The sequence below is a fragment of the Rhamphochromis sp. 'chilingali' genome, assembly GCF_963969265.1.
Source record: "Rhamphochromis sp. 'chilingali' genome assembly, chromosome: 19".
NCBI lineage: Eukaryota > Metazoa > Chordata > Actinopteri > Cichliformes > Cichlidae > Rhamphochromis > Rhamphochromis sp. 'chilingali'.
Genome location: NC_137946.1, coordinates 17,509,142 through 17,747,961, shown reverse-complemented (window position 1 = coordinate 17,747,961; position 238,820 = coordinate 17,509,142). Strand labels below are relative to the sequence as shown.

The following is a 238,820-nucleotide window of genomic DNA, read 5'->3' as shown; positions in this document are numbered from 1 at the left end:
ACTGCAAAAATAGTGAGTTTGTATGTTCCCTATAACCTGCATTGTGGATGATTCGAATTGCTTTCTTTTGAAGAGTAAAAAGTGAATGTAATGTGGTTTTATAGTTATTGCCCCAGACCTCTGCACAATAGCTTAAGTATGGTGAAACCAGTGAACAGTAGAGAATATGAAGTGATGTTCTGTCGAATACCTGTTTTGCCTTGTTTAGTACTGCAATGCTTCGTGATACTTTGGAATGAATATATCTTACGTGAGCTCTCCAGTTAAGTTTTTCATCTATTATTACCCCCAGAAATTTATTTTCACTGACTCTTTCAATATCAACACCATTTATTTGAATCTTTGCATTTGTATTTAAACTACTATTTCCAAATAACATCATTTTAGATTTATTCAAATTTAATGATAATTTGTTTTTATCAAGCCAGAACTTCACTTTACTTATTTCATTAGTCATATCCTCCAATAAATTCTGCAGATCATCACCAGAGCAAAAAATGTTTGTATCGTCAGCAAAGAGAACCACTTTTAATACTTTGGACACTTTACAGATGTCGTTAATGTACAAGTTGAAGAATTTTGGACCCAAAACTGACCCTTGGGGTACACCACAAGCAATGTCCATACATAAGGAGCAACCACCATTTATTTTCACAAACTGCTTTCTGTCACTTAAATAACTCCGGACCCAATCTAAAACTACCCCTCTGACACCATAACGTTCCAGTTTTCTTATTAATATATCATGATCTATAGTGTCAAATGCCTTTGTCAAGTCTATGAATAACCCAGCCACATATTGCTTTTTGTCTATGGAATTTGTGATGTATTCTATTGAATCTAATAGTGCCGATGATGTTGATCTGCTTGATCGGAATCCGTACTGACTCTCAGTGAGTAGTTTATGTTTATCTATAAATTTTTCCAGTCTGTTTTTAAACAGTTTTTCAAGAACTTTTGAGAATTGAGGTAGTAAAGAGACAGGCCTGTAGTTTGTGAAATGGTGTTTGTTTCCAGATTTGTATAGAGGTATAACTTTTGCTATTTTCATTCTGTCTGGAAATCGACCAGTTTGAAATGATAAATTACAGATGTATGTAAATGGTTTTATAATAGCCTCAATGACTCTTTTAACCACTATCATATCAATATCATTACAATCCAAAGATTTGTGATTTTTACATTTTTTGACAATTTCAAGAACTTCATTTTCATCAACGGCTGTGAGAAACATAGAATATGGATTTCTGTCAATCAGTGTATCGGGTTTTTCCTGTGCTTTCCCAGGATGAGTGATTGTTCTTGCTAAATTTGGTCCAGCAGTTACAAAGAATTCATTGAGACTATTTGCCACAACATCCATATTGTATTCTTCATGGTCATTACAAATGAAATACTTGGGATAGTTCTTTTGTCCAGTCCCACATTTTATAACACTGTTCAGGATTTCCCATAATCTTTTATTATTATTTCTATTTATATCTAATTGCTTCTTATAGTATTCCTTTTTACTAAATCTAAGTATATTAGTTAACCTATTTTTATATCTTTTGTATCTGATTTCAGCATCTTTAGTTCTCGTTCTTAAGAACTCTCTGTATAGAGCATTTTTCTTTATACATGCATTTTGCAGACCTTTTGTTATCCATGGACAGTCCATATATTTCTGTTTCCTACTATATTGCTTTATTGGACAGTTGGTATTGTACAGTAATGTAAATATTCTAAGGAATTTATTATAAGCACTATTAACGTCCTGTTCCTGATATACTTCACCCCAGTTTTCCTTCAATAAATCTTTTTTAAATGCATTCATTCTTTCTTCTGTTCTTACTCGTCTGTACTCTTTTTTACTGTCCATTTTATTGATCTTGTAATTCCTATCATAGATTGTAAAAATTGGAAGATGGTCACTTATGTCGTTAATCAGGAGTCCACTTACAGTCTTATTTTCAATGTCATTTGCAAAAATGTTGTCTATGAGAGTTGCACAATGTGATGTAATCCTGTAAGTAATGAGTAAGTAGAGGCAATTATAATTGTTTGGCAAACCCAACACAGAAACCTAACTTTGCTTTTGGAAAGATGGATTTCTTGCTACTTTAAAACTAAGAAGCTTAATTTCAAAATGATTGTCATATGTGTTAAAAATAAACAACACTTTGCAAATGTATCAAATAGTAGTGTTGCTGGAACAGAGCTGAACAACAACAACAACAACACAGGATAAAGAAGGACATATTTCATGGTCACGTGAATATGCCAGTTTTCTTTAGTGACATAACATCTGCAATAAGCGTTCATCTAAATCTGTCTCTGTGACACTTTTTACATAGATTCAGTTTCTACATCCACTGACAGTTTTGCAGTTGTGCAGTGTAAGGCTGCAATCTTTTTAGACAACAATATAGGAAAGATTTGTGCTTTTTGTAGAGTAACCAACAGTTTGTCCACCAGTACTGCTTTACGCCTCCTTTTCTCCTTGATGGCCAGTGTTGGGCAGTAATATATTACTAAGTAAAAATTAATTACGTGATCCCTTGAACTATTTTAGGAATAAAAAGAGTGAGTGATTACAAATTTAAATTAAATGACCTGTTTTGGCTAATATATGCCGTGAACAGAACCTGATTTTATGAGTTCTTTATGTCAAACATGTGTGTGAAGTTACATAAAATTCTTCCGAGGCTCAATAATTAGTAACGTGGCTTTTTTGTAATTATTTAAGTCATTGCCATTGCAATAAGTGACATAATTAGGGCTCTAATGCTAATCGTCTAGCTGACAGTTGGTCAATTGCTCTTCCTTGAACATCTTACTGAGTGGACTCCCACTGGTGTCACTTTCATTACGACAAAAGCCAAGCTTCACTATCTTTCCAGGATTATTCCATAGCACAGGGAGGAGTAGACTACCTAAAGAGTGCTCCCGCCTTTGAAACAACCCAACTTATGAGAGACTGCTTGGTCTAACTCATTTAATATTGATGATTGTTTACTCAGTCGGCCTCAGAATAATTACCACCCTCTCATAGAAATTTAATTGCATTTTATATATTTCATACTTTCAGAAAAAAAGCTGTTTGCACAACACAGCTCAATAACCAACAACAAAGCTTATCCTCTAAAAACAGAGGGTTTACCTTCTTCATGTTAACACTTGAGGCTTTGAGTGTAAATATGTGAGCACATGAATATTTCATTAAGTCTGGCCTTTGCACACCCAACAACAACTTTCGTGGCTTCAGAGGACACAGCTGAGAGTTTGCTGAAACACTGTTTATTCTGTGAAACATCACATAGTTCTGAACAAGTAAAGTGCATAGTACCTGGCCTCAGGTACAACACACCAAAATGAAGTGTGTGTTGTTACATGAATTGTTGAATATAATAATTAAAGTCTGAGCTTCAGAAAATTAATTCAAATAAAATTAATTGTTGTATTCTTAGCAGGAATTAGCTTTTGAAGTAAAGATTAAAGACATTTGAATCAACAGTTGCTAGTTACATCACAGGAAATTACAGGGATTTTAATTTTTTGCACATTATTCCTACAACAAGTGAAATGCAAATATAGCCAAGCTTTTTTTTGTTGATAATCCAACAAAAAGGCCTCATCAGATCTATTTTAAATCTATTCTAATAGTTATTTTTAGGTCTACTCTAAATAGACATGATCCATTTTTCCACTTTTCTTTTGTGTTATTCCTCCAGTCTAAAGAAAAACCAGAGTCAACAAAAAATAACTGTTTCAATATAAAATTGTTAGACCCCAAATAAAAAATGACTGAACCCTTCAAAATACTGTTAATGCTCAAGAGAAATGTCAGAAGTGAAATGATAGTGAAAATACCACAAATTTGCTCTTCGGTGACAAAGAGGGTTGTGGATCCATACACTTCAGGTGCTAGACGCAAGATGCAAGAGTGGTTAAAACTTGTGCATCTGCTTATGTTTTACTAGCAATCAATTTGGTGCTGCGCTTTTCAGACAAGTGACTCTGGGGAAAACTAGCCAGTTAAACTGCACCTCAAACATCCTTATTAAACAGCTTTGAAAAAGCTCATCTGGGAAGTGAAGTTTGATCAGTTCTAGTTCTCATTCTTAGGGTGTGCTGACATTTCTGTCTTTTTCATTTTTTCCATTTCATTCAGACAAACAATGCTGTCGGCAGAATGCATTTATTCTTTTGTGGCAGGTAATCTTGAGATACCAACCATCTCCACTACAAATTGATTGGTTGAAAAGCAAGGATGACCAAGATTTTCTTTGCTCAACTGCACTCTTAATTAAAATGTTACATAAGCTTTTTTTTTATTTATATATTCATGCTGCTTCTTTGTCATTTGGAGTACTCTGATTATGGATTGGGGTGTGTCCATCTCACACAGCATCACCAGTCATACGTCCCGATGCCCTGTGAGCCTCTTAGTAATTACCCTTATCGACCTCCCCAGATGTATCAGAGTCATGGGTTATCAGCCAGGGACTCCAATCACAATGCAAATAAAGGTAAGTTGAGCAGGATGATGCGAGTCATGTCTCATGTTTTATTCCTTCCTCTTGGTCCCTTAGGCGGAAAAAAAATGGGGGGGGGGGAAAACAGACATATCCAATTATTAGCACAAACGGCATTGATTGTGTCCTTCCCTTGCAGAGTTTTTAAGGAAAACCACTGGGAAAAGGAAGACAGCGTCTACTTCAAACATAATGCCTGTAGGAACGATTTCTGTTTAACAACACATTATAATAGCAAGGGCTTTGCCATTTAATCAAACAGTCATTGGCTCCGATATTTTCTCTAATGCTTCACTGAACATGCATTTTAATTATTTTTCAGATAGTGACAAATTGCACACGTTATGAACAATACAAGCAAACACACTGTGTGTGTCACACATGATATACAAAGAACATAAATGTGTTTTTAATGAGGTTCCTGTCATCCTGTAACGGCTGCTCACAAATGATTAAGAAATCTGATGGACTTGAGAAACTGTGGTTTGATTGTGACTGCATGCTACAGATGTGTGCATCTGTGTGAGTAAAGCTGGAGCCAGGTGAGAGGAGTAGAGTACAGAAAGGATTGAAGGGAGATAAAATGCACCTGACTGGAATTGTGCTTCAGGATCCAAATCTCAGCTGTTATTGCTGTATGGCATAAAATGGCTTAAGGTGGTCGAGTACAAACCGCCCCCTTCTGTTAAATGCTTCTGATAGGGCCAATCCAAATGATGGATTTTTCCAGTAGGCACAAAATAGTGCAAACAGATTATAGAGGTTAACACTTGAAATGTGGTGCTGACAGAGTTATGGTTGCTTCAACATTTATAGTCATAGGTTCTCTTTTAGCAGTATGAATTATGCAACAAAGACAACCGGCCTAGGTTGACTATAAATAGCCCTTTGTTTAAAAGTCAATCATTCTTCACTTATAAATGAACACGCCTGTCATTGTTTGTCATTTGTCGATCACTGTGATAATGCATTTAATGTGCAGGACAGATTTATAGCTCTGCTTATAGATATACAGCTGTCTTCTGCAGAGAACCTAGCAGTCCCTCATTCTTTCTTTTATATTTGGTGGAGGCTTTGCTGGAAATGCAACAGTACACTAAAATAGGACTAAATACATAAAGATAATTTAGCTGACTCAAAACATCGGTGTAATTCACGATTTATTTATTTTTAATTGAGAACAAGGGAAAATACAGCACCATTAACCTTTTTGGTGGTGTAGTACATTATTTATGTAACCTTTAAATCATTCATGTTGGCAGCACAGGGTCTACATTTCACACATGTTTATGGGATTGTGTTTGAGGTTAAGTGCTTTGCTTGACAGCTCCAGTAAAAACTGGTGATGGAGGGGAGGGGGCTGTTAGCCAACAAGAGCATGCACTATTTCTGGTAAGATGGAAGGACATGCAGAAAAAGCTTGTCAATCAAGGTTAAGGTATAGGCAAAAACAACACTCTTGTATCACTACCTCCTTTGGTGTACCGTAGCTTATTTTCACATCACTTAACATTTAACATTAGGGAACATATTTTAAATAAAACATTCATTAACAGATTCATTAACACGTTTATGAAGTCAGTGTTGAGCAGTAACTATTTCGAGCTAAGAATATTACTCCTTTCCTTAAGTCCACCTCAATTAAAGCAAACTGTGTGCTTCTTTCCTGATTTTATGAGGCTTGAGGTACAGCATAATACTCATGTAACAATCTTCCTCACATTTCATCTTGCCTTGTGGGTAGTTGCTCTTGCTGTGTAATTGCTTACGATGGGTACAAACGGCTGCAAAATGTTCAAAATATGTAATCTAGCACCTTGGGAGGAGAGAGCTTTCTAAAGTCTCTCAAAGGACACCATCACCATGGAAATGACCAGTCTCTGAAAATAACAGAAATTATCATTGCATAGTAATTACGGATGTAGAAACATGCACTACAAAATTTATTTGTCATTGTGGGGTTTTTTTCTTCTTGGGAAAGCTGTGCTTGTATAGATGGCAGGTCAAAAGAAGATAACATTCATTTGAATTGTGGATGTATGTTGTTAAAATGTAAATCACAAAGTACCTACGACAATAAAACAAAATGAAAGAATGAGATGACCTATTATTTGATTCTTGGATATGTTGTTAATTATGGGTACATATTGTATACTTATCCTATCATTAGTAACGAAGCAATGTCCACATCTGGTTTAAGCAATTCCTGTAGCAGTTAGTGATTTTCTTTGCTTTTTTCATTTCTGAAAGAAATGCTCGCTCTGAGTGCATGGTGCTGGATTTCGTCATCATGAATACATTTGTGCAGTCAGTGAAAAAATCCTCTGACCTGATGGAAATGTAGGGTGTCATCTGTATACAAATTCACATTGTTATAATTCAATCTTGTGATTGTTTGTGATTTATGTGTGACTCCTCCCACCAGAGGATCGCTGTGGGGGTTTTCCTCTTCTCTGTCTCAGGTGTGGACACCTGGGTGCGTCTTACTGGAGTCCAGTGCCTGCTGGGTCGTTGGGTGGAATTCATTCCTGTTTTTGGGATTGGATAATTGGTTGATCACCCCCAGTGTGACAACCACCTGGCCCGTCTGTCCGAGCCTCCACCACCCAACAGACAGCCTGTGTTTTCCGATTGTTTAGGCAATGTCAGGAACAGACTATGACAGAGGCAAGTACCATATTATTATTATCATTACATGATTTGATTACATTTGACATAGTTTCATCTTATCTTTGTTTTCATCAATTGTTGTGTTTTACGTTTTGCAGTGTAGTATTTATTTATTTATGTATTTATGTATTTATTTATTTATGTATTTATTTATTTATTTATTTATTTATTTATTGTGTCCCGTTTGGATCTTTAGCCATCAGAATTGTTGTCTTAAGGCCAAGAAAGATGCCAAGCGGATGTATTTTACCAAGTGGATCATCATGGCCTTGCCATATTGGTCCATTTGATTGACCTTTATTATAATTATGAATTTATTTTATTTTCGGTTGCTACAAACGGGACAGACATGACTGGGGGATAGGACAGGGAGAAAGAATGAAAGAAAGAGAGGGAGAGAAAGAAAACCAAAGGGGAGAAGAGACGGTGAGAAGGGGGGGAAGAAAGAAAAAAACAAACAAACAAAACACCTGGATCACCTGTATGGAGAAAAAAACAACAGAAGAGAAAGCAAACAACAAAGAGCAACATAAAAAAAAAAAACAGCACCATCACAATAAACTAGCTAGCAGTAGATAACAGTAGATAGTAAATAATAAACGATATTGTGCAGCACGCAAGATAGACAGCGCACAATGTGCTTTGAGGCAGCAGCCAAGAAAGGTGTAGTCCGCGTCTGTGAACACCCGTGTGCACACCTGTGTGCATACCTGCGTGGATCAGCATGCTTGTATTCCAAAGGTTTCTCCATGTAACGATCTGCTAGGGAGTGTGGGGAGCCATAGCCCCGTCCACCAGGGTATGAAGCAGGTATGGAGGAGATCCAGGCCCCAGATATCTAGAGGCCCCAGAGTACAAGGACCCGAGGAGGACTACCAAAGGGGGGGAACCCTGCCACCCTCCTGGGAAGAGCTGAGTAGAGCCCCAAACGAGAGGTCACCCCGCAGCTACGGAGCAGAGGCCAGAGGGGGTTGCAGTGGCGTGCCCGCGGGCTCTGCCGGCAGCCGTGCCAGAGAGGACCGAGCTTCAGGCCCAGAGGCCCGAGGGCATCCCACCCCCCGGAAGGAGCCCAGCCGGGCCACAGGCGCCCGGCCCCGCCAATCGGCCACCAGGAGTGAGCCGGTACATACATGAGCGCCCAGCCCCAGACGAGTGTAGTGTAGTATTTAAAAGTTTAGACAATTCCACCATCAGGCTGGGGTCTTTCTGTGTGGAGTTTGCATGTTCTCCCCGTGTTTGCGTGGGTTCCCTCCGGGTACTCCGGCTTGCTCCCACAGTTCAAAGACATGCAGTTGGGGATAGGTTAATTAGTTAATCCAAATTGCCCATAGTTGTGAATGCGGGAGTGAATGTGAGCGCGAATGGTTGTTTGTCTCTGTGTGTTAGCCCTGCGACAGACTGGCGACCTGTCCAGGGTGTACCCCGCCTCTCGCCCTATAACAGCTGGTATAAGCTCCAGCGCCCTGGAAAGGATAAGCGGAAGCAAATGGATGGATGGACTCCTTATATGTTTTGGTACATGCCATTTAATAGTCACTGTTCAATATATTTATTTCTACATTATTTCTACATTTTTTATTTCTATAGGTAAATACATTCTCAGAGGGTTCAGTCAAAATGTTCCCATTTCTTCCTGTTATTCCAGTATTTATTTTTTGTGCAGCTAACAGGATTCCCTGCAGAGGTCTTTGCTCACAGATTGTAGAGGCAGATTTACCTGCTGCTGTGAGGCAGTAAATAGAAAGTAAAATGTTTCACAAACCTAAAAGGATTGTCTTTTGCTACTCAACCCAAGCTGGGAAGGGGGATATTGAGAGTAAATGCTTATTACCAGACAAATGGATCCTCTGCACCTCGGGCAATGTGAAAAGGTTAACTTAATACTGGTTATCCTTTTATAACTCCATATGCAAGCTGACATAGTCCCTGCAATCAAGCATTTACAAGGACAAAATCTTGATATTATTCACCAGTTTAAATGGAAAAGATTAAGTAAAATGCAAACACTACTACTACTACTAATAATAATGATAATAACTGCAATTGAAATGGATTTTATGGAAGTAATTTTTCTTTACATGGTAACATATGACTTTGATAACATAAACTTTCACCTGTCCTAAAATCAGGAGTTTATTATGATGGTCAATAATGGCAATAGAAATTATGGTGATGGAAAAATGGGCAATTAAAATCTTATTATTGTTCTCAGAAGCTGAAATGAACTGGAACTGGCTGCAGTGCTTCTCTGAAACTGCTATTAACTCTGGGTTAATGGTCATGCCCGCTGAAAATGAGGGAAATGGCTGAAGAGGGGACAAAGGAAAATAACAGTGAAAAGACAGCAGCTGAGTGAGGTCAGACTAAATGTCTACAAGGGTCTAATTTCATCAGCTTCAACTGGGAAAGAACTATTAAGCCTCTGGCGCTTGGTGAGTGAATGTCACTGCATTTAGCTTCATATCCACACATACACTTTTTAATACACTTCTTTTCTTATACAGACTGTGAACCTCTGGGTCTCTAAAGGGCTATGTGTATACATTTTACAGACACAAACAGTAAGCAGAGACAGTACAGTGAGCGTGGTTATGATGATGAATATCATTTATAGTTAAATCTTCTGTTCATTGTGCTCTGTAAACACATCTCTATTTCCATTTTCTTTTACAGGCATCCTTTTGCATCATTCGGCACATTACCAACACTGCTGTCCTTGCTTCCTCAGGGGACTGAACATGTTGGAGTGCTTGGCATACTTATTAAACCATATGGGCTCTGATGTACTAAAAGTGGCAACTTTGAAAAATGTCATTTGAATTAATGTCCATTGAATCAATAGAGCTAAATGAGGTAACACACTGGCAAGTATTGCAATAGTTGCGGTATTGTGAATTGGGCGTCTGTGGCAGGGGTTGGATGGAAGGTGGGGGTCTATTAAATTACTGCTCGTGAAAATTAAACCTTTCTGCCATGCAGCTTCACATTACAAAATTTTACCTGAGAAAACTCAAGTTGACCTTTATTATGAGCGCTTTTAGTCAGAGGCCAGAGGATTGTGGTTTTATCTTGCTAATAGCCAATTTTGGGCTATTTCTCAGCACCAGCCGTGTTTGTCAGTGTTGGAGACCAAAAAGAAAAAAAAAACAGTTGCAATCATCGGGGGCTTATTCTGCACTTCACATAAAATGTGGAGTAATGCATTTGTTTCTTGTGGTGTTCCCTAGCCACTCAAAGCATTGCATCCGTTGGTCTTAGAATGCAAGGAAGGGATCTGACTGACTAACCAAGGACTGACACATCTTAAAACATACCCTGACTTTAAAGGGAAATGCAATGAACAAAATTAATATTTTCTTATATTAAAAAATAGAACAAAACAAAAAGAAATTGATGCTGTGAATGAGACAATAAATGTTTACTCAGGAGAGGTAACTTCTCATAGACGTCTATACAAGTGGATTTCTTTGTACAACTAGTAGTCAGCCACTGCTGCTGAGAAAATGTGCAGGTTTAAGCTACCTTCACATTTTCTTCACTTGTCAGACCTAAGTGCAATATCTTGTTTTATACAGTCTATATTGGGCTTAGAAGGCACCACTACTGTTCATCAGAAAGAGTCATTTTCTGTACTTTTTGACAGCAGATCAGGTTGAAACATTGCAGGGAGTAAGGAAAAAGGGGAAGAGCAGCAACGGTGAGCTGAGCTGTTAGATGAGGAGCTGCAGGTGACAGTGTGCAGACTTCCAACTTCAAAGTGAGGTAACAAACCCCTTCCACTGTGCATCGCTCTCTGTAGACTATTTTAAAAGATCAGATCACGCTAACTCTCTGAATGATGTAACTATTCCAATTAATTCCTTTAAATGACAACATTTTTTTGTTTTGATATCCCCAGAATTCTGTGGCATGTATTATTAACCAACAAGGGATTAAGCTATTTAATAAAATGGGCTTTAGTTAATAGAATGTTTATCTGGGTAATAGTTTGTGGTAATATTATTATTTTTGCAAAAGCTGTAATATAGAGATAAAGGAAGAAGCAATAGATTGAGAGAGATTCAACCGTTTATCATCTGGTTTAATTAAAATGATTGTATACAAGGTTGCTTATATATTAAAACAGCATATCTTATCACAGGCAATTATAATACCACTCAAGTCCTTTTCTGTAAGGCTTATTTTGTGCATAGATACATACACAAAGAGCAAATATTAGAGCTCTGTTGGTTCTGAAAGTCTGAAAGCATTTCAATCAAAGGGAAGAAAAAAAACAGCACAGGAAGTGACCATCAAGGACAAAAAACAACTAAAATGCAGACACAGAAAAGCAGCATTTTACCTGCGACATGAGCACCAGTGTAAAAATTTAACAGTGCCGGACTATTTAATCATTATTTCTAAATAGATGTTAATGGATTCTACTGTTTGATTGTTTCTTGGAATGAGAATTGCCTGTTTATGCTTCTAGTCATTAAGCAACCATCTTTGATTCGTACGGAGCCCCGCAGGGGACATGGGAGAAAAAAAAATTAAGACGGACTTTTGCGAGATCTCGCAAAACTAACTCGGGATCTCGCAAAAGTTTTAGCCGCATTCTTCCCGTTAGCTCGAGACCTACTACAGCCGGGAGGAACACTGCTTTCCCGGCACATCGTGCCTCGACCTCCCGGTCGGCTTCGAGCCGGCGTCCGAAGAATGCGGCTAAAAGTTTTGCGAGAACCCGAGTTAGTTTTGCGAGATCTCGCAAAACTTTTGCGAGATCCTGAGATAGTTTTGCGAGATCTCGCAAAAGTCCGTCTTAATTTTTTTTTCTCCCATGTCCCCTGCGGGGCTCGGTAGATTTGTGATGGAGTTTGACAGCAAAAATAATAAGTGCATTTCACAATGTTATCAATGTCCATTACTCAACATATGCTGTTACACTAAATGCACATGCACATTTTCTGTTAGTTGTGAAAATACATTATTGCAGAGGCTCTGGAGCATTGTTTATAATCTACAATATTCTAGTAATGTTTCCATTGTAAATTTAGTAGATTAATTGTAGACACTGTGCAGGGTTTCTTTGTGTTCTGGTTGTTTGACTTGTGAAAGAAATGGAAAAGTTTAATTAGTTTAGCTCCCATTAAGTCTGCCTCATGTTTTACTTGTCAGATAATCGGACCAGTATCACATAGAGGAAGTTTGAAATGTTTACAAAAAAGGTTCATTCTGTTCATCTGGACGTAGCGATTTCAGTGGGAGAAATGCTTCGTCACTCATCCAAGTGACTTCTTCACTCTCAGCTGACTGCAGAAAAGGGAAAGACCATCTCTGTATCAAGGAGGGGGCCTAAGTGTACATCTTTCACCATCTGACAATGCTGTGATTGCAGCCATTCAACTCTCTGTGAATGGTACTCATGGATCAGAGACTGAAGAATTCACTTGGATGAGTGACAAAATTTTTCTCCCATTAAAAACGCAACGTTCAGATGAACAGAATCAACCTTTTGGGATCTACTTACCTGGATGATTGAGCATGCATCAAGACACTTTGAAAAAAAAAAATCTGTCTCATTTTGTGTTGGCTTATTTTCTCCCACTACACTATTTTACATGTGTGTTGGCAGTTGTGTTGTCAATAAGGTTACATCATTCAGGGAGTTAGTGTGATAAGTTATTTTACTATTTTGGATCCTAAATGTCATCAGCACACTTTACAGGCAGTAGGTGGAGTTAATAACTGGTACTAACAGCTCAATCGCACTACAGTAAAACTAGGATGAAAACCTCTTAGAGACTAGATGGTTACCAAGTGACTGATTGCAAGCAACTGCGATGACTTCACTGGTCACCTGTTGGTCACCTGTTGGGAGGCAATCTGTCTCGTAACAATCGAGGTGCTACTCAGACTGTTTGCTGTCACACTCAGACAGATCGGCAAAATATGGCAAATAACTGTCATCCAATTTATAACATTGCTAACATGTTGCAATCAGTCTGAGTCAGTCTGCACCAGTGAGCACAACTTGTCTGTGATAAATGTCTTTGCAATAGGGGACTCAGTTGAACCTGTATTCTAGTTATATTCCTTCCTTCCTTCTTCAAATAACGATTTCATAGGCAACAACAATGCAGCTTCATTACTGCAATTACAATAATTTGGTCACGCAGTCACATGCAGTCTCCAACGAATATCTTTCCTAGTGCGACTGCACCGTTAATGTGTTGGGTTACTCATTTTTCTCTGGAACTAGTCTCCAAGCCTTGTGTAATGTAATGATACAACAACATTAGCTGACTCAGAGTAATACTTACATCTAATTGCCAAGGCCGTGTTCAAAGTGCCTTTAAATGCCTTGTGTGTCAGTACAGACAGACCGCATGTCATTATGGTGCAGCAATCTGCTTCATCATAATAACAATGAATCACTGTCACTTTGGGTTGTTCTCAGTATTAAAGCTTGACTGAAGACTAGATGAGTAAGAACATGTACTTTTTTCCGTCTTGACAAAATACAAATACATTTAACAGGAAAATAAATTAGCAGCAGTTTATCAGTGTCCGAACGGCTACAGTCTTCTCTGAGATTAGAAATCAATAGTTCATCTGACGGAGCACATGGTGACAATTCTACAGAGGAGCTAGTGGTACCACATAGCATTCGCCTCTGTCTTCAGGCTCATATTAGTGATTTAGTAGGTAGGCTTTGCTTTCTAACTCCTTTTAAAGGGGAGAAATTGTCAGGTCATGGAGTCATTTATTTTTAAGAGTAATCCATCATAGTAACTACATTTCTTTTCTTTTTTTTCTGCTAACACTTCTGGAACCCTGTCATTTATCATCCTTGGGGACTTGTGCGACTTTCCAAAGGTTTCTGATAAAGCTATGACAGTTTCCATCCAGTAGCCTTCTCGATAATGAGAACCTCAAATGAAACACAAAAAATGGTGTTGTTCAGTTCTGTATTGGAGACATTGCAGTACCAAGATTCAATGGTTCTTTGAAGATATTTGGGAACAAAGTGAATATGGAGTCAAAGACATATGCCTGTGAAGTACAGAGAATATTTCATTAATTCAAAGTAAAGGTCTGTCTTTTCACGCACCAAAGACAAGCTGGTGTTTTAGCATATGGGCAAACTATAAAAGAAAAGACTTGAGGAAAATAGAAGGAGATAAAAAGATAAAACTGCAGTGCTAGAAGATTTTTAACAGTGTTCTGAATCTGTTTTTTTGGAATTACTAATAAGGGTATACTCTAAGCTGGACACAGCTGAAATCCCCTCCTGTGTTTTCTAACATCATTACGGCATTATAGATGACCTGCTGTGAGTAACTTGAGCCAAACCATTTGGAAAATACATCCCATGCTTTGAAAAATAAAACCCTCTTGAGAAAGAAATGCTTTGAATGAGATTTGCTCTCCATTTGGGTGCACCATCTTTTAACTCAACACCACCGAGGCCCGTTGTTTAAAGCAGCCAGAAATCAATGTTACCATTAAATGTTTACAAGCCATCATTAGATTCTTTCGTGTTTTTGTTTGGTTGTGATAGAGCATTAGTTTAAGGATATCCATGAAAAATAACTCCACTTGCTCTAATCACATTTTGCTGCTCTGGTCTTATTTCTCATGAATAGATATTGCTTTAGGAACCTTTGACACTAAAAGGTCTGTCTAATCAAATGCTTTACATTTATCAGATATATGTACTCCAATTATAACATTGTTATGCACTGCAACAGTTGGTTTAGCTATACAGTAATTGCCTCGAATAAATTTGGGTCTACACCTTCAAGGGAACAAACACAGCTAAAATAATCTAAGCTAACCTAAGATAACAGTACAGGCACTGCAATGTCAGGTGTCGAGAAGCTACCAGATTTAATTGGTTTGCCGCCTGTAGAAATGACAATGGACCTTTGCTTGCTCTGTAAGAACAAGCTTTAAAAGTAATACTGTTCTAGGGATAAATGTTAAATTATATAAGTGAAATTCTGTGTTCTGTTTTCTCTCTCTCTCTCTCTCTTTTAAATAAATGAGAACAAAGCTGTTTTGATTCCACTTTGACTGACACTATATATCAATACAGAGCATGGAATCAAAGGATCAATGAATGAATTGAATATTTCTTTGTACAAATGTGATATCCTTTCCCACATCAAACAAAAACAAGCACACACAACCGCATTTCTGGCTCTGTAAGACTGAACGCATTGGCACACAAGCGCTCACTGATTGTGGGCAAATAATTAGCATATTCACTATTGTAGTTTAGCATGCTAATTCCTCATTTGCATGCTAATAAACAACACAGCTGATGCTGGAAGCAGTCCAGAAGCCGAAGTGTGCGTCAAAGGAAAATATCAACACCAGATGATTCATCCTTCAGGGATCGTAAATGTCACACAAAACTTCAAAGCAAAAAAAAATGGGAGATTTCAATCTGGAGCAAAATATCGAACTTACTCTTAGTTTGACTCTCAACATTACTTATTCTCGTGCTGCTAAAAATGCCTAGTTCTACAGTTCAGTTCAAAATCACTGAATGCCCAGAGGAGATCAAGAAATGTGCAGATGTCTTTTAAAATACATGATATATGAAGAAGGAAGCTATTGGAACTGATGGAAATACATTAGGTTAAGCGGTTGTAGATGCGCTTTGTGCTACGCTGACGAGTAGACATCAAAGAGGCTTTCTACCAGACAGTTATGCAGATGAGTATCCTGATCCAAGCTATCTGAAAACAAGTATTGTAAGTACTTATACACATCACTGTATTTCCAAGCAGTTAAATGCTATCTGTTATGTCAGTATTTGAATGAACTGATACACTATTGTGTAAAAGCAAGTGTTAAGAAGTCACGTTGGTGACATTTAAAAAAAAGGGGGGGGGGGGGGGGGGGGGGCTGTTTGTTTTTTGCTTTTATTAAACGTCAGCTCAGTGAAAGACTGATTTTGTTTGGTGATTTATTCGTGACGGAGTAGTTTTGAAAATGTCTTGTACTAATACATATTCAGCCAGTGGCATTTCACAGATGATGCCGGGAAACAAAAATTCCATCATATTACGTGGCTGAGTCCAAAACAATGTGGCGTAACAAATGTCAGAGCTGTAGATGATCCAATATAGAAAGTTTTGCATACAACAACAGCAATCTGTGTACTATATCAAGTGAAAATAACATCAGTTTCAAAAGAGGAAAGGTTGAGATATGCCTTCCAAACAGTTTTTGTCATAATTTTCTCTTAAAGGGAGGTGTAGAAGTATAACGCTGAAAGAGCTAAGTGAGTTGATTTGACCTATGTCACATTTATTTGGAAGCCACTGAGGTGACAAATAACTCTAAGCACCCACTGCCGTTTCCTAGTGCTCTGTGTGTCCACTTGACCTCATTAAGAATATGCTTCACACAGAAACAGCTTTAGTCTTCATGGGACTTTTTCGTGCCTCAATTTCAGACTGCATTACTGTCTGCCTGAGGCAGAAAGGTTCTGACACCCTTATTATCACAATTAATGGGCAATATTCAGCAAACTAAATAGGTCTCTGATGATAACCAAAAACACACATCATTTAAACTCACCTCTCACAGACAGAGGGAGTGCGCTCAGAGTAGAAGACGAATGGGATGAGACATTCGAACACTCCCATAAAAAAGGAAATAAACAATCTGAACAAATGTAAATGTCAGCATCATTAAACCATCGAGTCTTTTCAGTTCAGATATTTTGTATCATTTGAGGACAGATGATGGATAAAATGATGCCTGGTGGAGCGGAGCGTGAACATCACTGCAGTAATCAGTGCATATTGCTTTTTTATCTGTCAGACCTAAAGTTAGAGAAGGTCAAAAGCAAGTTTTATATATTTTGCTGAGAGCACGTAGGGGCTAAGAGCCTTGTTGTCTTTGCGTTTATATGTCATTCTGATATTTCGTTTTTCATGCACTATTTATAGCTTTTTTTAAAGATTTTAAAAATCAGGTGGGCGTGCTTCAGTCATGTGTTGGATCCATGTGCTTTTAAAGCTCTGCACACTGAAGTGCCCTATTTGCACAGATGAGGGGACAAGAATAGGAACCAGGGGGCTTGATAGACTGCCCAATTCATGTATCATCATCACCTTTAGATAGTCAAAACACATTACTTAATCACCCTGACAAAGTGCTGACTCACGGGATATGTAACCGTTCCAGTGGGTGAGTAGATGTGGTCTGATGTGGTTTTACAGCACATGACCTCTTCACTGCCTGCAACCTACACTCCCTTTTATGTTGAAGCAGCTTCAGAACATGGGCGAACATGTTTCTTTTGCATATTGTTTTTGTTTTAAAATGTAGTACCATGTCATATGCTCTTCTAAAATTCTCACATTTTGCACAATTTTTTACATTTGATCTGTTGGCACTATTGCTTTTTTATTAGCAACTGATTTTAACCAGCAGCAAAGTGTTTCACATTTAACACAGGACAGGGTTACTGTCTTGCTAAAGGAAGAGTGCAACAGTACTGGTGATAGCCTTGGTATCAGGGTTACATTCACAGGAACCACAAACACCCAGGCTTTCTCACCTTTGGATTAATGGTAATTAGATCATGCAATTGTTTTCAGTCGTGGTTGATTGCTATAGTTACTTTACTATGCTCTTCCCCCAAGCAAAGCTACAGTATACTGAAAAAATTTCTCTAGATTGAGGATCAAGTTTTATCTTTATCATTTTAAAAATGACTGTTAAAGTTTATGGCACAATACCTTCTATCCATCAATGAAGCAGTTTCACACAAAAAATCTCCAAAGTTTGCATCAGTGACTTGTCCATTTTATCAAGTGCTACTTAACTCTTTCACGCTGTTATACTATCACATAATATCATGTCCTCTTTTATCTAAAACATGTACACACAGCAGCCATGATGATTCAAATATATATTACTGAAAGTGAACATGGAATTTATTATAAACATAGATGTCATAACCAACAGGGCACAGGACTCCAGAGATTCAGTTAGTGTATTTACAGTGCATGTGAAAAGGGTAACTATTTACAAAATCTTCAAGCAAGGATAATTTCACAGTCTTTATTTAGATAGTCCTTGGGAAGGTAAATCTGTTAGTGAATCCAGAGCTTCCAATCACACATGACCCAGGAACAGTATCTCTGTCACAAAAGGCCTGGCAGGGAAAAACACCAGAGCTTCTGCACAGAGGAGATGACAGGTTAGTAATCTTTGAGGAAACAACAGGAAAGCAGACTTACAGCTCTGCAATGATCTCAGTAATACAGTTATTTCAACATTCAGGCAAACACTGAACATTTAATCCCAGCATAAGTAGCAGCCGCCTGATCAGCAGATGACAAACAGGTGAGGTTGATTGCTCCAGGTGTGCCCAGGAGGAGGACGGAGATCTCGAAAGGACCCCGCCCCTGCAAGGTAAGGCGTGGTTCTCTCCAAAATGGAAAAAAACTTCATAACTGCACACTTGCAAATCAGTATGTCCATTCAAAGCTGTGTAGGGAACCTTGAGTGTTTGGGATCTGCTCTCATGTTTTCAACACTCACTGAAATGGCAGCTCAGGTGTCTTTATAATCCTATGACCACGTCCACATAATATCCTTTGATCTCTGTTATCAACTCAGTTAGTTCCATCTCAGTTAGCTTAGAAAAAATAACTTCTAATTTGTTCATTTTTAGATTATTTAGCTACATTGCAGGTGCAGATTTCATGATTCTCTCAAGGCTCTCTCTCACCTCTGCATGACCTCTGTGTCTTTCGTGCATCATATATGATCACTCTAATGGCCGCTTCACATAGAAACTGGGATGTGCTCCACTGACCGTTAGGTTGAGTGAATGGCCTGCAATTTCTGGACTCTGTGCTCTAACTGCACTTGTAATAGTTTGCACATACTCATGGTTTAATATATGGACTGTCATGTTTCTAATGGTTGTGAAAATTTACACCGTGCCATGGTTGCCACATGTGTGAAGGCTCCTCGTCTGGTGTTCCTGCACTTCAGCATATTTTGCTTGACATGGCAACAAACTATTCGTGCATGGCACAAGCCATGGGACATAATGGGTTTCAGAGTGCAGTGGTGCCATTGGTGTATTGAATGTGAAGGGCCCTTTCTGGTTTTCTTTCTTTACACTTTTAAAATCCCCCCAAGACCCTTCAAACACCAGCAGGTGTCTGTTTCTGCAGAAGCTTGGGCAAATGTGCTTGGAACAGAGACAGTTCCTGTCACAGTGTCAAGGCCTCCTTGAAATCTGTCATCACTGTCACATAAAAAATACACACAGACATGGCAAGTACAGTTTCACAGTATCCAAAAACATTTTTGACCCACATTGGTGGATCTAAAATGCATCTGAAAAGATATGACCCAGAACAGCCCGCAGAAAAATTTGTAGCACATGTAGTTCACCAAATTTCAGGCTAAAATAATTACATTTAGGGAATTGTTACTGCTGTTACTGAAATATCAAAAAATGTTAAATTTGACTCAAACAATATGTAAGGATTAATGAGACGTGCTCTGTGCACAGTATCCCATTCCATTTACAGAAGCTTCTATCTAAATCTCACAAACAAAAGAAGCAATTTGGCTTAAAATTATAATAATAATGTGTATGTGTTAGTCCCCATAGGGAAATAGTTCCTCTGCATTTAACCCATTCACCCAGTGAAGCAGTGGGCAGCCACCAATGCAGCGCCCGGGGAGCAGTGTGTAGGGACGGTACCTTGCTCAGGGCTACCTCACGGTAGCCGTTCAGTGGAGTTGAACCCCCGACCTTCCGATCATGGGGCCACCACTCTACCTACTGAGCTATCCCTGCCCCCTTTTTTTTTTTTTTTGATGATTGATTTGCTTAATTAATTAAAAGACTTCAAAGAGTCCTGTAAAAACCTTTCTTTGTTGCATCTCTGTATAAACTATACGATATACTGTTCCCAGATTTGTGCTTTAACATGAAAAAATATCGAGGATGTACCTCTCTAATGGTGCCTGTCTTTTTTAAAAGCTTCTCCCGCCTGAGGTATTGTCATCAGTCTGCAAAACTATCTTTCAGTTTTCTCCATTTCCATTCTATTCTCCTTTATCTCCTGGGGTGGCCGCTGAACATAAGGAAACATTATTCATCCTCAGACAATGAGCCAAAACTTGTCTCCATGGTTACCAGGTGTGAAGCGGATAATGCCAAAAGCTGTCTTGTGCTTAATCTCTAAGATGTCTTAATTGTGTCATTTCTATCCCTCTGTCTATCTCTTCCTGCCTCCAACGACCTGAACAGGGTTCACGGCTGACACGGTCACAACGAAATCTGACCTCTCTATAACTGAAGCCGTATATACTGGCTGTATTGTGACCTGTTCAATGAGGTCCATTAAAAAGGGCCAAAAATAGTAAATGAGCTCTGTTCAAAACCTATACTGCCCCTTCCTTTTGTACTTTAACTAATAACTCATTAATCCTTACATATTGAACCTATTCCCTAAAATTACTAGACCTACCAGGATTACATCACATTGTGCAACTCTCATAGACAACATTTTTGCAAATGACATTGAAAATAAGACTGTAAGTGGACTCCTGATTAACGACATAAGTGACCATCTTCCAATTTTTACAATCTATGATAGGAATTACAAGATCAATAAAATGGACAGTAAAAAAGAGTACAGACGAGTAAGAACAGAAGAAAGAATGAATGCATTTAAAAAAGATTTATTGAAGGAAAACTGGGGTGAAGTATATCAGGAACAGGACGTTAATAGTGCTTATAATAAATTCCTTAGAATATTTACATTACTGTACAATACCAACTGTCCAATAAAGCAATATAGTAGGAAACAGAAATATATGGACTGTCCATGGATAACAAAAGGTCTGCAAAATGCATGTATAAAGAAAAATGCTCTATACAGAGAGTTCTTAAGAACGAGAACTAAAGATGCTGAAATCAGATACAAAAGATATAAAAATAGGTTAACTAATATACTTAGATTTAGTAAAAAGGAATACTATAAGAAGCAATTAGATATAAATAGAAATAATAATAAAAGATTATGGGAAATCCTGAACAGTGTTATAAAATGTGGGACTGAACAAAAGAACTATCCCAAGTATTTCATTTGTAATGACCATGAAGAATACAATATGGATGTTGTGGCAAATAGTCTCAATGAATTCTTTGTAACTGCTGGACCAAATTTAGCAAGAACAATCACTCATCCTGGGAAAGCACAGGAAAAACCCGATACACTGATTGACAGAAATCCATATTCTATGTTTCTCACAGCCGTTGATGAAAATGAAGTTCTTGAAATTGTCAAAAAATGTAAAAATCACAAATCTTTGGATTGTAATGATATTGATATGATAGTGGTTAAAAGAGTCATTGAGGCTATTATAAAACCATTTACATACATCTGTAATTTATCATTTCAAACTGGTCGATTTCCAGACAGAATGAAAATAGCAAAAGTTATACCTCTATACAAATCTGGAAACAAACACCATTTCACAAACTACAGGCCTGTCTCTTTACTACCCCAATTCTCAAAAGTTCTTGAAAAACTGTTTAAAAACAGACTGGAAAAATTTATAGATAAACATAAACTACTCACTGAGAGTCAGTACGGATTCAGATCAAGCAGATCAACATCATCGGCACTATTAGATTCAATAGAATACATCACAAATTCCATAGACAAAAAGCAATATGTGGCTGGGTTATTCATAGACTTGACAAAGGCATTTGACACTATAGATCATGATATATTAATAAGAAAACTAGAACGTTATGGTGTCAGAGGGGTAGTTTTAGATTGGGTCCGGAGTTATTTAAGTGACAGAAAGCAGTTTGTGAAAATAAATGGTGGTTGCTCCTTATGTATGGACATTGCTTGTGGTGTACCCCAAGGGTCAGTTTTGGGTCCAAAATTCTTCAACTTGTACATTAACGACATCTGTAAAGTGTCCAAAGTATTAAAAATGGTTCTCTTTGCTGACGATACAAACATTTTTTGCTCTGGTGATGATCTGCAGAATTTATTGGAGGATATGACTAATGAAATAAGTAAAGTGAAGTTCTGGCTTGATAAAAACAAATTATCATTAAATTTGAATAAATCTAAACTGATGTTATTTGGAAATAGTAGTTTAAATACAAATGCAAAGATTCAAATAAATGGTGTTGATATTGAAAGAGTCAGTGAAAATAAATTTCTGGGGGTAATAATAGATGAAAAACTTAACTGGAGAGCTCACGTAAGATATATTCATTCCAAAGTATCACGAAGCATTGCAGTACTAAACAAGGCAAAACAGGTATTCGACAGAACATCACTTCATATTCTCTACTGTTCACTGGTTTCGCCATACTTAAGCTATTGTGCAGAGGTCTGGGGCAATAACTATAAAACCACATTACATTCACTTTTTACTCTTCAAAAGAAAGCAATTCGAATCATCCACAATGCAGGTTATAGGGAACATACAAACTCACTATTTTTGCAGTCTGAAATATTGAAAATTGACGATATAGTGAAATTCCAAACAGCACAAATTCTATTCAAAGCAAAAAATAAAGAACTGCCAGGTAATATTCAGAGTATGTTTTTTTTGAAAGAAGGAAGTTATAATTTAAGGGGTTTTTGTAACTTCAAAACAATGAAGGTACGTACTACAAGAAAAGGCTTTTGTGTTTCTGTTCATGGAGTGAAACTATGGAACAAACTGAATATGGAATTAAAGCAATGTCCAAACATAAAACTGTTCAAAAAGAGTTATAAAAATATGATCTTCTCGATCTATAAAGAAAAGGAAAATATTTAAATTAAGTGAATGTCTCTATTTAAAAACAAACAAACAAAAAATTCATGATGTGATATTATAGTATATAGTATATCAGAAATCTGTTCACTATTTTTATTACAAATTATATCAGTAAGGAAGCTGACTAAATATTCACTGATAATTTATGGGACAGGGGTGGGATTAAATAAGTGTATACTTCTTCCCACTCCCTTTCAACATGTAAATTAATCAGAATGTTTTTTTGTATGTAATTTGTATAGTATTTTTTTCTCTCTTATTTCTTTTCTAAATGTACTTGTATATTGTTCACATGTTGAAATAAATTACCAATCAATCAATCAATCAATCAATATTGTATACATTAATTGCAACTCCATTGTGCACACACAGAAAAGCCAATATACACATTCCCTGATCTCTGGTTTCTCTTAAGTAGTTATTAGTATTCCCAGATGCTAAATTACTTTATATTAGCGTTCATTATTTTTTATATATCAGAGCATTGCATGCATTGGAAAAGGCACAAACTCAGCCACCACTAATAAAGTTTAAAAAACAGGGCTGAAAAAAAGCATGTCAGACCTAGGGCATAGGGATTAAGCTGCTGTACGTTGTTGCAGAAATCTGGTTCTTCAAATCAGATTACATTTGGAAATGTATTGAGGCAGAAATGGTGGCGCTGCACAAACAAGCAGAGTGAAGAATTGAAGGAAGCTGTTGATAACCTTAACCCTTTCAGGCTCAAATTAAGTTTTAGTTGCTAATGCACAACCATGTCCTGCAGTGGTACTTATGAGTAAAAAAAACCCATAAAATATATATGTGGGGTAATCAGGTTGTTAGTTTTTAACTGTTGCACATCGGCAACGCCTGCCTCGAGAGGGTTAAAACAGTTGAAAAACATTAAGATAACTGCATATTAACAAAGCAAAAGATGCAAGAAAACACAGTCTCAAATGTAAGGGTGGGCGTTACAGGCTCACCCATGCATTTCTCAGGACTGTGATACTAATAATAGTATCACAGTCCTGAGAAATGCATATCACCAACAAAAAAAGAATCTCCAAAAGACAGGAAAATATCATTAATCATTCAGACCTTTTTATTCACTTCATTGTGCTAATGTGTGTTTTCAACATTATTCAGTTTGAGTCATTTTTAGTATTAAATTGGACCTGTTGTGGGGATGCTATTCTCCTGTGATTTGTTGTTTTCCTGCACAGCTATGATGGGTTATTTCACTTTTAGGCAACTAATACCAGCTCTGGTTTCACCACAGCTACATGTAAATGGATCAGTAATAGAGCTGGCTGAGTTATTTTGTTGAATGTTTAAAACTGCTTTGCTGCTAATGGCTACTCTAATTTACTAAAAAATGAGAAAATCTACAGATAAATATGGTTCAACTCCATTACATTTTTAAAGCTTGAAATAATATGAATTCGATTTAATTATGTGATGCATTAACTGGAGATATTTGTTCCCATTCTATCGATAATATATATGAGAAAACATTGAGTATGACTATTTGTCCTGTTCCTACAGGACAATGATGACAAATTCATCATTAAGCAAATACACAGCCAAGCGCTTAAATACTAGCTTTTCACCCTAACAGTTGGAAACTTGTTAATAATGTCACATAACAAGCGTTACAGAATCACACAGAAGGCTCATTGTTCTAGACGTGACATATAAAATTAGATCATTATAACTCCCCATTAAGTATAAAAAAAACCCTTCTTGTCTTTAAAGAGCATTAAAGTTAATAACCTTATCAAAGTTTAACAGCAAAACACAAAAAAATGTGTCATCATTAAGTATGTATCATTGTTTTTATTCACCACAGCTTTCAGTAATTGCATTCAGCAAGCTTTTTGAACCAGTGGGCAAATGTTTAGAGGATTGGTATGAAGGTAGAAATATCTTTCTTTAACAGAATTAAACCATATGATGGCTAAAACGTGGTGGGTTTGAGAGAAATACATTTGAATGTGTCAGGATTGTGCATCGTGGCTATGTCATTGTACAGTTTCACTGTACTAGTGTGTATTTAAAGAGAAAAATCTTGAAACCAAACCCTGAATGAACAAAAGTACCCCAAACTAACATATGGCATCTAAAGTTAAATTACTCACAGGAGTTATGGCATTTACTTCCCTTGCTACACTTTCATAGGAGAACAATTGCTTAGGATGACAAATGGTCAATTTATATAACAGCAAAAACAGATGCAGTGGTTACACGCAGTGACAGTTTTGCTACAAGAATAACACCTCCACAGGCACTACAAGGTGCTGGCAACCTCCATTATTGACACTTTATGTAATAAGTGTATTATATACACACACAAGCTAAACATATATTCATAGACCTCCAAATAATTCAAATAAATATGATTTTTTTTCCTTTAATGGAAATGTGTTGATTTCCAGAGAAACTGTCAGAAACAGGCACTGATAAGCTTTTGAACAGAAAGCCATGAAAATAGTCCCGACCTCCACCGCAGTTAGTGTCACAAGTCGTGATGAGCAGGTAGGCTCATCAAGCACAAATCATAGGCTGCTGGACTGTCCACACTGTGTGTGCTTCCAGCCAAATTGGAGACACACGTCAGTTGCTGTATAAAACCTACGGCTAATTGTCTCTGAAAGCGCACATTTTCATTTAAAAGTCATTTGAAATGCTGCTTTTTTTAGTGCGCATAAGTGTGTGTGTGTGTGTGTGTGTGTGTGTGTGTGTGTGTGTGTGTGTGTGTGTGTGTGTGTGCATGAGAGAACGAGAGAGAGTCTGGCATATCCTGAGTTAGTCCTTTACACTTCAGTATAGCGCCTGCAGTTTCTCAGGCCAGTCATCCATTAAGACTGTGATTGCCGAAGGAGGCCCAGGGTACACTCTGTACTGACACCCTGGTGCCAAAAACAGCAGGCTGATCTCCACCAGCTTCACAGCTTTTTTTTTTTCGCTCGCACTATCTCTGTTTGTAAAAATGTTAAGTTTAAGAATAAATAGAGAATCTTTTTGTTCCCCTTTCATTAAACGGTGCCTTGGCATGCATTAATGCGAAACAAGGCCAAAGCATGAAAACTGATTTGTGTTAAAAGTGTTTCAGAAATTCAGGCTTTTCAGCAACTGCACATGTGAGCTCTACAAGAAGTGTGACTCTTTAATTAAGAAGAAACCCTGTAGATCAGGCACATTGTTTTGCTGAACAAGTTACATTTGAGCTACTTTTATCCAGCATTTTTATGAATATCCTTCTTTCTTTCTTTTTAATAAATTAAATTGCAGTGGTTAGCTGCTATCCAAAAACAATCAGTTTAATAGTATTTAAAAAAAGAAAACTACATACATCAATTGACTTTCAGGTTACAATAATTCCTATTATACTGGGAATTATGCTGGAATAATAAAAGCATTGATCTAACTTCACTGGTTTACTTCCGCTCTTTTAGAGTACCACTATCAGGCTGACTATGTGACTGTACTCCAAAAAAAAGCCTATGTATATTAATCCTCTTATTCCCCAGCTCCCAAATAATTAGTCTGCACTCTAAAAATAAAGTCCTGATGTGAAGATATATATATAGATACATAGAAATGAGTAAAAAGGTGGTCAGGCAACTTTTTAAAGCTCAGACTAGGTGTGGAACACTTTATAATTAGATGCACTTTATGTGTTTTGTGTAATTTTAGTAACACTTTGCACCACAGCGTTTGATGATGCTCAACCCTGCCTTTCATCTCTGTTTCATCCTCAGTATTAACTGGAGCAGAGCGGAAGCTGCTTTCATATGTTTCTAATTTTATCTTTTGAATTCAAATTCATTGTAGCAACACTCTGACTGTCATTCATAATGCTCACTTCACAATACAGCAAATAACCTGCTGGAAGACAAGACATAATGGCTAACATCACAGCCTCTGTGACAGGGCTTCAATTTAAGCCTTTTCTCAATTGAAAATCTGTAGTTGTGTCAGATGTTAAGCGCTGTCAAATATTACGTTTGATGACAAGCTCTGATAATTCCTGTTCCCCCCTCTATCTGTGTGGCACAAAAAACATCTTATTGTAATTCAAATGCACTGAATGTACATCAAAGTGGCCCGCTTCTACTGGTTTTTATGAACATATTAGCGAGCAGCATGGCATCGCAGCACATATGGAAAGAGAAGGCGACAGGAAATACAGCAATAAAAATAAACAGCTACTAAACACTTGGCATATACATTTTTAAAAAAAAAATTCAATATGGGTGCCTATTTCATCAGCATGGCCGTGTAAAAACGCTGTGGCAGTTTTACAGCCAAGTGCAACAGGCGGTCAGCTGAACAGGATGACATCCATGAAATTCATTACGAGCGTGACAGCACCATGAAAATAATTCCCCAAGCTAATGAGTGGTAGGGAAGCAAGTGTTTGAGCGATCTGGACTGTGAAACAGGACATGGGCCATCTGCAATGACTGACTGGTGTTTACATGGCAGGAGATGCAAAGACGTTAGTGCCAGACGGGTCCCAATCCAACATCACCAAACTGGACTGAGATCAGTCTGAGCGCATGGCTTCAACAGTGCAGGTTTGTATTGGTGAGGCATTAAATAATTTCAGACTTGTAGAAATTATTATAACATTACAATAAAATGTTCTTTTTAAATTATATTTTATACTTGAACTGTTCTTTTCCTATATTATTTTTCTTGGTGTTTTCTTGGTATCCTGATTTTAATCTATGTTTTTAAAAAGCTGTTGGAGTTTAATTATACAGTAAACATACAGAAGCTGCAAACGCATCAAAACTGTCTGTTCAAGGATGCTAATTAAATATATCGCAACACTGAAGCGATTAAGTGACCACATGGCGTGTAAATCTGACTCTGTTATTATCTGAGTATAATGATCCAAAACCGAATCTGAAAAACATTTCTCCCTTTTTTGGTGTTGAGTTTAGTAATGATCCACTCATTATATGTGTTATTGTTTGGATAACTAAAGTCTCCCAATAATTTTAGCACTTTAAAATTTAATAAGCTGCCAGTTCTTATAAAAATTATGTAAACTTGTCTTAGAAAAACTTAGAAAAACTAAGTACATTTCACTTAAGGTACCCAAGTTAGGGCAACTTGTTCATTATGAGGACACAACGTATTAAGAATAATTGCTTTTTATAAACTGCTGGCAACTTTTAGGTTTTACAGTGAACAAGCAAGAGAAAGGTCAGGCATAGTCTTACTCTTAAATGCCACCGACATCCTGCAGAGAAGATTGTCCCTTTCTTTTACTTCTAAAACATCTTGTGTGATTAAATGAATTAACTAAGCATATTTGATAGCTTAAGTTACATCCATTAGTGTCGCCAGACAGCCTTTTAGTTTCCAGTGATTAGAAGATGCTGTCCTGAGCTGAAAAAGCTCCCTGTAGCAAAACAAACGATATGCACTAAGTAGGTTAGTATTGATTTCACATGGGCTGTCCCCACATAGATAAATCTGGCCCATTGTAGAGGGAATGAGGTGGGAAGGAGAAAAAGTTCAAACTTTAGAACTACAATAAGTCTGTTTTCTGTGACTTAAACTAAAGTGAGGCTGTGTAGGCGGTTGAGATGCGGCACCCCCTGGGCTTCCAAAATGCAGTGTACAGTACAGAAAATTTTATAGCCTGGTTTCAATATGCTTACAAACCTTTTTAGAGATGCCTTTCATGTACATCCCAGACAAATTATGTTATGTTGTTTTCTGGCAGAAACGATGATTTTCTTCTTATAAATATAGAGGCTTTGGCTATGTCTGGAAATATATGTTTGTGGTGACAGCAGAAGGGAAATGAGCTGTAATCATACTAATTAGAGCTTTAGGCCTCGTCCTCTGTAGGCAGCCACAGCTTATACATGCACACATGCAAACATAAATAAATAAATACACATTATTTATAGGAATTATGTACACTCACCAAATTCAACAAGATGTTAAAGACATTCCTCAGAGATTTTGGTCTTTACTGCTGCAGATTTGTCACATGTGCATCCATGACTACTACATCCCAAAGGGGCTCTACTGGTTTGAGATCTGGTGACTGTGGAGGGGATTTGAGTACAGAGAACTCATTGTCATGTTCGTGAAACCAGTTTGAGATGATTTCAACTTCGTGACATGGTGTTTCATCCTGTTGGAAGCAGCCATCAGATGATGGGTACGCAACACTGAGGTATCCTTTGTTTGTATTAAATGATGATGATTTGATACCAAGAGCCCAAAATGTCTGTAAAGAAAATATCCCCCGCACCAGTACATCACTACCATCAACCTGAACTGTTGGTACAAAGCAGGATCGATCCGTGCTTTCATGATGTTTATGCAAAATTCTGACCCTATATCCAAATGTCACAGTGAAATTGAGGCTTTCCAGACCGGATCAGATCTCCTGTTGCTGTACCTGCTTCAGCATTAGACACGCTTTGCATTCAGAGCATCGAGGTTCAGCATGCCTTGGTTGTGACTGGTGGTTATTTAAGTGAATTTTCTCCTCCTATTAGCTCAAAGCAGTCTGGCCATTCCTCTCTGACCTCCTGCATTAACAGGGCATTTTCACCCAGAGGACTGCTCACTTTTATTTGTGCTTTTCCTACAGATGATTGTGTGGGAAAATCCCAATAGATCCGCAGACCAGCTCATCCTGCACCAATAACCATGCCAAGTTCAAAGTCACTTAAATCGTCCTCATTTTGAAACTCGATTTGAACTTCAGCAAATCGAGTAGGTTGTCTTGATCATGTGCTTAATGCATTAGTTGCTACAGCATGATTGGCTGATTAGATACTTGTGTTAATGAGCAGCTGAACAGTGGGGAATAACCAGCACTTATAAACTCCATGGATGTTTACTTTCGGAGAGCTTAAACGGATGGTAAAGGCAGTGATGAGCCCATTAGTTATTACCGTTTCTCAAACCTTCTGTGGTGTCTGCCAGAGTCATATAATGGTCTTATATGACCACAATTGTTTGTGCTTTCGATTTTAGGATGAGAGTGTGAGGAGGGCAAAGTCACCAATAAAACCACTTTACTGCCACTTCACTGTGACGAGAGGCTGCTTTAACTGTCAGCAGCTTCATTCAGTTACTACATTTGAGGAAGGACATGCGTGACAGAGAGACAGTAACAAAGAATTGAATCCAGAACTGTGAAGGTGAAAAGAGACAGAGGGGAAGAGAGGTGCTAAATCTGGACAGCAGGGATTCTTTTTTTAAATAAAAAAGATATATGACAAAAAAGAGAGAAAAAGAAAGGGGAAGGTAAAACAATACCAAACGATGGAAAAAATATTTAAAAATTATGAGAATATTTTTACTTTTAAACTGTTTAACTTTGTCTGCAAAAACACTCTATGTGAGTCACTTATGATTAAAGACATTACTGCACAATTTTCATATGACTATGAAGATTTGTCACATGGAAAGAATAATATATGCTACAGTACAGTATTAAATTATCATATTAGACAAATTGAAAAAACAATATAAAGCAAAAGCAAAGACTGTAGCAGCCTGAGAATAATTCATTTTCCCTTTGTTTGTGATTTAACATGCTTTTTTTTGCTAGTCAGCAAATGCAAATTTTTGTGCACCAGTTAAATAAATAAATCATACAACTAAAGAGAGAAGATATAAATAAAACCAATGTAAATGTTAAATGTGACACAAATTTAAACAGTAAGCAAAAATTAAATACAATGACCGTGCCATATACAATACATGCGTTTGGGAAATGCACTGAGTCCGTTTTTGGCAACAAATATCACAGTAGGTTCATGCTGGCATGCATGTTCTCTACATCTTGAGACTTTTCTTTTTCACAGATCAAATAACGGTCATTTCTTAATGACTTTTGCACATGCCGGATGCCCCCACATCTGCTGTTACTAAGTTTAAACTATGCAAAGCAACTGCAAAATAAATTGTATCTTTTTGAGTATGAAAACAAGTCAAATCTGTTCATATCACAGAGTCTATGTGGCGTACACATGCGTTGTGGAAACACATACTTCGATGAAGCAGAAATAGAGTGTGCTGCTAATTATCTCTGACGTGTCGGTTTGTTACAGGGATGTGTTGATTTGCCACAAGGACCAAACACCCACGTATCACACAACTTTCTTTCTTTTTTTTGGCCTTCTGTTTTTTCCTTCTCCAGTCCTGTAAAACTTGTCTTCAGTTTTAGCTATAAAGGCTTCAAACTGTACACCATCAATCAACACCTTATTTTTAAGTATTCACACATCCTTTCCACACTGGAGCGCAACATCTGATTCATTGTGAATGGAGCGTGTAATTAAAACGGAAGCTTGTCTGCTCCTGGCTGTCGCTCTTTGCTGCGCTCTCATCTCAACATCACTTTGACACGCATTTACTGGCCTGCTACCTTAACACCCATCTGTCAGTAGCGATGATATGCTGTTAACTGCATGCACTTTGCATGAGAAGTGGGGGTCATGCATAGAAGTTGGATTACTTTTTTTTTTTTAAAGATTGGACTGTCAACCAGTTAGGGGAATATATTACATCACTAATGTAAACTGATATTTTCAAACAAAATCTGAAAAACATAATTTTTTTTCTCCCATCAGCTGATTTCCACCGTCTAAATCCACAGCACATGCAGGCAACTAAATTATTCTGTTATGCATTATTAGGTTTTGGTAATTGTGTGCATATGTGTGTCTGTGTGAGAGAGAGAAAGAGGCAGAGAGTTATGTTTTGTGATATACATTTGGCCACTCACTTGCATCAGTGATTCATTTTGTTTGCACTCAGTGTACCACCAGGATAATGTCTTGTCTCCTAAAAAGGATCTGGGGAGTGCATTTACGACAGCAAGGTTAAATAGATCTATCAATAACATTAATAGTGGTTAGAGGCTGGGGCAGGGTGGCACATCAGTGTTCTGCACTCTATACAATCAGGTTGTCATGTATGTTACTGTACAGTGTTCTCTTGAGAAACATCCGAATATATATCAGGAAAGCAGCTTTGGTGCTTTGCTCTCTCCCATGTTAACACAGCACAGGCAAATTATTCCCCAGCTCAAATTTAATTACCACTCAGTATGCTGGGGATTATGCAAAGTAAGTAAACATTAAAAGAATGACATTGGGGCTGTCCCCTGAGGTATAGTCGCCGTAGCTGTCACATATAATTATTCATTATTGCTTTTCGCATGAGGGGCAATCTTATCGAACGTGTGACCATGTAACCGCGCCGAAAATGATCATGAATTTTCCATCCTGGCATAAAAAGGTGTTGTTAGGCAGGATGTTATCAGAGGATACATGTTTTAGTGCAGAGTCAAGCGGCTAATACCACTGCATGAAGAATGCACGGGGAAGAGAACACTGACATTGAGATAACTGTGAGGAGATGAAGTAAACTTCAGCGAGCCTTTCAGAACATCAGAATAATAATATGGGCTAAATTCTTTTAGCTAACATCTGTGCAAAATGTTATTTTTTTAACACTGTGAAAAATTATTCATGGAGACACTTCAAATATGTTGAACAGCATTAGGACCAGAGAGGAAGCTTTCAGTGTCCTTAAAGTTTAGATCTACTGTGCTTAAACTGTTGAGACTGGAGCCATGTCTTCTGCAACAAGCGCTTCTTAAAAGTTACTTTAGCAGAAATGTTTTTAATTTAGATTATACTTTATATCTGTATTCATTTCTTTGAATTTCCAATTCCAGTCGTGTAAATTGGTGGATGAGTGGTGTATATGATGTCATTCAGGAACCGAAACAAACAACTAATGTCTTTCGTAGAGCACTGGCACACTGGGCTCAGGTGTTGCCAGTGTTGCCTTACAGGAAAAAAACCCACACCGCCTCTCCAGTGCCTGCAGAGAAGAACTGCCACACAGGCAGAATGAAAGAGAGGTGGGGTGAAGTGAATAATCTCAGAGTTCTTCATGTTTGAAGCTGGGGTATTTTGTGTTTATTTCAATAACCTAGAATGAGTTTTTTTTTGCCAAGACCCACTGAGCCTGTCAGTGATTAACAGGAAATGAGAATTGTATTACTTTTTTATCCTATTTGGACTGCCTTTGTTTTTTTTTTCTATTAGTTTTAGATATTTGTGCAACGCAAATCTTAGCTGATGTGTTACCCTCCTGAACTGATGACCCTTTGTCATGCTCAGCCTAAGCTTTGTTCATTTAAAAAAAATTAATACAAAAAAACAGATAAAAGATAAGTCTCCAGTTTTTCTGTTAAAATCAACAGTGAGTGAGGTAAAAAGAATAATAAAATAAAGCATGAGCCTTTCTGATCAGATCAAAATATCTGATGTTTCGTGTTTAGCTTCTGCACTGGCATTGTGCAGCGAGTAGAAATACAACACAGAAAAGCATAACACTGCTGAAACAGGCATAGCACACAACAATCAAACACTTTAGAGCATTACTTGGTGGGTGTTGCAGAGTACTGTGCACAGCAGAATTTCCTATATATAAATAGATAGCTGTGTGAGCCAGAGTTCTTCAGCAGCAACTATAGACACTATTTCATTTACACGTTGCATTACCATTACTCATCTTGCTTTATTTCACCGTGATGTCTATGCCCTTTTCCTAGGGACGTCCAATTATGTCAATATTTCTGCCAATCCAATGAAAATTTATACAAACTGTTAAGCAGTGACCTTTTGGAACTAAACTAATATCTGCTGCATGCATACAGGAATGTGCATTAGGCACATACATTTGGGCATATGTCTACACGCATAAGGAGGAGTATAAATGTAGATAACTGTTATATTTCTGCTGGTAATGCTGGCATTTTCTCCCTCTGTCTATGAGGTTTGCCTTTTTTATGCTTTTTCAGTGGAAGCTACACAATGCACTGAATCCTATTGCTGGGTTATGCATTTTGAACACACCCTCAGACTTTCTGCAAGAAGAAGATGATGGGCAACTGTCATGTTCTTCAAAGCAATATTTCCTCTTTGCCACATTGACAGAGGCACTCCATGAAATGTGTCTTTCTGTATGGAACTCATTCATTATACATTTCTATTTATGATCAAAGAGAATGAGCTCAAGACAGGAACTTCAATGTGACTAGTTCATTAAAACTGCCCTGAATATGCTGAATTAAGTCTCTGTCTCTTTTTGGGGGGGCTGTCAATTACTGAAAACTGCATTCAGTGTATATTCATTATACGTCATCAGTACAAATGTCCTGCACAAAAGATTCTGCAAAAAAACTTGAACTTAAGTGACCAGTATGCTCTGAGTGCCATTTTGCTCTTATTGTATAATCATCTTTGGCCTCATTGAGGGAAGGTTCACTGCAAATCAATACAGAGTTGTTCTGAGTGTCCATTTCTATTCTATGATGACATACTTCAGTGCTGATAGTAGTGGTCTCTTCCACAATGACAATGCCACCATCACAAGAGATCACTGAAATTTTTGAAAAACACAGAATTATAGTCTGTGTTCTTCACAGTCACTGGATCTCAACCAATTTACAAGCCTATGGGAGATGGAAGATTAACATACTACCCATATGGAAAAGATATATATAAATCTTATAAAGTTTTTATCTGTCTTGTATGAAACTTGTATGAAAAGCATACAAGAGTGAAAACACATATAAGATCCCTTGAAAAATTATATAATGAAACTTGTATGTTTTGTATACTCTCTAAAAAAATATATGAAAGTAATGAGAAAATGGCCACTTTCAAGAGTAAATCATGTAAGCCTTATATGATTTGATTTACTCATGAAAGTGGCCACTTTCATGAGTAAATCATATACAGTGGGGCAAAAAAGTATTTAGTCAGCCACCGATTGTGCAAGTTCCCCCACTTAAAATGATGACAGAGGTCAGTAATTTGCACCAGAGGTACACTTCAACTGTGAGAGACAGAATGTGAAAAAAAAAAAAAAAAAAAAAAAAAAAAAAAAAAAAAAAAAATCCATGAATCCACATGGTAGGATTTGTAAAGAATTTATTCGTAAATCAGGGTGGAAAATAAGTATTTGGTCAATAACAAAAATACAACTCAATACTTTGTAACATAACCTTTGTTGGCAATAACAGAGGTCAAACGTTTACTATAGGTCTTTACCAGGTTTGCACACACAGTAGCTGGTATTTTGGCCCATTCCTCCATGCAGATCTTCTCGAGAGCAGTGATGTTTGGCTATGGGGTTGAGGTCTGGAGACTGGCTAGGCCACTCCAGGACTTTCAAATGCTTCTTACGGAGCCACCCCTTTGTTGCCCGGGCGGTGTGTTTTGGATCATTGTCATGTTGGAAGACCCAGCCTCGTTTCATCTTCAAAGTTCTCACTGATGGAAGGAGGTTTTGGCTCAAAATCTCACGATACATGGCCCCATTCATTCTGTCCTTAACACGGATCAGTCGTCCTGTCCCCTTGGCAGAAAAACAGCCCCATAGCATGATGTTTCCACCCCCATGCTTCACAGTAGGTATGGTGTTCTTGGGATGCAACTCAGTATTCTTCTTCCTCCAAACACGACGAGTTGAGTTTATACCAAAAAGTTCTACTTTGGTTTCATCTGACCACATGACATTCTCCCAATCCTCTGCTGTATCATCCATGTGCTCTCTGGCAAACTTCAGACGGGCCTGGACATGCACTGGCTTCAGCAGCGGAACACGTCTGGCACTGCGGGATTTGATTCCCTGCCGTTGTAGTGTGTTACTGATGGTGACCTTTGTTACTTTGGTCCCAGCTCTCTGCAGGTCATTCACCAGGTCCCCCCGTGTGGTTCTGGGATCTTTGCTCACCGTTCTCATGATCATTTTGACCCCACGGGATGAGATCTTGCGTGGAGCCCCAGATCGAGGGAGATTATCAGTGGTCTTGTATGTCTTCCATTTTCTGATGATTGCTCCCACAGTTGATTTTTTCACACCAAGCTGCTTGCCTATTGTAGATTCACTCTTCCCAGTCTGGTGCAGGTCTACAATACTTTTCCTGGTGTCCTTCGAAAGCTCTTTGGTCTTGGCCATGGCGGCGTTTGGAGTCTGACTGTTTGAGGCTGTGGACAGGTGTCTTTTATACAGATGATGAGTTCAAACAGGTGCCATTCATACAGGTAACGAGTGGGGGACAGAAAAGCTTCTTACAGAAGACGTTACAGGTCTGTGAGAGCCAGAGATTTTCCTTGTTTGAGGTGACCAAATACTTATTTTCCACCCTGATTTACGAATAAATTCTTTACAAATCCTACCATGTGGATTCATGGATTTTTTTTTCACATTCTGTCTCTCACAGTTGAAGTGTACCTCTGGTGCAAATTACTGACCTCTGTCATCATTTTAAGTGGGGGAACTTGCACAATCGGTGGCTGACTAAATACTTTTTTGCCCCACTGTATGTTTTTACTATTTCTTTTCCATATGGGTAGGCACAGCTCTGCATTATTAAAACACCAAGTTAAGGAAGATCATTTGGAAGAATTGTGTTTTTCCCTCCAGCATAGACTTGTACAAATCAATGCCAAGGAGCTCTGAAGCTATTTTGGCAACTCGTGCTTTATGTGGGGTTTTCCTTTTCGGGTATCCTTGTGTCGTTTCTCATTTCCTCACATGCCACACTCCTCTATATTCCATGATACATTACTATGAAAGTTTTAATCCTTTGTGAGGTTTTTTCTTTTTAGTAAACTTCTTTTTTTCCCTACATTTTCCTGTGAAAATCTCGTCACTGAATCCCAGAGGTGTTTGCCTGAGTGTCTGCACTGGAACGCTGAGTCATTGAGTCTGTTACCATCTTTTTTGCTGGTTATCATTTCACTGCTTACAGTGTATCACCTACTTTTTCTTACTACTGTATCAGTAGTGCCAGGAAAGAGGCTAAGAAAAGAAAAGAAAAGGTTATTTACTGCTAACAACCACCTTTTGCTTTAACCACACTGAAGACACGTTAAGTCACTTCTACCTTTCTTTTAGCATATTTTGCATGTAAAATCAGCTGTAATTGTAGTCTTTGAATGTGGATTTATTTTGTTAGACTCATTAGGAACTTTACTAATTCAGAGCAACAGGTCGGAAAGTGACTTAAGACGAAAGCTGGTTTACATTAGTCCAAAAGTGCTATGTGCTACTATTTTATATTTGTATGTTATTTGACAATAGAAACTCTTATATTATTGGGAATAAAATTCAAAAGTATTATCGGGCTGTATTTTAATGTCACAAAAAGAAGTAGGAAATAAGGTGTAAGCCACATTTACCATACATTGTGTTAGTGGTTCTAACACAAAACATATGTTGAGATTTTGCCATTGTAGTGGGGACATTTTCATGAAAAATAAAAGCAATCCAGAGGTTCTGCTGGAATGCATGAAGATTCTTAGATTCACTCTTACAGCCAAACAGTTCCTGTGCTTTGCTCATAGCTTTTACACTTTAGAGACAGATTTAGTGAAAGCAGCTCTGGCTTTCTGGCAGCTGGCTGCATCGGGACATGAAGCCGTTTTCTTTGTTTGAGGCTCTGCCAAACCAACCACTAGGCGGGCATTATGACAGTGGTGCAGATAAGTAACAGAAGAAAGGGCAGGACTACATATGAAACAATTGAGCAACAGTGTTTTCTGTGGGAGACGGTCGTTCTAACTGGTACAGACTGTTCATAGTTTGGAAAGCTTTTTTCTAATCCACCAAAGCTATATATCAAATTGTTAAAATTAGGGGGAGAAAATCCCCAAAGCACAGTGGGAAGGTGTACAGAGTATGACAAACCTCAGATATCTGTAAATGTTAAATTATATACATGCAACAAACTAATTAAAATTAAAGGTCTATTGATTAACTCTCTATCTACTATATCTCCCCCTATCTATTTTCACAGAAAGAAGCACCACTGGCATGTTCCTGGTGGTTGGTGTCGATTTATCTGTGTCCAGGTTGGGCTTAGGCTGGTGTCTCATCATCCTGTCTTACAGTGACTGAAAATATACAACATACTGCAATATAGATACACAGCATCAGTCAGAACACTGAGCTACCTGTAGGTTCTACTGGCTGCCATTAAAACAAACGTGAAGGAAATCTGGATTTAATAATTTTCTTTTTAATTCTTAAATTCTTCCCAACAACATCATGTCAAGTAGAAAATTTCCAATCTGAATGAGGGTTATGTTTGTTTAACGTCAAGAACCTGGATTGAGTTGAACAACAGTGCTGAAAGATGTCAGTGCGCCTCACAGAAGTAACTGCGTCTTGTTTACAGCCTTTACGGTAAAGGTTAGCTATTTGCTATGAATGCCTGTCCGTTAATAGGACATAAAATGGATTATGTTTTAATAATAATACGCAATTTAACTGAAAAAATTTAGTCATTTATGAAAAAAAACTTACCTAACTATTAAACTTTAAAATAGGTACATTTACTTCTCAAACTTGGCACCAGATGGATGACGTGTACGTGAGGGTCCTTCTGACTTCCGGGTTTGTATAAACAGATATCAAGCGGAGTCGCCTCGCCCATAAAGATGTGAGTTTTTGGACTTTCGTGAAATTTTGACATGGACATATTTCACATGCATTCACGTGTATCCGTCTGTTAACAACAGTAATGGTGTGTTCTTCATTAGGTCTAAAGTAACGTTTAAAATCACCCTGACGTCGGACCCCCGGCTACCATACAAAGTGTGAGTACACTGACAACTCAGCAGTCACCGCTTTAATATGTCAGCCAGCTACATTTTCGACTTTATTTAACGTTTAGTTAACATTTCACGGCTACTGCAGATATTTTGTGTTTGTAGTTTTTTATTAAGCAACGTAACACGTGGGCAATGAGTGAACATCTGCTAGTGCCGATGCTGACACTGTAATCACAGTCGGCTTCCGTTTTCTGTAGTGTGGCTTCACAGCATTTTATGAGGTCTGTTATGAATTAACCTGACCATCTTTACGTCGTGATCAATGGAAATGGCACTCATTAAAGTAATTTGTATAATATATGTGAATCCTGACAAACAGCCAGAGTCATAAAAATATTATTAAATTGATTTTAAACTTTTAACTGTATTTCTATAAGTTTTACAGCGTTTCCTATTAATGACCGCCATTCGTACTACATCAAAGTAGTAAAGTAATAGATAAATGATTAAATGACAGAAAGGTTTCTGGTTTTCCAGTATTTACAATGAGTCTATAGTTTTAAAAATGATCTGAATGAATAAAGACTGAATAAAAGTTGGCTGTTTGGGGCCCCACATTTTAAAATGGCATTGATGTCCCTGCTATATGCAGGATAAAAAGACATCAGAACATGGACAGGACGAGCAGAAACAGGAATCATAGCAGCCAAGGGTAAATGTAAAGCAGACCTTTTAACATTAAGCCCTCAGACAGACTGTTATGGCTGTGGTGTTTGACTTTGCATTGCTTAAAGGCACAGTGTGCTTTTTATAATCCAAGTCTTTGTCATAGTCAAGCACAGGCATGTTTAAAAAAATAGAATGCTAATTCAGAGTATGAGAAAGTCTTTTTTTAATCTAGAAAAAGTAAGTTTAGTGAATCTATTTTTTTATAGTATTATTAGTATAAGTTTCATAATTTGATGATATTGTTGAATATTCAATAGCTTTTGATACAGAGTTTAACATTTTAAGTGGTATTCTTGAACAAAGTATTCAAATCTAGGTTTTCAATATTTTTTTCTAATACTCTGGTTCTTCTGTTTGAGCAACACTTTGGCATATTAAACAGATCCATTTCCATTTCTGCTTGAACTTCAGGTTTCTGACAAATTACCTGAAATCCTTCATGGATTTTATGCAGAAATCATAGTTGAATCCATTTTTGCCATTTCTGCAGCTGATTTGTGTCATCTTTGTTTGTTTGGGTTTTTTTTTTTTTTAGTGCAATATAAAGTGGTAGAATGAACACTAAAAGACCAGAAAAAATCTTGTTCAGGTCTTATTTAAATAGATTATTAAATAGCTTATTATGAATGTATTCCCATGAATGAAACAAGGGAATAAAGTGGAGCTGAATAGCTTTGTAGCACCTTGATCTAATGAGTACCGGTAATTAGATTATTTTTAAATTAGAACATTTTATTTTTAAAGGTAAGCACCGCTTAACAGGGGAAATTTTATAGACTGGAAATTTAAATCTTACATGTAATTTATTTCTAATAATTTAAGAAATGAGATATTGAAGATATAAATAATGTTTTTCTGAATCAATGCTTTCATGAAATAGCTTGCAAAACTAAAAAAGTGTATTAAATTTATGTTATTCAAAGGTTGCATAAAATACCAGGCAGTTTAGTGCAGGGTAAACTGATTATTGTGCAATATTGAGATAGAATTTAGAATGATGCAATGTGTTGGGCTGGTTGCTTCCTGAGTACTGTTACTAGGTTACATCAAGGGTAGCAAACATCAATTCATATTTAAGGGGATTCACTTGCTGGATTTTACCTATTACCTATTAGCTTTGTGTCTAGGAGTTAGCAATCAGCCATATAACTAGAGCAGAACATAGAGTAGCAGCACAGGTCATTTGATCAAAGTGTATACACAAAGAAAAATCTACTGGAGCTCACAAACAAATCATTATGTGACTTACTTCTAAGTCATTCTTATCCCCATGCTGCACTCCCCCTGTCGAATCTCACTTTAACCCCTAAATAAAACCATTTTTTTCTACATGAATAAAAATTTTTACATTTTCTTTATTTAACTAAAACTAAAAGTAACTAAAATGTAAGCCATGATTGGTCAACATGTAGTTAATTTAAGCAGTGTGTGCCACCTTACATAAATGATGTCTCACTGTTTTCTCCCTTTTAGATTAACAAAAAGTATAATGGCTTTGTTTTTTACATACTGGATTATGTCATCTGGTTTTGTGTGTATGGGCGTAACATTCCTGCTATCACATTGTCTCAAAGCACTTAAATTGTTGAGCTTTTGACCTTTTTTGGACTAATTTGACGTTAGTAGCAAAACAATGTGTGCTAACTTCTTAAAAAACATATACAATCCAAACATCTTAAATCTTAAAATCATGTTCTATGACAATCATTTTTTAAGCAGCACCAAATGACATCCCTATATTTTAACTATATTATTACAAAGCAAAGTTTGAAAGCAAGATTAGAATTTATGTCAATTAAAGATTGTCCTTTCTGGTTGGAAACCCAGCTAAACCCTAGTATTAAGCTGCAAAAAGTTGATTAATATATAAGTTGAATTTTCTTTGATGGTCAATCTAGTGAAAAAATATACAAATAGTGAGGCTAAGAATAAAAAAAATCCCAAATGTCTTATTTTAAGGTTTCACACAAGGTTTTCAAGAGATGTGCCCTTTGTAGAATTGAGGTGTAAACAAGATGCAGTTGCAGAGTGTTTTGTTTTCATGGTATTTTTGTCACATAATGCATGGTCATAATTTCCAACAAAGGTTCAAATGAGTAGGTTCAAATAATTAGATGTAAAATACTGGAGACTGTTGTTACTTTAACATGTTGACAGAGCGTCTTTTCTTTAATGAGGTCAGAGAAAACCTTGCTGGAGCTAATAATGTTATGGCTTGAGCAGAGGGATGGTGATGATAATGAGGTATCGCATTAGCCCTGTCAGACATTCAAAAAAGGTTACCACTGGCTCTCAGTTAACACAAGGTCATCTTTATAATCTCCCAGGTTTTCACTCTCACAAATAGGCTGAAGATTCAGCTTAAGCTTAGCTTCTTTCTCTTTTTACTGCAGTGCTGAGTACATCAATTGATTTTCACCCTCCTAGAGCTCATCTCCACTGCATCACCTTACTTGGCAATTGCATTTCTGGCCTTGATTTTTTTTTTTAAATATTTTTTATTTATTTAAAAAAAACTCTCACATCTGTTTAAAGAGTCTGGTGGTTTTTGGGTTGCCCTTGGGAGATCTCTGGTCCCCACTGAGCACTGCTCTGCAGAATTCATTTGAGAAGCATCCATCTGACAGTGTTGTATGTGTAACTGTTTATGCACCCTTAAGGACCAGCCCTGGCCAGTATGTTGAGGTGTGAACTTTAACTGGGCCAGTGCAACTCGTGTATTCTTTTCTTTTTAGCCTTTGTGTTGTAGATTTGCTGCTGTTCTTGGGATCATTCTCCTGATGCATGACCCAAGTTGAGCCGAGCTTTAGATGTCAGACAATTGGCCTCACAATTGAGTCTAGAATATTTTTACAAACTAGTTTTACAAAATACGGTTGGTTCAATGACTGCAAGGTGTCCAGGTCCAGTGTCTGCAAACCACCTCTGTACTCAGTTGGTATGAGGTGTTTGTGCTGAAATGCTGTGTTTGGTTTTTGCCTAACGTGGTGCTGTGCATTATGGGCAACATCTCCACTTTGGTCTTAACTAAAGGACATTGTTCCAGAAGGTTTGTGGTATGTTCAGATACCGCTTTGCAAACCTTCGCTGCCATGTTCTTTCTAGAGAGAAGAGCCTCTGTCCTGGCAACCCAAGTCAGTTACTTTTTGTGTACTCGTTTTGTATTTTTTCCACCATATTGTCAGGAATGTTAACATTTAACATGTTAGTTTAGGCCTGTAGAGTCTTAGATGTTGCTCTTATATTTTTGGCAAGTTCTCTGAGCTTCGCATGGTCTGAGTTTGTGGGGATGTCCACTCCTGGGAAGATTGTGGTAGCACACACCTTGTGCTTTTATAGAGCTGCTCACATTTGATAAGTTTTGATTTGTAGCACTTGGTTGCTCTTTACCCTCTTAATTCCTATGCTAGCAGTAAGGATGTAGTTAGTTCTTCACAAGACTACATAGATCTTAGGGGTGGGGGAAAAAATCGATACTGTGTAGTATCGTGATATTTTGTTTGCTAATAATGTATCGATACCCGGTTGTTCAGTGATGACGCGACGAATCCTACTTCCGGGTCTAAAGTAGTCTGCGTTTAATATGGCTTTTGTGTTGTTAACATGTTTAATGTTATGTATTTTCTTCTATTTAATCTCAAAAAGCTCCTAAAACAGTCAGTGATCACTGTTGACCTCCCTCTGCTTTTATTACCGCTAATCATTTATTTAAGCTCAGTTTTTAAAACCTTAGGATGTAACTACAGCCCAGCCCATGCAGCAGTATATGAATGACTAACCTCGTATTGTGGATGGATTATCTCAGTTGTTCTCCTGGCTGAAGTTTGGTCCTTTTACAGCATCCTGCCATGCGATTACATTTGTTTCTGACCACCGAGAACACTCACGCTAACTTTTATCGAGTGGAAAAACAGTTAGCTTGTTTATATTATGCTAACATAGCTGTGTCGCTAGCAGTCACGTAGCACATCATTATATACCAGCTAGCCCAACTTCAGTAACCCTACAAACGTCACTGCTGTTTAGTTTTCTGTCTTCATTTATGCTGGAAGTGATAACAGAGCTGTACGTTTTAATTTGTTTCCAAAACCCCGCAGTCAGGACATGCTATATTGTATTTAGATAGAAGCTAGCGAGCCAACTCCCTGCTAACTTCTAACTCCGTTAAATGTCATAAATTCCGTTTTCATGGATGCCTGGATGTTAAACTCAATTGTTACACCTGGTAGAGCAGAACACTGATCATTTTATTAAAGATGAAAGACTTTAGACAGTTTTTCAACTCTCAGTAATGCCATAGTGATCATTTGATATATGGACCTGCAGCAGAGTTTAGACCCAGACACGGCTAGTGACGTCAGACTGAACAACCGGACAGGGACAGCAGAAATCAATATTTTGTTACAAAAAAGGTTTTTGTGCTCTGACTTCAGAGCATGTTGATCCTTTTTCTGAGCAAGAATCCTGACATTCCTTCACTGTCCAAATGTGTTTTAACTTTTTTTTTGGCAGCAATAAACATGACAGTTTACTTATTTTAATTTAAGACATGTTTTATTTTAATTAAGTTTAAAACTTTTTTTATTTAATGTAAAATTATATTTTGTTTTAATTTAATTTCAAATTCTTCAGTTGCTGAAGGGCCTGCATAGTTTTCATAAATTGCTTAGTTCAGAATAGCTATAGTTGTACCAGATGGTTGCATTCAGTTAAGTTGGACTAGACTGTAATACAAACCGTTCAGTTTGTCACCAATATAACTGACTGAAATGAGAGAAAGACTGAGTGGGAGACTTTATCAATATTCATTTTATCTAATATCAAAGTTTACCTTTATGTACAGAATCTGAATATCGCAAAATATTTTTAAAAATTGCAATAATATTGTATCGTGCGTTAAGTATTGTGATAATATCGTATCGTGGGATGTATGGTGATTCCCACCTCTAATAGATCTGTGTAAACCTTCTTCTTCACAAGACTGTAAAATAGTAGGCATTTTATAAAATAAAAATGTTATTTTAGAGCATTTTTAAAATCCCATTTAATATGTCTGTTGCAGACTAAGTGTCCCAGAGAGCACACCATTCACAGCGGTTTTGAAGTTTGCAGCTGAGGAGGTAAGCTGTTTCTCCTTGTTCTTTGTGCAAGACTACGGTGGAATAATTGCATTGCGCAGTAATGCTGTTCAGCTTAATACAGATCTATGGTACATGTGAAAATATATGTCAGCTAATTTAAAAACAGTTTTATATTTGATGGTTTTGACTGTGACATACCCTTGCAACATTTATTCAACATTTATCTATTTATAGTTACAAAATTCTAGTATAAACAATTGTACCTTTTAATAGACTAAAATGAAGTCTTGTTGCAGTAAGTGTTTCAGGCACTGGATGTGTTTTTCAGCCACGTTTTTCAGTCTGACACAACGGGTTCACTTATATTTTAATCAATAGAGCCGTCTGCTGTCACCGAAAGCCTCTCTTTAGCCTTTGAAGTGTATTTTCTTCCCGTTTCTGTGCATAAACACGCAGCAGTACTGCGGCTTAAATCATCCTAATGAATGAGTAAAGCTGCGGCTGCAGATGTGCTCCTTTTCAGTGTGTTGACAGGGTATTAATCTTATTCTATTACAAACCAGGAAACTAATGAAACATAATTTTCACATTGTGATCCCCAAATTTGCATGCAATGAACATACGTGCTGCTAGAAGTTAATTGACTGTGAGGAGAATACAGTTATGGTTAAGTAGAACGACAAAGATTTCACCATTGATTTCCCACAAAAGTTAGCCTTTGAATTACTTAGCCATGGGAGTAGTTTCCTGGAGTGGCTTCATATTGCTGCCTTGTTCACTTACATTTATTTATTCATCAACACAGATTTTGCTTTTGTGTTAGTAGCTTTATATTTTACATTTTCTTTATTATGGTTCAACTGGCAGAATAAAATGATTTTATTTTCTTTCAGATATAATGTTAAATATTTTATCATAAACCAACCAACCAGGCGGGTGGTTCAAACTCATTTATATGCTATATTTAATCCTTTAGGAGTTTTTTTTTTTTTCTTTCTGCCACAAAAACAAAGCTCATCACCTCCCATTTGTCTCTGATCAAACTGTTTCATGTGTGCTGCTTGTGCTACACAAGCCAGTAGTTTGGTGAGCAGCACTTTGCTAACCTTATCTCCCTGGAGACAGACTGCTTCCTCCACCCGTTTGCAGCAAATCCCCACCAGCCCACATCCTCTTCTGCCGAACACTGAAGTAGGACATGTATTGTAACCGTGCTGAGTGATTTTCATCCAGAAATTCAAGCGTGGCTATCTTTCCCACAGGCCCTCTCTAAAGTGTTTATTTGAATGTGTGCGTGTGCTCAGGTGCATTTTTGTGTGAAACACTTGTGTGTCTGACAAGCGTGAAAGTTGGGAGACAAAGGACAAAAACAAAAGAGTTTTTCATTTTTGCTTGTTTTACTCACTATGGTAGTGAAGACATCGTGTAGTAGCTCTTGCTTCTATTTTGAAATTGTTACCCAATAAAGTCAGAGAACGGCAGCACGCTGACTCAGTAGATGAAGCTGTCTTTCATGGTAGTTTTAGTTTCACACTTTGTCTTCAGGCCAAGTGAAATATGGGAGCAACATGTCCCTGATTATTTAACTAGAATGGATTAGTGCTGCTGAAATGTCAAATGCTAACTTCTGTTGAGAAATTCACTTTTAATGTTAACATTGGTATCTGCTTCAATTTCTCTTCCAGTTTAAAGTGCCGTCAGCAACCAGTGCAATAATAACAAATGGTGAGTACACAGAATTTTATTTATTTATTTATTTATTTATTTATTTATTTGATGTTCCAAGTGAACTCGAGTTATTAGGAACCATTTTATGGTTACAGAGAGTCTCGTGCTTTTACAAGCCAAGTGTTTTGACAGGCAGGTTTGAAGTCAACAAAAAGCTGGAAGGATGTGTGGAAGATGCATCCAAGTGAAGGCGTGCTTGCTGTGGTCTTTGAACTACACAGCGGGTCTGGAAATAAGCTGATGCTTGAAGTACTGTCAAGTCACATATAATGATATATTGATCACCAAAAGCAAGCAAACATAATGTAATGGGAATATCTCATCAAACATACATTTAGACATGTGGTCATGGTCAAGACTGGACCTGCTGAAGTTCAAAATAAGGATCAGAATTTGGGTGCGGGGTGTCTCTGGGTGAAAAAGATTTCTACTAGCTGATAGGAAACCAAAAGTAACTCAAATAATCTCTTGTTAGAACTAGAGATGGCACGATACCACTTTTTTATGTCCGATACCGATATCATAAATTTGGATATCTGCCGATACCGATATGAATCCGATATAGTGTTTTTTAATCAACAAAACTGTTTTTTAAATATCTTGCTGCATTTTGTATAAGTTCATACTCAAGTTTAAAACAACAACTACACTAAAGCTATTCTGTTATACCTGTATGCAAAAAAAAAAATATTTCATAGTTCAGCAATACTGATCAATCTAATAAACTTAAACCTACACCATCCTCCCTATTCTGGTATTTTAAAGAGTACTTAGCATAAATATTAAGCAACCTAACTAATAGGGTTCCAACTCCCAGCAACAACAAAAATAAATAAATAAAAAATAGGGAACCACCCCTCACGCTCCACCTCATGATGCTTAATCGACGTAATCAACCTTAATTTGATGCAGTGTGAAAAAAAATGCACAGAAATCAATTATTTTTCAAGAAATATTAAATAGATTCAACATCTTTCTTCAACAAAATTGCAGACTGCACAGATGGTACCTTCCCAAAGGAAAAAGTACTATAGCTTACTAGGGTATATATATTAGACTTAATAGTTACTATATACAGTAATGGACTTCTATTCATTTTACATCAAATTAAAACTTTGGGTGTCAGATAATTATTTATTAAAAGCTTGACATTTTAAATGAGAATAAGAAAGAAAAGTATGTCTTTGTGCCCCCTTTTCCCTGTTAATGCCCTATCGGCCCCCCTGGCTAAACTTTGCTAGATCCGCCCCTGCACAGTTACCAGCCGTCAGCTACGTAGAAAAAGATCCTCGAGTAGAAAGTAATATTAAATAAATTCTAACAACAGCTGATCAAGCTTAAACGTGCTTCTGTTGTTCAGCCGCTGGTTTCCTCTTTCTGGTGCAAAGTGGGCCAAAAGCAAACTAGAGAGACGGACTCGCGACAGAAAAGCCGATCAGCTGATCGTTAAGCAGTTTCATGATTGAAGTAGCAGCAGGAGAGGCAGTCGCTTGTTAAGCTTAACGCAGGAATGCTTTACAAACATTCAGAGATGGACTTACACACTTGCTTTACTTCTCTCGGGATAACTTTGTCGGAGATGAAATGCCGGGTTGCTAGCGAAGCTCCAAATGCTATCCAGACCACCGACAGGTCCCGCATGCCACAGCCGCTCTATCACGTGATGCATACTGCTCCACGTGCTAACGTTCTGAGGTGAGTTACGGCGTGTTGCAAGTTTTGTGAGGTGCTTTCGTGATATTTAATGGATCGGATTACATTTTTTTATTTTTCTCCGATATCCGATCCAGTAATTTAGGTCAGTATCGGACCGATACCGATACGTAATATCGGATCGGTCCATCTCTAGTTAGAACCAAGATGTGCAGAAGAGCATCTCTGAAAGTGTGACAAGTTGATCCTTAAGAGGAGCAGAAGACAACACTGGGTGTTACTCCTACCAGCTGTGGAAAAAAAAAGCTGAGCAGTTCACACAAGCTCAACAAAATTGTACGGACGAATGACACCTGATCTTCCAATTTTGAATTTCTGCTGCAATGTTAAATTGATGCAGTCAGCAGTTGGTATAAACATTACTGAAGCTTCCTGCCTCATATCAAAGGTTCAGGCTAGTGGTGGTGATGGTGTGGGGCATAATTTCTTGGCACGCTTTGGGCCCTTTAAATTGTTTAAATGCCACAGCTTACCAGAGTAATTGTTGCTGATCACACCCTCCCTTTTGTGACAGCAGTGCATAAATCTTCTTGCTTAAAACAGGAGAACACAGCAAATAAAACTGAACGTCAACCTGGTACCAGTAAGGAGTAACTAATAAAGTAGCTGAGTGTTTAAGTAAAAATAATTTGAGATATATTCAATAAATAAAAACAATGTTCTGTCAGTATTTTGACTATTTTTAAGCCAAGACAGATCCGTATAAAATATTTCCTAAACTTTGCATTGTTGTAATAGTTTTTCACCGACTGTATTTCTTATGACAGTAAATGGGCGGTGTCTGTAATTTCACGAGCACCTTATAAAAAAGGTTGAATTTAACTCCACTTTCTGAGGTTTTCATTGCTAAATTAATCTTCGTTTTACTTGGTACTTTTAAAGCATATCAGTTTTAGGCCATCAGGACTCAGTAACACTGAATCCTGCATCCTCTACTAGCAGAAGTTTTGCATAGCTTCTCCCAGTTTGTGTTAAGACCCTTTGTGTGATCTGTATAAAGTAAATCAGTCTAAAGCTTCACCTTAGAGGGGATTCATCTAATTAGTGTGTGTATAAAACAGAAATAGAGTTCAAAGTTGTAAATTAGTGCAATTAAAATTTTTTATTTTTACTTCCATATTTAGGTGAAACGTGATTATTTTTTTTAGCACTTCAGTTTACCAAAATAGGCAAGCATTCAGTAGGTAAGTAAATATATAAATTATATTAAAACAAGAAGTCATTAGAAGTGAAATGAAAATCAGCCTTTTTTATTTAAACAATGATTTTATTTTTTGCACAATTATACACAGAGAAACTGTTCAATCAAATAAACCCCTGCACCAATAGAGAAAACACCCGCATTTTTATTTTATTTGAATATTAACATACTAGTAATTCAAGTAGTGATTACTGAAAACTATTTCTTAATTTATTCTTAGATCTTTTTTGAACGTTTAAACTTGTTTCAACCTTAAGAAACAACGTTTCATTTCATTTATTTCATTTATTTATTTATTTCACACTTTGTCAACAGTTTCCACAGTTAGTTCTTTCAAACAAACCAACTACACTTTCTGTCAGTAAAGCACTGCAACCACGTGTGAAGAATACGAAAGAAAAGAAAACGTTCAACTTTTTTTTTTGAAAACTAGGTCACATTAAAATCCAACATCAGTTCCTCGAATTCAGTGAAGTCATGCTACAAACATGGTTCTATAACTACAGGAAAAAAGTTTAAAATTACATACAAGTATGATTTCAAATTCAGAACCATTAGCCTGACTCCGGAAAACAGATTTGCTGGATGAACGAGAAAAGTACAACACTAAGCTATTTTTAATGTCTTTTCATGTTCAAGTATTCATGACAAACCAGTTGCACAAGTTTCTGTGCCACTTACCTTTGTATTTATTTTGACAGTGAGCAGTTTGTCCACAGAGTGTGAGTAGGACAAGTAAAATGCATGCTTGGATAAATGTTTGTGCTGCTGTCATTTCAGCCAACTCTCAAAGACAAGAAAAGATATGAAAAGTATCAATAAAATACATTTTCTGGTAAAATATTGAACCTCTGCAAGTACTTTCTCGGGCATGCAATAAGTTGTTAGGTCAACAGATTCTTTTCTAAAAGGCAGAACACATACCGAACAGATGGATGTCTGAAATAATCTGAGCCTAAATTTTCAGCTGGATTCCTCCAGTTACACAACACGTTATTGATCTTATAGCCACACTCTTAGAAATTACCAGAGCAAATGACACTAAATTGCCTTGATGGGTGTTAGGAGAAAAATTGTTGGCTTTTTCATTGTACTCCAGCAATCGAAGAGCAGATTGCTGGCAACGTCGTTTTCTTCTGCTCTGTTCTGACAGGGTTAGACTAGTGAACTTAATTGTATTTTAAATCACAGGAAGATTACTTTCTTGGGGACATATTGTGTTGACAGATAACATAAAGATAAGGTTTGTGTTAAAATGACTGAAGTGATGATACGTTCAAAGATAAGTTTTAAATTTATCAAAAGAAAAATGGCTCGTCTGTCATTGTTCCAGATAGATCTCTTTGCTATCAGTTGTGCTGCTGAGTGAACTGTTATTACAAATGAAGCAGTTATTGAATACATTTTATTTCTTATTTCTTTGCTTGTCTTTTGGATAACAGTTTTTTTCTTGTATTTTCTGCATTTTGTGTTTACATTCTCATTTTAATGTTTGCTTTGCAGATGGAATAGGAATCAACCCGGCTCAGACTGCAGGTGAGTTCTTGTGTTCTTATGTATGTTTTTCTTTTTTCTTTTCTTTTTTTAAGTATTAGAAATACTTTGATCCTCAAGGTGATTTAAGGTCACATGTTCTCCATCTGTTGTATTAATATGCAAATGACCTCTGGGCTTTCTTTTAAGCTTGTTGACACTTGTCAGACTGCTTTTGTCAAATCATAAATAGCCTAAGCAATTAATACAGTTCTTGAACAAAGTATGAATCATTATGCTTTATATCTCGGACGTGTTCAAATCTCAGTGACATTGGCCTGAAGGTCAGCGGTCGTTTTCTGAAAACCTTGCAAATGCAATAACTTGAGAACAAGGCAAGATAGGATTTTGAAATTGAAACCATAGGTGCATCTACTGGGAGCCTGGGGGCTACCACTGGTCACCACCAGTATTTCTGCTAATACTCAATGGGATGTAACTGTGCATGGTTCCAGAAAGAGAGCAAGAATATACAGTAAGAATTACCTTGTATTTTCTTGCTCACTTTGTGATCAGTCATTTCTAATTAAATTTGGGTCATTTAAGTCTGTTTTTACATATTAATAAATAAAATTAACTGTTTTCTTGCCTTGTTCTCAAGTTATTGCAAACTATTATGCACCTGAATCTAACATGACAATGAGAGTCCCATCACAAATCTGCGCTACCTTAGAATATGAGTACAATAGTTGCATATAGAGCACATTAAGTGTTTAACTTTATTAGCTACAGCATCATCAAATATACATCCAACAGACACTTTGTTAGGTTTAACTGTTTATCTGTCCAATAATGCAAATCTCTGATCAACCAATTACATGGCAGCAGCTCAGTGCTTATAGGGATGTAGACATGATCAAGACAAACTGCTGAGCAAACATCAGGAACAGGAAAAGAAAAGTGATTTAGGTGACTTTGGGGCATGGTTGTTGGTCCCAGAAGGGGCTGATCTGAGTATTTCAGTAACTGCTGATTACTGAGATTTTCCTACACAGCCTAGGGATTACTGAGAATGGTCTGAAAGGGAGAAGAAATGCTTTGAGTATCACTTGATATTTCACGTGTGGGTGAAAATGCTTTGTTGATGCCGGAGGTCAGAGGAGAATGGCCAGACTGCTTTGAGCAGATAAGAAGTCGACAGTATCTCAAGTAAAGGTTTGTTACAACCAAGGTATGTAGAAAAGCATTGCCTGGTGTGAGTCTTGATTTCTGCTGCAGTATTCGGATGGCCGGGTAAGAATGTATCATAAATATGAAAGTATGGATCCACACTGCATATTTTCAGTGGTTCAAGCTGGTGTTGGTGGGGAGATATTTTCCTGGGACACTTTGGAGCTGTTAGTATCAACTGAGCATTGCTTATTTCTTTATGAGCACAGTGTATTGTTCTTCTGATGGCTGCTTCCAGCAGGAAGGGGGCAGGGATAGCTCAGTAGGTAGAGTGGTGGCCCCATGATCGGAAGGTCGGGGGTTCAACTCCACTGAACGGCTACCCTGAGGTACCCCTGACCAAGGTACCATCCCTACACACTGCTCTCCGGGCGCTGCACTGGTGGCTGCCCACTGCTTCACTGGGTGAATGGGTTAAATGCAGAGGAACTATTTCCCTATGGGGACTAACATGCACACTTTACAGGATAACACGTCATGTCAAAGCTCCAATCCTCTCAGCTGGTTTCTTGAACATTCGAATGAGTAGACTGTTCTTAAATGGCCTCATCAGTCACCAAATCTAAATCCAATAGAGCATATTTGGGATGTGATGGAATGGGAGAGTTATGAACCAACCAATCTGCAACAATTGTCTGATAGCATCATGTCAAGGTGGACCAAAATTTTCTAGGGAATGTTTTTTGCACCTTGTTAAATCTATGACTTGGAAGAATTAAGACAGCTCTGCAGGCAAAAGAGAGTGCAGCCTGATATTAATGTTCTCTGTCTAACTGATCTGAGTCTACTGCAGCCACCTGAACAATCTTCCATTTGTTTGGTAGCTGAAATTTGTTTTTAATGAGGTTGTCTTTGATTTACTTAAAAAAAAAAAAATAGTGTTGATTGGTTTTGGCTCTTACAAGTTAGATGTGAATTTGGGAGGGCAGAGATGTCACAGTGCTACCTTGATAAGCAAGTATTGAAAATCTTACTAATCATTCAGCCAGTCTCTTTACAAAGAATTGCAGGACTTCATCACCACTGGTCATACTCGGAGATCTTGTCACATTTATATTATATGTTGAATGTGATCAGAACTGTAGAAGTTTGGCCTACTTCTCCTTATGCATTGGGTCTCTTCTGCTGAGGAAGGACATTGGTGGGCATTCAGCTTTTTATCTGAATTACACTCATGCGCTGTGCTGCCAAGAATAGCAGCAGTTCAGAAACCTCTGTCCGATTGGCTTTTTTTCACCCACTGCAGCCACTCCACCTCCTGTTTACAGGACTGAGATGGTGGAAATCAATCTGTCAAGTTCTTTTTTTTCCCGACATGCTTTCTAAGGTTAAAATCACACTTCTTTTGGAAAATGGCAAAGGTGCACATATGCCAATAAGAACTGCTTAAAATGCATGCTCTTGTTAACATCCATTTCTTTCTTTTTTTAATAATTGGTTTATGTAGGCTGACTGAAGAGCTGAAAATTAGGCACTAGGATTTTTTTCATCTGTCAGTTTAGTGATCGTTCCAGCTCGAAGCGTCTGTGTGAAGACTGAATCTGTGTGCAAGTTGTAATCGAATCCAAGACTTTGAGTCAGAGATTGCATGCTTTTTTGTCAAGTTTCTCTCCCAGCTGGTGAGTTGACATGTTGTTGGCAGCTTTGGTGACAATAAAACCCCTTATTAAAGCACACTGATTATGAACCATGATCTTTATATAGTGCTCTGCCTTGTGTTGCAGGGAATGTGTTTCTGAAGCACGGCTCAGAGCTTCGCCTCATTCCAAGAGACAGAGTGGGAGGACAAGGAGACTGGTGCTGCTTTTCCTCGTCGACATCGGCATAATGACTCACGCGGCAGATTCATGTAACGCTCGAGACCCAGGAAACACCTCAGCGTGTGTCATTTTTATTTTCTGGCCCACCACTGACAGTGACTCACATGAGAGTATATTTAAACACATTGATGACGTGCGCATGTTCCCTGTGTTCAAAAGTTTGGAGTAACATCAGGAGAGAGTAAGAGAGTAATGAATTCACACAACACAGCATCTACATCCCAGGAAAGATCAGCAAACAACTGAGTCAGCTGACTTTTGTATCTTTGTAAATGACAATAAAGAATCCATATGACCAACAGCACATGCTCAGTGCAGCGTTACTTTTGTTCGTACTGGAATTGGTAATAATATCTACAAAGGATGCTGTTAAGTGCTTCATTAAGCAACTGGTGACTTTATCTGTGCTAATCAGGCACCTTGTGTCAGAGCAGTGTTCTTCAAACAGATGCTGCAGTTGTCCTGGGGACCAGATTTGTCTTTGAGTCGATCCAACACAGCTTCTGATTAAAGCATGAAACTGTTAAATCAATCTGTTCAAACATATGGCTCTTTGCTGCCCTCTCTCAGGTTACATTCGAGCATCAAATGCACTCATCCCCCCACTTGAAATCACACACTGCGCACCTACACACAATAAATATAGAAAATCTCCACTGAATAATGCTGCCTGATTATGAACTGATAAAGCAGGTGTTGATAAAACAAGCCAAGCGTCCAAAGAGCTTAGATTAAAATTGGCATCGAGATGTGTCTGAGTAGCTATCAATAAGATTCATCAGCCACTGGTAACACGGATTTTCATCTTGGAAATAAATGTCACGTGTTTGCAGTCGTTTGTCATGTGGCTTCTCTTTTTGACAGTGTCGCAGTTTGAAAAACAAGTAAACAGAAATTGTGTCTTAATATCAAGCCTCCTTGATTATTTCCACCCAAAACAACATGACTAACAGACCAGTCCGTGTTTTTTCCTTTATGAAATGTGCTTTATTAACTGATTAATGCAAAGAAGCAGCTGACTATCCTCTCCGCATTAATCATTTTCATTTGAGAAGGTCTGCATCATTTGTTTCTGAATTGGTTCAGTTTCTCAACCCCCCAAAAAGAAATACAATTCACACTTTGTAAAGAAAAATAGACTGGGGTGAATAATTGAATGTGCATGGTGTAATACACAAGAGAAAGCTTACGGTTGTGTCTCACCATTTGTTAGGATGCAGGCTGGGATGGGGGGGAGGAGTATGAGGGCCATCGCAAATGGATTTGCTTTTCTGTTTTAATCAAAATCACTGCTGGGCACAGCAGAAATTTGCTTCTTAAATTGGAGTCGACCGCAGAGTGCCCTGAATGCAGCAGATGTTATCTCCCAGCGTTGCAATGTTGGTGGTTGAAAATTGCTTAATTGCTGCAGATATTTCTCATACATGTGTTCCTGAAGGGGTAAAAAAAAGAGTACATTTTTTTGTACTTTTTAAACGGGTGAATAGTCTTTAGGCCAAGATCAATACATGATCATTTTGCATGCTGACTAAACCGAATAAGATGAAACTTAAATAAAAAAAGAAGAAAAAAAAGGTAAGAGATCAGCTCATTTCACACCTGAATTTGTGCTCTTTAAAGCATGAAATTAAAATTTCACAGTTAAACAGAATGGATGCTCTGGTTTAATATTTCTGAGAAGCAAAAAAAGTCTCGTAATCGCATTAATTGAGCTCCATGTCCCGAGTCAGCTGCAGGCTGAACTGTGCCCCAAAGTCAAACCTAACTTAAGAGGCACTGATGCACTGTGGGTATCGTACTTGGGCAAAAGAAGTCTATTACAAACTTGTTCTATAGGTTTTCTGGGTTATTTATCAAATGCGAGCAAGCAAACAATAGAACAAAAAAAAAAAATAGTTTGTCCTGTGGGTTCTATTACTCTGGAAAAAATAGGCCCCTCATGCATGCTGGTCCTTTAACAGGCTCTATGAAATATGAGAGCCTCCTGGTGTTTCTCTGCTCTTTTAAAATAATGCAGTTAGTAAAATAATCGAAACGAGGAGATAAACTAAATAACAGGGTTTGGATATTTTAAACTAAATTTAAAATATACAGCTCTCTGATGAGTTCTGCTTTTTAATCAACAAACTAAATAGCTCCTACCACCACTGTAGCTGGCTTCAGCAGGTCCATTGTAGAGACGAGACAATCAAAAGGCAGTTCATACAGTTCGGTCTGTTGCCTCTGCTGTGGAATATAAAGACTCAGGGGAGACACTTTAGTGGGTGTCAAATTGGGATGTCTTTAGCCAAACTCCTAGAAAACTCACTCTTTGAATTTTCCAAATTCATTTAGATTTCAAATCAAGACATTTTTTTTAAAAAAAAGGGTGCAGGTACAGGATAACACATCAAATTTGATAAATGCTTTAAAAGCTGCAGAATTCTCCATTTAAGATTTTCTCTTTGCAATTTTAAAGCCATGGCTCTGTCTTAAATAGCCACTGGTTTAGCTCACTGTAAACAGTTAGGCCACTGAAATGATAACAGAGAATACTGAGTTTTTGATAACAGCATTTGTGGTGTACAGTTGTATTTAAAAGATGTGAGAGACTGTGATTGATGATGTATGAGGAGGTAACAGTTCATTTGCAAACCACTGATATTAAGATTATTAACACTCACAAAGATTGGACATGTCCCAGTGATTGATTGATTTGTCTTGAACCGAGTTAGGAAACAGTTTGAGGTCTCCAGTTGTATTTTTAGTCTCTTGATATAAAGATGACAGACATAAAGAGACAAACGGGGAACCGGGAGCTGACACGGGCTGACAGCGTAGTGCTGACTGGTCTCAGCGGCTGTGCCTGACACTGTGCCTGTGTCTGCGTGACGGCGAAAAGCCCATTTGCTATGAAATGGGTTTTCCCCATGCACTGGTCTGCTGCCCTCTTTCCCCCAATCGTTTGCGCTCAACCTGCTTCATAAATGACATGTTGAGTGTGCAGCCACCGAGTAAAGGCGCCAATCTAAAATGAGATCTGGTGATCTTTCAATTCTCCGTGCAGACAAGATCATCACTGTGGCCACAGGTCAGTGAGCCAGATAAAGAAATCAGGAGCCAGGGAATGGAAAGAGATTCTCTCCGTCATCCCGTCCAGCTAATTTTCACCCCCATTCCCACACATCAGTCTCTAAAACATGTGGATATACAGCTCAGTCTGCAAACCGTGTAGTTCTAGTTTAGTCCCAGCTGAACTAGAACCTCAATCACAAAGTCCACACCCCCTGGGAAAAGAGTGTCACACATTAGGAAACATGAGGAAAACCAGTTGAGGCATCACATCAAGATTATTTAATTATATGAATGACCTGATTCTGCCCCCTTCTGTCATAAATTTAGTATGGCAGCTGGTTGAAAGCCCTAATTTGCCAGGTTTAATCTTCCTCAGTTTCTTTTCTTTCTTTTCTTTCTTTTTAACAAAACGCTCGCTGTTTGTCGTGTCACGTCAGGGTTTGGCAGTAATTATTTGTTTCTCTTCTCAAGTGTGAATAAATTCAAGGAATATATTCAAGTTATATTTTGAAAGTAAGCCCAAATAATTCTTTAAATATTAATTGTCCTGTCAGTGTATGTATGACATGTCATCTTAAAAATATATCCAAAAAGGATCCAAAGGAAACCTACTGTCAGAACCACAAGTCTGATGGGTTCAGTTGGCTTAACAACAATTCTCTTTGTCACCCCTGGTGTGTGTCTGATAGGTTGTTTCATCTATTATTACACAGGAGGTGAAGATGGTCCGATGACTACAGTATTGTCCTATTTTAACAAGTTTTTGCCGTGAAATGAATGAACAGATTTCTTACCGCTGTCAGACTGCCTGCATTTAATACTCAGTGTGTTTGGTATTAAAAGTATCAACTTTTATGTCTTTTATGGCAACCACTACATGATGCAAACATACCAGGTCTACCATTTTACTTTTCATTCAACTGAAAAATGTATTAATCAGCAGTGACACACATCGTATGTTACGGTGTTATCAACCAATAACGTGATTCAACACAACAGCTAACTGAAATGAATGTCTTGTATGAATCTGACTGGCTGTCCACTCTTGAACCTGCAAGGCAGTCCTAGAGTTAATTTTTTATTTTCCCCAGTTTCTTTGCATCACTTCCATCTGTGCAACAACTTTCTGCAACTATGTGTGCAGAGGGGTTGTGTAGGTATTAATAAATTGCTTAGAGAGTGTATTTTAAGGGCACAACAGCCACGGGCAATGTGCACTCCATCAGCTTGGACAAAACAGAAAAAGCAGGCTCAGCCAGTGTAGTTTTCCAACAGCAGTTCATGTGCGCTCAGCGATAGTATGCTGTGAGAGTGTGCAGCCAGAGCAATTTAGAGCTCCACAAATACTCTGGAGTAGATTGGACACCCATGCTGCCTAGACAATGGATCCTCAGATCATCCCCCGACTTTATCTTTAGAACAGCCTTGGCTGATACTCAGGCTTTTAGTAAAATTGAATGGATTATCATGAAATTTGATGCTCATTTACTTTTCAGTAGAGTTTATCCTTTAATTTCCTGTGCCACCATCAGTTGAGATTTTTATTTATGACACAAAATCAACTAATGCCTTAATTCACTTTAGCACCGGGACACTTTTGTTGTATATTGCTAAAAAGCAAAGGACGACTGCCTAAAATAGGGGACGGAAATGTTACACTAAAAATTGTGATTTCATGTTTTCATTGAGCGTATTTATGCACAGTCAGGTTAGCGTTTAGCACAAAGCACTGCTGTTGCAAACCAGAAACTTACTGTGAGTGATTATTAGCTCTAGACAAAATTGAATACAGTGTACTGCTGCTGCTATTGCTAAATTCACAGGTTTGCACTTGGTTTGCACAGGGTTCAAATAGTGTTTCTGAGCTCATCTAATAATTACCACAACGTTTTGTCTTCTACAGCGTTGCCCCATGGTCTGAAACTAACACCTGTTTATTTGCATGTAGAGGTTTCTCTTCGTTCTCTGAATCTTTCAGTGATACATATCACAAGTTATTAAATCACTGAATTCTTTGTATTTTTAATGTAGAAAAACATGAAAATGCTGAAATATTTGCTTGTGCAGTGCAGTCTATCACACAGTTGTAAATCCCACCACATTTTTACTTTTGAGGCCAAACCTCTGTGCTTGTAATTCTTCTTGGCCAAATACGCAGGCTGCTGCCACATTCTGTATTTTTTGTTTCACCCCTTTGCAAAAGCTAAATAAAACTCACAAAGACAACTTGTTTTGGTGAAAATAAATTTATTTCAGATTTCTGGGAAGCTCTTTTTTCACTCATGCGACTAACTGCACTGACTGTTAGGTGGGAGTTTAATCAGGGGATTTTTGTTTTGAGCTTTTGACGCCTTTTACTGACCGAACGTTTTTGAAATGTGCCACAAGCATCAAATTGTGGCGATGGTGGCTCAAGAGTTGGCAGTTCGTCTTGTAATTGGAAGGTTGCCTGTACGAGCCCTGGCTCCTACAGTATCGGTCATTGTGTCCTTGGGCAAGACACTTCACCCGTTGCCTACTGGTGGTGGTCAGAGGGCCCGGTGGCACCAGTGTCCGGCAGCCTCGCCTCTGTCAGTGCGCCCCAGGGCAGCTGTGGCTACAATGTAGCTGCCATCACCAGTGTGTGAATGTGTGTGTGAATGTGTGTGTGAATGGGTGGATGACTAAATGCGCTTTGGGGTCCTTAGGGACTAAGTAAAGAGCTATACAAATACAGGCCATTTACCAAATTCGAAATGATCATATTCATATTTTTTAAATCTAAATTTTAACATTGTATGTATCATGTTCTGTTCCCATGTATATTTAAGGCAACATTCAAACTTTTCTGGAAACAGGGTTGGACGTCTTCCCTGTGGGAAAGTCTACATGTTGTGCAGCATTGCCACAAACTAAAGGGACTGTTGACGCAATAAAAAGCATTAATGTCCCTGCAGTGAGCAGCCTTCCTTTAGTAACAGGGATCTCACAACTTAGACATTCACATTACTCACACTCTCATTACACATACATATAGGATCTTGGGGGTGGGCACGATACACGGAATCGTGTATCGTGCCAGCAGGAGGGACCATGCGCTTACCTGCTGCTCTCTGGCAGGTAGCTCCATGCCCTCCTGGGTTTTAAATGCACCTTAGAACACACATGCATCAACACTACAATGAGCGGGTGGAGGGAGGTTTGGAGTCTTCTCTCACCCCCATTCTCTGCGGCCTGCTGGAGCGGGGGGGCTAGGAGGAGGAGTTGGCCGTCCGACTGCGGTCTGGAGTGTGGGGCCTCCCTGCTGCTGCGGAGTCGGGGCGGTCTGCCTCCCCCCACCGCAGGGAAAAGGGTAACACCACCTGGGTCTGGGTGCAGTCCCCCCCCCTCCAGGGGCAAGGGTACCTAGACCCGGTTTGTAGAGTACGCTTGGGGAGTGTGATCGTGTGTACAGCGTCTCTTTATGTCTGTCTCCACGTTGGTTGAGTGTGGAGTGAGTGCATATGAGAGCATGAGGGTGGGAATGGATGTTTGTATTTGTGTGTGCCTGTATTTCTGTGTCTATATGTCAGGTTGGGTGTCAGGCGCCACCTCTCTGGGGACATCTCAGGCCCTCCAAGGTATGGAGGCCTATCTCCCCCTACCACCACTTCCCCTGCCAGTGGCGGACTCCCTCAGACGTCGGTGCGTTGGTGGTTCTTTGTGTCCGGGGATGGGCGTCCAGGTACACACCGGCTCACTCCTTGGCGGCCGCTTATCGGGGCCTGGAGCCTGGGGCTTGCTCGGGCCACTTCGGAGGTGGGGTGCCCCCGGCCTCTCGGCCTGGGGCTCGGTCACTCAGGCACGGCTGGCTGCCGGCGGAGCTCACGGGCGCGTCACTGCAACTCCCCCTGGCTTCTGCTCTGCGGCTGCTGGGTGAGCCCTCATCTGGGACTCTCCTCAGCTCTTTCTGGGACAGTGGCGCGGCTGCCCCTCTGTTGGTCTTCCTTGGTCTCTTGTGTTCTGGGGGCCTCTGGATGTCTGGAGTTTTGATCTCCTCCATACCTGCTTCATGCCCTGGAGGACGGGGCTGTGGCCCCCCGACACCCTCTTGCAAATCATTACATGAAGGAACCTTTTAAAAAACAAAAAACAAGCGCGTCCATGCTCACAGGTGTACACACGGGTGATCACACCCACAAACTACACCCTTTTTGGCTCCTACCTCAAAGCACACTGTGTTCTGTTGATCTGATGTGCTGCACAATAATGTTTAATATTTAGTATTTACTGTCATATTCCCATATATCATTGTGATGTTGTTTATTCTATTACTCTTGTTCTCTTCTGCTTGTTTTCTTTTTTCTTTCTCAGCAGGTGATCCAGGTGATTGATATATGCATTTTTTTTTTCTTTTTCTGCTCATTCTGTTGGTTTTTGTCTTTTGCCCTTCTCCCCCGTCCCTCTTCTCAGGTGTTTCTCTTTCCCTCTTTCTTTCTCCCCTTCTTTCCCCCAGTCAAGTCTGTCCCATGTTCAGTAAGTGAAAATAAAATAAACAATAAAAGGTGAATCAAATGGACCATTATGGCAAGGCTGGGATGGTCAATTTGGTAAAGTAAATCCGTTGGGCATCTTTCTTTGCCTTTAGACAACAATTCTGAGGGCAAAAGAGCCAAACGGGACAGGCAAAAAAAAAAAAAAAAAAGAGCTATACAAATACAGGCCATTTACCAAATTCGAAATGATCATATTCATATTTTTTAAATCTAAATTTTAACATTGTATGTATCATGTTCTGTTCCCATGTATATTTAAGGCAACATTCAAACTTTTCTGGAAACAGGGTTGGACGTCTTCCCTGTGGGAAAGTCTACATGTTGTGCAGCATTGCCACAAACTAAAGGGACTGTTGACGCAATAAAAAGCATTAATGTCCCTGCAGTGAGCAGCCTTCCTTTAGTAACAGGGATCTCACCGTTGCACTGATGTTAAATGCCAGAAAGCATTTGCATAGTGTGTATTTCTGTCCACAGCGTGTGTTGGTGGACAGGGAAAAGCAGGAGGACTGTTAACCTTCAAACCCACTTCACCTCGTGTTCTGACTTTTAGTACACTTAGGAGGGTTCAAATCTTATAATTAGGCACTCAGACCATCTCTTTCTCTCTCTGTCTCTCTCATACATATGCCTGCACTTAACATAGTCCTTTCGCACAGTTCCCATAAAGCGTGGATCTCTTCACTGCAGGTTAAACACAGTGATTACATAGATGTCTGTATTGGTAAGTGCAGGTTTAAAAATCTGGCCTGACATTAACTTGCAAGTAGATGTTTTGTGTACGGTGTGTGGTCTAAGGTAGTTACCAACTGATTTTGTTTACCACTTTCAGGCAACAGTAATGCAAACGTCAGTCTAAATAGTTCTCTGTAACACAAGCTGCCATTATTAATAGGTAAAAACAATGAGCACAGAAAGGATTCAGTTTTGAATCGGAACCTGTCGGAGAATTATTTTGATTTTTCTGATTAATCTCTCAATCTGGTAACAGCACTTGACTTAGGAGCTGATTGCTGAACTGCCCTACCACGTTTTACCACTAGAGGGCAGTAGTCTATTAAAAAAGTATTTTCTTTGTCTTATTTAGATGAAAGTCATGACTGCATTTAAGCCGTTTACTGATTTAGAAGAATGTGTGTGCGTGTGTGTTGTTGTTGTTGTTTTTCTTCTTTTATCCTAGATAAACTTGCTTATACTATTAGGTGGCCAAAAATATGCAAGATAGTGCTCGTGCAACACAGGAATATCTGGAATATAAACAACTTTAATTTGTTCTTCTCTGTGGGCCTTCTATTCTTATCTGTACTTTTGCTCCAAAAGGATTCTATTAAATAGAAAACAATTAAAGGGGAAGCGCTGAAAGCACGGTAAAAGGGATGAATCACTGCTCTTCTCTTGCAATAAAGTAATTCACCGGAGAAAAAAAAGAAAATGCTGCGGAAGTACTGTAACAAATGTTCACCTCCAACAGGCCACGAGAGCCGACAACAACCAGCAGAAATTGACACTGCCTGGAGGGCTCAGAGCTGAGTGCTTTGTCTGATGTGTGATGGAGTGTGGCAGGTTTGTCCCTTATTAGACTCATCACCTCTGTAAAATCACATGAAATAGAGAGAATGTGCTCTATAGAGGGCATGTCACAAAGCCAACCAACTGGAAGAAGTCTCACGCACAAGATGTAAACAAATCATTAGAGCCAGTTTTGTTTACTGTCTGTTCTGTATTTAAGATAAAAGTCTCAGCAGTAAATGTCAACCTGAGTGACAGATTTTTCTCTTTCTTCTCTTTTTTTCTTTTTGTTTGTAAGTACACTACCTAGAACTAAAACTAACAGAAACTAGTTTAATTATTTAATTTAAAGCCTTTATTTCTTACAATTTGCCTGGCAATCAATCTAGAATTCACAGAAACACAGATATTTACCCAATTCCCCTCTAATTTATAATGCTAACTGTTCCCCTAACTGAATGGCAAGAGCATTGTCATCTGTAATGGAAATGAGCGTGTGAGATGGAGGAACAAACCCGCGGTTTCCCGAGACAGCAAACTCGAACCAGAATGGCACTTTGTGTAAATGTAAACTCACACAGTCCTTGTGCTGATGATTACAGAGCAGCAGCGGAGCTAACGATTGTGTTTGGAGAAGAGTTCCTGGTGTGTCGTCTGAAAACCTACATTTTCTGACTGTAACATATGAACAAAGAAAGCCCAGATGTGATTATGTACGCAGTTGTGAGAATGCTTATGTGCAAATTGGAAGCAAGTGGGGGGTTCTATTACACATTCAGCTGACCCAGACAGAGAAGCTGTTTCATCTTCTGCAGTAACATATAACCAGTGATTTTGCACGTTGAGCTGTTGCTTTTATGCGTGTGCTTCCTCAAGAAGAAACATGTTCTCTGTGGTTATGGAGATAGTGGCGACAGAACAGAGAGTGATAAGAGGCCCGCTGCCTTTCGTAGATGCCGGGCGTTGAAAGCACAAACGTAACAGCTGTGTGATGGTGTTGCCAGGCGAGTGGAGACGCCATTAAACAATTTATGTACCACAAAAGTTTATGTTTAAATTACTGATATGAAAAAAAGCTATTCAATGTGAAGTATAAGTATAAAGTGGCAAAGAATAACAAGACTGAATTTGTGCATTGATTATACATTAGTTTTCTTATGACTCGTTTATTTGATGCATTTGAATGCAAAAGCTTCAATTGCATTCAGGTTTATTTATACAGCACCATAACACTAAAACAATCTCCTCGTGGAGCTTTGTATTGTATGGTAAAGATCCTACCGTAATGGATGGAAATCTCTTAGTATGTGATAAACTTTAAAGAGTAAGAACGTGTGGGGGAACAGTGGGGAGGAAGAACAGCCCTTTAACAGGAAATGACCACCAGCACAACCAGTCTAAAATTTGGAGCGACCATGTGTCTTGATGGTTATGCTCATTAGAGATGAGGAGCTAACAAGAAAAAAAAACAAGCAGGGTAGGGTAACTATGGAAGAGAGTAGATAAAAACTTAATGACATGCAGTGTATACAAAGTCAGTTCAGTTCAGTTTTATTTGTATAGATCACACAAACAGTTGCCTCAAGTTGCTTTATGCTATAACATAAAGACCGTGCAATAATACAGAGAAAACCCCAACAGTCAGACACCCCCTATGAGCAAGCTCTTGGTATTAGTGTGGAGAGAAAAATTCCTTTTTAAGAGAAAAAACCTTCGGCACAACCAGGTCCAGGGAGGTGCAGCCATCTACCTTAACCTGCTGGTCAACGATGAGAGGAAGACAGGACAAAAGACCCACTGTGGAAGAAAAGAAACAGTCAGTGCATCATGGAAAACCAGCAGCAACCAAGGCTTATTGCATATAAACACACGGGAAGTGAAAAAGGTGTAGGAGAACTCCTCAGTGGATCATGGAAAGTCACTCAGCTGTGTGAGCCTATAGCAGCATAACTAAGAGATGGTTCAGGGACTTACCCCGAGAGAAGGCTGATGGCAAAATGCCCCGCTCCCATAATATTTTTGAAAACTCTAGGAATCGCAATTATGACTGCACTCAGGGAGTGAAGTCTTCTAATAATATATGGTCTTTAGGTTACAAAGGGACTTCAGATTCAGATCAGTGCATGTTTCTCCCAAAGCAATCAGCCAGCATATTCTAAATAAGATGCAGAATCTGGAGCTCCTCCATAGACAGTGAGCCAGTGTTGTGATTTGCCTCAAACCCTAGTGAGCATCAGCAAATGCATATTGTGAAGTAAGAGATAAATGATGAGCGTAAAATATCTCCATTTTGTTCTTCTTAAAAAGCACTCTGTTTACTTTCACTGTCACATGCTTTGTCACAGCATCACAGATTAAAACTCCTACCTCTTGATTCTGCTGGGACGGTGGCATGTGGGTGGTGTGTGTCTGTAAACAAACAAAACTGTCTCTGTGCTGTGCAGTCAGAATTCAAGGACTCCACCTTGCAGTGAGAATTTATCATTTAGATGTTTCAGGAATTTTTTAATTTATATTGGTGCCTGGTAACCAGACAAAAAAACAACCTATGACCAAGTATTACAGACTCTAATTTCGATCCATTTTCATACTGACTGACACAAATATGTAGAACTGATTTAGATGAATGTACTTGGTGTGCTCCCGGCTCAGTGATTACACTGCAATGCTGAGCATTTCCCTTGCTTTCAGCCGCACTTGTACAGATAATTTTATGCAAATGTAAAAATCTGATGTATACCTAACACTCATACTGGCATACCCAATTACCTGAAAGTCCTGAATATAGGTACCAATTGAAAGAAGAAGAAAAAATCTCCACATGTGGCCTTATAATAGCAGAACGGCTGCTGTGCACAAGGAACCCCACAACCTGTACAGTGTGAAAATGTCATGAATATTAGCCTCAACTTTCCCCCAAAAATTCTGTTTTGCTTAGCAGGTGATAGAGATGGGCTGCAGGGATGAGTAGGACTCTCTGTATTAATTAGTCAGATGGGAACAGAATCATATATACAGGGAGTGCAGAATTATTAGGCAAATGAGTATTTTGTCCACATCATCCTCTTCATGCATGTTGTCTTACTCCAAGCTGTATAGGCTCGAAAGCCTACTACCAATTAAGCATATTAGGTGATGTGCATCTCTGTAATGAGAAGGGGTGTGGTCTAATGACATCAACACCCTATATCAGGTGTGCATAATTATTAGGCAACGTCCTTTCCTTTGGCAAAATGGGTCAAAAGAAGGACTTGACAGGCTCAGAAAAGTCAAAAATAGTGAGATATCTTGCAGAGGGATGCAGCAGTCTCAAAATTGCAAAGCTTCTGAAGCGTGATCATCCAACAATCAAGCGTTTCATTCAAAATAGTCAACAGGGTCGCAAGAAGCGTGTGGAAAAACCAAGGCGCAAAATAACTGCCCATGAACTGAGAAAAGTCAAGCGTGCAGCTGCCAAGATGCCACTTGCCACCAGTTTGGCCATATTTCAGAGCTGCAACATCACTGGAGTGCCCAAAAGCACAAGGTGTGCAATACTCAGAGACATGGCCAAGGTAAGAAAGGCTGAAAGACGACCACCACTGAACAAGACACACAAGCTGAAACGTCAAGACTGGGCCAAGAAATATCTCAAGACTGATTTTTCTAAGGTTTTATGGACTGATGAAATGAGAGTGAGTCTTGATGGGCCAGATGGATGGGCCCGTGGCTGGATTGGTAAAGGGCAGAGAGCTCCAGTCCGACTCAGACGCCAGCAAGGTGGAGGTGGAGTACTGGTTTGGGCTGGTATCATCAAAGATGAGCTTGTGGGGCCTTTTCGGGTTGAGGATGGAGTCAAGCTCAACTCCCAGTCCTACTGCCAGTTTCTGGAAGACACCTTCTTCAAGCAGTGGTACAAGAAGAAGTCTGCATCCTTCAAGAAAAACATGATTTTCATGCAGGACAATGCTCCATCACATGCGTCCAAGTACTCCACAGCGTGGCTGGCAAGAAAGGGTATAAAAGAAGAAAAACTAATGACATGGCCACCTTGTTCACCTGATCTGAACCCCATTGAGAACCTGTGGTCCATCATCAAATGTGAGATTTACAAGGAGGGAAAACAGTACACCTCTCTGAACAGTGTCTGGGAGGCTGTGGTTGCTGCTGGACGCAATGTTGATGGTGAACAGATCAAAACACTGACAGAATCCATGGATGGCAGGCTTTTGAGTGTCCTTGCAAAGAAAGGTGGCTATATTGGTCGCTGATTTGTTTTTGTTTTGTTTTTGAATGCCAGAAACGTATATTTGTGAATGTGGAGATGTTATATTGGTTTCACTGGTAAAAATAAATAATTGAAATGGGTATATATTTGTTTTTTGTTAAGTTGCCTAATAATTATGCACAGTAATAGTCACCTGCACACACAGATATCCCCCTAAAATAGCTAAAACTAAAAACAAACTAAGAACTACTTCCAAAAACATTCAGCTTTGATATTAATGAGTTTTTTGGGTTCATTGAGAACATGGTTGTTGTTCAATAATAAAATTATTCCTCAAAAATACAACTTTCCTAATAATTCTGCACTCCCTGTAGATATAAACTCTGTCCCATCATTGTTGGACTTTTTCTTGTTGTTTTTCATTACCTTAAATTTCCAGGTGTATTTTTTTTTTCTATTGCTTATTATTTTGCCTCCCTAATTAAGATCTTTGCATTCACTTTAATCTTTGTCACAGTTTGTGTCTCGGAAGTATCGGGTTTTAATATTCAGTACAATTTCAGTTTCCATAGCGGTGAATCTAACATGCACGTGTGAAGTCACAAGATGAGTGTTTTTGAGCATGCAGCGAGTGTGACAGCTGGAAAAGCTGGAGGTGCCTTGTACTTTGAATGAAACAAAGCAGAAGAAACCCTCTAATCACCTGGCATCTTCAACCTGGGTAGAGTCGAGAACAAAATGCAGTCACAAGCAGTTCTTCTACGGATCAGCTTTAGGTATAATGATTTTAACGACTCAAAGCTGTCAGATTTGCAAGTGTGGAACTTTTTAAATATTCATGTTCAAAACTTATAACCAGTATCAGAACAATCACAAAAACTTCAACTGGTTTACAGCAACTGTGAGATCTTGCCTCATAGTGACATTAGATAAATTATGAATGGGGCTGATGAAGATTGTCCCCTTGTTCGCTGACCTTGTTTTTCGTTAAGTGTACTCGTTCGTGCCAAAACAGAACTCCTGGCATGCTCATCTTTTATTAATGTCAAACATATATTTTTTCGTTGACCAGGACATTTGCCAGTGCGACGTCAAATATCGTTCCAAAAAAAAGAAAATCAATAAAATAAATGCATAAATGTTAAAATCTTAGAAATCTGATCACATAAAAACAGTCTGCTAAGCAACTGGGGGAAGTGGGTGTATTCTCTCATGAATTAGCCTTGACAGATTTTCAAACAACCCCCCCTCACAGGTTCGCCAAGGTCTAGCACTAGATTCCCTCCAGTTCTAAGCAACAATTGCAATATTTCTTGCTCCATGCCACGGCAGCTGAATGCGTATTTCACGTCCCCGCGCTCCTGCTTATAGTTGGAATTTTGTTTATCGTATTACGGTCTATTCTGGACTGACAAGGACAGGGTCATTCGTTCTAATCAATGGGCAGTGGGTGGGGTTTTATTGTTGCTTTTTCTTGCTTAAGGGAAGGTCGTCATCTTTCTGAGGTCCACACTGAGCTGCGTATTCCCTTCAAAATATAAAGCTAAATAAATAAATGGATGAAGGCATACATGAATAAGAAATGGGCAAAAAAATTCGTCCTCACCTTCTTCGTACTTTAACTTTTTGCAGAAAGCGAGGAGTTACTGCAGAGCAAGTGAGGGGAAACACAACAGGGGATTAATACGCCCAGCTACCAAATGACTAATGGAGATATCCCATTAAGTAGGGGATACAGCTCAAATCTTAAAATGTATTATTAATATTGGGGGCAGATGGCATACAACAGTGATCAATGGAATTAAGGGGTTGTCTGTAATTTCTTATAAAAGAAAAATAGGTTGCCGTATAGGAACACATAAATTATCTGTAGCCTGCATATGTCCCAGCAAATGTTCACTTAGTAAGATAACTAGTTTAAGGACTATAATTTTACATGCTCGTATGATGCGTACTTTTACAGCTTTCTCAAGTTAAAAACCAGAAGAATGACAACGTTGGTGGAGTTGAAATGACCTTTTCTGGCACACCGTGGAAAATAAACAATTATAAACTTGCCGTTTCTCTTAATTTCATCAGTGTCTGCATGTCCAAAGATTACATGATAATATTATCTGTGTTAGGCAGAGTGCTTAAAAAGAGGATTTTATTTAAACTTGTCTTTCCATTATGATCGTTCGGGGGGAGTAGTTCTACCAAGAGGACACGCTTGGTAATTAAGCTATAATCAATCCGTCTACTTCAGTTTATCTTCCAGTCTCCACCTCTCCGTGACTGTCAGCCGTACTGCCCATTAGCGATAGGGCTGAGCTAACAAGCCTTCAAAATCCTCCAATATGTGCAGAGATGGGCGGTGGCGCTTTACGCTGGGCTCTCAAGCGGCTGAAGTTAAAACTCCTGAGCGCTATTCTCTCGGAGTATGTCGAGGGTCCGCACGGATAGATGTACGGGAGTCACTGCGTGGGCACCCCGCTGACTCCCTATTGTTTTGGGATTTTTTTATTTTGTTAAGTAAAACAGACATTTTGGAAAAACATTTTCTTTGTTACAGCAGCACCTTGGCAGAGCTCACATAACTGGTGAACATGTTGTCCTGTGGACTTCTCCTGTGTTTTTCCATAACAGGTATTGTCTTCGCGCAGTCCGACAGCTCTGGATTATTTTATGCACTGAGATCAGAACTGTCTGAGGACGCTATCTTGGTGGCCAACAACGGAATACGCGTGCCTTTCGGGAGGTCGGTTTTTATCGATCCAATCAATGATTTGGTCATTCAGACACAGCCCGGCGACCGGTGCAGCATCAACGTGCTCGATAATGATCCACTCTCGCAGAGACCGGGTCATCTGTCTCCCAAAAAGTTTCCCTGCGATTTTGGTCCAAATGATGTGACTTACTCCCACCACGGATCGAGAAGTCCGGCTAAAGACAGAGTGAGGATGCAGCTCAGGTATGACGCGCAAACCGAAACGGTCATTATTCCGTTTATGATGGAGGTTGAAGTAATGTTCACGCAGCTCGAGTTAATCACCAAAAACATGCCTCTGACTGTTGATAACCTCAAAGGGATCAGTAACCCTATTGATAAGAGGATTTTAGAGTTCACTTATGACAGAGAATCTCACAAATGCGAGGTGACATCCCAGTCCAGCAGCAGCGGCAGCAACTCGCTGCCTAGATACGGGAAACTCATCCATGGCGGTAAACTTTCTGCAATGATGGACTGTGATGAATTCACGCGAGCTGATATCCGCTATGAGCACACTTTTCAGCGCAAATCCCCCAACAGGGATTATGTCCCCATGGTTGTGGAGCTGCAGGATAAGGAAGGCAACCTAGTGAAACAGGAGTATTTTCATCTTATGATTCGCATCAAAGGGGGAGAGGAGAACACTCCCCCCAAACCCAGCTTTGTGTCCATGATGATGATGGAGGTCAGCCAGTTTGTCATGACCGCCCTCACCCCTGATATGCTTGCCGCTGAAGATGCCGAGTCAGACCCAGACAAGCTTATTTTCAATATTACTTCCCCCTTATCTTATGAGGAAGGCTATATAGTCAGCACTGATGACAGAAACCTCCCCATCACCTCCTTCTACCAGAGAGACTTGCGCGATCTTAAAATAGCTTATAAGCCCCCCTCCCTGGATTCAGACACTGAGAGGATTTTCCAGCTTGAATTTGAGGTGGTGGACACAGACGGGGCCATCTCGGACCCATTTGCTTTTATGATTGTTGTAAAGCCCATGAACACTCTGGCCCCTGTCGTGACACGCAACACAGGTCAGCTGCTGTATGAGGGGCAGTCTCGGCCTCTCTTCAGCGCTCACAACTTGGAGATCAGTGATGAGGACAACCTCGACTCTGTCAGAGTCACAGTGGTGGATGGGCTGCGCCACGGGGACCTCACAGTGCTGGGCTCTCACAGGAAATTCTTCACACCCGCAGACCTCGCAACAGGAGTTGTTGTGTACCAGCACGACGGGACTGACACATACAGCGACAACATTGTCTTCAAAATGACAGATGGGCAAAATGAAGTTGAATTTCTCTTTCCCATTACAATTGTTCCCACTGATGACGAGCCACCGATTATAAATGCCAACACCGGTTTGGTGCTGTTCAAAAATCAAATGATGCCCATATCTCCCCTCATGCTCAGCGCTGCTGATATTGATTCTGAGGACTCAACTATTAAATTCATCATTGTGCCTCCTTTTTCTTCTATTGGCACGCTGCTCCTAAGGCAGTCAGACGCCCCTGAGGACCCTTCCTCTTGGAAATTTAATGCTGAGGATGAAGTATATGAGAAAGAGGTGACAGAGTGGCTTCAGAAAGATATCACTGATGGGAGGTTGTTTTACAAGCACACAGGCCCTCACAACACAGATGCAATCACGGATCAGTTTGCATTCACAGTCCAGGATGACAACGACCCCCCTAATTTGTCAGAAGAGAGTGTGTTTATAATCCGAGTTTTACCTGTCGATGACGTACTCCCCGAGCTGGTCCCTGGCACCACCCTGCAAATGATTGTTCAGGAGTACAAACCTACTCACTTTAGCAAAGAAGTTCTGCACTATACTGATTTGGACTCTGAGGACCGTGACCTCAAGTATACAGTCATCCAGCCCCCCACAGATACAGATGAAAATAACCCTGTTGTGTTCGGTTCTTTGGTTCTGACAGACCACTCCGCCACTGAAGTAACAGAGTTCACACAAGCTCAAATTAACCACCATAAGGTCTCCTACGAGCCCCCAGATGTTGAGCTTGGAATCACAGCCCACGTTGTGCAGTTTCGTTATACTGTTGAAGACACAGCTGGAAACAGTGTAGAAGGGGCTTTCACCATCTATCTCCAGTCTGTTAACAACAAACCTCCTCAGATCACAAACACCGGCTTTACTGTGCTTGAACGGGGCATACATATCATCACAATCGCTGAACTAGATGCTACAGACCCCGACACTGAGAGTGAGCAAATAACCTTTACTCTGAGTCAGCCTCCTAAGCATGGTCAGATCCAGGTTGCATTCATTGACCTGGAAAAAAAGGGAGTTTTTAGACTTGAGGATATCTCAGAGGGAAAGTTATTGTATATTCAAAGTGGAGAAGAGACAGTAAACGATGAATTTCAGCTGGATGTCAGTGATGGAATTCATATTGTGACCGTGACGGTCAAAGTTAATGTAAAGCCTGTCGATGATGAATCTCCAACCATCAGCTTGCCTGCAGGAACAATCGGGTCTCATATGGAGGTGCTGGAAAATGGAGCCACAGAAATAACAACTAATGTGATTCAAGGTCGTGATGATGACACAGATGACCTTCGGCTGACTTTTATTGTGGAAGATCCTCCCCTTATGGGTGAAATATTAGTTAAAGGAGTCCCAACCACAAAGTTTACTCAGGCTGACATAATTAACGGTGCAGTTGTCTATGCACACACTGGTGGTGAGATAGGTCTCACCTCTCAACAGGATGGCTTCAATTTGACTCTTAGTGACATGTCTGATGATTGGGCAGTAGGTGGCAATAAGGTCACCGGAGTCCATGTTCAGGTCACCATCCTTCCTGTTGACAGTCAAGCCCCTGAGGTCAGAGTTGGTATTCAGTTCAGTGTCATTGAAGGAGAAAAATATGCCATTGGCCCTCAGCACTTGAACGCTGATGATAACGACACTCCAACTGATGATATCCTTTGCACTATCATTGTGCAGCCCACTGCCGGCTATGTGGAGAATATATCCCCCGTTCCAGGCTCAGAGAAGTCCAGGTCAGGAACAGCTATCAGTGCTTTTACCATCAGAGACATCAGGGAGGGAAATATCTACTACGTGCAGAGCATTCACAAGGGAGTCGAGCCAGTAGATGATAGATTCATATTTAGGTGCTCTGATGGTATAAATTTCTCAGAGAACCATTTCTTCCCAATTGTTATCATCCCAGCGAATGATGAAAAACCTGAGATTTACTTGAGAGAGATAGTTTTGATGGAGGGGATGAACATCGCCATCGACTCACAAATTCTGAATGGAGCTGATGCCGATATCCCATCTGAGGAGCTGGTGTTTATGATTTCCAAACCTCCCAAACATGGTGCAATTTTAAACCAGCTAGCCACAGGCCCCATTTTGGTGACTAATTTCACTTTAGAGCAGATTAGAGAGGCGTCAAGTATTATTTATGAGCACGATGACTCAGAGACAATCGAGGACAGCTTTGATGTCATTCTGACTGATGGGAAGTACTTGGCTCAAAAAACAGCCATGGTTATGATCATCGCTGTTGATGATGAAACCCCCAGAATGCTCATTAATAATGGTCTAGAGGTGGAAATTGGGGAGACCAAAGAAATCAGCAACAAAGTGCTCAAAGCGACAGATTTCGATTCAGATGACAGTACACTTACATATATTATCCGGTTTGGGCCTGGTCAGGGTCTGCTGCAGAGAAAAACCCCATCGGGGTCTCTGGAAAACATCACGCTGGGCATGAATTTCACGCAAGTTGAAATTGATGCAGGGCTCGTAGTTTACACGCACAGTGGACAGGAGGGCGTTCGAGACATGGTCAAATTTGATGTCACTGACGGGTTAAACCCACTAATTGATCGTTATTTCTACATCACAGTGGACAGCATTGACATGGTCTTCCCTGATGTGGTCAGTAAAGGTGTTTCTCTGAGAGAAGGTGGCAGGGTGACTCTGACCACTGATCTCCTAAGTACCACTGACCTCAACAGTCCTGATGAGAACTTGGCTTTCACTGTCACAAGGGCCCCTGTTAGAGGCCACTTAGAGTGCACAGACACTCCTGGGATTCCCATTGTGTCTTTTACCCAGCTCCAACTGGCTGGCAGTAAGATTTACTACATTCATACCTCAGACGATGAGGTGAAAATGGACAGTTTTGAGTTTGAAGTCACTGATGGCTACAATCCCGTTTTCAGAACATTCAGAATCTCGATTGTGGACGTCGATAACAAAAAACCTGTTGTGACTGTAAATGATCTAGTTGTCACAGAAGGGCAGCTTAAGCTGATAACACCTTTTGAGCTCACGGCTGAAGACCAGGATACAGCCGAGAAGCTGATCAAATTTACGATCATCCAGCTTCCTGTTCATGGCAAATTGCGCTACAACGAGTCCACACCTATCAGCAGCTTCACAAAACAAGACCTCAATGAAAACCTCATCAGCTACAAGCACGACGGAACTGAATCATCAGAGGACTCGCTCTCCTTTACTGTCACCGATGGCACACACACTGACTTTTATGTTTTCCCCGACACTGTTTTTGAGACTAGGCGCCCTCAAACTCTCAAGATTACTATCGTGGGAGTCGACAATGGCATCCCCCAAATTGTTGTAAACAAAGGTGCGCCCACTTTGAAGATTTTGGCCACGGGTCACCTGGGGTTCCCCATCAGCTCCAAGGCGCTGAAGGCAGAGGACAGAGACAGCAGTCCGGCCTCGCTGCTGTTCCACATCACCACCCAGCCAAAACATGGTTACATCATTCATCTCGGGCACGGCAACAACTCCATCAACACCTTCAGTCAAGGTAAGCTTTGAACAAAACACCTACCAGCTCTATAATGTGTCAGCATGAATATTGAATGTGGAGGAAATAATCAAACAGCACTGATTTTGTTTAGTAATCAGTCAGATCTAATAACCAGAATGCTCATTCCACTCTATGAGAAAAGTCTATCAGTTATTATTTTTTGCAAGAAAAATTACCTCTGCATGCCTGTCCTTGAAAATGTAATCATATATGTTTAAATACAAGATCGTCCTGAGAAGCAAAGTGTTAGACATCAAAATTCCTTGCAAATGTGTAAGTTTTGATTAATTTTTCCAGCCCACCAAAGACTTTAATTTATGGAGTAATAATTATTCAAACGTGTGACAAGTACAGGCCTGGGAATTTCAATAGTTAATTTGTGCGCCTGATTTAGATGTGCCTTGCTCATCAAATCATAATTAGCAGAGCAAAGTTAGAGGCTGATGTTTCGCACAAATGTCTTGTAGACAGTTAGGGATGAATAATTTATTATTTCTGCATCTCTGGGGAAATGTTCACATCTGATGTTCTCTACAGTGGTCTGTTAAATGAAGCAGGACAGAAGTAGGGGGATCGTGTGAAAAGGTCAGCGCGGAGCTTCGAGTGACAGGATAGCATTTGAGTTGCAGCACATTCTGATAGTTTGACCAGGGTCAAGTCAATTTGAAAGAATTTGTTGAAACGCAGAGAGCTCTCACCAAAATGCATTTTTACACCAACACGCAGAGCACACTGTGCCGCTTTAAATGTTTGAACACATTTCTTTTGCATTTGTGCACATTCGGTGACTGATATTACAGGCGGGGATTCAAGACAACAATGCCGTTGATTGAGGTTCAAAGCGATGCAATCAATGCCGTATTTCATATCACGCTGAGGCAATTAGAGCAACAAGTAAGGAAATCCACCTGCTTATGACACAGCTTGGCTTAAGCTCATACGTGGTGTGAGAACACAGTGCCAAAAAAAAAGCAGCACTTGAGCCTGCAGGAGATGGACACTTCTGACAACCACTGTGAGGATTGCAGTCGTTGGAAAAAAATAAAGGGCATAGATGAGACAAGAGTGCAGTGGGGATGAGAAACAAAGGGCAGTAGAGGGGCAAGAGAGAGCAAGTAAAGTGGAGGAGAGTGCAAAAGAGGCAAGAGAAGAGGAGGGGTGGGGGATGTGTGGGTGACATGAGAGAAATAACGAATGAGGGAAGGGGTGTGAGAGATTGAGTGAGAGAGAGAGAGAGAGCAAACAGGCTCGTCAGAAGAATCAGTCAGGTGAAAGAGACAATCCCTCGCTCTTTATTTACTCATCCTATTTCCAGGGCACATCCCGTGAGGCTTTCTTTTTAAATATTTAATGAACAATGTGCCCCTAGTTCACAGTGTTGACTTTGTATTTGTAAGGCCCTCAGGTTCAAGTATGTGCCACAGAGAGGATCCTTCTCAGGCTGCACCTCCCGTTCGATTAGATTCGACACTCAATAATCTGAAAAACATGAGCAGCAATCTGGAAGCGAACAAAGTCTTTGCATCACATGAAAGGTATATTTTTTGTCATGTTCGGCACAAGAGAAGCAGACTTAAGCTTCGTCCCAGGCAGGAGTCGGGGGTTTATACTTTTATGAACCTCCTTCCTCTGACATCTATTATTAAAGGAGGTGGTTTGAAGGGGCAAAGCCCTTTCACAGTCTTGATGATTTTTCTGTACTGTAATGGGTGTTTGCAGAGACTGGTGGGAAAAAGAAATGTAGGCAGAGCCCTGTAATTCAGAAAAGTTGGAAAAACAGGTGTGTCTGTGTGCCTGCTGAAACTCCTGGTTTTAACATTCTTGCCTTGTCTGTCATTAAAAAAGATCCACTGTCACCTGGTTTTCAGCGCTGATGAAACACCGAGTTGGCCGTTTCTGGGTTTAAATGTATTCTGTTGCTTTAGCTTGAGCTCTTTTGGATTTGAGGTTGCGGCCTTATCGTCCTGGATTACGGATGCATGACTTTCAGAATGCTTTCTCTGGTGGAAAATTGTTCATGCTGAGTACTGATAAGGAACTGAATCAGTGTGATACTAGAGACCTGCTGTTACTGTAGCTGATATAGTACTGGAGCGGGACAGCTTCCATCTTTGAGCAATTATTTGACAGAGAGAGTGTTTGAACAAGCCATAATGCAACTTCAAAGTGTGTTTGAGGCTATTTCTGTAGTCAGCATGAAACACAACATGAAGGGCCTTTTTTTACACTCTTAAAATGCAAATTTTATTTACTAAATATGTATTTAAAAAAAAAATCTTGACAAGGACAGATCTCTGCACGATGAAATTAGTACTTTTGGCCATCACCTTGCTTTAAGTTGGAGCAAACTGATATTGTTTATCGTGCATCGTCTCACATTCACTTCACAGCGCAAGACATGACTTTAAAATGGAAAGCAGGCTACAGTGGCACTCATTTGCATTCTATAATTACTTATATTTTTTTTTAAAAAATTCTGTTTGCTTATCATCTTGATTTTTGTTTTTTGCCCTTTGTTGGATTTCAGGTGACTGAGTTTTATTCTGTTTGCACAAACTTTCAGTTCACTGTGCTTTTATTTCCAGATCTAATTTTCACACCTGATTTGACACTTCAAAGTTTCACGAAAGAAAAATTCATAAAAAGAAAATATATATTTTTTAAAAAACTAAAGTTACTTTTCTGTTGCAGCCGATATCGATGGCCTGAGCGTCTGCTATGTGTTGCGGAGTGGAGAAAACGCTACGTCTGATGTCTTCCATTTCTCTGTTGAGGATAATGGTAAGAGTTCACCTTCTTTTATATTTGCATTTATTTGTCTGTCAGTATTACTCCTCTTTGCTCTGAGTTTCTACAATAGCTGTCCGGCTAAAAAAAAAAAAAAAAAAAAAAAACTACTTAACCATTCAGTATTTCAGAATTGAGATCTACAAGTCACCTGTCAAGCATTTTTATTCTAACCCAGACTGAGATCAGTTATATAATTTTGCAAATTGTTCCCAGCAGATTTTATAAACAGATCAGTGAAGTTTATTTTTGCTCTGATTGCATTTGATTCAGGATTTGCCCATAAAATAATCTGCCATTCAGAGCGGCCTCGTAGAATATCAATTCTGACAAATCTGCATAGGCCAGCAGAGGTGTTCAGCCTGTAACTGTGTACTGCTGCATTCTATTAACTTACCAGGGAACTGATTAGATGTCCAGGGTCACTGGAGATAGAAAACTCTTTAAGGTGTGAAGATCATTTTTACAGTTCATCGAGTTAATGAGACTGACTGTGTAATTTGTAAATATGACAGGATATGCGAAGCAGTATTAGTGCATATTTTATCTTGAATGCAAGAAAATTTCTCATGAGTTTTTTGACAGAACAGAAGATTAACAATGTGTATTTAAAATAAACACTGACATAAGGTGGTTTCATGCAGAGTCTCCGTTTATGTACAGTTTTTATAAAGCGATGAACATTTTAGTTTGAAGAAATAACTGCTTGCTTTTATTTTACATGTGACGACATTGGCAAATATTACCTCCTTTCTATTTTGGTTCAAACCAACATTACATGCATAATAACTGCCAATTGGGGCCCAATTTGCACATGAAATTAACACGTACAATTCACCATATCTTATGCTATATGCATCTCTCCAATGTGCATTAATTTAGCATCCTTTTATGAAGGCAGCTGCTAATTAAGTAATCAGCAGATGCCAAAAATCTCAGTGAGGGAGGAAGAGCTTAAGATGCAGTTGAATTTATTTAAGACTAAATCTAAGAAGAAACCTCATAATACTGAGTATATATGCTCATTATTGAATAAAAATTTGCACAGGAAAAAATATTTGAAAATGTGCTCTGCATGAAAAAACTGCTGCAGAAACATACACGAGTAGAATCATTCCAAACAATCCCTCTACACTCAAAAAAATGAAACGTTGACTTTAATTAAAATTATTTTGTCAACAGGTTCCACGAAATTGAATTATGTTAGTTTAAAGCAAAAATCTTTAGTTCATCTAATTTAAAAAAACTACTTAAGATTAACAAGACATATTTAAGACTAACTAAATCAAGTTATGTTGTATGAACATAGATGATATATTTTCAGGTTAGATAGTTTAGATTAGTTACTTCAACACATTTCTTATTTGTGGCAGTAAAATGTTAAATTTAAGTTAGATTAATTCAAATATTATATTTTCAGCCACCTTGTGCTTTATTAATTAGTTTTACATAAATCTATTTTGTCAACAGGTTCCACACAAATGAATTAAGTACATCCAACTTATTTTTTTAAATTTATTTTATTGCCAACACATTCAGTGAGCATTTGTGTAAACCCAGTCCAAAATAAAACACAACAGCTCATTAGGGTTAGTAATTAACAGTATGTAGACAGATGCAACATCAAGACTTTAAATTAAATGTCTGTATCTACCAGAAATAGAAGAAAAAAAAAAACGCATTGAAGATCACATAACACATTGATAAGATGACACTTGAGTTATGCACATGTGATGCTAGTAAGGTCTGTGAGTGTTTTTTTCTTTTAGTGTCTAAAATGGATAGCAAAGTTGCTATTTGCAATGATTGCTTAGGGTCAGTCCAGTAACACAATGCCAATGAAGTGCTTTCCTTTAACAATGCAAAGTGAAGTGTCCACCTCAACAGCCACAATTAAAAAAATAAATAAAAATGTAACAACAACAATAATAATAATAATAATAATAATAATAATAATAATAATAATAATAATAATAATAATAATAATAATAATAAATAGTCCACTGATATTAGCAATCAAAGAAAATTACATCACCATCCCAAATAAAACTTTAACAAAACATGCCAACATTATGGTCTAACAATAAAACAGCTTGTCAGCGTTCAGTTTTTTTGCAACAGCACAGCAGTAACCATTTAACACTCGCCACTGTCAACATTTATTTTACCAGTGTTTGGGCAAAAAACTTCAGATGGAAACATTTTAACATGGAAACAATTGTTCGTCTTTAAAAGTCCACAAAATATACATTCATCCTGCATTCCCAACTTGGATGATCTGATATCCTCGTGTTGGTGTTGTTCCCAGACCATCATGAAAATGTTGTTCCAGGTTCAACATTGCAAGTGACCAATCACATTGTTGTGACGTTATTCTATTCCAAGCCATTCGTGCATTTATGAAATTCCAATGTTGCAAGGACAATATCAATTCTGCTTACTGTTTATTAAAGGGTTACGGTTAGGGTTAGGGTCAGTTGATCGGCGGACAGAGGCGGTTTCACGCAGCTTAAGTACAGTTTTTTGTTTTACGCCGGTTTTTCCCGAAGTCGCAAAAGTATGACGTCACAACATTCTGATTGGTCACTTGCAATGTTGATCCTGGAACAACATTTAGTATGATGATCTGGGAACAACACCAACACGAGGATATCAGATCAACCTCCTAACTTACCCTTATTTTTAGTATGTATTGCAATTACCTTTACAATGCACACAATGTAACACAAACTGAATATGAACATATTTCCACCTCATAACAATATGCCTTGAACGCTAATATACACACCACCCTTCAACATTTCTGGTGCAGTATCATCTCTCAATTAAATCCTTTAAATCTCAATACTTTTGATTGTCTCTTAGCTTTCAGTCTTGAGGTTAACTGAGATTCAGTGCATATATCCCACCCATTAAGAGTGCACATGCAGAGGCCAGGTCTTCCAGGTCATGCAGGACACACTAGATGGTTATACCCACTGTAGGGTAATTTCCAATAAACCAAGTTCAAAAAAGAAGAGTCTATGGCTGACGCGTGTTCCTGGTTTCCAAAAGAAATGCTTCCAGTTGCATTATGATTTGAAGACTGTTTATTTATTACAAACGGAAGATGTAACAATGAACTCCTTCCTAAAAAGCATGAAAGTTCCAAAAAATAGCAGTTATCCAGAACTAGCTGTGCACACGGTCAGAAAACCGTGAGACTCCTAACCTCTCTGTCCATGCTCCTCCCCTTCCCTCTCACACAGGGTTTCATGCTACTATTGCACTTACATAATTAAAGTGAGAGGTACCCCCTTTTAGGTTCCAATCCCAAAACAGTGACTTAAAATTACTTTATGTAAACACATATATTTTCACATTTATTAATCCTGAAAAGATGACTTATGTAATGAATCTATGAATTATAAAACAAACATGAACTCAATCGTAAATAAAAATATAAAGCAGACGTCTGGCGCTTACACCCACATCGGCTGGAGGAGTGCTGGCATCAGCTCTTTCGATGGTAAAGATAGCAAGGGTAATTTGTTCCAGCTCCCTCTGAACAGCTGTAGCTTAGACACAAAACATAGAAAAATGGCATCCAGTTTTAAAAAAAGAAAGAAAAAGGGCCAAAGCTACCCTTTAATGACGTAAACACAATATTAGGAACATGCACCCCAGTGCGCCACTATTTTAGACTACAGATTCAACGATAAATATAAATAGTTTGGGTATACAAGAAGATTTCCCAAAACATTTAAACAGGTTCCATGCAAATTACAACAACATTACAACATGCAACAACATTAGTTATTCAAAATTTGGTTTAATACAGATAAAAAACTAAACTAAAATTACCAACCAATTATTCTTTGAAGAGGATGCTTGGGTCTTCATTCAGGTAAAAAGGTAGTGCCCTGAGGACACACTCCCTCCCCTTTTCAATGGTTTCCTTCTGTAGAGAGTGGCAGAGATACAGGAAGAGAAAACAGATATACTTTAGGATGACAGAAACTCACATTATACGCAAAATGAATGACATATCCACTGCACAGATAGACATGTACACAAGACCAACTAATCATCACATGGACATGAATAGTTAACCTGTTGGGCAGGGTTTCCACCACATTAGATATGTCCATAATGGAGGTAAAGACAAACTAATACATCATCTTTTTTGCATTCAAAACATAACATAAAAACATTCACTTCTGGTTTAACCTAAATCAAGGGATCAGATTTTACATATGTTTAGGTAATTTAAATTTTCCAACGTTTTGAGTACCAAACTTTGTCTTGCTTAATATAAATGTAAGTGCACTGTGCAGCTACCATACACTAGCTGTTTAAATTTGAAAATGATCTTATTAGCCATAATATTTTGCTACCAACAGAATAACGCACCTGTGTGGCTGGGGCCAAAGTTTGTCTAATTTTCTTCCCTGCAACGCCTCCTTTTTTCTTGAAGACTTTTATGAGCTGGTCAGTGTATTGGTCAAGTTGTGTAAAAAGCCTTGGAACATGTGCAGCAGTAGTAATCCTCACATATTCTGCTTCCACCTGAAAATATGTCAACAAACACAACATACTGTACTGTAAATATACATACTATATGTACACATATACAAACTAAAACTAATGTAGTAAGACCTCATTAAAGCTATAATTTTAACACAAACATTTACACAAAATGCTAATGGAGCCATTACAGCTTTTATTGTTATTTATCAAGTTCCAAAAAATATTGATCACAGCTGATCTGAAAAGAATTTCATGCCTCAGGCCCTTGAACTGCAACCTTTACCATGGTTCAGATGTGGAGAAGAAATAACAGGGGCATGGGATGGGTCACAAAAGAAAACTTAACTTATAAAACAGTTTTGTTTTCAAAAGTATAACAGTTCACATACCACATACAAGCTCAGCAATACCACATACACCACATCAGTATAGGAGGGAGCAGGTAAAGGCAGGATCTGAGATTTATAAAGAAAAAAAAAATTAATTCCTTAATTTCAAGAAGCAAATTATTGTTTGAATTACAACTAAATAAAATACTACTCAGAAGAAAAGCAAGAGATTGACACTGCCATGTGCTAACTTTCTATAGAAGCAATTATCACCAGGTCTGTCGACCTCCATTGTCTGTCCACTCATATGTCTTGAATAATTTTATTAAAAAAATTAAGTGTGTACTTTCACAAACTGTAATTTATAACTACATTGATATGTATAACTCCGCTAGGAAACATGCTGTATTTACAGACCATTTTTACATAATACAGATTACTGATAGAGCAGAACAATGGTGTCACAGTGGCTTTCGCTCTTGACTTTTTGGATTTTAAATGTCACTTTATGCTATCCTTGCTATCCTATTCGATATTTCCGACTCTCGGATTACAGAAAAGGAATCCCAAGAAAGCAAATGGAAAAATAACCCCTTGAAAGAATAACCCCATGAACCCCTGTAGCTAATCCCTTAATAAAACAAAAAACAATAAAAATGTTTCTTACACAGTCCACAAAATAAGCATGTCCAGGACCCAGTAAAACTAATGTAAAACAAGCACACGCAAACGATATAACATGTCTAGTAAGACAAACGCAAAATATAACCATGCTGGACATATAGATACTACACAACATAGTCAAAGAAAAAAGTGGTCTTACCTCTCAAAGAAACAGCAGCTTGGCGCCAAAACAGCCTTTTTCAGTTAAATTTGAAGTCTTGCGCATGAGCAGGCACAAGCCGTGAAACCTTCTTGTTCTGCGCGGTTTCATTACAACTGTTTTTGCATTACTGCCACCTTGTGGATATACAAGGTATATCGATCCTAATTGACTTAACTTAAATGTTATGCGATCAAGTAGCACATTAGTATTATGTACGTTGAATAATAGACACAATTACGTAGACTTGATTAGAAAAACATATGTTAACTTAACAAAAACATATATTTTAAGTAAAATGAAAATAAATAATTAATATACACTGAACAATCCACCTCATTCATTTTTTTGAGTGTAAGTGGGATATATTGAAAATACCAAAATTTATGCAAAAGATTTGCAGTCCCCGTCTTGTTTGAAGCATTTTCTTCTTCTTTTTTTATGTCTTCAAATACAATATACATGTGTGTGAATGAAAGAGAGTGAGGTTTAACAGCACAGCTGCAAGGAGTACAGGTAATGCATGTGGAAGAGTTTAAATATCTTGGGTCAGCCAGACAAAGCAACAGACAATGCACATGAGGGGTGAAGAAGAGAGTGCAGGAGGGGTGGAGTGAGTGGAAACGAGTGTCAGGGCTGATTTGTTACAGAAAGATAGCAGCAAGAGTGAAAGGGAAGGTTTACAAGATGGTAGCAAGACCTGCTATGATGTATGGTTTGGAAACGGTGGTGGTGACAAAAAGACAGGAGGCTCAGCTAGAGATGGGTGAGTTTAAGATGCTGAGGTTTTCATTGGGGGTGACCAGAATGGACAGGATCAGAAATGAGTGGATAGCTCAGGTTGGCTGCTTTGGAGACAAAGTTAGAGAGGTAAGGCTGGGATTGTTTGGACATATGGAAAGGAGGGATAGTGGGCTTACTGGACAAAGGATGCTAAAGATGGAGCTACCCGGCAGGAGGAAAAGAGAAAAATCACAGAGAAGGATGTAGAGAAGCAGGATATGCAGAAGGTTGTGTGTCAAAGGAGGATTCTTATGATAGGGTGAGATGGAGGCAGAGGAGCTGCTCTGGTGAGCCCTAAAGTTCAAAGTTACGTATCACTACAACCAAAATAAAGGGGTCTGTAAAGCAAAGCAGTATGTTAATAAATAAATAAGAACATGGGATGGTGGAGTCCTATCATAAAATATAATGCAAACTTTCTTCAGCAGCTGTCTTCACAATGTGATCATAGTGTGGTTTAAGCTGTTTTAAAACAGTCAGATAACTGGACTACAAGTTTAGTCATTGTTGGCTTTGTTTCTTTACATCTGTCTTCTTTAAATAATGCAATGCACTGATCACCTTGTCTTGTACCGAGACACATAATTGAGGTTAACGTACAGTATTACAAATACAGCACCAATTTTGTGTAAGTGATGTAGTTTCTGTTGCAGTGGCCATTTCATTTCATTTTATTACAAATCTACAGATTTTTTAAAACACTAGTTTTACGCTGAGCTTATAAAAAGTTAAAAAGTTTTCCTGGAGCAGAACTCATCCATCCAGAATAAATCAACACAATGCCCTGCTTTTAATGTACAGTACACACACACACACACACACACACACACACACACACACACACACACACACACACACACACACACACACACACACACACACACACACACACAGGTGTATCTGTTTTATATTAACACATTTGAAACAAGGTGCAGCTGACACCACCGCTCAGTCCATCTGTTCATTTTCCTCCTCTATGATCAGGCACGACAATACAACACAATACATTAAAGACTACTCACTCATGTAGCGTCTTTAAAGATTACCAACACAGCTTCTCTGTGAATTACAAGATTATGTACAAGAGTATGTATCATTGAGGACTGAGTTAATACAGTACTGTGCAAAAATCTTAAACCTCCTTCATTTCTTCATATTTTACTAGAAAAATTGGAAACCAGGTGCAGCAATTTAAGCATGTGAAAACATGCCGTACATGAAAAAACAGTATATAATACAAAACTAGAGCACATCTCTAATGAACTTTAAAGTCAATATTTAATATGACAAGCTTTATTCTTCAGTACAGCCTGAACTCTCTTAGATCAGCTTTCTTTACTTTCTTTTAGTCTTCAGGAATAGCTCTGCAGGCTTCGTGAAGGACATTCAGAGCTCTTCTTTGGGTGGGCCAAGCTCTGAGGAGGCCATTACTTATAAACCCCAACACACTGCCAGAGCTTTTACTGCATTGACAGCATGTCTGGAAACATGTTGAAAAAATAGGCTGTTGCCAATCATATTTCAAATGGTTATCATAAATACAGTGGTGTGAAAAAGTGTTTGCCCCCTTCCTGATTTCCTATTTTTTGTGTGTTTGTGACACTTAAATGTTTCAGATCAAACAAATTTAAATATTAGACAGAGATTACACAAGTAAACACAAAATGCAGTTTCTAAATGAAGGTGTTTATTATCAAGGGGAAACAAATCCAAACCTACATGGCCCTGTGTGAATAAATACCCCCCCCCCCCCAAACCTAATAACAGGTAGGCCCATGTACCTGAAACATAAGAACATAAGAACTTAACATAAAAACTTAACTGAAATCAAGCGTTTGTGATCACTGGCAATGAGACTTTAAAGCCCTGTGGAGGAATTTTGACTCACTCATCTTTGCAGAATTGTTGTATTTCAGCCACACTGGAGCATTTTCGAGCCTGAACTGCCTTTTTAAAGTCCTGCCACAGCATCTCAATTGGATTCAGGTCAATCCTCCTGATTAGGCCACTCCAAAGTCTTCATCTTTCTTTGGCAATTCTTGCTGGTGTGTTTTGGATTATTGTCTTGATGCAGAATCCAAGTGCTCTTCACCTTGAGGTCACGCCTCAGTTTTGCTAGAAACTGAGGCGAGCCTTTATGTTCCTTTTGGTCACCATTGGAACTCTGCCATGCAGGCCGCTTTTGCCCACTCTTTTTCTTATGGTGGGATCATGAACACTGACCTTAACTGAGGCAAGTGACCAAAGCGGATGGGTCTTTTGTGACCTCTTAGATGAGCCATCGCTGTGCTATAGAGTAATTTTGTTTTTCTTAGGACATTCAGAGGTGGATTTGTTTTGGATCATTGTCCTGCTGCAGAACCCAAGTCATGACCTCAACCTGAAGGTTGAGCTGACTCTCACTGTGGTTCGCTGGAGTCCCAAAGCTTTAGAAATGGTTTTATAGCCTTTTCCTTGGATCGCGGCATGATGTCTGGCTTTTGAGGGTCTTTCGGTCTTTTCCTCTCTGCCAGGCAGGTCCCATTTAAGGGATTTCTTGGTTAAGAACAGGTGTGGCAATAATCAGACATAGGTGTGTCTAGAGAAATTGATTTCAGCTTTTCAAAGATGTGATACACCACAGTTAATTGACGTTTTGTGTTTACTTGTGTTATCTTTTTCTAAATTTTAATTTTGTTTGATGATCCAAAACATTGAAGTGTGACAAACATGTATAAAAATGGGAAATCAGGAAGGGGGCAAACACTTTTTCACACTACATATCAATTTTGACTAAACACCCCTGGTTAAAATGCAACCCTCGATCATGACAGAGATTCCACTGTGTCGTATGCAGACACTCACTGCTGTACCTCTCTTCTGTCCTCTTCTAAACACACTGATGAACATTTAAGAATGACTTCTTGACAACCAACCTTTCACTAAGACCACAGATTTCTGAAGAGCCTTCACTGAACAGTAGACCAATCAATCAAAGGATCTGATGCATCTCTCAGATCCTGTTTTGTCACATTTTATTTCCTGTTAAGGACATGGCTTTCACATACTGTTCATCTGCAATAGATGATTTTATTTTTATTTTTGATCTGCCACTTTTGTCCAGCTTTTAGTTTTCTCAATCTTTTATGGACAGACCCTACACCATGCTGAGATATGCCGTTTGCACCTAATGGCTCTTTGGGAATCACCTTGTTGGTGAAAAATACAATTTTATTCCTGTCAAATGATGTTATCTTTGCAAGAAAAGGAAATGGGAACAAATTATGTGTTTTTGTGACAGGCTGCTAGTAACAAAGTGCTTAAAGACACATTTTCAAATTGTTTGTTTGCAAAGTTGTCTGTTATGTGTAGACACAACATTGGTTCAGCCCTTGTCTTATGTACCTTTTTTGTGCTTGATTGATTCACAGATCAGTGTTAACAAAAAGAAAAACACTCCTGGAGTGGACTAAAAATGAAAGCAGCATATATCCAAAGAAAAACCTTCAGAAAGGAGACTAAAATTACAGGAAGCGCTGGAAGCAAAGTATAAAGAAATAAGGGATGGCTTAAGTCATTTGCACAGTACTATATAATGTCTTTTTTAAATATATCACATTTGGCCAAACATATATTCTTTGGTTGAATAAATTATAACAGTCCTGTTCATACAATCTGCAAAACAACTCAAGAACGAATTCCTGCATCGTACATTTTTGGACTAACTACATGAACTATTGGTTTTGGGAATTCCATTCAGGCCCCATTTTTCAGTCTTTTTCATACTCTGGTTCTAATGCACTTTAAAGAAAGTGCTAATGCGTAAAAGAGTAACAGTTCCTTTATGCACATAAAAGCAAAAACATTGACTAATTGATTGTCCATGCTCCTGTTCTTAGAGCTTTTTTTTTCTTTGCCTCTGCTCTCGACTACATTCTTGTTTAACTAAAAAGGCTTTAGGCTTTTAAAAGAAACACTACTTGAAGTACATGACTGCATATCATCATTGGTCCATAAGTTTGTGGAGCCACTTGGTCTTCCTTCCTCCCCTGGAGTGTTGGTGTTATTGCAAACTGATTCCAGATATAGAATTTAAGAAGTAAGGACAAATATATTTAAAAGCCTAAAGGTAACAAGTTTAAAATATTTTAGCATTACGTTCTTATTATGTAAATGCACGTGTAAGCAAATCTTTCCTTATGTTATAAAGGTATGTTAAGACACTCTTCCAGTCGTGTACTGGTACATGTACACGCTCATGCAGACAATGACGCAGAGCAGAGAACAGAGGGGTAGCCATAGGCAAAGGGGCGTCCAGGCCTCCAGCACAAAGAGGTGTTTGATATTTAAGAGCTCAGGCAACATTGCGGGTAATGAGAGCCTTGGGCGTCTGAGCGGGGCAGAGCTCCAAGGCAAGCACTGGTAATTGTGTGGCCCCGTTACAGGCTCATCTAGAGGAGAAGAGTGGCAGGAAGAACCTTCTGTCACAGATTAAGACAAGCTAGGACAGCTGCACTTAACTGCAATGGGCTGGAACACAACTTGTTTCCCAGGCTTCTCTTTGCAGCAAGTTAATAATAGAGCAGCAGAAAACAACAGAGATTACTAGTCATGCAAATCTGAAATACAGTACAGAAGGTAACAATGGCTTCAATTATCAATTAAATAATTCATCATAGAGGTATAAAATATTATTTAAAAAACAAAGGCAGAAATACATATTACAGAAGCTAGAGATCAAACATTTAGGGGGACTTTGCTTAAAAAGATCCTGTGATGATCATAGCAGTTGTTGATGTGGATATTATTAGTTTCCTATTTTTTTTACTTTTAAAAGCTAACTGAAAGCACTACGTTTCTTAGATTTCACTCTAGTAGCATGCGTGATTAAAGATACTTCTGTAATATGTGGTCCCCTTGTAAGACACAATGTAGGTGAATAAAATTGAGTTTTGGGTGCACCAAAACAAACATACAAAATGAATATCAGCATGTAATATTATTTTTTCATGAGCAATAGTGCAGTTGATGGTTTTAATTAAAGGTATAACACTGAAACTATGCTGGCATAGTTGTTATTTGAGGTCTTTGTGGTCTTCAGAGTATTCACAGTTGCTAAAACGTTGTACCTAAAAAGATGGTACTGTTAAATTTTTAAATCTCTTAACACTAGAACTAAAATTTGATTCAGCTGCAGCGGGTAGCAGCAGCACCAGTGGATGTCTCAAAATCTCAGGTTAAAAAACCTAAAAACAAAGGAAGAAAAACTGCCCGTGATCCTGGCTTTTCTCTATTTGTTTCTCCACCCTAATGTAAATGAGACTGAATGTTACGATAGGCCCCTTTCACCCCTCTACCCCCCACCTGCACATGAGGAGCTCAGACACACGGCTGCTTTATCTAAAGTATAAGTACAATATATCCACTTAAAGCGCTCCCTGCTGCTTTGATAGTCCTATTTTAGTCACATTTCACGGCGCACAGTCCGCATTAAATGTAGTTCTGAGTCCTCAAGCATTCGTCTTATTCATGGCAAAATACTTTGCGTGCAACTTTTCCTTTCCTAGCGTTAGAAGACTAATTATCACCATATATACTGCAAGGTCACATTTCTTTATCATCAGTTTTTGTTTGCGCGTGATGTATGATTGGTTGTGGCTCTGTGGGCCCACTTTGAGGTTTTTTTTCTAATCTCTTCAAAAGGCCTTTTTTCATAAAAGGAGTGCCAACTTTTAAGATGAAATGACCTCGTTGGTTTGTCCTCTTCGCTACTGAATGATAAGCATTGCAAATTATTTATGTACATACAGATTTTCTTTCCAATGGATGAAAGAAATTGTTATTGAAAAAGAACAGAGTCCATTTTTAAATAACATCTTTAATAACTTTTACCGGTGGAATAATGACTCATAATGGCTCAGAAATCTGTAGTCATCTATGAGCACAGGGAGCGTTTGCATTTGTTTGCATAATAAACTCATGTAGTATTCGTACTGTATTTTCCCGCTCTTCTGTGAGCTTTGAAAGTTCAGATTGACTTGAAGGCACCTGGAAAACAATTAGAGGGTTGAACCGGCTGTCACCATGGACACAAATGGACCAGCTTAATCCTTTGACCTTTTCTCTGTTGTTTGCCTTTTTTTCTGTTGTTGTTAAAGCAATGTGTACTGATCAGGGCAGAATGGCAAGGTGATATATCAGCACGCTCCACAGACATACACACACTAGCACACACACTAAAGCATCCCCTGGCTTTAGTAGAGGATTCTCTTCATCTGTCTGCATTCAAGAATTTACTGTCACTCTTCTCCCAGGGCCCGGCTCTCCTATCTTTATCCTCTTCATCTCCTCTTCTCACACTGTCACTATTAGATCTGTGCTCAATGTGTTTCATTCATTTTCAATTCTTTTACACAGCTCGGCATCTGTGTTCATTATATATTTTGTTCTGTAGTGTTATTTTTGACTGTCTCCCCATCATTGTCCTTCTTTCCTCCCGAGGTACGAGCTTACCTCCCTGTCTCGTCGAGTGAAATTTTAAAAAGGTGTTGCGGTTTATTGTGATGAGCGTCGAGGCTGTCCTAGGCATCAGGATTCGGTTTTACTGTCTAACCCTCGCTGTTTTTTGCCGCCGTCTGTCCCCGCCTGCTGTGTGGATGTCAACGTGCTGATGGCTCTTTCTGTTGTAGGATTACGGCACATTGCGCAGCGTCGCTTGTGATGATCTGCATCTCATTAGAACCTTGAAACGAGAGCATTCGATTTTGAGAGATGTGTAGGGGGTTTTCAGCATATTCATCATCTTTGATTCTGTGTTTGTCCATGCTGACAGCTGATGCTTGACATGTAATTCAAACACTGAAACGCGGCTAAACATCCTCGAATCTCTGGAGTAAACTTTTTTTTTTCTTGTCATGTAAACATTTCCATTTATATGAATACATTATTTTGCTTCCAGTTATCAGCACTGGATCTTATTCATTTTTAGTGACTTAGTTGCCTTTTTTAAACACATTTCACTCTTTTGTTTCTTCGCAGTTTCTCCAATTTTCACCCTGTCCTTCTTCTGTCATATAAGGGTGTGATTCACACTGTACAAAGTACAATTAGAAGAAAATTACCATTCCAGCTCACCAAACTGTTTTCTATCTTTTAATGCATCTTAATGAAGCTTTAATTTGTTGTTAAAATTAATAAGCGTCTCATCTTAATGTGAAAATGAGAGCTTTTCTGATCCCTTATTCATTATTTATTAAATCGCTCAGATTCAAAAAATTAAATAAATCCAGCTTTTTAATGTGAGGCATCTTGTGATGTTTATCTTGAAAGGTGCTATACAAATACAATTTTACTTCCTTACATCTAAAAGTAAACATTATTCATAATCATTGTATTGGCTGAAATACAAATGAGGATTTACTGACAGAATAAAATTTTGTTTGAAGGAGGCTGAGGAGATGATGGAAGGAAATGAGAGCAGAAGAAAAAAAAAAAAGAAGAAACCAGAGCTTTCAGTAGCTAGTTTATCATCTCTGCTGAGGCACAGTTTGCTCTCAGGAGTGCCAGTAACTGTCCTGCGATACATTAAACTCATCTTTCTGTTAAATATTACATTGGAGGAATGGGGAGATGTATGCTGAAGCTGGATTGATATGCATGCTAGAGTTCCTTTTTTGTGATGAGCACTAAAAGATCCTGCAGGAGAATGAATGCTTTTAAATGTCATCATTCATAAAAAAAATAAAAATAAAAAATAAAAGCCCAGAATGTATACATACACTGCAGTCACTTACACATACAATCAAGTGAAAAAGAAGCTACACCATTTTTCAAATCTAAAGTTCTATGTATCAGGACAGAATGAAAAATCATTTGTTCCTTTCTAGGTTGTAAACACTACATAAAATATTATACAGTGTCATTATTTATTTAACAAAAAACAAGCCAAAAAGCAGAAGCAGTGTCTGGAAAAAGTAAATATAACCCATGATTCAAAAGCTTGAAAAACAAGAAGTGATGATTCGAGACTTTACCAGTGTCTCACATCATTGCAGAGTATAATTTTGACCCATTCTTCTTTACAGCATTGCTTCAGTTTGTTGAGGTTTGCAGGCATTTATGTATGCACGGCTCTCCTGCCACTGCATTTCGATCATGTTGAGGTCTGGACTTTGACTGGGTCACTGCAACATCTTTATCCTTTTCTTTTTCAGCCATTCTGTTGTCGAGTTGCTGCTGTGCTCGGGATCATTTTCCTGTGCCACGACACAGTCTTGTCAACCTTTAACTGTCAAACAGATGGTCTCACATTTGTCTCTAGAATACTTTGGTATACAGGGGAGGTCATGGTCGACTCAATGATTGCAAACAAAACAGCCCAGCCCAGATTATCAGTCCTCTACGGCTGTGATGGACAGTGAGGATGAGATGTTTGTGTTCATATACTTTGTTTAGTTTTCACTGGACATTGCACTGGGCAGTATGGCCAGACATCTTTACACTAGCCTTATCTGTCCAAAGGACATTGTTCCAGAACTATTTTGGTTTGCTCTGATGCAACATTGCAAACCTAATCTGTGCTGCCTCGTTGTTTTTAGAGACCTGGCAAACCTTCAAAACTAGTCAAAACTCTTGTCTTTTTCTAATTGTACTCTTATGCTAACTGAAGCCTGTAGAGCAGGGGTGGGCAACTCCAGGCCTCGAGGGCCGGTGTCCCTGCAGGTTTTAGATGCCTCCTTGAACCAACACAGCTGATTTAAATGGCTAAATAGCTCCTAAACATGCCCTGAAGTTCTCCAGAGGCTTGGTAACAAACTAATCATGTGATTCAGGTGTGTTGACCCAAGGTGAGATCTAAAACCTGCAGGACTCGAGGCCTGGAATTGCCCACCCCTGCTGTAGAGTCTTAAATGTAACTCTTGGGTTTGTTTTGTTTTTTGCAGTTTCTCTCTCGTACAGTCTAACCTTGGGGTGAATGTGCTGGAACATTCACTAATGGGAAGGAACTGTCCTCAATGTTTGTGAATAATCTTATAACCTTTCCCAGATTAGATGGGCAGTAACAGTTGCTTCTCTAAGATCGTTGTGAATGTCTTTTCTCCTTGTCAGTTTGTTAACGCACTCCTGAACCAAACCTGAGAACTGCTAAAAACTATGCTGTGATTAAAACCACCTGGCTGCTAATTATTCTTTTAATTTCTGTGGAAAGATTACGTGTGTGCTTTTTTCACCCATTTGGGCATTTTTATTTTCCCATAGCTTTTGTTAAATAAATAATATGATGTAATATGTTGTTATTCATCTGAGGTCGTATTTATTTAATTTATAGACCTGCTAAGGACTGAATGATTTGGTTTTATGCCCTCATACACAAATGAAAAGAGGGTCCACTTTATTTTTCACATGACTTTAAATACAGACAAATATAAACACACCTGAGAAACCTACTTCTGGTCCGGCCTCCTGTGCACAATACAAGATTTTTTGTCATAGTTATTGTTGTTGACAAACAGATGAATTTATCATTTGTTTTCTTAAAACAAATTATGCCACATATTTTTGACACTGCTCCCAAGTGGCAGTAGATAGCTCCAACATTTAAACAGAGGTCCTAAAATCTCATCTATGCACTGCCAGTAAAGCACCATGTCAAGATTATTAGCACTGATGGAGGAGGAAGAAATGCTAGCACCCGAAGCTGTAAAATGAGTAATTCTTGATTTCTGTAGTGACAGTCGTAAGCTATGCCAGTAGTAACTTAGAACACGTGCTGGTGAGACATTTTTATGTACACCACTTGATAAAAGACTTCTACATAGAACATTTCCTATCTGTATCCTCCTCCAGAAACTTTCTCTCTCCATTCTTGTTTGCTCAAAGTGTATGTAAGGGAAGAAACTCAGAATAGCTGAGAAGAAGTGACTTCTGGGAAGCCAGGAGAGAGAGAGAATGCAAGGAAGCTTAAGTTAACCTAATTAAATATTACACTCCACCTTGTCTTTGTCCCCAGGTCTTTACCCTTGAAGCTATGCCGCAGGTTGTATAAGGCTGTCTTTGTAGACATCAGTGAAAAACCTCACATTTATTAACTGTATTGCAAGAACTTCAAAGGTTTGAGTATTCTTTGCCCCAAATGTCAATTTCAAATGGTTTCATGTGCAAGGTCGCTTAAGGTGTTTCTGCGGTACTCTCATGCCTAATGGCTATTGAAGGTAGGCAGGAAACAATGCATTATTCTGTCACACTCAACTTTTATCTCTTACGAGTGGGTAGGTGGGAAGTAATGTATGTGCACTCATTTCCTTTGTAGCCCACAGGCACACACAGTGCTCTCTGATGCACAAACAGCAGCATAAGATTCAGCTTTACGTTTGGTTTAGTTTGAACTCCTGTGAGCAACCATATCACCTCAGTTGTACGGAAGGCCCAACAGCGCCTCTACTACCTGAGGAGACTGCGGAGCGCACACATTCCCAGATCTCTGATGTTGAACTTCTACAACTGTGCCATCAGCAGCGTTCTGACGTATGGATTTCTAGTGTGGTTCCCCAGCTGCACCAAGGCCGATCAGCAAGCACTCCAGCGGGTGGTGAAAGAAGCTGGCAGAATTATTGGAACAAGTCTGCCAGAGATCAGTAATATCTTCCCCACTCGCTGTCTGAGGAGGGTGCACAGTATCCTGCGGGACCAACATCACCCTGCGCGCCACCTTTTCCATCTGCTGCCCTCAGGGAGAAGGTACAGGTCTATACAGGCCAGAACATCCAGACTGGCCAACAGCCTGTATCCACAGGCTGTGAGGCTCCTGAACTCTCTGCCCCCCTCTCACGGACAATAACCATATCCAACTTCTTAATAGCAATGAACTGGTCTGCATTGGTGCATCATATCTTAATTCTCTTCCCCCTCCTGCCCCCCCCCCCCCTCTTTCTTAAATAGATAACTATCATATCTGATATCATATCTCACAGTACAATAATATTGAATGGGTTGCATTGTTGTATTTTGTCATGTTTCTCAGGTCTTTGTCTGAATTTCTACGAACATTATTGCTAAGGATTGTCTTATTGCATTGGAGTCACACTGGGTTAAATATGTACACTTGGGTTTTAAGGGGTATTTATTATTTTCTTCTTTTTTTGGGGTTGTATGGAAGCCCCAAACGCAATTTCATTGTTCTTGACAATGACAATAAATAAATAAATACTAATACTAAACACGATGACTAGGAGAATTAATTACCTACACACATACAAAGATTGTCAAAATGTACTTGATCCTTGCAAATTAACAACAAAAATACTTCACACATGTTGGCTTATATTTGCCTTTGAGTCGAGCAGCATTTTAAATGCTTGAAATTGCCCAGGGCTGTGAATTCCTGGTCAGATTACTGATAACTCCCTACACCTCTGGAGATATCCGCTATCATGCTGATTGCCTTGAGTGAAGTGTAAATGTAGCAGAATACACATGTACAGTTTATGCACAGACACACTGCATTATAGTGCTGCTAAAAGACTTGCAAAATAACTTGCTTTCTGTCTGCTATAAGCCTAGCCCCACACACACACATGCACACACACGCACACACTCTCACACACAGACACTACTCTTAGAAGAAAGGAACAGCTGAGTGCAAAACCCATCACAGTCTTTCTGATCCTCTTTGCCACTAGTTGCACGCATGCCAAGCCTCTCAGTAGAATGACTGCCACATATCTGTCAGGATAAACTAAAAGCTACTGAAACATCCTGGGGGGTGTGAGATATCTCTATTTTGTCAACCATCAAAATTTATGTAGTGTGGCACTCCTTTCAGGTGGATGATGCGTGGGCTTCTGTTACTACTGAAATGTTATTGGTAGTCTATTTTTGTCCCAGCACTTAAACATGCAATGTGGTTTGTAAAAGAGGAACATTATGGCAACTGAACGAATAGAATTTTAGATTTAGTTTTTCCTTCGTAGACCAATGTTTCTCAAAAGTTTTCCACGGTGAGAGATCATTCAGTTTGTTGGTTGCATATAGCTCTGTTTGCCAGTTGCAGAGGGAGTTGGGGGTTGAAATACAAAGGAGTACAGAAGGCAGATGGAGACATAACAGTGAGAGAAAGGCCACACCGCCAGCAGCAGAAGAGAAGTAGTGTGTCGCACAATCTTGCTGTGAAAAATTTCCTTTGATTTTGAGTGTGAAATCTCAAGCACACACACACACACACACACACATACACACACACACAAATATACACAACTGAAGGCAGCCCTGATTTTTAGGAAAGATGCTAAAAAACAAACTTTGGTGTTGAATTCTAAAAATAAAAAAACCCAAAACATAGACATTTATTTGGTGGTTGTTACAGTAGCCACTTTCATTAAAAGCACAAATAATCACACACATGCACACACACCCTAAACCATGTGACTGAACATGCATTATCTATACCGCTGTGTGTTGGGCGATCGTGGCTCAAAAAGTTGGCAGTTCGTCTTGTAACCGAAGTTTGCCGGTTCGAGCCCCGGCTAGGACAGTCTCAGTCGTTGTGTTCTTGGGCAAGACACTTCACCTACTGGTGATGGCCAGAGGTGCCGATGGCGCGATATGGCAGCCTTGCTTCTGTCAGTCTGCCCCAGGGCAGCTGTGGATACAACTGCAGCTCACCTCCACCAGTGTGTGAATGTGAGAGTGAATGAATAGTGGCTTTGAGGGCCCCGAAAAGCGCTATATAAATGCAATCCATTATTATTGTTAAAGTGGTAGTAGTGTACTAGTGCATCTGCATTTTATACTTATTGTTTGTGACTTTAACCTGTTGGTAGTGGTTGCTAGGCAACATGGTGACATCATGATATATCATGCCTAGTTCAAGTTTTCTGCACTTAAATGAGTTGACTGAAATAAAATGATAATCTGCTTTTGATCATTTTAATATCATAAATGCTTCAAATGGGCAAATTGTTATAATATAATATAATGTAATAAATTATTATGTGGTTGCTAGGTAGATTAGAACCTGCAGTTGTAGCTGTGTGCAAATGTTGGTGGTTAAATTCCTGATCATGTAAGAAGAGTTTGCAGGCAAATAGTATTATAGTAAGACAATAAACCAGAGCTGTTTTAATTTTGCATATTTCTAACATATTGCCACAGCTTAGAAGCAACAGCCAATAATTACACAATTTAAATACATTTAAATATAAATAAATCAGTATGTTGTATTTAAAAAATATTTAAAAAATTAATAACCCAAAATTAACCCTCATACTACTGACATTGAACATTGAATGGGGAATAATTTATTGCATAGACAAATAGCAATAATAATAATACTAGTAGCAATCTCAAAGCTTTGTCAGTTACACAATTAATTCCATCAAAAGAAACAAAAGTTACTGTTAATTTGCATATTTTGTAAAATGAAAATCTATAGTTTTATTGAATGCAACTTTGAGCTATTATTCCAAAATTATTTTAGAGCTTTTTCAGCATCTTTAGATCTGTTATGACTTAGTTTTCATTCATTTCAAGTACACATCATTTGTGGTCACTTTAACCCCACTATAAAATTATACACACAACCAGCTGTCCAGAGATGTAATCTCTGCAGCATGTTCTGGGTCTTCCCCGGAGCCTCCATTACATGCCCAAAACACTTCACTAGGAGGTGCCCAGGAGGCATCCTGGCCAGATGCCCAAACTACCTCAGCTGGCTCGTTTTCATCTGGAGAAGTAGCAATTTTAGTCTGAACTCCTCCCAAATGACTGAGTTCCTTACTCGATCTCTAAGGCTGAGCACACTCTTCTGAGGAAACTTGTTTCTGGCACTTGCACCTGTGATCTTATTCTTACAGTCACTATAGATAGCTCCTGACCAAAGGCGAGGGTAGGAACGCAGATCTGCCAGTAAATCAACAGATTTACCTTCATGCTCAGTGTTTTCTTCACTACAGCAGATCAGTACAGCTTCCACACCACTACCATGGCTCTGTCAATCTGATGCTGCCCTCTCCCTTCACTTTTGAACAAACACCCATATGCTTAAACTTCTCCACTCGGGGCAGCGACTCATTCTGAATCCAGTGTGTACACTCCACTCCTTTCCAGCTGAGAGCCATGGCCTCAAACTTGGAGGTGCTGATTCTCATCCCAGCCTCTTCACACTTGGCTGCAAATAGCCCCAGAACAAGCTGGAGATCATGGCTTGATGAAGCCAACAGAACCACATCATCTGTGAAAACCAGAGATGAGAACAGAATCGGTCAGAAGCAGCAGTCCTGGCGGAGACCCACACCCAGCAACCAGTCTGGCTCTTTACTGCCAGACTCTCACTACTGTTGTACAAACATTGGAAACTAAGGCTAAACACACACTAAAGGCAGTTATAGCATACAATTTGCCTAATGCTTTGCTAAGGCCATGATAACATCTTAGAGTAGGAACCAATAGTGCTACCTTCCTGCCTGCAAATCGCGAACAAAGGTACATTGGAGGATCATTGCTTCTCAAAATATGGCTTTAAGTGTAGCTATGTGTTGCATGATCGGGACCTCTATCTCGCTCAGGTAGATCTGTGGATGTCTCCAATATTATGATAACCAGGTGATGAATGAAGTGATAGCATCTGAGTTTTTCTTCCTTAAATGAGTGTCAGAGTGTCCCTACTGCCCGGATATTGTGTGACACTTTAATTTAAGACTCACTGTAAGCACTAACTGAGCAAATCATTCCCTTTATTAAAACTTCATAGAACATTTGGAAAACACAAACTGTAAAAATTCTAGAAAATTTAAAAATACTGTAAATGTGTTTTTCCATCATACCCAGCATAGCAACACACTGTGTAAAATAGGAGGAAGACTTTGAATATGTCAATAAAGTTGTTATAGTGGGGGTTAGTGACTATTATCAATATTAATAGTCATTTATTATCAATAAATTTAAAAAAGAAACCCTTTGCCTTAGCAGCATTTTCTAAAACCTAATCTACTTTTATTGCAGTATTGCTGATATATTCCTTTCGCTTAACTCTCACTTCAGATAGCTCACTAGCTGAATCTGAGAGCTTTGGCTCAGTCAGATTCAGGAGTTAATGAGATTCAGCTTTACAAAATCAAAAACTGCTTTAAACTCCACTTTGACTTTAACGCTAACATCTCTTGACTTTGCATAGCCTCAAGTTTTGTGACATGAAAACCTCCCTAAGCCCAAAGTGTGAGAATTTAGGCTGGTCCCTGAAGTATATTCAAGAACAAAGCTGATACTCAGGCCTGTGTGAAGGTACAGTTGTTTTGATGCCTTAGCTTCAAATAGGGTTTCCTCTGGTGGTAAAGATCTAAATATCATTAAAAGGAGAACATTGAAGGGGAAAAACTGAGATTTTGGTTACTATGAGATTTATGCATGCTTTGAAAAGACTATTTTTTAAAAAGGCACTTTTACTGTTTTGACATGATATTACCTGCATTAGCCAAATGTATTCCAATATTTATTATTTCATTTCTCAACTCTGTCCAACAGCCAATTTATTTTTTATCTGTCTCCAGTCAGTACTGGGAATGTTAGTGTAGATTTGCTTTTCTGTTTAACAATTTATGTACCTAATTTATGTATTTATGCATTTTTTTCTTTGCAACTATAGCAGCTTACAGTTGCAATTACACAGTAATTTAATCAGGTTGCTCTGTTATAACTCTGTAAGTTGTAACTCCTTGGCATTTTTCCTTTTTAGTGCTTTTCGAGTAGCATGCAGTGGGTATACTGGAGTTTGTTTTTTTGTGTTTCTTTTTCTAAAGAGGGCTGTTTGTTCCACCTGACAGTGGGGTTAATGAAAGCATTGAGACTGAACCAAACAGTTTTTTCAGGGCATAAAACCAAAACACTGAATAGCCCTTTTAAGACCCTGCAGAGGCAGAGTTGGCAGTAAGTTCCACAGCTCGACGCTTCAAACAACCCTTTCAGATTATGTGTAGTAACTTGATTCAGTAATAATATATAGAAGTATAGGTGGCGCTTTAATTATGCAACATTATCTAAGTTATCCAAGTTGAGTCAAGCTACAAGGACCCAAATGAGATACAGTAGTTCACATCATGTGTAGCAGTGTGCTGGTAAACTGGATAACAAATCTTAGAAAATAGAGTGGAAAGGAGGAAACACACAGCAGTAAGGCAGTCAGTGATTGTGCCATGAAATAGATCCTACATCACAATGCAGCATCAGAACTGTAAGTATCAAAGTTTTATCTTCAGATTTCTCAGAGCAACGTGATCCTCAAAATTTATTGCTCTGGAACTAGAAGCCCTAATTGGTGAAGAAAAAAAAGCTTCTGCTTAGTTTCTGTTTGGAAAGCCTTTGAAAGACGCTGCAAAGCGAATTTAGCTCTATTGAGGATGATTTCAAAGCTGCTTTTTTTTTGTACGGTCAGCATATGTGAGAGGTCTTTTATCCCTCCAAAAGGCTGGAGGAATGAGACAGTCTGAAGCCTACTGACTCAGATCGCTATTGTCTGTCCACAGATATTCTCCCAGTGTGAGAGGTCACACATGCACAAACATGCACACACATACAGACATACACACACACACACACACACACACACACACACACACACACACACACACACACACACACACACACACACAACTACGACTTCAGAAGGCTTATGCTGCATTTACTAACAGAGAGCCGGGATGAAAGTCAAGGTTGCAGGCTGCAGTGGAGTTAAAATCGAAGAGATGCGCATGTGTGCAATTTTGGATTTGCACCTGCTAAATGAAGCTTGAACTTGGCCTACAGGCTTTTTTGAGGATGCATGAACTCTGATTAGCTGTCTCCTCACCTCAGCATGTTGTGCGTATGTGTCTGTGCCATGCTGGAAAGTACTTAACTTTTCACCTCTGCTGATCATGAGCAGAACCTGAATTCACAGTAGAAGTACAAATTTTCGATATCTTTTCCAGTCTTGATTATACTCTTAAGTAAATATACTTTACAGTTTTAAAGAGTCAACTGACTTTTCTTTTTTTTCCCCCAGAGGCACTGGGATGCCTCTGTGATGATGGAGGTAAATTGCTATGATTTGTGTGCTTTCAACAGCAATTCTGCTTCTGAATGTAAGCTGCATAAATGACTTGGAAGAACAAACAGCTGTGCAAATTGTCGTCAGAGGAGCTAAATGAGATTTCCTTTCTGACGGTCTACAAATAACGGTTCCATAAACAGTTCTTCACTTCTACATTATCTTCTACCACTATAACACCCACTCAGGCATAATTTCCAGGAATGGCATGCAGAGTTAGGTATTGTTCATTTCTACACAAAAGTAAAAAAAAGAAAATCGACCCTCCTCTACCTTTTCCAATCCACTTTTGCAAGCACTAGATGGGCAAATCAGCTCCACAAAGCATCATCCTCCTGGCCTACTTGTTGAAGTGGCAGCTATTGAGTGCTCTATTAACCTAGCACTAATACATCCATTTGTTCAACAAACTTTTCTTTCATAACACTGGTTAGCTGGTGTGCTTGAATCATCAAGATGATAGAGAAGATAGAGAAAAAAGCAGTTCACCAAAGGAAAGCTGAAATATAATTATAGGGCACATTAAAAAAAAGAAGAAGATTGCCTGGTATAAAATTGTGCCGATTCTTTTTCATAAATCTGCAGCAGATGTGTTGTGAACATTTGGACTGTGCGTTGAAAAATAATTAAAACCCTTAGTCTTCGTTCAGTTTTACGGTAATTACCCCCACGGGTGGCAGAATTTCCAATCATAGTTTTCTAGTTTCTAGTTTTTGCAAAATGAAAATGAATGCAGCATGTAGTCTTTATGTCAGAGAAATAAACAGGTCCAGATCCACCTCAGCACATACACAATACCGTAATACTCCCATATTTAGAAAAACTGTACGAGTTGTTGAAGGGACAGAATTCAATCAATGGCTAAACTTCTAATAAGTGAGAAACTATTAATAAAATATTACAGTTTACAGTCAGGAGTGTTTTTATGTTGTTTTGGGGTTTTTTCAGGTGGGAACAAGTTGAAAGGACAGCAGTTTCGTCTGGATTGGGCCTGGATTTCTTTGGAGAAAGAGTACTATGTGGTGGATGAGGAGGAGAAATTTCTGGACGTGGTGCTCAGACGAAGAGGATACCTGGGGGAGACGTCTTTCGTTGGTGAGTCTGTTTAGTCTCCCTTTCTGATCAGAGGACATATGTTCTATCGTCTAGCATTTTGTCTTCAAGGGATGGCATTGAACAATAATGTCCGGTGGATTGCTTCAATTTTTTATATTATATTCATAGCCAACTTATCAAAGTCCTTGATCTCTCGTCAAATGCAGAGGTTGAGACTTTAGCATGCAAGCAAATTCTAAACAACTGTTGAAAACCTTTCAGATCATCCCCCATAGAGATGATCTGTAATAATTTGGTGGTGCTCTGGCTTTGCATTCCACAGCACATGCTTGCATGCTGGCAACCATTTAGTAAAAGCAAAGAGTACAACTTTACAGTACTTCCAGCATGGCCTGTTAGTTTTGATGTCAAATTCATATTCTCTTACTGTCTTTTTTCCGTAGAATTCAATTAAAATTTCAGTGCTTTACAGTGTCTTTTGAAATGCCAGGCTTTTCATAGCTACACATTCCTGTTTCTGCAACAAAATTTTTTTTAACAAAAGCTCACACATTCACGCAAAATGAAAATGCTATTGAAGCTAAAAATCTATTGCAGAATTTCCTTTTAACGCACATTTTGACCAGATTTGTCCTCAAAGTCAGAGTAATATTTTCTGGCTTCAAGCCAATTTAGTTTGCAAAAAAAAAAGTTTTATTAGATTTAGGAAGCTGAGATGGTTGCAAGGTCGGTGCTTTGCTATGTACAGAGATGTAACTCTTTTCTTTTTTCTTTTTTTTTTGTCTTTAATGGCGCATACAGGAAACCGGTGTAATGCAACCCATAATTTTTCATTTGCTGTATTTGTCCCAGACGGTTAAGAAAGGACATGAAATAAATATTAAAACACGTGCATGTCAAAAGGCAATAAAAAATGCACTGACCAGATGGCTATGGCAACATTTGCAAAGAAAACACTGACAGTTTTATGGCTTTTACTGAGGTTGTACATTAAGTTCCTGTTACATGCTTAGGTCATTATCATTCATATCAAGAGAAATCTCACCCCATTATCACCTTGTCTCTAAGTAATACAAAGCTGTAGATGTGAATGAATATTTATATGTTTTTCTCTTCTGACTTTTGGACTTCACTCTGTCTGGCGACTATGGCCGACCGTCCCCTGCAGTTTTAATGCCACGGTCATTGTTAGCTATTTGACAAATGTCTGTTTGCTCGGCTTGTGGACTTCAGTCTTTTGAATGAGTTTATTATTTATTTTGTTATGTCTTAATCACTTATCTAGCTAACTGAAGAAGCAAATTATTAATAACATTATATGTATACAATAAAAATAAACATGTTATTTTATTTATTCACATCAATAAACTGTCATTTTATTTTATCAGAATGTTGTTTTGAATAGACAGTGGTGCATTGGTTAGCAGTGCCTCATATAAACAGCTTTCTAATCAGCGGGGACCTTTCTGTGTGTAGTTTGCATGTCTCCCATTGCCTGAGCAAGTTTTCTGCCTTGCTAACCACAGCACCACTCTGACACTCTGCGCTCCAAATAAAGATGCATCTGCGTGCAGGTGGTTGCTCCCCATGCCCCTGATCCCCATCTCCCGCAATCATCCAAAAGCAGAGTTGGGTATCACTCATGGCATGCTAGTTGCACTCTATTATAGACCACTTGTGTTGTTTTCTTCTGGGGGGTTTTTTGTAGTGCATAGCGCAACTGAAAACAGTAGAGGAAGTGGAAAGCAGGCCTATATGCTTCAGTCGATCACTGTCAAGCTGCTGGCAGGTTTGATGAGTCAGCACTCTGAGCTGCAAAATAAAGGAAAGAGCAGGGAATTGATTAAGACGACATTAAGTCGATGCAAAAGAAAAATGATTTGGAATATTTATTGGAGTCAAAAACACTCAGTTATTTGAAAAAAGTGCATTTTTGCTTGTTGATGGTGCTCGGTTGCTACAGTGTAACGTCTGTGAAACTGAATCCTGTGTCCATGCAGGTGCCCGAATACCTGAATATAAAACAAAGCACTGTGACCTGGCTTATTGCTTTGTAAAATCCTGGTTTGAAGCCTTTATTCTTTATGGGACAGTAATTCACAAAATGATATTTTGACTTGAGTCAAGCAATTAAGACCATAAAGTCACTGGGAATATCTTTACTGAGGTCATAAATTAAGCAAGCCTTCCGGTCGATGCCGTTCCCTTTAGGGGTCGCCACAGCAGATCGTCTGCCTCCATCTCACCCTGTTCTGAGCATCCTCCTCTATAACACCAACCCTGTGCATATTCCCTTTCAATACATCCATAAATCGCCCCTGTGGTGTTTTGTCTTTGTTCCGCCCCCCTGGCAGCTCCATATTCGACATCCTTTGTCCAGTATATCCGCTATCCCTCCTCTGCACATGTCCAAATCATTTCAACCTTGCCTGTCCAACTTTGTCCCCAAACTGCTCACCTCAGTTGTTCTTCTGATGTGCTCATTTCTGATCTTTTCAATCTTGGTCGCTCCCAAGGAAAATCTTAACATCTTCAGCTCTGCCACCTGCTGTCTTATCATACATCATAGCAGGTCTCACTATCATCTTGTAAATTTTCCCTTTCACTCCTGCTGCAATCCATCTGTCACAAATCACCGCTGACACTCATCTCCACCCTCTCTGCACTCTCTTCTTCTCCTCTCTTGTCATTGCCCTTTGTTTTGTATGGATGATCCCAGGTATTTACACTCTGCTCCTTGCAGATTTACTGCTACACCTGTGTTCCTTTTCTTTTACTGTCATTCCTCTTTTCTCCAGTTCACATCTCCACCTCTCCAGGCTCTCCTCGACCTGCTCTCTACTCACGCTACAGATCATAGAAACATAGATGTTACAACTCTCACCATTCATCCAGACTGAGGACAAGTGATAGGAGTACACACAGATTTTTATACAATGTACTTCTTTTTCCAGCCAAAGTTACGCCCTACTTTCACAAAGAAAAGATCATGTGTAAGTCATTCCATTGGCATCAATTTTTTGACCCAGAGCCTACACCCTGTCTATATAATACATGATTTTAATTATTTGATTGCCAGCTTTATCAATGGGCTGTAAGAGAGAAATACTTTTGAAAAATCTATAAGGTAATATTTGCAAGCTTTGAGCTAAAGATACATTTTTTGAGAATTGCACAAATTTTTTTTTCTTTCATAATTTCTAATACAGATAAAATCCAATATGGAAAATGATGTCTTCTGATTCTGGTTTGAGCCATGAAATCCAACACTGACGTGAAAATTGTTCTGGTTTACAATCTGTATTTATAAAGGTACCCCACTCATTGGTGGTGCTATGGTGTGTGTAGGCCACAGACACCAGAATTTTATTGTAATCCTCTTTTACCCGTGCTCTGACTTTCCCCCAACTTTCAGGAAAATCAGCCTGGTCGTATTTATGTAATCCTGCTAAGAGACAAACAAACAGGTGGAACTGAAAACAATGGCAGCAGTGACAAAGTCACATTTTGTCCCCTCTTTTGAATGTTGACAATACAGTAAGTGAATCATCGGATTTGAAATAAAGGAGGCATCATGCTGCCTGTGACACTCATCCATGTACATAACACAGTGTGGGCGGAGAACATGCTGGTGTGTGTCAGTCAAATCTTAAATCCAGCCAGTCGCACAAACATCACTGCCTGAGTTCTTAATAAGCCTTATGACCAACAGACGGAGGTGATTTTGTGTTGGAAAGAACAGCCCAGCATGTTTTTGTGCTTATGTCTGACTGTTTGTGGAGGTTTCAAGTTTAAAAGGATGGTGATGATGTTGTCCCTGAACGGCCCTTTTAGTACTTTGTTATGCTTCAGCTCGTTTGCCCTGCGAGAAGTAGCAGCTGTAAGCAGCTTTTACTCTCTCACCTCTCATCATTATTCTGTTAATCGCGGGGTCAGGTGTTAGCATCACAGTGTAGCGGTTAATGTTAGCTTTAAGACTCATCTACCTGTGTGTGTGTGTGTGTGTGTGTGTGTGTGCGTGTGTGTGTGTGTGTGTGTGTGTGTGTGTGTGTGTGTGTGTGTGTGTGTGTGTGTGTGTGTGTGTGTGTGTTTGTGTGCTGGTGTGTATATTTGATTCCTCTTGGGAAGGTTTTAAGTGTATCTCTTGGGCACACATGAAAGCTTGCGTTCAGACTCATCTCTTTGCACAGTTGGTGTGTGAGCACCTGGTTATCTCTGACCACACTCACATAGTACACACACACACACACGCACACACACACGCACACATCGACTTTCAAGCCAGCATTTTAAAAGGAATGTCTAACATGGCATGCTGACGTGCCGCTATGCATGAATGTGTTATTCATGTGCACTTACATGGTTAGTACATTTTAGAGGAAGGCAACATCAAGAAGAAAGAAATGTTTATTGTAGTCTTAAGAGCATCGGAGTTGTACCCCAGTGTAGTGGGTAACATGTTCACCTTATGTGTGAACATGTTAACCAATAGTGATTTGAGAGTGACATAAACCCTGCCTCTGGGGGCCATTAACAAGCAAATTTCAACTGCTGTTCCCAAGCCTGGATAAATGAGCATCTTGCATCAGAAAGGGCATCCTGTGTATAAAATCTGAGCCAAATCAGAAGATGCAGATCCATCTGCTCTGGTGATCCCTTGAGGAATAAGATGGCAGCTGAAAGTGCCGTTAGTCTTAAGAGAATAAGTGCACCGTTCCTCCACAGCACCAACCTAAATCACTCTAAGTGCAAATACACATGGAGTGTTCAAATTTCAGTCTATTTGTTTTAATGTGGCCTTTGTGGCACTGTTTAGGCACTAATAATAAAATATGGTGAAGTCTAGAGCAACAGTGATCAATGTAAAAAAAATAACCAACATGTTTTTCTTCATAGGTTTCTTCATTTTCCCCTTGTTATTGGTAACTGTCAACTAAGGGATGTTGCTTTGTTGTTGTTGTTAAATACATGTCTGTTACACAGACATGTATTTATTTATAGTTATGTTTAGTATTTAAAACGAATTAATTTCTATTGCAAAAATGTAAAAACTGCAGTGAGATATATAAAACAGTCACAAGGGCCAGTGTCGTGCCTGCACATAACTGTCAACTTAGCAAGCAACCAATTCAAATTGTATCTTTCGGCACTTTCTTTACTAGCAGCCTGTTGGCAAAGCAAATCATTTGTTCCTGTCTTTAGGTTATTTATGAAAAATGCCAAAGATAACACAGTTTGGCAGGTAAAGAGCTATTAGCTGAGACCTTTTCATATTTCAAAATTGGAAGAAACCAAACAAATGGAGAACAAAGAAAAAGGGCAAGCCTAAAAAATATCTATAGCAGATCATCAGTATCTGAAAGTCATGTCCTTAAGACAGATGGAAAAAAAATCCAGCAAAACCCGACACAGTACATGTGAGATGTATCCTACCCTCGACGTGATCCAGGTGCTTTTTGCTGAAGTCTCAGCAGAAATGGTCTCAGTGGAAGAGTGGCTGTCAAGAAGCCATTCTTAAAGAATTAAAACAGATATTACACAAGAACTAGACTAAAAATCAGTGCTAACAGCTCTGATGGAGTGATGATCCCAAATTTAAAATTTCTGTTTCAAGTCTTTGTCAGTATGTACTGAGGAGGTCAGGAGAGAGACAACAATGATAGTCTGTAGCGTTCTGTAAAACACCATGGAGGCTCTGCCATGGTTTGCTGCATCCATTTCAGCCAGTGGTGTTGGGGTTCTTGTCTAAACTGATAGAATTATGAACAGAAAAGTAGCATCAGACTTCTGAAGGAAAGCATGTGATTGGCAGTGGCTTCAATTTTCAGCCTGACATTGATCCCAAACACACGGGGAGAGCAGTAAAAGCATACCTGGACCAAGAAGAAAACCACAATGAAACACTCATCAGTCATGGCCTGACCTCACCAACATTCAAAGAAGAACCTTGAATGTCCTTTAAGAAACCTGGAAAACTGTCCCTGAAGATTACTTAAAGAAATTACAACAAAGTTTGCCTAAGAGAGTGCAGGTGGCGTTGAAGAATAAAGGCGATCATAGCGAATATTGACTTTCAGGTTTGTTAGAATGGTACAAACTTATGAGCTTTTTCGCTTTTTATTTTCATTGCAAAATATTAACACATGAGTGTTGTTGCATTTGCAGTTATAAAAGAAATAAATGGACAGAATTCTGAGTGAAATTCAGGAGGGCTCGTTACGAGACCCGTTTTGATGGACAAAGCTCAGATCCAGCAGAAGAGGGAAACCTTGATGATGAAATGAAAGACACGTATGGCAGCTGGCATTAAAGTTTTGCTAGCTTTCAGTAGACTCGTAATAAGTGGCAGCCAGTGTCTAAAGTCTTTTACACAAATACAAGGAGAACAGCTATTTTTTCATTTCTTGCTTGTTCTGCGGTTTTGGTCCGGCCTTGGGAAACACGAGCTGGACTGAGGTGAGGTGCATGACTTTAATAGCTACTATAGTGTTATTATAAAACAGAAAGAAAATGCAGCAAAACATTTACATCTGAAAATAATATTTTTATTAATTCTACTGACAGACTCATGGATCCCATCATGAAACTGTTACAGCTCTAAAAAGAAATGTTAAAAGTAAATAACGTATGTGGAAATAGTTGGAAAAATTGCATTGGATTTGATGAGGATTGTGTCAAGGATTGAAAGGCAGAGAGAAAGCTGCCCGATGATGCTGCCAGAAGCTTGCTGCTGCTGTTGCAAGGATTAGCTGATGAAAGCTGGTGTGGTGCCAGGCAACAGTGGAGGAGAGTTGTTACACATGGTCCATCACAACAGGATGTTCAGGTAGAGAGGATCAGTGAAGGAGGAACACAGAGATAAGATCAGGGTTCAAAGATGCTCCCGCAAAGCACAGCTCAGGCAGAACAGGGCTGGACAAGGCCATGCGGATTAGACCGAATTCTATCCTCATATCCTCTTCTTTTACTTTTTAAGCTTTCACCTTGCTTTCTCATTTCTTATGAAAACAATAAAATTCCACTCTCGACCAAACATATAAACGTGCAGCCTAAATCCCGCTAATTAAGTCCCGTCGCTGTCTTCCTTCTGCCAAAGCGTCCGTCCCAGTGACGTCGGGCCACTTAGCTCGTCTCACATTCTTTCCCTTTTATCCGTAATCTCTCCTCACCTCATTTTACGGTAGAGACGTCCTTTTGCTTCTAACCTCCTTTTACTCATCAAAGGCACCATCTCTCCTTTTCTTGCGCCGTTACTGACTAATAGTCTAGCCTTCGGTGTTTGACATCAACTGTTTCTTTTCTATAAGTTCCCTTATTTGTGTTATACCTACCTTTTTCCCCTTCAGTCTCACTCCAAATTTTGGACAGTATATTGGGTGGAAATATGAGTCGTATATCTGTCCAATGCTGTGCTCATTGGCTGCTTATTCCCACTCTGCCTTCCTCTTCTGTTGTATCCTTTGTTTGGTTGTTACACATTTCGATGCATATGCTGGTTCAGCTCTGTTTCTCCACTTGCTTTTGCACCTTCTCGCACTTTCCCTCCACATAACCTTCCATTCTCAGATCCACATCTCCTGTACATCTTTCCTTCCCTTCCTTTCATTTCCTTTCTTTGCCTTCTCTTTTCCTCGACTTTTTCCATTTCCTTCTCGCTTCCTGTCTTCCTTGCTGTATGAGCAATATGAGGGACCCCATAGGGACACAAGATGGAATTGAATTCTCATTCTTCTTTTTTTTTACTTATTGCATAAGTCAAAGCTCATCCTTTGAAGACTTTTTTTTTATTTCAGCACTGTCCTTCTCTGGTCTGTCCTTGCCCTGAGAGATGAATTGTTAACGAGGTGTACTTTTGCCAGGTTAAGATATATTATCTCCTGTGGGACATATTCCAACCTCATTTTTGTTGCCAAGCAGAAGGGATGAAGAGATAATTGCATTTCACCAGGAGAGAAAAGAATCTGTTGGACCCCTCCATCTTTTTTGCGCAAGTCTCCACCTTTGCTGCCTCAGTGTGAAATGAGTCTAGTATAATGAATATGCAATCATCATGCTTTTTTTTTTTTTTTTGAATTGTGCATGTTTCAATGAGCCATGCTGAGGTTACTCAGAAGCTAAAGAAACTACAACAGTGAATAAACACAAGGAAAGTTTGCAGCTAGAAAAAGAAGATGTGTTTGTGTTTGCAAGCAACTCTTTGGATCTGCGAGTCTGTACTTGTTGTGGAGACACAAACACAAGGCGCTCTGGCTCTAAGCAACAGTGCGATGGAGATCAAAAACACTCGAGAGGATATGTATCCTCCAGTGGAGAAGAAACCCCAGCGCAACCTCGGGAATTGTGTGCCTCTTCCCTCCAGGGAGTCCATCGAGGGTGGTGTAGTGAGACACCACCCTTTTAAGGACAGCCCTTCCTCTCTCCAGTAGGCACGCCATGGTGTACAGATGTTTTATGTGATGTGGATCTACAAATCATCAGAATAGGAAGATCAGATAGAAATACTCAGCTATGAGCAAACATACTTCCCTTCTTTAAAGTTCTAATCTTGTGTTTCTTGAAATGATGGCCATTCAGTGTGTTTGCATTGCGCGATAGTTTTCCTTGTTATTGATGAAGTTTGCTGTCTCGTTTAGGATTCTTTGCATACGTTCGTCTCAATGCAAATGACAACAAGTCCTGATACAGTATTTCCATATCAGACAACAGCACTGACTGTCATCTCCTCTTTATCAAAATGCACCATCATTTGTTCTGTGCTCGGAACAGATACATGTGTTGCATTCTTGACAGAGAAGCTGCCTAGAGCGAGGCTGCTGCTCTGAATCGTCTACAGACCTTTAAGAGTCTCGCAGATTTATTTTTAAATTTACAACGCGCATGAATCAATGCTGAAGCAACTTTTAAAAAATTCTTCATGTAGTCTGTATTGCTAACATGTTTCTTGGCCTCCAAATGAGATTTTTAGAATGTAACTCTAAAGAACTCGCATAAAGCATACATAATCATAACACACTGAAAATCAATCTCTCTCTCTCTCTCTCTCTCTCTCTCTCTCTCTCTCTCTCTCTCTCTCTCTCTCTCTACATTTGCAACAACATTACAAAAACATGTCAACCCAGTGTATGGTCTAATCACTCACACTGCACAGGAGTGGGAGGGCTTGAAGGCTTTAGTTCTCCCTCAGCATTTGGTCACAAATTCCCATCAACACCTTTCCCACCTCACGTTTCTTTTCCCACCAACATGTCTTCCCTGATGTATGTTATTATTTTCTTTTCTCTTTTAATCATTACAAAGTGACCCCATTTCTTCTGACCAGTAATAACCCTTGTTTGGCTTTTAGCTGAAGTTTCTGGGAGCAATGGAAATTATTTTACTGTAAATAGACAGTAAAGACTGTCTGAATATTTCAGTAAGGTTAATGCAGACGGGTTCTTGTTTTTGAACTTGTTTGTAGCCATTTCAAACATTCAAAACAAAGTTTTTTGCATAATGAATATGGTAGAGCATAAATGAAAGATTTGTGAACGAGCTTTCTTGAAACTAATCCCCAGTTTGGTTGACATAATACTACTGCTGAGAGACATTGTCACCACAAAGTTAAGTCCCAAATTAGCTGATGGCTCACCTGATACTATTCTTTGCATTTAGTTTATACATTTGACACTCTGTCCATATTATTTAGGTTGTTTCAGCTGGTCTACTGCTGTTGCGTCCCCCAACAAGACACTTTACAACTCACCCTTTCTTTGTTTTTGTGCTGTTTCAGACCTCCCCTGATCTGCTTCAGGCTTTCCATGTCTGCACATGGAAAGATGAGAAAGTCCCAGAACAGAGCCATGCTCCCAAATACAAATACAACTCAACTACAAATGGAAAATGCACATTTCTTTTTACTTAAATAGTACTAATGGACAATAATTTTATACATTAGGGTCTAGTTCAATGTGTTGCTTCATCATTGCCCATTTCCTCTAAATTAATTGCCCTGTAATCCCATTCAAACGCAAGAAAGAAACGTATTCTTTTTACTTTAATGACTCTGCCCACTATTATTTTGATTTCACTTGACAGAACACCATTATCAACTTTCTATGCAGCAGAGACAGTCAAAGTGAGAAAATAATCACCCTGCTGCATAACACAAGACCCACAGACTCTGAACAACAACCTTATAAACATTAACTAGTGCTTGGGTAACTTCATTTTGAAAGCTTGATAGCTAATTAGCTGCTTGGTTGCAGAACATTAAACAGCACATAAAAGTACCTGCAAAACCGATTTCAGTCCTACTCTTGCTTTTAATAATGCAAAGACTGCCATCGCTGCATTCATTACCAACTGCAAGAGTATTGTTTTCACTTTGTGTTTCTGCGTGGGTGTGTAAGTCTGTGTTTCAGCATGTCAGATATGGTCTGACCCATAAGTTCTGTGTAATGATGAATAATAGTGACCATCTTGCAGTGGCAAAATACCAGGACGGACAGTCATTAGCATGTTGATGTTTCAGCCCTGCGAGTCTTCAGCGAGCGCTCAGATCACACTCATCTTCAGACTTGGCCTTGATTTTGATCCCAACTACTAGACACCTGCGGAGCTTCATGACTGAATTTTGAACGTTACATTTTGAGCCTGGTGTTTTCAGTAAAGCTGCTCACCATAGTGACAGTCAGACAAAAGCACTTGTCAAACTACTCAGACTGTCTTTGTAGTAGTTCACACTTCAGTTGATGTCTCCAGGACCACATTTTGCCGTGACGACACACACACAGATTGCTAGACAGAATCACGAGGTGGATCTATCGCCAGTGGTAATCACAAAATAATAGATTAATGACTACTAGCACTCATTATGGGAAAGGTCACCATGCTGACAGACGTCATGTCTTGTTTAAGATTGTAAAAGCTGATGGGATTTCCACTGTGCTTTAAGGAAATCAATCAACCGAGCATTTGTGCTTTATTTAACTTTAAACTCAAGTGAAGAAACTGGAACAGGACATTAAGCTTGATAGCAAATGAAACCAGCTTTGATAGTCTATCCAACAATGCCGTTATTTAGCAGTAGTTTTGTAACAATAATGATATTTGAATTCACATCTGGATTCCGGTTTGCACCAGCCAGCTCTCACTTAGACACACACCCAGCTTAAGATGATAGCACTGCAAGTAAGAAAAAGGGATCCAAGACTTCTCCTGACAGCACTTCCGCTAGGCATGTCTTAGATTTTCCGGAAAGGCTTTCAACACCCCCAGAGAAATTGATTTTCTATGTTGCGATAGTTTAGCTGCACCGAGCAATAGAAGCATCTTTGGCTTTTCCTGTTGAGAAAAAAACAGAAAAAGAGAGAAAAAAAACAGGAAACGTAAAGGCCGAGTGATACTTGTGGGGCTGTTGACAAAAACGCAGCAACAGCAGATGTTACCCTAAATGCGTTGCCGGCTACAGTTCGGCAGGGTTTGACCGTGAGTGTGCTTCACTTGATTTTGTTATTGTTGAACATCATCCAAAGCACTTTGCCCAAAGAGAAGCATTTGGTGGACTGAGAAAAAAATATAGAAGAAACTCCAAAATCATGTACAGCAATATTAGAGCTTTTGCAAATAATTATAATGTCTGAAGGTCCTCGCAGGCATGGTAAAGACTGTGACTGTGCAACTTTTCATTCCGGCATGTGTGTTTATTTTCAGCTCAGATTTTGCATACAATACTCGCCTCTCCGATCTCGTTGTGCGTATGATTGAATGGATTCAGGCCCATCTGCATACGTTTGTCTCTTTTTGTGTGTGTGTGTGTGTGTGTGTGTGTGTGTGTGTGTGTGTGTGTGTGTGTGTGTGTGTGTGTGTGTGTGTGTGTGTGGTGGGGAGGGGGGGGGGTATCTGAAAAAGAAAACAAATCCTTTTATGTACAAACACATTCATCAGCCTGGCTATGCACACCTTGTTCTCAGACTCCTTCCTCTATGAATATAGAGGAAGGAATCTGAGCAGCATATTTCCAAATGTAAGGCTTTATTTTATGGCCTGTGCCACCTGGATTCCTTTTTGTTTAATGTGTAACCCCATTGGTACCAGCAAGCTTTCCTCATTTTATGAAATGTATCAACAAGCATGAATGTCTGATGGATTGCTGCAAAGTGGATTCACATGAAAGACGTTCGATAGACGAAGTGAGCGGCATTTGAAGGGAAAGGGTCGTGACGCACACACACACATATACCCATTCATGTATGCGTACCTAACAACTATGGTAGCTAATCCATCTCAGTAAGCTAAAATATGCTTATTTAAATCCTTCAGTCACAAATTCATTTCACACATTGAGGCACTGTAGTGATCAGTGGAGAAAAAAAATAGAAGCAAAGCACTCTTTTTCTCACCTCTCTGAACAACATTAAAGGGTGTGAATATCTAATCTGTTTGTCATCTGTTTCTCTCTCCCGCCTGTCATCCTTTCATTGTCATTTTCTTTGTCTCCGCTCCTTTGGTTTTTTTTTTAACTCATCTTTTTTGCTTTTCTTGTCTATTCCTTCTTTCATGCCCATCACCGCCTTCACCTCTCAGGGATTGGCACCCAGGACGGCAGCGCAAAGAAGGAGGAGGACTTCAAGGGCAGGTCCCAGCGGCAAATTCAGTTCAACCCGGGACAGACCAGAGCCACGTGGCGTGTTCGGATACTGAATGATGGGAAGTACGAGCAGGCAGAAACCTTTCAAATTTTATTATCGGAGCCGGTGATGGGAGTGATAGAGTTCCCCGTCATGGCAACAGTTGAGATCTTGGATCCCAGTGATGGTCAGTCCTTCCCATATGCACCTTTTACCCTGCCTTCAACACGCACACACAAACACACACACACACACACACACTCACGCACACACACACACACACACACACACACACACACACACACACACACACACACACACACACACACACACACATGTTTTATGTGACAATTATCAGCGGTGATGAGTGGTAAAATACATTTACTTAAGTAAGGCAGTTATTGCTCTCATAACTCGATTTTTCTGAGAGCTTTAGTGACTTGATAATTTGCAGACACATTATAGAATCACCTACTGAATTATGATGTAATATTGCACATATATTATCCTTGCTCACACCGTTTCAAGATGTTACAACAAGGCCCCTTTAATGCTTCCAACCTTAAGGTAATTCCTATGAATTCTAATGAACTAATGTCCAGAGGAGGCCAAATATTAACTATTCACAAATGATGCAGGTGGAGGATTATCTCATAAGAAGAGCACATGGCCTCTAGTGTACTAGAAAAAAGAGAAAAGCGTGTTGGATGTGTGAGAAGTAGGCAGATGAACTTAGTGACATTACCAGGAAAAGCATGATAATGGCCAGAGTTACTTCAGGTAAGCTAGCTCCTGACTGTGAAATGGAAGAGAACAAATCATGAACAAATAACAGGATATGGTTTTACAAAGTAAATTGTTGCAGCTTTTATTAATGTTCTAAGAGCTGTAATTAAGGATATTGCCAAATTTGGCCAAAGCATTAAATGAGGGACTAATTAGAATCACATGTTGACTTTGCAAAACACATTTTTGACCAGAACTGAAAAATCTATACTTTAATCTAACAATACTAAGTGCTTAATATCCTAAAAGTCAAAGGCCTCCTTCACTACAGCATCATCATTTTTGCCATTTGTCACATTTGTGACAGTTCGTTACAACTGCTTGAGCACTGACTTAGTGACACTTTGGTGCCCACCTTTGAAATGTGTTGATTTGTGCTGCTGGTTTGAAAATGTATGTACATATTTACCTCCCTGCAGCCTGATCAGCAACTTTATGTTCTGTTTTATTGGTCAAACAATAATGCACATGATACCTTTCATTTAGTTAAGTCTTCCCTACATATACAGGCATGTGATAAATTATATTACTGTGCTAAACTATCTAGCCAGTAGTAGTAGCCCCTTGTGTCTTCATTTTTTCTTTCATTTTTTGGCTTCCAAAGAGCTCAGATTTTTACCTGACCATTTTCCCAGGTATGTTTTTATATTTGTTTGTTAAGCCACTTAACATGAACTTATGAATCATAAAAATGAACTCAACGCGTGGGATTAATCACTTTTATGTTTACACATGATATGCAATTAATTAAGAAACTATTTTAAATTATATCCTTAGGCACTTTACTGGCAAGCGGTCGTAAAACATAATTTGTTCCCATCTGCCAACAATAACAGAGCTTGACAGGCAGAAAATGTTTTCTCCTCAACAAGGTGATTCCCAAAGAACTATTAGCCCAAAACGTGAAATCTTGACATGTTGTACAGTGTGTCCTTCAAAAAATCAGAGTAAACTAGACATGTGGAAGTCAAAACAACAAGTGGCAGGCCTAGTGCAGGTCTACAGTATCTGAAAGTCATCTTTTTAAGAAATAGGGAAAAAATATATTGCTGACTGAGCCTCATCAGAAATGGGCTCAGTGTGAGGGTGGTTGTCAAGACGGCACTCTTAATGAAAAGGGGTAGCGCAAGAATTTTGCACATTACTATAAAGGTTGAAACTACATGAAATGGCACCAAGGACGTCTGGCAAAATGGCTACAGCAGCATAGCCACCGGACACCCTTACTACAGATTACTGCAGTTTTTCCTTTAATCTGTTACCTGTATTTATTATATGTGTTTGGACAGAAAAGGAAGAGGGGCAGAGGCATGCATCTACAGTCATTTTATTTGTCAGGCTCAGGAGAGACTCGGAGGCAGACCGTCACTAAGGTTCACAATTTTATTTACACGTAGACACCAGGTGCGGGTATATACAAGTGAGGGGCCACAGGAAGAGGGTCTCCGGGGAACACAGGCACGGGAAGGGAACGGCTATATACACAATCTACTGAAGCTCAGGCAGCTCGGGCTCCGGTCTTAGGTCACCGAACGGCGGTCCTCAGGCTGGCGAGAAATCTGGCACAGAGAGGAAAAGCAGGTAAGTAGTGGCACGACAGAAACTCGGAAAAGGGCTCAGATAGGTGATGACACTGACGAGTGTTACACAATAATCCAGCGAGGAAGCACTCTCAGCAGCCGCCTTAAGAAGTGAGTGAGAGGATTGTTTGCAGGTGTCCGAGCCAGGGGCTGGAGCCGTCATGACTCCGCCCCGGTAGAGCGCAGTGCGCGGAAGGGGAGAGAGGGAGATGCAGCACAACAAAAACACTTGTAGCCATACAGAGTCAGCCGAGAAGGCACAGGGTCATGACAGTATTTCATTCTAGATCCAATTTGCTCTTCCTGCTAATCTGATGTGTGTCCTTTGTTTTCTCAACAGACAACACAACATGAAAGCTGAAAATGATTTATTTACTTCTATACATTGAGCTGCAGTAGAAAGAACTGAGACAACATTGTTTGTCATTACTGGTTAACTAAAATGTTATTTTATTCAGAAGGATGTACCCAGCATTACAAATTAAAATCAATTAAAACCACTGTGCATAGTGGAAATAATTCCTTTGTTAACCCAGATCGAAGAATAAGGCTGAATATTCACTGAAGTTTCTGCAATGCATAAAGCATAGCACAAAAATTCTCCTCTGCCACTCAAGTATTTCTTTACAGAAGGCTGAAAAATACATATGCCTGACACGCAGAATCAAGAACTGTCAATATAAGTATTTTCTAATATAAGGCCTTGTCAGGTCTGCCCTGAGGAAAGGAGCAGAAATACATATTTGTCATGATAGCCAGTGAAAAATAACTATAAGGATAATACTCATCTCTTAATGGTAGTAGTGTTTTTTATACCCAATGGAAATACTGAGCACAATCTGTGCTTCTTAAAATCCAATAAGGCATAAAAAAAGAAGAATAATCACACCCTGACACACTCACACACACATCTACGCACACACAATGTCTTTCGCTTTCTTTCTTAAAAAGGTTATAATCTGCCATTTTCACTCTCATAGTTCTTTGTGTCTTTTCCTGCAAATTGAAATGTTAATGGAATATTGAGTGGTGCGACAAACTGACTCCTCTGCTCCATCCAGACGAGATTTACTCTTCTTCTGCTTTTACTTTCATTTTTTTGCATGCATTACCCCCCTCCTCAGTGCAACTTCCAAGTAATTACAGTTGAGCACCAAAGATGGAAACGCTGAAGTGTCCATTATAGTGACATACTGCAGTTGCTCTCACCCCTCTCTCATTTGTTTTTTTTGTCCTTTGTTTCTCAGTATCACTCCCCATGCCACATTTTCCCTCCTCAATCTATCCTCCCCAGTGGGTTAATTACGAAGTGTGTGGAGGGCAGGGGCTGGTTTGTTTTCCGTCTTCTCGGGGGACTGTCTAATGTGGCAGAGATGTGCCACTCTGTACTCTAATGGGTTAGTGAAGCTTTAGCTATGCCTGTGGTGTTAGCTGTACTCCAGCTTCTTTCTCTAATGATGAAAACGGGCTTTGTCTAGTCGTCTGGTTATCCCAGAGAGTCACTCCCCGGAGAACATGTCAGCTTGGCTAATATCAGCTTTAGAGGAGGAGAGAGGATCGTTAAGTAAAAGTGCTCCAAAATTAAGGAGTGGAGTTTGCGAACAAACTGCACTTGTCTGTGTCGATGCTTGGAGTTTTTCTCTGGTGTTTTAAGCAAGAACACATACTTTATAGAGATGTGTGAGTGTGCTTCTACTTTTTACCTGCTGTCTGCCCATGTGATTGCTACGATTTTATTCTTTATATATGTAATGCATACGCAATGATGACTAAAGATGAAGGGAAACGCCTGTTGTTGGACTGCATACTCTAAGCAGCAGCCACATTGCTACAGGTGGTCGTGTAGTTCTTGTGTTCTCATTAAGAACACAATACATCAGGACAACTTTTACTGCGTTTGCACCAGTGTCATTCTGCTAAACAAACAAGAACGCACTTGTGTTTTTGTGTGTCATCATGGACACTTGTCTCTAGTCGTAAACACAGAGCTTTCAAGCAAGGAGCTACATCTTCTTATGCTGGATTGTGTTTTGCTTATATTGTGCTATTAACTGCAGGTTTTTAGGGGCTCATTTGTTATACATGTGCATCTCCATTTTGTCCATGACCAGCATTGCAAGGTGGTAATGAGTAAAGTGCACATTTATCACAACGCAGTCAAACAGCAGCAACAAGGAAAATATCCCAGCATCCATAGAATATTTATGAAATTATCAATAATGGAGAGGTTCAAGGCATAGGAAGAAAAGAAAAGCTGGAGTAAAAGAAAACAAAAGCAGTTTTTATTTTATTTGGTGAAACAATAGCAAAATCAGGTGCAAGTATTCGCTGTTTTAACACCCAGCATAAAAGCCTGTGTTTATGTTCCAATCCCCATGAATGATTTAAAAAAAGACTGTGGGTTTTCCTCCAGGAGGTGAACTTGACCCACTTGGCTGAAAATGTGCTTTTCCAAACCGTAGGTGGATTTAGAGGCAATAGAAGAGTGCGAGGAGGAGACTAAGTGTACAGTACGTGTGTGGAAAGAGGGAAGAAAATCAGGTTGTAACGTTACTCGTGTGTGTGGAATAGGTAAGCGGTGGACCTCAGTCTCCTTGTATGAGTCCCCGGGGAGTGACAGATTGTGGACAGGAACAGAATGAAAAAAAGTCGGAGAGGTGGAAGAAGACTGTGAGAACAATTTAGCGACTTATCGTAAGATAAAAGAAATGTTCGACCTCCTCCCCCCGCTGTGTGTAAGATTGTCTTATGTTGATGACTTCATCCCAAACAGCCAGCTCAGGTTGCTGATCTCTCTTTACGCCGGGCATTGAGTCAGATATAAATCTGTTTCACGCGCCAGTCCTCGCCTTTTTAATTGAAGTTTTCGTCAGTGTTTTTCACCTCCCATCATTCAGTCATCGATTCTTTCAGAGAGCGCACGAAACAAAGGCACGCGAAGAACTGGGACGAGCTGAAGCTTCGGCCACTCTGTTAGCATTTTTATTGGTCCCAGTGCGTCTGTGGAAAATAGCCTCCAAAATTTATTGTTTCTATAATGCCAGTAAGTTCTGTGCTTTGATAGATGATGCTTTCACTAGCTCAAAGTTTCTCCCTCAATCACAAACTCCAGTCAGAGACGGAGAGAAAGGCGGGGAAGAAAATATGAGAGAGATGATTGACCCCTCTGAGTATGGAGCTGTAGATGGGTGAAACTCCCAGCTGATTGACTCTGTGGTATAAATTCAGATTCTTGCCTGTGTAATTGTCCGCGATACGTGAGACAAGAAGAAAAACTTCCAAAGCGGTCTCTTTGAAGAGCCCGTCTGGTTACACCAAACCAAAAGACCGATGGAGAGTTATTCTCGAATATGAATAAGCACACTGCAGGACCACCACTTCAATGGAATAAAAAAAAAATGAAAGGAAAATGTCAGCTGCAGCTCGCTAATGCAGAACCAGAACAAAAGCCTGTATTAGTCCTTGATGGCCTAATGCACTGTGGATTTTTGCAGATTGTTATACATATCATTACCCTTTTCTTTTTTTCCCTGACTCTCACTCTCTCTCACTGTCTCGTTTTCTCTTTTCCCCTTCCAAACAGAGTCGACTGTATTTTTCCCTGAACAGATCCACTCAGTAGAGGAAGATGTTGGAGAGCTTTTCATCCCAGTGCACCGCAGGGGAGACATCAGCGAGGAGCTCATGGTGGTCTGCTACACACAGCAGGGTACAGGCTGGCCTTTTTTCACCTCATCTAACCCATTTCCCCCCCTGTATACGTTGCAATCCTGCCATATTTGCAGACAGTGATCGCACCACTTGGTTAACGGTATAAAAAGCTGGGTCTGATTTACATTCGTTATATTCACCTGTATAATGAAGTCTCAGATGTCCTTACTTCAAATTACAAAACAAATAGATCATGTAATTGTTAAAACCTAAAAAGTGAGGCATGTTTCAATCTTGTGATATATGCGTCTGGATGACAGGCGATGTCTTTGTTATATTGATGTGTAGGTGGAGTGTCGGGTGCAGCTTTTTTCCTCACCTATGCAGTTTGACAGTACCCGTTAAATCTGTTTAAAGTCAAGTCAGCTCTCTGGAAAAGAAGCTGTTTACACGCCATTTGCATTTTCACAAATCACATGTTAGCAGCCTAAGCACAGCAGGATCACACTTAGCTGTTAAGTTTTGCAAGAATTCTTGATTCCTTACATGCTCCACAACATCCGCTTCCCCTTTAATAATTCAGCCATACTATTTTTTTGCTTTTCACGGTTAATGAAAAATGAAAGATTTCTAACAAATTTGCCAGAACTTGATGGAAATTTACTTCTGTGCTCCTTGCCATACACCGACAGACCTAATGGACTTGCTGCAATTAAAAGTCAAAGTTTAGCTATGCTGAAAATCTGAATCTTATGAAATTCTAATACAGATTTGTAGCACTGAGATACACAACATATTCATATTTTCTTCATTTCATTATTTTCATATTTATTTTTATGCTCTTAATCCAAGTTCTTATACACACCTCAAAAAAATTAAAGGAACTATTTTTAATCAGAGAATATCATCTGGTCAGTTAAGTAGCACAGACAGTTGTTAATTAGTTTCAGCTACTTTGGTGTTAATGACATGAACAGTAGGTGCAGTGTCCAACTCATCCAGGGTGAGGGTTTATCAGAAGGTTTGCACAGGCTCAAGAGCATGGAGGAGATTACAGGAGACAAGCAGTTACTATAGGAGAGCTGGACACGGTTGTAGAAGGTCCTTAACCCATCAGCAGGACCAGTATCTGCTCCTCTGTACAAGGACAAACAGGAAGAGCACTGCCATCCTGTTCCCGTTAGGTCACACTAATGACCTCCAGCAGGCCACTGGTGTGAATGTCTCTCATCAGAAATAGACTTCATGAGGATGGCCTGAAGGCTCGACATCTTTTAGTGGGCCCTGTGCTCGCTGCCTGACACCTTGAAGGTGATTGGTATTTGCCAAAGAACCCCAAAATTGGTAGGACCACCACTGACATCCTGTGGTTTTCATGGATGAGGGCAGGTTCACCCTAAGCACATGTGACAGATGTGAAAGGCTCTGGAGAAGACGCAGAGAACATTATGCTGCTTGTAACATCGTTCACCAATGGAGAGACGAACAAACCGTGAAACCATTGTTAGACCCTACGCTGGTGCAGTGAGTGGCCCCCACCCTCAGCTGACATAAATCCAGTAAAACACCTCTAGGACATCATTTTAAGTCCTTGTGATGCTGATATGTTGCACCTCAGACTGTCCAGGATGCCTTGGTCCAGATCTGGGATGAGACCCTCCAGGACACCTGGCGTCATCTAATTAGGAGCATTCACCGACATTGTCAGTCAAGAATACAAGAACGTGGGGGCCATACAAACTACGGAGTGTCTTAAGTTGCTGCAATGGAATTTCGGCAAAATGGAAAAGCCTGTTGCATCATTTTTTCACTTTGATTGAATCCTCTGTAGGTTAATACATTTCATTTCCGTTAGACAATCCATTCATTTCTTACACATTACCCAGTCCATATCCATATTATTATTTAGCATGATTTTTTCCCACAGAGATCTGTTGCGTTTTCAAACTGTTCCTTTAATTTTTTTTGTGAACACTGTATTAAAAGATTTGTATCAATAACACATCTTCTTTGTACAGAGGATACCATTTATGGTCTTTTCATTAGGTCTTTTCAATCATATTTTATTCTTTTTATGCTTTTGTGCATCGTACTCACCATTCTTGTTGCTGGTCTTTCTAAAGGTTCGGCCTCAGGAACCATTCCCACCACTGTCCTCTCTTACTCGGACTACATCTCCCGTCCTGAGGAACACAGCAGCCTCCTTCGCTTCAACAAAGGTGACAGGGAGAAGCTGTGCCGCGTGGTGATCATAGACGACTCCCTGTACGAGGGAGAGGAGAGCTTCAACGTTACTCTGTCACTGCCTGTGGGAGGACGTCTGGGAATGCACTACCCCACCACCAAAGTTAACATCTTGGAAGATACGGATGATGGTAATGCATTCTAATAATAGCTTTCTAACTTTATCTTTTTCAGGTGATCATTTCTAGAAGTTCTAAGAGCTTCATAGAGAAAACTTCAAAATCTATTTGTGGTCAAACCATTTTGCTGCCAGATGTGATGTACCGTAACCTGAATCACAGCGGCTGTGGCGAACTTTGCAAAAGGTTCTTGTCTCACTCCAGAGATTTAGAAGATTTGATTTATTTCAGCTTGGCTTTAATGTTAAAGCACACGTGCTTATATGCACTCTTTCAAACAAGTGCATGGATTTCTGTTGTTTTGAATTTTCTTCAGAGCCCTCATATCACAGAATTTCTCTTAATTATGCTTGTTTCACAGACTTAGCGGGTGTTAAGGCATGCAGGATTAGAGTGCTGAAATAGACCCTGCACTCACAGCAGACAGATGGAATCAAACTCCTGTCACGCTGCTATTCTGACAATTTGTAATTACAGTCGAGAAGCGAGCACAAGTCCGGTGGGACTGCATTATCACACGCGTCCCTTGTCTGCTTTCATCCAGTTACAGCATCGCATGGACCAAAGTAGATTAAATATTCCGAAAGCAAGAGAAATGTGTAGATGATTTATCTGGGGACTGACATGCCTGCTGGGAAATACCTATTGCAATCTGTATGCGTTCTCCACCATCTCACTATTCTGCATTGATTTACTTTAGAGACTTCACGGTGACAGAATGATGTCTGTGCTCTGGATTTTTTTGCTAAATGCCACCAAATCTATTAAAAAGTGAAAGTCGGTAAAAGTCACAATTTTTGTATCTCTTTTGGAGATAAGGCTGTAATGTCTATAATGAATTTGGGTCAAATACCAGTGATGTAACAAAGGCCATAAAGACAGTCTTCATTCCCTTTATACACAACGTGGTTCTCAGCTTACACGCTTGTTGTTCAGACACCCATTTGTCATCTATCTGGACAAATACAGGCTGGCAGATTTAAAGCAGCAGAGTAAGAGCCAACGTTTTAGGACAAAGGAAAAAGTCAAATCAAAAAAATTGTAAGATATATAATCAAGCTGAGAACACATCCTTACTCATTTTCTGTAATTTGTGGCAAGGCTCTTTATTGGGTTTAAGATTAAAATGTAGAAAAATGAAGTCTTATTTTACAGACATTTTATAATCTTGCTTTCCTTTTAGTCTTTCATTTTGTCATGAACTGTTTGTATCACAGAGGCCTCATCATGCTACTGCCAAACAGCAGCCTGGGATAAATAAAACAATGACGACTTACAACTGAGAACTCATTTAGGGATACAAACAATTGTGCCAAATTGACTGACTGTGCATATGTGCAGGGAGGCATCTGGGGGCTAGTTAACAAGAAACATGACACATGGTCTGATTGGTAGTAAATTGTCAGAAGACTTCAGACTTGGTGCTGAGTTCAAAGGAATGGAAATGTGTTTGTGAGAGCCCAACTCCAGTGAGATATTATGTGTCATTTTTAGCCTCCCAGAGGATAATACGCTGTCTGACAGTGTTCTAATACCTGCACCCAGGCAGTCAAACTGCAGCCTCATTTTCTTTAGTGCAACCTCCAATTGGCCAGGAAAATAGTGAAACAAGAGTTTGCAGCATGTGTTTACTTGTGTCACATGGTTCCTTGCATCTGCATGGATGTTTATGTGTGAAGGTAAGGTAAGGTAAATGGTGAGAAAAGCACTTAAAGAACACTTAAGTGTGACTGGTAGTCCTCTCTCTAGCCCCATTTTTCCTTCCCTCAGGTTAGAGTCAAGTTCACCTGGCTGCTCTCCTTCCATCTATTTATCCACTATACCTCTCTCTCTCTCTCTCTCTCACACACACACACACACACACACACACACACACACACACACACACACACACACACACACACACACAGGGTTTTCTCACTTCATCTGAGAAAAAAAGTCCCAGAGATATCTGCTTGATTTAGTACTTTATCAGATTAAACTCTACAGTACCTGTCGCCCTGAGTGTTGCGCTCTGCATGGATGCACATTTTGACTCAAAGTGAGTGTTGTCATCTCCTTGTACCCTGCCAAGGAGAGACGAACGCGCAGACTTTTCGGATGGGTGCATATGGCCACAGCTGAGTTTGTAGAATTGTAGATTAGCTCTGAGTATCTCTTGGAAACCCAGGCCTTCATTTCAATATTAGGGCAGCCTGAGTGTTGGTCACACCAAAGCTGCAGAATACCTCTGGCTATTTTGTACGCCCTGACTGGGGTGAAACAGTCGGGTTACTTTGCATTTCAGAAGGTGAACTTAGAACAGAACTTAGAACTTAGAGTTTTTGTTTGTGCTGCTATCAGCAATACTATTTTTCTACAGTATAAGTCTTCAACTACCCATTATTTCTTAATTTTTTTTTATATGAAATATGACCACTGAAATTCAGTTTGCATGTTTACTGAAATGTGCCAACATGCACAAAGGAGCAGATACTGGTCCTGCAGTTGGGCTAACAATCTTCTATTGGTCCGTCCAGCTATCCCACAATTAGGGGTGGGTTTTTATAATCGATTCATCGATTAAAATCGATTCTGGCTTGGATAACGTAAAATCGATTCATTAAAATCCTGAATCGATTTTTTAATATAAATTTATTTTGCCCGAAATGCCAGAATCTCTGGTGACATCTCACAAAATTTCAAGAACCACCAAACAGCTAAGACAGTAAATGAGAGCAGGTACACGGATTCTGCACAAAGACAAAACCCGCAGATCAGAATCAGTGAGATGTCGCCTTTCTCACGCTCGGGGCTGAAAGCCGACAGCTCGCTGATTCTGATCTGTCGGCGGTCCGCGCTTTGTGTTCACGCCCTTTATGCGCCGATTCTAAAGCTGTTAGTTTGATGTCTCTCCAAACAATATTGACCGAACCAGCAGCAAAAGAAGATCCAAACTACGCTTCACATAAACATCGTCATGAATTCACTCTGACTTTTCCTGTTTTGCTTCCACCGCGATGCACAGCTCTCTCTCTCTCTCTCTCCCTCTCTCTCTCCCTCCCTCTCTCTGTCTGTTTTCTGCATTATTCGCTTGCTTGTTACGCACAAGTCTACTGTTGTTTACAGCGCTGTCGGCCGCTGTTTTTTTCCCTTTTACTTACTTCCGAAAATAAAACCTAATTTCTGCTGTTCAATACTGAACAAATTTAAACTTTTTAAAATTATTCAAAATGCAAAACGCCGTGTCTCTAATAAAACCGCTGTAACTTCAGAGGTAATGTTCATATGCTGATTAATGGTTTTCTTTCGTTTTTGATGTACTGCAGAATATTTTTATAAAATCCCAGGCCAGGAAAATCACCTTCATGTTTTTCTGTGTTTTATCTTCAGCTACTTTGACACAAAGGCATCTGCTGTGATGCTCACACCTGTGATAAAGTCTTGCTTGTGTCAGCTTCCTTTTTATTGATACAAAAATATGTAAATGTACTGATCTGAATTATAATATTTCTGACTGTCAAAATTTCCCAGATTTAAATCGAATCGAATCGTGGATCGAATCGATTCGGGACCTTGTGAATCGGAATTGAATCGATTCTAGAAATCAGTGACGATACCCAGCCCTACCCACAATAACTGTTCATCCACTGGACTCTCCTCCATGGCCATCTGGCAACAGCACGTATTGATGTGCCATCCTGGATGAATTGGACTACCTGTGCAACCTCTGTAGGGTCCAGGTGTCATCTTATGCCAACAGAAGTGACCCAGCCAAATGCAAAACTAATGAAAAAAAAAACATTCAAAATAGATGAGAAGGGGGAAAAAATATCAGTGACTTCCACCTGTAAAACCACTCCTGTTTTGGGGGTTGTCTCATTGTTGCCCCTCTAGTACAGCTGCTAAAGCTGATTAACCTCCTCTGCTGTTTAGCTTACAGCACTGTTTTAATCAATATCCCAAAAGTTTAATTGACTTGATGCTATATTCTGATTAATAAGTGTTCCTTTAATTTCTTCGAGCAGTCTGTGTGTGATGGGGTTTGGTCCAAGTTTTGATGGTCTAGGAGGAGAAAAAAGAACCAAAAAACCCAAAAACCAACAGATTTCACAGGTGCCACTGTAGAAAACCTGGAGGAGTAGGTGAAGGCTGCTGAAGGGGCATGGGTTCAAATGTGAGCCAGCCTGTTCCCTGTGTGTCACGATACCCTGTTTTAAGCCCTTTCCACTATTCTAGCTGATAAAAGCTAAATGCCAACAAAAAGACAAAGGTTTGTTTATTATAGTTAGATATGACCTACCTTCTTAATCATTCCACGATTCGATATGACGTTTATTACCTAAAAGCCTCCATACCAAGTGAAATACTGCATACAGACAGTTTGTATTAGCGAGCCTCCTGCAAAAAAGGGCCCATTCTTTACAGGACAGCTGAGAATGTACTATAAACTGCATTTAAAGGTGCAGTGACACACAAATGGCTACAGACACCCACACACTGGTAATTATCATAATTTGGCTTTACACCTTCCCCACACACTTCAGAGTGCTAAACCACAGGCGTTGTCCCAGAGGGGAGAGAGAATTCATTTCTCATTCATCAGTCATCACTCACCTCCCTCTTGTGGTGTCACGCAGAGGGGAGCGCAGTCAAGACATGTGTGAATACAGACATGTTTATTAGCATCTTAGCAGAAGTGTCCTCGCTGAGCACAGAAGGAACTGGAGCCAGATTGCTTGCATTTAGTGTTTAAAGATAAGCTACACGTCCACACTCTTACAAGCCCCTTGTTTATCAGTGTTTACGGTCAGACGTTTTTATCCATGTGTTTTTCCTACCTACGCAGTCTGTTACTTTGCTTTTACTCTGCCTTTGTGCAAATACACACATTCTGTTTGCAGTGATGCATCTGTTAGATAACAGTGAGTGTGTAGGAAGAAAAGGTAAATGAGAAAGACAGCTGCATTGAGGAAAGAAGTCTTTGGATGGGGCGAGAGAGGGCACAGGCTGCACTTGATGTGCAATACTCGCTGGATGTTATTACCCTGAGCTGTCACTTGTTATGTGAAGCTGGCAGTCAACATGCAACTGCAGATTTTTTTTTTCTCGGTCCCTTTGTTAAGTACTCCACTTAGCTTTTGTTATGTGGCCTAGTTAAAGTATATAAATAAAATATGAAAGTTCATATATCAGTAGAGTAATATTCAGAATAAAAAAAAAATCTCTGGCTTGTTAAGTATTTGATCGAGACACGAAAACACAATAACACACGTGCTATTTTTGGATTATATGCCGGAATATAAGAAACAGGCCAGTTTAAAATGGAGACAGAAGAACTTTTATTCTGTCACTTTTTATGACTCAACGCGGGTGCGAGGGAAAGGGGTGGGGGCGGCTTGTGAGAGATGAAACTGTCAAATACACACTGGACTGCCTCCACTTTGCTGCCTCAGGAAACAATCCTAGTTCAAACAAGCCTTTGAGCAGTCTGGGGGGCCGCATTCTCTTCGTCTCTCCATCTCACTACTTTACAGTCAGGGGAACAGACTCACACATACACACACAGGCTTTGTTTCAGTGTTAACAGCATCCATATTTGTTAAAAGTACTTAATTACTCTGTCAGGAGAAACAATTAAAATAAAGAAATGTGTGGATTTAAGGCCTAGGATGTTGAAAGGTCACACTCCCCTGCAGTTTAGCTTCAGACTAATGGCCTGCCGCTTTTTGACCGTTCTGTCCAGCTACTGGCTATACAAATGAATCATGCCAGGCTGCAAGTGGCTGCTGGAGATCTATACAGATCTATAGATTAGTACCACTGCTGATTTAGCTCATATATGCTACGTCAGCTGTCAAGTTAAAGTATGAAGAAAAAATGTGTGCTGACCTTAAAAGTCCCCAAATACTGAATATCTCAGAGTGTTAATATTTAAAGAAAATAATGAGTCAGCTAATACATTTAACCTCCTCAGATCCAAACTCTTCCACGGCATGCATTTTTAATTTCTCTTTGATACTTGGGCATATTGGGGCCAAATGAATGTAAAAACAAAGAATTACCAGATTTTTTCTTTACCTTATTTTTGTTTTTAAGAACAATAAGAGCCACATATGAGGATATTTGTTTAAAATTTTGATAGAACAGTAGCAGTATAATGTCCTCGTAAGTGGATATCAGGCCCATGTAGAGCAATTTTTTTTTTAATAATTTATTTTAGTCTAAATAACCCAAAATGTGATATCCACATATGTGGACGCCAGGTCCTAGGAGGTTAAAGACAGAAATCATTGAAACTAAACGGATATTATGAAGCTGTAGTCTGGAATCAAGAACCATTAATTACAGCCATTTATTTATTTATTGTCTTTTCTCCCCAGTTCCTGTGTTTTACTTTGGGGAGGTAGAGTATCATGTGGATGAGAGCGATGGGTATGTGGAGATCAAAGTGTGGAGGACGGGAACGGATTTGTCCAAATCTGCAGCCGTTACTGTCAGCTCTCGCAAGGCAGAGCTCGTTTCTGCAGAAGGTGAGCTCCCATACAGTTAAAGTATTGCTTCTGACAGATAAGAATAATTGAATTGACCAATAGCATTATTTGTCATTTACCTGCATTCTGTTTGTCTGTATATTTTATTTACAGCCGGTATTGACTATGTGGGCATCAGTCACAACCTTGACTTTGCTCCAGGCGTCAGCACGCAGACGTTCAGGGTAATCATCCTGGATGACCTGGGACAGCCAGAGCTGGAGGGGATTGAGAGCTTTGAGCTGGTCTTACGCATGCCAGTGAATGGCATCCTGGGAGAACCTGGAAAGGCTACAGTCTTCATAAATGACTCAGTGTCTGACTGTGAGTCACTCTATATTGCTGAGAATTTTCATAAATACATTCATAAAGGCATCTTAACTTTATGTTTAATGTGATTAACTCACACGGTCAAAGTGTTGGAAATGCACTGGGAACACATTACTGTAGGAAAATGATATTAGCATTGAGCTAGAGCATCACTATCCAGCCTGTTTTTTCTGTTCTTTATATTACTGATAATAATATAATAAAAATAATGATATTTGTTAATATATGTGTATAGAAATATATAAATAAGCCTTAGAAAGTTTGTCAAACTTCTTCAGATTTTAATTTGGCTGCTTTAGTAAACGCAAAGTTATAATTAATTTGTCACTGTGTGTTCATAGTTCCACTGCAATCATTACCACTGTTAGCTTGATGTGACAGCTATGTTATTTGATTTGGTCTTTCATTTGCGGCTTATTCCAATTCCAGCAAGGGAGAAATTATCTCTGCGTTAATCTTATGAAATGACTGAACTATCCTGTTTGACTACAGTGCCAAAGGTCCAGTTTCGTGAGTCGGTGTACACTGGAGAGGAGAGCGACGGCCAGATCACAGCAACAGTGTACCGCAGTGGTGACATCAGACATAAATCTTCTGTCCGCTGTTACACCCGTCAGGCCTCTGCGCAGGTCGCCTCAGACTTTGATGAGCGGCCAAACACAGATGCCTCTGTCATCAGTTTCTTACCAGGTTCTTCAGTAACTGCACTGTTACATCATGCATGCTTTCCTTAAATTCTTTTGTTCCCTGCGTTCTGAAAGCTGACACCTTTTCAGGTGAATAAACAAGTTTCGCAGAAATGTAAAAAGAAAGAAATCCACATACTCCAATACTGCTTTAACGGTTCCCTTTTTTTCTTGTTTTTGTTCTCTTTAATTTTTTTTTTCAAACATACTCAGCATGCAAACAGCTTCCTTAAACCATTGAGGGACTGAATAAAGGGAAGAATAATTGTATAAATAAGATTTTATATCCTCTACAGATAAAAGAAGAGTAGAAGCCTTTTTTCTTCCATTTCAATTTCTTTGACATGTCACATCTTGTGACACGTTTTGCTGTACATTTTAGGCGAGGTGGAGAAGCCGTGTGTTCTGTCTCTGGTTGATGACACGCTGTATGAGGATGGAGAGGAGCTCCGGCTGGTTTTAGGAAACCCGAAGAGCAATTCACATTTTGGCGCATCAGTTGGAGCTCTAAACGAGACACTTGTGAAAATCAAGGATACGGCAGACAGTAAGTGGAAGAAAGAAGGCAGAGGTTGAAAAAGGTCAGAAATTAACTGCTTTAAAAAATAGAAGCCGATGAAGAGCACTGGCTTTGAATATAACTCGCAGAGAAAATAAGTACACCAATACATCATCATTCTTGATGACCATGTAGTAATTACAATCAAATTTTTTGTAGAATATTGTAGAATATATGTAAAAACACAACACAGTGATTTGCAAATCTCAAAACCCCTATTTTATTCACAACTGAGCATGGAAAGCATATCAAATGTTTAAACTTCTTTTAATAGACATCTAATAAACATCTGGGAACTGAGGAAACCGGCTGCTGGATTTTAAGGAGAGGAATGTTGTCCCATTCTTATCTGATATAGGCTTCTAGCTGATCAACAGCTCTTCCTATTTTTAATTTCATGATACACCTAATGTTTTAGTTGGTGAAAGGTTGGCACTCCAGGCAGGTCAGGTCAACACCCATACTACTATAAATGCTGTTAGACAGTAATAGCTGCAGACATATGCAACGTATTCCCTGAAAAAGACATTGTCTAGATGGAAGCTTATGTTCCTCTAAGACTTATAAATAAATGTATATAACTTTCAGCACTGATGTCTTTCTAAATGTGCAAGCTGCCGGTGCAATAGATGCAGGATTTTGAATTGAGTGCTGACACAAGCTGGATGGTATTTCTCCTCTTCCAGAGGACGAGGTTTACCACTTTCAATGATTTACCACATTTTAAATACATTTTTTATTTAAAATCCATTTTGAACTGGTTAAATGTTCTTTAACCATCATTTGTGGACGGCACAATGAACTGTGTTTAAAGACGATGATTTCTGGAAGTGTTTCTGAGCCCATGCAGTGATTTGCATGATAGAATCGTGCCTGTGTTTAATGCCGTCCACTCGGAGGCCTGAAAACTACTTGCATCCAGATTCTCTGAATCTTTTGATGATATTATGCACTGTAGATGATGATATATATTTTACATCTACACAATTTTACGTTGATGAACAATATTCTGAAATTGTTCTACTATTATTTGGGGGGGGGGGATTGCACATTGAAGAACCTCTGCCCACCTGTTCTTTGGAGAAACTCTCGTATCGTGTTTCTGACCTGTTGCAAAATGTTCCTCCAGCTGTTTCTTTTTTAGCACTACTTACTTTTCCAGCCTTTTTTTTTTACCACTATCTCAACTTTTTGAAGACACGTTGCCATCAAATTCAAAATAAGCCAATATTTTTCATGTAATAGTAAAATATCTCAGTCGAAACATCTGATATGTTTTTTATGTTCTACTCTGAATAAAGCATGAATTACTGCAAATTATTGCATTCTGTATTTTATTCACATTTTACACAGTTTTCTGATCGACTTGGAACTGATGTTGTAAAAGTTGTTGCATACATTTCAATGAGTTTGCTTTACATTTTAATTCTGTCCACCTTAGAACCCATCATCCGTTTTCTGGACACCAGGTTCAGTGTTAATGAACCAAAGGAAGCCAGCGCTGTAGCCACTGTGAAGATCCCTGTGGTACGAGTGGGTGACACATCAAAAGTGTCGGTGGTTCGCGTTCACACTAAAGATGGGTCAGCTGTCTCAGGAGAAGACTATTATCCTGTATCTCAAGGTAAATCCCACATATATCCTCTTATGGTGTGATATGATTAAAAGCTCCAGATGCATAAAAGAGCTTCAATGCAGTGCACAGTTCTTTTTTTGAACTGCTATTAAAGACCAAAAGCTGTCTTCCTCTCCTCATTCCCTTTTCTCAGCACGTTAGTGGCGTTGAAACATGTGAAGCAGAACGTTCAGTAACTCACTAATAAATACAAACCTCTACAGCACCATTAGTAATCACGAGATACACCAAATTTGCACTTAATGACCTACACATATCCTCCTGATTGATTTCTATTATGCATTGGCGGCATCCAGAGAGGTGAAACAAGGGTCCCTATAGGAATGTTAGATTAATGAAAGTGGGCATAGGGTTTTATTTGGGCAAGGGTCATTAATTTATAATTTTATCTCAAATGGAGAAAGGTGATTTCTGCTATAGTCCAGTGGGAGGTTATGTAATTTTTAATAAAATTTCAGCAGTCTTCATGTCAGCAGGATGAGGTCTTTTGTTCTATCTGTTCAGCTTTTAGCCCAAAGTGAACTTTTCTAAGCTTAATCAAGGCTTGAAATATTTATAGAATACATTCAGTCAATTCAAATTATACCTGCCTACTCACCGTTAAAATTTCCCCGCAGTTTTGAATCATACAGCCGTGAATTTCTCATATTGCACAATATTTTCTCGCCGCAGCACATTTCTAATGCAAAGCTCTATTACTTACCGTGCAAGGAGATGGACCACCTTTGGCACTATGCAAATAGAAACCTGCAATGCTTTTTAGCTAAGTGATATATTCTTCTGAAGCAATAAAATGTGCATTGGGCTAATCTGCGAGGCCTTTTTATTTCCTGTAAAAATGTAAATTTGGCAAAAAAGAGGTGGAAATCTGGCCTTGCAAGTCGATTACTTTTATCTCAGGAAAAGATATCGATCGGTGCAGTACACTTTCCCTAATAACGATCTATTTGTGCTATATCGTGTACATTTTAAACTGTTTCCCTGATGATTGTGTTCTTCTATATTTGTGTGTGCCCAGTCCTTGAGTTCAAGCAGGGGAATAAGCAAAATGTGGTGGAGGTGCAGGTGCTTTTTGACGGAGTCCGAGAAATGAGGGAAGCGTTTACGCTCCATCTGAAGCCTGATGAAAACATGGTGGCTGAAACTCAGGTCAGAAGTGTGCGCGTGCTTAACCGCCACAGAGCGATCACACAAAATCCAAACTGATGGCTCAGGAATTTAAAGCTTAATGAAAACGTAAAAGATTAAAAGCTTTTTTTTTTCTGATTTGACCCATATTTATCCAGGTCAGTCCCAGTGAGATCAGGGATCTTTTTTACAAGGGTGTCCTGGCCCAGACACCGGCAGCACTTTACTGTAGTTGCAACCAAGAGGGCAATGAAAACATTTTGCAATGAATAATAGATTATGTTAAAAAAAAAAAGACAGAAGAAGTGAGGAGAAGTAAGGAGTAGAAAGAGAAATAAAAGGGGAAACAAAGTCTGAAGAGAGAAATGTCCAAGAATTTAAACACATTCACTGATAACTCGTTACTCAGAAACACCTCTGTGTCAGTACTCCTTAAAGCTCTTTTTCTGAACCAGGTGACTAAAGTGATCGTTTACATCGAGGAGATCAACAGCATGGCTGATGTCGCCTTTCCCTCCCTTCCTCATGTGGCGTCGTTGCTCCATTACGATGATGTCACCAGGACACAAGACAGCCTCCACCCACCAGCCGGCTATCCACTCATCTGTGTCACAGTGAGTCACGCTTAAATGGTATTTAGGGACACAAGTGGCCCTGGAGGAATAGTCTTGCTCACTCTACGACAACATGCCTTCTAGAAACACCTGGGAGAGATCAGCTTAACAGAAAACAGTTACATTTATTACGTTTTCTCCAGTAACGAAAGTAGCATTTTTTTTCCTCAGGATCAAACTGTCCACCAGGAATCAGCTATTCTGTTCTTAAAATAAACATTACACAGCTTGGTAGGCCACAGTCGCCATGCTCTCATACACAGGAGAATCTCTGCCACTCTTGAAAACGTGTTCAGTGAGAAACTTAAATGGATTGTCGTGATGTGTTAAGTCATTTGCTCCTCAGGTGACTGCTGAATGTGGCTAGAACTGTGTATGTGTTTGCATGTGCGAGAGAGAGACAGAGAGAGTGCACGTGTGTGTTTATTTTCGTGCAGTGTGGTCAGCTGCGTAGGAGGTTCCCTGGAGAGGCAAAATGAAGAAGTCTTGTCGAAATTGAAGTGTCGAGTGCTGTGGCAGGAAGCTCAGTGTCAACAGGTTTACAAAGGAAATCTACAGAATCTATTTGAGGTTTAACCCTCGATCCAATATTTGTAGCTTTCTAAATATAAAAAAAATATTTCCAAGACCACAAATGTGAGAATATAAACCACTGAAACATCTGGATTTCCTTGGCAACCATCACTTACTCGTTTGTATTATCTGTCTCCTTCTTTCCTCTGGCATGTACTGTATCTTTCTCCATCTCTCTGCTGTCCTTGCTTACCCACCCACTCCTGCTAAATTCCTTATCCATCCTCCAGGCTTGCAATACAAAATACTCAGATTATGACAGGACGGGCTCTATCTGTGTCAGCGAGCACATCAACAACACCTTGACCCGCTACCGCTGGCTCATCAGTGCCCCAGCTGGCCCTGATGGCGTCACCAGTCCCATGAGGGAGGTGGACTTTGACACATTCTTTACATCCTCCAAGATGATCACATTGGATTCAGTCTACTTCCAAGCAGGCTCCAGGGTCCAGTGTGCTGCTAGAGCTGTTAATTCGAACGGGGATGAGGGCTTAGAGCTCAGCAGCCCCGTTGTCACAATCAGCCGGGTGGAAGGTGAGGACTGAAAAATGAATTAAATCTTATCTGGGCCTGATGTTTCCAGGTGTTTTTTGGAGAATTATTCTACAAGAATCGCAAAAACAACCTACTATACATTACAGCTTTGTTCAGTCGGGGCAACGTTTGATAAAAAAGGATTGGTATTCAATACTTGGACAAGATGCTGAATCCCCAGTCATCCCCGCACTCGTACTCACACTCCAATTAATGCATCAGAGCAAATGTGAGTGCTATATTAAAACTCCTTTGCCTCATTGACCCACATAAATGTTTGAATGAGGCTTTTATTAACAAAACTCTTTGAGTACTCAACATGGGTAGAAAAACATGTTCTTTAAGTACCATCATTGACAACACAGATGAAAATGATGAGCTGGAGACAAAGGTGGGTTGCAAAGCGGCTTGCATGCAAGTGGGAAGCAGCAACTGTACGCAGGCTGTGGCGGTCTAAATAGGGATCCCCATATAAGATTTGCAAGCTGGATCCACAGCTGAGCAATCCGCTGACTTGGGTCGGTACTGATATAAGGTGATTAAACTGCCTGAAGTTCAGTATTTTTATCTCTGAATTATGATTTAAATTATTTGACAAGTATTCAGATCTTTAAGTAAAAATATTAATGCCAGCAAGGAAACTAAAAAAAAAAAGGTTGTAATCACAATGGTACTTGATCAAATTAAGTAAGTCTTATTGCTGTACTTAATTATAAAACAAAAAGCGCCTAATTGAGAAAACGGTCCGTGTCCTCTACATATGTTGTAGTTTTAAAGAATAATTTATTGGGTAATTGATGTAGTGGAATTTTATTGTAGCTGGTAAGATCTGAACCAATTTTACACATTGTTTAATTTGCAACTTTGTCCTATTTTAAAAGATTAATCAAGTGGCATACAGACACACACACACACCCACAGACCATTTTCATTGGTTACAATAGCCCTAATGAATCATAATCCAATGCAGCTACAAGCTATGTGCAATGAGAATGGGTCAGAGCTCTCACTCGTTTCTCAAATGGGAAAGAAAATAATAATAATTTTTGCTGTTGCTATGCTATCACTTATGCCGCACTCATTCCACCTACACATCCCAAATGGAACAAGTTCAGACTCACTCTCTCAGGGTGGTCACAGGGTATTCTTAGAAATATGGAAATCACTATATGACTCAGTAGTAGTTCGGGCAGGTTATGAACAGAAAGGGATTTAAGAGGATATTGCATTTGTAATGTGTAAAAAAAAAAAAAGAATAACTACATAAGGATTTATCACATGTAATTAGCTGTAAGCCATTGCCAGTTACTATATCTTGCTTTCTCTAATGTTTTGTAACTGTCTTGTGTCTATTCCTGTGTTTAGAATATCTCTTCTCTGCTCTTCTGTCATTAAAAGGTATGTGTCAACCACGCAAGATGGGCACTGTTGGTGCCGAGCCTTTCTCTGCCAAGCTACGCTACACTGGAGCAGACGACCCAAAACACCCTAACCTCATCAAAGTGACTGTCACCATGCCTCACATAGATGGTATGTAGGAGCTGAAGGCAGAGCTCGTACCACAGATGAAGTGAGGTGTAATGTAGTGTGTGTAATATTCACGTCTGGGGCTCCTCAGGAGTGTGACAGCCAGAATATAGATCTCGCCGGTAGGGTTGCCAACCGTCCCTTAAAAAACGGAATCGTCCCGTATTTAGAAACAAAAGTACACGTCCCGTATTGAGCTAATAAGGGACGCACTTTGTCCCGTAATACAGTGAGAATCAAAAGTAGTCTATAACTTTTAATGGAATTAACACTTTGTTTGAAAACATAATTCCCAGCCCCTCTCCTGCTTTGTGACCAATGAGCTGACAGCACACTTATGACAATTCGAGTATGACAAGTCAGATTACCGCTCATCTCATTGGTTGAGGAAAGGTCGCTTACGGAGAAAATACCGGAAGACAACCGATGACCACAACAACAAGCATGGCCAACAGGGAAACAAACGCCGACACTGCGGTGCAAGTCTCGGACGGCACACTGTGCGTCCATAAAATGAAGGTTATAACAGAAAATCTGTCGCTCGCTCTCTCTGTCTTTCACTCACACAGACACACCACCACATCAACTTTGCTAAATTGCTAATGAAAAACATGATCAGGCAGCTGTGATTGAGCAGCAATGTAAATCCAACTATTTTCACGGTTGTTGTGGTCGTGATAATTTTGTGATGCCACATCGAAAAGGCTCGGATGAGCTTTCCAAAGTTCTACAAGTTGTGCCTCCATCGCTTGTGTCCAGATCACACGCCGCACAGCTGTGCTGCAACGTCTTTTTCACCGACGTTTACGTGTTTGCGCGTGAGCAGCTGCGGTGACACCCTCACGAGCGATTGATGATCGGGAGCTGGTCGTGAGGTGTTAATCGCTTCTCGTTACCCCACGTATACTACACGACGCACGATGAAGGCCAAAATCGGGCTGATCACCAAATCGGTCGCACGACTCAAAAATCGGCTCAAAATGGGCCAAAAATCGCACAGTGTGAGCCCAGCATTAGAGCAGCAATGTTTGTTCGCTCAGAGAAAGAAAAAAAAAGGCTGCAAAAGTACAGGGAGGAATGGGAAAAGGAAAACACCTGGCTGGAAAAGTGCACTATAAAGCGCACTGCACTGTGTGCCGGCGCACTTTTTCCATAGGCATGCTTCTATTGGTGGGCACATGAAGAACATGAGGGGCATGAAAGCTCGGGGAACCCTTTACCAATTTTTTGTCCGCCAGGCCACGGCAGAAGCAGATATGGTATGTAAACACTGGTTTGTTTTTTTTAAACCCTCTGGTTAAGGTTAATATGGGCATGTGCAGTGAATATCAGGGCTATGTGGCCAGAAGTGTAATAATATAATTTATTTTGTGTAATAAACAACTGCAAGGATAGATGATTACAACAAATAGATCACTAATACATAAAAGTAATACATAGATGAATAATGATGATGAGTTAAGATGCGTAATCATGGGAACAAGTGGGTTTACAAACAGGAGCAGCTGATTAGCATTAGAAAAGCTGAAATAATACCTCAACTGAAGCCAACTGTACTAAATGCACTATATGTGCACTGTTACAAGAATATTTTTCGTTCTATTGCTTTCTATTAATTTATATAATTTTAAGTTAAGTAGGACAGAGTTCTTTTAAAGAAAGATTTACTTATATTCTCAAAAGTTAAGCATGACAGGCTTCTGTTTAAGAGACCTGTTTTACTGTGTTAATGTTGTCATTGTGAGCTAAAAATAAATGGCTAAATGATCATTTGTTTCCCATATGGTCATATCACAAAGAATATGCATCTGCTTAAATCAAGTTCAAGTCAAATGGTTAAAAAATAATTTCACACACAAAAAAAGAGCTACCACACTGGGAAGGGTGAAGACAACTGGGTTGCCCGGCCCTGGCCACGAGGTGTCCCTTATTTATTTTTCAGGGAGTTGGCAACCCTACTCGCCGGGTTGTACCGAACCTGTAGAAACCCTCCAGCACACCTGCTACTTAACAATCCTTTCTTGATTTTTAATCAGTTTCCTTCTGCTTCATCTTTTTACTTCTCCTTTTTTATGCCCACCCCTCACCCCCCATCAGTTTTAACTGTCTATATACTCTTTCTTTCCTCTGCATTGCTTTTTTTTTTTTCAATAATCGTTTCTCTCAGTTCAAATATCAAAGGTAGTTGGGCACGCTCAAAATCAAAAATGTCCTTGTCTGGCAGGAATGCTTCCAGTGATCTCAACTCGCCGCCTCACGAACTTTGAACTGACTCTCAGTCCCGATGGAACCCGGGTCGGAAACCACCGCTGCTCTAACTTGCTTGACTACACCGAGGTCACCACAGCTCACGGCTTCATCACTGCATCGACGGGCAGCCCTGAGAGCATGGGGGACCCTGCGCCATATCAGTTCAGCAGCTCTCTGCGGGGGAACAGCACACTGCGCTTCTACAGGAACCTCAACCTGGAAGCCTGTCTCTGGGAGTTCACCAGCTACTACCACATGTCTGAGCTGCTTACTGACTGTGGAGGCACCATAGGGACTGATGGACAGGTGAGTCTGTTTGCTTGTGTACCTTTCTCCACAATGCATAAATTCCAATCTGGGCTTTGCGTGTACATCTGTTTGACTGTTCTCCTTTGTGAGTGTTTGTGCTCACCTGTATGCGTGCTTGCCTGTATGTTCAGTTTATTTGCAGCCTTGTGAATGAGGAGGACACCCAGACTCAATGGCACCAGAGCTGTTTGCCTGCATTTTATGTCTCATTTGCTGTTTGTGTGTGTGTGTTTGCCAGTTTTATACACAAGCATTTGATTGACAGCTTTTAGTGTGAAGGTAAACACACACACACACACATAAAACACACACACTTATACAAAGAATTGCCAACCTGCCAGTCCGTCACTCATAAATACTCAATACTATTCTCAACACAGAGCACTAAAGCTTACATCCGCATGAAATCTCTGAGTCCTGGGCATCTACACCAATATCCCCAATTCTTAGTTACCTGAAAGCTTTTCTAAAGCTTTTTTTTGGTACTTTTACTGGCTTTCTGTTGGGCTCACTACCAAGTCAAGCACTGCATTCAATTTTGGCAATGTGGCAATCTGTCATTTATGTGCTAACAAGCTTCCAGTTGCAACATCATTGCAGCAGATTGTGATATCCTAAGACCAAGGAACCACGGAGACCATGTTTAGCTCACAGTTGCTTCTTTATTAAGAGAACCGGGGCTTGCGCCCCCACAGACTGAAAGCTCCCCAACCACTGTTGCCCCCTGGTGGACAAATCCTTGCCACAACATAACATTCCTCCCCCCTTAAACTGGAACTACTCTGTAGTTTTAATCACTACAGAAAATACCCATAACCAAAAACTTCACCTTTATAAAAAAAATGCAACAACCCCGTCCCCAGCCTTTATTGAAATTTCACTCCGGAATAGTGAACCTTTAGTCCAACAGTCTTAGGTTAACCTATAACAGTTCACCGTAATCACGGCACAAAGTCTCTCAGGTGCTCCGGCTTTCTCTTGGTCCTTTGCGATCGCCGTAACCCAGTGGCAGGTGATTCCAGCGAATCACTACTCTCCATATGTGGCTTCACCACTGGTGTAACTTGCACCTCTATGTGTCTCTCATCCTCGTCTCCTGTCTCAGCGCTGATGTTTGGGGCTGCCTTTGGGGGCTCGCCTGGGTGGCCTTCAGGCATTCCTGCTGCCAGGCACGGCTCCAGGCGGGCAAACAGCTGATCGACGTGACGCCTCACCACTGTCCCATTGCCCAGCATCACCAAGTAGGAAACAGGCCCCGTCATCTCCTGTATAAGTCCTGGTATCCATTTGGGTCCTCTGCCATAGTTTCTGGTATATACTGTGTCTCCAATAACAAACATGCGTTCCTTGGCATGTCTATCATGATACCGTCTTTGGCTATCTTGTTTTGCTGTCACTTTTTGTTTCAAGTCAGGGTGTATGAGATCAAGAGTACACCTCAACTTCCGGCCCATCATCAACTCAGCGGGAGACTTCCCTGTTGTGGACTGTGGTGTGATTCTGTAACTAAACAGAGCCCTGTTTAACTTGGTTGCCAGTGTGTCTCCAGTACTCTTTTTCATGAGTTCTTTGAACGTTTGCACTGCTCTTTCTGCTAACCCATTGGAGGCGGGGTGATATGGAGCGGAGGTGACGTGAGTGATTCCGTTCTTTGCCATGAACTCTTTAGTTTGTGCACTTACAAAACACTGGGCATTATCTGAGACCACCATCTCAGGAAGGCCGTGCGTGCTGAAACAATTTCTCAGGCAGTCTATGGTTGCAGCTGCTGTAGCGGATGGAACTGTATACACATCTAACCATTTGGAGTGGGCGTCCACTATTACTAAGAACATTTTACCCAAAAACGGGCCCGCATAATCGATATGTATCCTTCTCCAGGGCTTTTCTGGCCACTCCCAGGGGTGTAGCGGTGCCTCTTGTGGCCTGTGTCTATGTTCTTGACATGTACTGCAGGACCTCACCTTGTCTTCAATGTCATTCTCCATATGCGGCCACCACATGTAGCTTCTGGCCAGGCCCTTCATGCGGCTCATTCCTGGGTGTGACTGATGTAGCTGTTCCAAAAGGGGGCGTCGACCTCGTTCTGGTATCACCACCCTCGCCCCCCACAGCACACACCCATCCTGCACACTCAGCTCCTGTTGTCTCTGTCTGTAGGGCTGAAAATTAGGATGCTGCGTAGTGGGCCATCCTCTCATAGCATACTCACGCACTCTGGAGAGTATGGAATCTTTGGTTGTCCATCTTTGCAGCTGCTCAGATGTCATCACGCCCTCCTGGTCCTGATCTACCATCAACACTTGGTCCTCAGCTGCCACCTCTTTAGGGAGGTTCTCTGGAAGAGGGAGACGACTCAGACCATCAGCATTACTGTTATTTTTGCCTTCTCTGTATTTAATGACATACTCATAGGCTCTTAATAACACTGCCCATCGCATGATCCTCTGTGACGCCATCTGAGGGACAGCCTTCAACTCATGGAACAAACTTATCAATGGCTTATGATCCGTGATAATCATGAACTTCCTGCCGTACAGGTACTTATGAAAATACTGTACACCAAATATCACAGCCAATCCTTCTTTATCCAGCTGTGAGTAGTTCTTTTCTGCTGCATTCAGGGTACGCGATGCAAACCCAATGGGTTTTTCCTGACCATCTGGCATGCGGTGAGCTAGTACTGCTCCCACTCCATAGGGGGACGCATCGCAAGAAAGAATTAAATCCTTTTGCTCATCATAGTGTACCAATACACTGCTTGACTGCAACAGTTCCTTTGATTTGCCGAAAACCTTCTCCTGTGCTGGTCCCCAACACCATGGTTCCCCCTTTCTCAGAAGCTTGTGCAGTGGGGCCAACAGTGTGGACAAGTTTGGCAAGAACTTATTATAGAAGTTCAACAACCCCAAATAAGCTTTGAGCTCTGTCACTGATTTTGGGGGTGGCGCCTCCTGCACTGCTTTCACTTTTGCCGGCACTGGATGTAAACCGGTCTTATCCACCCGATGTCCTAAAAATGTCACTTCCTTCTCCATGAATTGACATTTGCTCCTTTTTAAGCGCAGGCCCGCCTCCTCCAAGCGCTGCAGCACTCCCTCCAGTGTTTGAAGATGTTCTTTGTCATTCTTTCCCGTCAGGATGATGTCATCCAGATACACTGCGACATTGGTCAGACCTTGCAACACACTCTCCATGGTGCGCTGAAAAATGGCAGGACTTGAACTCACACCAAATGGCAACCTGGTGTATGTAAACAAACCCTTGTGTGTGTTCACTGTGACATACTTTCTAGATTCCTCATCAAGTACAACCTGTTGATATGCGTGACTCATATCTAACTTGGTGTATTTTTCTCCTCCCGCCAGCCCCGCTATCATGTCCTCCATTCGTGGAATGGGGTATTGTTCTACAGGCGACACCTTGTTAACAGTCAGTTTGTAGTCACCACAAATTCTGGCGCTGGAGTCTGGCTTTAGTATGGGTACAATGGGTGCGGCCCACTCTGAGAATTTCACTGGTTGGATGATTTTCTCCTCCAACAGTCTCTCCAGTTCCTGCTCCACTTTCTTTTTCATAGCAAACGGAACTGATCGGGGCTTATAGAAGCACGGTTTGGCATCACTGGCTACATGTATCTTTGCTGCAAACCCCTTCAGCGTTCCCAACTCATCCTTAAACACTGTTTCATGTCTGGCCAGTATCCGCTGTAAGGCATCCTCTCCGCCTTCGATCTTATGTACAGGTTGCCAGTCTAATTGGAGGGCCTTAATCCATCCCCGACCCATCAAACTAGTTCCAGCCCCTTCAACCACCACCACATCCAGTGTTTTCTTACTGTCTCTGAATTCCACCTGCACTTGGGCTGCTCCCCACACGGGTACCTTGTGGCCTCCATACGTTCTCAGTTTGATTCCACACTTGCTTACTTTGGGCGCCTTACTGCCTTCAAAAAGTTTTTTAAATGACTCCTTCGACATGATAGTGTAACCACAGCCTGTGTCTACTTCAAATGTCACATTCTGTCCATTTACTTTTAGCTTCTGTCTGATGGGTTCTTCCCTTGGGATGCTAATCTCCTCATGCACATTATACATAGTCACACTTGCCTTTATGTGGTGCATTTCAGCTCCTTCTTCCTCACTCTCCACATTCTCCTCTTCCAAGAAATGGGCTTGTTTACCTTGTCTGCCACGCCCTCCTTTTTGTTCCATTTTCATTCGGCAAACCCTTTTTATGTGTCCCACCTTTCCACAGTTGTGGCATTTTTCTGAAACAAACCTGCAGTCCTTGGCCACATGATTTAGTCCTCCACATCTGTAGCACTTCCTGACAACCTGTTGTGACGTCGAGCCGCCGTCCTCCATCTTGTTCACGGCTCCTAATCCTTTAGTGAATCGCGACTGTTCTGTCATGCTCTTCAAATCCACAATGTCTCTGTTAGCAGCCTCCATTGCTTGAGCAAACTTCAGCGCCTTTTCAAATGTTAGCGAATCCTCTGCTAACAATCTGCGCTGTATTCTGTCGTCGCTTATTCCACATACTAAACGATCCCGCAGCATCACCGTCAGGGAGTCACCAAAGTTACAGTCCTGTGCGAGCTTCCTCAGCTCCGCTACATAATCGCCCACACTTTCCTCCGGCCTTCTATTCCGTGTGTTAAACTTCCACCGCTGCACAATTTCACTCGGCTTAGGGTGAAAATGATTGTTCAACAATCCCACCAACTCAGCATAAGAACGATCCCCTGGCTTGACCGGACTGAGTAGGTTCCTAATCAGGGCATAGGTCTGTGCGCCCACGCAACTCAACAGTACCGCTCGCTTCTTCTCCTCCTCCTTAATATCATTCGCCACAAAGAAGTAATCCAAAATCTCACAATATTCCTCCCAGGATTGCAGCTCGCTGTCGAACGGTGCCACCGAGCCCAAAGTGGTAGCCATTATTCCACACTGAGGGTTACGCTCCACTTCCCACAGATGCTAGCGCTGTACCACTTGCCAACCTCAGTTCATAAGTCACTTAGCACGGTGTAACTTCACAGCAAAACCTGGCTTTTACCCTCGTCGCCATATGTGATATCCTAAGACCAAGGAACCACGGAGACCATGTTTAGCTCACAGTTGCTTCTTTATTAAGAGAACCGGGGCATGCGCCCCCACAGACTGAAAGCTCCCCAACCACTGTTGCCCCCTGGTGGACAAATCCTTGCCACAACATAACAAGATGTTGCAAATGTTGTGATGTTATAAGGACTATCCTCTTGCTTCCTGTTATTGTGGAGACAGACCCTTGCTCCCTTGCTCATGTCCTGCTGTTCGTTAGTGTTCCACTGGCTTTTTATCTGGGAGCTTCTTGCTGTTGATCAGACTGCTAAGTGTGTGTGTGTGTGTGTGTGTGTGTGTGTGTGTGTGTGTGTGTGTGTGTGTGTGTGTGTGTGTGTGTGTGTGTGTGTGTGTGAAACAGCGATGGAGAGGGAGAGAGAGAGATAGAGAGAGAGAGAGAGAGAAAGGGAATTATAGATGGAAACATGAATGTACTTGTCCCTAGTCATAGCATGCAGCAAACACCAATTAGCTGCACATGATGCAAGCCTTCCACTAGTGTCTAGTCCATGTCATTTGTAAGGTTCCTCAAGGACTGTGGAAAGACAAAAAGACAGGCGCTACCATGCAGCTGCTCATATCAAAGAGCACAGAAAAAAAATGTAATAACTCAGAAATCAAACTTTTGCCTGAGTTTTGGGTGAAAAAATCATGAGCTGTGATTTATTCTTGCTTTTTTTCAATAACAGCTTTGCTTTTCTGTGTAACTGCTAGGTTATTTTGTTCTTTGTGGAGTGCGTGTATTTGAAAAAGTGGAACTTTGAATGCCCAAGAAAAGTGCAAGAAAATGATTTTTCAAGAAAGTAAGGAAAGAATGGCTAATTTTAGGAAGCCGTTGTAGTGAAATTGTGGACAGAGCGAGTTTGTTTCTCAATCAGCCAGCTTTTGATTTCCTTTTTCAACACTGGTTCAGTGCTTTGCATGTAAATGCTGTTTTAGAAATACGACTGGATTTTAAATCATCTGTCCTCACCTGACAAGCAAAAGTTGATCAGAAAAAGAAAAGACAGAACAAAAATTTTTTGTTACGGAATCATTTTTTGCTTCTCGTAGTTTCTCGCATCGTTTAATCTCCCCTCTGAATCCACTTCTGTTATTGACTATGCAAATCGAGTAATTTTCCCTTCAAGCCAAACAATGATAATTGACTACAGTTTCAGCTTCTGTCAAACTGAACTATTTTGTGTTTTTTTTAAGGAACATAAAATAGTTCAAAAGCTGTGAAGTCAGACAACATTGCTAAAACAAAATTGGTGAACAGAGACACCTAGTGGTGATTTTGTTTTGTTGTTACCAGGGAACACTGGACATTGCATGTATCTTGTAGCAGCAGAAAAAGCAAAATGTAATTAAATCACTTTTAAATACTTGGAAACATCCTTCACATCTTTATTTCATCAATGATCAACATGAATTATAAGTTTTGAAGTGTTTGGAAAACCTTTAAAAAACAATGCAATCCCACACCAATGCCCACTGTGGTTCTTGGTGTACAACACAGGAGTTTTCTGCATCTCTGTAGAAACACTGAGTGGGAGTGAAAGAGTTCAAACATTAAACACCTTGTGGAGGAGAACAGTGTGTTCATCTGTTACATCTTCTCTGCACTTATTATAGCTTACTGACCTACAATCGCCCTTTAATCTGAAAAGATTTTACCTCTTTTCATCAATGTTGAGGATTTCTGTAGTGTCTTTTCACCCTTCAATTCAATAAGCTTGTTTCATTTTAAAAAAATCAAATGACCAGTTCTTCATTGAAACATCTTTACAGGTGCTGAACCTGGTGCAGTCCTATGTGACCCTGCGTGTGCCTCTTTATGTATCGTATGTGTTCCACTCCCCTCTGGCTGCTGGTGGCTGGCAGCACTTTGATTTACAGTCCGAGCTGCGCCTCACCTTTGTGTATGACACGGCCATCCTCTGGAAGGATGGCATCGGCAGCCCCCCACAGGCAGAGCTACACGGTATGTCACCAAGACAGAAAGAATATTATAGCTTGTGTTTTTGTTCTTGCACAGGATACTCTCCACATCAACAAGACCAGCTCTTGCAAAATTCAGAATGTGTATATTATGTGTGTGTGTTTTTCAAGGTGCTTTGTATCCTATGAGCATGCGCATCAATGAGCAGGGACGTTTGGTGGTAAACTTCCATACCAAGGCTCACTTTAGGGGTCTGTTTGTGAGGTCTCATTCTTCTGGGAGAATAAAACGATCTGGTGAGACTGAAATGTTGTCATCGTATCAGAATTGTATTCTGGGACCATTATTTTAGTATAAAGTATAAAATTTGCTCTCAAAATTACCCTGCAGTCTCAATGTCATCCATGGTGATGAGTGTGGACCACACTGGCCTGACATTTAATCTGACCTTAGTGAGAAGTGAGCCCACCTACAACCAACCAGTCCAGCAGTGGACCTTCACCTCTGATTTTGCAGTAAGACTGCATGAAACGTTTAAATGCCACGATGTAATCTGAGACATGTAGTCTGTTTCAAAGCAGCTACAAGGGCAGATGCAGACTGATGTTTTTATATATCTCCCCGCTGCTGCATATAGGTGAGAGACTACTCTGGTACCTACACAGTGAAGCTGATTCCCTGTACAACATCCCAAAATATGGAATACACCGTTCCACCTGTATGCAGTCCCAGAGAACCCGTCACCTTTGATCTGGACATCAGATTCCAGCAAGTAAGTCAGCATCAGCTAAGATTAAGATTCAAGAGTGGCATGTTTCCTCGTTGTAGGAAGGATTTATTCATTTGTATTCATTTATTTATTCCATTCTCTGTCTCCAGCTGTAACTGGCAATCTGTCTTCTTTTATGATGCTATCACTTTCTAAATATGTGCATACATTTTTAGGTGAGTGATCCAGTTGCAGTAGAATTCAGTCTCAACACTCAGATGCTCTTGCTGTCCAAAAGAAGCCTATGGCTTTCTGATGGATCCATGGGTTTTGGACAGGAGAGTGATGTTGCCTTTTCTGAGGGTAAGGCCTATTAGGTCCCAAGATTTACAGAATTATACTAGTAGAACTATACTAGTCTAAAATATTTCACATTGCTTCTGTCAGTTTTGTAAAGGAAATGTTTACCTTACATGCAGACATAGGGTTGCTTCAAGTAAATGATTTGCTTTATATTATTAAAAGAAAATATCGTATGAGATTTTAATAAAAGCATTTAATTTAGAGTTTTGGTTTGGTTTGATTGAGAATAATTCTTAAAGCAGTGGCAGCAGATTATGCATCTATGGTTTCTTTTTTGGACAAAAATGACAATACAATTTTAAAAAAAGGTACGATTTAGATTTTACGTTTGTCTTTCCTCAGGTGATACAGTATACGGCCGTGTCATGGTGGACCCTGTGCAGAACCTGGGAAATTCTTTCTTCTGTAGCATCGAGAAGGTGTTCCTCTGCACAGGCGCCGATGGATATGTACCCAAATATAACCCGACCAAGTTTGAATTTGGATGCCTGGCAGACTCCCCTTCATTGCTGTATAGATTCAAGATTCTTGTGAGTATTCTTGTTTTCTAATGATAACATTTCATTATGCAAAATAACATTTAACAATCTTCCATCCCTTTTTGATTTTCAATCTAAAATACTCCACCAGGACAAGGCTCAGCCGGAGACTCGGGCACGGGCATTCGGCGATGTCAATTTTAATGCTGTATTGGCAGCGGACGATCCATTGGCCATGTCACTCATCAGGCAACCAGGGTCTGATGGCTTTAGACTGGACTCTGCAGCCATGTTTCAGGTATCCTATATGTTAATGTTTCCTGAAGCCAACAGTTCATTTTTTGTATGAATCAAAAGCTACAGAAATAACCTGAATGACAAAGTTGTGAGGCCCTGCAACTTTGCAGGATATGAGGAGAATAACATAATCCTGATTATGCATTTGTGATACTTTTACTTGGAGGGATGTAAAAAATCTCAATCTTTAAGAAATTACTTAAATTAGGGCCAGTAGAAAACTGACTATAAATTGGCTATAGATACCAGATTTTCATTGCACTAGTTAAGTTTGAACAATTAAGGATTACAGTTTCTATTTTATTAGGTGTCTGGTTTTAGTCTTTGTGTCTTTTGCATCAAATTAAGGTGACTATAATTCTAAAAATATCCATCATTTTTACTGCTTCTTAGGTTGCTGCAGGTCGTGAATGGTACATTCACACCATCTACACAGTTCGCTCCAAGGAGAATGCTAACAGAGGGATTGGAAAACGCAGCTTAGAGTACCACTCTGTGACTTCCACAAGCAATGATGTGGCCTTGACCCCGTCCAGTTCAAAAGGCCACCGCTGGAGGAGGTCAGCTGCCAATAAAGTTCCTGAAATCGCTGAAGATATTGGAGTGGATAAGAACCGTGGTACTAACATCATGCACATAGCTCTGGATCGCACCAAGCGTAGGCCAGTGGGGCCAAATGAACTCTTTGCTGATGGCCTGGAACCCAGGGAGCTGCATGCAGATGACGAAGAGGAGGGTCTGGTAACTGTGGTAGGGGCGCTGATCGGCCTCCTGCTAATTGTCCTCATTATTGTCTCCATCGTGCTGGTGCTCAGATCCAGACAGAAGGATGGGAAGGAAGGATGGAGGGAGGGCGTGCAGGAAGTGGTGAAAGGGTCTGTCAGTACAGAGCCCATGTTGGTGGTGAGGATGCAAGACTGCCGCAACAGCTCAGAAGTCTGAGCAATGAATGCACGGACAGACAGATGGACATGTAGGAAATATATGGGAGCTTTTATAAGTTTTTCTTTGGAATATCTTAAAAAATATATTTAAAAAATGGCATTAAATTGCTTTCATAACACCAAAACTCAAGAGTCATCACGTATGGTATTAAGTGTGCCTGTAAATGGGGGTGCGCTCTACAGTACAGAATATATACTTATCACTGCAACAGCAAAACAACAACATTTTTAAAAAAAAATTATTTAATACTTAGACTTGTCCTGCAAGTAGCGTAATACTGCTGTGCTCGCTGAGTGGCTTTGTGGTGTTAAAGTGCCTGAAGCAAATACATCCCTTCAGGACAGTCCCAGTCACCCAGTGAACATTTACGATAAAGCGTCACACAGGACAAGTCGAGAGCTTTAGCGCCGCGGGTGTACCTCTGGGAAAGGAGGCTAGATATTAACGATATGTGCATCAGAGGAAAGAATATTTCATCTCACAAAGAACGCTCTGATGTTTCCTTAAAAAATATGAATGATAAACTATCCCATCATTTCTGCAGTATGCTGAGGATAAAATAGGTTAATGTACACATGCTGTGCAGCTGAGGTTGTTAGAAACTCCATCCACTGGTGGGAGATAATAGAAAACAAAAGGTAAATACTGGACTTCTGTGAACTAAGTGTTTGGCTGCAAAACTTTTGCTGTATGAGCACATTCATGTTAAATCTGGGGTGAACTGTGCCTTTAAGCCTACAGTTTAGTCTTAAGATATTTGTTGGGGCAGTCATAAAGACAAGATGGCACCACTTGTGTTTTATCTGTGAATTAAACCTTGCAAAACTCTTATTATCAAACTCCAGGAATTGAAAACAACTACTGATATAATTTAATGTTTAATCACCAGCTAAACTTTTTTTTTATTCCTCCACCATATCTACTGTTCCTCATCATGTTTACCATATACCGAAGAGTGTTTTCCTGCATGTATTTGGCATCTCTGTTGCTCCTTTTTATTTTAGTTTTTTAAATATTACTAGTACAGTTTTGACACTTTAGTTTTCAGCTCATCGCTGCGTCTGATAGCACAATGTTCACTGCTGTCACTGCTATCCTCACAGTGTTGTTGCTCTGTGTTTTTCTAATACTTTCTGTCATTTTGAGGGTTTTTTGTTTGTTTGTTTCTTTATTTAACACTGATTGAGGTACATTTGTAACGAGACACTCATCTCAGGAGTTATTTCTTTTACAAAGAATGGACTGTGTGTTATAACACAATTTACTACTGCTGACTGGAGAGCTCTCAAGAGCCACTTTCAACGTGTGTGTTACACTGCTAATAAGTGTGGTGCTGTGAACATTCAAATACTGTATCCATATCCAATGACTTAACCCCCTGCTCTTCCCACATTATGTTCATATTACTTGTCACTAGTGTTGTGTGGGATTTCAGTGTTCTGACTCATTTTGTTTTTCCCAAACAAATGATGCAAAGAAAATAGCTGCTCACAGATCAGTATGTCACTATGGAAAATATCACATTTGAGACTTTTGATATAATCTCATAATTTTGTCGATGTCACTGGTGAAGGTTCTTGTTTATATGTATTGTTAAAACTATGTCTTACTCTGCTATGAATATACGACATGCTGATGTAAGTGTTCCTGAATATTTGTCTTCTTATGGTGTTGTTAGTCATCCTTGTATAATTATTTCTACTATTCATCAGGGTTAGTTGATGTGCTGGACATGAGCCGGAAAGCAGCTGAGGTGTGAATCCTCGAGGTATGTCAGGATTTATACATCTGATTGCCAGCTGCGTATGTGTTTGTATTTTTCTATTTTTCGTTTCCTTTTTTAATTCTACCCTGATGAACTTGGAAATAACACCATATTTGGTATCAAATGCACTTTTCTGCATCGCCTCCCTCACACGCCACTACTAGCTATGCAATGTAATGTATACCCCACAGCCAGTTATTCCCATAATATGACAAATTTAGCACAATCAGACTTGATATTTACTTTGTGTCTTTTTATGAATGGGTTTTTATGTATATGTATTTAAGAATAAATACTGTTTACCGGTGCCTTTTGTTATTTTCATTGATTTAATCAGTACATTTAGGTTTAGAGGTGGGGTGGATCATATGAACTTTAGCGGCTTTGATACTTGATTTGACTTCACTGCTTTGAGACTGAGAATGCTTTCCCCAAATTTGTCTCTGTCATGTTAAAATCATCTGTTTTACTGGTTTATGTTCATAGAAACAAAAACATATAGTGGAGGAAGTAATTATTTGATGCCCTGCTGAATTTGTAACTTTGCTTACTTATAAGGAAATGAACTCTCTCTCTCGTTTTTATAGTAGTTGATAGAATATCAATTAAAACTAAAAAAAAAACACACATTACATATAAGTTGGTAATTTATTTGCATGTCTTTGAGCAAAAAAAGTATTTTATCTCCAAGCAAAACATGACTTAAAGCTTGGTGCAAAAACCATTGTTGGCAAGCACAGCAGTAAGATGTGTCTTGTAGTTGGTCATCAAGTTTGCACATATCTCAGGAGGGATTTTGGCTCACTCCTCTTTACTGATACTCCCTTAATCCTTCAGGTTTCTTGGCAGCCACTTGGCAACTTGAAGCTCCAGGTCTGGAGACCCTAATGCGCTTCTTCTTTAGGCCACTTCTTTGTTGCTGAAAAAAAAACATCCATCACTAACCCATCTTCAGTGTTCCGGCTGAGAGTAGGAGGTTCTCGTCCAAGATTTTACACTACATTCCCCCGTCACTAGTCCCTCAATGCGGTCGACGTATAACTTGACCAGAAAATCAACCCCAAAGCATAATGATTCCACTTCTGTGGACTTGACTGAGGGGATGGTGTTCTTTGAGTCACACTCAGCAGTTCTCTTCCATCAAACATGATGTGTCAAGTTGATTGCAAGCTGATCGAGTAGAGCTCGATTTTGGTTTAATCTGACCATAGTACTTTCCCACAACAATTCTCTGAATCGTTTAGGTGTTCACTGACAAACTTGAGTTGGGCCTGTACATGCGCCTTCTTAAATGGGGGACCCTGCGGACGCTTCAACATTTCAATCCAGTTATTCATGTTATACAGGAAAACATGTTACCAGTGGTATTCTTGGTGGCTGTGGTCCCAACTGCCTTGAGATCATTAAGCTGCTCGCTTGTAGTTTGGGCTGATTCGTCACATTTCTCATAATCATCCTCACCCCATGAGGCAAGGGCTTGCATTGGATCGCCAGACTGAGGGCGGCTGATAGCCATTTTATACTTTTTTCATTTACAAAGAATCACACCAACAGTCACCATCTCACCAAGCTTCTTTATGATGGTCTTCTGGTCTATCCCAGTCTTTTGCTGCTCTACAGTCTGGTCCCGAAGTCCTTTGGTCTTACCCATGATGGGGGGAGAGGTTGGAAGATATTTATGCTGTGAATAGGGGTGATTTATACACATAATGAGTTGAGATCAGTACTATCTCTATTTAATTGACTGATTAATTGATTAACTGTAATCTATGTGCCACGTGGGCACACAACCAATTGGTGGGAGCCAGTATTCTGGCTGGGTTGTTGGGGATCAAATACTTATTTCACTCAGTGGCATGAAAATCAATTTTTATATAATGTGTTTTGGTTCTAGATTTCTAGTTGATATTCTGTCTCACCATTAAAGTGAAACTACCACAAAAATTAGGGACTATTTCCCCCACTGTACTAGTAATTTTCCATTTGCTATCACAGACTTAAGAGCTTATTTGGACTGGTGAGTAATAAGTTAAAGTAGCTCAGTTAGCAGCTGACCTGTAAGCACACACATTGTTAATTCACCTTCCTAGGCAAAGTAGGAACGATTAAGAAGGGAAAAAATGGCACAATTATGACTGTCAGTGAAATGAGTTAGGCTCCACAATGTCTGTAGGGGAAAATGTTTTAAATGCTCCTCTGGGAAGCAGTAAAATAAAAGTGCAATTTGTGATTTCTTAGATTGAAGACTATGGTTCATTTGACTGCTGTGCCAATAAAGGGTATATAATTGAAATACAATTGAATAGAGAGAGAGTGAAAACTGATTGGCTGAGAGCGAAAGCGACACTGCACAAATGTGCCCACTTCCCTCCCTCCATCCTCTTCCTTCACTTCCTGCAGTGGCAGTTCTCCGCTGCTGGTTGGTTTGTAAACATGGCGACTGCTGGTGCATCTGGAGATGACCTGAGGAAGGAACTGACATGTGCTATTTGTTTGGACTTCTTCAAGGACCCCGTTATTCTGAAATGCGGCCATAATTTCTGCCGCTTTTGCATCTGTATGCACTGGGATGAAAATGGCGGAGACTATGGGTATCAGTGTCCTCAGTGCCGAACGGTAAGTTAATACATTATATACGCCTTTTTGTTTTTCTTTTTTGAACCTCGTCTGAAGGTAAATACAATAACACGGCGGTGCCAGTGTTTCTTCCAATGTCTTTTTTTTTTTTCTTTTATAAATATCTACGAGAAATAACACCGCGTGTTTGGCTACTGCTTTTAAAATAACGGATACCTACGCAGTGCATTTTGCATTTGCTAGGATAGCTGGTTGTTATTGTTGGGGTTTTTTTTTCCTCCTTCCCTTAGCTAACGATAGTCAACCTGTCAACACATGAGCTGGCAGGTTAAAAGCTTAGCTCCAAAAATGATATGATGTACGCAACCTTGTGCTTGGTTAGTCGTCCTTAGCTTCTTTCTTTATTCCGTCAGGTGTTCAACAAGAGGACTTTCACTAAAAACTATCTGGTGCAGAACTTGGTGGCCAAACTGGACGATCTGGAGTGCCTGGGTGCTTGTCCTGCCCCCTCCAAGCCTGTGAAATTTGGTGAAAAGTGTGAGCATCATGGTGAAGAGCTGAAACTCTACTGCCAGACCGATAAGAGGCCTATCTGTGTTGTCTGCAGGGAATCTAGATCACACAGGTTGGGTTTTATGATTGACTTTACAAATATCACACCACAGCTCTGTGCCCTGAAAAGATTTTATTAATGACAGATATTAGTACACTGGACAGTATGAACCAGATTTTTAGGAATAATAAGGGGGCGATGTAAAAAGCACCATTTTCATCTTATGTTTTGTCTGCCATGCTTAATGGTATTACCTTAATATTAGCAGAATAATTTCACATTTTTACTTTTAGTTTGTGGCTTTGTGGGGTTTTTGTTGTTTTTGTTTTTTCAATCCTGTATCGCCTAAATAACTTTCAAGCATTTACTAATGTAACCAGTATCATTGGAAATTGGGACCCATAGCATGACTGGCAGCTGCTTATGACCCCACACCAAGCTTGGGAAGCACTGCAGTATATCTGCATTTCATAGTAAGATCCCAGGAGGGTTGTAGAATGAGGTTTTTGGCACTAATGTACCCAAGACTCATTTGGAATAGAATTCAACTTTATGGTCATTGCACACATCACAGGTACAAGGCAACGAAATTTGGAAGCATCATTGTGAATGCCTAGTGTACGAGTGTCCATCTGTGAATTAACTTTAGTTTGAGACCAGTATTGAGGAGGGGCAGCCACACAGTGTGCAATGACCTCAGCAAGACATTAAGCCAGCGGTCCCCAACCTTTTTTGCGCCACGGACCAGTTTATGCCCGACAATACTTTCATGGACTGGCCTTTAAGGTGTCGTGGATAAATACAACAAAATAAAACTAGTACCGGTACAGAAAAAGAGAATTTATTCATAAAACACGTGAAAAGACACAGGATAACAAAATAACGCTGAAAACAGATTAAAAACCCTGAAAACTATACATTTCACACCTGAGCCTCAACTCTCGCGGCCCGGTACCAAACGACTCACGGACCGGTACTGGTCCGAGGCCCGGGGGTTGGGGACCACTGCATTAAGCGACTTATAGCAAGGGCAGACAAAGTGGGTGGGGCTCACACATAGATTATATAGAGGATGTACCTCTGAAAAGTGAAGCCAATGCAAAAGTGCTTTAAACATTTTATTTAAATATGCACTGGGGCATGTTGGTTATGGTTCTAAAAGACTTCCCATCTTTTAGAGCTCTATAGGGAAAACTTCCCTCTGCCACAACTGTTAATCATTTTCTCCTGCATTTCTGGGTTTGGTTGCTCAATTCAGGTCATACTGTAGGCGAAACAAATTTCTTTAACTACATTTAAGTAGAGGAAATGCTGATTATCCAAAATAAGCTAACTTGTCAATGAGCATGTGGTGGTACCTAGGCAACCAGAGCCTGGAAAGTCTACTAGTCAACTACAAAGTGTCTGCAAAAAAGCAACTTAAAAAGTATCTTTATCTTCAAATAACTGTTCAGAACTTTGTTTAAAAGAGTTTTATAAATAAAGTTATTATAAACAACTCGAGGATGAGTGCATTGGTGCTTATGTGGACACGCCTTTAGCTGACCAAATGCACATGATATGATCCACATGATAAGCTTTACAAATGTGTACTATGGTTTTTGTTTAAACTTCCACCTATAAATGATTCTCTCTCTCTGTGTGGGTGGGTGTGTGTGTGTGGGGGGGTGTGTGTGGGTGGAACTTCTACTAAAAGAATATAAAAGTATAACAGACAATTCGAATAACCTAATAATTCAAATAGCCTCGTCTAACCTGCTCCTCAAAATAACTTACTCTGCTTTCACTTCTGCAAACTCTCTACAACTTCCTGTCAACTCCTGCAACTTAGTCTTTCTGAAAGACACACACACTGTTTAAACCTCTGAATACAATATCAATGCTGTAAATTATATTATTAATGCAATAGTAATGATGATTATTTACCAATAGCAGTAAAATAATTTCCCTGCTCCACAAGATCCACAAATATAAGCTATGTTCAAATCCCAGTGTAAAACTGGGATATCTGGCCTTCCATTGCATGCATATGGGTTTTTGTTTTTTTGTTTTTTTTTTTTTTCTAAATAAACAGAACAGCTGGTAATCCCTTTTACAAGAAAATACAGATTTACAATTACAGACCCTACAGAGTAGCCTGCCACATTCTGAAATGTTAAGGATAATTAATTACGCTAATATCAATGTTGGCCTGATTTCATTAGAGAATGCTCAGATTAACAAAGGATTTATTCCACTTTACCTCGACTATATCTGTATTCATAATATGGAGCATATACTTAATGCAGAGGATGGTCTCAAAATTGGAAGCAGTTTGTTCGCACTAAACAAAACAACTACCATCTTCATCTCATGCGGCCCTCCTGGTGCCAGCTGGATGCTCAAGGCAAAAGCTGAATAACAAAATTCTCCTTGGATAACAAGACTGACTCTCTCCCCCACCCCAAGGCCACCCGCATCGACTAAAGACTGTTGACTTTTGCCTAACTGGGTGAAGGGACACTCTCTCTCGGCTGAACACAAATGTGCACTGACACAGACCTACACTCAATTACACCAGACCCTACACCAATTTCCCTCAATTTCCCTCAGGATGAATAATTTGTACACAGAAAATTTTACCTTTCGAAAACTTATTGGATTTGTGAGCTCAACTTGACTGTGTATAACTGATCAGTATTTATATTTTATTTATTGAAGCACATGCTCATGAGTCCATAAGTTACACACAACATTGCACACATTTGTAAAGCTTAGTTTATGCTTGTGGATCATATCATACACTTTTACAACCCTCTTGAGGCAAATTTGTCTCCATATTGATGTCATAGCCTTCACTTTTGTAATCTGTCGGAGACCTGATGTGATGACACGAATAATGTTCATTGATTAAAGTGAAAGATGACTGAAACCTAAAACTGATTGTGGCTAGTTCCTGTCTTAGGTATTTACGAGTCACTTTTTAAACATTATTCATATAACTAAAAAAGGACTCGCTGAAAACTTTCAACCATTCTAATTCACTATGAGAGGTTCTAAAACTGCTATTTTTCTGTCATAGCAGTTTCCCAGTTAATTCAAACAACAAGAAACTCTTTATAAACGACACACTGTGCAAAACAATCATGATTTGTGTTTATTTGTTCCTTTTTTATCCTCAGATGAGGAATTGTGTAAAATAACATTTGCTCTGTTGGATAATTATATTGTGGAAAGTTAATCCATTGGGATTTGTAAGAAACACAATCTAAACATCTGTCTGAAAGGAAGTTCTAGATGACACAGTGAGTCCAATGTTTATTTATTTTTGATTAAAACAAATTGTTCTGTAACATGCTGAGTGTTTCGTTTCAGACACCATGATGTGGCACCAGTGCCAGAAGTTGTGACTGACATGAAGGTAGCAGTAGTGTTCTTATTATTATTATTATTATTATTATTATTATTATTATTATTATATATTTTTTATTTTTAAGTAGTCTCCTATTATGTATTGGTAACCTAGACTCTTATTTACTGCATCTCTAATATTTGCACTGTTGCCCTGCTTTCCTGACTACATGTCTTCCTGTACATTTTGTTACAGATGGAACTGAAACTGAGGCTAATGGAGCTCAACTGGCAGAAGTCTCAATGTGTAAAAGTTGTTACGGCTGATGAGCTCACTAAAAGTGAACTGAGGGTATGGAATGACCGTTCTTACTTGCTCTGTTTGTGAACTTGGTGTTCAAGTGGCCATTTTTTGCATATTGCATGCAAACATTCAGTTGTGCACGGTGAAATTTTAGTGGACTGCTGAACATGCATTTCTTGAGCATTCGTCTTGAAGTTATGTTAACATTATAGTTCTGGTCAGTCAATATTATTTTGGGGGTTTTTTTTGTTTTTTGTTGGGGGGTAAGAGCCTTGTCAGGATGACTCTAGCAGATTCTCAGTTCTGTTTATAACGCTTTGCTCAGGCTGACGTGCTTGTTTGCACAAATGACTCTGCCATATTATTTGGAAATGCATGGTCACATTTAAAAGTTGACTTAAACCACAGATCGTGTGTCATTTATACTTTAAACCAACAGTGTCGTTGTTTGTGGTAGGCATCACTAGAACTGCAATGTGACCAGCATTGGGTATAATGCGTTACTGTAATTAAATTACTTTACCACTGAAAAAGTAGAGTAACTGATTACTGTTCATTTTTAGGTATTTTAATTAGTTACTTACAATGTACTTGTATTACATTGTAAAATTAAAACTCGCTGAATATCATTTAATTTCAATAATTTATCTTCTAAACGTAGAAGTAAACTCTGCCGCTTTAACATCGCTGTAGTCCAGGTGCACGTCATTTCGTGCCAGTTTGCTGCGTAGTCGTATTCTAAAGCGGAAGATGTCGGACTAGGCTGAAGCGAGTGGCTGTTTTATGAAATGGACATATTCCTGTCTCTTCACTCGTCTGAAACAAGCAGACAAGAACATTACAGTAAGGTGTAAGCTATGTCCTGGGGAGGGGGGGGGAAAAAAAAAAAAAAAAAATCAGCCGCTGTTAATACCAGGAGTGATCTACTGAAGCGCCTGACACGAGAGCAGAGACGAACACTTCTGACTGATCCTTGTTCATCATCCATGGATAACACCGCGGCAACTCCTGCTAAGCAGGCAAAATTAGATTTTACTTCAGCAGCACAGAAAGCATCTGAAGGTGAGCTTAAAAAATGATTGCAGGCTACATTGTGGAAGAGATGCTACCGCTGCGTACTGTAGTCTCAGTCTTTAAAAAAATAAAATAACTTTATTTTATTTATTTATTTATTATTTAAAGAGTTTAATTTCTATTGTTTGTCCACTCAAGGTTTATAGGGTTTTTAAGAAGTGTTGTAATCTCCCAGTTCTTTTAATCTTTGGGCTGAAGGAAGGACAATACTCGGTGTATAAATGCTCAATCAACAATCATTTATTTCCATACAATTCAACACACAGAGCATTAAGACGTCCGGACGGGAGAGATGCGGCCAGAGGGTTAGGCACATGTCTCTCAAAATGGTGGCGATTTTCACAGACTTTTATAGCTTCTGACAGCCCCACCTAGTCATAAAAGCTACATCTTCACATGTTTTTCTACTTCTTAGCGAGACTGGCTCCTGACCTTGCCTCCCTGTCTTCCTGCAAAGGTGGGGGTATAGAATGTGGTTTATCTCTTCTGCCCTAGACTCAGAGTCTCCTTTCTCTTCATGATTCAGCAATAAAACATGTCAAGAACACAGTGTGAGACATTCACAGCAGATCAAGGATACAGAGTGATGCAAATTTATCTAATAAACTAATATGTGAATATGTTCTGTTAACTCAAGAGTATAATGAGAACTAGACTACATACACAGCACACCATCTAAACTAAAGGATAATACATGTCCTACAACTGTTAACATAATTCAACTACATTGACTATGGTCATAAAATAACATGTTTTACTCATAATCTTCACAGAAGTATTTAGTTTAATTACTTATTGAGTAATTAAGTAACTTTCCTGACACAGTAATTAAGTATTTTAAATACAATATTAAGTAATTACTTAAAGTAACTTACCCAACATTGAATGCGACACATTTATCTTATACTTTTCTTTTGCTCTAGTTGAAAAAGCAGAGACTCAAGGAAAAGATTGAAGCAGACGTCGGTGCCTTGGTCCAGTTTTTGCTGGACGAGAGGGACTCGCTGCTTGAGAGCCTGGACGCTGAGGAAGTGGCCACCATGGCTGTTATAGATGATAACTTGAAGACTGTGGAAACGGAAGCAGCAGCTGTGGACAAAGCTATAGCAGCTATCCACAGCCAGATCAATGGAAAAACTAACTTTGAGGTCAGTTGACTTCAAAGTTTAACTTGTAAATTGTCAGACCATGGCTATGACATAAGAGTTGGATAACGTTATTGCTGAGTTCCCCATCCCAAACCCTTTTGCTTCAAAAAGGATAAAGCAGTATTCTTAAGAATGAGACTGTCTTAAATACAGCTTTGGCAGGCCTGTAACATTCCTTTTTATCAGGCTTCTTCTGTTAAAAGCTGCACTATTGCCTTTACCTTTTTGTGTTAATGCAATCATGCTGCCTATGACAAACATGTGCCCCCTTTTATTTTAATTTTTTTTAAACTGTACGCAAAAGTGAAAATGCTTGTTTATAACTGGGTGATAATCATACATTTTAAAGCTGAAATAAAAGCACAGCCATTGTCTTTAGGTTAACAATGCGATGGGAAAATTTGGTGCACAGAGTTGTAGTTATAAAATTAGACCTAGGAACACGCCCCTAGTCAACCAGAGTAGCCTTAAATACTGTTTACTGTAGATACTCAGGAGCCCAAATTGTTGTATTTAAATATCACATGGGAAGTCAAACGTGAAGTAAAACCCCACCAGCAAATAGCCGCCATCATCCAACATTCTTTATTTTGACAAGCTTCTCCAAATTACCATTAAAAGCAGAGTTGCTGTGGATGTGAGCATACTGCGTGGCCATTCATCATGCAAAGCCAAACGGTCATGAAACTGGTCTGATTTCATATTCTTATAAAAGGACTTTAAATATTAATTTGTGATAAACTGCAGACACCCTGATGACAGTTTACCACTGTGCACTAAGGATTAAGGATCAAAGCGTCCTTAAAATGGCATATGGGGCTGCTCAAAGCAACGGAAATGTTATGAAACTTGTTTGTTAGGGTTTGAATTATACATTAAACCACAAATTAAGTATATTCTTTCTTTTCTCCCCCCCCCCCCCCCCCCCCCCCCTGCAACAGAGCCTTGCTGAGACATTTAATGAGTAAGTAGCTTTTTGTTCATTTATTACAAAAATGCTTTACAAAAACCCAGCATGTTAATTTCCATGTTTCTTCTGCAGAGTTGTACAGTGCAAGCCTTTCACCTCTTTGGAGCCGGTTAACTGTCCGACAGAATTTACAGACTTCTCAGGGCCCTTTCAGCTCATCATGTGGAAAAAGATGATGCACGTGCTGCACACCAGTAAGTTGAAGAATCATGTACTGTTAGTGCTTAAGAGATGCTATATTTGAACTGTAAGACAGATTTTTAGGCATGAGGTTGGGCATTTTCAGCCTAAAGCTTGCTGGATGGTGAATATATTAAAGTCTCTAAAGAAACTGCAGTAATGCAGGTTAACTTTTCTGCATGCTTTCTTTTTGAAACGGGTTACTGTCTAATAGGGCTGCAATTAATGATTCTTTTTGATAGTCAACTAATCTCTTTTTTTTTTCTGCACACAGACTTTTATCAGTCCTAATAAGGATATGATTTTTATCAGCATACAAATGATTATATTTCTAAGCACAAATGACAATATAAAAAAAATATCAATTTCAGCAGGCAGTTTGTCTACCAAGTCTGCTCTTTTAAAAATGTAGTATCAGGTCAGCTTAAGACTAATGTGATTTAATCTGTCATGGCGTCTCCATAGTGCCCCAGAACCTCACCTTGGACCCAGACACCGCTCACCCGAACCTGCTTATCTCGGACTTTGACACCAAAGTGGAGGAGGGCCGTGTCCGCAGCCAGGAGCCAGACCTGCCTGCCCGCTTCAATCGGTTCTGTGGCGTCCTCTCCACAGCCCAGTATGCTAGTGGCCAGCACTACTGGGAGGTGGATGTGAGGGACAAAGGTGTGTGGTACCTGGGAGTGACCACAGAGTGCAGCAACAGGAAGGGCTTCGTCAGCCTCACACCCTCCGCAGGATACTGGAGCCTGTGCCTGCAGGACCGGCTGTACGCCAATGGGGAGGACGGACGCATTCCAGTTGCCGACTACTGGAATTCTCCTCGCGTGGGTGTGTACCTGGACTATGACAACGGGCGTCTTAGCTTCTATGATGCTGTAACAATGAAGAGGCTGTACATGTTTGACACCTGCTTTGAGGAGCCTGTCTACCCTTTCTTCAGCCCAGGGAAAAATGACCCAGGCAGCAGACTGCAAATATGCCACTATTACTGAGAGTTTAAACAAGTTTAACGCCTGCGTGTTCATTTCTGCCTGTTGGCAAGGCTTTATCTCATAGATCAGGCTGGAGTGATAGGCTGATGTTGACCCTTGAAGTCATGTATGCTTTTGAGTTGTCTTACTGGTTTTTAGAAAGTACATTTTACATTGAATAAAAAGTACCAGGTGTACACAAATTTGGTAGTTTTCAACTTGGACACACACTGTAGGCTCATACCACCTCCTTTGGCTGGGGGTTTGGAGAAGTGCTTTGCTATTCATCACTGTGTCTGCTGGGTTGCAGATGCCTCGGATGCTCTTGTTGTTCAGAGCATATTCAGTGCTGTTATCCCGTTAGCAACAACTATGCCATACTTCTACTACTATAAAAGCTCACTCTTAGAAGGGTCAGTGGTGAAGCATTGTCTGGTATAGTTTGACTGTCTGTTGTTATCATGCTACATTCCCTCATCAATATGAGACTGAACACTCAATTTTGTCCATATTGTACTGATTTTACAATTAGACTTCCAGGAATGAATGGAAGTGGCAACATCCATCAGTACAAATCATTTTATCACAAACCTTTTAAACACTTAATTTTATATAAGATGATAAAAACTTAAAGTTGCACGCTAGGCATTTTTGGACTTTTCCCTCTGTATATTGCGGAGTTGCATCTTTCTTGCAGCTTATTTTTGAGGCTGCATTTTTTTTCCTCCCCCCCCCCCCCCCCCCCCGCAGTGTTGAAAGCAAATCAGTTTCAGCCAGTGTTGGTATTGATCTGGATAGAAGGAAAAACTACCGCAGTATTCTAACTGCAGCTCAGCAAGCATTAGTTGTTGCACTTTTTTTTGTTTTTGTTTTTTTTTCATAAACAGAATTTTGTTTTCAAATCATCACCATTGTATTTTAAGTCTTTTTGTCCCCATTTAACTTTTTTAAATGTGTTTTTTGGTAGTTTTTTTTGTGTGTGGGGTTTTTTTGTTTTGTTGTTTTGTTGTTTTTTTTTTTTTTGTTTTTTTTTTTTTTTTTTTTTTTTTTGTAATCTTAAATGGCCTCATTTAAAACGGAGGTCTGCCATCACATGTTGGGACTGAAACTCTACTCTTTAACTTTGAGTATTTGCTGGTAAATGTTGTCTCAGATGGTGTATCTTATTCAATACATACTTTTTATTGCTGAAATGTATTGTTGGATTTTTTTTAATTTTTTTTTTTTTTTCCCCCTTGGGGGGGTTCTATTAATGTGATTGGTGTTTCTCACATTAGGATTAAAAGATGCAAAGTGTATTTGACTTGTAAGTCTGTCATCCATTTAAAACACTTTGTATTTAGACAATGCAGTAAAATTAGAATAGTATTGCAACTTCTTCCACAATTTCCTTTAAACTGAACTTTATCTTTGCTATAAGGTTACTAAAGATCAAAAACACGACAAGTCTCTGCAATTTAGTATTTCCTGCTGCACTTGGGATCGTTGTCTTGTTACATGCCTCAGTTTTTGCCATGCTTTAGCTGTCAGACAGAGATGGCCTTACGTTGAACTCTAGAGTACTTTGGGATATTTGGGTTATATTTTAGTTCCAGGGCCCTATTTCAGGAAGCCGGTTTAGAAAACTCAGAGTGAAAAACGATACTCAGGGTTGAGTAACCCCGAACTGTCCAACTCGGAATATTCGGTTTCAGAAAGGCTGATAACAAGTAGTTCAGTCAACGCGGAGTTGCTTTAACCCCAAGTGAAGCGCGCGGAAGAGGATACATAAAGCCCTGATAAGCGGAGCACAGAGTAAGCGAGTCACCATGGAGACGGAGGGAAAGAAGGCGCGGTCAATGTATTTTACAGCGCTTGAGGCCGAAATTCTGCTGGCAGCATATGCCGATAACATGCAAATTCTGCAGAAAAAAAGTAACACAGCCTCAGCTGCAAAAGAAAGGGAGCATGCATGGCAAAACAGCCGACAGCGTCAATGCGTGAGTGTTAATATAAACATTGATCTAGGGATTTCCACCCATTTAACACGTTATTTTATCATATGTTATTTTATTTGTTATTGTATACATTTTATGTTGTGATGTGATGTGAGCGCAGGTGCAACCCAACAGGCCCCAAACGTGCCTGGCAGCAAGTAAAAATGAAATATAAAAATATAGTCCAAACAGGTAAGGTGTAATTGTATTATGAGCCATAGTGCTTGGTCTGTTTGTCCGATGTAAATCAATTGCAGTTAGAGGCTACATTAATATTCTTTCTGTAAGCACTTATTGAAATTATCTGAGCACATTACAAGTACATATTTGCTTACTCTGTATGCTCAAATGTGACCCCGTTATAGCCAACAGAAAAAAAGCGGATGTTGTTTATTTCTTTACTACAGGAAAATAATGGAGAAACATTGACAGCTGTTACAGAGGAGGAAGCAACAGAGACACTTTATGAGGTTTACATCTTTTAATACTTTGTGTACAGGAAATACAGGCGACCAATAAAGCCAGTTGAACAAAAAATCTGTTTATTCCTCTTTCAACATGTTGAGGTGATGGGTCAAAAGAAATGATTGTGACATATGGTGTCTCTGACTGCGCTTCCATCTTGTATGTCCGTGGGAGGGTCAGGATGTTCATGGTTTGGATCACTGCTGATGTTTGGTTCAGAAGGACAGTGTTCTCCTCTAATTGTGGCAATGTTGTGAAGAATCACACATGCCACAATAATGTCACATGCCCTTTCTGGGGTGACCCTGAGTCTTTGCAGGCACTGGAACCGGGCCTTAAGCATTCCGATAGTCATTTCAATTCTGGCTCTTGTCCTGCAATTAGCCAGATTATATCGCTGCTGTGGGCCCGGGTCAGGGTAAGGGGTAAGCAAATAGGGTAAACATGGATACCCCCTATCACCAAGCAAGTAGCCAGTGAACTCTCCTAAGACAGAAGGATACACTTCAGTTCAAATGTCCCTGAAGCAATTGGTCTTTATATATTTTAAAGTATTCTCAACTCACCATGTCCAAATTTTGTGCTCAGTGTACATTCACGGAATATTTGTGAGTCATGGACAGAGCCTGGCCACTTGGCTTCCACATTTGTGATAATGTTGGCAGCATCACATATGATCTTCACAGTGCAGAGAACACAAATTCGCATCCATTACTATAATGAAATAATTTGTTAGTTTGAAATGCTACAGGGAACTATGTACCTGTACATTAATGCTGTGGAAAGACTTCCTGTTCACATAGTCTCCTCCATTTACTGAAGGAGCAATGATTGGAATGTGAGTGCCATCTATACAGCCAATCACGCCTGGGAACCCTGGAAATAAATGTAAAATTTAAGTAGTAGTTCAAGTATCACCACATCATGAATTAAGTTTTGGTCATCCTGCTACCTGCAATTTTGTGGCATCCCTCTTTGATAAATCTTGTGGGTCTATGACCGGGGAACACCACAAACGAGTACAGGAGACGTTTCAGTGCAACTGTAACATTCCTGACTGCCCGACAGACGGTAGCCTTGGAAACGTGCTCAGCGTCACCAATATTATGCAGAAAGCTCCCGTTTGCAAAAAACGAAGTGCAATACAAATAATATGTACAGAACTGAGAGAATGTCCGCGATGTGTCACATGCGTAATATATGGCCTGAGGATGTTATCCAAATAACTTATAGATTGTGCTGTGAAACGGTAACGTTCGCACAGAAAATCATCAGGAAATGATAAAATGTCCAAACGCGCTCTGATCACTCTCTCCCGGCGGAGAGCTCTGCGGAGAATTTGGGCTTCACGATCTACTGGCTCTTCAAGGACGGGGCACGCCATGTCTGACACTTCCTACTGTCAGGTTTCCGACAAAGGGGCGGAGACAGTCAGGGTTAGTTGTAGTAAACCTGCTAGGGGGCAGGTTAGCTTCACGGCGTGTGTCGTCATAGTGACTCACTGAGGCTTCATCTGAACTCGCTTTGTGAAACCGAAAACCCAGAGTTTTCGTTAACTCAGGGTATACTTACTCAGTTTTTCCACTAAACCGGCTTCCTGAAATAGGGCCCAGGTGTCCAAATGTGGTAGGCTTTGTTTTCTGAAAACTTGTCTTGAATGTTTTCCTGTTGCGTATCTTTCATTACAGAATGATACACACTTGAACTTGTTTGGAAATGAACCGCGGTAAAGTGAGCCGTCATTTGTGAGCCGCGGTCAAGCCAGCCGCCTCCTATCCGCCGCATAAATTTCCTTGCGCTTTTACACCAGTCTTTACGGTAGCGCCTTTTCGCTTTATGTGCCGATTGAAAGACTATACCCGCACGCGCACAAATTACAATGTAGCAGCCCGATACAGTCAATACAATTATGGAAATGTCAGAAATTCATTAAAAATCATCCTGAGTAGTTGAGGTCCAACTTTCAACACATCCCCCCTCTGGGACACCTACTGTACCTGTGTGCCAGGTTTCACCCAGATTTACTGTAGAATTCCTCAGAAATTAAAGGGTACTTGTATTCAATGCAATACAGCCAATGCACTACAATTGTGTCAATTTTCAAAAATTCATTAAAAATCATCCTGAGTAGTTGATGTCCAACTTTCAACACATCCCTCCTCTAGGACACCTACTGTACCTGTGTGCCAAGTTTCATCCAGATTTACTGTAGATTTCCTCAGAAATTAATGGAAACATTTATTCAATCTAATACAGCCAATACACTACAATTGTGTCAATTTTCAAAAATTCATTAAAAATCATCCTGAGTAGTTGATGTCCAACTTTCAACAGATTCCTTCTCTGGGACACCTACTGTACCTGTGTGCCAGGTTTCAGCCAGATTTACTGTAGAATTCCTCAGAAATTAAAGGGTACTTGTATTCAATGCAATACAGCCAATATACTATAATTATGTCATTTTTCAAAAATTCATTAAAAATCATCCTGAGTAGTTGATGTCCAACTTTCAACACATCCCTCCTCTAGGACACCTACTGTACCTGTATGCCAAGTTTCATCCAGATTTACTGTAGATTTCCTCAGAAATTAATGGAAACATTTATTCAATCTAATACAGCCAATACACAACAATTGTGTCAATTTTCAAAAATTCATTAAAAATCATCCTGAGTAGTTGATGTCCAACTTTCAACACATCCCTCCTCTAGGACACCTACTGTACCTGTGTGCCAAGTTTCATCCAGATTTACTGTAGAATTCCTCAGAAATTAATGGAGACATTTATTCAATCTAATACAGTCAGTACAATAGAACTATGTCATTTTTCAAAAATTCATTAAAAATCATCCTGAGTAGTTGATGTCCAACTTTCAACAGATTCCTTCTCTGGGACACCTACTGTACCTGTGTGCCAGGTTTCAGCCAGATTTACTGTAGAATTCCTCAGAAATTAAAGGGTACTTGTATTCAATCTAATACAGCCAATACACTATAATTATGTCAATTTTCAAAAATTCATTAAAAATCATCCTGAGTAGTTGATGTCCAACTTTCAACACATCCCCCCTCTGGGACACCTACTGTACCTGTGTGCCAAGTTTCAGCCAGATTTACTGTAGAATTCCTCAGAAATTAAAGGGTACTTGTATTCAATCTAATACAGCCAATACACTATAATTATGTCAATTTTCAAAAATTCATTAAAAATCATCCTGAGTAGTTGATGTCCAACTTTCAACACATCCCCCCTCTGGGACACCTACTGTACCTGTGTGCCAAGTTTCAGCCAGATTCACTGTAAAATTACTCAGAAATTAATGGACATTTATATGCAATTCAATACAGCCAATACACTACAATTATGGAAATTTCAGAAATTCATTAAAAATCATCCTGAGTAGTTGAGGTCCAACTTTCAACACATCCCTCCTCCGGGAAACCTGCTGTACGTCTGGGCCAAGTTTCAGCCAGATTTACTGTAATATTCTTCAGAAATTGCAGGGAACTTATGTTCAGTGCAAGAAAGGCTGAAAGACGACCACCACTGAACAAGACACACAAGCTGAAACGTCAAGACTGGGCCAAGAAATATCTCAAGACTGGTTTTTCTAAGGTTTTATGGACTGATGAAATGAGAGTGAGTCTTGATGGGCCAGATGGATGGGCCCGTGGCTGGATTGGTAAAGGGCAGATAGCTCCAGTCTGACTCAGACGCCAGCAAGGTGGAGGTGGAGTACTGGTTTGGGCTGGTATCATTAAAGATGAGCTTGTGGGGCCTTTTCGGGTTGAGGATGGAGTCAAGCTCAACTCCCAGTCCTACTGCCAGTTTCTGGAAGACACCTTCTTCAAGCAGTGGTACAGAAAGAAGTCTGCATCCTTCAAGAAAAACATGATTTTCATGCAGGACAATGCTCCATCACACGCGTCCAAGTACTCCACAGCGTGGCTGGCAAGAAAGGGTATAAAAGAAGAAAAACTAATGACATGGCCTCCTTGTTCACCTGATCTGAACCCCATTGAGAACCTGTGGTCCATCATCAAATGTGAGATTTACAAGGAGGGAAAACAGTACACCTCTCTGAACAGTGTCTGGGAGGCTGTGGTTGCTGCTGCACGCAATGTTGATGGTGAACAGATCAAAACACTGACAGAATCCATGGATGGCAGGCTTTTGAGTGTCCTTGCAAAGAAAGGTGGCTATATTGGTCACTGATTTGTTGTTGTTGTTTTTTTGAATGTCGGCGAGGATTCCGCACGGCACTCCCCTCCATTCCCCTCGCGAATCTCCGCTCTCTTCCAAACAAAGTCGACGAATTACTGCTCTTAAACCGGACTAACAAGGACTTTGCACGCTCTGCTGCCCTCTGCTTCACTGAAACCTGGCTCAGTGAGCGAGTCCCAGACGCTGTCTTAAATCTGCCGGGCTTCCAACTTCACCGGGCGGACCGCGAAACAGAGCTCTCAGGGAAAACAAAGGGTGGTGGAGTCTGCTTCTACATTAATGAAGGTTGGTGTACTGATGTCACAGTGTTACAGAAACACTGCAGCCCACACTTGGAAAGTTTTCTCATCAACTGTAAACCTTTTTATTCACCGCGGGAGTTTTCTTCCTTCATGCTGGTCGGAGTTTACATCCCTCCACAGGCCAACGCGAACAACGCACTGTGCGAGCTGGCTGACCAGATTACTACCCTGGAGAGGAAATTCCCGGATTCCTTTACAATTATTCTTGGGGATTTTAACAGAGCAAACCTAAACCACGAACTCCCTAAATACAGACAGCATATAGTCTGCCCCACCAGGGACAACATCATACTGGATCACTGCTACACCACTCTAAAAGATGCCTATCGCTCTGTGCCCCGGGCAGCTTTGGGACATTCTGATCACTGCATGGTCCATCTTATTCCAGTTTATAGGCAAAAACTCAAACGTGCCAAGCCTGTAGTCAAAACTGTGAAGAAGTGGACTAACACAGCAAAGCAGGAACTGCAGGACTGTTTCGACTGCACTGATTGGACTGTTTTTGAAGCTGCATCTGAGAACCTAGATGAGCTCACGGACACTGTGACATCATACATCAGTTTTTGTGAAGACGTGTGTGTGCCAACAAAGACCTTTTGCACATACAACAACAATAAACCATGGTTCACTCCTAAACTCCAACATCTTCGCAAGGCCAAGGAGGACGCCTACAGAAGTGGTGACAGGGTCCTGTACAAGCAAGCCAGGAACACACTGACCAAGGAGATCAAAGCAGCTAAAAGGATCTACTCCCAGAAGCTGGAAGAACGGCTCTCAGCCAACGACCCTGCATCAGTGTGGAGGGGCCTGCAGGAAATCACCAGCTACAGACGCCCCCCACCCACTATTGAAGCAAACAAAGACCTGGCCAACGAGTTAAACACTTTCTACTGCAGGTTTGAGACGGACAGACTCCCACGCCCCACCCTCCCCTTCCCAGGGACATTGCTTCAGACACTGACCCCCAACACACCTTCCACCTCTCCCCCCTTCACCCTGCCCCTCCCCAATCAAGACTCAACGACCACCCCCACCCTCCCCAATCCAGACTCAACGACCACCACCACCCTCTCCATCCCAGACTCAACGACCTCCACCACACCTCTCACCCCCCTTTCCTCCTCCCTGAAACTAAGAATACACACTCAGGATGTGAGCCGACTATTCCAGAAACAGAAGCCCAGGAAAGCCCCCGGACCAGATGGCGTCTCACCCTCCTGCCTCAAAAGCTGTGCTGAACAGCTGGCTCCCATCTTTACTCGCATCTTCAACAGATCCCTGGAACTGTGTGAAGTTCCCTCCTGCTTCAAACGCTCCACCATCATCCCTGTTCCCAAGAAACCCACCATCACAGGACTGGATGACTACAGACCTGTCGCCTTGACGTCTGTGGTCATGAAATCCTTCGAACGACTGGTGTTAGCCCATCTGAAAGACATTACAGGCCACCAGCTGGACCCTCTGCAGTTTGCCTACCGGGCAAACAGGTCAGTGGATGATGCAGTGAACATGGGGCTGCATTACATCCTGCAACACCTTGACCGCCCGGGAACTTATGCCAGGGTCCTGTTTGTGGACTTTAGTTCGGCTTTTAACACCATTGTGCCTGAACTTCTTTCCTCCAAACTCTCCCAGCTCAGCGTGTCACCAGCTACCTGTCAGTGGATCACCAGCTTCCTGACAGACAGAAAGCAACAAGTGAGGCTGGGGGAGATCACCTCTGAAACCCGGTCCCTCAGTATTGGTGCCCCTCAAGGATGTGTCCTCTCACCACTACTGTTCTCCCTCTACACTAACGACTGCACCTCCAATAACTCTGCTGTCAAACTCCTAAAGTTTGCAGATGACACCACTGTCATTGGCCTCATTCAAGATGGTGATGAGTCTGCATACCGGCAGGAAGTTGAGCGGCTGGTACTCTGGTGCAGTCAGCACAATCTGGAGCTGAACACTCTTAAGACTGTAGAGATGACAGTGGACTTCAGGAGACATCCCTCAACTCTGCTCCCCCTCACCATATCAGACAGCCCTGTGTCGACTGTGAAGATCTTCAAGTTCCTGGGTACAACCATCTCCCAGGACCTGAAGTGGGAGACCAACATCAACTCCATCCTCAAAAAGACCCAGCAGAGGATGTACTTCCTGAGACAACTGGGGAAGTACAGTCTTCCACAGGAGCTGCTGATCCAGTTCTACACTGCGGTCATTGAGTCTGTCCTGTGCTCCTCCATCACAGTCTGGTATGGAGCAGCCACTAAACAGGACAGGAGCAGACTGCAGCGGACTGTACGGGCAGCAGAAAGGATCATCAGCGCCCCCCTGCCCTCCATCCAGGATCTGTACCTCTCAAGAACCAGGAAACGGGCAGGGAAAATCATCGCAGACCCCTCACACCCTGCACACAGACTTTTTGATCTGCTGCCCTCTGGCAGACGGTACAGAAGCCTGCAGACCAGGACCACCCGACACAGGAACAGTTTCTTTCCCCTCGCCATCTCCCTTCTTAACAGTTGACCTGTCACACTGCTCCCACTGCCAGACTGCAACTGCACCTTATGTACATTTTGTAGTATTCATTCCACCTCATTCATTTCTGTATTTTATGTATATAAGTTTAGATTCGTTATTTATAGTTGGTTTACATAGCTTTGTGTATGTATGTGTAATGTGTATATATAGACACTTGTGTGTGTGTGTGTGTGTGTGTGTGTGTGTGTGTGTGTGTGTGTGTGTGTGTGTGTGTGTGTGTGTGTGTGTGTGTGTGTGTGTGTGATTTACATTGCTGTGCTTGAGAGCCACCATCTACCAGAACCAAATTCCCTGTATGTGTCTGCACATATACTTGGCCAATAAACACGATTCTGATTCTGATTCTGATTCTGAGATGTATATTTGTGAATGTGGAGATGTTATATTGGTTTCACTGGTAAAAATAAATAATTGAAATGGGTATATATTTGTTTTTTGTTAAGTTGCCTAATAATTATGCACAGTAATAGTCACCTGCACACACAGATATCCCCCTAAAATAACTAAAACTAAAAACAAACTAAAAACTACTTCCAAAAACATTCAGCTTTGATATTAATGAGTTTTTTGGGTTCATTGAGAACATGGTTGTTGTTCAATAATAAAATTATTCCTCAAAAATACAACTTGCCTAATAATTCTGCACTCCCTGTAGGTCTGTTGACAGAGCTCTGTACAGGTCTGCTCGAGCTGACCTGAAAAGGGGTCCCACCTGTCCAGCAACAACACATGGCATGGAATAATAGACATCATAAACCACAGAGGCAGAACTGTGAAAACAGAAAACCTGAGTGTGCAGCTAGCAGAGGACATAAACAGCTTCTTTGCCCGCTTTGAAACACCACAACAGCAGCATTCATCTGCCTCAGCCCTGCTCCCATCCTCATCCTCACCTGGTTCCTGCACCGCTCCATTCACTGTAACGGAGCACGATGTCAGATGAGTGTTCCTAGCAGTGAACCCCAGGAAGGCGTCCAGACGGAATACGTGGTAAAGTGCTAAGACCATGTGCCCACCAGCTCACCCTCATCTCCACCAGAATCTTCAACCTCTCACTGGATGAAGCAGCCATCCCATCCTGTCTAAAATCAGCCACAATCATCCCAGTACCAAAGAAGTCTCCCATCACCAGCCTGAACTATTATTGCCCTGTGGCCCTCACACCGGTAATCATGAAATGCTTTGAGAGACTAGTCCTTCAGCACACCAAGGATTACCTCCCCCCAGAATTCGACACCCACCAGTTTGCATACCGTGCAAACAGATTCACAGAAGATGCCATCACCCTCCACTCGGTGCTGAGTCACCTAGAACAGCGGCAGAGCTACGCCAGAATGCTCTTTGTGGACTACAGCTCACCCTTCCACCACTCGCCCATTGAGAGCCTACTAACTTACTGCATCACAGTATGGTACAGCAGCTGCACTAAGGCGGATAGAGCCACCCTCCCAGCATGTTTGCAATGAGTAGGAGATGCTCTGTATCTCACTGTACAACTGTATAGTGACAAAGGTATTGGGTTCTTTTCTAAAAATTGCTATAAACAGAGGAACCCAAACTGATGAAAAGTGGCGAATATTTTTTTTCAAATGACTATTTTTAGTGGATTTTTGATATAGAAGCAGAATGACAGAATGTTAAAAGAAGTTACTTTTAGTCATTCTAAGCTGGGCATTGCGTTCTCTGGCTGTTCAAAGCCATGGAACGTTAGACTTTCCAAGCAAATAATGATGGCCATACTGATGTTCTTTTCAGTACATTTTACTTTATGTTCATTTTCATTTTTATGATGTTTCTATTTTTACATAATTCCTCCCACATAGCAAAATTGGTATGGCCTGGATCTGTCCCACACAATGTGCTTACACATGGCCTGCGTACCGCAAAGAATGACGGCCCTATGGTGGCCCAGATCTGGTTTACCAGAGGTGGCCCACACATGAGCCCCAGTGTTTTCTGGCATTTTCAACTCCTCACTGCAGGCATGTCATGTGCCTGCCTGCTTCAAGTCCTCCACCATAATCCCTGTCCCCAAGAAACCTAGGATCACTGGACTAAATGACTACAGACCCGTGGCTCTGACATCTGTGGTCATGAAGTCCTTTGAGCGCCTAGTTCTCTCCCACCTCAGGACCCTCACGGCCCCCCTCCTGGACCCCCTGCAGTTTGCATATAGAGCCAACAGGTCTGTAGACGACGCCATCAACATGGCCCTACACTTCATCCTGCAGCATCTGGACTCCCCAGGAACCTACGCCAGGATCCTGTTTGTGGACTTCAGCTCTGCCTTCAACACCATCCTTCCAGACCATCTCCGAGACAAGCTTTCCCAGATGAATGTGCCTGATCCCATCTGCCGGTGGATCACTGACTTCCTGACGGACAGGAAGCAGCATGTGAGGCTGGGAAAGAATGTCTCGGACTCCCGGACCATCAGCACCGGCTCCCCTCAGGGCTGTGTTCTCTCTCCTCTGCTCTTCTCCCTGTACACCAACTGCTGCACCTCCACCCACCAGTCTGTCAAGCTAATCAAGTTTGCAGATGACACCACCGTTATTGGACTCATCTCGGACGGTGACGAGTCTGCCTACAGGAGGGAGGTTGAACGTCTGGTGTCCTGGTGCAGCCACAACAACCTGGTGCTGAATGCCCAGAAGACAGTGGAGATTATTGTGGACTTCAGGAAGCACACAGCCCCACTCCCCCCCATCATCCTGACTGACACCCCCATCACCTCTGTGGACTCATTCCGCTTCCTGGGTACCACCATCACCCAGGACCTGAAGTGGGAGCCCACCATCACCTCCGTCATCAAGAAAGCCCAGCAGAGGATGTACTTCCTGAGGCAGCTGAAGAAATTCAACCTGCCAACACGGACGATGATGCAGTTCTACACTGCAATCATTGAGTCCATCCTCACCTCCTCCATCACCGTGTGGTACGCTGGAGCCACTATCAGGGACAAACAGAGACTGCAGCGTGTTGTGCGCTCTGCTGAGAAGGTGATTGGCTGCAGACTCCCATCTTTGCAGGACCTGTACACCTCCAGGACATTGCGGCGTGCAGCTCGGATCTCAGCTGACCCTTCTCACCCTGGACACAGTCTGTTTGACCTGCTCCCCTCAGGCAGGAGGCTCCGGTCCATTCGCACCAGAACCTCTCGCCATAAGAACAGTTTCTTCCCCTCTGCTGTTGGACACATGAACAATAACCATATGACTGTCCCCGCCACTAACACATGACCCTACGCTGTGTTCACTGTATCATTCCATGTTTGGCACTGATCACCACCTGCACTCATGTATATATCTTTCAACGTAGCACTCTTAATTCTTACTCTCATGTATATATCTCATGTATATCGCATGCACATATCTTTCCACGTAGCACTTTTAATTCTTATCCCTACTTTTATTTTTTCCATGTCTATTTAAGTGCTATTTATCAGAATCAGAATCAGAATCAGAATACTTTATTGATCCCTGGGGGAAATTATTTTAATTATTTATGACACCATGTTTGCACTGAAGCACTGCAGCAATTTCCTAATGTTGTAAACCTGCTCAACATTTGGCAATAAACCCCATTCTGATTCTGATTCTGATTCTGATTCTGATGAGCCAGCACAAGGCCAGTTGCAGACACACTGCTGGCCCTGTGCTGGCCCAGAACAGTTTCAGCTCTGGCCCCAGATGTCAGCCTAATGTGTACCTTAGCCATGTAAGCCATGTAATAACAACATGTGCTGGAACATAATAGTGCAAAAGTAACATGACGAAACTCTGTTCAGACAGTGAATGGACTGATTCTTATACAGCACTTTTTTACTCACCCATATTACTCAAAGTGCTCTATACAACATGTCACATTCACCCAATCAGGCCAAATGTGGCATGCCATCACATAAACAGTGCCATCTTACCATGCCAGAAGTCAGCCAGCAGTGCCGGCTTGACACCAGATCCAGGCAAGACCCGTCTGCTATGTGGGATGACTTGTTCTTTTGGCATTTTAGTTGTGGATTATGTTTGGACTGTGTCTCTTGCCCTTTCAGTATTGTTTCCTTGTGCTTCTAAGTGTCCCTTTGTTTCTTTTTAGGTTATGTAGTATGGGTTAGAGATATTTTGTATGTTGTTTTTGTTTAATAAATCCACCTTTTGGATTATTCCCTGATGTGCCTGAGTTCTGTTATTTAGTGTCACTTTGAAAGGACACACATCCAGCATTGACATATAATTGTTCTTTCAATTTTTGATAAAGATTACAGTGAATTGAGATGTAACTTGGCCCAGAGGTACAGTAGGACGCCCAGAGTAAGAAAGTGTTGAAAGTTGGACCTCAACTATTATGGATGATTTTTAATGAATTTTTGAAATTTCCATAATTGTAGTGTATTGGCTGTATTGAATTGCATATAAATGTCCTTTAATTTCTGAGGAATTTTACAGTGAATCTGGATGAAACCTGGCACACAGGTACAGTAGGTGTCCCTGAGGAGGAATGTGTTGAAAGTTGGACATCAACTACTCAGGATGATTTTTAATGAATTTTTGAAAATTGACATAATTCTATTGTATTGACTGTATTGAATTGAATATAAGTTTCCTTTAATTTCTGAGGAATTCTACAGTAAATCTGGCTGAAACTTGGCACACAGGTACAGTAGGTGTCCCAGAGGAGGGATGTGTTGAAAGTTGGACATCAACTACTCAGGATGATTTTTAATGAATTTTTGAAAATTGACACAATTGTAGTGTATTGGCTGTATTAGATTGAATAAATGTTTCCATTAATTTCTGAGGAATTCTACAGTAAATCTGGATGAAACCTGGCACACAGGTACAGTAGGTGTCCCAGAGAAGGAATCTGTTGAAAGTTGGACATCAACTACTCAGGATGATTTTTAAGGAATTTTTGAAAGTTGACATAATTAAATTGCATTGGCTGACTGCATTGGATACAAGTACCCTTTAATTTCTGAGGAATTCTACAGTAAATCTGGATGAAACCTGGCACACAGGTACAGTAGGTGTCCCAGAGAAGGAATCTGTTGAAAGTTGGACATCAACTACTCAGGATGATTTTTAATGAATTTTTGAAAATTGACACATTTGTAGTGCATTGGCTGTATTAGATTGAATAAATATTTCCATTAATTTCTGAGGAATTCTACAGTAAATCTGGATGAAACTTGGCACACAGGTACAGTAGGTGTCCCAGAGGAGGGATGTGTTGAAAGTTGGACATCAACTACTCAGGATGATTTTTAATGAATTTCTGAAAATTGACATAATTCTATTGTACTGACTGTATTAGATTGAATAAATGTTTCCATTAATTTCTGAGGAATTCTACAGTAAATCTGGATGAAACTTGGCACACAGGTACAGTAGGTGTCCTAGAGGAGGGATGTGTTGAAAGTTGGACATCAACTACTCAGGATGATTTTTAATGAATTTTTGAAAATTGACATAATTCTATTGTACTGACTGTATTAGATTGAATAAATGTTTCCATTAATTTCTGAGGAATTCTACAGTAAATCTGGATGAAACTTGGCACACAGGTACAGTAGGTGTCCCAGAGGGGGGATGTGTTGAAAGTTGGACATCAACTACTCAGGATGATTTTTCATGAATTTTTGAAAATTGACATAATTAAATTGTATTGGCTGACTGCATTGGATACAAGTACCCTTTAATTTCTGAGGAAATCTACAGTAAATCTGGATGAAACTTGGCACACAGGTACAGTAGGTGTCCTAGAGGAGGGATGTGTTGAAAGTTGTACATCAACTACTCAGGATGATTTTTAATGAATTTTTGAAAATTGACACAATTGTAGTGCATTGGCTGTATTAGATTGAATAAATGTTTCCATTAATTTCTGAGGAATTCTACAGTAAATCTGGATGAAACTTGGCACACAGGTACAGTAGGTGTCCCAGAGGGGGGATGTGTTGAAAGTTGGACATCAACTACTCAGGATGATTTTTAATGAATTTCTGAAAATTGACATAATTCTATTGTATTGACTGTATTGCATTGAATACAAGTACCCTTTAATTTCTGAGGAATTCTACAGTAAATCTGGATGAAAATTGGCACACAGGTACAGTAGGTGTCCCAGAGGAGGGATGTGTTGAAAGTTGGACCTCAACTATTCAGGATGACTTTTAATGAATTTTTGAAATAAACATAATTGTAGTGCATTGACTGTATTGCACTGAATATGAGTTTACTGTGATTTCTGAGTAATATTACAGTAAATCTGGGTAAAAACTGGCCCAGAGGTAAAGTAGGTGTCCGAGAAGAGGATTGTGTTGAAAGCTTGGCATCAACTTTTAAGAATGATTTTTAATTAATTTTTGAATATGCAACCAGACTGTCACGATGGCTGTATTGAGCTGTTCCATTGTAATTTGTGTGCGCGCGTGTGCGTGTGACTGTTCACGCGCGTGCGTGCGTGCGCGAGTCTAGGCTTTCAATCAGGATATAAAGCGAAAAGGCGCTACCGTAAAGACTGGTGTAAAAGCGCAAGGAAATTTATGCGGCGGATAGGAGGCGGCTGGCTTGACCGCGGCTCACAAATGACGGCTCACTTTACCGCAGTGGAAAAGACCTAACAGACTCTCCAGACTTTTAAAACTTTTGTATGACCCCTTAATTCCTATGAAAGCATTAAGTGTGTACTTATGTTTTCCCCATGCTGTTCCTGCGGTTGGGTGGAAGGCCATTTTGTAGTTTATCTGAGGTTTTACTTTTAAGACTTACACTTTTTAAATTTAAAGGTCATTTTTGTTTACCATGACTGTATCGTTTTCATCAGCTTTCATTTACGCTGAGTTATTACATCCAGCTGATAAAAATGCTAATAGCTTTGGTTCATTCTACTAACAAAACAGGCTGCTTGCCATTTTCATCCTTCCGTTCCCTAATCTTGAAATTGGGTGTGGTATTGCTAATTTCATTCTGCAAGAACATTTAAGGAAGAGGTGAGAAGGCTGTTCTTATTGTGTCCTCCTTTCTTTGATGATGACTCTTACTTGTTCTTGACTTAAAATAATTTGGGTTTCATGACGGCCATACAAATGTGTTTAGGTTGACAATCACATGCATACTTGAAGTAATACTTCAGAGAACCATTGCTGATTAAAGTTTTCTTCTGGCAGGGTTTTATTCAGATTAAGCTGATATTATTATGATTATTATTTTCTTTATTTATTTATTTTAAAGGTTAGAGGTTAATATTTATTCACTCTAGCCAATCTTTTTTAAATAGCTTTACCAGGAGATAGTTTTAATCTAACCTTATATTTAAGAATCTATTTATACACTGCACCACTGAATGCCTGGTGTGTAGCAAACACTTGTTATACACCAGCAGAGACTGATTCATCAAATGCTTAAAAGTTATTGGCTGCTGGGGTGTCTTGCAAGAAACTGGAAAGGCCGGGCTGTTATGACTCATTTGATTTATACAAAGGTCTCTTGAGAGGCTTCGTGTCAGTGTATTGTAAATGTGTTTTATAAAGTATTAAGTAACATTTTTCTGTGCAAAAAAAAGCCGTGAGAATATGATTCTCATGTCTTAAGTCCCAGTGATGTCGAGTTCTTTTAACATTATTGCAAATGCCAAGCCAGTAGAAGCCAAGAAGCAGGCAAGTGACATTTTATCTTATTTGACAATAGAACAATAGAAAAAGAGGACATCAGGAAAAAAACAACAACTGGCATAGTAGGCAAAGTAGGCATGAAGAGAGATGCTGATATCTAATCTGGCCAAGAAACAAAGGAAAACAACTGAAAATTCACTGTAAAAATGAGTCTACTGTATAATACATAAACTAAAGTTTAGTTATACAAAGCAGGCAATTTGCAGTAGTTTAGTCATTCTTTAATTTACAATCATACCTTCCCCGTGATACATGAACGGACTGATTACTTGTAAATGGCCTCTTGTAGTACACAGTTGTATACACAAAAGTTGATGTCATTTTATTAATACTGTGTGCTTCAGTTTTCCCCCCACATGTCTTTTGACAGTTAAAAGCAACAACAAAAAGAATAAATACAGTCTAGTGAGAAGGGAAGTTTAGCTCAATCTGTCAGTTTTCCAATAAATAGGAAATGCAGATGGAAAATCAGAATGAGTCAGTACTGGGGGACAGACAGTATTTCTAAAACACAGGTGAGAGATGATTTTGTGTCACTGCATATTAGCTGGTGTTTTTGTAAGAGCCACACGCACAAAAAAACAAAAACCTCTAAACATTGAACTACAGAGCAAATGAATACAAATCCTGGAAAATCCACGATAAAAGTGCTTGTCAGCTACAACAGGAATATGATTGTAATATACAGTACACGTTCTGATTATGTCAAAATGAACTATACATAGAGGCATATATTACTCTTGCAAACTATATAACTCTCATTATTTGTATTCTGTGCAATGTTCAACAGCAACTTACAACAATAGGTTTTGGCAGAAGGAAACGTCACTGTTTGACCGGGAAGAGTCAAAAACAGAAAACAGCTTTGAGTGCTACAAGTTACAATGGTATAGCTAAGTTTGGCAAAGAGGAGGAGAAGGTTCAAACCGACCAATTAGAAAAATAATTTGTCAAACAAATTATGTAGAAAAGAAATTTGTAAATAAATAAATTCTTTTGCAAAAAGGAAAAAAAAAGAATACAGCAAATAATATGTACTTATTACAACTTTGTTCCACTGATGTTTCATTCATTCAGTTAACTACTTGGCGTGACCTTGTTTCTGTTTAAGTGCTGGAATATGTAGGCTATATAGACACCAAATCCATATATATATGTATAAATATATACATACGTGTAAATGTGCATATGCACAACTACAGTGAATTGTAGGTATGAATATACGAAAGTGCAAGGACTAGTTACTATTATTTTGTTTTGCTAGTAGGGCTCCGACTTTAGGGTGAAGGGGAGCTGGTTCAGATATTTAGCCTTTTTTTTTAACTACTGTGCTTTTTGATGCTTGTCTTTGGATCCCAAAATGAAACAACTTGCATATACGTAAACTCATCTTATGGCTAAATAGAAAAAAAAAAAAAAAAAACAATGATAAGAATAATTTTAATTGTGCAGTGATCATGTCAGACTGATAAGGTGCAGAATGAGAATGATAAGCAGTTCCTTTTAAAACAACACATTCCTGAAGTTTCTGCAGAGTTCGCTGATGAATATTGTAAGGCAGTGACAAGAAGATCATTTTCAGAGCACACGAACATGCAACGTTGTTCAAGGAAAGACCTGAGCATTTTTTTTTACTCATAAAGCATCATGTTCCTTTCAGGAAACAGGGAATCTTCATTGCGTTGCCTTGTTTGCTGGATACTGAGTGTTGCCCATCTGCATTGCCAAAACAATTTAAGACTGACAGGCTGTGAAGATACACTTGGGGAATAGAGCTAAAAGGCCTTTGAGCCAGGGGTTAATTTCCTGTTCATTTTTTCCTGTCGATAGTTGGTTAGTTTTAGGCTCTAAGCCAATCAGAGTAAACTATTATGCTTATACCTAATCTATGTCATTCATACACACACACACACACACAAACTTTTTTTTTTACTGTGACATTGATACTAATCACAAATTTAGCCAAGTGTTTGTGCAAATAATTCCCATGCGCTAATAGCTCAGGCTTCTAGCTGCCTAAAGCACTCTGTTTCCCTCAATAACTTGACATTTCAAGTTATTAAGCTGAAATTTTTAGGTACCAAAATTGAATTATTGATTTTCAGGCACGCAGCTCTGTGAGAAGCGCAACACTGCCCATCTGCTGATAAAGCCCATCTCAAACCTCAAACTAAAACAGCTTGTTTCAGACAGAATCATGCAAAGCTACTCTAGTAGAGTCCGAGAATAAAAACATGAGGTGGAGAGAAGCATTATAGCTCAGCTTTATGGAAAGTTAAAGTTAGACAAACCAAGAATGACAAAATATAGACATGCCTAATTGATTGTTTAGGTGTTTTTGATATATGCATGTCTGTCTATGGACCTATTTAGCCATGTAACAGCAACGCGACTGTACAAGATGTAGTCATCTAACTTTGCAGGTGTATAGTTGAGCAGAGGCTGTCTCACATTCTTTAAAAAAAAAAAAACGCAAGTATTTGAAAGTCTCTATATGAGATATGTTTACCTGCTTGATTGTTTTTAAAAATAGAAGTAATCCAAGAACTCACTGCCGTTTCAGTAATTATGGTTTCTGTTCTTGCAGTAGTCAGTAGTTTTTGTGATATCTAGCCAATTTTGTCTTTGAAAACATTAAAATTGCATGTTTTGGAAGTTTGTTCTTAATATCATTTCTGGACATTAAATCCTTGAAGTATTTACAGACAAAATGAACAGGAAATTAATTTGTGGACATGGAGCCTCTGGGAAGTGTGCAGGCATGTTGCAACTTTTTCTCTGCAAGAAATATGTGACATTGCTTTTTAAAGCAGGAGTTGGTGGTGGCGGCGACATCTTCCCCTCAGTCTACTGCAGATATCTGTAAACTTTAAAGCAATGATTGCCAGAGTCTGCAACAGCCACGTGTCCATCTGAGGTGAGCGCTAGGCCCTGGGGGCCGTACAGCGGGTCTGCCGAAGTGTTAATGTAGGATAAGAAGGACCCTGTGCTGTCAAACACCTGATGCAGAAAAAAAGGTCAGAATTTTCAGCAATTCTGTCACAACAAAACACAGCAACGGCGTTAAAATTACATCTACACGTAAACTGCAAGCTGCCTCACCTGTATTCTGCTGTTACCCCAGTCAGCTACAATGATGTTTCCATTGGCATCCACAGCCACGCCAGTGGGAGCGTTGAATTGGCCGTTCCCTTCGCCATGAGAGCCGAACTTGAACAGGAACTCCCCATCAGCGCTGTACACCTGAGGCAAAAAGCCAGAAAAGTTCGGTCAGCATCTTCATGTGCACGGCCTCCCTTTAAAATAAAAATCACAGCTAAGGTGGCAAACTCAGACATAGGTCGTCTTTTTTTCTTACCTTCACAGAGTGATTGTGAAAATCGGTCACGATAATTTCATTCTTGTTGTTCACGGCAACAAAATGCGGGCCTGGATGAGGAGACAGAAGCAGGTTATGTTGGTAGTTAAAGCAGAGACTGTTTCCTGTTGTTTATGCATTGGCTTCACTGTTAGTAGGCTGACTAAATGTAGTTTTCATCTATAGTTTGTCTAAAGCTGCAATTATAAAATAGGAAACCCTTCTGATTGGATGCGAGTAGTATGTTGTGCTTCTTTTCATGCAACATTTCAAGTCAATACTGAAAGTTAAATTATATGGAGAGGCTCAAGGCCTAAATCATTGTTATGCATGCACTGCCCAATCACAGAATATTTATATTGTCTTAGTCATACTGTCAGTGCTTACACTGATGGTTGGGTTACTCGTCCAGTTAACTTATCATTAAAAGCAGACCTCGAAACTGATTATATTAAAATACCACAGAATGAGTTATTGGAAACAGTAAAATTCATTCACACCGATCTCTCTTTTCATAGCCGTTTTTCACCCAAAGCACAATACACACAACAAACTTATCTTAAAAAAGAATAATTATGATTCATGTAATTATTACAATGGCATGTAATCTCATCTCTGATCATTGCTGCACAGGCACAGCTTCATCCTGCAGGGTTTTTTTTTTAAACAATCAGAGATCTCAGGAGGTCAGACACATGATCACGGATTTGGGTTAGACAGAGGGCACTGCACTGTGGGATTAAGGTTGCAGCAAGGCCACACTTAGTACTTACTGAAAACTGAGCCAGATTTATTTATGTTTGGGCCAAGTTTTTCTGAGTTGGAAAACAGAAGGAAGAACAGAAAGAAAGAAAGAAAGGAAGGAAAAAAAAATAGCTAGTCAGAGATAAAGACATCCAAAGAAGAAAAAGCTCAGGGAGGTGCAGGGGGGTGCTGCTGCCCGGCTAATGCAGTAATACCGTGGGAGTTTCGGGCACACAGCCAGTGTTGTCTTTAATATTCTTCATGCTGTTTGCTGCCCAGAGCTGACGCTTTAAACTGCGCCTACATTAGTAATGGTGCTCACAATGAGGGTTTTTAGTTGCTAATACTAAACAATGATAAAAAACACATTGCAAACACTTTCAAAATCCTGATTTACTGTCTACTAAAACAATCCTGTTACTTACACTCAAAAAATATTTATGCATAAAATGAAGTAATCTGATTACATGTAAATTTTCCATGTAACTACAGTGTACAACATTACATTTAATGGAATATGGTCAAATGAAATTTACTTGAATGTTACACATTGAGTTTATACCAACCATATTTCCCTTAATGATTAATTATTTTAATAAATTAACCTTTGATTTTTATGCATTTCACTGTTGTGCAGTCAGATATTTACCTTTGCTATTTTCCTTTAAAGAAGTATAAAAAATGTTATCCTAAATAATGGAAGTGTGTTTTTATTTCTTTCAGTATATTTTAACTCACTTTAATTATTTTGCCAAATATTCAAAATTTCATAACAGATGTTTGCTTGTCTCCTCCCCGGCAGTGGCTGCCTCCTTCTCACCTGCAAACTGTCTGTCAGAAGTCCCTCTGCCTCCAAACTTGGTCACAAGTTTCCCATTGGATTGAAAGATGAAGACGCAGCAAGCCTTGTTGTCCACAGTGATGATGTGTCCGTTCTTATCCACAGCCACACCCTTGGGACCCATGAGCCGTCCTGCACCGATCTTATTCTGTGATGCAGAGAGACAAAAAAGTAGTTTAGTACTTTTTCAAGCTGAAGGTAAATGGTGAGGCAGAAAAACACCAAAAGACTATTTTTTAATAGATTTCACATATGAACAACCCTTAAATGAGGCATTTAGTGCTGTTCAGCCTGCACAGAGATCTTACCTTAAACTTCCCATCAGGAGAGAAGATGCTGACCCACCGATTGTCATAGTCGGCCACCACAATGTCACCGTTCATGTCAACAGTGACACCCGTTGGTCTTTGCAGCTGCCCTGGAGACCGACCTCTGACCCCAAAGCGCATCTTGAATTGGCCATCATTGGAGAAAACCTGCAATTGGGTCCATCAAAGCAAACAGTTTTAGAGTGTACGGCAGAGTACACTCGTCTGAATATCCACTTCTGTGCAATCACTGTGAAACACGTGGCTACACTGCCTCACCTGTATGCACTGGTTGTTGCTGTCAGCCACCACCACTCTGCCATTACTAGAGGCTGAGATCCCCTGGAGATTTGTGAACTCGCCTTTCTCTCTACCCCGAGAACCTGACAGAAAAAAAAAGGCAAATACTCAAGAAATGTGTCATTTACCATTTTCACATTAGTCTCCAGTCTTATACACTGTGCACTCATGCCGATCGTTTACCAAACTATGACATACGTTTTGTTGGATTCATTTCCTGTCTCCCAGGCTTGGGAAAGTTTGTTTAAAGCGGCAAAAGAGTTCAAAAGTAAATTACAGAAACTTGCTTGAATTAAATAATATGAAGAAGTTGCAAAACCTTTGAATGCCAGTGACATTTTTTTTTATCTCAGCCAAAGCCAAATTGTCTATAAAAAAAAATCTATAAAACAATCAAGCCAGATCAAAGTTTTATTGTGTAGTCTATTGGCATGAACTGGAAATTGCAACTGCCTGGAGCGGAGAGTGTCAATTTAAAAGCCTGTCTTGTGGCTTAGAAGCTAATAAATGATGACATAAGTATTCTTGATTTGTAACAAAGATAATGTAACTTGTGTAGGACATAATTTGCTTTTCCGTGTCTCTCTTACCCACTCTGTAGATGAGCTCATCTTCAATGGGGTTCTCCTTTTTCTTAGTTGTGCTGTACATACTGGAAGGCCGTCGCACTGCCTTCTGCCGTATGTGGCCAGCCGTGCCACTGGGGGACTTCACCCTCCGCTTCACATCGTCTGGAGATTGCGGAACATCTGACGGCTTAACTGCTCGCAGTCGGAAAGGGCTGCCACGTACCGGCTGTCCGTACAGCAGCAAAGAAAACGAGTACTCTCCCTCAGAGCGTAACGTGTAGCCCACCTCGTATGTTCCATTCTTATTGTCCGTTATCTCCGTCTCTGCAGCCCGGCTCCCATCAGCGGACGTTATCTCTGCTTTTAAAACTGCGTTTCCTGTCCGCACCAGCTCCCCATCCTGCAGATAGGGTTCACTGAGTCAATTTCCGAACAACACAAAATCTTCAATATTCACACGGCAGCCACTAAAGAAGCACTTTCCACACATGCATGAGAAGCTTATAATAGATTTCTTTTCATAAAAATAATCCCTGAAAATTGCCTCGGTGACCAGAGTAGCCACCGTGAAATAACTTTTGGAAACGAACTCTGATAAATGCTATGAATTAAAATGAAAAGCTAAATTGAAATAGCCACACACAAGAAAAGCAAATAAATGTCAGTAAACCCATTAGAGCCAAAGCAAAAAGTAAATGGCTTAATTTACACATATAGCAGAACAATATTACGATAGTAAAGCAACATAATTCAGAGACAGTACTTTGTCTTTTGTTGTCACAGTAATAGTTTGGTGTTGCCCAGTTGCTGCATGGCGGAGGCCCTCTCCTGTGGCCACGGAAGTGTGAGCCACAGCTGCTGTGGTGAGGAGAACACCCAGGTTCTGGATGGAGCGCCGCAGGCCCTCGGTCTCCACCTTGAACACACAGCACATTTGAATTTTTGAGTTTCTTAATACTTTTTATTATTATTTTTTATTATTAAGTCTTTCTGTGTCTGTAGCTGGTAACTACTAACAAGCTAATGGTACTTTACGACTGGGTTTATACATTTGTTTTATTACCCACACCGAGGAGGTAATGTTTTTGTAGCATTGCATGCCTGCTGTTCAATCTGCTGGTATATGGGAATTGTAAATATTACTTTTGCTGCACTACAAGCTTCTTTCATTACATTTAAAAAAAGAAAACAAACTGAATATATAAAAAAAATCCTATAAAAGTAAACACTGCCCACAGATTGAGCTGCCTTGGTGGAGATTTGTCCTTTCTGAGTACTGCTTGTTATACATGTAGTCAAATTACAGTCACGTGAAAAATAAAAAGTTTCGACAGGACTCACGCAGACCTGCGATGCGACAATGTAGGAGAATCAGTCAAACCACCACAATAAAAACAGAGGTCACAACAGACAGCAGTCGTTACCTGGCAGTCCAGGTGTGCATTCTGATGAGGTTTCTCTGGGAAGTCATGTCTGGCCAGCGCGTTTACTCGCTCACTCATTTGCTTCTGAACCAGCAGCACCTATTCTTACAGGAGATGCATACTGTATTTTATTTAAAGTCCTTCCCCCCCATCTGTACCTTTTAATACAGAACAATATAACTACTGCAGAACAGACATTCTGCTACATTGCTGCATGAAACTTGAGAGTCAAATCCTATAATCCTGTTTGACAGGTTGCTGGTATATAAAAATTTGCCTGCCCACCTCAGTAGCACTACCATGGCTGAGAGCTTGCTCTGTGAAACTGCAACTGCTCTGAATATGTTCCTTCCCCTGGAGGAGAGCTGAAAGCTGGGCCTGCAGGACCTGTGCTCAAGAATGAGAAGGAATAAGAGAAAACAGACACAGGAGGGTCAGTAGAGCATGTTAAAACAATACTGAAGATGAGAAAAAGCAGCTGAATACATTAAAAAAGAGGAAAATTAGGAATTAAATGTCAAGAAAGCAATAAATCTCTGGTATTAAGGACAAAAACATATGCATGTGCATATACATGAGTGAATGAACTGGTCATCAACTAACTTTCTGCTTGGTACTACAGATATTCTCCAAGTCTGTGATGAGGGCCGTCTTGCGCTGATGCAGCGCCTGTTCCAGCTCTTCAAATGTACTTGTAATTTCCGCTACTGCCTCATTCTTCCTTTCACTCAGCTGTCGAGAGATCTCACTCACCAGCTCAATGGCTGCTGTTAACTGAGGTAGCCTGCAACATGAAACAAGGTGAAAATGTATTCCATAGCAGCTGAACACAATGAAAATGTCTGACAGATGAGGCACAGTGTGCACAGATCGCCTAAGGTCTGGACCAAATGCTTAAGCTGCTTAAAGCTTTCCCGAGGTATCAAGACCCCCACCTGCTGTGTATGGCATCCAGCTGTGTCTTCAGCGCAGCCTTGTGCTGTTCCACCACATCCCGCAGAGGAACAGTCATGTGCTCCCTGTGCTCGCCCTCTGTGCACTCCAAACACATGGCTGTCTCACATGACTCGCAGTAGAACTCCATCACCTGCAGAGGGAGACAGAGCGAGTCATTCTCTTGCAAAAAAAGAAATTAATGTAACATTCAGTTCCTTTTACACCAATTACTGCTTGAAATAACATGGAAAGGAATTTAGGTAAGGTGATGACTTGAGTAGCATATCTCAAAAGAGCTTCTCACCTTTCCTTCGTGGTTTGGGCAGCAGAGCGGCTTCCCTGCAGCTGCAGCACTGACTGATTCCAACACACTGCAGGCCTCTGGCCGCGAGCACTCTGGGTCTCGTTGAAGGACCTAATGCAATACATTCTTATATTCAGTGTGGAACAAGGAGGTATTTCTTTATTTTGTTATTTGTAATGCGCATTTGAATTATCTGGCTAATGCATTGTGTTTTCAAACCTCCATAAGATTAGTGATGAAGAAGTTGTTCTGCAGGGCACAAACTCCTTTCTCTGGCAGGATAGATGTCTGCCGGCACACTGGGCATGAGAGTGTCAGAGACTCAGGGGGAATGTAGGTCTGGAGACAGCTGAAGGAAGAGGCCAACAAATATATAAATATAAAACTTAGATAACCAATACAGCAGAAAAAAAAAAGAAGAGGAAGGTGTGAGGAAGACAGAGCAATCACATAATAAAGAGAGGCAGTGCCTAAATAGTGCTCCTGTCACAACAAATAAGGCAATAGAGTGGATTTAAATCAATACAGAGCCCACAGGCTTGAGAGAAAACATGTACACTCTCTTTGAGTAAGTGAGCATCTGGCAAATCAATTTGACTAACAGAGTCACTAAGAGGCAAAACAGTTCAATCATGAATACATGTGAAGTGCATTTTTTAAGGCTTTTTTCTGTTTGTGCATCTATGTGTGCGTTTGTGTAGTTTGGATTCTGGCCTGGCTTCACGCATGCTAGTAGTCACATCTATCCTGCTTGGCTCTACATGCTAAAGATTTTTCCAGGTTTGGTTAACAAGCCCACTGGAGTGTATCAACAACATTAGACGCTAACAAGGGAAAAAACCAAAGCCAGTCAGTAACTTTCAGGTGCAGTATGCAGACTGCAATGCATTCCTTGTCTACAGCCCAGGTGCCCACCCTCAGGTGATGTACAGCTGTATTTCTTTAGTTTCTGTAGTTAATGATTTGGCGATTAATACAGTAAGAAACCCTGAGTCAGTTCTCAGGATAAGTCTCTGTGTTTTTACAAAAGTATGTTTGGCAGCTGCTTAGGCTGCATGCTGGAACAATTATATTTAATTTATGACAGCATACAAGCTCGTATCAGCCAAGCCTCCCTGTTTCTGCTTCTGAGAACAACTGAGAGGTTGAACGAAAATATTTTTTCTATCAAATATTTTGTCAAAAATCAGACATGAAGCCCGCTGGGAGCAGCAGGCAGGGATTCAAGGGTAAGAAAATGTTATTTATCTATTCTAATTGCTTTTACTGTTGTTGTAAAATGTAATTATTTTGGCATCATTTCTATATTATGAAGTAGTCGTATCCTGAGGTTATATGCAAAAATGACAATCACATACAGAGGACATCGGGAGCAAAATGAAGCAAAGTAACACCCTCCCAAAAGGAATAGGCCCAGCGGGGGTTTGCACCACACCCCTCTTTAAAGTACATAAACCCACCCCAGCATTAAAACATCTGTCCGGAAATATTGCGTATAGCCCTAGACAAAAATCTGTTCACCTCAGCAGGACTCCACATCACATGCTATCCAGTTAAACCAGGGATTAAACTTGCCCTCCGGTGGGCAAATGCAGCTCAGACTGCATGGGGGAAAAAAAGAGAATTATCTCATACTGTGTGGCTTTTAAAAAGCCATTCGATAAATATTTGGTAGATCGTGGGTTTAGGAGCAAACCAGTCTGAAACATAATCCTGGTTTTCTTCTGCAGCCAACAATATGCCCCTTCTTCATTCTCCATCCTCCCACCATGACCCACAACAAGCTTTCAAAAAGCTTCCTCCTGCTTGGCTCGGCTCTAGCATTGTCACCTGAGGGGGTGTCATCCTTCCCAAGAAACTGTGGATTGAGCCACTGTAATTGTGTCTCTCAACAGTGAGCCTTTTTTCAGACTGCAGTCCTTGACAGTCCCTGATGCTGAGGAATGCACTTATCCCAGCAGCGTCAGTGACGAGAAGCGCTCTGAGCTTTTTAATTGTGTGTAGGGATTTGCAATAGACGAGGTTCCTCTATTGGCCAGCGTGTAGGTATGACAGGAATTCTATGATAACAGGGTAAGAGACAGGATTTACTAGAAGAGAGACAGGTATGGTAAACAATGTACTGTAGCTCCTTTGAATGGCCAGAAATAGCTACGTGCAGCAGACAGTGCGAGCAGCAGTAATTAGGACTCCTGACCGGTGTCATTGACGCAGACAGCACAAACATTAGTTACCTTTCACAGAAGGTGTGCAGGCAGGGCAAGACCTTGGGGTTGCGGTAATGATCCAGGCAGATGCTGCAGACCAGAAACTGCTTGTCTATCTGACGCACCACAGGGCTGGTACTTCCAGCCTCGCGCTTGGCCATGGCAAAGGAAATTTAAAGCCACGGACAACGACAGCAGTTAACCTAACAAGAGAAAGAGAAAGATGAAAATATTAAAGAAAAATGCTGCACTCCAGCTTTTTCTTTGGTCTTCTTTGCTGAGCTATTGTTCAGCAAACTTTTCAGAGAAGGTACCAGGAACCAAAGCAAAACAAAGCTGTTTAATGCCTTGATCAGAACAAGCACACTGTTATGCAGTTATTTCTAGGTTAATACCAGAGCAACGTCATCTGAAAGAGAGCTGAAAGAGGCTTGCAGTTCATGCTCAGCAGATGCACATGAACCATTATGGCCAAATGCGTGAGTAACACATTAAAGTTATAAAATACAAAAATAAGCAAAGAAGGCGTAAGAAAGAAAAGGCTTTGTAACGAGCAAGTAAGCACTCAACAAAAGGGTTGTTTTTTTGGTTTTTTTTTTTACAAATCCACAATAATCCATTGAAACAGTCGTAGTTTTGAACATACAAAAAAACAAAACATAAGAAGTTTAAGCTGGAATAGGCTTAATTTCTTATTTTATGAACCACACAGCTACATTTTCACATTCACAGCAAACAGCACACCTCTGTAGGTAGAAGTTACATGAAAGCCAGAAACCAACTGTAGGGTGACCAGAACAGAGAAGTCTGTTATTGTTCTCACATTAGGAAAAAAAAGCTATATATATGATGCAAGGTATGGATATTTTGCCTAGCAACACAAACCCCTGCTGCCTCCACATGGCCCACTTTCACATTCAGCAGTGCAAGGTCAGCAAATACGGCAAAATTAATTACAGCAGTAAAAAAATGCTAGTGAAGCATCGCTTGCAAGATCAGGTGTTAACTGAAAACAAGCATCCAGTGCAAATATTGTACATACGTAACAAGAGGTCATAACCACATAGCTTGACTTGATGCATGGCTTGAATTTGCACTTTTGTTGAATGCTGTTCATATCATTTTCATCTCTCTGTTGCTAACAGCAATGAATCCAGCCACATTTTCTCAGTAGGTCAGCACATGCATTATTCATGCATCAGGCATGCACTCATGTGCTCATACAGATGGAGGGGTGAGCGAAGAGTAGTACATGCCTCAAGTAAATACACAATGATAGGAAAGCAGTTATAAACATTACACACACACACAGACACACACTGACTATCATTATCCCCCCACCAGACTTTCCCTCCTGTCTGCACATCTGTCGCTGCTGGATCTAATACAGCTCTCAATCCCCTGTCCCATCTCCGCTCGTGTCCTATTGTTAGTTGTTGCCCACCGAGCATGAGCACGCGCACGGACACTCACACACCAGAGTGGGTAAAAGCCAAGCTGTATCTTTCCAGTCTTTGCACAGAGGATCCAATGACATACAGTCCCCACACTGGGAGGGTAAAGGTCACATCTTAAGCCATCAACTCCAAGAACAACATGTCACATTTTTACTCGGGTTAAAGACATGCAGGGTGTCAAACGGAAATGATTAGCGGTAAGTAGCTTATGTTTTGTCTAAATCGAAATATGCATTGTTCTCCATAAGTCCTCTGCTTTAAACCGGCATTTCAAGAGTATCTAGTTGTCTTTGCTGGACTCCAATGAAAAGAAGCTGGAATGTCTCCCGAGTGTAGAAATAATGGGGGGATCAACTACAGGATGTATTCAGTTCTTCAGCACAGTTCTCACACTTCTCCGTCATTCTGTTTTTCTGTACTAGAACACACCGATACTAATATCATCTGTTATGACGTCTGTCTAAATTTAGACTCGTGTATTAGTGACTAGACGAGGAAGCAATGACAGTGAGGCTAAAATAAGACCACCGGTCCTCGGGACAGCAGGACAGTGAGGTGATTTGTGTCCATTCATCTACTGCTGGTTTCACAGCACTTTTCAGACTCCGCATTCTTCTTTCACAGCGGTCCACCCAAGAAAAGTGCCAAATAATAAGTACTCTTCCTTAAAACACTGGAATAAAGATTAAAGTAGCAGTGTGAGATGATGCAACTTTCAAAAAAGAAACTTAATTTAACATGTTTTTTTTTTATTTTTGTATCTAAACTATAGCTGAGGCAAACCTTTTGCACTTTCGAGCTTTAAAATGAACTTGATGGAGACATGAAAAGCAAACGCTGTAACATCAAGAAGATTTGACCGCCGTGGATGCACATGAATGAATACACTCGTGCGTGTACACGGTTACATGAATTCAGCAGACCAAGTTTTGACACGGGCCCCATCTTCATTCATGCTCACTTAAACTCCTAAGTAGGCCACGATGCTTAGTTTTGATGGTCTAAAGTATCCATGACCAGTTTTTAACTGACAGGCTTTAAAGTGAGTGAAGGGAAGCAGATTTAGAATTTAAACTCAGCAGTTAAAGGCACTGGGATGGGATAAAGCCAAACACATTCAGGATGCATGAAGAAAAATTATGCATGAAGAGGACGCGTCTTTGAGAGAGCTGCCAACTAATACCATAAAAGCAAAAATGTGTCATAATTCTCCTGGCCATTATAAACACAGTAATAATAGCAGCAATGCTGCTGGTGACCTTAGATTAAGTAATTCCCCAAACTCGCAGTATTATAGTATTTGAGTGCTGAGCTAATTGTTTTTGTGTGTGCGCTTAAGCGCATGTGTCACGTTCTGTTTACTGTTGGCTTTACAGAACACAAAAGAGACCATGTTCTTCGTCTCATTCACGACCGAAACCTCTGCTGGTGCTTTACCGTACCACAGGATCCTCACAGTTTGGGTGAACTCTCTCTTACAGAACACACATGCAGATAAACCTGAAAAAGTGGCAAGACGGGATATCAAATGTCTTCTTCTCGCTTAAGAAGCATGGTGGGAGAGAGATGGGTTAGAGCGCGAGACATTTTAACAGGCCAGAGAAATAATGCAGGAGAAGTATGATACTCTCTGCTGTCTTCTCACTGTGATACACCTGTGCAACACCAACAGATAAGAGCTGACAGCCTGTGTAAACACACAAAACACCAACACTCCACTGTGATGACAGGTGAGCTGATACTGTAAAGTTCACTGGTTTCACCGGTCTGACCCATATCGGATCTAAATAGGTTGTATGTGGACTGCAATGTAAAATGAGCTTGACATCCCTGATTTGTATCAACTACAAAGAACAAACCAATAAAACACACACACACACACACACACACACACACACACACACACACACACACACACACACACACACACACACACACAGGCAAACATGGACATGAAAACAAAAACAAACAAACACAAAGTCAACAGAGACACTACCTACTGTCGGTGAAGTGGAGTACATCTGTCTAGAAGACTTCATGGCAACTCTGTGTTAAGCCACTGTAGCACTCAAGAACCAGCACACGCCCTGAGTCACACACTCTTGCCTTCTAGTCTCTCTCCTCTGACCGCTCTTCCTTTTCCCTTTTCCTTCTCTCGCTTTTCCCTTTTCCATGCAAGGCACACGCACTGAAGAGGGCTGAGCGGGGATGACAACAAAGGGTGGGACTGTAAATTGAAAGTCCCTCCTACTGTCAGTGCCGTTTACAAGCATGAGCTCACTCTATGCCCTCCTACTGCTGTGCTCTGATTGGCTGGGAAACCTAAACCAGCAAGCAAGATGTATTGCATCATGGGCCAACAATTTGCGCTGGACTGGGGGGTGTGAGTGTTGGACAGAAAATCTTAAAATCCAAAGAACATGTTGCACAAAAGTCCTGCTGAGTAATAATTAAATTTGTGAAATACTTTGCACAATGATTAGAATATATGTTATATTTGTATAATCTAGTATCCAGTTATGAGGAATTATGTCATTACTTGGCCATCCAAGCATGCAGATGCATGCTTGCAGACACATTTAGGGCAGCCAAATAAAACAGACTTATATAATTCATGAAGTCACTTACAAAAAAAATAACTTTAAGTGAGAATATCAGAGCATATGCCCTCTCCATCTAGTATCAAATTACACATATGCACGGATTAAGACGGACACTCTGAACTGAAAAGGGGATCATCATTATGAAATTTCTTGCCGTGGGATAATTTTGCACTCAATCCCTTAAATGACCCGTCCTTGTGATGTGGTCAGAGTATAATCTGAAGCCAGAGGTGACGATTCTCTGACAAAAAACATCAATCTACATTTAATCTGTTCGGATTAAGTCCAGTCCTCTCTCCTCCCACGCTCTACTTCCTCTGCACCCACCCACACACACACACACCTACCTTTCCAAAATTCTGTCATCCTAAACTCAAAACGCAGACTGATGTGCTAGATGTAACAGGAAGTAGAGGGATAAGAGGATGAAGACAGAATGAGATATGAGCAGCCGTCTGAAGGGAATTTATTGTTGCCTCATCGATGTTCTGGCACAGTTTTGTACATTTTTGTGTGGCATTGTATGGCACTTTCAAAGCGCAAGGAATTTTTGTAGCCACTTATAACTGTTAAACAAGCGGTTTGAAAACTTGTGCAACTTGATAGTTACAAGATAGCACTTACTAACATGTCACCATTGGATGAAACAGTCTATGAGCACATCTTGTTTTTGGGTTCCATAGAGAGGGTATCTGGCATGACCAATATACTCAATGCATCACTGCAGCATGGGCCACCTTTTCAAAAAGGCCCTTGTCATCTCTGCAGTGAGCACTCGCACTCAAAAGCATTATTAGTTCTCCACAGTTTCTGCTGAAGCGACAGTTCGTTCAGAATATATGACACCTGCAGTTATTAAATGGGAAGAAGATGAACCACCACTGGTATCACCAATGAGCCCCTTGAAATAAGTAAAGGTAATATGAAAGGAGTGTGCCGAAAAAGACCTTTTTTCTCTTTTTTATTCCAAAATAAATAAAGATTGCAATTAAGTCTTTTTCATTTTTATTACACTAATGCTTTTGGATGAACACACAGCTGCAGTTAAACCTGCGACTTGCGTAATGTCAACAGTCAAAAGAAACCGTTCTGCCTCAGGGTTGGAGTAATGACAGCGATGAAAGGGATGTTCCCTTAAAACCCCAAAGAAATAAAATCCAACCCTCACTTCAGGGAGTGAACAAAAAATAATCAAGTAATCAAATAGCTTTCACGCTGCGTTTGTTTTTAATTATTTTTTTGGTGGGGCCTTTGGTGTTCTTTTTCTTTTTGTCAGTCCTGTGAGAACCGACACAACGTGGCAAATGATGTGACAAGAAATGTTACATAAGCGTGAGTAACAAGGGGTTGCTGTACTTTCTTGGAGCCAATAACATACCGGCTCCCAGTGCTGCACATGGGGCTCCCAGTGCTGCACTGTGGCTCAGGGGGGTTGGGAAGCGCATCTGTAACCGGAAGGTCGCCGGTTCGATCCCCGGGCTCTCTGTCCTGGTCGTTGTGTCCTTGGGCAAGACACTTTACTGGTGTTGGCCGATGGCGCAATATGGCAGCCTCGCCTCTGTCAGTCTGCCCCAGGGCAGCTGTGGCTACAACTGTAGCTCGCCTCCACCAGTGTGTGAATGTGAGAGTGAATGAATAGTGGCATTGTAAAGCGCTTTGGGTGCCTTGAAAAGCGCTATATAAATCCAATCCATTATTACCTGATATTTTGCCATTTTTTGCTTGATCTTGTTGTCTGTTAGGTGCTCTACCTACATGACGTAGTGTTTCTCTGCCAAACTCTCTGGAAGCTCAGCTGAGAACATTTGGAAAGATGTGGAAATGATGGAAATTCAGAGAATTAAAAAAAAATCTATCAGAAGCAACACAAGGAACACGCAAATACTGCTGGTTATTTATTCTACAATTACAAATTGAACAGGAAAGATGAAAAGGAACATGATACTGAGATCTCAGAGACTGCTGTGATGGTGCTAGAGTTTGACAGCTCCAGGTCTGACACCATTCCTCAAACACACATAAGCTCTTCAATTCTGAGTCATACTATAGCCCCACAGCAGTCACACGGCAGCCAGCAATCACATAATAAAAAGCATACCTCACTCTCAAATTTGTTGTTACAAAGACATATACACCAGCATAAAATACAAAGATGGTGTGTATAGTCCAGCACGTGTAATCCCCCTTTGTGTGCTCAGCAACCTTTTATTCTCTTGCGCAGTCCACTCTTAAATCCCGACATACATGTATGTATTTCTATATATAGAGCTATCAGTTCTCATTCCCTTCACACACCAGGCACGTGCCCAGCATTGCAAACGCACTGTGCAAAAGCACAGGGATCCTCAGATGACCAGCATAAAAATGACTCCAACATTAAGAAGGAGCCAAACATTCACATCAGCCTCTCTTGTGCATAACTACCGCACATAGTATAGACCTGCAGTTTTTTTATGCATGCTCTTGTGCTACATTCATGTAAACTGGCTATAGCATCAACACTTCAAAGCATGGCCACAAAGTCCTCAGTGTTCGTTTGTTTTTTAGTATCCATCAGTATGTGCGAATGTGTGCAAAGTTACCAATGAAAAAAATAAAGAGCATCACAGCAAGTACTGACCTGCATAATGCTGGCTGTTATGCCTGCATAAGGTTTTATTATCTCAGGTTTTCTAACTGAATTCTCGGCAAGTTATTGTCTAAATACAGATCATTAATTCATCAGACAGATTGTTTTAGGCTACGTAGATGCTGAGACTATATACATCTACTATTGTAAGAAAGACCAGTTACTGTCAGCATGCAGTAAACACAGGTATACTGTACATGAATGTCACTTGACTGAAGGGTAAAAAGAAAATAGTGATGCTTTCTGTCAAATACAGTGGCAGTTATCAAACTGTCTTTACACAACGGCTGGCCTCAGGGAAAGCAGGTGTGTGCATGCATAAATTGTGCAGCGGATGTTCCACTTAACACAAATTTCCTTTCGGCTTTGCAAACTAGTGGAGGCCAGTGTCTAAGTACCAATAGTGTTGACACATTTCCTTCTGCAATTATTCTGTAAATGTTAAATGTCACACTTTTTACTCCACTCTCTCTTCTTAGACCATTAGTTCTATATTCTAATTGTAAACTGCTGAAAAATTAAAAATTAAGAATGACGACTTAAACAATCTAAAGCCTCAAAGGGTTAAGGATTTTGGATCCCGCTGCCCACTATGTCATTTAGTTTGTAAGAAATTACACGATGTATGTCATTAAAGAGTTTCAACTAGAATTGTTTTTTTCAAGCTGTGTCCATGAGCATAAAAAAAATAAACTGCCAAGCAAACTTTTCCAAGTAGAGCGTCGACTGTCTCCAAGACAGCCTGGCGAAATTCAAACAGAGCATCAGAATGAGGAAGAAAGCTGATATAAGTGACTCTGAATGTGGCAGATAGACTGATCTGTATCGATCTACTGGGCTTTTCCTGCACAGCCATCTCTAGGGTTTACAGACAATGCTCTAATAAAGAAAATAGAAAAAATGCTTTGTTGATGCCAGAGGCCAAAAAATAATGGGCAGACATGCAGTGTGCTCATAGGAAGGCAACAGTGACTCAAATAACCACTCGTTACAGCCAAAGATATGTAGAACGGCATCTCTCAGCGCGCAACATGTTGAACCTTAAAGCAGATGCGCCACAGTAACAGAAGAGTGCAGTCGGCTTCACTCATGTCAACTAACTTTGGACTTGTTACCTGGTCTGATGAGTCTTGATTTCTGCTGCAACTTTTGTATGTAAACAGCATGAAAGCATGAATCCATCCTGTCTTGTATCAACAATCCAGGCTAGTGGAGGTTGAATGTGTGGGGGGTAGGTTCCTGGCATATTTTGGGCCCCTTAGTGCCAACTAAGCATTGTTTAAATGCCACAGCCTACTTGAGTATTATTGCTATCCCTTTATGACAAAAGTGTAACTGTCTTCTGATAACCTGCTAGCAAAGTGTAGCTAATAAAATGGTCGGTCAGTGTATATAATCATAGTATATGAGCAGAAGTTGGTGTTTCAATTATTGTCGACCTGCTCATTCACTGATATTGCCACTATTGCCTACATGTTTTCATAGTAGTCTGTTAGCTAGTTACTGCATTGCCTTGCTTGTTTTGTGCTGGATGGCAATGTGCATCAAGGTCTGTCAAAATAATATTATAATTCCCCGCTAATAGATTATTTACACATATTATTATGCGTTCAGTACTGGCATGTCATACCCCTAAACCCTTTCTGATGATGAACTTTAAACAACATCACATCATACTCTGAAGTCTTCATAGTTAACTCGCAAAACCTGCAGAATAATTGGCAAGTACAGCCTCTAAAATCAGTGTAGCAGCAGAGTAAAGCTGTACCCTGGAGCAACACTTTTTAATCCTTATGCATTTGCTGGAGTTTAATGTTCAGCCGATACACCTCTGGAATAAACCATAAACAAAACACGTTTCTGTGTCTGCTGCAACCTGAAAGCCATTTTATCCATCGACGTATTCACTTTAATGCAAACAGAACTTCATCAAGAGATTCTTGCATGAATAAGATCGAGGCAGACATCAGCACAGAAGTTCAGCTGCACTAAGCCTTGAGAAACAGATACACAAGCAGCTCAGATAGGGAGATACAGCCTCCTTCACATCTCTCAGTGTGTATGATTAAGGGCCAGTGTATGAGAACTCTCAAATTGTAACAACCTCCTAATACGTCACCAAATTTGGAGAGAAAAAGATGCAACCCCTGTCTTTTTGGCTCTCATTGAAATTGGCATTCATTACTCTTGAATGGTTTTTACACAGAACATCAGAACAGAATTCAAATAGCCATTTATGAGCCTGTAACACAGCAGTGTGTACAAATTTTATCCCACAGTGTAAAATATACTCCAGAATACTAAAGGTAGATACAGCACATTCAAAGAAAATGACACAATTCGCAGATTCTTCCACTTCTTTCTTTTCCCTACCCAACTCTGCCTTTCCCAGCAGAGAGAATTATTTCAGTGAAAGAAGAGCATGTGCCACGGGGTAGAGGAGCTGATCCTGAAATAATTTGTTTCTTTAAATAACTGGGGGAGTAGATGCCCTGAGATAAATATATATTTACATAAACAGATAGTTTCATCTAACATGGCATAATAAAACCATGTGATATTAATTTCAGGTACGCTGAAGTATATGGGACCTTCTTTATCTATGGGTTTTTTGGGTTTTTTTTTTTTTTTGTATTTAGCAGTTCAGGTAACCATGTGAATGGGAATTTTGCTCACATGCCCATCACATAGCAGAAACCATCACCACATAAAGGAGGAAACTAACTCTCTGGTTGCAAGGGGCAGAACATCTTGTTTCACTGTGAAAATGTATTTTCTCATGGTGCTCATTCTAAGCAGGCCTTGCCATGCTGAATCATAAATGTGCATTACAGCTGGGATCCCTAACAGGGTGAAAAGTCATTAACTTGAGGGGATTAGAAATTCCGTCATTTGTTCGTCACGCCGATAGGTCAGCGGATTAATCATTTGCACATCCTTTAAACTCTGTGAATAAATGCTGTGCATAAATACTGTACAAGCAAAGACCTGGAACGAATGTCTAAAGCAAACTCCAGGTGCACAAAATAACAACTCAGTTTGACAAGACTTGGACCAGAATGACGACAGAGACAAATCAATACCTCTTTGAATCCATCTTAATTCAAAAGGACTAGGAAAGGTTTTCAAATGTAGTTTGGAAGTATAGTTCAGGATTGCAGGATTCTAGTGGATTGCTGCCTCTCTCTAAAACTATACTATAATAACCAGTCATTTGTGATGCCAAACCTAATGTTTACAGTAGTCTGTCTGCTTTTAAGGCCAGATTGCTGCTATGCTGGCAAACCAGGAAAACAGGGAGGACGGACTGCTAACTGACATGTTACAAACACTCACACACAAACAACGTGTGGTTCTCTGGCAAGAATGATGCAGTGGATGACAAACATTAAGTGCTACCTTGTATTCACTGTCCACACACAGCAGGACAGACCAACACAGGCACACAGCTAAAATTATCAGTTGGTCTGATCTGAGCCAAGCTGTGCAGGAATGTGTCACAGGAACCGCCTGTATCAACATATTAACACACCGCTCACGCTCCTGCACGCAAGTATGCATGAACACACGCATGTGTGCAGGTGTGCAAAGCTTCAGCTGCACATCACTACTGTGGAAGGGTACCATTTAAAAACAAATAAATAAAATGACAGATTTTCCCCATACACAGATACTAATAGAGTTTAGATGATCTTTCAAATCAGCTGCCTTCCTAACTGCACTCAGCGCATGAAGAAAGCATTTTTTAAAATGTTTTATTTACAGATGTTTGATCAAAGCTGATTAGAAGTGCTTTTACAATTTTAATTTGATCCCAGAAGAGCATTCAGACTCTATGAGCTACAAAATATCATCATTAATCCACAGTAAATTCTCCTATTTGCCCTGTGTATCTTTAAAAACATTGTTTTTGTGTCAGGCTACAGCCTGTAATATGCTACAACATTAAACCTGCTGATCCTAGCAAGTGCACACTATTTTACAACCACAGAGACACCACAGTCTTAATTCTTTAATTTCTAGCAGTGGTAAATTGTGGTATACAGAAATCAAAATAACTTTTGTGGTTTTTATTTTTCATACTTATTACAACATGTAGCACAGATCACATCTTCCACAGGCCTGCTTGGTATGCAGCCATTTCAGTAACTATCTGGGATCTGTTCTAGGATTACTGTCATGACAGTAATTATATCAGTTTGACATAAGCGACCCATTTATTCCCCAGTTGTATATACAGTATATTCACCGGACACCCTTACCTCTACCATAGAGCAGGAAATGTCTGTGTATATAGTGACAGATTTTTTTTACCCTCTCTGGACATTCAGATCACAGTATATAAAATATATGAACTGCAGCATCTCTGTGCAGCTATGCGTAACAGAAGAGTGCCAAACGGAAGCTTTGTTTGCTGTTGTTACATGAAATGTTCTTACAGTAAGGACTTTACTATTGCTGAGCCCCCCCACAGGGACCTGGCTAAATATATCCAGTGACATGACTACGTCTCTCAGCGCCGTCACTAAGCTTTCACTACATGACTCTCTACTTACAAATAAATACAGCTAAATGTGGAAAACCTGTTATTTATCACACAGATAAATACTGTGCATATGTAAGCATACACATACAGATCTATTTTTGCAAACAAACAAGGGGCAAGAATCCACAAAGGAACACTTCACTGTAGGGCTGTTCGATATAACGATACATATCGGATGACGATATAAAAACGTCTATCGTTTCATTTTACGCTATCGTTTGTTTCGTGGTGTCGCAAAATAAACTGTTTTGATGGTCACTGTAGTGGCTATATTAATTTCTTAAAGTTCTCTCTTTCTCTTATATTTTATATAACCACACTACAGACGGTAAAAGCCCCTGTTTTTGTGCGTTGTGGTTAGCAACAACGATGGTAACAGCATCGGGTGTCCGCTTGTTTATGTTACTTTCACAATAAAGCTCAAGATCCTGTTGAGACTTTTCAAAATAAACTAAATCACGTGAAAGAGCAGATTATTTGCGGATGAGAATTAAAAAAGAGCCGCCGGGTGCTAAAAAAAAATACACCTTAGACTCAAACGTTAGAACAGGCTTTTCCCCGCAGCACGCTGTGTAATAAATACTCACAAAGAAAACGGCGGCCTTTACAATTTATGTCTAAAAATGTATAGTTTCATGCATCGGTTAAAACACTCGACTCCAGCTACATGACGCGCAGCTGGAAACACTTCCTGCAAGACGAGCTGCCCGAGATTTACAGAATTTACACAAAATGTTACATTTTTGTGATTTATATCGTTATCGGACGATAGAATTCTTATATCGGGATATGAGATTTTGGTCATATCGCACAGCCCTACTTCACTGCTGCAAATCCAACTGTGCCTGGTAAATCTATTATCAGAATCAGCATTATTGTCCAAGTATGTGTACACATACAAAGAACTGGGTTCTGTTCTCAATATAAACAGAATAGCCCAAAAGAAATGGACACTACAGACATTATCAACATAAAACAATGTGTATCAATGTATTATGTATATAATATACAATGATATGTTGGCCAATAATCTTTGACTTTACTGATGTATTTTTTTTTGCCACAAAGGCACAGATAAAAACCAAATTCAAATAAAAACGAAATAGCAAATTTACAAAACAAAGTTCATGTATGCCGTTGCATCTCTCAGATGGACTATAATAAAAGACACACTCTTCTTCAGACTTCACAAAGTTAAAACTTAAGTTTGAGCTGCAAAGACCTGATCCCCTCACTGAGGGGTTCATATCAAAACAGCAACAAAAATTTGACAGTGCAGCATGGGTTCAACAGGCACCACAATCATCTTAACACTGCTCAGGTCTGCAAGGAAGACAAAGAATTAAAAAAGAGCAAGGATGGTCATCTTCACAAATCATGCTCAGCTGTTACTTTTGTGATATATGATGTAATTAATATATTTCTCTCATGCTGTTAGTAAATACTTAACTGTGGATGTAGGGAACAATTACAAATTTGAGCATAACAGCTTTCCAACACTGTGACAAACACCCTAACAAGTCAAATAGGAGTGTATAACAGCTACAGCACAAACAGAGCTGAAAATCCAGTAGTAACAGTATCCATTAATTGTGTTTTCATGGTTAAGTTTACATCTCGCCTGGCTCTCACCCTCCCATGCAGCTCCAGTGACATTCCTCCCGTGCCAGCTGGACATTCCAGTCTCCACTTCCCCCCACGATGACCAGAGGTTCTCTTTCAAACCTCACTCAGTGTCTCTATGAGAGGCACCTTCTGGCGTGACCAATCACGGAAGCTCCACTACCCCTACATCTGTCTAAGACAGCCCAATCACCTCAAAGTCACAGGTATTCCAAAACCCTTTAATAGCAGCGCCTGGCCCCACAACACTCTCACTTTCTTCCCTGAGAAGATCACAAGAGCTCCTCAACAGTAAAGAACCTGTATTATCCATTTATCTGTCCTACAGTTTGGGATGTCAAGGCAGTCCCTGAACGTGGGTTTTTCCTAATTTCAGGATTATTTTTTATAATGAGACGGTTCTGTTCATAATTTTTATGGACAGAATTTCTAGGCGCAGCCAAGTGGCGGAGGGCTTTCACTTTGGTGGCCTCAGAATCTCATCTCTGATTTTTGCAGATGATGTGGTTCTGTTGGCTTCATCGGGTGAGGGCCTCCAGGTCACACTGGAACGGTTTGCAGCCAAGTGTGAAGCAGCGGGAATGAGGATCAGCACCTCCAAATCTGAGGCCATGGTTCTCAGCCGGAAAAGGGTGGAGTGCCCACTCCGGGTCGGGGATGAGTTCCTGCCCCAAGTGGAGGAGTTCAAGTATCTCGGGGTCTTGTTCGCGAGTGATGGGAGAAGGGAGCCGGAGATCGACAGACGGATTGGGGCTGCAGCTGCAGTAATGCGGACGCTGCACCGGTCCGTCGTGGTGAAGAGGGAGCTGAGTGTAAAAGCGAAGCTCTCAATTTACCGGTCGATCTACGTTCCTACCCTCACCTATGGCCACGAGCTGTGGGTAGTGACCGAAAGAACGAGATCGCGGATACAAGCGGCAGAAATGAGCTTCCTCCGAAGGGTGGCTGGCCTCTCCCTTAGAGATAGGGTGAGAAGTTCGGCCATCCGGGAGGGGCTCAGAGTAGAGCAGCTGCTGCTCCACATCGAAAGGAGCCAGCTGAGGTGGTTCGGGCATCTGACAAGGATGCCCCCTGGGCGCCTCCTGGGTGAGGTGTTCCAGGCATGTCCCACCGGGAGGAGGCCCCGGGGCAGACCCAGGACACGCTGGAGAGATTATATCTCTCGGCTGGCCTGGGAACGCCTTGGTATTCCCCCGGATAAGCTGGAGGAGGTGGCTGGGGAGAGGGAGGTCTGGGCCTCTTTGCTTAGGCTGCTGCCCCCGCGACCCGGCCCCGGATAAAGCGGATGAAGATGGATGGATGGATGGATGGATGTTGTAATTATATTTTCATTACATAAATATATTTTTCTGGTAGTAGTTGTCACATTGATGCAGACTGATGCCTTATCAAGCTTATATGCCAAGTACAAGTGTGCTTGTGTTACTATTTGCTAGTTGTCAGAGCTAAGCATTAGTGGTTATGACTACCACTGAATCCTCTCAAGGAAACGCTGACAATGGCAAAGTTAGGGACACAGTCTGCTGTTGCTCAGTCATTTATGGGTTGACCATGTCGAGGAAAGACCTCCATCTCCTCTGCATCACATGTATGGGTGTCAAACAGGCACAACTGTCGCTGACAGAATTGCTGCAGAGTGCAAGCCAAAATCCTGGAACACCATTTGCTAATGTTGGTGGCCTCAAAACCTGGTCCCAATGATAAATCCAGCTCTGCCGGCACTTGAGACCCTGGGGCTGAATTTCCCCCTCTTTTAACCAGTTCCTCGACTCTGAAGGGGAGTATGGAGAAGATAAGAATGACATTAACATGGAATTCATAGATGACAACGGATAAAGATGAGGAGGATGCTATTTGCACTCCTGATCAGTAGCAGCTCCATTAGCGGGGAAACTCAGGCCTTTCCATTTCCCCGTGAGGTTGACCTATATGAGATATACATATATAGGGGTGGCTGTAGCTCAGGTGGCAGAGCAGATCAGCCACTAACCAGAAGGTTTGCATGCCAAATATCCTTGGGCAAGATACTAACCCCATGTTGCTCTCCGATGCATTCATCGGAGTGTGAATGTGTATGAATGTTAGATACTCAGCACCTAAACTTAGAAGAAGTGCTTGTGTGAATGGGTGTGATTGGGTGAATGAATTAGTTGTATAAAGCGCTTTGAGTGCTCAGACAGAGTAGAAAAGCGCTATATAAGAACCAGTCCATTTACCATAACCAGTCCATTTTACAAGGATGTGGCAGTCAGACTGCCCATTAACTAGCCTGGAAAGCTGGATGCCAAGTGGGAGAAGCAGATGCTGGTACATCATCTCCACCCAAATCAAAATCCCACACTCACGTCACCAAGGCCAGCTCTCCCATGTAAAAAAGGGAATATTTCAAAGCCTCCATGTACCAAAAGGTTTACAAGTCAACATCACAGCCTGTCTACTCATCACTGCTTTTGTTACATGTTGAAGTTCAGGGTCTGGCTACTGAGCTGGGGTTGGCATTTGCTCACTGCCTAATTTTGTTGTTCTGTCCTGGGATTTACTCACAATGTTGGAGCCACTCTCAGAACTACCTTTGGACTACATTGACTTAAAGGCACTTCCACTCAAAAATGTCATATTGCTTCCTTTTGCAACGGCAAAAACAACCAGTGATACGATTTATCTAGCCATACTTCCTGTCTGCAGTTTTGCCTCCAACTTCATCGTCATCTCTAAGGTTATCCAATCTACTTATCTACCTACACTGGAGCTACTGGCTATTTGCCTACTGCCATTTTCCAACGACAGCCATGGGCAAGTTCGCTTTGTCCTGTACACAAAAACCAGGAGAACATTTGGTTACCAGTGTAACCTGGTTCTCTGAAAACCAAGCAAGGTATCTCACCAAACTGCCCAACTTGCACATACATGAAGAATGCCTGATACTTGGCCAGTGGGCATTATGAAAGGGATCAGGGGACCCGTGTCCTGGAAGTGATTGGTTAGATTGGTGTCCACAAGGCACTTCCTATATTGAGATCTTTCAGATAATTAGGGTTACTCTGGTAACCAAACGTTCTCCTGGATCACTGTTTCAAGAGTGCTTCAAGTCTCAAGGCTCAAGAGAGCTCTGTTAAAGCCATCTACTAATTCCCTCATATGCCTGAAAACAAAGTGAGGTTGCGCTAGGAAGGATTTATATTGAGATCAAAGTGTAATACTGGTGACAGCTGAAGTGTAAACCTCCTGCATTACATTTCACTTCTAGTTAAGATATTTCAGAAACAGAGAAATCAATCTTGCCCCAAGTTTAATGCCACAGCATTATTATCACACAGATAGCTTGGAAAGATATATTTTTCTTTCTAATAGGCTGTAGAAGGATGTCACCTAACATTTGTGGTGAGAGATATTTTATCTTATAAATTGTGGAGAATAAAAATTACAAATTGGTGTAAGCTGAAAACAGGTTGTGTTTTCATACTTTAGGCAAACCATTTTTATATATAAAAAGCTTTTAACAGCATGCTGCTACAAGCCGCAAATTACATTTTTGAGTGTCTCAGAGTCTGCAATCATGTCAGATTATGGACACAGTAACCTATTCACCACAGATAACTACACATCATCTCGCCACTCATCTATAATCACAGTCAAGTCACTCTCATAGAAGGTGTCTTGCATACACAACCAAGATATGGTTATTCAGGTTATGTTACATGGCAAAAGCCAATCACAGGCCAGCAAATGGCCTGCACCATTATTCAGCATACAGACAACATAGGGTGTGTGCATCCACCAGTGGGAGGTAGGGGAAATAAGGGAGAGTGATGGAGTGGAGAGGGAGACATGAGAGGAGGAGAGGTATGCACCCTCCGCAAAGGGGAGAAAGGAAACTGTGTAGGTGGAGCAAATATGTGCTGGCATATCGGCGGGATGGCGTTGAAGATAAGATGGGATGTCAGAGGGGAAGATTTTTACTTACAGCAGATTCCTGACAGATGAAAGAGAGGTGGGAGGAAGTTTCAGCGTGCTCTCCTCCGGAGGGAGCGATATCCGTCCACAAAACCTGACATTGTCAAAGCAAAAAGCACCTCACACACAGAGACTAGTAAGACAGACAGAAGCAGGGTGTGTGTGCGTGTGGGATCTGGCTTTAACACATGTATGTTTGTGCTAACAGGAGGGAGAGATAGAAGCTGAGAGAGCGCGAGAGAAAGAGAGAGAGCCAAGAGATACAGAGATATTGTACAAGCTGACTGGCTGGTGTGAAAATGGGAGGGGGCCAAACTGTCCAATAGTGTAACAGATGAGCAGAGTGAAGAGGAGATGGCAACAAAGACAGATTTTTTTCCCCCTCCATTTCCTGCTCTCGGTGTCCCTTAACTCTTCTGCCTCTCTTTTTGATTGCGTGTGTAAGGATAATGAGAAATATCCAACAAGCCAAACTGTGAGACAGTCACTCATTGACATGAGGAGAGGCTCTCTTTTTGCATAGAGATGTGGAAGATGAGATGGGAGGACCAAAAATCGCCTGAACCCTGTTGGAAACTCTAATTTAGTTGGACATCAATTTAAAAGAGTGATGAAATGAATTATTAAATGCCATATAAAAGAGAATCAGAGGAAGGTGGGAGGTAGGACATCGTCTTTGTGAGTTATTTAAGAATCTAGAGAAACATAGTGGTGAAGATGGGAAGTAGCGTAAAGAATTTTGACAGGCAAACTGCTGCAGTGTTTCTTGTATGATCCCTATATGTATGGACAGAGCAGGCACCGTTTGCCTCAAAAGTGTGAGTGGAGTGCCTGTGTGCATGCGCCTGGGGGTTGGGACCGAGCTGTCTTCCCATGATTTTTGCTGCAGGAACACTATGTTGCCATGGAGACTGCATCCAGAGCAGCAGAACACGCAGATGGCTGCTCCCTCGCTTTCCCAAACCGTCCAGTTAGCTTTTCATCCCTGACATGAAATTCACAAAAGCTGCACCTTCTGAAATTAAAAGAAAAACCTCCAGGTATGGTTCAATAACTGAAAAATTACAATTTTTGCCAATTTGCATATAATGCATTCAAAGTGTAAATCACTGGTATGCTTTGTTGAAGTTCATAATCAAGAACTAAAACAAGATCTTATAGTAAATATAGTGAAAAAGAGTTCATGTTTCACCATCGCTCACCTGTGGCAGAAAACCCAAATTCAGACCAGAATGCAGGGCTGAACAAAACGGTGAGCTTTATTTTAAAGCGGATGATAACGTCCATAAAAGGCAACTAAAGGGTAAATAATCCAGAGGCACTGAATTAACATTCACACACACAGACACACACTGAGGGGTAATCAGGGGGATGAGGCACAGGTGAAACTAATTAGGATAAATCCACAGGGGAAGTAAAAGGAAATGCAAAGCACTGGTGGCAAATGACTACCAAAATAAAACAGGATTTGAGGAATGATAACAGGTAAGGCAGTGAAAAAAAGCACAATATATATGTATATTTTAAGGAGATTTTAAAAAGTGTAAGCTTGTGTGAATTAAAAATAAAAAGGTATGTTTATAAATGTGTGCACATATGTAATTGATCTGTGATTACAGAAACACGTCTGGTTTTTAATCAATTGATTATTTCTCCTTTCTTTAAAAGCAGCTCCCAGCACTTAAGTCCCCAACAAATTTGCCTAAGGGGACAGTAAAGTATGTTGTATCCTATCTCATTTCTCCAGGTTTGTTCCAAAGAACTGAACCACAATTAACTGAAAGCACCTTCAGCACACCTAGAGCTAATACTGGAAACAGTCAAAAGCCAGATGACCTAAGAGCTCTGACTGGGTTAGGAAGAGTGAGCACGTCAGAAATCTACTGTGAGGCCGACCAGGGGCAGATCTAGAGGAATTCTTTTAGGGTGACACAAGGGTGGCATGGAAATCAGATGGGATGGCAAAATCAAAGCCATTTTGTCACACATATGCAGGTATTACATTCTGTAATATGTACTACACATGGTTAAAATACATCAACTGCAGCAGGTATACACATGTTTCATATAATCATAGTCTGTAACTTTCTTATGGGTTTTAACCCAAATGACTAAACATTTCAGTTACACAAAAAAAATGTGACCTTGTTGAAATCTGAATTGCCCACGGTATTAATTCAAAATGTGCTCTTGCACAGTTATTGGTCTCAGTTGTAGCTATGCTCAAATTCCTAATGCCAGCTTATTTTGATTCATATGCAAAACTACTGTGGCACTAGGGGTGGCACATACCACCCCATGCCACCACAGTAGATCTGCCCCTGAGACAAACCATTTGGGGCTTTATTAACCAACAAAAAGGAAAGGGAATTCTACACTGTATTGGGAGCCAATGAAGTCCTTTCAGTACTATTTTTTAGTAGTGTTTTCTTTCTTTCTTTCTTTCTTTCTTTCTTCTGCCTCACAGCAACAAGAGGAATTGTGACATGTGGCATAAGTCTTTATGTGTTGTCCAAACACAAAACAAATACACATCAACAGGCATGCCTAGGGTCCCTTTTTATGTGGGGCAACACAATATTTTTATTCCTTGTCCCCCTAAACTACATCTTGAGCCAATGTCCCGCATTTTGACTGGTTGGCTCTGAAGAACATACACTTTTCTGAAGTCTGACTATTACCCAGAGTATATTAAGGGATGGCCTTTTATTATAGCCAGAAGAAGGTCGCCCTGTCTATTGCCATATTTATAAGGGAAAGTTACAAGTCACCAAAAAGTCACAACCTTTCCAGATTTTGTTAATATGATGAAAACTACCACATAGAAAATGAAACTATTATATTGTTATTTGGCTTTTTTGATAATTATTTTTCAGATTTGCACACAGGGAAAATAAGGTGTCAAGTCAATCAGTATGTGTGTGCCATAATTGGATAACAACAGCTAAAACTGTTGGTTATGGCTCAAAAAAGGCATACCACTTTATGGATACTCTAAAGTGAAGCCTAAAAGACAATCTAGGTCAATCTAGGCATGCATATCTTTATATTAAGCGAGAATTTCTGTGCAAAACTAATGTGATGGATACTTTAATAGACATGCAAAACATGTCCTCTCTGTCAATAGTGCTGCTTCTAAAATGAAATCAAAAATGACTGAAAGTAAATTTGCCTTTGAAGTTGCAATAAAAAATAAATTACCAGAGAAGATATTAATATTAATTGCATGCTCCAACACTGACATTTACCCAGTTAATCAATGAGCCCTGCACTGCTGGAGCTCCCTGATGCTAACACCCATCTCACCAGCGAACAGCCTAATGTGAGTAACCACTTTCAGCCCTGTGCAGGATTATTTATATGTGACTAATGGATATGACTGCTTTAGGTTACAGTGATGGCAACAAATGATGTATCAGAACATTAAAAAAAATATAGTGATGATAAAAATAAAAACAAAATGTGGTCAAAGGGGAAAACACACACATACACAAAATAAGTTGTTATATGAATTGTATGTACTTACCCGTCCATTTTGCAATGTACAGTCCGGCTGCTAATAAATGACAGCAGGTAAGTGTCCAAAATTATTTTCCACCTGGATGGAGAATAACCGGGATTAGCAACAAACCCGCATAACTCAAAGCAAACAAACCAAGCACCTTCGACATTACGTTTGAGCGATTCACCCACTCCTTTAGATTGTGTAGAGTTCAACAACACAATATGTCATGTGCACTTCACCATAGATTGCATTACTTTTGTCAAAAGCATGAATTTTAAAACTTTTATTTTGTGGATTCCTCTGTGGCTTGGCACCCTATGATTAACCTCGGATAAATTGCGCCATCTACTGAAAGATTTGGACCCTGCAACGCGTTCATATTTAATATGGATATCGATGAATTGTTTTATATGGTGGACGTACATGCTGTGCAAAACCCCCCCCAAAAAACCCATAAGACCATAAACCGACAAAGTATCTTACATGAGATCTCAAATTTTGGTAAAATCAGAACAGCTATGGTGTAAATACTTTTGGTTTGAAAGTATTTACAAAGTAAAACACGTGTGATGATTTTGGTATGTGAGAAGCACGCTGAAACTTTCAATAAAGAAACTATTTCTCAGTGATTAATGAGATAAACGCTCGGCACGGATAGACAGGGAAATAAAATGCGCAGACATAACCGTCGACACACAGCCACATGAGCACTGGTGTCTGGCTGGCCATCGCAGAGACCTCGTGGCGCAACGGTAGCGCGTCTGACTCCAGATCAGAAGGTTGCGTGTTCAAATCACGTCGGGGTCATATCTATTTCTTCTTTCACACGCTTGCAATTTGCCTTAAATTTGCCAATTATAGCGGAACAACAATACAACCAAGGTGTCTTAACGCTGAACGTGTTAATTCCTTTAAGAATGCGTTTACGCTGACCGTCTACCGACAGTACCTCCACGCGAGTCCAGTTAATTTTATTAATCTGAGTTTTAAAAAATCTGAATGAACCATCATAACCTGTCAGAGTAACTTCACATCAGTTTAGCACCGCATTAAAATGTACACGTATGTGGTGATAGCCACGGAGGCTGAGGAATGGTCTTCAACCAGAAACACAGTCCTGTTTCCCCGTGGTTAGACACGAGAGCCGAAAAGCTTAACCATTCCTTTCCCCCTGTAAAGCAGAGGTGCATCACAGAGGATCCCTGACTTGAAGTCACATTAAAGGTTAAAGTCTAATGTGCTGTTCTGAAAACACGCTTGAGTTAATCACGAGTGGATTCTTAGTGGTTTTCCTGTCCAACCTCAAATCTAAATGGAGCACTTTGCAAACAGTCTAACTCCTCTAACTATTACTACACTAGACACACAAACAATTTTCAGCAGAATATATTAAAACAACACCTGTCCACAGACTAAAATCACTTTCCTATTATGTTGTAATACATTATATTAATATGTTTAGTGTTTATCTACCTTTTTGGTCCAAACTCCAGTCCCCACATTTAACAAAACAAACATCCAGGGTGGTCACCTTATTTGCTGGAAGTCTTGTGTTCCTTGGTTGTCCTCTACATTCCCTTTTAGTTTTCTGTGTTATGAAGACAATGACTCCCTCTCTCCTCTCAAATGTTCCTCTCTGCTTAAATGCTTCATCACAAAACAAGTTGAAAGTCTCCCTCCCTCTCTCACTTCTCAGTCCAAGTTTCCCCCTCCCCACCTCCTTTCTCATCTTTCACTGGGACACACTAAACTCCGAACACTTCATTAGCATGGCCCTGGTGAGAGTGCAGCTTGGCTAAGACAGCAGGTCACCTCTTGTCCTAGGGAGTTGACTCACATGAGACAGACTCACTGTGCTCAACAGTCTATCACAATGGTCCGATTGTACACTGGAGCGCTAGTTTTACATCAGACAGGCCAGTTGCTGCTTATGTACCGCTCCTTTAATTTCATCTCCACTTAATGTAGTAGCCTATGCTCTGAAAGTAAGCACCTCTGACAAAAAGAGCTTTTTACATGCTTATAGCCACAAATTTGTCAGACCAAGTAGTCCAAATCTTTCCAAAACTCCCTATTCACTCTACCCTTTAATTTGAAATGCCAGGCAACTGCAAATGTCCACACGGAGCACTTGCTGGTGGGAGGGATGGATGTGGGAGGCCAAAGAACAGTCAGAAAGGAGCTTGTATGAAGCAGTTTGTTCCAGGATGCATTATTATACTGTGAGCTCAAAATGGCTGTAAACAAACCCTGTAACCCAAGCAACAGCACTGAATGCCTCTTTTTATCCAAAATCTTATCTACTGCTGAGCAGAGACACCAGGACAGCATGAGGAGCTCAACAGCAATGTGTCCTCAGCAAAGGCTCATTTTAGTTACTACAGTCAGGAGTAGGGCCCCCAGGCAAGACCGTCCTATGTTTTTAATATGATAATAAGGTTGCAGAAAAGCTGGTTCATCTCAGGGCCAACGTAGAGACGGGCAACAGCTCACACTCTTACATGATCGAATACTCATGTCTTTTGTAAGAGATGGTTGGCTTTTAAGTTGAGATTCAGTCTCCCAGAATGGAGGTAAGCTGCTTCTGCTCAGCTGAGAATCATTAAAGTGACGATTGGGAGTCAAAGAATTAAAACAATCATGGATTTCAAAATCCGTACCAATTTTCAGTAATATAAACTTTACTATGAAATTATCTGAGCATACAACTCTTTACTTTCTCCTTTTGCCAAATTTTTCCAAGTAACCTATATTTGAAAATGGAACAATAAAACTGGAAATTCTGTTTGTGGTGTGCGACCCCAGTATTTTTAGTGGCCCAAAAATGGCCTACCCTATGAAACAGTTCTGGAGGAGCCCCTGACTACTGTGTGAACTAAAAGCATAATTGATATACCTCAAATCCAAGGCTTACTCATTAAGTAAAAAGGACTAAAGAAATAATGAGGTCAAAGGCTAACTGGAAACTGAGCAGGTATCACCAAGATGAAGTTACCCTCAGTCAGACATCCAAGAAAGTCACAACAATAGCATATGAGACAACAATTTAATTTGAAAAGTTATTTACCATTTGAGTACAGCCAATATTACAGATAAAAATTTAAAAGGTAGAATGTCAGCCTTTATTTCATACAAAAAGGACAAAAAAAAGTGAGGAACCTGTTGCGATTTTTGAATGTGGTTAGTCTCAAAAATCAAAACCTTCAGTTCAAAGCAAGTCCATGTTTGCCTTGTTTCCACTGAAGGGTAAAACCATAACATAAAAAAGACAGACAGTTTTTAACAAAAAAGGCAAAGCTTGGTTTCCATCTCAAAGAAAAAAAAAAAAAAAAAAAATTCTTATATTAAGTACTTGAACCTTTGAAATTTTGCTCTTCCAAATCACTGGGTTTTGCTTCTGCCTCCAATACGCCTGAAGAAGGATATAAATCCAGACGTGCTCACCTGCCCTTCTGCATTATTCCCAGCCTTACTAATTCCAGTTTCCTCTTTTGTTACACTTTCCGTCCTTGAGCCAGAGGAGAATGACCTTTGAGATGAGTGTTTCTGCAGCAGGTCTCCCAGTTGGAAGCCAGATGGAGGGGACTGCACAGCTTCATCAACAGAATGAGACCTGTAGGTGGTACCCTGCGACAAACCTCTCCGATTGGGGCATTCAGGAAGAAAACCAGAACCCCTAGATGGAGACATCTCACTGACAGATTTGGGTGCATCATTGCCCTCATCGCTCTTCCACACACCATCATCAAGGTTGTCGCCACCATATGTGGATGACAGCCTGCGTTGGTGGGCTGGTCTGTTTCTCTGGGGGCTGGTTTTCTGAGTGCAAGTAAAAGGGCTCAGGATAGTCCACGGGGAGCTCACATCCCCATTGCTGGCAAAGAAGTAGTCTCTGGTCCTAGGCCGAGGTGTTTTTGGAGTAGCAAGTGTGTCTTGCTCTCTCTGCAAACGACAAGGAGTACCTGAACCTCTCTCACAGTTGAGGCTTTTTGTGTTTTTTTGGTAGCAAAGCACATTCAGAGAGATCTTTTCCATCTTCTCGGCTTCTTTGTTTTCCAGTTTTGTCATGTCTTTATCCTCTTTTTGTGCTTGGAATGGTTTCTTATGACCATCTTGGTTAGAACGGGGACTTTGCTCAGATGTTTCTACTGATGAATCAGTCCGGGAAGAGCACTCCGAGGGTGACCCTTCGATTGGGGGCAGTGCATTCTTTCTGCATCTGGCCAAACCTTCTGGGACTGTAGACAGAAAGTTGTGCAGGGCCGACTCCAGGCTTGACGACTCACCATTGGGTCCTGATGCTGTGGATCGGCGTTTAGGTGCTATACGCATGCTCTCCTTCCGCTTGTGCCGCCGCTCTGCTTCCTCTCGCTCTCGGTTTTCCTAAAGCAGTGAAGAGAGAGGGTATATTTAGGAAGATACAACTCAGCAGCTTAATGCAAAGAGTGCAAGAGCACAATTTTGCATGTCAAGGCAATTCAAAGTTCTCAACATTAAACCCTCAGGTTTAAAATTTGAAAATTACAATACACCTTTAAAATCAAAGTTTTATTTATTGCCCTGATGAATCTTCATTGGTTAATATTTTTATTGCACAAAATTACATTCTTACCTGCACAGCTGTGTCAAACCTCTTGCAAAATGAGTGAAAAATAGAGCAACACTCCTCTAATTTAAAGGTAGATGGGTCTTCACAGAAATATTCAGCAACAGCATTGCTCACAGATTTTAACTCCTGGAGAGAGGACTCCACTTCTGCAAGCTTGGCCTCAGCCCTCTAAGAAGTTATTCAGAGATTTTATACATTACAAAATAGTCAATCTTAAATTGAGCCATTTAAAAAAGTAAAATAAGAAGAGAAATCTTTACAATTAAAAACGTCTCCATTTGTTGTATGAGGCCAGGATGTCTGCTGCCGTACAATTTCACTTCTTTGATCTTCTTGACTTCCCTCTCAAAATCTGAGATGACCTCCTCTTTACAAATCCTTTGGTAGCATTTGCACATTTGTGGAAAAAAAGTGACATCGTCAGTGCAGAACTATTCACCGATTTTCTATAAACAAACGATGTGACAGCAATTAAACTGACAATGAAATGACAGGATATGAAGTGATAACCACCTTGATGCCATCCCAATATGTTCAAGCTGGTTGGGAAAGGTCAGTAACTCAGAATCAATGTATTCTGCTTGCTGTGGGTGAGAGATAAGGAGTAAGAAACAAAAATAATGCTGCGGGATAAATCTGTTAAATAACTGTTTAGATCTGAGGATGACAGAACATCAGTCAACTGGGCTGACTAGTGAGAGTTAAAGGCTTTTTAGATAAGCAAAAGATCTTCCCAAAATTCATTCATTGTGATTTAATCAAAATGTGAATCCCTCCATTTCCAGGATCCTCCTCACCTTGGCAACGTAGTGCATGAGGTTCATGCCGGGCTTGTTGGCCTTTGTGTCTGCCAGCTTAAGCAGAGAGGTCATCCTAAAGCCAATAACATTGGAATTGTGACCACCCTAAATAATAAATGAACAATAAGTAAAATAGCTATGAAGACCTGGGGGGAAAAAAAAATAAACATACATATACATATGTGTAAAAGTGTAGAAAAATACCAACAGCGTTCATGTAGTTCCCGGCTTTTAATACCAGCCGAATGACCGAGTGGAGGTCATCACAGTCCAACAGTTCTGAGAAAATAATGGGGAAGAAAACTTAATTTAACCATCAAAATAGACAGGTTGTGTAATTCTAGTAGAACTTGATAAGTCAGCTCAATGTGTGTAAAGTATTACCATTAGCTGCTTTGGACATGACGCCAACTGAGTTCTTCACCTCCTCCATTAGAGGAAAAAATTCCTCCCTTAGCACCATCATTTTCAACCGTTCCTCATAGCTAAAGCCAAGAAACAAATAACTGCATTAGCTGTTGTAATTTTGTTTTTCTAAACCCATTATTGAGTGTGGAGAAACATTTTAAAGGGAACACTTCAAAATTAGACATATGGAAAATTGGCAGAATTATAAAACGACATCATACAAAAGACAAACAATCCGGTTTATGTTTAAACTGTCAGCACGACTATGAATCAAAGAGCTGGTATGTGGCAAAATGTTAAATATTTCAAACAAAGCTTATCTGAGATCTCAAGCAACATTTCTTTAATATGCAGTCAAATATTTCACAAATGTGTGAGTTACACCACCCCAAAAAGGACAAAAATAAATAAATACTGAAAACCCTGCTTTAGAAAACTCCATACGCACCCTGGTACTTTGACCAGCTGGACCATAAACTTGTCAGCCTCAGCCAAAACAGAAAGGTTTCCACTGAACGACATCAGCAGTTTGACCTGTGCAATCACACGAGTGTCAGTAAACAAGGATAATATTCATGCCAGTTGGAGATATTACAAGAAAATTATTTGGAATGGCCAAATAAAATGCATCTGATAATGAACATACTGTCACAAAATTATATTTTAATAAAATTAACAGCCTCAAAGAAAAACATTTATATTTCAGAAGGCTACTCAGTCTGGCATTACTCATGTAAAAATACTTTAAATAATCATTAAGTTAATATTATGCACAGATGACCAAAGCTAAAAAAAAACAAAAAAGGGAAGCAATGGTGGGAGCTGCTGTTACCTCACTTTCCTCTGGCAGCAGCTTACAAAGCTCTTTCAACTTCCCATTTCCAAACCGGAGCCAGTTCCCTTGATAAATGTCCTGCACAATTTCTGTCACAGGCCTGTGGAGGGAGACAAAAAGTCAGCAGTGACAAGACTGACTCAGTTCTTGCCATATCGGCGTGACCTATTAAATACAGTGCTGTAGAGTTATCGCAGTTTTCCATTTTCCATGCTGCCACTAGTTTACATTTATCTCAAGATAACGTGAAAACCGCAAAGACTCGCTTCCCTCAGTTATCCACACTGCTGGTGAGAAGTTTCTTCTACAGTAGCACTGGTTGTAAACCCTTCAAGTGTAACCAAGAGACACAGTTAGGCCCATAAATATTTGGACATTGACAGATTTTCAGCCTCGTCACATCATTAAGGTTTTAAAAACTAAAGCTGAAAAAATAAACAAATAAACAGCCAACAATGTAGTTCAAATATAAAGACTAAGGTTTTGGGGGGACAAGACTGGATGTCTGACACTGAGAATCATCTGCCTTTGACAGTCTGCATTATAATACCTGTAACTAATTTTCCTAAATCTTGGTAAATAAAATATTAACAGTTAAACTAACAAAAACTAAACATTTTTAAACCATAGAAAAACTTAACCAAACCCCCCAGTCTGGAAACCAACTGAAACTAAAAGCCAATGAGAAGGAAAGGAGAAGAAAAAAATACATAATAATAAATAAAGCACTATGTGAGCAAAGTGCACACTTAGCTTAAATTCAAGAGTTTGACAAAGATAATGCATTCATGTTTGATGGCAGGGGAGCACCAATGTTAACCATTTTGGATGATTCACTTCCATCCATACAAACATTTATGCACAATTTAGGAGTAAAAATAAAAATTGTTCAAATACTTCAGGTCCTAACAGTAGACCATAACTGATAGAAATACTAAAACTGTGAATTCAGGAAGATTTGTAGTCAAAAGGTTGTATGTAACAAATTTCTGATTTTACAGCGAGCTTAATAGTATACGTGCAATAGCAGTAAATGACAACATACAAATAGCTTTATGAAGTCACTACCAGACAAAAGCAGAAACCCTTTTAATTTGACTGAGATGGTAACGCTGACGACATTACAGCATTTAGCTGCCGACAGACATTGAGCGGTAATTTGTTATTCAAAGTGAGAGCCAATTGAACTTTGGACTGAAGGTGACAACCATCTTGATATGAAGCAAACTGACACCAACTGCTAGCCAGAGTGATAATTTCAGAAACAAAGGTACACGTGCAAAAACAAAAGGCAACTCATCACTGCTCAGAGGGCCCCAAAAAAATCAGCTGTCACACAATGACACAGCTCACCCAGCAACACAGACCAGAAACTTAATGAGGAGTTGTTAAAGAGGAACTGTGTGAAGGCAAATACGATGATAATCCCTCATAGCAAACACATCGAGCATGTTCCATCATCTCTGTTGAGCCTCACTTACTTTGCAGTATGCTTCCCTCCAATTTAGATATGAAAGTGTGTCATAAAAGTTTTTAAAAAGGCATTGCCCTTACTGTTAGTGCTAACATCTTTCATTGAAGGTTACATTTTATTTCCATTTATTTACATATGGTTAACTAAGATAAAGAGCTTGTCAGCTGGAAGATGATTAGCATAGCGGAAGTGACTCATGCGTCAAGATCCGCATTTCTGACTGCGTTTGATGTTAAAAGCACTGCCCCGACCACCGCTTCCTGTAGTTACTCAATTTAAAAGACAATTTAGTTCTTGTTGTGTTATCGTCTTCAAATGGTGCACTGCAATGCTCTTTCACTGCCATTTTAATCATGTTCTTTTACTTTTAAGCAGTTCTTTTCATCACTGGTATCATGTGTCGCTACACTTCAGCAGCATCATTACCTCTTAAAATGCCTCAGGAAGATTCCGATATTCATACTTCTTTTGGAGTCGAGAATTGTGACCTAAAGACAACAACGTCACACAAATGTAAAAACAAAATACATATTCAGATAAGAGGAAAAGTGGATAATCTATACAAGGCAAAATAGTTTTGGAGGAAGCTGAAATGCTTTCAGAACAGTTTCACTTCTGCCCTCAGGACTTGATTAGCTGGAACTTTTCTAAAATTACTTCCCATGTCTGTTAATCACTTCCCTTGCTTGTTCCTTCTGTGTTTTGTGGCCATAATAATTTAGAGCATCTGCATCAGGTACAATGAACCCTCTACCTGAGGCTCCTGTGGAAGGTGATCCGTGCCATCACATTTCTTCAGGTTTGTTGAAGTGCACAGTGAGGCCCGTTTGTCTACGTGACTGAACAATTCCTCCATGCTCCGAATATCAAGCACCAGGTCCCTCTGGGACCGACTAGATGTCCACACATTCAGTTTGCCCAGGACACGCTGGCTGGGAATAGTATCCCAGTTCAGCTTTTTCATGGAACGTCTCTGAATGTTGCGAGACCCGAAAGAAGAGGAATGGACAGGTGGGGGAGGGGGTGGTGGGGGTGGTGGGGGAGGTGGCGGTGGGGGTACTGGAGATACAGTTGTAACATGCATGGCAGGAGGCTCAGAAGGCGCTGACAGAGGAAGAGAAGACGAGTCTGGAGGTGAACAGTTGGGAAGAGAAGCAGATTTAAAAATCAGCACTCCCTCCATCTGTTTGTCTCTAATCCAGAGATGATGGAAGTGTCCAGCAGCAGACAACTCAGACCTGATGGAAAATATAATTCCATATATATGAGAGAGAGAGTCAATTGGTGATTCAGCAAAATATCAAAGAAATTCTGTCCAATTAACCTTTGCTTCATGTATAAAATATTGTCCTTAATTATCCAACTAACTCACTAACACCAAATATCAGTAGGCAAAAGCGGAGTATTTCTCATTTAAAAGAAAGAAAAAAGCGGAAGATGCAACAGATCTAACGGTAATTAACTATAATGCTTACCTGGTAGTGGCATATGGTCATTCAGCCGTCGAATATAAAAGTTGTCACAAGCGAAAAGCCACTCTGACAATTTCCAGAGTCGCACTTGGCAACTAAGCGACCAAAGTAAGCTGCCAACAGCTTGCCGTTAACACGTCAGACTAACTCTTCGTCACAAAAGGCAGCTTGATGAAAGAGAGAGGCACTGTAACGGGACACTACATTATGTGAAAAACAAACAAAAGAAATCATTAATTTAACTCACCTTTTGCTTTTAAAACGTCGCTGTTAAACAAATCCTCTGACGTGATCCTGCCGCGTGCTCGGACATACTCAGCAGTGTGTATCACGAACAGCTGTCCCAGGTGCAGGTGTTTCCACCAATTAAAATTCAACTCATTTTCCCCCCACAGTAGGGAACGCCCTTCTGTGGAGAGGCGAGAGAAGATGGGTAGCCTAATTGCTTCAAACGCCAAGAAGAACTGTATTAAAACAGGTTAAGTGCATTTATTAAACATGTTTTTTTCCCATTAGGCATTACGTAGGTGGTCAGGAGAAAACAGCTGCTTGTTAATGCTTTTACAAACCAACCAATGTTAGATAACCAAATCACCACCATCAAAGCTAATTCAAAAAATACATTAATGATGTTGAATTCAATGAAAGTCGCAGTTAACTTATTTATGGACGTACATGTTTATAAGCCATCCCTTTCATTTTTACTCACCGTGATTTTTTTTTTTTTTTTTTTTTTTGAATACTTTGTTTTAAAATCGTCACTCCGTTTTGACCTCGTTCCTTTGCTGAACGCAGGCAGTCTGACAAACAGCAGTCACAGGTGCGGGAAGCTCCTCCACCAATCAAATACAAGCCGATTTCCATGTGGGAACGCCCACTGTGAATAGGTAAAGGAGATTGGTAGGAGTTGGTGATCAACAAGGCCAGACTATTTCTAACAGTAAGGTTAATTGAAGGATGTGTTTGTTATATACATTGACATCATGAATGATATACAGTACTGTTCAAATGTCTTGAGCCACCCCTTATTTCTTTATATTTTACTTCTAAGGAGCCAGACTTTCTTCAGATGTTTTAAAAGGAACTTGACAAAACGTTTTCCAGACTTTCTGAAGGTTTTTCAAAGTTTTGTTTTAGACATTGGCTGCTTTTTCATTCATATTCAGTCCAGTTCTTTTTAAGCCACTTAACACTGACCTCTGTATCATTCAAGCATTAAAAAGGGACCAAACCAAGGGATAACGTTGTCTACACCACAGATGTCAACCCACTTTGATCTTATGTGGGCTGGACGAGTGAAATCCCCCTTTCTGTAAGTATACATAATTTTAACTAACCATCTAATCAATCAATACTATAAGAAAAAGAAGCACAATTCAGACAGAATGTCTGACTTTTTCCACATGATAAAAAAAATGATACTGTAGTAACGAGTCTGTCAGCTTGACTCTTTTGGCTTAAATTGGAAATGTGTAAAACATCACTTAATGACTTTGGTGTAGTATGAACAGTCATGGTCTTTATCAGTAGGAAAAACAGTAGAACTTGTAACAGTTAAGTCCTCTTTCACATTTTCCAAAATCATCTAAATTGGAGCATTTGCTGGGCCCATTCTAGCCAAGCCTTAACAGAACACTTGGCAAATAATGATTTTTAAAATGTACTCTGTACACTTTACTAGCAGTTGGTCACAAAAGCACATTTATTCTGTTCTTTAGACGAATCTACAAAAAAACCCACCAAAATTAAGTTTTACACATAAAACTGGGACTAAAAAAACCCCATTAAGAGTTATGAACCAAAAACTTGACCTATATCATGGTGTGCAGTGTGTTCTTTAAAAAAAAAAAAAAAAAAAGAAACAAACAAGTGTCATCTCTTTAAAAAAAAAAAAAGATTATATATTATGTATAAAAAAATAATAATTCAAGCTCAGGTCCTCTACCAGAAGCCTGGGAGCTTCAGGGTCCTGTGCAACATCCCACAGGAGCTGCAAGATACATCTGGCCCTTTAGTGCCCTCTGCCAAAGCCTCATCAGAAATGGTGTCAGTGGAAGGGTGCCTGTAATTCTTTGGGTAACTTTCAATAATTTGCTGTACCCATCTCCACATTTCTATCAAAATATAGAGAAATGATAGGTGGATCAAGACTTGCACAGTAGTTTAGGTAACTCTGAGAAAGAATCCAACTGTAGAGCAATTTGAACAAATGATGGTTAAGGTACTTCCTGAATACCTGGTTATTAAAGTTTATTCAGCCGATTCCAGAGTTACTTCTTCATCTACTTTCAGGAAGTAAACAAATGCACACACACTCTTAGTGCAACACAAAACAGAATAAAATGAAGACAAAGCTTTTGAAAATGTGTACTTTTAATTTCAGTTCCCTTGGGGTGGGGTAGGACTGTTCAGGTGTGAGTGAGGAATGAAGGCAAAATATCACATCAATCCATGACACCACTTCATTTATCATCATAAATATTTTGTCTGCAATCATCCATACAGTACAATACACCAGCTCAGCCTAGAAAACACTGATTGTACACAAATAAAACATCTCATTTTATAAATCTTGATCTTTCTCGACAACAATCTAGAGGACTAGCGAGGCTGCTAGTAAAAGTTACTTCAAATGTTTTCCACTTTTCACACAGTTGGTGTTTTTTCCCCAAACTTAGGGGAGGATTTACCACAGTGAAACAAAACCAAATCCTATTGCCATTCAGTCTGGTGTAAGGGTTAGGAATATCAAAAGGACAGCTTTTGGAAAAGAGGAGTCACATCTTGTTAATATTGCTTCGTGATGGTCAAACAGACCAGCAGCTGGCCAGTGAAACTGCAGTTTTAGCCACGAGAAAGGCCAGGGTCATGCTGAACGACTTCTTTAGCCAAAACTCATAAAATTCAGGGGGGAATAAAAAACAAAAAAACAAAAAAAACAGAAGCCAAACAAACTTTAGAATTTCACCATTTGCTTTTCTAAGCTGTCTTTACGAGTACACATTTAAAGTGAAATGTTGTGGATTTTGCTTCAGTCGTTTCCAAAATTGAAATCAACAGACGTAGTCCATGCGAGCTAGCGCGCAGAAGGCAAAGAGCACAACATCAGTGAGAGCGCACATATCTGCACCTATACTTTGCTGTCTGTCATGCAAATGCAGGGACAAGAAGCTAGAGAAGTCACCCATTAACTGATGGAGGTTTCGTGGAGCACTCCCATCTGTCACTAGAGGCTACCATGAGTTAAATGCAGCATGGTTAAACATTCACTACATTAGGTTCTCCCTTCAAGTTGACAGAGGTTTGCCACGTCACTTTCTAAATTTAGAGGTTGTTTTGAGTAGCTCAATTACAGATTTGGTTTGGTAAAGGAATTCATTTCAGCATGTCGTCTGCAAAATGTCTTAAACTGGATAATTTTGTGTACAACACGTTGAATTCAAAATATAATAAACGTGATACAGTGATGATTAAAAGTTCAACATGTGCTATATTTTAATTGTCAACGACTGATGATTGTTTACTACTATAACAATGTTTACATTAAGAAAACACAGATGGATCATTAGTGTTATTACATCCAACCCCAACCACTAATCACAAGAGGTTTAAATATTAGTATGAGTTATATCAGACAGCTACAGTAATCTTCAGTATGAAGAAAGGTAACTATAGACGAATGTGTTCTGCTCCAGGAGGACTGAATGATATGACCCAATAACATGCCCTTGTTAACGTTAAAAAGATAAAATAAAAATCAAAAATGCACATATTAATGTACCATGTGCAAATGTAAAAGAGAGTGAAATTTATTATTTCCGGTTAAGTGAATCCAGTCAAGTTTGCTTGAAATACCCATCTCTCACAGGGATGCTCCAGGCTTAACCAATGTAAACATATTAAGTCCTGTCATTCAACAAACAGGCCTCTCTCTTCTCTTTGGGAAAATAAAATAAAATTAGTAAAGACTTGAACCAGTATGACTTTGGAAAGCTGTGGAATCGTCAACGATTGTTGCATATAAGATTCAAAGTCAAAGGATTTTCATGTTATGAGTAAAAATTACAGACCGAGCACTGCGGTGCTTGTAATCCAGAAGACCAGCACATATTGTCCCAAACAGCAGACCTTCCTTCACTTTAAACACGAGACATACAGTACAGCTGAACAGATGGAAAATAATTAAGAAAAAAAAGGAGATCAGATGCCAAATTAACCAAATGGCTAAACACAACATTGTGTGTTTTTTTTTTTTAATGTGCTACAAACAATCACGTATGTATTTGAAAAATAAAACAGTACTTAAATTTGAAATGTACATTGATTTGATAGTTTGAAGATTCCAGTGAACAGTGTAAAAACCCTTTCATGTGTGGATGGAAATCCTTTTTTATGAACTTGTCTTTCTTCCTTCAGGCCATGCTTTCTTTTAACTGATCAGCTCATATATAAGGAGGCACACTAGGAGAGAGATAAGGTCTGGGAGTTTTGAAGTGATGTTTACTGATATCTCAGTGTGTGTGTGTGTGTGTGTGTGTGTCTGGTTTAAGTTAAGAACTGGGAGCACTTGAGGAATACAATGATGGCCATAAACATGACTAACAAGTTCACACAGCAAAAGAGTGTTGAGATAGATTGGGATTGAGTCAAGTATAAGAGAGGGAAGGGAACGGTTAAAGGATTTTCAGGGAACAAAGCACAAAGAGAGGTTAAAGTGAAAAAAAGGAAATTGGGAAAAGAGGCACTAAAAGCCCTCTGACTCTTCATGAAACTGGCCACTTGGTTTCCTGCTGCACTTAGCTCATTCACGACTAATACCCTGTTATTCATCCGTCCAAACATCCTGCCATGCATTCATCTTGAATCTTCATCCAACCAGTTATTTCTTTGTTTCTCTCTGTAGTGGTCCTCTGTTAAATTGGGGGTTTCAACAGGTAACAGGTGGAGTTGTTGGCTGAGAAGGAAGCTACAGGAGGTCCAGCGAGGGCCTCTCATTGCTCTTCTAACCAGGAGGGCTTGTCAGCCCCTGGGGGCTTCAACTTTACATTGAACTGCTTCAGCGTTTGCTCAAGCTGCTGCTGGTTGCCAGCAAAGTATGCTGATATGGCATTATGGAAGAGAAGGAGCTGCTTATGCATCACCTTCACCTGAAAGACACCAGAGAGTTAGGGATTTAGTCTGTGCACATCATGAATGACAGAACTTAAATTAAACCTGGATAAAGATGTTTTTTTCGTTCATGATGACGTAATTATGCTTCTAACCTTATTCTCGTCCAGAAACTTGAGCTTAATGGCAACATCTGAGCGAAGACGTTCGTACTTGTCCTTTTGGACTTGGTACTGTTGCTGAGCAGCTTCTATACGGGCCATGGCTACAGCATCTCTTGGACCCATACTCAGTTCCTCAAGGTCTGACCGGTAGGCATCATACTCTAGTCTAAAAGTACACAAAAGGAGAGGAGATGATACAGTGCAACAATCTTGACAAAATAATGCTTTGTTTTAAAATTTCATCATAAATAAAATTAAAATAGAAGTTTTTAGCGAGGTCCTTGGAGATAAAGGATCAAACAAAATAACAGTTTCTCTTTCAGAGCTACAAATCAAAAAAGTTATTTCTCTCATCTGTCAGTTTCATATATAATATGCCAACTCTGCCCCTTAGCTGGTCATTCAGAAATATTTCCTAATGATTCGAATGATCTATTGACTCGAAGGTCTAACTGTTGGTCTGGTCACAGCTAATGGGCGATTTTGACACAACCATTAACTTAAGAGTTGCTGAGGGATGAGGTTTATTCAACCAGCCAACATGCAGTTTGCATCCAATCTTGCTTAAACCAACTGTGTATTTCTTCACATTAATAAATGTAATAATTTATCTAGTTGAAAATATTACTGTTTACATTATATATTAAATAAAAGTTTAGATATTTTATATTAAACTATTTTAACAGATCATATTGGCCACTGGAGGGCAGTAGAAGCACACCGAATGCATCATTACTGACATTATTGCCATCTTTTAAGTGGATATAGTAAATTTGTTAGCAAGCAGCTTCAGATTTACGCAAAGAGCAGGTATGAAACACAGTTATCCATTTAGAATAATGCTAAGGCCCCTGATTTAATTATGTACTCCATGTACTAACCTTGCATTTTCATACATCTTGATAGTCATCAGGGTGTCCTCCATGGTCTTGTTGACTAACGTATTGATGCTGGACACAAAGAAGTTAATGGCACCAAGTAAAGTCTCTCCGTTCTTACACAGCAACTTCTGAGTCTCTGCATTGTAACCGAATTCATCCTGTAAGCAACAAAAAAAAAAAAAGTTTTTAAATGGCTAAAATAAACCTAATAATCATACTGGCATCAGTGTGGCTCACCAACAAAGCCACAAACAGTTAAAATACAAAGTGACATCTCACCCGAAGCTCGGGAGATTTCTGACTGAGGTCAGCAAAAGTGTCGCCAAGCGCATGCTGTGTCTGCACCATGTTGTAGAAATGGTTGGTCAGAGCTCTGGCCAGTCGTAGCACATTCTCGTATTTCCGTTTAGTGTCTCTCAGCACCTCAATCTGAGCCTCCAGCTCCAGGTCCACAGTCCGGGAACCCCGACCGAAACGCTCTGAGATCATTTGCTTTGTACACTATGACACGGTGGGAAGGAACAAAGAGACATGAGTTACACAAAAATAAATGTAAATTTGAAAAATTACCATTTTACAATAACGCTATTCGCTAATCACAGTTTTACTCAGTCAATATAACAAAATCTCAGATACCTTGTAAGTATTCAGACCCCATTTCTTCACTGTTTCTAGCTTTTCCACAGCCACACCGCGGGTCGTTTCCTCTGCCGTCATTGATGAGCTGCTGCTGCTGTGGTGCATGTTGGAACCTGAGGTGGAACACCCAGATATAGTAACACAAACACATGAACACAAGCAAAACCTTCTTGGACAGCAAAATTACCCCATACAAAATCAGATGAAACTGGATTTTTTAACCACTGAAAGTGTCCAGGATCTAAGAAAGTTTAGACTGAGGATTGTTTAACATCTGTTATTCTGTAAGCCACGGCCAACCCTTAAACATAAATCAGAGAGCGTTAATGAGTGACTACAGAGCAGGAAAATACTAAAACTAAACTGGATAGAAATACTGGCAGAACAGAAAAACAAGATTTTTTTGGAAGACACCAAATCCTTTTTATGAAGCTGATTAAAGAAATACTGCAATATTCACACTGTTATATTGGCAATCTAATTAATCAACGTAGAGGCTGCGAACATCATTTTTCCCTCCTCAGTACCTTGATTGGACAGATGGCAGGACGGCTACTTTGCCTGGCCTTCATACGCAGCTCTATGACGTTAAATGGGTGTTTGGACGACAGAATGATTTACAGTGAGCATTCATTATGGTAAGGAGTGGGAGTGGAATTTACATGTTTTTACTAATTAAGGGAATATTTTGGGTAATTTGATATTTATGTTTTAAACAGTCGTTAACAGTTGAAAAATGTCAAAAGTAGAATAATAACGAGGTACGAGGAAGATGTGGGAAAATGCAGGGAGATGCAAACAAGACCACAAGATAAACAAAGGGAGAAAGGGATAAGAATCATGCATGTAGGAGGGAATTGCAAAAAGAAGGTGGAGCACAAAAATAGAAAAGTACAAAGATGAAAAGGCAACATTAAGTACATGACAGTCAGTGAACAATGCAGAGAAATGAGCAATGATCACCAGAGTTTGAATTGCAGTCACACTAACTGCTAGGATGCTGTGTGTGGAGCAGACTGGTTAAAGCTTTTACTAAATAACAGCAGATGGGAAAAACTAACAATGTAAAATGTAAAAAGCTCAAGCCAAGGGAGCTCACTCTCGGGGCAGTATTTACTTTCATGGGAATAGGGTTGTAGTTTGTGTATATTCATTTTGTTTTCTTTGGTCTTTTAAAACATACTTTAAGATGTTCATAGTACAGTAAGATTCATATTAGTGTAGCATGACAAATGTTTGCATGGATTACACACATCAGTATAATTTCCTAAACATTCCCAATATAAACAGATTAGGATAACGCATTTTAAAGTTTTACCTTATTTGACCTTAGAGAAGAGGTCTATAGTCTATAGTACCGTGACACTTACAATCCCCATATATCATTCACTATATGTTTAAAGGCAAATAATGGAAGTAAGAAAAATAATTTTAATACGTATTATTATATTATTATCACTTCAGATCAATCTTTTGACCTTGAAGGAAAGGTCAGAGGTCAAATGTGACATGATACTTAGTGTTGCCAATACACAAGATACTTATAATTTAGAAACTATTATTCTTACAACTTGTTTTGATCAATAAATTATTAAGACGACCTTGTAGACCTTGATGGATGCAAGTCAAATTTTATTGTATTATTAACATGACCCCCTCTACACCCACGCAGAGTTTTATCAGAATTCATTTAAAACTTTTCAAGCTACTTGGACAAAGAATGGCACACACACTACAAAAAAAAAAACAACCTCCTTGAGTGAGTTAATAAGCATGAAGATGGATTTGGTTCAGTGGGTGCACACCCACACCTTACAAGAGAAACCAACCCAAAACCTACAAATGAGAAAGAAATACTGTTATAGAAAAAGCCACAAGGTGTCTACAAAAAGAGCAGCAGGCAGATGTAAGTGCAATGCCCTTGTTTCCACTGAAAAAGAGGAAAAACTGGTGAAAAAGGGCAGACAAGTCAATTCCCAGTCACCTAAAAAAAAGGAAGAAAAGGACACTCTACACAGAGCATATTTCCAAAATGAGCTATCAAAATGCACTTTTAATGCACTTGAGATCTTCTTTAATCACCTTACTTTACCCTAACTAACCTTGTCAATGGCATTTACAGATGTAACTGTAAAAACAATGCGAAATGTAAAAAAGAAATAGTATTTTGGAAATAAGCTCTCTATTATTAACAACAATAAGGTTAAGGCACCTAATCCTGTAACTGGGATCCTTTTGTTAAACTCAGCATTGTAGTGCACAGCAGGGCCTGTGAGAGAGGGAGGGATAAAGAATTATTTTATTAAATAAAGTTTTAACTATTTCCATCTAAAACTTTCTTTATATGCACCATCATTTGAAACAACAACAACCTCTGCTCCTCTTATTGCAAAACAAATTCTTAAAAATCTTTTTAAGGTTGATGAAAGGACAGATAAGCCAGCTTCAGTAATATCTATGATCACCATTATCAGATACATAAAAACAACATCATCATGGATTAAGTCATTTCTTTTAATGGTTCTTTAGTTGCCAAAGGAACAACAAAAAAAAAAAAATACTATTTTCACAAAAGTACAAACATTGTGGCTATTGCACGGCCTTGGTGATATTTCCGTTTCAGTGTAGAGGCCCGAGTTTTCATGCTGAAGCCCTCTGCACCATCACCTTACCGCTTAAAAAACATTAATAAATCATGGACTGCTTTTTCCCCCCTCCTCAGCCATATGTGATGGTAAATGACTCTTGCTATCAAGGCTACCGTTTGTTTTCAAACAGGTTTAGCTGCATTTTAAGAACATGTTTTACGATGCACAGCACTTCCAGTAGAAGCATCACCGTATGGAAAAATGTGCTTTCATAAAATCAGTATTAGAAATGCACAGCTACACCACCCAAACCCTGTTATCAGTGTTGTAGACTGCAACCAGCTCATCAGTGAATAATGACATTTACTGATGGCGGTCGCCAGTGTTTGTCATTTGGGTGCCATCAGTTGTATGCTGGTAAAATGTTATTTAACTATAATGAATCTTTCTTTGTTTTGCTGGCACAAAAAGAGGTGATACAAAGCAAAAAGACAACAGTAAGTAACAACAGGCACTACCTTTTAAAGCACAGTCAGTAGGTAATAATACATTAATTGCAGCATGATCTTGTGGGTAGTCAGAGACAGTACAGAGCCTGAAAAAAACATCACAAATGAGTAATGGGAACAAAGGGTGAAGCAGCACTACCTTTGATTGAACTGGTGGGGATAATGCCCTCTGCTGTTCCTCCATAGCCCCCAGATACAATGCTAGTCTCGTTGAGATTGGGACCTGATACCATCACCTGCTGCAGGTCCTGCAAAATGTAATGTTAACAAAAAAAAAAAGAAAAAGGATGGGCGGGATAAAAAGATGGGTTGGGGAAGGAATATACAGAAAGGAGATTGTGACTTGAGAGCCAAATTAAGATAACATAGGCTAAAGCCTCAGTCAAAAGGTTATCCACTGACAGTGAGACAAACACCACGTGAGGAATGTTAGGAAGCAAAATGGAAAAACTGTATGAAAGTGTTAAAAAAAAAAAAAAAAAAAAAAAACAGAAAACACATGACTAACATGTCCGTCAATAATTAATCCAAGTGATCTGAATCTCCTGCAAACTTGAACTTCTATACACAGCTGTAATAAACTCAGAGTTTAATCCAGACAGTGATTTCAGTGATCTATGGAAAAGCACAAATAAGTAATTTTCTACTTATAATCGCCATCAGAGGCTTCTTTGAAGTTTTGGCTCAGGAACAGAGTTGGATTATGAGCCACTCTCTCCCTCGGGTTTTGTTTAAGCTGCGGTTCTCTTTTGTTTGACTTCCTGCTGAAGTATCAGCAATTTAAAAAATATGTAGGATTATAAGGAAGGAAAATCGAGAAAAAAAGGAGCCTAAGAACTTTAAAAAAGACTGAAAATGTATTCATGTCTGCAGGAAAGCCTCTTTTTCATACATCAAGTAATTTAACTATGAGTTAAATCATCTAAAAACTTAAAGGATGTAACAATTGGACATCTGATAAGTTGCTAAACATTTGCCTCATTTAGTTTAGATAAACAGAGTTACTTAATGGAAGTCTGTTTTTTCTGTTATTTCTGACGATTTAAAAAAAAAAAAAAAAAAGAACAAAGGAGCCCACATTTTCAAATGCTCATGCTTAGACTACACAGTATGTGATAAGGAAATTACAGAATAACGCCCTGCAAGGGAAATGGCTATTTCCGCTTTGTAAACAAACACATAACATATGCGATACAACCTTAGAGTCAGAAAAAAAAATTACAACTGCTTTGATTTGACCCATCTTTAATGTCCTGAAAGCTTTGCTTCAGGGCATTATCTGGTTTTTAAGACTCATCTTGTAGTCAGACCTGCAGAATTAAATATTTCTTTTTTTTTGTAATAAACACCGACTTACACATCAAAACAAGTAAAGCAAAATCACATCAACAACACAGCATTAGTATGACAATAAAGACCATTAGTATAAAACAGAACAATCTTGTTTTGTTAACCATCACCCACTAAAAATTTAGGCATCTCACACACTCACACACACACACTCTATCTGGGCTACCTTAGGCAACCGAAAACGACACACACTAGACATCTTTGCATCTAATAATCAAATGGAGCATAACATCTCAAATTGACGGATATCCCACGAAACATGTCAGTCATTGGAGACTCTTTCTAGCTACAGTTAGTAGGAGTAAGTTTACCAGGCAAGCTGCATAGTGGTTTGAATTAAAGATCAAATATCTGACATTTTGTGAAACAAACCAGTGCAGCGATGCAAGGCAATTTAATTCCCCTTGAAGTCAAACCACTGAGCAGTACTACACACCATACTACAACATACACGCAAATGCACAAATGGCCTGCTCACCCTGGTGCCTCTGGAGCTCCCTACCTTCTCATCTAAGCTCCACTGCAGCTTTGCAGCCTGCACAGAGATGGAGGAGGGGGAGTGGGGGTGGGGGGGTTGGGTTGACAAACACAACAAGAACAACAACAGAAAAAGAAACAAACAGAAAAGGAGACAAAAGGGAAAAAATCCATGACTGAAATATGAAACAAGATAGGAGGATGCAAACGAAATCTCAGAAAAACCATTGCAATGTCCACAGACAGCAGTGATGCAGGATGGAGAGCAGTGATGACTTATATCACAGCTTGTCAGGTTGCATCATTAGACTAGATTATGTGATAATTTCAAGAGTCTAGTCTACATGGTGAACATGTTTGCATTCGATCTCCAATGTGATGCCATAGGTGCTTATAATATTAACTGTCACTGTCTGGAAAAAAGAAAATACAGACTCTAACACAACACTGTAAAAATTAAGCTATTCATACAAGACGTGGACATTAAAAGTGACAACATTAAGAAGGGAGGGGAAAAATATTAAAAGGGACTGAATGTAGACACAAAAATAAATCCATACAAGCAAAGTTTTAGTGCCCCAACTCCAGATTTCACAACTCTGACAAGTGGAAAAAAATTCCCCAACAATACTTTAACTGAAACAAACGTGCCAAAATAATGTTTTACCTTCAAGCCAAACAGAGTTCAATATAATAATAGTTGCCAGTCTAGACCATCCCGCAAAGGCCGACCAATTGGTTTAGCCAACCTGTGTTAGTAGTTCATAAAACCTCTTATCTTTAATAAGCATAACAGTGATCAGTGGCCACATAGCCTCAACCGTCTAGTCAAGGCAATGTCCCGTTTTCTATGGAAACATCTGCTTTACCTCTGGCCCAAACTGGAAAAAGATGCCAGGCAGGTAAAGAGCACCTGTAGCTCCACGTGGCTGCTTGAATTAGCAGGACTTCCTATATTCTGAACACCATTTAAAAACTGAACACAATTTGAATTTGACTTGACAGGTAAAGTCAACATTTTCTTGTTTTTCTACTGTTCTAAACAAAATTTTTAATGGCTTAAAAAAAAAAAAAAAAAAAAAAAAAAAAAAAAAAAACCAACAACAACAACAACAACAACAACAACATACAATTAAATACAAAGACCTTTAAAAAAAAAAAGGGGGGGGGGGGCATTATATCTACGCAAATACATTTTAACCAAAAGTCTGTTTTAGCTATGCTTTATCATCATTCAGTCATTGTAACTCTTCCTTACAGCTCTGCCTTGTGTTATGACATCTGTTTAATGTGGGAGAAAGCTGACGCAAACGCCGATCCATCCCTCGACACTTTGTTTGTACAGGTTCAATTCCTTTGCAGCCAAACTACCACAAGTCAAGCCAAAGCATGAAAAGATATAACTTTACAACTACCCACGGGATATTTATATAAATAAAGATTTATTTGCACAAGTAACCACCTGTGAGAAACTGTGTATGATGGTACAAGCATCTTAAAATGCTGTTATCTGAAGAGACACCAGAGAGCCTTTGCTGCCAAGACGTTGTTGGCAGTCAGTGATGTCTCTGTCACGTCAAGCTGCCAGTCACCATCCTTTTTCTGTCATGCACATGATGTTGCAACATCTGAAACTGGACCTGCTTTTTCTTTACCTGCCAGTCTTCATCCCATGTGAGAAATAACAGACTTGTGCAGCTTTAAATCAAGTGCTGCGCAGCAGATATCAATCTGATTTCACAGGGCTTTCAACCAAGGACAAAGCATCGCCAGTTTCAGATTAATTGCAGAGTTGCTATGACAACTGGTTAATATCCAATACAAAACAGTGCAGCCGAACACTTCTCATACATAAACATATTAAACTGAGGTAGTCACACCAAATGGTTGAACACACGCAACACACTGTAAGCTTTCCGAGAAGGAAGGTTGTTCTTTTACTACGTGTGAGCTGAGCACATAGTTTGGTAAGCAAATACCCTAATGCAGTTCCCTGCCAGTGTTTCCGGCAGGATCTTCAGTCTGTTTGCCCAACAAGGTGTGCCTTGAGATGGAAGACAGCTAACAAACTGTTCCCAATATCTCTCAGAGAATCCACTACTACTTTACTTAATCCAAATCTCATATTGTCTTGTCCATTTAAAGTGTTTTCCCCTCCCCCATTCTGAAGCCGTTCTCACCTGGGGAAAAATGTGTGAGAATCCAACACTTGAGATCAATATAGACATATATTGCATCAGAGATTGATTGATTGATATATATTTATATATATCCCTTTATATGTTAGTGGGAACAGCTGTTCTCAGGGAAACAGCTGGTCTCCAACACCTGATTTCCCCATGGAAGCTCTTTCCACAGTTCTTGGTATGCAAGCTACATAACACAAGGCTTTGTGATATTGTGTAGTTGGCAACGCGTCAAACAACAGATAAACCTGTGCAGAAAACTAACTTCATTTAAAATTACTGTAAGATCTGGATCCTGCCTGTGAGTGACCATTCAGTGAATTAAGTCAAATAAAGGAAAAAGGTAAATAAACAGTAGGTCACTAGTTCGTATACTAAAGCACTCAAGGCTCACAGTTGTTAATAATAACATTATCTAAACTGTACTGTCCATACAGCTTGTACTTATTCACACTTTGCTGTGAATGGTGTGAAAGGAACAAGCATACCAGGCTAATCTTGTAGCAGCTAAGAAAAACATCCACTATGTCAAATTCAAACTTCAAACTCAAAAAAGTACCCATTTTTAATATTACTGAGCCAACCACCATTAACAACACATAATCAAACCTGATGTAATCAAAAGGCTAAAGTATCTAGGTTCAATTTTCCCTACAGGCTCTAATTTGAAAGATACACCACTGGCTGAAACATCGATGCTTTTCCTTTGTTTCATTCTTTTGGATAAAAATTGAAGCACAAAATAATGTGAGCGCCTGGCAAAAGACAGAAAAGTCCTTTTAGATTTATAATACACCATAAACTGTTTACAAAGAAATACAAACACAAAAAAAGATAATTAATGTATTCTTTACAACAAATAAAAAGATAAACAGCTCCGTTTCATGCGTACTCTGTTGGCAGCTATCTGACTTGAAAATACAAATTAGGTTTTGCTGACAGTTTGTTGTTTCACAAAAAGCCAAAAAGGGGTTTTCTACAAGTGTTACACACAAGAGACTGAACTGATACGGCAGCCCGGCCTACCTGTTCAAGGCTGTCGTCTTCTGTTAGTGTCCCTGTGTCACCGTTACTGTTGATAGGAATCTCCATTGTGGCAGCTTTATTCATAATGCTGTCTGTCATAATGCACTACACCTGTGAGAGAGAGAAAGAGAGAGCGAGACAAAGTGTGTAAACTAAAAACTACCACGTGTAAATAAATTAAAAGTGGCAGAGATAGAAAAACTGTGCCGCTTTGAAGGGAAGAGACCAAAAGAGCTTAGTCTAAACAGCCCAACCATTAAGCAGATGGGATTATAATTACCACAAACAAGTGAGGAGGTGGTTTTCAAAGAGCAAGGCTACCGCTCAGCATAAAAACAACACACCTATGAAAGACTACTACACACAGATGCAGACAGTACAATGAGCCGCTTCGGTTAAGTGGCCACTCTGTTCTAAAGCACAATTGCACGACTGTGTGACCAGCATCCACTCCCTAAAAACCCAAAGTGAAGGGAAACAGCAAAATGTTTACATCACAACGCTCCAGTCATTTTAATGGCTCAAACTGATGCAGCCTGCCACACATTCATTTAAAACCCAAAAAGATAAACACGCAGTAATATGGACATCATATTTGACAGTAATAATAAATTCACTAATGAGGGCCACAGTTCAGTTTAATGCACAAAGCTAAATGCTAAAGCTAATGCCTATAATAATGACATTTTTCCACAAAAACTTTTCCAGATATAACCTGATGGAGCTGTATTGGCAAACACATGTGCCCAAATCAGTCAAGCAGGGTATTCAATTGTCTTTAACCTGTTTAATAGGCTAATCTGACTGAGACCATATAAGAACAAAGCAGGTAATTGTCCAAACAATACACAGTGAGTGAGCGGGTGTCACATGTCCACCTTCAGGCACCACATGTAGCCAAAACCAAATTCAAGTAGCATCTGATACACCAAATTTCTTACTGTTTGCTACATGTGTGCAACTTTGGACAATGCCCAGACCTAATTCTCCCAGCACTTTCAGAGGTTTACCTGTGAAGTCAGCGATTGAGTTCATATTAGACAGTGAAAATGGAAATCAAACTTGTATCAGTAGGGCTTTTTTCAGACACTACATAAGCAAAAGGTTTGAGAAACACAGCCTCACTGAATTCAAATTCTTTCCATCTAGTTGCTAAGGCGTATAAAAATCAAGCTATGCAGACTGCCTTTACAAATATTAGTGAAACAATAGGCCACTCTAAAAAGTTCACTAAATTTAAGTATGGTACTGTAATAGTATAACACTGTTAAAGCCAGTTTTATTATTACTGCAAAGTGGAAGTATTTGAGAGCCACATCAATTCATCCAAAAAGTGGTATTCCATGGAAAGTTAGAGAGCATGGTTGGCGAGTGCTGAGGCGCTGAAAATGTAAACGTCACCAACACTCTCCCGACTCAACAACTGCACAGTTTCAAACCTCCACTGACATTAACATCAGCACAAAGAAACTGTATAAAAGGGGCTTAATGGCATTAGGTTTCCATGACCGAACAGCTCCTCTGGGTGTAGTATAAAATACAAAAATACATACAAAAACTGCATTTTGGAAGCCTTTTTCAAAAACACTGTTTCTACAATGTACACTGACGAGATAATTAGAATTCCCCCCAACAAAACAAACAAAAAAAAAACTTGCTCTAATGTTGATAAATTTCTGAAGACAAGAAAAAAAGGCAGGTTGATAATTATGGATGTGTGGGTGATTTGTGGTATATATTGTTAATTCTGAATGTGAAAAGATCTTAGAACTGGAGTTTCGAAGCCAATTACTCCATTTAACACATGACCCCACTTGGTATACAAAGCTGAGTCCCTCACCTAGTTTCCAATGCCACTGTAATATATTCTTCTTATTATGACAGCATTTGAATGTGACAAACTTGAGAGCAGAAGAGTGTGCGCAAGGCTTTTGAGGCGGCTCAGTCCCTGGCTTTGGGGAACTAAAGTAACTTTTAAGAGAGTCTAGCAGGTAACAAATGAATGCACTGATGAAGCAGAGCTTCACTGTCTAACCCAAGTTAATGAAAAGGTCATAAGAAATATCAGTAACTTCGCTACAAATTCTGTGATCAATTTGTGTTACTTTGGTAACTTAAACAGTCTTTGAGTCCTTGTGAACTATGCTATTAACTAGCAGACTAAAATTCAGCTGCTGTATGTTGCAGGGTTTTGGTAGATCCTTCCTGGTATTAATGTCCTATTGTTTGAAGGCAGGTATAGTACACGTAGTCCATGTTTACATTAGCTAAAGCCTCTCCTGAGGAGCTTTTCCATTTGTGAATGCACACTTGGCCATGCCATCTCTGTTGACTTACGACATTACAATAGATGTAGAAAACGTGTTTCTCTTGTTCAACAGCACCCATGGCAATAAAGACAGCTTACTGCAACTGTAATGTGGGTCGGATAGTTTAACAATTCTTCAGTTACTGTTCAGTAGGTTTTGTCTCTCAATCAAGTGAACTAGACAGGCTAAATAAATACCAAACGGCACATTATTTCATATATTCGTCTCATTAATTATTCGTAATTAGCAGCTTCGAAAATAGCATCAGAGGCAAACGCTATTAATAAACACTGACGTACAATAAGTCGACGGATGCAAGTAACTTTAAATCAATGGCAAATTTAAGAGTTCGTAATGCTTAAAAAAATATTAAGGCAAATACTGCAGAACAGGCTGGAGCTGTACTGAAACCCGGATGCAGTAGTAAATACGAGCCTAACAGGTGCGCCAGCACAGGTGTACAGTTTTCTCAGGTAACGCTATATTCAGGTCGCCGGTGAGTTCGGGCGAACAACGCAGTGATGGAGGGCCCATTTGACAAAAATCTGCTGAACTAAGGCAGAAATGCATTTTTGTGTGAAAAGAAGGCCCGCTTCCAGTTCACATATGCAGCTGTTGAGAAAAAGCTGGAGAAATGGTAAACAAATCTGCAAGCTCAACGTGCAAAGCCTGGTTCAGAGACGCAGAAATTAAAATAAATTAATAAATAAATAAACAATATATGACAGAACGCAGACAGAAAGGCAATGTGGCAGTTCTCAAACAGCTTGACTTACGGTCTGCTTGGTCCCGTCGTAAAAACAGAGCTGCTCGGAAAGCTAACGCGTAAGCTAATAGCAGGCTAACGGCAGTGCATCCCAGCTCACGCGCGGCTCGGAGGAGGCTGCTGTGTCCGTGGGCAACGACACAATACTCTTCTTTAAGGATGTTTCAGTGACATTGCGAGAAAAGTCTGGTTCTTACTGCTCTTGTCTTTGAGCTTTTTTCCCCCAATATCTTCTGTTTAATGAAGCCAGAGGGGGAACGCTTTACGGATCTGACGACACCGTGGATTTCATTTCGCAGACGCACTGCGAGCCAAAGATCGTCTACAAACAGGCGGGTCACTCGTTACAAATGGCGCTTTCCCGGCTTACTGCCACAATAAAATTATTATAATACATTTAAAACATGTATATATGTTTCTAAATAATTATATAAATACCTGCTTTTTTTATATGAAAACATCATATACACGAAATGAGTTGCCTTCACATATTTGTTTCATGTACTGAGAAATAAATGTTACAACTGAAAGCGCACTAATTAACAAATGACTACAAAGTATGATAATTAATTACTTTGGTTGATCA

At 39.9% G+C, this 238,820-nt stretch overlaps 6 protein-coding genes and 1 long non-coding RNA gene across 15 annotated transcripts; 3 read left to right on the top strand and 4 right to left on the bottom strand.

Annotated features, from left to right (window-relative positions):
• Positions 1-38,423: 38,423 nt before the first annotated feature.
• Positions 38,424-53,914, top strand: ufm1 (ubiquitin-fold modifier 1). The gene is made up of 6 exons (XM_080867827.1): positions 38,424-38,523; positions 38,624-38,680; positions 44,427-44,484; positions 46,131-46,170; positions 50,591-50,623; positions 53,515-53,914. Coding segments are annotated over exons 1-6 (294 nt in total). The 5' UTR covers positions 38,424-38,521; the 3' UTR covers positions 53,619-53,914.
• A 15,392-nt stretch (positions 53,915-69,306) lies between these two features.
• On the top strand, positions 69,307-151,481 carry frem2a (FRAS1 related extracellular matrix 2a). The gene is made up of 24 exons (XM_080866230.1): positions 69,307-74,463; positions 77,158-77,247; positions 101,702-101,848; positions 114,374-114,604; positions 120,367-120,492; positions 122,558-122,809; positions 129,160-129,309; positions 129,424-129,633; positions 130,132-130,329; positions 130,708-130,872; positions 132,326-132,508; positions 133,539-133,669; positions 134,104-134,262; positions 135,066-135,369; positions 136,768-136,899; positions 139,121-139,452; positions 146,334-146,526; positions 146,655-146,780; positions 146,875-146,999; positions 147,122-147,256; positions 147,430-147,556; positions 147,899-148,086; positions 148,187-148,333; positions 148,726-151,481. Exons 1-24 carry the CDS (start codon positions 69,480-69,482, stop codon positions 149,272-149,274), a joined length of 9,384 nt encoding a protein of 3,127 aa, XP_080722356.1. The 5' UTR covers positions 69,307-69,479; the 3' UTR covers positions 149,275-151,481.
• LOC308386586 lies at positions 78,768-83,004 on the bottom strand. 2 transcript variants are annotated; one of them, XR_013969818.1, is made up of 5 exons: positions 82,915-83,004; positions 82,152-82,217; positions 81,646-81,801; positions 81,101-81,193; positions 78,768-80,810 (listed from the first exon to the last, which is right to left on the bottom strand). It is a non-coding gene; the product is annotated as an uncharacterized lncRNA (long non-coding RNA). The 2 variants fall into 2 exon arrangements; XR_013969819.1 differs by lacking the exon at positions 82,915-83,004 and adding an exon at positions 82,759-82,826.
• A 1,966-nt stretch (positions 151,482-153,447) lies between the features above and the next one.
• trim47 (tripartite motif containing 47) lies at positions 153,448-163,158 on the top strand. Its single transcript, XM_080867478.1, has 8 exons — positions 153,448-153,658; positions 154,033-154,244; positions 157,527-157,572; positions 157,759-157,854; positions 159,804-160,028; positions 160,970-160,992; positions 161,071-161,192; positions 161,644-163,158. Exons 1-8 carry the CDS (start codon positions 153,476-153,478, stop codon positions 162,171-162,173), a joined length of 1,437 nt encoding a protein of 478 aa, XP_080723604.1. The 5' UTR covers positions 153,448-153,475; the 3' UTR covers positions 162,174-163,158.
• A 16,371-nt stretch (positions 163,159-179,529) lies between these two features.
• Positions 179,530-193,951, bottom strand: trim3b (tripartite motif containing 3b). Of its 3 annotated transcripts, XM_080866229.1 has the most exons (17): positions 190,343-190,479; positions 189,805-190,168; positions 189,630-189,709; positions 188,328-188,457; positions 188,109-188,219; positions 187,804-187,955; positions 187,472-187,652; positions 187,154-187,255; positions 186,869-186,967; positions 186,208-186,360; positions 185,466-185,844; positions 184,855-184,958; positions 184,576-184,743; positions 184,247-184,415; positions 182,683-182,753; positions 182,427-182,567; positions 179,530-182,324 (listed from the first exon to the last, which is right to left on the bottom strand). In XM_080866229.1, the coding sequence occupies exons 4-17, from the start codon at positions 188,331-188,333 to the stop codon at positions 182,172-182,174; spliced, it is 1,989 nt and encodes a 662-aa protein (XP_080722355.1). In that variant the 5' UTR covers positions 188,334-188,457; positions 189,630-189,709; positions 189,805-190,168; positions 190,343-190,479; the 3' UTR covers positions 179,530-182,171. The 3 variants fall into 3 exon arrangements, with proteins under 3 accessions (XP_080722355.1, XP_080722353.1, XP_080722354.1); XM_080866227.1 differs by lacking the exons at positions 189,630-189,709; positions 189,805-190,168 and adding an exon at positions 193,773-193,951 and having other exon boundaries at positions 190,343-190,518; XM_080866228.1 differs by having other exon boundaries at positions 189,630-190,168.
• Positions 193,952-213,976: 20,025 nt separating this feature from the next.
• Positions 213,977-220,378, bottom strand: fhdc3 (FH2 domain containing 3; the record flags this gene model as incomplete). Its single annotated transcript, XM_080866909.1, is given in 13 exon segments — positions 213,977-214,018; positions 214,020-215,015; positions 215,245-215,409; positions 215,502-215,619; positions 215,755-215,825; positions 216,039-216,146; positions 216,250-216,320; positions 216,426-216,526; positions 216,898-216,983; positions 217,282-217,384; positions 219,185-219,246; positions 219,513-219,996; positions 220,234-220,378. Coding segments are annotated over 12 exon segments (2,352 nt in total). The 5' UTR covers positions 219,942-219,996; positions 220,234-220,378.
• A 2,199-nt stretch (positions 220,379-222,577) lies between these two features.
• arfip2b (ADP-ribosylation factor interacting protein 2b) lies at positions 222,578-238,526 on the bottom strand. Of its 6 annotated transcripts, none has more exons than XM_080867561.1 (10): positions 238,245-238,526; positions 235,160-235,270; positions 231,949-232,005; positions 230,260-230,368; positions 229,236-229,292; positions 227,021-227,136; positions 226,664-226,885; positions 226,385-226,542; positions 225,495-225,669; positions 222,578-225,377 (listed from the first exon to the last, which is right to left on the bottom strand). In XM_080867561.1, exons 2-10 carry the CDS (start codon positions 235,256-235,258, stop codon positions 225,222-225,224), a joined length of 1,149 nt encoding a protein of 382 aa, XP_080723687.1. In that variant the 5' UTR covers positions 235,259-235,270; positions 238,245-238,526; the 3' UTR covers positions 222,578-225,221. The 6 variants fall into 6 exon arrangements, with proteins under 6 accessions (XP_080723687.1, XP_080723688.1, XP_080723691.1 ...); XM_080867562.1 differs by having other exon boundaries at positions 231,973-232,005; XM_080867565.1 differs by lacking the exon at positions 229,236-229,292 and having other exon boundaries at positions 231,973-232,005.
• Between the last annotated feature and the right edge of the window lie 294 nt (positions 238,527-238,820).

Excerpts from the sequence above, each read along its gene's own strand:
- ufm1 (XM_080867827.1), top strand. Across the intron at positions 44,485-46,130 it reads TGAAGTTTGCAGCTGAGGAG|TTTAAAGTGCCGTCAGCAAC; the intron begins GTAAGCTGTTTC and ends TTTCTCTTCCAG. Across the intron at positions 46,171-50,590 it reads CAGTGCAATAATAACAAATG|ATGGAATAGGAATCAACCCG; the intron begins GTGAGTACACAG and ends TTTGCTTTGCAG.
- frem2a (XM_080866230.1), top strand. The coding sequence starts at position 69,480 with ATGTTGTCCTGTGGACTTCTCCTGTGTTTTTCCATAACAGGTATTGTC. Across the intron at positions 101,849-114,373 it reads GGGGGAGACGTCTTTCGTTG|GGATTGGCACCCAGGACGGC; the intron begins GTGAGTCTGTTT and ends TTCACCTCTCAG. Across the intron at positions 129,634-130,131 it reads AAATGACTCAGTGTCTGACT|TGCCAAAGGTCCAGTTTCGT; the intron begins GTGAGTCACTCT and ends GTTTGACTACAG.
- trim47 (XM_080867478.1), top strand. The coding sequence starts at position 153,476 with ATGGCGACTGCTGGTGCATCTGGAGATGACCTGAGGAAGGAACTGACA. Across the intron at positions 157,573-157,758 it reads AAGTTGTGACTGACATGAAG|ATGGAACTGAAACTGAGGCT; the intron begins GTAGCAGTAGTG and ends ATTTTGTTACAG. Across the intron at positions 160,993-161,070 it reads CTTGCTGAGACATTTAATGA|AGTTGTACAGTGCAAGCCTT; the intron begins GTAAGTAGCTTT and ends TTTCTTCTGCAG.
- trim3b (XM_080866227.1), bottom strand. The coding sequence starts at position 190,476 with ATGGCCAAGCGCGAGGCTGGAAGTACCAGCCCTGTGGTGCGTCAGATA. Across the intron at positions 188,220-188,327 it reads TCATCACTAATCTTATGGAG|GTCCTTCAACGAGACCCAGA; the intron begins GTTTGAAAACAC and ends GTATTGCATTAG. Across the intron at positions 182,754-184,246 it reads TTCTGACAGACAGTTTGCAG|GCCCGCATTTTGTTGCCGTG; the intron begins GTGAGAAGGAGG and ends CTCCTCATCCAG.
- arfip2b (XM_080867561.1), bottom strand. The coding sequence starts at position 235,258 with ATGACAGACAGCATTATGAATAAAGCTGCCACAATGGAGATTCCTATC. Across the intron at positions 232,006-235,159 it reads AAGACGACAGCCTTGAACAG|GCTGCAAAGCTGCAGTGGAG; the intron begins GTAGGCCGGGCT and ends ATCTCTGTGCAG. Across the intron at positions 226,543-226,663 it reads AGAAATCTCCCGAGCTTCGG|GATGAATTCGGTTACAATGC; the intron begins GTGAGATGTCAC and ends TGTTGCTTACAG.